The sequence below is a fragment of the Eleutherodactylus coqui genome, chromosome 1, assembly GCF_035609145.1.
Source record: "Eleutherodactylus coqui strain aEleCoq1 chromosome 1, aEleCoq1.hap1, whole genome shotgun sequence".
NCBI classification, from domain to species: Eukaryota; Metazoa; Chordata; class Amphibia; order Anura; family Eleutherodactylidae; genus Eleutherodactylus; species Eleutherodactylus coqui.
The window spans coordinates 484,566,056-484,792,404 of NC_089837.1; the positions used below are offsets into that span (position 1 = coordinate 484,566,056).

Below are 226,349 nucleotides of genomic sequence, written 5' to 3' on the forward strand. Positions count from 1 at the left end.
CGGCCGCGTATTCATGCCGGCCGATATACGGCGTCCTTCTCTGCAGGGGGAGGAGGCTGGAAGAGCCGGGAGCAGTGCTCTGAGCTCCCGCCTCCTCTCCGCCCCTCTAAGCAGTTCCACCCCCTTCCCTCCTCCTTACCGACTCTCTGCCTCCCTCCTCCACTCCGGCGTTTGCAAAGGGAGGGGGCGGAGCTAAGCTCCACTCTGTCCCGTCCACTCCCATTGCTGGCTATGGAGAAGGGGCAGGAACGTACCTCCGCCCCCGTCCGGCCCACTCCCATTGCAAACCGCTTGGAGGGGAGGAGAGAAGTAGAGAGACGGTGAGGGGGAGGGAAGCGTATATCGACTGGCTGTGAAAACACCCGCTGATATACGCTCGTGGGAATAAGCCCTTTGAATGCGATTAAGGAAAAAATTATTTCCAAAAGATGGGGTTTTATTGTGAAAAATTGGAAAAACCTAAAAGAAAATAAGAAGAATTTTGGTATTGTTGTAATCGTACCGACCAGCAGTAGAAAAGTGTTATGTCATTTATGCGACATGATTAAACCCCCCCTCCCAAAAACAACAATGGCAGAATTGATGTTTTCGCTCCCTGCTATCATAAAAAAGTTTTACAATATAGTCTATGGACCAAACAATGGCACCGATGAAAACTAGAACTCGCCACACAAAAAACAAGCCCTCGTACGTCCGCGGCGATGGAAGAATAAAAAAGGTTGGGCTTTCGAAAAGTGGAGATGAAAATCATGCGAAAATCATTGCGTCCTTATGCCCAAAATAGGCGGGGGGGGAGGATGGAAGAGCCAGGAGCAGGACCTGAGCTCCCGCCTCCTCTCCACTATTTGCAAAGGGGAGAGGCGGGATGGGGCTAAATTCCGAGAATTAGCCCCGCCCCCGCCCGCCTCTCACCATTGCAAATAGTGCAGAGGGGCGGAGAGGAGGCAGAGAGGGGGCGGGAGCTCAGTTCCTGCTCCTGGCTCTTCCAGGCTCCCCCCCCCCCCTGCAGATGAGGACAACGTAAAAACCGAGCCGATATACGTTCGTGTGACTTCACCCGTGGGCTGCATTCCCACGAACGTATATCGGCTCGGTTTTCACGCCGAGCCGATATACGTCCTCCTCATCTGCAGGGGGGGGAGCCTGGAAGAGCCCGGAGCAGGAACTGAGCTCCCGCCCCCTCTCCGCCTCCTTTCCGCTCCTCTGCACTATTTGCAATGAGAGGAGGCGGGACAGGGGCGGGGCTAAGGGCCGTGACTTAGCCCCGCCCCCGTTCCGCCTCTCCCCATTGCAAATAGTGCAGAGGGGCGGAGAGGAGGCACAGAGGGGGGCGAGAGCATAGTTCCTGCTCCTGGCTCTTCCATCCTCCCCCCGCCCCCTGCACACGAGGACAACGTATATCGGCTCGGCGTGAAAACCGAGCCGATATACGTTCGTGTGAATGCACCCTACGAGGAATGGGGAGCGTACTAACATACATCACAAAATATAATGTTCAACTAGCATCTGCAGGAGCAGAATGATTCCACAGGCGAGCTAGAACGACGGGAAGAACCCCACAAGGTTCTTCACAGGCCCCTCTGCTAAGGAGACACGTGACTGGGGAATGTCACCTGACCATCTGACGTCAGACCTCGTCTCAGCCACTCCACTCTAGCCTGTACCTTCCTGCAGCCGGCTGTGGTGTGGGGGCTGCGGGGATTGTCATAGTAACGGCTACCCGGCGTCACTGACTGCACGGAGCGCCCCGTCCGTACATGCTGGAGGTAACACGGAGAAGGCCGCTGGGATTATCGCGTCTGGAGCGGACACGTTAGTCCTTGTCAGTGGCGGGCTCGGGCGTTGTGACGTAGGTGTGCACGTGACCTGGCTGTTATTTACATGTGTATGTAGGACGTAATAGCATGTAGTCAGGAGCCTGCAGCTTACAGCGGAGGGGTGGCATTGTACCTGCTTTATGGGCGGCTCCATGAACACCTCTAGTCAGGGACCTTGTTGGACTATTTATGGTTTTTATGTGGAGTACTTAAAGGGGTGCTCCATAGTGACGTCATCATGTGTGGTCATAGCACAAGGGAGGGGGGGGGGCTGGAGAGAGAAGGCTTCATGCAGATGCAGGACTGAGTCGGAGCCTCATGAAACAAGAGAAGGTTGGGGCAGCTCGGCCATGGGGCTCAGTTTTGTGTTTAGGAGAGCAATCTAATAGCCCAACTGTTAACCCTTTGAGGACACAGACTGTTTTTTGTTTGTTTTTCCCCAAAAATCTATAATCTTTTTTTATTGATGTAATTTAGGGCTTGTTTCTTTGCTGGAAGAGTTGTGTGTTTGGTTTACAATATGGGGAAGAGTCTTTATGGGCTCCTGGGCCCGGGTGCGACCGCACCCTCTATACTTACGCCCCTGGCACCACCATAACCCAAGACAGCATGCCGCTGCCTTGGGGACACAGTGGGCTCTGACCTCTCCTTTACCCCCCACATCCAATCTCTGCTCTGAACATGCCTCCTACACCTCAGGAACATTCCCAAAATCCGGCCGTTCCTCGCCACAGACACGCTATAGACCCTCGTCGCCCTCATCCAATCCCGACTCGACCACTGCAACTCGCTGCTGATTGGCCTTCCCCGCATTATCATCAGACTCTGCAGCGACACCTCCCAACTGGTGACACCCGCTTATCAATGTAATCATAAAGTTTTCGGGGGACCTGGGGCACAACTCGGGGGTTCCAAGCAGAGGAGTTCCGGAACTCTCGTATAACAAGGAGTGTCATTCTCTTCTAGTTGCCGGTCTGACGTCTTGCTATTTTCAGGTGTTGTTTGCACATCTTTGGACTTTGGAAGTCACGCTCCACTGAGACGTCTTCCTGTGTGAAGACTGACTTGTCGTTTTCAGGAAGGAAGACGAAATCCTAGAAGGTGGCCTCGCTGAAGACGCTATTTGTTGAGGAGTTCTATGTAGGATATCCTGAGGAAATATGCTTAAATATTGTTTCTCTGGGCCGTAGAAAATAATTGAATCTAATGCAGATGTAAGACGCAGCATAAACTAGATGTAGAGTCCATAAGACTGGAAGAGGCTTCCTTAAAGGGGTGCGCGACCTTCTTGTTGTGGCCACTAATGTTCTGTAACTAGTATTATGTCCTTCTGTGGTCAGCTCAGCCCCGATGGTGTCATCTTTTTGAAGAACGCTGTGGATGGCATTGCTTATATGCCAATTTCCCATTCCATGCACAGTGTTCTTCAATGGAGGCCACTGATGGACTGGTTTGGCCACATGCCAGTGGTGCACCTCCAATGGGCCCTTGGACCCTGAACACTGTCCACCCCTCCCTCCCCCTGCACCAGCCAAATGGTGGCAGCATAGCTGAAATAAAAGTTCTCCCAACTTACCGATTGCTGCAGCCACAAAGCAGACCAGGCACCTTCTCCTCCTTTTGTGGTCTCCTGCTCCTCATAGTGACATGATGGGCCACGGCGGGGGGAGCCTGGAGTCCGTGTCCTGCCACGCTCATCACATTCACAAGGCCCAACACATCAGTAGGGATAGCATCCGCAGCACTCGGGTATGAGGACTGCTTGTCTTTTATCCTGTTCCCCCTACTTCCTTTCCACACCTCCACTTCTTGCCCCCTACCTGCTTACCCACAAAGAGCTTCTGCCAATTTTTGTACCACCTGCTCCAACAGATCCCCATACCCCTTTTATCTCTTCGTCTTCTGACCCCTTTCCCCATAGACCTCTGGCCTTCTACGATCAACCACACCCCATCCCCTTTTAAGGGGTATTCCCATTACAGTAAGTTATGCACTATCCTCTACCGATCCCGATATTTCAGCCCTGGCACATTCTGAAGGGTTAGCAGCAGAGGGCGTGCATACTTGCCTCCGTTCCATTCACTTCCATGGTACCGCAGGAGATAGCTGGAGAGACTTCAAGAGCTTGACTATCTCCAGCAGCCCCAGTGAAGTGAATGGAATAGAGGCATGCATGCGTGCTCTCTGCTGCTCACTGTGGTGCGCACAGGGACTGCAAGCTCAGGATCGGAGGGAAGTGGTCAACACCTTTAAGGGGACATGATGACTGTCTGAAGTTCATTCTAATGTACTGATAGCGGTGGGAGCAAAATGAAGGTTACCATGTCCTCGGTCTTACCGAATGGGCAAAAACAAACCGGAGCTCCTTGGGTTAATAAATACACCAGCTAAGGGGAAAAAGGAAAGAGTCTATATATTCCCTGCGCCTGCAGAAGATACATTCTAGCAAGACCATACTGGTGACTGCGGGGCGATGACTGAAAGCTGCTCGACTGACGAAAAGTAATTTCTTTAGAAAACAATATGGTGGATGAGGAAGTTTCTTCCAGATGTCAACTGGGAAATAAATCCCCTTAATGAGGCAAAACAAAAGAAAAAATAGACAAATGACAACTTTTTGTAAGCGGTTACTGATGGTTTTCTTCTTTTCTTTGTAGGAGCCTGAGGCTGGGATCTTCCCTTATCAATGCATCGTACTGTACAGCTGCCATACATATGAACCTCAATGAAAAACAGGTTGGGAAATATCAGCGTACATTAGAATCATAGAATGGTAGTTGGAAGGGACCTCCAGGGTCATCGGGTCCAACCCCCTGCTCAGTGCAGGATCACTAAATCATCCCTCTGTCCAGCCTCTGTTTGAGGACTTCCATTGCAGGAGAACTCACCACCTCCTGTGGTAACCTGTTCCACTCATTGATCACCCTCACTGTCAGAAAGTTTTTTGACCCCATTCATGTGGGTTACTGGGGGCCGTGCCGGGCGCTACACAGGGGGCAGAGCAGCGGCTTCCACTCCGACCCTGGTGTATCCCGGCACTGACAGCGAGCGTTGCCTGGAAAAACCCCTTTAAGGAATTGAAACAAATTTGCGTTATGGATTTCGTATATTTGTTTAGAAGGTTTTTGCAATATTTCCCATGTAATGCCTTAAAGATCCTAAAGGAAACTTTACAATATTCTGCTGTTTAAGCAACCCTGCAAACTGCCCTGTTATGGGGCTCCGTGTGTCTTGGCTGAAGACACATGGAGCCCCAGACACATTTATAATAAACAGTTTTTAGTTTAAAACCAAGTAATCTGCATGGTCTTCACTTTTCAGATTGTGCAGTTCTAATTTCGCCGTTCACTGACAATGGTAGATGTTGGAAAATGGCCGATATTTGCACTATGCCCTCAAGAAGATCTGAAGCTCATCAGAAAGGCTTGTGTGTTCGGTTCTGGAAATGAGGTGTTATACATCACAAAAAATGATGAGGTAACAAGCTGTGTGTCTTTAGTCTTTGACCAAAAATTCGAAAACTATATGGGCCCTATTAGTCTATTCAGAATAAAATGATGCTTTTGGGGTAGCTGCACTAAAAAGGTCATTGTGATTTCCAGATTTATTATAGACTAGGTTGACATAAGTATTGGGACGCACATAGAAGGCGATGAATATTCGATTTTATTGACATTTTTCAATTCTGTGTTGGGCCGCCTTTGGCCTCAATTACTGCTGTAACCCTCCTAGGCCGCTTTCCACCAAATTCCAATAGATGTGTGAAGGACTTTGTTTCCACTCCTCGAGAAGAGCTTCAGATAGTGATGCGGGGATGATGGCCGCGTTGGACGAGCATGGAGATGTCGTTCTAGTTCGTCCTTAAGATGCTCGATGGGATTGAGTTCCAGACTGTGGACTAGCCAATGAAGTTTGTAGACGTTCTGCTCCTGAAACCAAGGCTCAGCACTGTGTGCTGTAGGACGTGGTGACCAGCCCTGAAGTTCTATATTCCACAACACAATTGCAGCTTTTATGGAAGATATGCTGATTTTCTGGCATTTCCTTCCATAATAATGCATTTGGAATGACTCTTCCCAGCGGACATCCCCTGTATGTGTCCTGCTTAGGAACAAGACCATGGTATCCCCAAACACATAACCCCACCATGGAGAGGTCTGTTTTAGGGTACTTCCACACGGGAGGATCATCTTAGTCGTGCCAGTGCTTTCACACAGGAGCAATAATCGTCCAGTGATTGGAGGCCGAGCGGGCTGGGGAACGCTCTTCCATTCACAGTTGTTCTTAGATGAACGACCATTTATATGGAACGATCGTCGTTTCATTATTACGCTAGCCTAAACCGAACGACGAAGGATAAAGCGAATGAATTATCGGTCGCTGGCAGTTTACACTGAATTATATCTTTCCGTTTCGCTTGATCCAGCGATTCACTAAACAATATGTGTTCGGTGTAAATGGGTCCGGTTGGGCCGCCTCAGCTCACAGCAGGTTTTGGGCTGCAGTATAAGACACCATTGCTACTGCTGAGCTGTTTACGTACGTTTGTCAATGAACATTACCTAAACTCTTCCAACTTTTTTAAAACTTCTCTTCCAGGTTTTTGTGATGGGTACAAACAGCAGCGGCTGCTTAGGAACCGGAGATGCGCAGAGTATAATTGATCCTCGCTGTGTTAGTGTTCTCTCAGGGAAGAAGATAGAAAGTCTGAGCTGTGGCAGTGGCCCCCATGTTGTAATCATTACCTCAGGTTGGTAGGAAGAAAATGTAGAAATAATAAAAAGTTGAATAATGAGGTTCGGGCTGTATTTACAGGGGGGATTTTATCACTCTAGTTTTGGGTGTTGTGAGACGCATGGAAGCAGAACAGATTATTTGTCTTTTACATGTGCAGTCTTTCTCTCGCAGTGATGCTGCGTGATGGAAAAATTGCAGCATGTCATATTTTTGGGTGATATCGTCCATTGTTTCCTATGGGAGGCAAAAATCATATCCCACTCGCCTGCCATGGGATTTTTACTGAAGCACTGAAGCAACATGTATGTTTTTAGTACGTGAAACTTGCATGTACAACTGTGCAATGCATTCTTCTCGCAAAACACATCACACTCGAAGAAAAATCACGTTTGCAAACGCGATATCGGTCTGAGCTTCTCGCCCGTGTAAATGCAGCCTCACACACAATATAAAAACTAGACAATGGAATGTGCCTGAAGTGATATCCGCACTTGGTTTTCCTGCCAAAATCTGCATTTAATGTCACAGATTTCCCCAATTGTTTGGAGGTGAAAATCCGCTGAGCAGAACACAAAAAAGCCCCAACAGTACTAGAGTCAGGTGGAACCTAATGGCCGTAAATGTCTTGTGACTACAGACATTTATGGTCATTAAGTACATATTTACTTAGTCCGGTTGTTCATATGCCGGTTTGGCTCAGAGTGCCGGACTGAAACCTAGGCCATTTCTGAGCGGTCTCTGGCATACATTACAGTAACTGATGGGCCATGTGCGGGTCCTACCTGCTTTTTGAAAAAGTAGCAAGGCTCTGCATGACAACTGGCATACAAAAGTTAATAGATATTTCCATTGTTTCAAGCATTACCTTTTGTATTTGCAGATGGAGAAGTGTATAGTTGGGGTCATAATGCCTACAGCCAGTTGGGCAATGGCTCTACTAATCAAGCTTTAATTCCATGTCAAGTGTCCACCAACTTGGTAAACAAGAAAGTTGTGAGTGTGGCTTGTGGTTCGCATCATTCTATGGTGTCCACGTCCGATGGAGAGGTAAGACTGTGCCCTAATGTACATGCTCCATTAACTTCTTTCAGCAAGATCTAGCACACTGATCTCTTAGAGTTTTTTGGGTCTTATCCCAGAATCCTAACTTATGACTTGCCCTCAAGCTAGGTGATAAGTGATTGTAGAAGAGCCCAGTTTTGGGCATGTGCACTGCCACTACATCCATGAAAATAGCTGAGCGCTTCACTCTTAGTCAGACTTTGGATGGAAGGGCTGTGTGCGTGCTCAACACTTATCACCTATCCTGCCATTGGGTCATTACTTACGATACTGGGCAATGCATTTAAATATTGTTGGGCTATGTAGCTTAGTTTTTTTTTTTCTTTTTTTGAATAATGGGGGTGGAAACCTAATAATAACCTTTCCTATTGCTGAAACACGTGCTTGAATTTTTTGTGACTTTTTGTACAAAAATATCTTACACATTCTTTAAAGCCAGGCTTCTATAGGCCGTCTACTTATGCCAGGAAGTCAATTTGCTGACTTTTTTCAGAGTAGGAGTCCTCTTTTGATTTCCTTTTTTTTCCTCCTTAACATCTGCAGACTAACTGCACATTCAAAATGTATTCAGGAGCTTTATATAGTATCTGAGCGTGTGTAACTATCCGTATGTTTGTCAAAATAATTAATTACATTTTTTTTTTTTTTTTTACAAAAGTTGTATGCTTGGGGATATAATAACTCTGGGCAAGTTGGATCCGGCTCTACTGCGAATCAACCAATTCCCAGGAGGGTAACTAGCTGTCTACAGAATAAGATTGTTGTTGGCATTGCTTGTGGTCAGATGAGCTCCATGGCTATAGTGGACAATGGTGAGGTAAGAGAAGTGATTGGTGCTAGGATTTGCTTCCACTGCGTGTTGGCCTCCATAATCTGTAGATGAATGCTATGTCCTCAAGTAATATCTGAAGTTGGCTAATGAATAGTCTGTGTAATATATATAAATTTGTTTTCTAATTGATTGCACAGTTTTTTTTCATGTACATGATTGTGAGGGCAGCCATCTTGCTTGAGCTGTTGATGAGGAATACAGTGACCATGTCCTACTGTCAATGGTGGATCACTTGTTACCTGTCTATAGGTGTGTTCTCCACAGAACAGGAAGTGTCAGCCTATTATGAGGCTCAGTGATCAGTATGAAAACTACACGTTTTCAGTGTTTCTTTCAAGATGGATAATGTCACAGAGAAAAAAAAGTCATATAAACTAAATTTAACATAAAAACTTGATTTAAATAATGAGTCATAGATGTTGTGGAGGCAGGATTTATGAATTGCTAGCCACGGCTCAGATAATTCATAAATCCCGCCTCCACAGCGCGATGGCTGTTGAAGAACCAATCAATGAGGTGCTGGATGAACCAATGAGATGGCTGTGATTGGTTTATTGAGCGCTGCTTTGATTGGCTGAGCGCGGCACTTGAGAACCAATCACAGCGATCGCTTCCTGGTATAAACATGTACACTAGGACACTTTTAGGGAAATTTACTAATCCTGACATTTCTGAGGTTGGGCTTAGTATAATTTCCCCCAGCGCACAGTACACCTACATGAGGAAGCGCAGGCCTCTTCATTTATTGTGTGCATCATGGCATCTCTGTGCACCTTCTCAGAAGTGTACATGGGGTCTGGCCTGCAATAAATTTATGGCATAATTTATACATAAATTTGTTTGGGGGAGGGTGGGGCACGTTCTCGCCTGAGCCCCGTCTACTTTTCATAAAAGTGCCAGGGCGAAACGGCTTTAAAAATAAAAATAAAAAAGTTGCACGTTTTTGCGCAGGCGGGTATAAACACTTTTTTCTATATTTCCCCTTTTTTCTATATTCTGTCTTCTGCGGTTCCAACCACATCTTGGCCACCAGGGAGCGCTGCACTTCAGTGACTCTCTGCGCTTTCTGTCTTGCTGTACAGTGTTTCCCACACCTAACAATCAGCGCTGATCTGCTTTTACATAAGAGTGATAAGTAGGACACTGTTTCACAACTAGTTACTGAACACGGCCGTGGAATGTGACCCTACAGAACAGATGTCGGCTGCGAGCGGCACAAAGTAAAAGTGAAAATAAAAAGTCCCATTACTGTATTAAAGCGTACGACACGCGGTGAACGTTCGGAATTGATCATTTATCTTATCTAAATTATTAAGTCATTTAGTTGCCCTCCTATCTATAAAAAAGAAGAAAAAGTGTGACTGCGTACTTTCTCTTTGCTGGTATGTAGTTGTTAGCTGTTTAGTTGTTCCTGACCCTTAGTGACCCTACAGGCTCCCTCCCTCCATGTTTTTCAGTTTTGCACTGCTTCTTTCAGTTGTGTGATATCCATGCCAGTATCTGCTCTGACAGTATCGGCCATCGTGTCCTTTGGCGACTGGGTCGTCTTTTGCCACTGATCTGTCCAAGCATTCTAGATTTTTCTAGCGCATTAAATGGCCAAAATCTGTGAGCCTAAGCGGGTCATCCCCCTCCCCCCCCCTGCCCCAGTGATATATCAGGTCTTATACGATTCAGGACTCCTCTGTTTGTTCCTCTCGCCATCCAGGGCATACGCAGCAGCTTTTGCCAGCGCCACAGCTCAAACGCATCAATCCGCCTATCGGCTTTTTTTCACAGTCCAGCTTTCACATCCATACATGGCTATGGGGAATACGATGGTTCGCACTATCCTGCATCTAGTTGCTATGCCAATATCCCTACTTTTCCAGCTTTTGTCCATCTTTAGCATCGTGCTTCGCCCCAATGTTATCCTACATTTTATCTCTAGCATAGATTCTCCAGCCTGGTCAATTTTTGAGCCAAGGAAGATGAAGTCTCGCACGGATCCTATGACCTCATTGTCAATTTTGATTTGAATTTGGCCAGTTTTTTTGCAGTTGTCCTAATTTTAGTCTTTATAAATTCAGGTAGAGGCCCATTTTTTTCACTTTCAGTTTTAATCTTCGATATCAGCTGCTTCAGACTGGCTTCAGAGATGTGTCATCTGCATAACGGAGATTGTTGATGTTTCTGCCACCTATTCTCACCCCAGTTTCCAATTTATCTAGGTCCATTTTCCGCACGATCACTTCCGCATATAGGTTAAACAAGAAGGGTGAGAGGATGTAGCCCTGTCAGGCGCCTTTGCCGATCCCAAACCAATCTGTGTCCCCTTACTGCGTTCTCACAGTGGCTTCTTGATTGGTATAAAGTGATTTTATCAGCTTGACTAGATGTGCTGATATGCCCAGCTCTTGTGTGGCCTGCTGTAGCTTGTCATAGTCGATGCAGTCAAAGGCCTTGATGTAGTCGATGAAGCTAGTATGACAAGAGGTTTAAAGGGGTATTCCCATCTGGAGGATCGTAGATCACTTTATATTACATGCAAAATAAAGTTTCCTTTTTCCAATTTTTCCTGTTCCCCAGGTATTCTACCATAGATCTTCTATGCAGGTTGTTGACAGTCATTGGTTCCGGCAGTGGTGGCTGTGTATTCTATATTACTGATGGCCAGGATCTCGGGAGAGCACATCGTGGGGCATGTTCGGTAGCTCCCTGTCCGGACTCCTCTCTGCTTGTCTATTAAAGCTTATAGGATGACCTCTTGCCATTTGCAGCTTCCCAAAAACTGTTCTATAGGGCCGAATCCTCTTATTTCTGCATGTTGCTGCTGGGCTTTCTCATAAGGGCTGTCGCTGCACTCTGAAGGACTGTTATCTCTGTATATAAATGACAGATAACAGTACAGACTTCAGCCCAGCGCAATCTGCTCCTGGAGAAGAGCCGAACCAGGGCAATGAGGGAGAAAATACTGCAGAAATAACTGTTGGGGACATTGAGAACAGGGTTGTAAGAGAAAGGGGGGATAACTATATTATGGGGCTCCAAGGTAAGAGAATGGGGAGTCTAGGGAGCCGTTTTTTGTGCTCACAGGCCCCGTTTCGAGCACTGTGTCCCTGATAAAGCCGCATAAGGAAGTTCTATTCCCAAAAATCTTACATTGACTATTGATAGTGGTTCATGTGGATACAGTATTTTTTTTCTTTGTCCATCCCTAATCTTTTCTATATACTACTGTATACTGAATAAAGCCTGTTCGGATTGTTACGTATGGCACATATATGTGTGTTGACGCTTCCCTCTCCCACAGCGTGATGTAATAAACTGCGGCTGACTGCCCACTTTTCATGCTTTCCCAGTATCTGGGTTGGGGAACAATCTCATTAAGATCCCGCAGGCCGCTGTAATGTAATTATCTATCTCCTCTCGTTTGATAAGGTTTATGCGTGGGGCTACAACGGAAACGGGCAGCTGGGATTGGGAAGCAGTGGAAACCAGCCGACGCCGTGCAGAATAGCAACTCTTCAAGGTATTCGTGTGGAGCAGGTGTGTTTACTTATGGCTTACTGTAATAATAATGTATCACCGCAGTTCTGGGAAGACATTCCTCATCTTATCTCCTAATGCAGAACCAGCAGCCGGAGGCCATCTAAAGTAAATATCTGCTTCAGATTTATGTCTATGTTTAACCGGAGACCGCATCAGTTTATAATGTGAGATTAGTCAGTAATGGGTCTTAGTTCCGTTGGTCTGCTCCACCTTTCATGATACTCTCTATATATTATATAGATTATATTGAAGTGTGAAAAAAGACTATGGGAACATTAGACATTGTAACAGTTATTTGCAAAGTAATAATAAAATCTATTAGGCCGCATGCACATGGCAGATTCAGATTCCATATGTCGAGTCTCACAGTGGCAGCAGTGCCTACCTGCTTTACTTCATCTGTACTGCGGAACTCATTCTTATCCTGACGCAGAATCCACAACCTTTCTGCAATGTCAATTGCGGAAGGGCCGCAGAACGGATGGCCATCCGCGCGGAATTGGCGTGTAAATGGAGCATGCTGTGTTTTGTTTTTTTTTTCTTTTTCTTCAACCACAATTGGTTTCCACTTGTGTGCAGGAAGAATCACTTTTGTATAGCATGTTATGGGCGGTATTTGCTGTGGCATCTGGAGGTGGACGCCCGCTCCGGATTCTGCCTTCACCGTTATACACACACAGGGCGGGTTGCACCAACCGTGCTGTTGATTCAGGTTTAGTTAAACTGCGATCTGCTGTTCTACTTGGTTTAAGGAAAAAGCATTGCACTAACTTTTAAAAACTCCCCTGACGTGTGGCCGCAAACGTGTATACGTCTTACTACAATTTTTCTTCTATCTGCAGCAGATCAGATATGGATTTTGCAATGTATAGGATGAAGTCTGCACCAACGTGTTTTTTTTTTGTTTGTTTTTTTTTGCCTTGTGGGATTGCCGCAGACTTATGATGAAATCTATGGTGGAAAGAGACAGAATTGTTGACTCTGCCTTTAAAAGGGTTATCCCATTACAAGAACCTATCACCCATGCTCTACATGGAGCTGTGGTCACCTGTGTGCGCTTGCACTGCATTCCCTGTCTATGGGACTGTTTGAGATGGCCATATGCTGTGCTCGTCTATCTCCATCAGTCACAGTGACTGGAGCAACTCTGTCCTTAGCGCCTCCTACAGGCGGTTTTGCTCAGTCTCCGCTTTCTACGCTATCCCATGTTTCTAGACCTTTTACTAGAGAGCTTTGGAAGTTCTCTTACTCTGGCCCATCTTGTTATATACTGAGAACCTCCATATTGCTACGCTGCAGCTGATACGCTTTGTCTCCTCTAGGTTGTCTGTGGCTATGCACATACTCTGGCGCTGACGGACGAAGGTGTAATGTATGCTTGGGGAGCCAACTCTTATGGCCAGTTGGGGACTGGAAATAAAAGTAACCAGGCCTACCCTGTTCAAGTATGTGTGGACAGAGAAAGGTATGTTTATGCCAGCTTATATTTGGAGATGATTTGAAGACTATATCATTGTAAAAAGTCACTATGGGAATTACCCTTTAAGACTTGGGATCTTTCTAATGGCACATGGGGTTGTGCAGAGTTTAGAAATTCACCGCCTTCAAGGCCTTGTATGACATTGATAGACCTCAGATTTTAGGTCCGTCTGGTACATAACATTTTGCAGCATGTCACAAATATAAATGTACCTCATGTTCCTGTTTATGACACTGCCATGAACTTTCGAATTGTTCTTGGCACTAAAAAATGAAAATGTGGGGCATCTACCCACGATTAGACCCAGGACAGCCCTGCACTCTGCAGCTCCAGGCAGTCCTTCAGACATATAGATGCACAATAGAGCTATATACCACACAGGCCAGAATGTGCTGTGGAGTGTCCGCAGCAAACCTTCCACAGCACAAAATCCACATCAAAAGTGGCACCTTTTGGTGCAGACATTACCCCCTCACTTGTAACTTCAGGCACGGCTCACACTGATCTCAATGAGAGCTGTGCCTGCAATTACAAATGCCAGCCAGTACAGAGGTCGGCACAGAGACTTCTGCTCCGACCTCTGTGTATTTGTGGCGTTAACAGCATGCACCCGCTCGGCTGATCGGTTCCTGGAAAACCCCTTTAATCACCGGGGACCCACCGCTAGGAATCCCCAGCAATCAGCTGATCATCTGACCCGCTGTCAGTGCAACAGAGCCAGACATGGTCATCGGAATCAGAAATGTCAGAGGGGACTTCACTCCCATTGAAATCAGTGGGAGAGCTGCCTCCTATTCCGACCATGGTGTCAGAAGCGGAACTGATGGAAAGTGTAATAAAAGACATCAGCTCCCATTGATTTAAATGGGAGTGAAGCCCACTCTCTCTCTGACCCTTCCGTCTTCAACCATAAAGACAACAACCAGCCCCATTGCACTAACAGTGGGCTGAATGATCAGCTGATCACCGGGGATCCCAAGTGGCAGTCTCCGGCGATTAACTCTACATGACCCATGACAATATGTGCCCAGTGTACAGTGCTGCTATCTAGCTCAAAGGATCTTTGGGTAAATCTAACTGTGAATGAATGGAAAATCAGTCTAAAGAGGGGTTTGCACCTTGCTGGTGGCATTTTCCATTAAAGAGCCTTTCTCTTTTCAAGTTGTTGTGCAAGAAAGGATATGATGACAGTTTACACATTTAGCGAGTTATTTTGTGTATATCGGTCAACAATCCAGTCTATATTGTCTGCAGGTTTATTATTACTGTTATTTGTGGTACTGGATACAATAAATAATACCATTACGTTACAGATAAACGCAGCACATACTCTGCATGAGACCTAATATGCCAGGGCAGATGTAGGAGTCACATGCTGGGTTGTATCTATCACATGCTCTAATCGGTGTTTGATATTGAAAACTGTAAGTAAGCGGCATAAAACCTCCGTGATCTGTTGTAAATGTTTCTTTAAATGAAATTTAAAAAAAAAAAAAGTTTTTTTGACCCAATCACAGAGGTTTTATGCAGCTTGTTTCTGCGGAATGGAGCATGTGATGCGATATGTTTGCACCCCTCTCTATGCCCATATGTTAGTAGATAAATGCCTCACTGCCGCATTTATAAAATTGTGTTTATTTCCCCCCAGAATAGTGGAGATTGCAGCGTGCCACTCATCCCACACGTCTGCTGCTAAATCTCAGAGCGGCCAGGTATTTATGTGGGGACAATGTCGGGGACAAGCGGTCATCTCTCCTCATCTCACCCACTTCTCTTGCACGGACGATGTGTTTGCCTGTTTCTCCACTCCTGCCATAATGTGGCGCCTCCTTTCTGTAGGTGAGAAACTTCTGAAACTTTAGGTGGCTTAATATGACAATTACCTGGTTGTGGGTTAACAGGTTTTTACTATACAAGGCTTCAAAAAGCAACTAAAGTGGTGCCCACTGTGACTTGAGGCCCTTTTACATGGGTCGACAGTCTTTTGGACGACAGCATGAGCGCTGATGGTAAGGTCGCCGGCGCTTGTGCAGACGATTCAAACTGAAAGTCCTGCCTCAAGCGAGCGTGTTTTTCTTTTTTTTTTTTCACTCTCGCACTGAACGATTATCGCTCACTTTTGCTCGTTTGAACAAATATTGAGCGACTCATTCTGTGTGTAAGGGGGCCTTAAGAATGTCATCTGGCTCCTACATTTTTAGACTTCAGAACCAATGCTTGGAGCCCTGCTGCAAAAGTTAACTGGTTCAAAACCATATCAACGGCACTTCCAGGGAGAATGTATCATCTATATCTTCTTTTTTTTTTTTTTTTACTAATTAATGGTGCAGATGATGCAACATTATTGTTGTTTTAATATTTTGACTTTCTTGGTGATACATTTTATTATCCTATGTCCTGTAGATCAGAGGTCCCCAACTCCAGTCCTCAGGGACCACCAACAGGTCATGTTTTCAGGATCTCCTATAGTAAGAACACCTGTGGCAATGTCTGAGGCACCGACAATAATTATATCACCTGTGCAATACTGAGGAAATCCTGAAAACATGACCTGTTGGCGGTCCCTGAGGACTGGAGTTGGGGAACCCTGCTGTAGATGATTCTAGGGACCACCATCTTATCTGCGTTGCTATTGACAGCATTCAGAGACGCGCTTTACAGCAGAACTTCTGAACCATAGGAAACAATAGATAGGTGTTCATTGCCTTCTATGGAAAAGTGTTGTGAGCATGCTCTGTGACCTGTCTAGAGGTCCTAGTGCTGGAAGGGGGAGGAGGTGAGCTGTGACCATCACCTACTGTGGATGGTGGATCCTGTGTTATCTTTGTAGAGGGTTTAGCTTATATTGCAATCCTGCTTGTGAATATAATGACATGAATACTAAAAGGCGATCTCTACAGAGCAGATGATGTCTATAAGGCTTGGTGGTTAGTGTAAAAATTGTAGTATTTCAGAATTTTATTTTTTTTTTCATAGAGACAGTGACAAGGAGAATTAAAAATAAAATCGCCAAAAATTCTTTAAAACATGTTTAACATCAAATTTGATTTAGACATTGGGAAATTTTCTGATGGCTGTATTCACACGGGTCAGCGATTTCTCGGCCCAATATCGTTTGCCAATGTGCGATATTAATTAAATATTTTTTTTTACGGCGATGCAAAGCATTTATGATTAAAAATTGCATTGCTTCTGTGAAATTGCCATCCCCACACTTGATAAGTCAGCAAATGTTTACCATTGACTTGTAAGTGTCATGTAGTGTCTTCCAAGGCTCCATTGAAAATATCACTCATGTGAATGTTTGCACAAGTTTTGTGCACATCACATCGCACAAAACTCGTGCGAGAGTTCGTGGAAGTAAGCCCTAATGCTAAGGCGAGAGTCAGTTCCCAATATCTTTAATAGACCTTGTATTTTCCATTGTCCCTCAGCTGTACCTGCATTGCACTAATGCTTATTCCTACCTGGAGTAAAGGCCCATTTAGACAGGACGAGTGTCGGGCAAACGATGCCCGACACTCGTCCCCACTCATACTAGCTGCCGTGCACCTTCACAGGAGCTATTATCGCTAGCTCGCAGCGGGGCGGATGGAGGAGATTTCTCTCCTTTTGCTCCCCCGCCCCTCTCCTTTGAGTTAATATAGCAACTGTTCAGTACTGAACGGCTGCTATGTTAAGTCAATGGAGAGGGGCGGGGTGCGAGAGGAGAGTAATCTCTTTAAGCCGCCCCACTGCGAGCCAGCGATACTAGCTCCTGTGTAGGTGCACTGCAGCTAGTATTAGTATGAGCGGGGACGAGTGTCTGGCATCGATTGCCCGGCATCGATTGCCCGAGACTCGTCCGGTCTAAATGGGCCTTAACTCTAGAAATTGCGTAATAAAGATACACAGTATATACAGAAAGTACTTGGCTGTAAAAGCTAATCAACATGTCTTTTATATATGTCACCGTGAAGAGCCGGACGACCACCTGACGGTAGCAGAGTCTCTGAAGAAGGAATTTGACAATCCAGAAACTTCAGATTTGAAGTTTTTGGTGGATGAAAAGTACATTCATGTCCACAAAGTCCTCCTTCAGATCAGGTAAGGAGTGGATGCTGCACGTCCGTGTCGTGGAGAGGATTTGTAGGACTGAGCGTTTTCAGCTCGTTTTATTTTCTCACTTTCAGATGTGAACATTTTCGTTCATTTTTACATGACAGCAATGAAGATGTAATTGAAATGAACCAGTTTTCTTATCCAGTATTTCGCGCTTTCCTAGAGTATCTTTATACTGATAATATCAGCATATCTCCAGAGGACGCCATTGGTAAGTAGTAATAAGTTGTAGTTGGGCCACTCTAACTAATGACTTCTATATGTAAATTGTGGCTCAAATCGGAATTAATGTGGCTAGAGCTCCGATGGACAAGAGTACAGCCATGGTTTTCTAATCTCATACAAAACCTTAAAGGGAACCTGTCACATGTCTAACACAGGAGAAAGTACAGAACCGGTTAAAGAGGATCAAAAATGATAAATTGCCAGGCCCAGATGAAATACACTCAAAGGTTCTAAGGAAGCTAAGTGATGTGATAGCTAGACTGCTATTTCTTATATTTATGGACACTATTGAGACCGGCGTGGTACCACTGGGTTGGCGCATTGCCAATGTGGTTCCAATATACAAAAAGGGGTCTAAAAGTGAGCCTGGTAACTACAGGCCGGTAAGTCTCACTTCAATTACTGTAAAAATATTTGAGCTGTTTCTGAGAGACGCCATCCTAGAATACCTCAAGGAGAACAACAGAATAACTCCTCACCAGCATGGGTTCATGAGGGGTCGATCATGTCAGACCAATCTGATCAGCTTCTACAATGAAGTAAGCTCTAGGCTGGACCTGGGAGAGTCTATTGATCTCGTATATCTGGACTTCTCTAAAGCCTTTGACACCGTGCCGCATAATAGGTTGATTATATAAAATGAGACAGCTCGGATTGGGTGAAAACGTGTGTATCTGGGTAAAGAACTGGCTGAGAGATAGAAAGCAGAGGGTGGTAATAAATGGTTCATACTCTAATTGGGCCACTATTGCTAGTGGGGTGCCACAGGGTTCAGTATTAGGCCCCATTCTGTTGAATATATTTATCAATGACCTGATAGAGGGAATGCACAGTAAAATATCAATATTTGCAGATGATACAAAATTATACAAGACAATTAATACAACGGGGGACAAGGTACGCCTACAAAAGGACCTAGACAAGGTGGGGGCGTGGGCAGAAAAATGGCAAATGAAGTTCAATGTTGATAAATGTAAGGTTATGCACATGGGCAGGAGAAACGGATGTCCCCAATATACACTAAATGGGGTACTGCTAGGGAAAAATGATATAGAAGAAAAAGATATGGGGATACTAGGATTGTAGACTTAACTGGAGCAATCAATGCCAGTCCGCTGCTGCAAAAGCTAATAGAGTCTTGGGGTGCATTAAAAGGGGTATAGGGGTGAGAACATTCTTCTCCCACTATATAAGGCACTAGTCAGGCCTCACATGGAATACTGCATACAGTTCTGGACTCCGGTGCTCAGGAAAGATGTTGTAGTGCTTGAGGGGGTTCAAAGTAGGGCAACTAAACTAATACATGGAAATGGAGGACTGGAATACCCAGAGAGGCTATCAAAATTAGGATTATTTACCCTGGAAAAAAGACGGCTAAGAGGTGATCAAATAACTATGTATAAATACATGAGGGGACAATACAAGGATCTCTCCCAGGATCTGTTTATACCCAGGACTGCGATGGTAACAAGAGGGCATACTCTACGTCTGGAGGTAAGAAGGTTTCATCACCAACACAGAAGGGGGTTCTTTACTGTAAGAGCAGTGAGACTGTGGAACTTTCTGCCTGAGGACGTGGTGATGGCAAAATCCATAGAGGAGTTTAAGAGGGGACTAGATGTCTTTTTAGAGCGCTATGATATTACAGGATATAGACATTACAACCAGCAGGGTGGTTTATCTCAAATTTGCCCTCCTCTGGACAAACAAGGGGGATGTTAAAACAGGCTGAACTAGATGGAGATAGTCTTCATTCAGCCTAACATACTATGTAACCTGATTTGAGTCCCCTAAGTGACAGAGAACAGCGTTTATAAAGATGCCTTGGTATAAATAGTCAGTTTTAGCATTATGTATGAAGCAAACTCATGATGCAACGTGCGCTATATGTTATTTAGGGTTCAGTGATTGCAGGAGTGGGGCTGCTAACCTGAATAGATCTTAAAATCCTGAGCGCCCAACAGCCGTCCCAATGACTATCGCTCCTCTGCTTTCACACAGGGGCAATAGTCTGTCAGATATTCGAGTGATAAGCCACGCGGTAGTTATTCCATCTCAGTGACATTCAGTTTCATAGATTTGCATGGGAGAGTCAGATTTTCGTGTGCCACATGTTTTTCAGAGTGGTATCTAGAGAGCGGGTAAATATAAGAAAAAAATTTACCCGGCTCCCTTTCAGCCCCCTCATTTACAGCAACAGAACTTAGTTTGGTTTGTGACTCTGTACGGAGGTGACAGGTTCCCTGTAAATAAATGTTTTGCTCTTTTTTATGCTCCCCTAAAGGACACGACCAGCCGGTTAATGGACATTCGGTGCCTGATCATGCATCTTTTTACACGGCCGTAGAAAAGTTTGGGCACTATCAGCCCACATAAGGCCTCATGCCCACGGCCGGGTTGAATTCCGAAATCTCGCAGCAAAATCAGACCCGGCGCCTCTTAGAGAAACATACTCACCTGCCCGGTCGGCCGCGAGTGCTCACAGCGGAAGTATCGCGGAACGGATTGCTTCCATTGACTGCAATTGCAGCAGTCCGTGCGGTTTTATGCACTGATTAGAACATGCTGCGATTCTCCCTCACAATCTGCAAATCGCAGTTGGTTTCCACTCGGGGACAGGGGAGAATCATTTACAATTGCATGTCTATGGCCAGACATTGCTACGGAATTCGCGTCTGGCTGCGGATTCCGCAGTGATAATTCGTCCATGGGCATTTGGCCTTTTAATGAGCAGTGGGCAAAATGCGTTCTAAATTTTTAGAAAATACTAAAATCCTGCAACATAAAAAGAAAAAAGTCCCCCAAACACCTGACTTACAATAAGGCATTTTCTGATGACCCATTCCCTTTAAAGGTGTTACTATAAGAATATTGTGTATTTAAATAAAGCACAAGATTATACCCAAAATTTGTATTTAAAGGGGTTGGACACCTTCAGAAAATCCATGTGCTAAGCTGTAGACGTTATATCACAGAGAAGTCTATAGTATCAGTACTTACCACGGCCTTTGTATCAAGGCGGCCCCCATTCATAGGAAAGAAGATGGCGGTCGTGTCATTTAACTGTGTGGCAGTTTGTTTTTTGTTTTTTTTTTTCTTGCGTGTTTTTTTTAAATTTTTTTTAATTCAATTGTTCTTTTTCTGTATTTTGCCAATGGATATTTAACCCCTTAGTGAATGCCCTATAGTTTTTTTAAAGTCCTGCAGATTCAAGACGTGTATGAAGGGTGATCGCATGACGACCTCCCTTCATACATCCGAGGTGTCGGCTGTTTGACAGCTGACACCTGGTGGCAACTGCTGCGATAAGCCACGCATCGGAGCTGCTAACCCTTTGAATGCCGCTGTTAAATTTCACAGCGGCATTTAAATCCCCTGATCGATGTTTGGGGTCCCGTACGGCTTCCCCACGATGAGATAGCAGGAAGCCGTGCGGGTGCCATCACAGCCAGGAGCCTTCTGAAAGGCCCCAGGGCTGTCATGGCAGAAAACCTATCAAGCCGTCTGTGTGATAGACAGCCTGCCCGACCGCAGTAGGATGTAAGGCTATGCCATTGCACCATACTCCAAGAGCGATCAAAGCATCACTAGTTGTTTTACCCCTGGGGAATAAAATAAAAGTAAAGATAAGAACAATAACGTTTTTTACTAATAATTGTGGGGAAAAAAAGTAATAAAAGTTTATTTTGCTATCGAAATAACACATTACTTATCCCGCACGGTGAAGATCACCCGGAAAAATGAAATACAAAGAACGCCAGAAATGAGCTTTTTTTTTTTTTGGGTCACCCTCTCTTCAAGAAAAAATGCAATAAAAAGCAAAGAAGTCGCATGTATTCCAAAATCGTATTAACGCAAACTACAGGACATCCCGCAAAAAACGAGTCCTTGCACAACTATGTGGACGGAAAAATGTAAAAATTATTGTAAGCAGAAGATAGGGACAGAAAATAATGTAAAAAAAATTATAGTAGTACAGCAAAAAAACACAAACTTTGTTTGTTTGGTATCATAGTAATCGTACCGACCCACAGAATAAAGTTATCAGGTCATTTTTGTTAGTTTGTGCCCCGTAGAAACAAGACGTATTGAAAGATGACAGAAGTTGTTTTTTTTTCCATTTTACTCCACTTAGAATTTTTTTTTAAAGTTTTTTAATACATTAATACATTACATGGCACCATTTATAAATACGACTCGTCCCACAAAACAAACCCTCGTACAGCTAGATTGATGGATAAATAAAGGAGATACGATTTTTTTTTTTTTTTTTTTTTAAAGGCTGGAAGAAAAGACTAAAATAAAAAAAATGAACAAAAAAAGCTTTGTCACTAAGGCGTTAAGTTAATTAGTATGTAAAAGCCATTTTTAGTACATGAAGTACAAGTAGTCTTAGAAGAAACAAAGCCTCATAGATCTACATCAAATAAAACATGAAGCAAAAAAGAAATATTGGAATTCAAAAAGAAAAAACAATGTCCCCAAGACCGAAATTACCTCCTCAACAAGGTAGACACCCCCCCCCCCTCCCCCCGTGTGTCCAGATGCACATTTTATTTAGTATTGATGGCCATTCGGGGCAGACTCTGGATTTACCGCCTGTGTTTTATGTTTTGCAGGACTTTTGGAGCTAGCTACACTGTATAGAGAAAATAGGCTGAAGCAGCTATGCCAGCAGAGCATAAAACAAGGTATCTGTGAAGAGAATGCGGTGGTACTTCTGTCAGCTGCCGTTAAGTATGATGCTCAGGTACAAGGAAGTCTCTTTATATGTTGTATAGAAACAAAGACCATTCTCGTCTAGCATTAGACTTCATGTGTAAATGACAATGAAGTGAAGTCACAAGTGATTTTGAGATATTGCAGCCATGGTGCCCCCGCTGACCCTCTGTCCACCACCCAAAGCGCCTACAATGGGGTACATGAGCATCAGAACTACACCTTAGAGCAATGGAAGAAGGTGCCTCGTCTGATGGATCATGTTTTTTTTTTTTTTGTGGAGGCAGGAAGAATACTAGCGGAAGAACGCAGGGGAGCCCAAGATCTCATGTGCAGCGGGTTCGCCTGTATATTACAGCTGATGCTGTTGTAATGGCTGTGATCACTGAGAACTCAGATTTTGGCTGTTTAGCCTTATCAAATGCCGTGGGCAGTAGTGACCACAGGCTCTAAGTGGTTAGACAGAGGGATTCCAGAGTGTTGATGGGTTGTCATTTTAGAGCCTAATTGGTTCAACGTTATACTGACATGTATAATTTACTGTAAGACAGTAGTATTACAGTGTATTACATGAATGATCAAAGAATCACATATTCAAGTCTCCTACTTGAATTAAAAAAAAAAAAATTCTTACCAAAGAGAAAATCCACTCATCCCACAGAAAACAAGTCCTTACACAATTGCATTGACAAGAAAAATAAAACTGCTTGTAATGGCTCTTAGGATTTGGTGACACAAAACAAAATGACTTTTATATAAAAAACAAACAAAAAACAAAAATTAAAAGTGTGCAGAAGTAGTGAAGCAAGACTATAGAAGTTTGGTATTGCCCTAATAGTATTGATCCGCAGAATGTTTACATGTCATATATAGTACATTGTGAAGTGAACAGAAAACAATGGTGGTACTTCAGAGTTTTTTCACACCCCTTAATCTCCCCCTTTCCAAAAAACAATGTACTCCAAAGAGGTGCTTAAAAAAAAAAACAAGATCCTAGAGCCTCCATACCCGCCCATACCACATCTTTTATCCAAGCTAGAGGCGGTACAACAGGGTACTAGAGCCTTCATGCCTGCCCATATTACATCTTGTATCCAAGCTAGAGGCGGTACAACAGGGTACTAGAGCCTCCGTGCCCGCCTGTATCACATCTTGTATCCAGGCTAGAGCCGGTACAACAGGGTACTAGAGCCTCCATGTCCACCTGTATCACATCTTGTATCCAAGCTAGAGCCGGTACAACAGGGTACTAGAGCCTCCGTGTCCGCCTGTATCACATCTTGTATCCAAGCTAGAGGCGGTACAACAGGGTACTAGAGCCTCCATGTCCGCCTGTATCACATCTTGTATCCAAGCTAGAGGCGGTACAACAGGGTACTAGAGCCTCCATGTCCGCCTGTATCACATCTTGTATCCAAGCTAGAGGCGGTACAACAGGGTACTAGAGCCTCCATGTCCGCCTGTATCACATCTTGTATCCAAGCTAGAGGCGGTACAACAGGGTACTAGAGCCTCCATGTCCGCCTGTATCACATCTTGTATCCAAGCTAGAGGCGGTACAACAGGGTACTAGAGCCTCCATGTCCGCCTGTATCACATCTTGTATCCAAGCTAGAGGCGGTACAACAGGGTACTAGAGCCTCCATGTCCGCCTGTATCACATCTTGTATCCAAGCTAGAGGCGGTACAACAGGGTACTAGAGCCTCCATGTCCGCCTGTATCACATCTTGTATCCAAGCTAGAGGCGGTACAACAGGGTACTAGAGCCTCCATGTCCGCCTGTATCACATCTTGTATCCAAGCTAGAGGCGGTACAACAGGGTACTAGAGCCTCCCTTTAAGGAGTCAGTTTTCTGGAATACATTTTCCTTTTGCTCTGATATTGTAATCCCTTATATCAACATTACAATCACACAGAGAAAGTATCAGTCAGTTCCGACAACTTCTAGGGGAGGATGGTTTTCTTCTTTCGACAACGAGTGTAATTCAATGATTCTTTTGTGAATAAAATTTTTTTTGAATCCTAAAATGTAGATATCAGACAAACCCAAATCTTGTTCTCTACGCTGCTTCTAGGACCTGGAAGACTTCTGCTTCAGATTCTGCATAAACCATATGACTATGGTTACCCAGACGGACGCCTTTGCTAATATGGACAACGATCTTCTAAAGATCTTTATCAATAAGGCAAGTAAAGCTGGAGCCTTCAAGAACTGACTGAAATATTGCAAGACGATGGTGCTTACTTTGTAGCTGAAACCTGGAAAAGAAACAATTGGTGGATCTACTTTTTTGGTCAGATGACAATAATATTGATATTTAAAGTTGTATTTCCATATCTTATAAATTGAAATTATTTGGGTCATTTCAAGAGAATTTTACAACCTACAGGCAATTGTGAAACCTCGTCCCCTCTTGAAATGTAGGAAAGGGGTCGACTTTACATACTAATTCTAAGTAATTACACCATTTTACGCACTTATAAGGATTAGCAGTTTAAAACAAAGGTAACTTGAGCCATGATCTGCAGTTGGAAGGCTTCTCATGTGAGATACGTGGCTGCCTGACTGTCTTCCACTGCTCTTTTTTGTTATTGAATGTGGTTTTGTAAAACCCTATTCACTTACATTGTTAAAGGGGTTTTAAAATTGCTTCACAGCTACTCTACACTTCCTGGTCGGTCATGACCAGGACATGTGACTGCTGTAGCCAATCACTTTCCACAACAGGGACCTTCTATGGCTCATGATTGGCTGTGAAACAATTTTAGATAGTAGGAAAACTCTGCATGTGAACTCGCCCCAAATATCCAGTACAGTATTTTTTTTATGATGTATTGTACTGTGCTCTACCTAATTAGCAAGGATGCAAGTGGAGGTGTCAAGGCAACAGACATAATTGTCCTGACACCTGGATGATTACATACTGGTGGTGCTCTTCTATTCCCTATGCCTTACGGCTTAGTTTACAAACAATTTCACTGCAGAGTCCATGCCCAAATCTGCACCAAAGTTGGTGCAGATTCTGTAGCTGCATTGAACTCCACACCCTTTCACCATTTTATTGAATGCTGTTAAAAACCACATACAGTTTAGAAATTCACATTGTGGAAAAGGATATGCATGTCAATACTTGGTTGGTGATTCTGTATTAATATCTGTGGCAGAACTCCAAGACTCTGCCTTAGAATTCTGCTGTGGATTTAAGTGTCAGACCCACAAGGTAAAAATCAGATGTGGAATTGATAGGCATGTAAATATGCTCTGAGACCATGAGCATTGGCATTTTGGTTCAAAATTATCAGATTTTGGCATAGAGTTGTGAGTAAGCTTCTAAGAAGTCTTGCTTGATAAGCACTAAAATTCTAGGAGTTAACTCTGTCCAATATACGGCGCGCCGTGAAATACTTTTTGTGGACGTGATTAATAATTTAAAAAAATGAAGTCTAGGCCCTGGAGAGAGAATATTGCAGCCCATCAGGCTTTACATGGAGGGGCAGGTATACTATTCTAAATGGAAGCAATATGATATGGACCCATACGGCTCTCCCCTAGGGAGAGTGTGAAAAGACATGTAGGGAGTTGGGTTTTGATCAGTCCTTCTGTTGAGTCATATTAACCTAGTGTCTCTGTCAGGAAATGCAAGAAAGCTAGAAACAAGCAAAGCTAGCCACAGTGAAGCACCGCAACAGCTTTAGAAAATCTGTACAATTTTTAGAGGGAATCTGTCACCAACTATTTGCAGGTCTCAATAAGAGCAGCATCGCAGTTACAATTATGCTGATTAGTGATAGGTCTGCTGTAAGTGTCTGCGCAGTAGTTTGGGAGAAACTTCCGATTTATTAGTAGCAGCCGCACAGAAAAGTAGTCCTCCATATTCATGAGTGGCAGCTAGGCTCACCCACCCCACCTTCCAGTAACTAATTGATAATTTGTCTCTATATGCACATTAAGGGTACTTTTACACAGGGCGATAGTCATTTGAGTAATTGCTCAAAAGATTAGTTACGAGTGACTGTTGTCCTGTATCAACATGGGACCCGGCAGGGCAAGGGAGTGAGAATCGCTCACTTATCAAAAATGCTTGTTTTTTAGTTTGCCTACAAATGATTGCCTCTGAACTTTACTCTACACAGAGGCGAGCGGCTGGCGGAGGTTTACAGCACGCTCTGCCTCATTCAGTGAGTGTTTATAGCTCCATGTGAAAACACAGCAGTGAGGTCCATCCTGTGTAGAAGTACCCTAATAGGGATTCAATCAGTGGCTGGAGAGTGGAATGGGTGTACTTAGCTTGCAGCTCATGATGGAGGACTACAGCAAGTAGTCCTCTATGTGCTGCTACTAGGTATCTCTCAAGCTAGTGCATATACACATACAGCAGTTGTATCACTTTAATTAACATGCCTGTCACGAGCCTGTGCTGCTCTCAAAAACATGGTGATGGATTCTCTTTTACTATTCTCTCTTGTGAGTAGAATTGAAGCATTGCAATCTCAAATCACAGTGTCTTAGCGCCGTGCTACCACCTGACTTCCATTTCGCTCTACATGCAGCCGCACGGGTCTATGTTGTATTGCTTGGACGCTGGTAGGTGGAAGGCACAGCCCTCACTGAAGTGCAGATTGTAAAATATGCTTGTGCCATTTGTTAATGCAGGAAGTAGCCATAGTTCTAATCCACCTCGTTACATAGTGGTCGGCGTGTACTACATCATGGGTGGTAACTGCTAATTGCAGAGCCATGGCAGAGGTTTCACAAAATAGAGAACATATCAGTAATGTATTATGTATTTATTGTCCATGTGATCATTTAGGGTCACAAGCTTGGAATGTAACCTTTTCAAATACGTGGTATAAGTATGTAGGGTGTTGGAATTATCATGTAAGTGTAGGGCGAAAGATAAAGTACTTTGTACCGTATCCGCCAGATCTTTGGAAACAGTCCTTAAAAATCTCACACAGGAAAGAGAATCACAGAATGGTGGAGTTGGAAGGGACCTCCAGGGTCATTGAGCCCCTGCTCAGCCAAATATCGATGCTATCGATAGCTCAAACTTCCTGCTGACTCCTGGCCTCTAGAAATAACTAAAAAAACTTGTCTCCTTGAACTGTCCATCCTTTGCCTGTATGAAAACCTTACATAGTCTCAGCATGCAGTAGACCAATGTTTTTTTAAAGGAAACCTGTCCGCTTAAACATGCTGTCCCAACTGCAGGCATGATGTTATAGAGCAGGAGGAGCTGAGCAGATTGATATGTAGTTTTATAGGGAAAGATTCTGTTTAACTTGTACTTTATTCATTTATATCTCTGCACATTCTGAGCTGAAGAGTCCAATGGGCGGAGCTATCAGTGATTGACAGCGGTGTATTACTGTACATATAGGGGTAGCTGTCACTGATTTATATCCCTCCTAGATATAAATGAATAAAGTAAAGTTAAACTGAATCTTCCTCATTTAACTAGACAACTTCTTTAGTTTTAGAAGGACCTAGCAGGAGTAAGAACTGAGCAGTAAATACGCCATTTGTTCTTCATTTTTGCACTAGTGTAATATGCACGGCTGTAGAATAAACTCCAGATGAGTGAGGTTTAGTCCTTTTCATGGAACAGTTGCGTAAGTGTCCGTTTGCACCAAGTGACTCCTCATTTGAACAAGCCACCGCTGTCAGATGTTATACAGGCAGGTACACCGTTGGTTCGTTCAAACAAGAAATCGTTCACTTTCACTGTATAAGTGACTGAGAGCGATTGCATGATCGGTAATTAAACCAAACAATTAGTGAACGAGCCGACCATTTTTATGCCTGCATAAAATAAATTAATACAAGGCAAACTATCGTTCCATCATTGGCTGCTTTTACACCAAACCATTATCGTTTATTTTCACTTGTTGGAATGATTTTTTTTTTTTTACCGATAATCGTTCCGTGTAAAAGGGCCTTCACTTTGCATACTAGATGTTATCTGAAGCCTAGCGTAGGGCCATGTATAGCAGTATACAACACTCCACCTTTCCCAGCTAACAGTTAGAACTGCCCACAACTTGAACTGTAACTTATCAAGGATCATGAAGCCAAACTCTTAAATCCCGTTACCTACTTAATGTATCATTGCATATTAAAGCTCAGGTGTTGACAGATTTATCCATACTTCATAACATTAAATACTTGTTTTGCACGGGCAGAAGAGAAACATATCTACAACTGGAAGCCAGATGAGCCTGCATTTAACGTACATATTAAACAATTTTTGTTATTTGAGCGAAGCTGCCGTATGTCACTTCTGTGGTCCCTTTAGACGACTATTGTTTGTTTTCTATGTTAATAAAGCTTTGTCATTTAAAACATGTGACTGCTGTATTGTCTGGAAGAGTAGAATATGAAGTAAATCCGCTTAAAAAAAACCCAATTCCACAAAAGAAGTGGGCGATGCTGCAATTTTTATACCTTACATCACAACTGGTGAAATCTGTTTGCTCATGACCTCAATAGTGGTTTTTACCCCACAGCCTACAAAGTTTTGTTTAAACCGCACTTGCATTGTCTCTGTGATGAGGGCTCGCATTGACATGCCTATATAGTCAAGAGGATCTGACCTCGAAATGCTGTTTTTTGCAATGTGACACTTCAACCATGGCTAATATATGTTCTACAGCGGTCCTTATGGATACAACCTGCGACAAAATATCTGCTTCCCATAGTAACCAGAAAATAGTAGCTTTTTATTTTCCTCTACAGATAAGGAAGTGAAAGAAGTTGAGGTGCAGTTCTATACTTTACGCTCATTGAGGTCGCAGTGAGAGTTACCGAATCCACGACCAACAGATGACAAGAAATCAAACCTTGGAGGATTCTTTGCCATCCGTGGGTTGCAGTAACTGGCACGTAGCATCATAAACCCATTGACTTCAATGAAAGTGTGAGGTCACAGGGCTACACCCCGATCTTTGGTTGAGCTTTGTCATGGCCAAAGTTGCTGTGTAGCCTTAGCCCAAAAGTCCCAGTACCTCGAGTGCAGGTTCTTAATATATTCATTAGGAAAGTACATAATACTTTATCTTTAACCACTACATAAACAGGTCTGGGGTCAGGCAGACCTTTACAGTGATTATTTAAAGGCACATTGCACCACTTAAAGCAGCATTATTATCCAGATCACACTGCGACTACCCGATCCTACTAACTTGAAATATTCCGTTTTGTGTCATTTGTCAGTAAAAATACAGAGTTCAGTTTCAGAGCTAGATTATAAACTGCTGATGTAACTCCTTACGTATTAACCCTTTGCAATCCAATTTTGGATTCAGGGTTTCCTAGGGGGTTTTTCTCTTTCTGCCATTATACAATGGCACCATCTGCTGGCTAGAGCCAGTACTGCGGTATATGACATGCTGGAGAGGCCCCCGACAACAGAGTGGCCAGTAATATACAGTAAGAATACCCTGCTGGACGTCTTCTGACATCTGAAACTGTACAGCCTTCAATCAGAATGTCTTCAGCCGTTAGACAGTGGATTGGAAAGGGTTAAAGTGAACTGGTCATGCTGAACATTCAGTTTGGACTGCCAGCAGCATGTTCTACAGCAGGAGGAGATGAGCAGATTGATATGTAACGTTATTGGTGAAGAATCGATAGATGGTTGCTTAGTGTGGTCTTAAGAGTCCAGTGGGTTGTGCTATTAGTGATCGACAGCCTTCCCTCTATGTACATACAGAAACAACTCGAGTAGGACCACCCACTGGACTCTCAGAATGAGCAGAGATTACGATCAATAAATTTACAAGTTATACCGATTTGTTTCCCAAAGAACTAGATATAACTTTTGCTGTAGAACATGCTGCTTGCAGATTGGACTGCATTTTTTGTGTGACTGGTTCCGTTTAACCCTTTCCAATCCACTGTGACATTTTCCTACATTCTGATTGAAGCTTGTACAGCTCCAATATAAGAAGACGTCCGACAGGGTATTCTTACCATCTTTTTCTAGCCACTCCGCTGTCGGAGCCTCTCTGGCGCACACACACTGGCTTTAGCCAGCAGATTGCACCGTTGTAATAACCACAAAAAGAGAAAGCCTTTTAGGAAACCCTGAATCCAAAATTGGATTGGAAAAGGTTAAAGTAGCTGCCATGAAAAATCTTATTACTGGTTTTCCATTATTCTCTTTTCCCCACTTAAAATCTATTAATAGAAGGGAAGGACCAACAAGAGTAATGACTACACTTAAAGGGTTGTCCTGCGGCAAAATGAAAAAGAAAAATTTCTGCCCTTTGGCCCTAGCGACCAAAGGGCAGAAAATGCACAGTAAATCCTTTTCTGGCATCCAGGACACTTACCTCGGACAGCTGTTCTTCAGTGGCAGAATCTTCTTTTTGAAGATGGCGCCGCTGGTCTTCTCCCACGGTGCACCGTGGGTGTTCTTCTGCAGTGTGCGCTCCACTGCCGATTCCAGCCACCTCATTGGCTGATCGGCACCATGTGGCGGAGCAACGCGATGACGCAGAGAAGAGGACGGCCAAGGGAGGAGTCAGGACGCAGCTCGTGCGCACGGACCATCCTGGAGAAGATTCGTCTCTGCGCAAGTGCGACGGTTCCAGCGAGGAGAAGAGGACTTTGGTCGGCGCCATTGCAACGGGGACGCCAACACAGGGGGGGACCCCACCCCTGTAGGTAAGTATATAACTTCTGTATGGCACATATTTCATGCAAGATGTATATTACAAAGCGCATGTATATGGCCATACAGAAGTGTTTAGCTTTACTTTAATTTGCGGGACAACCCCTTTAAGGGCTTGGCAACCATCATATCTATTACATTTGGCAAAGGATGGTGCCCAGGTCCGAAATGTGTGCGTGAAATAAAGATTACTTCCCTATAACCACAATGTCCTGATTGTTTCATTCAGCATGACCGATAACCGCATCCATACCTCTTCTTCATGCACCAGCACAGGGGCGAGGGATACTGGAAGGATAGGATCACTTGTTGGTTACAAGGGGCTATTGTAAGGCTCTAGACACTCATTGAAGCGTGTATCTTGTTCAGTATCTGCTGTTTTTAGTGATCTTATGATCCTTTAAAGAGTATAGTGTGAATAGACGGTGAAGGATGAACACATGAGGACATTGTCTGTAGATAAAGCTGCAAGTCCTTTATCCTGAGCCTTCTCTGTAAGGGTGCTTTTAGACGGGATGACCTACCGGGCACAGATACCCAACAGCTCTTTGCAGCGATGATCCTACCTGTACTTCTACACAGGAACGATCATCAGTAGTGAATGGAGGCGGCGTGTGCTGGGAATCGTTCCGCCCGTCTCCAGTATTAGGCAGTCATTTACACGGGCTGATTTCTCGTTCAGTCGGTGCTTGCATATACACTGAACAATAATCGTTCATATTCCTGCTGATCGTGGGAATCTGAACGATAGATTGGCCTGTATAAAAGCTAATCCTGAACATTGGCATCCGCTATTCCTATAGCTCTCGTACAAATCCAAGCATCTGATAACACAAGGGGCTTTAGAATTTATTTTTATTTTTAAAAGAAATAAAAACAGATCCTGAACATAATCACCAGTCATTGGTCACAGCCCTGGAGCTGCGGGGTGCTTACACATGCAATGGATTACCTTTCCAAAACCATGAGCTAGGATCCCATTGACTGCAGCGTAAAAGGTACCTTTACATGGGGAGAGTATCGCTGAAAACACTGGATTCGGGGGATAGTCATGCTGTGTACACACGGCCAGTGAACGAGAGAAATCGCTCACTTCTTGGAGTAGCTTGGTTTTTAGCTGACTTAAAAACCAAAAGTGAATGCCGCCCTATGTCAACAGGAGTCGTTCCTCTATCAATGATTGCCTGTTTGCAGTGAATGGAGGCGGGTGACTGGAAAAGATCTCCGGCCCGCTCCACCTCCATTCACAGTCAGTGGGATGGCTGGCGGGGGCTTATACACCTGACAGTCATCCTGTGTAAAGTGAACTTTAGATCCACAATGCACATGTAGTAAAAGCATCTGAGAATTGAGACAGCCTTCAGAGAAAGCATATAAACATAGGAAGACATGGCACAGGTGACCAAGGACACAGACATAGTATCACTTTACAAATGATAAGCAATTAATTGCAATTTTTAATGTATTGCTCCCCATCTGCATCTCTTATTTCATCATTTTTACTTATTTTCTCCAAAATTAAAAAAAAAAACACTTTAAGGCCTAGTTTATGCAGTTGTACAATTCTTGCTTCAATAAACATTCAGAAATAAATGAAGACCCATGATAAGGGCCTTGTACTTAGGGAGTATATCTTTATAGCTGAATATAAGGTTTCCATTTACACTGAAATCATGGAGAAAAAGAGATTATAATTTAGCTAATTGCTAAAAAAAAAAAATTACGTTTTTCTGGACCAAACAGGGGTGGCAGCCATATTGTTAGGTAAAGCAATACACGTAAGCTGGGTCCCGCGTGGACTGATTACATGGCTTTACTGTAACATGGAACTGTATCTTAGACAGAAGCAATTCTGGAACGTATTCATTGAATGACAACTAAGCGGTGCCTGTGATTGGCTGGGAAACCAGCCAATCAGACGATGCTCTTTCAGGAGGCGGGGATTCTTAAATCCCGGCAGGAAAAAGCTTCAGAACAGTGTCGGTGAAGCCAGCGAGAAGACGCGCTGGAGCTGCACAGCAACGAATAGGTGATTAAAAAATAAAAAAAAAATCTATACAACATCTAGGGATGATTTTTCAGCGAAGGGCTTATATTTCAAGCCCTTCCCCGAAAACTACTGCGGGGCTTGTCTGCAATCAATTAAAGCAATGGGCACGGAGCTTCAGTCATGCGCATTTTTAACATGCGCGGAGTGCATTTGTTTTGCGCACCTATGTGCTTAGCCAAAACGCTTGTTTTGGGTATAAATGTACTTATAGTTTTGGTTTTTTTTTTATTTAAGACAAAACAATAGGACTAAAATCTTTTGCCGATTTGAAAAGGAAAGGCGGTGTGGTTGGATGTCGGCCTCTGGGCCTGTTGCATGTGCCGTCTAATCGGACATCAGTGCTGTTCGCTCAGTTGGCCGATGAATGGCAAGTTTTACATCTTCTTAAACAAAAGTTCTGCAGAGACACTGAAGGATTTGGCATACATTACATGATGAAATGTACTTGGGAAATGTCAGAAAACATCCGTGGTAAATTGGGAAGGCAGTCAATAAGATGGTAAGCCTCTGATGACCAGGAGGGACGGGCCTTTGCCTTTTAGCTTGGAGAGCTCGGAGTGTTTCCTGGTTTTCCCATTGAAAGGTCAACAAAAATATCTTAAGCTGAACCTTCATTGGTGCTGAGCAAACACAAAGCTAAATATTTTAGGCAATAAGTGTTCTTCACAAGATGCCTTCAGACTGCCATGTATGACCAATATGACCACTTCTACTAGAATACAATATATAATACGCTGTGCTTATTCATTTTCCTTTAATAATTCTCTTTAAGTGTATGCAAAGTGGCTATTCCTTTCCTGTCACTCACGCTGTTTGTAGTGTACACCAGGAGGAGTTCCTGACATACATCACTGTACGGCTATACAATAGTGTATGTCACATATAGGCTTAAAATAAATTAAAGTATGCCGTGAGGTTTTTGTGTGGATTACCTCTGTATGGAACAACACAGCAGACTGTGCAATTCTATGCAGTGAGGGAAAAGAAAAGTTAGAACACCATGTACCAGCCATACAGAGGACACTTGTCCTCCATTGGGTAAATAGAACGTATGTACGGGAGCTTTCCTGGCAGTATACAGATACTGCAAGGTGACCTTAAAGGGGCTATCCAGGAAGCGCCCGCCAGGGTACATTGCGGTCGGAGCGGAAGCACTGCTCCGATCCCTGTGTAGTGGCTGGCGCTCATAAGTGCAGACTGGGCTCCCACTGATTTCAATGAGAGCTGTGTTTGAAAATACGAATGCTAGCCACTGCACAGGGGTTGAAGCAGCGCTTCCAATCTGACTCCGCACTACCTGGATAACCCCTTTAAGGCACACACTAAAGTCTTGTCCGAACTACACTACAACGACAGCACCAAACAAGGTTGCAGCACTCGGAAAATGTCAGTTCCCTTCTTGAGGTAATAGGAAGCGAGAAGGATGACAAATTAAAACCCCAGCAGTGTCGTTTTTATGTGTATGAATGAGAAAATCGGTTCCAGTTTTCTTATTTTTTACACTTAAAATTGAGATATTTAGCAGATAAAAAGGTCAAGCGCAACGCTCCATCTAAAACCTGACCGCTAAATGTACAGCAGATACGGAGTCGCAGTCATGCAGTGACTATGCACAGAGGTTTCACCTAGGTCATCAATGGTAAATAGTTGTCCTCAGTAGTAAGAATTAGCAAATGATCATCAAGTAAGGTGAGAATGTGCACGACGTTTAAATAAAATTCAAGTCAGATACAATTAAAATAAATAGCGCACTCTCAGGTCAGCGGAACCGTGCATAGACGTGGCCTCGGGCTTAAGGGGTTCGGATTTACTGCTCGTCTTGCGGGAGGTAGTAGAAAGGTCTAGAGGAACTGGAGGCTACCATCATTAGGAAAACGTTGGCTAGTCTTTCTCTAAGCTACTGCTGAAAATAGTAAGATTCAAGTAATAATTACCAGACATGGCATTAATATGTATGATGACACTTCCAGGAAATAAAAGACAAACCAATGAAAGTCTGCAGAGTCGGATGACATTATTGTAGTGGGGTTTGGAGATCATTTCTCCTAGTCTTCCTTCTTTATGGAGTCTTCGGTCTTCATCGAATCTGGTGACTCCTCAGACTTTTGTCTCTGTATCCTTGTCCTTGTCGATTCTGGTAAAAAGAAAAAAGAAAATTATATTAAGTCAATTTAACCCTTTCCAATCCAATTTGTATCCTGGTTTTCCTAGGGGGCTTACTCTTTTTGTGCCCTTAACAACGGCGCTATCTGCTGGCTAAAGCCAGTACTGCATGCGGTGACACGTTGGATAGGCTCTGACAGCAGAGAGGTTGGCAATATACAGTAAGAGAACCCCGACGAACGCCTTCCAACATCGGAGCTGTACAGCCTTAAATCATAATGTCTTCAGAAGTCAGACAGTGGATGGGAAAGGGTTAATGATCGTATAACTGTTGCAGCTTTTTATGGAGCATGTAGCCTCCTGGAGATGCAAAGAGAATGCTTGTTGTAAAAATCTGTGGTAAATTCTCATGAAAAGTAAAGGAAAAATAGTTTTTTTGTTTTTTTTTTGCATGACCTCATTTCTAGAATTGTGCCTGCACAGATGCTCTAATACAGCAAGGAAAGGTAGGGATCACTGCGCCTCAGCAGGGCCTGTGGCCCAGAGCATCCTACTACATTCATTTCATTTATCCAAAGCAGGTTAAGAAATGAATGTTAGACAATTTTGTTACATGAGGTTCAGTATAGTCAAAAGAAAGTGATCAATAGACAAGTAGTTTCTAAAATGTACCAACTTGCAATAATGCCATCTGGAATCTGATCTGTAGCCATGCTTAATAACAGAGTCCGCCCATTGCAGTGCTTATGGGACACAACACACACTTCCATCAGTAAGGATCTATTCACTGCACTGGCGGCAAACAGTGGGCCCGGAAAGTCTTCAGACCCCTTCCCTTTTGTTTTTTTACATTGTGTTATGTTGTGGCCTTGTGCAAATAAAAAAAAACAAAGAAGTTTTCCCCATCATTCTGCACTCAATACCCCATAATGACAAAGTGAGAATAGAAAGTTAATCTTTTTAAATATTTTACAAATGAAAAACTAACATTTCGCATTGACACAAGCGGTCACACCCTGTACTCAGTGCTTAGTTGAAGTACCTTTGGCAGGGATTACACAGCCTGCAGCTTCTTGGTATGATGCCACAAGGTTTGCACATCTGGATTTGGGGATTTTCTGCCATTCTTCTCTGCTGATCCTCTCAAGCTGTCAGGTTGGATGGGGGCCGTCTGTGGACAGATATTTTCAGATCTCTGCAGAGATTTTTGTTTGGGTTCAAGTCCGGGCTCTGGTTGGGTCACTCATGGACATTCAGAGTTGTCCTTAAAGGGGTTGTCCCGCGATAGCAAGTGGGGTTATGCATTTCTGTATGGCCATATTAATGCACTTTAATGCACGAGCGGCGTTCTGGCTCCACCTGATTGGCTGGAATCGGCACATGTGACGGGGCGGAGCTACGCGATGACGCGTACAAGGGGGCAGAGCCAGAACGCCGCTGCTGCCGGACCGAGCCTAAGGGAAAAGACCCATCTGCGCAAGCGCGTCTAATCGGGTGATTAGACACTGAAATTAGATGGCACCATGGCGACGAGGACGCTAGCAACGGAACAGGTAAGTGAATAACTTCTGTATGGCTCATATTTAATGCACGATGTATATTATAAAGTGCATTAATATGGCCATACAGAAGTGTATAACCCCACTTGCTGCCGCGGGACAACCCCTTTAAGCCTTCCTGTGTTGTCTTGGCTGTGTGCTTAGGGTCATTATCTTACTGGAAGGTGAACCTTCCGCCCGGTCTGAGGTCTCTTGCTCTCTGGATCAGGTTTACATTAAGAATATCTCTGTACTTTGCTCCTCTCAGCTTTCCATCAATCCTGACCGGTCTCCCTGTCCCAGCCGCTGAAAATCACCCCACAGCATGAGGCTGCCACCACCAGGCTTCAGTGTAGGGATGGTATTGGGCAGGCGATGAGCGGCGCCTGGATTCCTCCAGACACACAGTTAGAATTGAAGCCAAAATGTTTAATCTTGGCTTCAACAGACCAGAGAATCTTGTTTCTTTAGTTGCTTTTTGTAAACTCCAGGCGGGCTTTCATGTGTCTTTTACTGAGTAGAGGCTTCTCTCTGGCCACTCTGCCATAACGCCCAGATTGGTGGAGGCTACAGTGATGGTTGACCTTCTGGAAGTTTCTCCCATCTGCATACAGGATCTTTGGCACTCAGCCAGAATGACCATTGGATTCTTGGTCACCGCTCTCACCAAGGCCCTTCTCCCCCGATTACTTAGTTTGTTGCGTTGGACAGCTCTAAGAAGAGTTCTGGTTGTTCCAAACTTCCCCCACTTAATTACAGAGGCCGCTGGGCTCTTGGGAACGTTCGGTGCAGCAGAAAGTTTTTGTAGCCTTCTCCAGATCTGTGCCTCCACATAATCCTGTGTCTGAGCTCTACAGTTCTTACCTCTCATGGCTTGGTTTTACCTCTGATATGCATTGTGAGTAGAGATGAGCGAGCATACTCGCTAAGGACAGTTACTCGATCGAGCATTGTCCTTAGCGAGTACCTGCCCGCTCGGAAGAAAAGGTTCTGCTGCCGGCGCGGGTGAGAGGTGAGTTACGGCAGTGAGCAGCGGGGAGCGAGGGGGAGAGAGGGAGAGAAAGATCTCCCGTCCGTTCCTCCCCGCTCTCCCCCGCCGCTCCCTGCCTGCCGCTGGCAGCCGAATCTTTTCTTCCGAGCGGGCAGGTACTCGCTAAGGGCAATGCTCGATCGAGTAATTGCCCTTAGCGAGTATGCTCGCTCATCATCTAATTGTGAGCTGTGAGAACATATACACAGGGTGTGGGTGTCTTTTGAAATGATGTCCAATTAGCTACATTTATCACAGGTGACTCCAATCATGGTAGGGAAACATCTCAAAAATGATGAAGAGAAATAGGCCAGAGCTAAATTTCAAATGTCATACCAAAGGATCTGAATAATAATATCAATGCAAAATCTTGGGTTTTCATTTTTTTTTCTTAATTACGATTTCCACCATTCTGTTCTCACTTTGTCATTATGGGGTATTGAGTGCAGAATGATGGAAGAAAACTTTTTATTTTAGATGTACAAGGCCGCAACATAATAAAATGTAAAAAAAGGTGAAAGGTCCCGAGGACTTTCCCAACCCACTGTAGTCGGATGTATACTTAGAGAGCATTTTCTAAAATATACCTCTCATTAATGTGGCATCCGTCACCCATAGGCTCCCCATGTTAATACATATACCACATGGAATTAGCTTTTTGTAGGATATTTCTGTATACAATATCGCTGTAGACTACAGTATTCTGTACAGCTGGAAATGAATACCAACATATATCAGCCCAATGGATAAGACACTGTTTTGACCGTTCTCAGGTAAGTGAGGCTCATGGATTCATTTGGCGTACAGAAAGCAGTTAGAATGCAGCCTTATATCGACAATGCTCCTGTTATTATAAGCCCATCAACAATTTGGCATTAAGACTGTCGTTGCAGTATGACTGTCGGCTGATTTTTTGTCTACCGGTTTAATTCATATTTTCTCTGGTCAACCAATGAAAGACGGAGCTCGATTAACCAATCACAGCCATTCATTTAGCCTTGCTACTAGGAAGAACTGCTCTGTCAGTGTGCAGGAGGACACGGAAGCCTGCAGCAGCGACAGAGACCAGCACGAGGGACCCGAACGCCGGCTGCTAGGTAAGTATTCTAAGACACCCCCCGAAAAGAAGACACTGTGCCTCTTTTGGAGCAAAAATTATTATAAGACAGTGTCTTATTTTCGGGGAAACACAGTATATACAAGATGTGAACATATCCTGAAGCGGTCTGATGCTTTGATGTACGGCCTAATAGACTTGTTTACGTGTAAGGAAAGCAGGTGGCAGACTATTCCAGCACGAATATTCCTGTTTCGGCAACTGATACGTCACTATGAAACGTCAAACAGGAAACAAAGAGAAAAAGAATCTCATGTTGAGAAACAGTTCTTACTTTCATGAGCTCTAGTCTCCTTTCAGTTCTTGTTTCCTATTAATTTATGCTTCAACAGCCAACTTCATGGCCCGTGACTCATGAACCATCAAAGAAAAGTTCTCTTTTTTTCTGCCTTTTATAATGCAAACACTATAAAAGTAAAACCCCTGATAGTTTTAGGCCGCTGCGGTAATGTGTGATGTTCTAGGACCCTGAGCCAGATACGAGAGCCTAAAGGTCCAAACTCGCATCTCGAGCAAAAGCTGGCGACTCATAGTGAACTTTGCTTTCTGAATACCTTCATTAAATCCCATAAGGCTTTAGAACTACCAGTCACGGCAATACACTACATACATGTCACACAAACGTAGGAGATGCAGCAATCCAATGGATTATTTCCAACTGTATAAAGGACGCTTAGAAAAAGGAAAGTTTCTCTTGCCAGATTTTTTTTGTCATTTTAATGTGAAAATGTTCTTGTATCGATCAAAGCTGTTTGCATGCATCTCCGTATAGGACGCTCTGAGTAGTCCATATAACATATCCTGCAATGGAATAGAGACGTATATTTCTAGGTTGATGGTGCTTTTCAAACACAGCAGGGCTGGGATGAGATCCCTTAGGGTCCTTATAGACGGGGCAATTGTGGAGCGCTTTAGCGCCCAACAGTCACCCAAGTGCTTTCATCCAGCAGCGGTAATCGTTCAGTGAACGGAGGCGGAGCGGGCCGCGATCACTTCTGGCCACTCACCTCCATTCACAGCAAACAGGCAGTGCTTCATAGAGGGATGACTGTTCGTCGTTCGGTTTCTGCAATCAGCAAACAAATTATCGTTTGTCGTTGAGTTGCTGGCAGCGTTCACACTGAACGATTCTCGTTGAGTTGTGCATGATCTAGCGATCATCTGAACGATAATCTTTCAGTGTAAAAAGGCCTTTCCTGCCCAAGTCTACCTATTTCAGAAAGGAATACCCTACCAACACATCGGTATAATCGTTACCACTTCCTTACTGGTGCCCCAAGAATACAGCACTTGCTGATACCGACTGGTAAGTACTTACTCATCTCTTCAAGCTTCTGCTGGAATTTTGATTCTGAAGTAGTTTTGCTAAAAGACAGAAGAATAGACCAAAAGTCAGGAAATCGTTCTAAGATTTACTGTCAAATAAAAGAGAAACCAATAAGACTGAGATGACAAACTTCTTTATCAACACAGGATATAGACGTCTAAGGTAACGCTGGTAAGGAAGCACCACACCTGTACTAGAGGTGTCATATCCCTTCAAGAATATGGGAGTGTACACTGGACTGTAATATAATGGGTTTATCATTAACTACTCCGAACATGTCATCAAACTTTCCCAAGACATTTGGACACTTTCCAGGCTTGCCAGGAAGTCATTTAGTGAATGATGGATGCCCATCACTAACAATCTGTAAATCCTGTGTGCAGCATTATAGTGCAGAGAACTGACAGACTATGAAATAAAGGACTGTATATAATGTGGTTTGTGCTGTATTTTGTATCATATGGATTCGACGGCAACTACAGAAAGATTTTTCAGGCAAAATTAAATTTTCCTTGCATGAAACATGTTACAGTAATGTACACTGCCCGAGGCAGCAAGTGAAACAAGCTGGCAGTAAGAACAATGCTGCGTGCAGCTCGTGGGGCCAGTTCTGGCGTTTTGTCACGATTTTACTCCCCTTTTTGCTTGAGTTAGCCTTCTTTCCAGTAATATTTCTCCTCCTCCCTTCCATCTCCTGTTCGTACCTGTATTTTTAATTCTTCTTCTTTTGATGCTATATTATTCATCTCAAAACCTAATGTCAATTTAGTGCAAAATGACGACTCACATCTGTAGTCTCACGCCATGCGTTCATGTGAAGATTACTCATACCTTCCATCCGGCTCATCGTGGCCATCAAAGCGAAGCTTCTTCAGTGGTTTGGGGGCAGTGCCATCTGCATGCCTCTTAATGGGTCGTTCTGTGCTGCTCACCATCTGATTGATTCTCTGAAACTTCTCTGATGCCTAAAAGAGGACATAAAATATGTATTAATAGAAGCAATAACCAGTGAGCCAGTGGTCCCCAACATGTGGATCTTTAGCTTTTGCATAAATACATGCTGGGAATGGTAGGTTTGCAAAGAATCTACAATCATACCGCTCAGTAATTGTGCTTTTAGATAGATGAAACACAAATGCTGAGCAAATTGTTACGACACAGGTAGAATAGAAAAAGTAGAAAATAATCACTTAAAGGGAACCTGTCATCACCTAGGAACATCATAAACTAAGTTATGGTGCTAATAGGCCAGGTTCCAAGGAGTCCGGGATGTACTTTTTATACTTATTCGTCTCTCCGTTCGCACGCTGTAACCCATGGAATTCAGGGCACAGACAATGCAGGAGACTCATCTCTGCAGCTTGTGCGTGCCCACTCCCACTGTTCTCTATGAGAGTGTGCATTCACAGTTTGCAGATGTGAGACTGATGTGCGTCAACTCTCAGGGTTAACAGCGCGGGAACAGGGAGACCGGTAAGTATAAACAGTACATCCCCAGACTCATCAGCACCTGGCCTATGAGCACCGTAACTTAGTTTATAATACTCATTGGTGATTAGAGTTGGACAGCCCCTTTAAAGGAAACCTGTCAACTATTAATCTCAATGGAAACTTGCATGCAATACCAAGCATGACCACTGCAGTGGGAACGGAGCTGTCTGCTTGAAGCAGAAATCAGGCACCGTGCAGTGACTCAACTGATCGGGATACCTGACGATCTGCTATTAATGGCCTATTCTGGCAACAGGCCATTAACCCTTTCCAATCCAATTTGTATCCTGGTTTTCCTAGGGGGCTTACTCTTTTTCTGCCGTTATACAACGGCGCTATCTGCTGGCTAAAGCCAGTACTGCATGAGGTGATTTGTTGGATAGGCTCCCACAGCAGAGAGGCTGGTAATATACAGTTAGAGAACCCCGACGGACGTCTTCCAACATTGGAGCTGTACAGCCTTGAATCGTAATGTTTTCAGACAGTATATTGGAAAGGGTTAATAGTTTACAACTGGGAAGCCCCTTTAACTATCCCTTTACAAGAAACATATGAGACACACAGCACATTTATTATGTAATCAACTACATAAGTAATGTGTTACATATGAAAGATGTTACTCTCATTTCATAACGCATTTCAGTGTAGTTCTACATCAGGGAAACCTGCAGCGGCGTAAATAATATTAATAGTAAAGCAAACGCCAAAATAAGTCTGCCTTACAATTGCAATCCAACTATTCCGTTCCGTTCAAAGCATAAATTAATATGCAATAGTCACATGATCGGATAGGATGATGTTGCGTCCCTGAAACTATAAGAGAAGTGTAATATAGCAAATACCTACTTACCCCAAATGATTCCCCAATGGATACCAGGATTCTAGAAAGACCAATGACAGGAAGTGACTAATATACATTGTTAATTTGAAGAATACTATTACTAGAATACAAGCGTATAACAGGCGCTGGTCACACTGGTCACGTTGCTTCTTATAGATCTGTTATGGAAATTACTGCAGCATGCTACGCTATTCTGTGCATCAGAACAACAAAAAGAAGAAACCCACCACAATCAACGGCGAACGTGACATCAAAGTATGGTCAGAGTCTAAACTACACCAGGAGGACATACATAAGAATACATACAACTACTGTTATTTATTTCATGACATATAAGACTAAAAGGGCCGTTTTGCACGGGACGATTATTGTTTAGAATCGTTCAAATTCCTGTGCTCCTGCGGGATTTTATCCGCTAATCGTCCCATGATTTTGAAAGCCTGAGGGACAGACACAGATGTGAAATCACCTTAAGATACAAGTGCAATTTGTAGTACCAAGATTTTACCAAGGCGACCCAATAGATGTCATTTTTTTTACCCACTGTCTCCTGCCAACATGCATGAAAGCGCAGTGCATATATATGCAACTGCGCATTTGCTGCGATAGATTTTAATGGGCGATTTCACGTATGGATTAAAAAAAGGACTTTCTGTAATTTCTGAATACCCCAATGCAAATCAACGGGGTTTATGCTGTCCGTCTTACGTCCATAAAACATACGGACGCAATACGGACAGAAAGCCCATGTAAATGAGACCTTTGAAGTACATATAAAAACTTGACGTGCAATGTGATAACGGATACAACATAACTGTAGACTGAAACGTGTTCAGCTGCAAGTCTTCAGATGTAATGAGATTCTGGACACGCATGTTATTACTATGTAGTATGAGGAAGGGTGAGCGGCTAACTGATGTATCAGGTAGGATTCATGCAGGAATAAAACTGAAATTCAACCAATTCAATAATTCCCCCAGCTCTACCCCTTGCATCCATGAATATACAATAGCTTGTCAACAAACCTCTATGGACAGCTTATGTATAAACACAACAAACCGTGTTTTTGGCGTAAGTTTTGTTGGTGAAAGCAATGCATCAGACGATTTGTATGGGCTTCTTAAAGGGGAAACGGTGATGTTACTTCCCACAGGAATTTTTAAAGGAGAATTTGGAAATCTGTAGGGACTCCGTGGGATTTGAGGAATTGGAGATAAGGTTGGGGGCTGAAAGACAAAAGCATAAAAACCAAAAGTTAGCCAAAAAAACCCATGATGGTTCTTAGGTCTTTTAGTTATTAACATGCTTTAATATGACAACATTGTTGCAATCTACAAATCGTGGCCGTGTTCTGTGTGTTTGAATGATTCACCATTGTGTTATAAGACGAAATTATGGTCTCACCCTTGGGGATGCAAACTGCAAGATATTACTTTTTAGCTTCTGCATGAAGACCAGGTTGTAGAACACTATGATTGAGTCGTGCTGTCCTTCGCGGATTAACACATGCTTAAACGTCTGTAAAACAAAGTAAATAGCTAATTAAATGATTTCAACAGGAAATGCCCAAAATACATTTTATAAAAACAGTCAATGTACATGGAAGCAGAAGTAAACCGTGACGATTCCCTCCACGATATGCAAATAATGGATCTCCAATATAAGAGGGAAGTATCAGATATTCTCATTCTGGTCTAGGTTTCCTATTTTTCATATTTGTCTGTTACAATGTATTGTTCCATTTTCATTGTGTAGTGCAATCCAGTAGAAGGAACACTGAACTTACAAGGTGTGAGCTGTCTGTCATCGTCAAAACACTCCCCTCCCCCCATACACATTAGACAACAGTTATCCGAACCTACCAATTTTGATGGGACCGGACAGCATTTGTAGGTGTATGTGAGCCTCCTGACTTTCCCCTGACAGATGATGCTGAGAGGAAACAAGGATCAAGCGTATTGAATTTCAGCACTGATCCTTTTACCTGGAGATAAGCTGTGGATTTCTCCATTGTCACCACATAAAACACATGAATGATTGGCCACATTGAACATTCTTGTGTTTGGGGAGTTGAGGGAAAGAATTGGCCAAATGAGCTTTTGACTCACAACTACTGAAGATGTATGGACACCTGAAAAGGGGTTTCCAGCACTAAACTATTGATGACCCATCCTCCGAATGAGTCCTTATTAGTTGATTGGTGGGGATATGCTGCTTGTAATCCCCATTGATCAGCTGACCACGGTGCTCTTGCGAGCACTGTGGCCTTTTATCAGGTCAGTGACGTCATGTTCATTCATCACATGGCTTGAGAGCAGCTCCATCCCATTCAAGTGAATGGGACACAGCTATGATACCAGGCTTAGGTGCTATACAATGAACAGGACTGAGCCTGGTATGGACTGAAGAGACAGCGGCACTCACCCGAGCTTCACTGTCACTTCAATCATCTGATTGGCAGGGAACATGGGCAACGGACCCCTACCGATCGACTATTGATGACCCATCCTGAGAGTATGAATGTAGCCTAAAAAAAAAAAATCTAAAAACACTGAAGCAGCAAACTTTGTGAAACTACAATTTGCGTCAGTCTCAAAACTATACATGGCTTAGTTTAGTGTGTCCAGTTCACCATCAGGTGTGCACTTCGGGGTGGACTACATGATGGTAATTAAAAACGCAAGGTGTATACAGGAGTAAACAAAAATTTCTCGTCTGTTATCATTGGGGGACACAGCTCTGACCTTGAGGTATAGCTTCTGCCACTAGGAGGCGACACTAAGCACAAGTGTTAAAGGGGTTGTCTCGCGGCAGCAAGTGGGGTTATACACTTCTGTATGGCCATATTAATGCACTTTGTAATATACATCGTGCATTAAATATGAGCCATACAGAAGTTATTCACTTACCTGCTCCGTTGCTAGCGTCCCCGTCTCCATGGATCCGTCTAATTCTGATGTCTCCTTGCTTTTTTAGACGCGCTTGCGCTGTGCGGTCTTCTCCCCTTCTGCTCGGTCCAGCACGAGCGGCGTTCTGGCTCCGCCCCTTCTACGCGTCACCGCGTAGCTCCGCCCCGTCACGTGTGCCGATTCCAGCCAATCAGGAGGCTGGAATCGGCAATGGACCGCACAGAGCCCACGGTGCACCATGGGAAAGGACCCGCGGTGCATCGTGGGTGAAGATCCCGGCGGCCATCTTGGTGAAGGAAGGAGGAAGACGTCGCAGAGCGGGGATTCGGGTAAGTAATATGTTTTGTTTTTGTTTTTTTAACACATCCCTTGGGGTTGTCCTGCGCCGAACGGGGGGCCTATGGAAAAAAAAAAAAAAACGTTTCGGCGCGAGGCAACCCCTTTAACTCCTCCCACTAGCTATACCCCTCCTGCAAGCAGCATGCTAGCTCAGTTTTTAGCTTAGTGTCTAGGAGGCAGGACTGTCTCTCCTGCTGAGACTATGTTTTATTTTTTATTTTTATCCGTTTTTTTCTCCGGAAGGCCAGGGCATAACGGGGAGGCAGGACTCTCCCCGTTAACCCACCGAGGGCGGCGAACAGAGGTGATATGTAGCCCTCTGTTGTCTGCCGGGCCCCCTCAGAAGACAAGGAGGCACACTCGGCCACCAAACTGAGTGTGACCCGCCAGCCATAGAGCCCCCCTTATTAACGGTCCGGCATCCACTGCCCCATCAAAGGCAGGCGATGATGGGGAGAAGCTCTGCTGGAGCCCAGGAGCCACCCTACCTCTGGAAGGAGGTAAGTATGTGGGTTTGTTTTGTTATTGCGATGTGCATTGCGCTGCTTGTTAGCTGCGCTGCTTGTTTCGCTATGCCGCCTGCTGCGCTGCTCGTTAGCTGCGCTGCTAGTTATGCCGCCTGCTGCGCTGTTACAGGGCGGCTGCGGCTTATGCACCCGCAGCACCGATGTTTATGCCGCGCCCGCGGCTGTTTGGTGGACGCCCACGGCTTATATGCCGCGGCGGTATGGTGGGCGGCCTTTTTAAACTTGGCGAGGCCGTGACTGATGTGCTCGGCTGATGTGTCACTGGCCGCCCGTACGGTCCCCTCCGCGGCTGCTGTGAGCGGCTGCTGTGCTGCCGGTCGCCCGCGGCTACTTGTTGGGCGGCCGCTGCTGATATGCCACTAGCCGCCCGCGATGTCTCCCCCCGCGACTGCTGTGCTGCTGGCCGCCCGCAGCTACTTGTTTATGCGGCTGCGGCTGATGTGCCGCCGGCTGCCCGGGCCTGTGGGGTGACGGCCACGGTTGATGCGCTGCTGATGGCTGCCGGCCCCCCGCAGCAACTTAATGGGCGGCCGCGGCTGATGTGCCGCCGCCCGCGCCTGTTAATGACGGCCGCCCGCGGCTGAGGTTGCCGCGGACCCGGCACGTGCCTGCTGCTCGTTTCGTGCATGGGCTCCTCGCGCCGTTGGCCGGGCATGCAGACGCGCCAAAGGGCATTAGAATTTTCCCGCCATGCGGGCGTTAGAATTTTTTCCCGCCAAGCGGGCGTATGTATTTTCCCGCCTAGCGGGCGTATGTATTTTCCCACCCAGCGGGCGTATGTATTTTCCCACCCAGCGGGCGTATGTATTTTCCCGCCCAGCGGGCGTATGTATTTTCCCGCCCAGCGGGCGTATGTATTTTCCCGCCCAGCGGGCGCATGTATTTTCCCGCCCAGCGGGCGCATGTATTTTCCCGCCCAGCGGGCGCATGTATTTTCCCGCCCAGCGGGCGCATGTATTTTCCCGCCCAGCGGGCGCATGTATTTTCCCGCCGAGCGGGCGGTTGAATTTCCCCGCCGAGCGGGCGGTTGAATTTCCCCGCCGAGCGGGCGGTTGAATTTCCCCGCCGAGCGGGCGGTTGAATTTCCCCGCCGAGCGGGCGGTTGAATTTCCCCGCCAAGCAGGCGACTACCCTGTGGCGACGCGGGTATGCCTTACTCGCTTCCCGGCCGCGATTTTTAGAGGTTGTGCACCAGCATCGCCCCCTACAGCACGTTTTTTTGCGTGCGTTGACACCGGTCAGGACGGGTGATGGATAACCGTGTCGCACGGCCACCATTGCCTTGCTGCTGAACAGATTGCGTAGCTCGCGACGTTCGAGCGTTTGATTGCCATAGGCTGGCGTATAATGCTACTGTGCGACCCGCTTTGCCCGCAGGCAGCAGCTGACCACTCCATGCGCAATCCTCTCAGCGAAACTGAGGTCGCTGGGACCCCTTCCGTACTACACACAGGCTATCGGTGGCTCCCTGGTCGCTGATAGCGCCCCTATTACCCCATCCATACAGAAGGAGTACCGCACAGCTACCCATATCTGCTCTGGACCGGGTTGAGCGTTGCCTGACGGAAGCTCCCCCATTGCCCCTCTGCAGTTCCCTGCAGCCAGCAGACCGCGGTGTCTAAGTCCAGGATGAGAGGCGGACAGAGCGGCCAGAGCCACATGCCAGGTGTGCTCTCGCTACAGCTCTCTATATACTGACAACAGTGTGCGAACTCTTGTCAGCATTACTCGGGGCTCGCTGACTGGATTCATCGTTCCCCATGTTGGCTCCGCACCGGGTTGAGCCTTACATGTCGGCAGCTCCCCTATGGTTCTCCCCGCGGTCACATGTACTATAGTGTCCGCGTCCAGGAGGACATGCAGGCGGGGCGCCCAGAGCCACATACCAAGTGCGCTCGCGCTGTAGTTCGAGATTAAGCGGAGAGAATCTCATCTTACAGATAAACAGTATGCGATCCCTTGTCAGTAATCGCACAGGGAGTCTCTGGACTCATTTTTCCTCATCTCTGTCCCGAATCCGGTTGAACTCCTTTACAGGCAATCGCACCACAGTGTCTGTGTCCAGGAGGACCCGGTGACAGCAGCCGGCAAGGGTCACATACTAGGTGCGCTCTCGTTAAGGAACGAGACTACATCCAACCGGAGAAAATCTTGCCCTACGTACAACAGGGTTCAAGCTGCTTGTTGGCGGTACCCCAGGCGGCTGAGACCGGGGGTACTTCAATGCCCGAAGCAGCGCATTCACTGGTTTCAGCAGGGGTCAGCTTTGTCCCCTCAGTAGTTTCCTGCACCCTGAGTCGCAGTTCGGGACCGAGCCGCATATCAAGTGTGCTCTCTGCTGCCGTACTGGTTTACAAGCTGATCATCAGCGGTACCCCGGCCTTGATGTTAGGCCTTACTGGGTTGCCCTGGCTTTACAGCTAGCCCCCCCGCTTTTCCCTGCAGGCAACCAGACCGCTAGGTCCGATGCCGAGATAGCACGCGGACAGGGTCCGGCTAGTACCACATCGGTATGGGGTCCCGCTATTGTACGAGAGTTGCATTCCCCCAAAAATTAGTCACCTTATGGACAACATGTATTGGGCCTTGTGTGGAGAAAGGTGTTAAGGCAGCAGTATGCAGCCCAAAACCCTAAGGAATTCGAACAGCCGTCGGGCTTCCTTTGGTCTGGCTAAGTCTTCTTACCCTTCTGAGCAATATACTATTCTCAGGAGTTTTGTGAACACGTCGTATTCGCCTCCACCCCACAGAAGCTTACGCTTCAGACGTTTTTCATAACGGCTAGCCTCCCTGGAGTTACCACTTGCAGCTTCCTACAGGCAACTTAGGGCAATCTACGATGACAGAAGAGCCGCATACTTTTTATGCCCCGGCCACAGACGGAAGTGGCGTGGGGCGTCCCTCCGGCGGCGTTTTGTAATGCCGCGTTCGCTTCTTTCGGGCGTTCTCTGAACTACAAGGCATGTGTACTCTCTAGGAATGATTGACTGCTAGTTCTACAGCCATGTCAGTAGGACGTGGATAGCTCTCTGCAGGAGACAGAGCTCCTGCGGACCCTGGTGGGGTGCAGAACAGGCCACGTTTCTCCGATTGGGGATGGGGAGACTGGCCGTAGGAGTGCTCCGTATTCTAAACGGTCGCTAGTGTCGGTTCAGGTGTAGAGCGCTGATCCTTAGCAAACTAGACCCTCCTAGTCGCTTGCGAGACTGAATGTATAGGAAGGTAAAACGTCCAATGGGGTTGAGGCGGACAGCTCCAGCGACTCGCTGCGATCCTCCTGCATTGTTCCCCCTGCATTATGGCTTGCAGGACAGCGTAAGACAGTCCATACTTGTACTGTCGGCAATTTTAGGGTTCCTCCATCCCTACTGTGGATGTTTTCCCCAAAGGGATCAGTGAGTCTCGGACCAGTGTACCCTTGCTGCCTTGTGCGGTCAAGTTTTCTGTACCCAGTGGAGTCACACGGTTACATTGCATCCCAGCACGGGGCCAGCCCTAGTTGATCACGAAATGGGCAGATGTCCTCGCTAGCCCATGGGGCCATGCAGAGACGGACGCTGTGGGCATTGTTGCAGAATCATGGAACCAAACTTTTTCCTCTCATGCCCCTTTTCAAGTTACAGCTAATCAGACAGCAGATGCCATGGACGGAGGCTGTCAGCATATACAGCATCAAGGTAATACGGCAGGCCTTCCAACCGTGGTCAACACAGGACTCCAGCATGAGACGGTTGCATATCTCAACAGGTTGTTTCTCCACTGGCGTCTGGAGTCGAATGTCCCTTCATCACGGAGGGGCGGTGTAGGTGAGATCGAATACCTGGAGGTATACGGGACCTGACTTACAACTAAGTCGCCTGGTAGAAGGCCCACAACCCTGATGTTTCGGCGCCTATGGCTCCACAGCTCCATCTTCGGATGCCTATTGTGTACGGAGGGTACAGGAAACGGTCGTTATCTAACCGCTGTATGTTCTGCCGCCGGTATCAGGATCCACTTCGGTGAGGTATAGGTGGGCACCTTCTCAGTAGTTCCAAGGAACGCTCCAGGGCAGGTTTCTCGGTTGACTACGCCGGAGTACCTCGTGCAGGTAGCATGCTTCAGTCACGCTAGCGTGCTGCCGGTAATCCCGGCAACTCCGACTGGATCCCTGCGTTTCCAGAGTGGACTCCTTACAATGACTCTGCCTTGCAGCAATTCAGGGTTACTATGCCAGCTAGGTCATATTCCCAGGCAGTATTATTCGGAAGGCGTGCGCCTCGTCGGAAGCTCCTTGTCTGGGTTTTGTTCTTTTTTCTTCCCTCAGAGGGTGGACGGGGCCGTTACTTAGGCCCCTTTAGGCTCTGGCTGAACATGTGGGATACCTAGCCATCCATTAACGCTGGTCGCAGTTGAAAGACAGATTGCTTCCTTACACATGCGAATCCTTATATTTTCCCGCCCCCTTGGGTACTGCTCTAGAACGTCCCAAGGTCAGAGCTGTGTCCCCCAATGATAACAGACGAGAAAACAAGATTTGGTAAGAACTTACCGTAAAATCTCTTTCTCGTCTTGTTCATTGGGGGACACAGCACCCACCCAGTCTGATATTGGAACTGTGACGTATACTCCCTAGGGAAGGGTCCTCGGTGCAGTCGCACAAGGTGTTGGAATGAGTTACAGTTCGTGAGTATTGTTGTTTATTATCTATGTTGTATCCTACTGGCTGCTCCTACTGCTTGCATACAAACTGAGCTAGCATGCTGCTTGCAGGAGGGGTATAGCTAGTGGGAGGAGTTAACACTTTTGTGCTTAGTGTCGCCTCCTAGTGGCAGAAGCTATACCCCAAGGTCAAAGCTGTGTCCCCCAATGAACAAGACGAGAAAGAGATTTTACGGTAAGTTCTTACCAAATCTTGTTATCTTTATTTATGGCTTTTTTTGCATTTACAAAGTCACTTACCTCTTGGTTTGTGTTCGTTAGCTGTTTGTATGCTGTCACAATAGTCTTAAACCTGAGATCAATGTTTTTAGCTTTGCAAATGCCATACATGGAACACATCATAATCTACAAAAAAAAATATGAAATAGTTTTAAAAAAATTTATATTCTTACCAAATGTTCATACAATATTGTATCACTGACAAACCGTAGGGTCATCAACTGTTGGTCTGAAGTCATTGATGTTTTGTATAATAACTCCATATCCCATTGAAATATTGCTGATATTGTGAAAATTGATCGCTCCCCTTGCTCTGTGATGGAAGCAGAAGCAGTGAATGTGGAGAAGATCACAACAGATGGTGTCTGCTAACTGGTGCCAGACTACGGTCTGTAAACAACTTACCATTATGCCAGAAACTGCACTAAAAACATCAGCTTAAGGTTGGCGCCTTTTAGGGCCCTTTTACACTGAACGAAAGTCGTTTCGATTCTCACTGGATGGCAGGAATCTGAACGATCATTCCGTGTAAGGGCCGTTCAGTTTCTGAGGGCACATAAATCAAATGATGGTCATGCTGTGTAGTAAACAGGCAGTCGATCATCTATAAAAGACAACCTGTTTACTGTGAATGGAGACGGGTGGGCGCAGTGATCTCCAGCCAGCTCGGCCTTCATTCACTGTGCGATCATCGCTTCTGCGTGAAGGCACAGGAGTGATTGTCGCTGAGACGACTGTTAGGCGCTGAAGTTGTCCCAAGTAAAAGGACCCTTACACTCATCAGCGTTCTGAAAAGGTATATATAAAGTGTTTGCTGTGGGAGAGCTCTCCCTTTGTGATGTTACTGGCCCCCTGCATAGTAATCCCAGAGGGACGATGGGTGGCCATAACAACCGGACACCGCCCCATTGATGATTGATGCGATGAATTGTGATTGATCAATTCTGACCAGCCAATAGCAGTCATCGTGGGGATTATAAATGACTGGAAAACACTTAGTGACATCAAGGGAGGACCTAGGCTGCTTTATTAGGTCAGGATGGAATTGCTGTTATCCCCGCACTGCTGAATATCTAGAAGAGCCACTATTCGCCAATCGAAATTGATCAATCAATCTTGGCTCAGCTAGGTAGTTCAGCCAATGATAGGGGCACAGGAGGCACAGGAGACTATGGTATGATTGGTGCTGCAAATGACAGCACCAATCAGTGGCATCAGCAGTTATGATAGTGGAGGTTGTGCCACTGCCTCCATTGCTGTGATTGCTTGGTCTGTAGAGTGACCAATCACGGTTAGTGAAAGCAGTAGAAACCTCTGGATGCCATTCCAATCAGGAGCGGTGTCCAGAGAAGTGGTGTGCCTGGTCTGTGCTGATACCGTACATGTGCTTTGCGGTTCTCCACTCTCTACTATCAAGCTACAAGTCTCATCTGCTGTAGGATGCTTGATAAAGGCTATTGTATAGCCGAAACGCGCTGTTTACCCTACAATAAATCTTGCCTCCTTGGAACCTCATGAACACGAATTCATCTACATTATTACACGCCTTCCAGGATCTTAGGGGTGTCAAATACCACTGACACCCCTACGAAGTAAGTTTCTTTCTACTTCTTCTTAATACCAATTCACTGGAGCACCAGGGCCTTTTTTTCCCTTGTTTTCGATTGCTTTCTGCTTTCTCTGGTAATTCCTGCCTAGAGTCACCCTGTGATGCTCTCCCTTACTGGGATGTCCTCCTGACCAGTTTATTGGACCAGTATTTGATATTACCTGCCATCCAGGACCATTCGACGAACCGTGACCTCCCCTGGAGGGTCCGGTTACGTCTGGGGTGAGTCCCATCCTACTTCCTTTTTGAGTTCTTTGCCATTCTCCCCCACCATTGGAGCGCTACTAATCTCATTTTCCACATTCTGCTGTAGTATGTGATCATCATCTGGTATGATCGCCTTCAGGACCCCTAATTCCCTGTCCCTCCTTCCTGTTTCTCTCTAGCAGCGGTTAAGTGCTGATCAGTGACACACAGTACTGATCAGGACCCCTGTTCAATTACTGGCACAAGTTTTTGTCAGTTTTTTAGATTGCACCACCTCCATGTGTGGATCTGTGCTCATTGTTTATGGTTCAAAATGTATTTATTCATTTTTCATTTTAACAAGAATATAGCATTATATCGTCAGGGGCCAGTAACTCTGGCCACGTTACAACATCAAATCAATTATGTATTTTGACAATAAACTGTTATTAACTACTATCTGTCTAGCTCTTGCTTGCAATCAATACAATACACCTAATAATAATCTGTAAACCATTTAGTATTATCAACTTGATATATAAGTAGTCTAATTTTCAATTAGGGCTCTAGTAAAGTCTAGAGTCGCGTAACAAATAAAGAGAAGACATAGTAAAGAGAATAGTATAGAAAAAGGGGGGGGGAAGAATGAACGGGAAGAGAGGGGGGGAGGGGGGGGGGTTGACTGACCTGTCAATCCTTCCAATCCGATCTGCTCTGTTTGTCTCTAGTTAACTTGAAGTATGCTGGTCCTGGGGGCGGGGATTGTTCCACTTTGGACCCAGTTGGAGATCTCCACCGTATTTCGTTGCGTGGTCCAAGCACCCCATGTCGCTAGGTATTTGTTGAGACGTATTTAGTCTCTGGCACATAGTTCCTCCATGTACCCGATCTCGTCTAGTTTTTCTATCCACATCAACCTGGAGGGAGTCGATGACTCTCTCCACTTCAGTGGGATCACTTGTCTGGTCGCCAGTAGAAAGAACTTTAACAATGATCTCTTGGTCCTCGCCAGCGACCCCGGTATCATTGATAATAACGCCATTTCTGGTGTTAGCTGGATAGTTTCCCTGCTGATCCAGGAATATAGGGCTCCTATTTCTTGCCAAAGGGGACCGATCATTGTGCACGACCACCAGATGTGAGTGTATGTGCCCCTCTCCTTTTGGCATCTCCAGCAGGTGTCCGAGTACTGGGGGAAGATTCTGGCCAGCCTCTCTGGTGTTTTGTACCATCTCGTTAAGATCTTATAGTTGAGTTCTTGGTATTTGCTTGCTATATTCATTCTATGCGTTAGAATGTAGGCTTTCCTCCAATCCTCCTCGGCGGGTGAGTGGCCCAACTCCCTTGCCCATTCTCTTTCTAGTGCTATCCCACACCTTCCCGTTTCTGCCTCCATCATAAAGCTATAAAGGTTGGTGATTTTACTTTTTGCTTTAGAGTTGAGGATAAATTGTTTTTCAAACGTTGTGGGTGCTGACCCCACCGACTGGACATCTCCCAATGATCTGACATAGTGGCTCAATTGTAGGTACTGATACCATGCTCCGGCTGGGGGCCCCCGATCCCCCAAGATCCCTCTCAAGGTTTTTATGCCCCCCTCTATGATCATATCCCCCACTCTGGGTATATCTCCGGTGCGGTCCTCTGCTAACATATCTGTGAGGGGTGTACCCCTGAGAAATGTCGGTATATCCACATTGCCCACTAGTGGGGTTAAGGGACCTGGTTTCTTGATCAGGCCCATCCCGGAGGCTATTCCCAGCCACACTGAGATTAGTTCTTCTGTGAATGGCGATAGTCCCAATTTCTTGTGTTTCCCTTTACCAGGGATCCACATGAGGCCTGCACCTCTGTATGGGGCCGAGTCTTGTTCCATTATTACCCAGCGTTTTTGTGGCTTACTATTTAACAATTCTAGTATACGCCGGGTCAGAGTAGCTCTGTAATAGAGCGCCATATTTGGGATCCCCATACCTCCTCTATCTTTTGATCCTGTGAGGGCCTTCCAGCTGCGCTGTGCTCATTGTTTAGCGCAGTTTTCATTTTATCATTGAACAATTTCCCTACGTGTGTCCTGCAATCACGGATCAATTAAGAAAATAACTGATTAGCATCTGTGGTCACTTATAATAGCCAAATAAAGGTGAAGGAGGCTGCACATCCACTGTATAACAAAAGCTTTAGTTTCATCCTTTCAGCTCCTTAGAACCTTTCTCAATAGATTTGCTTGAGAAGGTTCTAAGGAACTGAAATGTTGCAGAGGATGAAATAAGGAGGTTGTCACACAGCGGATGTGCTGCCGCCTTCATCTTTATTTGGCCATTTGGACTACTGGGAAGCTTTTAGCTCCAGCCCTTTGGGAACCTGCATCTATATTTGTATGACTTGGATATGCTGCTTCATTCTTTGATTTTTACCTGTGGCCATTCATGTGAAGAAAATATTGGATTGACATCTGGTCATTTATTTTGATCAATCGTCCCAAAGGCTATATTCTGCTGAGGAGGCATATGTCCTCATTGCCTCTGAGAGAGACCTGGCCAGCTAGGGAGAAGAGGAATACGCCCCATACCACTATTTCTTTCTTCAGTGATAAGGAACCCTCATAAAGCCGCTCCACAAACTGAGGAAACCCCCTAGAGTGGATCGTTTGTACCGGCCTGGATTTGTCCATGCCGTCTCACTGTACAGACTTTACTCTAGAGTTCAATGGAATATACCGCCATAAGTGGTTTGTATTATATGCAGTATAGTCTAGTGTACTGCAATGTAAAAAAAAAACAGGAGCTTTCTCTTGTTTGAGGGTCTTTCATACTCCCTGAAATAAATTTTTGTTTTTCTTGTTTAGCCATGCTTGCAGGGTGATACTATCAGATCTACATGCTCTGGAGACTGGGCCCGGCTACTTAAAAAAAAAAGAAAGCAATCATTACCTGATCTAAGTGTCTGTCCTTCATCAGTTCATATTCATGCTGTAAAGTATGTTGGAAAAGTGTCCAGATGATTTGCTCAAATTCTGGATGGTCAGATAAGAGACTGTTGCAGAGGATTTTTAGTCTGAGGTATGCCAGGCGGTACACTGAGAAACACAAGAATTAAAACTCCATTAATTTAAATTAACTTTTATTAATTTGAAATCCTAAGTGACATTCAGGTGACATTATATGCAAAATGTCCAACAATGAACAGTCGAAGGGCAGCATTTTTCAAGATTATGCTGCTTGATATTTTAGATGGATGAAGGCGCTCAGCAAGCAACTGTAGTAATCAGAAGTGCAACACTGAACAAGCTCCAAGCAGGAGTGCAAGCCTTCACAGTGAAGGAGCGCAGAATATTTCAGAACATGACCAATATTACCCATAATGCTGTTTGGAACATTTCCTATTGGTTAACTATTCATAGCTTATACTAAACTCCACAATTATTGAGTAACATTTACAATCCCGCCCCCAGAAGAAGTTGTCGTCTTACTGCAAAACCCTACATGCAGTTCCATCTCAGGCAGATATACAAATCATTAGAGTTGTGTGGTGATTAGATGAACAGTCTGGTCACCGAAGGCCCTAAACATGGTTCCCCCCTTGGCCTATAAAAGGCTCTCGGAGGCTCCTTGTGTGTAGTGACCTCTTCTTCCACTTGTGTAGAGCTTGTTGGCCACTAGACGTCACTATGACGCAGAGAAGAGATGTCACCCCATTACCAGAGTCTGAGAGGGGCGCATTACTGGGATGTGAGAAGCTGGATGGTCGTAGCGATGCATTGCCACCACCAGACTGTTAGTGGATGCATGAGGGCACACACACAAGGTGACCGGGCTCAGGACACCCTCAACAGACCACCCGTAGAGAGGATCATCTGACAAGCACAAGCAGCTCCAACTGTTTAGTTGTCTGCCATTCAGAGACAAGGTGGCGCCAGTGTTACATCCCTGTGTCTGTCGGAACCATTTCCAGGCGCTTGGCTGAATGACATTTTGGTCTCATGACACCCATTACGTGTACGGCCTTTGACTCCCACCTAGCATTGCCTCCGTTTGCAGTGGTGTTGTGAACGAAGAAACTGTACTGCTACGGTGTAGAATCGGGTTGTCTTCTGCAATAAATCAAGGTTAAGTTTGCGCACTGATAGCAGTGTTCATGTCTGGAGACCTAGGAGCAGGCGCCTCAGTTCTGTCTTTGCTGTGGAGCGGCACACTGCCCCCACTGCTGGTGTGATGGTCTGGGGGGCCATCGCAAATGACAGTTGGTCACCCTTATTAGTGGTACAAGGGGCAATCACAGCTCAGCGATGTGTTCAGGACATCTTGCAGCCACATGTGTTCGTCTCATGAAATGCTTCCACAACATTGCCACACTTCTGTGGCCTGCCCGATCATCAGATTTATCACCAATAAAACATGTATTGGACCATGCAACTTCAACAGCCTACGGAGTTTGCACGCTCTAGAGCAGGGGTCCCCAACCACCGGGCCTCGGATCGGGGCTGGGCCGTTGGGCGTTTAGCGCCGGTCCGCGGCACCGCCGGGAACTTTTGCTCTAAACACAAGGCCCGCGGGCCGAATTCGGCCCCCTGCCTTGTGCTATGTGGCCCGCGGCGTGTCGACGCCGCTGACCACTGAAGCGATTACCAGCGGGGGCGCCGCAGCTCCCCGCTGGTAATCGCGATGATCCCGGCGCACACACTGACGTCTGTGCAGCCAGGATCCTCTTCCCCAAGTCCCCTGCTCATTAGTTCCGCAGTAGAGGACTCGGGGAGGAAGCGTTCCGGGCAAGCAGACAGAGCGACAGCAGGGAGGAGGTAAGTATATGGGTTGGGGGGCTGCCTATTACTGGGGGGGCTGCCTATTACGGGGGGGCTGCCTATTACTGGGGGTGGGGTGGGGTCTACTTATTACAGGGGAAGGGGCTGCCTATTACTGGGGGGGCTGGTTATTACTGGGAGGGTGGGGGCTACTTATTACAAGGGAAGGGGCTGCTTATTACTGGGAGGAAGCTACTTATTACAGGGGAAGGGGCTGCCTATTACTGGGGGGGGGGCTGGTTATTACTGGGGGTGGGGGCTACTTATTACAGGGGAAGGGGCTGCCTATTACTGGGGGGGGGCTACTTATTACAGGGGAAGGGGCTGCCTATTACTGGGGGGGGACCTGCTTATTACTGGGGGGGGGGCTACTTATTACAGGGGAAGGGGTTGCCTATTACTGGGGGGGGCTGGTTATTACTGGGGGGGTACTTATTACAGGGGAAGGGGCTGCTTATTACAGGGGAAGGGGCTGCCTATTACTGGGGGGGCGGGCTGCCTATTACTTGGGGTGGGCTGCCTATTACTGGGGGGTACCTGCTCATTACTGGGAGGTTTCTTACTGGGGGGGGGGGCTACTTATTACAGGGGAAGGGGCTGCCTATTACTGGCTGGGGGGACCTGCTTATTACTGGAGGGGCTGCTTATTACTGGGGGGGGTGGGGGCTACTTATTACAGGGAAAGGGGCTGCTTATTACTGGGGGGGCTGCCTATCACTGGGGGGGGGGGGGGGACCTGCTTATTACTGGGGTGATTGCTTACTGGGTGGGCTGCTTATTACTGGGGGGAGGGCTACTTATTACAGGGGAAGGGGCTGCTTATTACTGGGGGGGCTGCCTATTACTGGGGGGGGGGGGGGGACACCTGCCTATTACAGGAGGGAGGGAACCTGCTTATTACGGGGGGGGGGGGGGGACCTGCTTATTACTGGGAGGGGGCTGCTTATTACTGGGGGAGGCTGCTTATTTTAGGGGGAGGGGCTGCTAATTACTGAGAGGTGGGGGCTGTCTATTACTGAGGGGTGGGGGAGATAAATTATATACTGCCCTATGTGTGTGCTGGGGGGGGGATAGATTATATACTGCCCTATGTGTGTGCTGGGGGGGATAGATTATATACTGCCCTGTGTGTGTACTGCCAGGACATTCTAAATGTCATAATTAAATAAGAATGCACTAAACTCCAACTCCCTTCATAACCCCGGCCTATATAACCAAAGCCCCGCCCATGTCCCGCCCAACCCTGCCGGGCCTTGTAAAAATGGTCTTGCTTGAAGCCGGTCCCTGGTGCCAAAAAAGGTTGGGGACCACTGCTCTAGAGGGTTACAGTAAATGTGGGCCAATATGCCGCAGGAAACCATACGGAACCTGTATGCCTCCATGCCTGCCCATTTCACACCTTGTATCCAAGCTACAGGTGGTACAATAGGGTACTAGAGCCTCCATGCCTGCCCAGAGGTCTCCTGTGCCACTTTGTTATGTTTGGTGGACGATGAGTCTTATAGAAAATCCAACAAACGAATTAAAGAGCGCTATATAATTAGGGTACCATTAGTTACAAAATTACTATTACTAAAGTCAGACTCTGAACTTCAAATAACGGCTCATCCACATCGTTATTTGTGGATTTTGTTGTCCTGTTCTGTCATGGGAGCAAGCAAATTCAATCCCAGCTTCGAAAGGATCCATCCTTTGACCGCACTGACTTAAGTGGAGCTTCCATTATGCTATTGTTAGGGGGTAGCACTGCTGTACTCCTACTTAGAATGTTTTAACCACAGGTACAGACTCCCAGCAGCCGCCAGGACCTGGCCCTTCTCCCTCTGGTCGAGAAAAGCAATAGTGGGGCAGTGCATACAGAAGCTCCGGGCACCTTCTTAGAGAACAGCTAGTGCTCCAGGAGGAAGCTCTACCCCTTCCTCTTACAGCAAACAGTGACATGGCTAGTGTGTCACTGCCCTGCGACTGCCCTAAAGCCCCATTTAGACACAATGTTTTTTGAGCGATAATCTTAGTGTCTAAATGTGACCATCTTTCAGTTTTCTGCCGAATGACAGTTTTCAGTTCTGCTTGAAAACCATCGTTCAGCAGAACAGCTGATAAGCAGGACCACAGGTTGTGCTCTGCCAGCAGAGATCTGATAACAGCCGAGCTGTTCTCAGTTCTCACCCTCTCCACAGAGCTGTCCATGGTGCTAAATTCTCCAAGTGAAGCCCATGGCTGAACAATACAGCCAATTACAGACCTTAGACCTCCTGCTGATTTCTGTAACAGCTCCCAGAAGCTCATTTGCATGTGCAAATGAAGCTGATAAGTACTAATAGCAATTAGTGCCCATTAGTACTTTTATGCAAAACGATTACTGATCTTTCAATTTTTTGAAAGATATCTGTGTGTTCATGGACCTTAATAATAGGGATGAATAGGGACTGGCCCCCGCCACCCTTCAGCAGGTGAAAAACAACTCATCATCTTTTTGTTGAGTTCTGGTTACTTTTTTTTTTACCTTTTTTATAAAAAACGGACAGTGAGGTAGATCGCTGCTGAGGCTGGGAAGCATGTGGACCCTGCCCATTTGCTATGTGGACATTAGGAGCAGCACACTGCTGCAGATTTCTTGAAGGTGAGAGGTAGCTGAAAAAAAAGGAAAACAAGTATAAGTAAATCAATAATAGTCCATTTACTAAACCGGTTCTGGATTACTGTTTTAGATAGTGCCATCTTGCCACACGCGTCAAAGAGGGCACATGATGATTACTGGTAATAATTCTTAAATAAACTATGGGCAGGTGAGTATACCCTCCAGATGTGGGCCAAAATAGGACAGGGTCATAAAGGGGTTAAAAATAAGGTTTAGGATGACATGGGCTCTTTAACCCCAAATACTGTGTGCCTCATCCTGAAGGATGGAGCGTGGCTTTCCCCTTGGCAGTTGGTAGATGGGTCGGAGCCTATCCACATTTGGACATGGCAAGCACACCAATTGCGACATTTCTTGTCCTCCTTGCTGACAGTTTTTTGTAGACACTGACCTCATTTGAACACCTTTGTGCATCTCCAGGCTCCTTGAGTCACACTCTCTCCACTATTTACAATTTACTCGTAGCCTGTCCAGTTCTACCCAGCCCAAAGTACTTGGTGACTGGGAAAGGGACCTTCATATCTCTCTTATGCAGAAATAAAGAATACGCATAAATCCTCCATATCCAGGAGAACACAAGTGGTATAGGGTGCCTTCCCATTCTGACTGCACTCCAGGTTTCCCACAGTGTCACCGCTGTGTTGGAGATGTGGATTGGAACCAGGTACAATGCTGCATATTTCTTGGGACTGCCATACTGTGGCTGGTTTCTGGAAAAATGTCTGGTGCATAACCAGTTTACAGACTATACACGGCCTAAATCTCCTGTTCCTGCTACACCTCAGTAACATACCCATGCCGGCATGGAGACGTTTGGTGGTGCGCCATCTAGTGAAGGCGGTGAGGGCCTGTATTCCCATAATGTGGAGACAGAACTCACCACCCACTGTTATGATTTAACAAAATCCAGTAGATCATGAGGATCGAGGAGCCCAAGAGAAGTTCACAAGATCTTGGGTCTATTGGATTGAGTTCCAGGACTCTCCAGAGTTCAGATCTTTATCCCCTTGACAAACTCTGTCCGTCTTTCTTTTCATCTAAGTAGTTCTGTTACTCATTCAGCATTGTTGCTGTCTATACGACATTCGTTTTGTTGATTAATGGTTTTAGTGTTATGGACACATCTATGTTTGCGTCCTGTGAGCCAACATTTCTTACTTGTTTTTTTGTTATATATGCAAAATGGAAAAAAAGAAGTAGGAAGGAAACCATACATATCTAACCTATGAGAGAAGACAAACCATGAGGGCAGACGATAAGGAGCAGGTAGTAGTCTTTTTCTGCCTTTAACCTTCTAAGTTTCTGACTGAACCACCTTCTGGTTGTCACAAGAGCAGTCGCCACTTCTTGGCTCGAATCTCACAGTGAGGCTTCTTTCACACAAGCGCATAAATGGCACATTTTTACGCCCGGGCGTATATATGCGCCATTAGAGGCAGTGATTTTCAATGCATTTGTTTACACAGGCGAATATACGGCGCGTAAATACGCCAGCAGCGTCAAAAATGGAACATATACACGGCTGGCGCATATACGCTCAGCCAAAAGATAGTTCTGGAACTATGTTTTGGCCAATATATGCCGGCAGGTCCCATAGATCCCTATGGGAGCAGGGAAAGTGAAGGGAGAGGGAGGCATTTTTGCAGCGTCCAATGCTGCGAAAAGCTTACAGGTGCTTCTATATAGGCATTGAAAGGCATCCCGAGGATTTGGGCAGAGCAAGGGATTTCCGGGGGGCGGCGTATTTTTTCGCTAAAAACGACGCTCACGGTTGTGTGAATGGACGAGAAAACGCTGGCCGTGATTGCGGAAAAACGCCCTTTCAGGTGCTTATACAGAGCGGGCATAAAAACCTAAAAACACCATTGCTGTTTATGCGCTCGTGTGAAAGAAGCCTGAGGGGGATGTATATAATATTAATTATACACTTACAGATCTGCTGCAGTGGGATTATTTTGTGATGGCTGCTGGAACGCGCTCGCCGTTTCTGGGTGATCGGCTCCTTCCCGATCTCTAGTCTGTCTGATCAGATCAAATAGAGGAGAATTCTGGCAAATAAAAAGAAAAAACAACACATTAATGTCCTTCTAACATTACAATGCTCCACTATATAATAGTACACTGTGCAAAAGTCCAGAAACTTTCAATCTAAATGAAAACAATCATTTTGTTGCAGAAAGCAGCCCCACTAAATCCATGTCCCACCGCCAGGAAGTTTGTAGATCCGGACAGACACATAGCAAACAGGTTTATTGTTTGCATTGCTTTGGTGGCTCTGCCTTGACCACTGCCCAGCTCAGCACTTGGTATTGACAGAGTTAGACAATTAACACATAATCAGCATAATCATTTTATATTGTAATATTGGATTTTCAAAAATGTACGCTGTGACTTGCTAAACATTGGCAACCACGGTTGGAGTGCAATTAGACTGAAATAAATAAAATCAATTAAGAAGAAATCTTAAAATAAAAGCCACTTGTAGTAGGATTAAAGCAAAACTGACTTTTCAGAGTAAATGCGTAAGTAAGCCGTCGTTTGTGTACATTAGGAACACGCATTTCTGGCATTAATCATTTTTCCCATCTGCAGGCTGTATCTGTTATTTCTCAGTTTCCTCTGTGCTTGTGGGAAGAGTTGATTGTTATGGTATAAGTGTATCTAGACGCCACCAGGAATTCCTGGTGGAGCCAAGATTGACCGGGGGTGACGCCCTCTGATGCTGATTGGCTGCACAGTGTCTTGGCCTGCAGGTCCTGCAAGGCCACAAAATATTGATACAAAAGGCATAGAGCGACTGGCGGCTGTGCTGCAGCCAAGCACCCCCAGGACCGAGTGCCTTACCTGGTGGCCCCCTCCCCGTACGGAAGTCACAGTGGTTTCCCGCGAGTGCCCGTCACCAAGCATTGATGCAGCCGGCGTAACCGAGATGACAGCCACCAGCCATGACGGAGACGTGAAGCGGCAGCCAGGACGGAGAGGTCAGCGGGCGGCCGCAGAGCAGGCATGCCACAAATGCCGGCCAGGACGGAGAGGTACAGTAACCCTCAGCCTAAGGCTACAGCAGCGGTGGGACAAATCTATGCACACTGTCCTGCTAGGACCTTTACGGCTTGACCCTATCGGGAGCTGGGGGTGTGACAGGGGCGTTCCTCCTGTCAAACCCCTAGCTTCTGGTAGAGTCAAGATACACAAAAACCAGTTGTTACGTGGTGTTCAATACACTGCGTACAGAGAAAACTCACTAAGGCCTCCTGTCCACTGGCGGGACGGATGGATTTGTTGCGTTAGAATACAATTTTTGTACCGCGACATACATATTCTTAACATGCAATGCGTTGTTGGATAGTAACAAGACTAATGCTCCTTCTTACAAAAAGAAAAGAAAATAGTTGGCAGGTTTATGCAGTTCGTCACTTGAGTTCTAGATATCAACTATGAACCAGAACCTTAATTGTACCACTTGAAGGCTTTTATCTTATGGCAAAAGGATCTGTGAGGGAAAGGAGGGGTGTTTAAGACATGAAGATATTTGCAAGGGTGATATGTGGAGAGATTTGTATACTAATTGAGGGATGATTTGTCAGCCAAATGTTACATTTGGATAAAAAGGGATCAAATGTTCCATTTTGGACAGCCAGCATTATTTCGTAGGTCAGTTGGATGAGACTATAGAAGCTGTTTGTCGCTCCCTTTCAACCAGCATAACAATCTCTGCTGGATCGCTGACTTCTCGTTGCGTGTAAAGCGCTGAGCAAGAGGTTAGCGGTGATCTACCTTTCAAAACGCTCTGCACGAGTGCTAGCACCCAGCTGCGACTTCACCCTCTCGTGCAGTCGTTTAGCCGACAGTCTCGTGAAAATGTAGCATTATTTGGGCAGTGTTAGGTTGTGCTTCTGTGATCTGTAGTTCTATGAGATTCCATGAGCACACCTTCTCAGCTGTTGGTTAATTGAGCTGACTGGGTGTGGTATTCTCCACCAGGCAATCCCTCTGGTCTGCTACACATAAATACCAGCTTCTGTTGTGAGAGAATGCTAGTCATTTCATCTCATCTTTGCACTCTGTATTAATCCCACTTAGAGCTGGTATTATGCATGCTTGTCTAAAGTGCCTCTCTCACCTTCCCTGAGGACGGTCAGGACACCTGCTGTCCTTTCGTTCTGGGGTGCGTGCATCGAGTAGTGTGTGGTATGGTGACCGCACAGCTGCATACATCCACAGGTTTCTCCCTATAACTTTACAGGTGTGGCCTCCAGACGTCTGATGTCTTATGTGTGTGTCAGGTGGGTGATGCCTGATACTGTTCCCTGTTATGTCAGCATGGTGGCTGACTCTCTATTCTCTTGGTGTAAGGATACTTGGACTAGCTATGGTTTACTATCTGTATGCATGTGAGTTCTTGGTGGGGTTCCCGTTATATGTGGTATGCATAACCCTGTGTGTTGGTGTGAATAGCGACGTGTTTTGTATGTCTGTGCTGGTGGCCAGACATGTGGTGTATGTGCTGTCCAGTTCTATGTGGTATGCATGACCTTGTGTGTTGGGGTGAACAGCGACTTGTTCTGTATGTCTGTGCAGGTGGCCATACAGGAGGTATGAGCTGTCGTGTTCTGTGTTTAGTGTGTGTGTGAACATGGTCGTGTCCTATATGTTTTGTACATATCTCCAGGTTCCTAATCAGGGATAGCCAGGTCCCAGATGAAGACAGTGGGGCTGTCCTTATCGGGACAATCACCCCGCTTTTAGGCAGAGGTTCCCCACTTTCCCTGTTTAGTAAGGGACAGGTGTCCTCCTGTCTTTACCTGAAGAGGTGTAATTGATCTATGCAACATTGAGAGTTGTTGCGGTTTTATTGGGACACGACCATGCGTCCATACTAAGGCGTGGCGCTTTAGTGCGCCGCATGGACGTAACAGGCAGCATGAGTTATCACGCTCCTCCAATTCCTGTTCTCCCTCTTATCACTTGACAACAACAGGCAGTGGAAAATTAACTAGAAGTGAGACCCCTGGTGGCTGGCACTTTTCAGCACAAAACTGTCATTTTAGGTAAATATAGTGAATCGCATTTTTGCTAGTTACCACATTGGCTATTACATAAGCTCAAGTTGTTTAAAATATTAAAATGGTCATTGAGGTTTTCAATTTAAGAGTAACATTTTCAAATAGGTTACAAATTGTTTTAGAAATAAAATCATGATTTTATAACACGTATAGGTCACAGAACAGGGCCGTAGGTAAAGGCTCATGGGCCCGGGTGCAAAAGTTTATCTTGGGGCCCCCCAACTTCTCTTAAGAAGCGTAACTGGAAGCTCCTGGGCCCCAATGCAAAACCTGTAACAGGGCCCCCAGCTATAATGCTTTACTCATAGTACTGGGTTCTCTATATGGAGAAGAGAGTCCTTATGGGCCCCCTAAGGCTCTGGGGCCCGGGTGCAACCGCATCCCCTGCAGTTATGCCAGTGTCACAGAATATTATTTGATGAACATAACCTCATCAAATATTAATAGGGCTCAACAGTAAAAGCAGCTGACTAGTTTCTGGTAACTGAATAAAAAGTAGGTATTACATGAGAATTCGTTTTCATTGTATGCCCTTCCTCACAAAGGCGTTTTTGTACAGCGTTTATCGCTGCCTTTTCAGTACTGCGCCTAACACTGTACAACGCTCCCATTCATTTCAATAGAACTGCTCACACAAGTGTGTATATTCTACTTTTGTCCGTTTTCACCTGTGCCCCCACCATGAAATGAATGGGCAGCAGTTTTGGTACCGCATTTTGACAGCGCTAAATGCAAGCCCTAGCTACACTACCTAAAAAAAAAAAAAAAAGCAATACCTCACCTACCTGCTCTCCGGAGCTCCGGGCACTTATTAGCAGCAACAGAGCATCTTTTGCTGCTAATGGGGTTTGAAAACCCCACCTCCAGCAAGAGATTGCTCTGATTGGTTCCTCAAGTGCTGGTTCGGCCCATAAGAGCCATTCAATGAATGGCTGTGATTGGTACATCGAGCGGTGGCTCAGCCAATCAGAGCATTCTCTTGCTGGAGGCGGGGTCTTCAAACACTTACCAGCAAAAGATGCTCTGTCGGCGCCTGCTAGGTGAGTGTTGGGTTTTTTTTCAGCTCTTTTGGCTGCGCTTTTAGCTGTGCTAAAAACGCTGGCAAAACGCATGCCAGTGCTGCTAAAAACGTTGCGTTTCTGCAAACGCCTGTGTGAGGAAGGCCTTAGATAGGTCAGACAAGGTAAGTTCAAAACCCACATACACGGGGCAACAATCGGCTAAATAACCGTTCACATGAACAAGCAGTGATTGATTGTTCCTCATTGGTTGTATCTCATTTGAAGACATAAAAATCTTTGTTTGCCAGCAGCACATTTCCAATGAAACGGAATAGGAACAAACATACTGACAATGATTACTCTATGTAAATAGTAGTCAATGAAAGCAGACTGACTTGCTAGGTCATCAATTGGCACTTATTACCAGCAGATTATCTGCCTGTGTAAATACGCCTCATGTTAGTGTAAAATGTTGGTACTTGTAAAAGGAACAGAGAAAATCCCTTTATTCCAAAGTAGACTAACGGGGGTATGCAGTCATATTTTATGGAAAGTTGCTAAGGGTAGTAAAAAACATGAAAAAAAAAATCTTACCTAATCCGATTTTCAGCCATACCCACTGAGATGGTGCCTGGTCCCTGCTGCTCTGTACTTATGGCTGCAGGAAGGACAACCCAACAAGGGTACATGTGATTGCTGCAGCCAATCACTAGCTCACTGTAACCGGTGATTAGCTGAAGCGGTCACATCCCGCTATTATCGCTGCTGCAGCAAGGGATGGGGTACCGTTGGGAAAGTAGTTGCAGGGGATCGAGCAAGGTAAGACGACGGATTGTTAATGTTTTTCCACCATGCTGAGCACCTTTCAATTTTTAACATTAAGTATTATTTATGCTGTTTTTCCTCTGACCTGTAGTTATATTTGCTCAGTGGACATAGATCAATAGATGAGGTATGTGTTAACAGAATCAACCAATTGTGGTAGCAAATTGCAAACAATCAAATATTTATGAGTGGCTGATTCACTTCTCTAAGAGCAGACATCCAAGAGCATTTGGCAGTATCCTTAAAGGAGATGTCCCGCGCCGAAACGGGTTTTTTTTTTTTTTCAACCCCCCCCCCCCCGTTCGGCGCGAGACAACCCCGATGCAGGGGTTAAAAAAACCACCCGCACAGCGCTTACCTGAATCCCGGCGGTCCGGCGTCTTCATACTCACCTGCTGAAGATGGCCGCCGGGATCCTCTGTCTTCGTGGACCGCAGCTCTTCTGTGCGGTCCACTGCCGATTCCAGCCTCCTGATTGGCTGGAATCGGCACGTGACGGGGCGGAGCTACACGGAGCCGCTCTCTGGCACGAGCGGCTCCATAGAAGACTGCTGAAGACCCGGACTGCGCAAGCGCGGCTAATTTGGCCATCGGAGGCCAAAAATTAGTCGGCACCATGGAGACGAGGACGCTAGCAACGGAGCAGGTAAGTAAAAAACTTTTTATAACTTCTGTATGGCTCATAATTAATGCACAATGTATATTACAAAGTGCATTATTATGGCCATACAGAAGTGTATAGACCCACTTGCTGCCTCGGGACATCTCCTTTAATGTGGTTTTCCAAGTTAAAACTTTTACAAGTGCAAGTGCCCCTTCAGGCGGCTCCGGGTCTTCTTGCGGATGTAATGTTTACAGGCTGCAGTCAGCCAGTGACGATCCCCATAAACCTGCTGCAGCAGCCAATGAGACTTCAATGATGATTACTGAGCTTGGTTATTTGCTGCAGCAGCAGATTTATGTCAGCACAGGCTGACTACAGCCTATAAACATTACGTCAGCAAGAAGTCCCAGATCCACCAGCGGTGGACCCGTCAGCAGTGGGGAAAGGAGAAAATGAACTCTTTTTTTGTGTTTTTCACACAGGAACCTCTTTTCATATAAAAGTTTTTGTTTAATCTTTTTTAAAAAAAATTTTAGCAAATAAAAAAATATGTACAAATTAACAAGTAGGTCAAGCAGGACCCTTAAGCCCTCATTCACAAGGGCTACAAAATCATCACTATGTCTTGTAGCCTGAAAGAACCCATTGAAAACCATGGACTTCACATACATGCGTTTCATAGCGATGATTTTGTAGGCCATGTGAATGAGGCCTAAACAGAACATCGAACAGGATAAGACATTATTAAGAAACTTGGATCCAGCGGCATCCTTAACTCCTCCTGACAATCACAGAGTCATATAAACATTTTAACTCCAGCAACCCCTTTAAGCTGTGTGCACACATAAGATAGCTTCCAGCTAACAACTTGTTTGTTGACACTCATCCTCCTTAACCCCTTCATAAACATGCATACTCCGCTTGGCAGATTGTGAATGTTTATTTCAACGGGAAGAAGGAAACAAGCTAATAATCCTAAGGGTGGCTACACATTGGCAAGGGAATCCCACGATTTTCCAGCGCTGTGAGAAATTGCAAAACTATGAAGCCAATGGCTTCTAATGGCTCCATGCACATTTGCGATGTTAAAATAAAATCGCGCATGTCCATTATTTTGCGATCTCGCCCACTGAAATATAAGCCCCACCCCCCACCCCCACCCCCCCAAAAAAAGTGTAGGAAAAATAAAAGTCAAGAAGAATACATCACCTTAGTAGCACTGGCAGCGATCAGCATTGAATGAAAGCTGAGCGCTGCCTCTGATTGGTCACAGCACTCAACCAATCAGAGGCAGCGCTTCAGGAGGTGGGGATTTTTTAAGTCCTAAGGGGGTTTACTGTGCAAATACTATCGGATAACATATCCTCAGGATAGTTGAGCGGCTGGTGTCCGCTGCTTGGGACAGCAGCCAATCAGGTGCATGGTAATTGCAGTTAAATATACTGGCTTTTTACCACAAAATGCCATGGTTTTGCAATGTGAATTTCAGCTGGGTGGTTTCTGTGGGTGAAGCACATGGTTTTCAATGTACATTGAGGTACCCTGTTTCCCCGAAAATAAGACGCGTCTTATATTAATTTTTGCTCCCAAATATGCGCTACGTCTTATCTTCAGGGGGTGTCTTATTTCGCCATGGCAAATCCGACTGTGGCCGCTAATCCCTCAATAGGCCAGCTTTGTGGACGAAATTTCTCCGAAATCTCATCCACATGGGACAGCAAATCTGTCACGGCAAAGCTGGGAGAAGCCAGTGTTGTGGTGCAAATTCACCGGCCACAGAAACGGAAAAGCGTGCAGCCAGGTCGCTTCAAAGCAAGCGGCTGAGTGCCGTGGGTTTTGAAGCAGCGCTTTCCCGGCGGAAATCTCGCCGTTTATCGCTGTGGCCAAACTGCGAGATTTCCGCTGGAAATACGCTTTGTGAGAACCCAGCCTTAAGAATCACACAAAGGTTGCCTGACACACACAGAGCCATAAAAAAATAAGGGCTGTAAAGTAACGTACCTGTCTGCAAACAGAAGTTCCTGTACCACTTGTAAGCAGGGATGGTATTGCAGCTTCCGCCCACCAGGGGGAGCTCATCACAGCAGACATGTACAGCAGGAACAGAACGTACAGTATGGACTTTTCCAGCCAGCAAGCGGAGCTCACAACAGCACACACGTACAGCACAGCAGGGACAGGATAACAGCAGACTGTCGGTAGGAGACACCGGGGATGGCAGCAGGGGACAGGCCTCTTGACTTGCCTGCACACTTTACTATGCCTTACTATCGGGGGGTGCCTTATATTCGGGACTTCTGCAAATTTCAGGGGGTGTCTTATTTTCAGGGGGTGCTTTATTTTCAGAAACGGCGATATAATAATCATTTTTGCAAATCTCGTCCACTTTGCTGCTTCGTCTCCGGCTTAAAATTGCAGGCGGAATTTCCGTGTGGAAGTCCACACGGAAATTCTGTAGCAATTCCGCCCCGTGTGAACGCAGCCTTAGGCTACAATCACATGTAGCGGATAATCTGCAGCAGATCTGCATCAAAACTGTCGCATTCTGATGTGGATTTCACTAAATGTGTACAAGTGAAATCCACACTGACATTCTGCAAGATACATTGACATGGTGCAATTTACGCTGCAGATTGTTTCCGCAGCAAGTGGATTTCTTAAGATCTCGTTCACACTGACGGTATTATGAAATGCTGTGGATTTGCCGCAGTTAATATCAGAAACCACAGCAGTCCGCTACCGCTGATCATACCCGTACATCAACTCACTTCATTTCTAATTACTCACTACAATCTGTCCTCATTTCCCCCGCCATAGAGTTTGGTCTTGAAGAGACACGCTTACGTTTTGAGGAAGATATACGGAGTACATTGCATGACAGTAAAAGGAATAGACACTATTGCATAACATCGTGGTTCCTTGTTTTATATGGAAGTAGTTTCTGGTAAGTTAGTGAATGAGACAACAGAACAATATAGAAGCAGTGTAAGCCGGGAGAAAAGCAGAACAAGAAGTCTAATGAATTACTCAAAATGAAAATACACCTATTTCTTCCATACAATAGCGCCGGTTTTATCTAATAACTAAGGCTGGGTTCACACAGGGCGGTTTTGCCGCAGAAGAACTGCTTGTGCGGCAAAACCGCTTCAAAGGTTATTTTTATCTTGCCTATTTTCTGCACTTTTTTGGCGCAGAAAATCCACAAGTGTTTTTTCCTAAGAGCTTTTTTTTACGGATTTTGCTGCGTTCATAGAGGTCTATGGACAAGAAAGCACAGCGGAAAAGTCAAAAGAATTGACATGCTGCATCTTGAAAAACCGCACCGCAGCTGCATTTCTGCACTGCGGCAGTAATCCATCCTGTGAGAACAGCTTTTTGCCCAAACACATTTGCACTGCATTGTACTGCAAACGCAGCGGTTTTGCAACAGTGAGGATATGCAGCGGCAAAACCGCAGCAAATTCACACGGTGTGAACCCAGGCTAAAAGTGCTTTCACACAACAATTATCGTTCGGATTCTCACAATCCAGCAAAAATCTGAATGATTATAATTCAGTGTAAACGCAGGCACCGATTTAATGACGAACGAGAGGTCGTTCACTGCTCGTTCGTCGTTCAGTTTCTGCAGCATCGATCTGTTTATGAACGACTTACTACTTATTGTGAATGGAGGCAGGTGTGCCGCAGCAATCCTTGACGCGCTCCACCTCCATTCAATCAGCGATGCTCGTTCCTGTGTTAAGCCTGGTTTAGACACAACGATTATTGATCAAAAGAAGTCTTTTGAGCGATAATCGTTGTGTACATTTTCAGGGCAAGGTGATCGCTCAAACGTTAAGCGATCACTTAGTGCTTCGAACGGGGTGTGCAGAAGACAAGCGGGGCTGGAATCTTCTGCATCCAGCTGTTGTCTTCCCGAAGCGCTCAGCTGGTATACAGCTGTGCGCTCCGAGTGGGGTATGCAGAAGACAAGTGTGGCCGCTTGTCTTCTGCATCCAGCTGTTCTCTGCTTGGAGTGCTCAGCTGTTATACAGCTGAGCGCTCCGTACGGAGTATGAAGAACACAGCTGGACCGCTGTGTTCTTCATACTCCGGTTGTTCATGGAGCGCTCAGCTGGTATACAACTGTGCACTCTGTGCGGGGTATGTGGAGCACAGCTGGACCACTGTGTTCTTCATACGCTGGCTGTGTTCATGGAGCAGGAACCCGCTGTGAACTCCTGATAAGCGGATCGTTCGCTTTTAGCATGCGAAAAAAGGGAACGATCAGTGACGGCTTAACAAAAACTGCACGATGTCAGTGCAGTTAGACAGGACGAGTCTCACTCAAAAGACGGCTTTGAACCATTTTTGAGAAAATCGTTGTGCCTCAATCAGCCTTAAAAAGCAGAAAGGATTATTGTTGTGATGGCCTGTCTGGAATCTGTTGCCCGACAGAGCGCCCCGTGTAGAAGCACCCTATGGAGAACACATTTGGCTAGAAACACCGCTCATCATCTGTAGATCCGTGATGTCACACAGTCTCTTGTGCAGTGGAATGAATGGGTCAGTGGATCATATATAAAGTATAGCAGATTTAATGCGCTGCCCTCTTTGTAGTGAAGTCTAGAGCCGCAGAGTACTTAACACCTTTTTGTTTTTTCCTCCCCACTCTCTTATTTATCTATCAATGTCGCTGTCTGGGGCTTGTTGTATCTAAAGCATATCATAAAAACTTACTAAAAGCTTTTAAGAAATGGAGTGAAACAGAAAAAAGTGCAACTTTTGGGTGGTGGGGTTTGGGTACACACTGTGGCAAAAATGACCTGATAAGCTTTATTCTACGGGTCAGTACGAGTACTACGATACCAGATTTAAGTTTTATTTTGCTGGACTGCTTTGAGAAAATAACATTTCTTCGGGGGAAAAAAAAATATTTATTTTCTGCCATCCATAACTTTATTTTTCCATCGATACAGTTGTCTGATGGCTCGTTTTTTTGCCGGACGTCCTTTAGTTTCTATTGCTAGCATTTGGCAATTCATATGGCTTTTTGGTAGCTTATTCTTGGAGACAGAGCGAGCAAAAATTCTGGAGATTTTTTTTTTTCCAGATGATGTTCCCCATGCGGGATAAATAATAAGTTGCTTTGACAGATTGGACTTTTATGGACACAGCGATAAATGTGTTTTTGTTCTTGTTTATCTAAATATGAGAAAATAGTTCTTTTTTTAAAAACTTTTATTATCTTTTATTTTTTCTATTCATTAATAAAACCTTTTTTTTTTTTTACTCACCTTCACCTTTTTTTTCCCAATACAGGCCTAGAACTTGTGATCATTTGATTGCCAAACCATACTATTACATTATACCACATTCCGACAGGCAAGCCTATCAAGCCATACCTTGGGACGTGAAAGGGTTAAAAAGGTTGGCCATTTCATTATAAATTTTCCCAAATGTGTTGGAAAGTTTGGTATGGCACCGCACATGTGACAGTTTGTAATCTGTAAGCGCTGGGCCAATGATCAGGCCTCCTCAAAATAACTAACAAAGATGACTATGGACCATGAATATATATATATATATATATTTGGTGTTTCAGAGATCTCCACTGTAGACTGATGAAATACATATACAGTGAATACAGACAAACAGATAACACCGTCATGGATGGAAACCGTGTCTGAGTTCGTGTTAGAGCATGCCCGATGCCACACACTGCAAGGGAATTATGACCCAGACGGTGAATGCAGGCGGGTGTCATCCAGCTGACAGACATGTATTATACAGGGTGTTTCACGACAAGCACTACCCTTATTTTGGCTGGTAATTTGTGTAGAACTGACCTCATTATCAGGAGTCTAGCGTTTATAAATGACTCATGCCTTGTTTCCTGCTGTGGGTGTATTGTTTGCCAGGGGGCACTGGTGCCAGTGTGTGGTTCACATTGCCGGAGAAGGTAATGTAGGACCACCCTGGTTGTCCAGAGCAACAAATCAGAGCGAGGCTTTCATTTTACCAGGTATCAGAAATGAAATCGGAGTTGATTAGTTGCTATGGGCAACAAGGATAGTCTTAGGGCCCATTTACATGTAATGATTATCGCTCAAAACTCAAACGACCGAAAACGAGCGATTATCGTTACATGTAAACGCGGGCATCGTGCAGTTTTCGTCTGAACCACGATTTTAAGATGAACTTAAAGTATCTCTCAATAGAGCATATGCTGTTATCTCCACAGGAGTTGGCAGATAACATTGTAATCTACTGGCAACTGTGGAGAGAATGCAGCTGTGTGCCCAGCTGGGCCTGTGATTAATCACATGCTGGGCTCTGCAAACAGCTCCTGTAGGCCCCTTTACATGCAAATGAAGATAACGTGTTAATGACCATTAACACTTTATGCAAATAGATCGCAAATCTTTCAGACCTTTGAAAGATTATCTTTGTGTGTAAATGGGCCTTTACTGGTAAAACAGTTTTGATGAATGGGGCCTAGTTTATCTGCAAAGTTTTCTCACTGCTGAGATTACAGGGTTTATAGTCCATTTACACGGGACGCACTGTTTGGGCAAACGATGCCAGATACCTGTCTCAGTGATGTTCGGTCTTGTGCTGTAACACAGGAGTATCGCATCGCTGGCATTGCCCACAGCGCTGCAGGAATGGAGCTGGAAACTAAATGAATGAACAATTCTCGTTCAGTCATTACATGGACAATTGTCACATTCCAGCAATAATGGTCGCGGAGAGTATTCTATGGAAGCGCACGTTTTTCTGATTTGCATGTGCTGTGTGACCAGTTTGTTTGTGGAAGGTCAGGGGCAAGCTGTGACTAGGTCAGTTTCGAGGTCGCGCTGTACCTATGGCGACTAGCGAACAAGACGATAGGAACTTTGTTGGCTGCGTATCCGGAGGATAGCCGAAGACGTCAGCAACCACAGTCCAGGATGAGAGATGGTAGATTTGCTCCATTCCTTGCAATAGTCTCTTCATGGTTTATCACAAGAAACTGGTCAATCCTTGGCAACATGTCAGACTCCAAGAAAAGATATACAGAGTGTGTGTGTGTATGTATGTATGTATGTATGTATGTATGTATGTATGTATGTATGTATGTATGTATGTATGTATACACACACACATACATATACATATATATACATACATATATATATACATATATTATACATATATATATATATATATATAATAAAAGACCACAATTTATCTAAACATCCTGTTTGTCAGATTTCAGACTGCTAATTTACGGGATTAGAACAGATAACATGCCCACTTGGCTCTACTGTTTATGCATCTAAAATACGTAGCCCGTGGGTCATCAGGAAGTGATACCGGTCTCTACTGGTTGGAGGCGAGCTGTTTTATGTCACAACCGTCTGCAGTAACATTTCCTGTACGTGAATCCAGTGAATAAGGGTCTGCTGCGTTATGATGCACGCATGCCTCAGAGGGACGGGTCAGTCAATTCAGGGATTTAACTCTCGCTGGCATCACTGTACATTAAAAAGCTGAAGATGAGATGTGAAGAGAAGCTCCTCATCCACACAAAGAGGAGAAATCCAGATGTGTAGATTGACTGGTGATGCGCTTTTTACATTTGCAGTCCATTTACACTGTAGATTTTCACCACGGATTTCACTCCAGTCATTTCCTCTAAATGCTGCATTTTTAAAACACACTTGAGGGGGTTTTCTGCTCTTCTTTCAACTGATGACCCATCCTCTGGGCGCAGCCACGTTCTGAGGGGCGGTATGCACCATGCTAGATTTAGATTTCCAATGTTAGGTTGCCATTGTAGCAGTTTTGTGTTCGTGAATTATTGTTTGCTGGTAGGAACTTCTTTTCGTGTAATTATTTACATTTTAACCCCCATAATTGTGTGCTTGCCACTTTCGCTATAAGGATCTTATCAGCGCTGCCGACTGTGTTAACAGCCTGTACACCACTGATAAGAGTTCATCGCTCAATTCAAGAAAACTAGAATTGAATGATGAACGACTCGTGCACGAAAACTGCACAATGTCCGTGCATGTAGACCCAACGACTCTCGCTCAAAAGATGGCTTTGAACGAATTTTGAGCAAGAATCGTTGGGTCTGAATGAGCTTCATCTTCTATATGGTTTTACATGAGGGAGTTGGGCCGGGCTCAGGGTTGGATTGCGTATGCTGGAGGCCCGCAGCAGATTCTGGCTGTGAGCCCGGCCGGTGAACCTGCATGTGACACTTAACCCTTTCAAATCCAATTTGTCTCCTGGTTTTCCTAGGGGGCCTACCTTTTTTCTGCTCTTATACAACGGCGCTATATACTGGCTAAAGCCACTACTGCATGAGGTGACACATTGGATAGGCACAGACAGCAGAGAGGCTGGCAATATACAGTACGAGAACCCTGACGGACGTCTGCCAACATCGGAGCTGTACAGCCTTAACCCTTTACAATCCACTGTCTGACATCTAAAGACATTATGACTTAAGGCTGTACAGCTCCGATGTTGGAAGACGTCCTTCAGGGTTCTCTTACTGTATAGGAGCTGTCTGAGCCTATCCAACGTGTCACCTCATGCAGTACTGGCTTTAGCCAGCAGATAGTGCCGTTGTATAACGGCAGAAAAAGAGTAAGCCCCCTAGGAAAACCAGGATACAAATTGGATTGGAAAGGGTTAAATCATAATGTCTTCAGACGTCAGACAGTGGATTGGAAAGGGTTAACTGTATTGCATATGATTTCGCAGGCAGTAGGGTTTTCATTTGCATTTCTCGCAACATCGCGTAGCAAAGTTAATTGCATATAGGCTGCGGGTCCGTCTGCGTGGATTCCACAATATAATAGAACATGCCGTGATTTTTCTTCCGCTTGCGGAATCTGCGAGTGTGAAGGTAAATTCAAAAATGTATGCCTTTCAATGCCCGCGTTTTAGTACAAATTGTCGGCACAGAAGCCGATCTCAGAATCTACAATTCAAATCCGGCGTGCAAGACTGGCCTTACATTATCATATAGATATACACCGAATAGCCACTTTATTAGAACACCCATCTTCTAATACGTTTGACCTCCTTTAAGCTTGAGGACCACAACAACTAAATCGGTGCTTTGATTCTACTAGCCGTTGGAATCGTTCGGCGGGAATATTAGCCCATGATAGCTTTTTTCAATTGCTGAAAATTAGATGGAAATACCGACATGCTGTAAACAGCTGACAGAAAGGATTCATCAATTCACGCTGCTTGCGCCAAATTCTGACCCTCCCATTATGATGGTGCAACAGATACATGGATTCCCCTGACCAGCAGATTTTTTCACACTCTTATTCCCACTTGTGTCTTTCCTATCAGTTTCTCTTAGGCCGGCGGCACATACCCGGATTTACATTGCAGAATCCGTGGTCGGCGTCCACACCGCAAATACGGTTCACAGCATGCTATGGAAAAGCGTTTTCCTGCAATCTCGCGAAAACGAAGTGTGACTTCTGCAAGCAGAGGAAAAAGCGCAGTACGCTCTATTTTTGGGTGGTGTCCACATGGACGGCTTCAATGGAAGCCATCCAACCCACGGCTCATCCGCAATTGACATTGTGGAAAGGTTGCGGATTCCACTTCATCGCCTAGCGACTGCGCAGGAAAAACATTTAAAAAGACAGCCGTACAGAAAACAAGAGAAATGACAGGTACGCAGGGTCGCAAGCCGGATCGTTGCGCGTAAATGCTGCCATCGTTTGCTTTTTGGACGAACGATGATTTTATGTTGAGTTTAAAATCCATAATTCAGCTGGACGGCTGATAGCAGGGACCGCACTCTGCAATTCCCCACAAGAGCGCTGATAACATTGTTCTGCCGAAGGACTGCAGCTGAATACAAAAGGAGCTGTATGCAGATAACCGACCACCTGCTGTTCTCTGCATACAGTGAAGGGAGAGTCATTTACATGCAAATGAAGCTAATAAAACTACTAATGTGCATTAGTGCCCATTAGCAGCTTACGGAAAATAATCGCGAAAACTGTCATTCTTCCCGTCTTTTGAACGAATTTTGAGCAATCTTCTGTGTGTGTAAATGGGGCTTAATACAGTGGCCAATTAGTCTATAGATATACACTGTAAACAGAGGAAATCTTGTTTTTCACTGAAATTGTGAATTAGAGGTGCAAAAGTTGTAAAAGCACAGCTAGCAGGTTTGCACCTATCAGGAAAAAGATCAAATCAAGAAAAGGTTTCCCAAGTAACGAATGTAATAAAAAATGTTACAGTGGTTGAACAAGTTTAGAAAAAGTTGCAGCTTTTGCCAGAAACAGCGCCAATCTTTACTGCAATACTACATACAGGCAATGGAAGAAAAAATGGCGCCGTTTCTGGACGGGTGAAAAGACATTATTAATCAAGAGCCTCCTTAAACAAAAGCGTGCTGATAAATACATACGGGAATATACTATAAATTCACGAGACTAAACAACCCTGCGTGCCATTCTCCTTTGTCCGCGTTTTCTGCGGCTGGTTTACAGGAAGCTGCAGTATGTAATCTTCTGCCCACACAAGATATCAGAACAGTTTGATAGAGAAATTAATGGCGTGGTATAAACAGACATTTGACTCATAACACAGGAAATAACCATTAACCTGACAATCTTTCATATTACACACACTCTGGATTATGTTAACCCCTTAACGACCACCCATGTGTCTTTAGACTGCGGCCGTTAAGGGGCTCTACTCTGCAATGCCATCTTTTCATGGCAGCTGCATGAGAAGCCTGAGCAGGTCTCCCGTGTCAGGGAGAGCGGGTGACAGCTGGGCACTTGCTCTAACACCGGGGACTGAGCAAACCTCTGATCCCCGGTGTTTAACCCTTTGCACTCTTTACTATGTAAAAAAGAAAATTGAAAAAGCACATATGTGGTATCGCTGTGTTCGTAATAACCCAGAGAAAAAAATAAGTAAGTATATCACTGAACCCGCACAGCGCATGTCAAACAAATACAAAAAACATGGCGAAAATAGCTAATCTTGACTAAACAGACTGAACTGGATGGACATGGACTTCTTTTAGCCTAACCTACTATGTTGCTGTGTAAACAGCGCGGTCTGCAGCGCTATTTGTTCTGTTTAAAAAAATTCTAATCTAATGAAATAAAAGTGAAAGCTTTCCGGTTTCTAAAAACAACATTGAAATGAATAAGGGAAAAAATTAACCCGTTAAGGACCAGGCTGTTTTGTACCTTAAGGACCAGACACTTTTAGGGATTTTACTGCTTTATTTTTTTATCCTTCAGCTACCAAAATTATTTTTGCTGTGTTTTTTTTCCCATGACATATAGGGCTATTTTTTTTTATATCTGTTGCACTGATTTCCCCCCCCCCCCCCCCCTTTTTTTTTTTTAGTGGTTGAATTCATATATTTTTTTAACATTTACCTTTTTTTTTTTTTTTTATTTTAGCGTAAATTTGCTAATTAAAAAGTATGGGAATGGGTTCTTCATTTTATTTCGGATGTTTTGATTTATAATATGTATGGTTTTGGATTACAGGGCGCATACGGCGACTATTTTGGTTGGCATCGGCTTTAGGTCATTTTCTTCTTTATGCATATATTTTAATTTCATTCTGTAATTTTTTTAACTTAATTTATGTAACTATTGTTGTTACCATCTATGTCCCCTATGATGTCATATAAGACCTTTGGGGGGCATTCACATGGTCTTATTTTTTTTTATTACACCCTTTTCCACTGTAGCTGGGGCATCCATAGGAGCCCCAGTTACAGGGGAAATATCCCCCTCAAGTGACAATAGTCACTGGCAGAGCTGATCCAGGTCTGCTCGGACAGTGCAACTCTGCTGTAGCAGGGAATCCCGGTGGTCACGTGACCGCCGGCTGGCGTAGTGGAAAAAACACTACCACTTCTTAGTAGATAACGCTCATTGAGCGCTATGTACCCAGGAAAGGAGAAGGAAGAAGCAGTTAAAAAAATGCTTCTCCCTTCTCCTCCGGGTTCTCAGCTGTGACCAACAGCTGAGGACCCGACCTGCTCCTGTTTGATTGCAGCACCAGAGGCTTTAACCCTGCACCGTATTTTTGCGCTTGGGATTAAAGCACAGGACCAAGCACCGTATATTTACCGCGCTTGGTTCTTAAGGGGTTAATACGGCTTCTCTGATCCAAAAACCCCCCAGAGAAATGGAAAATCCTAACGGAGCCCAACACGTGTGAACAAGCCCTAAGGCTGTTCTGATATTATACAGCAGACGGTGGCCAATGCCCACACCACTTGCTAGTTTGTGAACGCTTCTAATTCAGCACAGATAAAAGCAATTTGATTGTAAATTGTATTAGTTATTAATTACAACTAGGGCGCCATTACTTGAGCGCTGGTGTGAGTCGCTAGCGTTCACGTTTTCCAGACAATTGCCGGGCGGCACCTGTGAGCGCAGCTGCTGAGAGCTATAATGCTGCTGGTACACATACAGGTTTTGTTGAGGTTTTTGAGGCTATTTTGTACCAAAATACGGTGTGGATCATAAAAGGAGAGAAAGTATAACATTTCAGATATTGCTACTCTAATTCACTATAGGTTTTAGCTTCAAAAACTGCATAAAACAACAGCACATGCAGTGGCACCACGATGCAGTAACCTCATTTCCTCAAATCCCGTGCCCATTGCAGCCAATGGCTGTACCATCTTGCCAATAATGCTGGTAAGATCATGCAGTCAGCTAGGCAGAAAGCAGATGGACCCTATTATAGTCAATGGGTCTATTCAGTGAATAGACCTGTAGGAACCCCATGAACCTTCATGCAGCTGAAAAGGGTTTTCTTGCAAGCAACATTTCTCATCTACCTACAGGATAGATGGTAAATGTATGATTGCTGTGCCTCCGACTTGTGGGACTCCCAGTTTTCAGGAGACTCGTGGACCCCGATTTCCGTGGGTTAACAATAGTGTACATGCGTGACTACGGCTCCTTTCATTTCCATGCGACGGCCGGAGATAGTCAAGCGACAAGCTCCTGCAGTCCCACTGATACGAACATTGAGCTAGTGCAGACCTGTAATCACTGCTTCATTCATTCGGGGACTTTAGGGGGCCCTCGTTCTCTTAATCAGTGGTGGTCCCAGAGGATGGGCCCTTACCAATAACTGTTTTGTGGGACAACCTCTTTACTTGCAGGTTTCTAGCAAACGGTGGGAGAATATCTGATCTCTGAATTCCATGTCAAGAATGATGAAACTAAGTAAATCTTGGAAGAGGAATTGTGGTTTGTGGTTTTTACACACGATCAAGTGACTCAAAGTTATTTTTTCAAAAAGTAACAGCCATAAACTTAGAACTGACTCTTGTTATCAACCGCGGCCTGAAATTTCACAACACAGTCCTTGAGGTCTGTTCAACAATCAATGTCGTAAAAAAAATTCTGCAGCCTTGCACAATAAGATTAAAGTAAGCTTTATATATTTTGCTTACATAAAGGGATTGTGTATACCCTGATGCAGATGTGGGTGCCCATACACGTGGATGCAAGGGCACTAGAGATGAGCGAGCGTACTCGGCCACGCCCCTTTTTCGCCCGAGCACCGCGATTTTCGAGTACTTCCGTACTCAGGCGAAAAGATTCGGGGGGCGCCGTGGGTGAGTGGGGGGGTTGCAGCAGGGAGTGGGGGGGAGAGGGAGAGAGAGAGGGCTCTCCCCTGTTCCCCGCTACTACCCCCCGCGCCGCCACGCCTCCCCCCGAATCTTTTCACCCGAGTACTGAAGTACTCGAAAATAGCGGTACTCGATCGAGTAATTACTCGAAACGAGTACGTTCGCTCATCTCTAAAGGGCACTGATTAGGCAGCCTCAAAAATTCCAAAGTGAAAGTTTAAGAAGTACTTTGGGTTTTTTTTGTTTTTTTTTAAGCCCTGGAAATCCTAAACTAGTAGTTCTATAAAACAACTGCATTATTTCGTCGACTCTCGCCGTCTTCATTCCTACCGCCACCTCACGAAAATCTTGATTAGAGGCTATGTTAAAGCGCCTTCTTTGTCATCTGCTGTATAGCAGCTGTACTCCCCTCCTGCTCCCGTATAATGCCACCACACCAAAACTACATACCCAACGCTACTCCTGTCAAGTTACCCCTGCCTAAAAAAAAAAAAGATTCCTCCTCCTTTTATACTGGCACGCACTGCAGAGAAGCCCTGTAACATTGGTATAGGGGTTTGAAGGAGAGCGCCCAGGAAGGATGAGCTAGTAGTCGGAGAGGGTAGCACTCATGTGGTGTGAAGGGCATGACGCAAGGTTGTAGGCTTCAGGAAGTGGGTCAAACAGGCAGATGGTGACCCCCGGCCATTACCGAACTCCATACTGTTATACGACTCAATGGAAAGGAAACAAGGCATGGTATTTAAAGAAGAAAGTAGTATTGAAAAATGCAATAAAAACAAATGTATCCAACATGGTCATAGTAGTTAGAATGTTGCACTAAAAAGCCTCTTTAATATTGGCCTGGATTGAAGAAAACACTACCTATGAAAATCATTGGGGATGATTAATGAATTCACTTGTGCCAGAACGCTGACGTCAAACATTTTGCCCTCGAAAATGTTCTAAAAATTGGGTGGAGCTTAGGAGAACGCGAAAGGCACAGAGGCCCCTAAAAAGGACTATAACTACAGTGCAACTTTACGCTAGCTCATAGCTAGTGTAGCTCTGACTGTAGCGCACTAGAGATGCATCTCATTAATTAAGAGGCGTGCACCTGTTGATAAATTCATATATGGCCATCGGTTGTCTTGAAGGGGCTGCAGCGCTTGGGAGAGCACTGCGGAATCTTCTCTGGACTGGGACGTTATGCCCATTGGGCACATGGCCTATGTACCAACACAGTACCAATCCAAATGAATGAAAATGAGATGCAATACCAGGCACCACCACTACAAAACGTATGTCGCTATGCCTGCTATACAGCAAAAGGCCATGGATACCAGGAGTCAGACTCCCACAAATCTGATAGTTTAATGGTGGAACCCCCCAATGTACTGTATATCTGATAGCTCAAATTGATCACCAAGAAAATCATTTAAGGGCCCTTTTACATGGGGCCACACAATTTTGCTGTTAAAACAGCAAGGCTACTGCCAAAATTGTGTGGCCATTGATCACAGGAGGTGGAGTTTTGGCTCCCTGCAACAGGCCCTGTTCATTATCCATCAGCTGTCCCTGGTAGAACAGCTCAATCGCATTCAATTGAATGGAACCAAGTTGTTCTCAGGCCAGGAGGCCAATGAACGTGATGTTACATACCTGAGAAGAGGCCGCAGTGCTCAAGCGAGCGCCGCAGCCTCTTCAAACAGCTGATTATTGGTGGGTCAGAGTAACGGACTCCCGATATCCTATATTGATGACCTATCCCAAAGGTAGGTCATTAATATTTTAGTGTCTGAAAACACTTAACTACTTTACTGTCCAGTAACGAGAACAAAAAATAAAGTCGGAGAAGTATCCAAGAAGGGTGAAGCCCTCCCCCGGCACCTCTGTCCTCTACTGAGCCCAGAACCAGTAATGATTCAATGCCTTATTATTTCAGAAGTCGTCCATGGAGTCATTTGTTTTCTGTAACACGTAACGCCAGACTAATACTTCTTCCCAATGTGCACGCCGAAGTAGAAACTTCACTGGAAATGAAAAGCAGGGAAATGTGTCAGAACATGTTCTGTTTTTCTTTAGAACTCCGTAAAGCTGTTGCCCTTTGCAAGTTAAAGGCCAAAATCAAGAAAGGAAGTTTGCTGTAGCCTGTAACCGACGATGAATGAAGCCTTGAATTGGAAAACACTCCACCCCGTTTACTCGGACCGTATGAATAAGCTCTTCAGATAGAAGTGTTGCCTTCATATTTTTTGGGACAGTGGAAACTTGAACACACATTTCCAGGCTATACTTGGTGCAGAGTCAACCGACCACTAAACCTCCAGCCCGAATTAATGTTCCTCGTATGAATTCTGTATAGACGGCCATGTATAGTAGTGCAGAAATACCCATAGAAGCCATGTCTGAACCACGCGAACTGAAAAAGGGGTGATTCTCTAAAACGTATTTACTGCATCTATTCTTAAATTCACACCACAGTGCGTGACATTTTTGTGGAAGGTTTGCGCCAATCTTGGCCTTATAAACAGACAGAACACTACGGTGGGGATTTTTACATGCTGCTTTCAAGGTTAGGTGTTTTTCTCCATTGAACTGAATAGGAAAACCGTGACAAAATGTCACTAAGAGGTGATGGTTAAGGAAATGCAACAATTTTATATATATATATATATATATATATATATATATATATATATATATATATATATATATATATATATATATATAGTGTGTGTATAATTATATATATGTGACTGTTGCATATATAATTATACAGCCAACCTTTAATCATTAGTATTTGCTCTGCGGTCGATTGCTGCCTAAGATGCAGTCATCATATTGCCTAAAGCTCTAGAATGTGGAGGTTAACTTCTGATTTAAGTTGTAACTCCGTGTTCATTGTTATCGGCCATGTGGTTTTCAGCAAAGCCCATTACTGATGGAGAGAGTACCACCTAAATCGTAAGGGAGTAGCAACACTTAAGGCTGCCTGTCTACGGGCGATGATCCGCCGGCAATAAATCACTGGTGGATCGCGCTGTGTGAAGCCTTCCATAGCGATTCTCCGCTCATGGGATTTAAATTCCGGCATGCGATATTCCGCCTCGGCGGTGGACAGGGGGCCTAGAGCTTGTGGATGTATCTTGGAGCTTTAGGCCTCATGTCCACGGGGAAAATCAGATCCGCTGCAGATTCTCAATGGAGAATCTGCAGCGGGTCCCTCCTGCCCCGCGGACATGAGCGCCGAAAATAGCAATTTAAAAGTATTTACCATCCGTAGCGGACCGGGAAGGTCAGCTGTTCCTCACGGCCGGATCTTCATTTTCGGCCGGCGGATGAATTCCTGACGCCGGCGGCACGTCGCCGGCACGTCGTCAACGTGCCGCGCGCATGCGCCGGGCACATCCGCCGAGCCGAAGCAAGGAAGATGCGGCCGTGAGGAAGAGGAGACCTTCCCGGTCCGCTACGGATGGTAAATACTTTAAATTCCTATTTTAGGTCTCCCGCGGATCCGGACGGCTTCCATAGGCTTCAATAGAAGCCCGCGGGAGCCGTCCCCGCGGGAGACCCGCACGAAAATGGAGCATGGTCCAGATTTTTTCATGCTCCATTTTTTTTTAAATCCCTTTTATTGACGATCCGCGGGTATTTATCTACCCGCGGGTGGTCAATGCATCCCTATGGGGTGCGGATCCGCATGCGGGAGATCCGCTGCGGATCTTAAATCATATTTTGCCCGTGGACATGAGCCCTAAGCCCTTAGGCCACTATTACTCAGGTGTTTGAAAAATGTGACACACACCGTGATTTCGAGCGCGTGTTTTCTAATGCATTCTACAGCTTTTGACAGCGTTTTTTTTTTAACTCACCCCATCATTGTAATGGATAATGAGATGCGTTAAAAAAAAGCGCTTAAAACGCACAAAAATAGAGAAAACAGCACTTGAAAAAAATCGCAGTATTGGAAATGCTAGTCTGCGAAGCCTCATTGAAATCAATGGAAGCCTTGTACGGAGTTCAGCGCTGCGTTTGAACTGCCACGTTGAACACTATAAAAAGTGATGAGTTTGAGAGTGGCCTTGGGGTCCTTTTAGACGGGCCGATTGTCGTTTGATTGAGCAACGTCATGGCTAAACTCGCAATAACTCGTTCGCACTCATGCAGCCCGTTTAGACAAATGCATCGTCGGCTCGTTCAAACAAGAATCATTCAGTGCCTGTATAGTGAAAAGAGGGACTGAGCGATCGCTGTTAAACCGAACCATAAGCGAGCGAGTCAACAGTGAGCTTGATAACAATGCAAATGAAAAGCAAACGATTCTCGTCTGTCTGTAAGTCGCTGGCTTGTGTCTACACCAAATGCTTATTCTTTGCTTTTGCTGGTTTGAATAGTTACATCTAAAAGCACCCTTACTGGTCTAGATATTTATGATCACTGTGTATACCTTGATGTCTTACACGGTGTCCTGGTGGTTACAACTGTTATCCGTATACTTTTCACGCTGGCCCTGCTAGCCAGAGCTTCATTTGGCTCCCGGCGGAGTGTGTTGTGCTTCAGCTTCCCTTGATGTTGAGATCTGATAGTTAGGGGCTGCAGCAGTTGGACCCATGGAGAACTGCGCTGTGTCCATCCACTGTGAATATACCCCTTTGGTTCCTGGCGAGAGCGATATCGGACTATGATTCATGGACCGATATCGCCCTGGCAGTACTTCTGGAAACCCCTGGATGCAAAGCATTTTCACATGGAAGCAACCTCGCATCTCTGGAGGGGTATCCTTTACCCCCACCGAGGCTGTCACAGCCGCAGCAGGGGATCGCAATGTTCTCCTACTGCTTTCCATGGGGCCGGCGCTGCTGGCGCCATTGAGAACATGTGGAAACCCCTGGATGCGACAGCCTCGCATCAGTATTGGGCGCTAAAGGAATCCCCAGCTGCGGCAGGGGATCGAGATCTTCTCCCATTGATTTAAATAAGGGTCGGCACTGCTGCCGCCGGCCCCATTAAAAACAATGGGCGATATCGAAAACAGCAAAGAGATGCTGTGATTTTTTTCCACGAAGCATAGCAGAAGTAAAAACATCCCAAATGAGAATGAAACCATTGGTTTCATAATCATGCATTTTCACTCACTCTCGCGAGAAAATCGCGCGATTTCCTCGCCAGTGTGAAGCCGGCCTTAAATGTACGGATAACACAACAACGTTTGCCGTAAGGCCAAGAACTTGAGTGCTCTGTGCAGCTCCTTTCACGGTGTTCAAAAGAAACAAAGATAACACCGCAAAAACTTGAGATAAAAGACAGCAAAAAGGACATAAAAAATGGTATTTAACAAAACTGCAAGCCAAAAAAAGGTTTTGATGGAGAATTGCAAAGTACAAATATTTAAAGTTGGTTATCAAATAGACTCAACAAGTATTTACATGTGATAGTTGTAAAACAAACTAAAGGGACAGAAATAATCTGCAAGGTCAAAGGCCATTGCTTCCAACAATCAGGTTATTACCAGAATGGGACAAAGCAGTCATTTTATGCACTTTTATAGTCCTATAGTAACCATTAGGCCTGCGTCACACAGACGTATTTACACAGCGCTCTGCGCGTGCAATAAGCGGTGAATAGAACCCACTGATTTCAATGGCTTCATTCACATAGGTGTGTTGTCTGAGCTATACTTACCTGTGCATGCAGATAGCACTTACTGAGCGGATTAGCCTAATTACCCATTTCAATGAATGGGAGCATGCATGCTTTCTTGTGTGAGCAAATGCACAAGATTTGCGCACGAAAAGTACAGTAAACCGCACACATGCACGCACAAATACGCAACAGCCATTGTAGAAATATGTGATACAAATGTCTGTGTAAATGCCATTTTTAAGAAAAAAACATATCGTGCTCGCATCCAGAATCACAATTTTACCAACTCTGACTGGTATTGATCTCGCCAGTGTAAATACACCCTAAAGCGGTTGTCCACTTATAAAAACTATTGATGGGCAATCCTCAGCACAGGTCATCAATAGTAGAAGGGTCTGTCACACCGGGACCCCCATCGATCTGCTGTTCATCAGGCTGGTATGCTTGTGCACAGAACTGATTTCTGAATGACACAGGCAGCTCTGTTCTTAATGCAGTGGTCAGGCTTGGTATTGCAGGCAAAGTTCGTATTTATTTCAGTCTGCTTCCTGCAGAAATCAGCTCAGTACAAAATTGCTCCGGCCCAACAAACAGCTGATCAGTGGGGGTCCTGTGAGACAGACTCCCGCCAATCTAATATTGATGACATATCCTGATGATAGTGCGTCAATAGTTTATAACTGGATAACCCCATTAAGGCGGCTCTCACACAGCTTGCAGCGCAGAATTTCAAATGCTGCGTTAACCGCAGTACAATGCTTCCATTGATTTCAATGGGGTTCCGTACACCAGCGCTCGAACGCGACATTTCTAACGGTGCGATTTTCAAGCGCGGTCTGCTCTATTTTCGCGCATCTCATCACAATGATGGGGTGCGTTAAAAAACGCTGTTAAACGTTGTAACTAAATCTGAAAACACTGGACAAAAATCGTGAAAAAAAAAACACTGTGGTTTTGGATGCAACGTTTTGTGACCGTTTGTGTGAGAGTGGTCTACGGCTGGGTTCACACAGGGCGGATTTGCCGTGGCAATTCCGTCCAGATTTGCTGCAGCAGATCTGCCTGCGGCCGCTAAACCCGGTATTGGCCAGCCCTGTGGACGAGATTTGTCAAAAATCTCGTCCACATGGGATGGCCAATCCATGTGGGAACCCAGCCCAGATGGTCCGTGTGCAGTCAGTTACACACATGGACAGTATATAGATCAAACCTACATCCGTATAAATAAGGCCTAAGGGTTTCACTGAAAGTCTTTAAGTTGCTTTCTTGCATTGGAAGAATCGCAATATCCAGCCATTACGTGAACATAAATGAGAGGTGTAAGTGTAGAAGTACTTCTAGTAGTCAGTAAAATAATAAAGCATAAAGAATTGTAAAAACACACTAACATTTTTCAAGTATTTGTTTAGTAGTAATGCAGGATAGATTTAGGGAATCTAGGCCGTTATTTGGTGAAATGTTTAACTGTGCCAAGTAATGATATACGCAAACTGCAGCTTTAGATAAGGAATATTTGTGGTATTTTAGGAATTTTGATGTGTAGCTAAAATGCGCGATAAATGTCTCGACTTGGAGTATATCGAGTAGTCCTGACACAAGGGTTGCACAGCTGCACACGGACATCACTACTAGACAGCCTGCTTGTTTTTTGGACGAATGTTTTTCGTAGAGGGATAGCTTGGGTCCAATGGGTCCCATCAAGACTCATGCAATTGGCTGTATTACAGATCTGAGATGTAGTATGGCTCCACAGTATGGCACTCAAAAATCTATGGGGCCAAAACATGCCTCAGATGACACAGGGTTTTTTTTTTTTTCAATGATATCACATACTGTAAATTTTAGGGGAACATGGCTTTATGGGGTCTGCACCACACACAGATCCTGCCATCAGCCTGAAACAATTGGTACCACGCCACGCTTCCAGTCCTGGAAGCTAAAGACCGCTGCACTGACCTGCAGGATACGCAAGTGGGGGTCTCCTACATTAAACGTGGATGCGATTTCTGATGGACTTGCTTGTCTGTTCGCATGGATAATTCTAGCCAGACCGGTCGCAATCAATCTCCCATGGGTGGCCACTGCGCTGCCCACTATGGTGGCAATGCCTTCTATGATGTATTCCCATGTACATATGTGACACTATAGATCAAGGAGTATTAAATGCCCGAACAACTTTGGAACTGGAATGTTCCATCCATCAGGCACCCCCTATCATGCCTCCTTGGAACTCCAATTCATATCACCTAGCCATAAGCACTTCGGAAAGTATTCAATTTCACTCACAAGATAACACCTCACATCTTATACAGGTGTGAGTTTTCCCAAGCCCTCACTTGAGGGAACACCATTTGATAGTCAATTTACATACTGCTATCCCATGACTTTTGGCACATCAGTGCACATATCAAGTTTAAATAAAGTGTTAAATGGCCACTAACTTTTAAAACAGCTTGTGCTAATGTGAGTCCATGTGACAACTTGCAAAAGTACAAAATCACTTTTTTTTTTTTACCTAAAATGATGTTTTTGAGCTGCAAAATCTCTCTAATCTGCTGGCCACTAAGGGTCTCTCTTCATTCTAATTCTCTGCTCACTGTTTGTTGTCACGTGATGCTCGTCCCTAGTTCTGCAGAAACCCCTTAATTTAGGTGATACTCGAGGGGTATCGAAGCCTCATAAACCAGGTATGCCCAATTATCTGTATGATGCATCGGAGAAGGACGCAGCATTGAGCAATTGGGTCTTTTCCCAAAGCCCTTCTGAAGGAAATCGCCCACAAGGGCTTTTATTGCAAAAAGTATAAGTGTAGAATAGACCGTCATGGACAATGCCCCACATTACACCTTTTTGCAGCATTAAAATAACAAATTGTCCTAAAAAGTTAGCCAATATGTAATATGACGCTACTTTAATAAGAAGTACTAAAATTTATATGTAATGACTCAATATGTTCTGCAGGAAACGCTCAGCCCCCTCCCCTGTATCAAGGACATGCTGTTTACATGAGCTTTTGATGAGGTTGTATTAACCCCTTATATAACAAGTTAACAGGTCATCTTAATACTTTCACACTAGAAACAGAGAACAAGATGAAGAACAGAAAGGGAAGGACCGTGATGGCTTATGCTGCCCATATTGGTCTAATTTAGTTTCTGTGCTACATTTACCCAAATCACATTTACACTGCTCAGTACTCCTCTAGTGTTCTCTCTGATGCCGTTATTTCTTTGTGCTATTAGAGAGACCAGAATCAGTCTCTTATGTGCAGTTCACATGAAATATATTATTGCAGTCTCTTCTCACCAACTCAGAGGAAACAGAGAATTAGGCCTGTTTCACGCGGTCTACAAAAATCGCACGATTTTGGAGTGATGTCACATTGCTACAAAACGCATGTATGTGAAGCCCATGGTTTCCAATGGGTTATGTGATGCCACATATCGCTCATGTGAAAGAACCCACTGGAAAACATGCAGGTCTTATATATGCGTTGTGTAGCGATGTCTTCAAAGGAAAAATGGTGAAAAATGCCAGAAACATGTCTTATAACGGCCGGACACTGTTATTTCTTATATACACTAACAAACTTATTCTGAAGAGTCATCTGAAAAGTTAGGTATTAGAGATGAGCGAACCTACTCGTTTCGAGTAATTACTCGATCGAGCACCGCGATTTTCGAGTACTTCCGTACTCGGGTGAAAAGATTCAGGGGGCGCCGGGGGGAGGCGTGGTGGAGCGGGGGCTAGCAGCGGGAAACAGGGGGGAGCCCTCTCTCTCCCTCTCCCCGCTGCAACCCCCCACTCACCTACGGCGCCCCCCGAATCTTTTCGTCCGAGTACGGAAGTACTCGAAAATCGCGGCGCTCGGGCGAAAAAGGGGCGTGGCCGAGTAGGTTCGCTCATCTCCATTAGGTATGCTTTAACATTGTATTTTCTTTGTAAAATATAACCGCAGTTCCAAAAAAATGTGTAAAATGTAAAGAAATGTAACAAAAACAAAAAAAAAAAAAAGGAATGCAATGATTTGGAAAACTCAACAATATTTCATTCACAACAGAACATAAAACATATCAGAAGTTGAAAGTGAGGGCTTTTATCCATTTCATTCTAAAAATGAACTCATTTAGAAATTGATGGCTGCAGCACATCTCATAAAAGTTGGTTTAATGTCTACCATTGTGTAGTGTCCCCTCCTCTTCTTACAACAGTCTGTAAACATCTGGGAAGTGAGGAGACCAATTGCTGGAGTTTGGGGTTGGACTGTTGCCCCATTCTTGTCTGATGTAGGATTCCAGCTGTTCAGCAGTCCCGGGTCGTTTTTGCCAGTTTTTTCATTTCATAACGCACCAAATGTTTCCTATTGGTGGAAGGTCTGGGCTGCAGGCGGCGGTTCAGCACCCGGACTCCTCTGGGTGGCCGTGCTGTTGTGATGGATCTAGTATGTGGTCTTGCTGAAATATGCAAGGCCTTCTCTGAAAGACGTTGTCTGGGTGGGAGAATATGTTGCTCTAACACCTCTATATACTGCACAGCACTGAGAGAGCCTTACAAGATGTGTAAGCTGCCCATGCCATAGGCAGTAATGCCATACCGTGCCATCAGAGATGTTAATATATGGCTTAATTGCATGATACAGCTTTATCTTACATCTGCAGATCGCCGGGAGAACGGTGTTCACAGGCAATGATTTCTGGAAGTATTCCTGAGCCCAAGCAGTAACTTGCATTACAGAATCATGCCTGCTGCTAATGCAGCCTGAGGGCTTGTAGATCTCAAGCATCCAACATGGACCGTCAGCCTTGTACTTTGTGCATGTGAAGGTCTCCAGATTCTGATATTTTGTACTGTAGATGGTGGGATATTCAAAGTCTTCACAACTTTACATTGAGGAACAATTTTCTGAAACTTTTCCACAACTTTTAGACAGTTTTTCAGCGACCCCCTGCCCATTTTTGCTCCTGAGAGTCTCTGCCTCTCCAACATGTTTTTTTATATACAGTCATGTGGCTACGGTCGCATTTACATGTCGATATGAGTTTTGTGTGTTCTGAGATGCACAAAAATAGTACCCGTTGTTTGCAATGGGTCTACTGACAGGGGCGATTTAGCTTTCACATCAGTGTTGTGAGATGGAAAAATTACAGCATGTCCCGTTTTCATTACAGTCTCACACAAGAGTAGGAAATGAAAATGCGCAGTGTCCCTTACATCGGGCCCGATTCGCCATCAGCCATTTAAAGACCCTCCAGCTAATTTTCATTAGTGCCACTTACTTTTACAGACTTTAATTACCTCTGCCACAACTTTTTAAAAATGTGTTGCTGCCATTAGTTTTTTTTTCTCTATGAAAAGGTCTCACTTTCCACTTGATTCTATTGTGTTCGATTGTGAAAAAAATATAGTTAGAAGATATCTAAATCATTGCATTCTTTTTTTCTTTACATTTCATACAACATCCAAATTGTTTTGGAATTGGGATTGTATATTTATATTTAGGCTGAAATTATTAAAACTATCTTTGCTAAAGGCCTAAAGCACACGAGCGTATTTGTACTGCGGGATCCGGCGCTCCAGATCCTGGAGGCAAATACAGCCTATAGGACATGCATTTCCATGCCCACAAACAGAAATCAACTGCGATATTCCGCTCACGGGTTGGAAATCCCAGTATGTCCCATTTCAGAGAGAGCCTCACAGAGGCCGACACATCCACAGCGCAGAGTTCAGACGCTGGACAGGTAAGCTGGTGGGCACTGCAGGGGCACAGGGTGGCATCCCGCTGCGAGAATCTCAGTCTGAATCCGACCCAGCCGTCTGCATTCGGCCAAACTATTTATTAAAGTCAGGCGTAAACAAATATGGGGAGAGTTAGGTTATGTTCACACAGTGGAATTTTGCCATGGATTTGAAGCGGAATCCAGGCCAGCTCTGTGGCGAATCCGCATCCCGTTACTTTCAATGGAAATCCATGCTGCAGTCTATACTGTGTGGTTTATTTCCATACACTGATTTAAAATGTGTGTGTGGGGAAAAAAAAAAAAAAAAAAAAAAAAAAAAAAAGAGTTAAGAGTCACTTGACACGGATGCCATGCCAAATCCACGTAGGGCATTCTGGACGTGGATTTACACAATGAAAAGGGTTAAAATAATGTGCAGATCCGCAGCTATACATCTGCATAGCCGCTGTGGATTTCTACCATGGATTTTAGAGGTGGAATCCATGCAGAAAAATCCACATCAGAATCCACCAGGTGACCATCGCCTTACTCAGATTAATATACTAGGTCTTACGTAAGCAGTTGGGGTTCCAGTAACAGAACACCCTATAATCTCCTTTTTGCTGGAGCCTTCTGTTAAACATCATGCAAAACGGACAAACCCTTTAGGGAGTTTTACCCCCCAAGATTTTAGATCGCAGAAAAGCCACATGTGGGACTCCAATCTGCAGGATTTAATTCAACCAAATAGGGCCAAACTGTGGTATTAAACACAAACGACCAATAGGGCCCAGGGGTTGGGTGAAGCTACGGGCAGGCAATCAATAGCCAATTTGATGCAAATTCTGGTGCGGATCTGCAGCGGATTTCACCCTTTCAATTGAATTCAAAATTGAAGGAGTGAAACCTGCTGTGGATCTGCACCAAAATCAGCTAGGTGTGAGCATACTCTAATGGTGCCTTCACACGTGACGAATCGCCATGGCCATTCTGCTAAGGAATGCCTGCAGCAATTTTGCTGGAAAGCCGTAGTAGCCAAATCCATTCCTAATTGGTGCAGATATGGTTGTGTTTTAAATGGTGTATCAGCTGCGGAATTTAACCCTTGTATTTCAGGGGTTGAATTTGATAACATAAATCAGCAGCATAAATAGACATACTGCAGATTTGAAGGCGATTTCTTAAATCTCCTCCGCATGGCTTGTACTGCGAACGTTTACTGCGTGTGAAGGTAATCTTCAACAAAACAGACATTACAATACCAGAAGATACTGATACCTTGCTTCCCAATCTGAGTGCTATAGCTGTGAACATCTCAAATGCAACAAAAGTGAGCTCTTCAAAACTACACTGCCTGTGCCACGGATCTGTACCTAAACAGCTTCTTTTCCATGGGCTTTAAAGTAGACTTTACATGTTGTGATGCAGTCAATTCATATCCCAACACACTACAGGTATAGATCATTATCATGTAGGGAGAACCTCAGCTGTTCCATGAATTGTAGCAGATCTACTTCAGCTTGATTGGCTGGTGCTGTAAGGGGTGACTGGGTCGGTCCTCATTTGATGTCCGATTTATTGTTTTGGCGAGGTCTGTAATGTTTAAACTATTGGCATATGCCCTCGGAAACAGGACGATGGATCGGTGATGAGGTGCCGCGTACATGAAGGGCGGTCATTGGCATTACCAAGCAAAGCCCTTGGCGATGTAAAAGGGTCTGTTAAGTTTCAGGACAGAAAGTCCTGGCTGAGTCTAAGAAAGAAAGGAAATGGATTCTTCCCACGGAGTAAGCTTGGACAACAGACTAGGCCTGTGACGGGACGAGCTTGAGTTTGGAAGTAGTTCGCTCCTTTGGGGCGACGCCTAAATTATAGATAGCAGCACCTCCTCCAGGTCCCCATTCTCGTGCCCGAGACAGAGAACCAGAACTTGTTTAATAAGGCCAGTCTCACATGACCGGATTTAAATTGCGTAATCCATGAAAGTCACCCACGCGGACAACCCGCGGTATTCCGCACACATTACAAAGGATAGGACATGTACATATCCGTTCAGAGGAGCAGACAACGATTGTGATTTCCACGAGCATTAATAAAATCACAGCATGTTCTATTTTTGAAGTCAATGGGAGCAGTCTGATCCGCATTTGACATTCCGGAGAGGCTGCTGGTACCCTTATCGCCTAGCGGTGGCATGGGAAATACAAATAATTAAAAAATCTCTACTTCGCATGACTGTCGGCGAGCGTTCATGGTTATTTACGGTCAAGATAATCCAGGTAGACGGGGTCACTGGATACGGTTGGGGCCAGATTCCGTTGTGGGCTCCCACATGTGGAATCCGACCCGTCCGTGTGAGACTGGCCTAAGGTTGCTTGTTGAACTACACCAGAACATGGAGTGGGTTCCTCCCCTTGACGTAAAACAGGACTCGGGTCAACCCTGTGACCATCTCTATGCCCAGACCTTTACTGTTGGGTGTACACACTACGCCTGCTATGTTGACCACAGTTCTAGAACCCATGAGGGCCCGGATACTGCAAGAAAACCGCTTGGACTCAGAGTGCTAGGATCTCACAACACCCCCGTTACAGTGCTATGAATGGACTAAAGTACAAATACTACACTGGAAATGTAAAAAGATCCAGGATTGAGTTCAAACGTCACTGTTCATAGTAATGTGAAAAATAAATTACCTTTCTGAACTTAAGTCCTGGGACTTAAATTGGGCTTACACGTCTGATGTCATCTTTGGACACTGGTTGCATAATTAACCCAGCACCTCCATGCAGAAGGACGGCTACGTCACGATCCAGTTAGAGATCACTCGCATGAATGTATTTTGGCTGCTTAAAGGGGTTGTCCCGCGAAAGCAAGTGGGGTTATGCACTTCTGTATGGCCATATTAATGCACTTTGTAATATACATCGTGCATTAATTATGAGCCATACAGAAGTTATTCACTTACCTGTTCCGTTGCTGGCGTCCTCGTCTCCATGGTGCCGTCTAATTTCAGCGTCTAATCGCCCAATTAGACGCGCTTGCGCAGTCTGGTCTTCTCCCTGGTGAATGGGGCCGCTCGTGCCGGAGAGCTGGTCCTCGTAGCTCCGCCCCGTTACGTGTGCCGATTCCAGCCCATCAGGAGGCTGGAATCGGCAATGGACCGCACAGAGCCCACGGTGCACCATGGGAGAAGACCCGCGGTGCATCGTGGGTGAAGATCCCGGCGGCCATCTTACTAAGGTAAGGAAGAAGTCGCCGCAGCGCGGGGATTCGGGTAAGTACTAAACGGTTTTGTTTTTTTTAACACATGCATTGGGTTTGTCTCGCGCCAAACGGGGGGCCTATTGAATAAAAAAAAAAACCCGTTTCGGCGCGGGACAACCCCTTTAATATGCAGTAAGCGGCATACATGCACGTACCTTGTGCGTTCACTGCATATTTTATGCACCCACAGACTATGAAAATAGGACATGCAGTAGGGAACCTAGAAGGTAACAAGCCTTGCTCGGGGCTTTGGGACATTTTTTTTAATGTGACTCTTAACCCTTTCCAATCCACTGTCTGACGTCTGAAGACATACTGATTGAAGGCTGTACAGCTCTGATGTCAGAAAACGTCCGGCAGGGTATTCTTACTGTATATTACTGGCCGCTCTGTTGTCGGGGGCCTCTCCAGCATGTCCCATACCGAAGTACTGGCTCTAGCCAGCAGATGGCAACATTGTGTAATGGCAGAAAGAGAAAAACCCCTAGGAAACCCCGAATCCAAAATTGGATTGCAAAGAGTTAAATAAATACTGTAGTGTAACATGGCAGTGTGCCCTAATGAACCGCATGTCTGCCATCACTCACAAAAATTAGCTAAATAGAATATTCTGAAATTTTCAGCCATGACTATAATCACAATACAGACTTGTGAGCGCTTATTATTATCTGCAGATTAATGACAACTACAGGAGACAGTCAGTGTAAATCAGTTTGGGGAATTCCAGCAATCACCGTGTCCCTGCTGACTGCTCCTATCTCTACAATTACTTTATACAATGGCAACATTTTATGTATCAAATTACACAATATATCTACAATGCTGAGGGAAAAAAAAGTAGCAAGAGATACGTATTATGGTGGTTTCACATCTGCGTTGGAACCATGGTGGGCCATGAAAAAGTAGCCTGGCACCACACTCTTATTAAAGCTGTCTAAGCGACTTTTCACATGCGCAGAATATTTCTGTAGGACGCAGCCTAATCTGCTGCTGCGGATTTCTGCTCCATACCCTGCAAGTATACGTAGGATTTTGGTGTAGAGTTTTCTGGGTCATTAGGGGCAAGTTGCAGAAATATTCCACGTGTGAAAGGTCGATAAAAGAAAATCTGCTTTTGTGGTTCGTAGCAGCCAATCACAGCGCAGATTTTATTTCCTACACTGCTGAGGTAAAATGAAAGCTGTGCTGTGATTGGCTGCTATGTGCAAAAAAAAAAAATTCTTTTAACCCATTTACGACCAGCCACTGTATATATACGGCGGCTGGTGCTGGGCTTAAAGGACCACCGATTGTAAAAATACGGCGGTGCTCTAAGCCTCCTGCCTCTGCAATCAGTCAGAGGCAGATACGGGTTATCAGCTGTTAGTGACAGCTGATAACCTGGAGCAGAAGGCAGGAGGGGTTTTTAACCCTTCCTGCCTTCTGCTTCCCCGATATCGAGTGCTCATTGAGCACTGTATGGGGAAACTGAAAGTAACATTTACTTTCACTACGGGAGCCTCGGGGGGTCATGTGACCTCCCGGGATTCCCTGCTACTGCAGAGCTGGAGGGTCAGACTTAGACCCTGGCAGCTCTGCAGGTGACTAATGTCACCACAGGGGTTGCTTTCCCCTGTAACTGAGGGTCCTATGGACTGCCCAGCTACAGTGGGAAAATGTCAAATAAAGTTAAAAAAAAAAAAAAGTGAGTGTCCCCCAGAGGTCTTATATGACGTCATGGGGGACACAGATAGTAAAAAACACAATTACATACATCAGTAAAACAAAACAACAGAATAAAACAACAAAACATACATAAAAAAAGAGAATAACACAAAGCAGACGCCAACAAAAACCGTCACCGTACGCGCCCTATAAACCAAAACCATACATACTATATATCAAAACGTCCGAAATAAATAGAGGAACCCATTTCCATACTTTATTTTAGTGTAAATATAAAAATAATTTTTTAAAAAACTATAAATGTTAAAAAAATCATTTTTTTTAGCATTTTACCCCCAATAAAACTAAAAAACGGAAAAAAAAGTCAGTGAAAAAGATATTTAAAAAATAGTCCTATATGTCACGGAAAAAAAAACGCAGCAAAAATAATTTTGGTAGCTAAAGGAAAAAAAATAGAGCAGTAAAACCGCCACATGGGTAAAATCCCTAAAAAGTGTCTGGTCCTTAAGGTACAAAACAACCTGGTCCTTAAGGGGTTAAACAGCTTTCATACAAGTGGTGCCGGGCTACTTTTCTGTGACCAATCAGTATATTTGTTACCAGTTCAAGCTTGAATTTTAGAGGGAACTTATCAACACGGAATAGAACCACAACTTAGTTTATGGTGCTGTTCTGAGGTGAAAGAGACCCTTTAACCCCTTAATGACGCGGCCATTTTTCGTTTTCCATTTTCGTTTTTTCCTCCCCCCTTTAAAAAAATCATAACTCCTTTATTTATCCATCCACGTCACTGTATGAGGGCTTGTTTTTTGCGGGATGAGTTGTATTTTTCAATGGTGCTATTTAAAGTACCATATAATGTACTGAAAAACTTTTAAAAAATTCTAAGTGGAGTAAAATGGAAAAAAAACGACATTTTGCCATCTTTTAGTACGTCTTGCTTCTACGGCGCACAAATGGCAACAAAAACGACATGATAACTTTATTCTATGGGTCGGTACGTTTACTACGATGCCAAACTTGTTTAGGTTTTTTTTTACTATACTCCTCTTTTTTTTTTTTAAAGACATAAAATTTTTTTCAATTATTTTCTGTTGTCATTTTGTGCGCGCGATAACTTTTTTATTTTTCCGTCGACGTAGTTGAGCAAGGTCTCATTTTTTGCGGGATGTCCTGTAGTTTCTGATAGTACCATTTTGGAATACATATGACTTTTTGATCGCTTTTTATTGCGTTTTTTCTTGGAGACAGGGTAACTAAAAAAGTGCATTTCTGGCGTTCTTCATTTTTTGTTTCGGACGACGTTCACCGTGCGGGAAAAATTATGTGCTACTTTGATAGATCGGACTTTTACGGACGCGGCGATATCAAATACATATTTTTAATTTATTATTTAGATTTTTTAATAATAGATATGGCAAAAGGGGGGTGATTTAAACTTTTACAGCTTTTTTTTTTTTTCAATTAAAAAAAAACTTTATTGATTCTTTTTTTTACTTTACTTTGAAGTCCCCCTGGGGGACTTTAAGATGCGATGCTTTGATCGCTCCTGCAGTATGACGTAATGCTATAGCATTACGTCATACTGCTTTTTGACAGGCAGCCTATGAAGCCACCCCACGGGGACGGCTTGATAGGCAGTCTGCTAAGGCAGCCCTGGGGCCTTTCATTAGGCCCCCGGCTGCCATGATACGTGCAAGGCTCCCCCGATCTCACCGCGGGGGGGCCGCGCGGGACCCCCGAACATCGTTCGGGGGATTTAAATGCCGCTGTCAGAATTGACAGCGGCGTTTAAATGGTTAATAGCCGCGATCGGCCGCGCGGCCGCTCGCGGCTATTGCCCGCGGGTGTCAGCTGTTATAAACAGCTGATGCCCGCACTGTATGAAGAGAGGTTGCCACGCAACCTCTCTTCATACATACCCCGACGCTCCATGACGTACCAGGTACGTCATTGGTCGTTAAGGGGTTAAACTTTGTTAATAAAAGTTATATCTTCAAGGGCCACCGCATTAGATAATAATCTTTATTTATATAGCGCTGATATATTCCACAGCGCTTACAAAACAGGAGGGGAACATTAACAAAACCACAGTGCCATGTAGTAATCAGTTAATAGGGGTAAGGGAGTCCCACGAGCTTACATACTACAGATAATGGGGTGATACAGAAGGTAAAGGGGCTGGAGATGTGCACGGTATGGAGAGGTGGGGAGTGAGGGGCGCTATACACATAGACAATGGTCAGGCCGTATAGTGGCTGAATCAGTTTGACTGCAGGGGGTGGTTGATTACGGCTAGCAGGAACTGCGGTCGGTAGGACAGGGAGCATGTTATCAGGCAAGAGTACAGAGAGGTTTGGTTTAGGGGATATGGTATGCCTCCCTGAAGAAGTGCATTTTTAGAGCACGCCTGAAGTTTTGTGCGTCAGTGATTGCCCGGATAGTTTGGGGTAGTGCGTTCCAGAGGACTGGTGCTGCTCTGGAGAAGTCTTGGAGGCAGGAATGAGAGGTTCAAATTAAAGGGGTACTTAATCCGATTTCCTAAGCAGAGTGGAGGGTGCAAACTGGGTGGTGGATTGAGATAAAGGAGGTAATGCAGGGCAGCCAGTGCAGTGACTGGCACAGAGCAGAGGTGTCCGAGTATCGGCTGGCAGGAAGAGCAGCCTTGCCGTCGCATTCAGGATGAATTGGAGAGGGGAGAGTCTGGGGACCCCGAACGATCAGCTGAGCGGGTGCATGCTGTCAGCGCTGCAACACCACAGAGGTGAAAGCGGACGCTGTAGTGGCCGGCACTTGTAACTGCAGGCATGGCTCGTGTTGATTTCAATGACAGCCACTCCATGTGAGGTCGGTGCAGAGACTTCCACGCCAAATACACAGAGATCAGAGCGAAAGCCTCTACGCCGACCTCCTTACAGTGGCTGGCGCTTGTAACTGCAGGCATGGCACCCACTGAAATCAATTGAAAGCCATGCTTGCAGTTACACACTCCGGCCACTACACAGAGGTCGGCGTGGAGGCTTCTGCTCCAACCTCTGTGTTATTGCGGCACTGACAGCAAAAAGAAAGATGGAACAGCACTCTGCACCGCCACCTATTGGATGGCAGCATCCTTGCAAATCGATGTCTGACCCTTCACCTATAACAGCTGTCTGTGTATGGATTCTGGCTTGGTTTTCAATGCCCAATCATTGTTAAGACCTATATAAAGGGGTCGGACATTGATTTGCAGGAATGCTGGCTTCCAATAGGTGGCGCTGTAGAGATATTGTTCCATCTTCCTTATTTGCATCATGGGGAGAGTGACACAAGCGGAACATGTTGAATTTAAACACATTGAATACTCCCCTTTCCCCCACTTTCATCCTTCCTTCCCCCGAACCTGCCGTGAGAAGACAATTAGGAGGAGTCTATACACAATAAGTTACTGGCAGGATCCAACTACATTAATTTAATAAGTACAGGCAGTTTTATGTAGATTACGCCGAAAGAAGAACTGGAACCTACACCTTTCTGGGATAAGTGAGCAGTACCAGCTCCCAAATCCTTTAACCCTTTCCAATCCAATTTGTATCCTGGTTTTCCTAGAGGGCTTACTCTTTTTCTGCCGTTATACAACGGCGCTATCTGCTGGCTAAAGCCAGTACTGCATGAGATGACACACTGGATAGGCACCGACAGCTGAGAGGCTGGCAATATACAGTAAGAGAACCACAACGGACGTCTTCCAATATCGGAGCTGTACAGCGTTAAATCATAATGTCTTCACAGGTCAGACAGTGGATTGGAAAGGGTTAAGACTCAGACGGGCGCATGCAAATTTGGTCCATGAGCTATAGTGTGCAAAAAAAAACAAACCCACCAGAAAGAGGAACTGATGCAGCTATTTTGTATTTAACCGCTGTCTCCTGCCACCAATACGCATACAGCTGACAGACAGGCACAGGTTTGCCATTAACCATATGCTCACAAGTGACATCCATGACAAGAGTTTCAGGCTTTTGGAAAACAAGCAAACCACAAAGAATAAAAGGATTTTAGACTTGTGGACTGTTTACACAGTGTGTAAAATGATGCTGCTGGAATCCGAAATAATGGCTTAACACATGTTTACCCTTTTCGCTATCCCAGCTGCTTTCTGACCTGGTGATAAGTGGAAGGGCAGCTCAGGAAGGGCACAGAGGTCAGCAGGAATCTTATCTAGTCAAGGTGAAACCTTTTCTTGACTAGTAAGCAATGTAAAACAAAAACAAAAAAAATCCTAAAATCCAGTAGATTTCATAGACATGGTGTACAAGGTTTGATCACAAGCAGCAGGATAGCATTAATGAGCTGCTAGAAACATCCGCTACATCAAGCGAAAGAGAAAAAATAACTGCAATGTATATAAAAATCTGAATGGTGTTGCCGTTCACATTTGCAATCTCCGTTTAGAACAGGAGATTAGATATAAAAATGTGCCAATGTACATTTTTCCTGGAAGCAATATCAATTTTTGCTTTGGCAAGCTCCAAATCGTGGTTAACCATTTAGTCGTTTCTGACTCTCGGCGACCCTAGAGGCGAGCTCCCTCCATGGTTTTTCGGTTTTGCACGGCTTTTTTCAGTGGTGTGATATCCATGGCAGTATCAGATTTGACAGTATCAGCCATCATGTTCTTTAGTGACTCTGCTCGCATTATATGGCCAAAATCCGTGAGCCTAAGCCCGGCCATCTTCCCCTCCAGGGACATATCGGGTCTTATACGATTCAGGACTTCTGTTACTCTTGCTGTCCGGGGTACATGCAGGAGCTTTCGCCAGCACCAAATGGTTACCAAGTACTAAAGTCTCAAATCTGTTTATAACCACTATATCGCATAATACTGACAGTAACAACAAGCTATCACAAAACTAAACACACAAGCAAGAAAACAGTCATCACTTCCAACAAATAAATTAAAGGGGGTTTTCCAGCGAGTATACTATGGATAACCTATCCAATAGTTGATCGGCTGGTTTCCGTTGCTCAAGACCCCGAATGATCAGCCAATTGTGTGCCCACTGACAGCGCCCCAATTACAGAGGTCGGAGCGGAAGTCTTTGCTGCGGCCTATGTGTAGTGACTTGTAACTACAAGTGCAGCTCTCATTGAAATCAACGTGAGACGCTGTAATTGGAGGACAGGTCATCAATAGTATTTTTGCCGGAAACCCCCTTAAGGGCTCTCTCACACGAGTGTACTCTACAATGTACTAAGCGTGTAATACTTGGTACCAATCTTTACATTACCTTCAGTTGTGCCTCACACACAGCGTGCAAAATGCGCGTGGAAAAAAGAACTTGGCCTGCACCATCTTGGCGCATATTTTACGCGCCGATAGTTTATGAGGATTGTCAGCACGCAAGTACACAATGCATTGTATACTGCTGCGTGCTCCGATAAACTCTCGGGTGAGAGAGCCCTTAAAAGGGGTTTTGTCATTAGAAAAAAATTTATAAAAATAAAAAAATCAATACTTACCAATTCCTCCTTAGGCACCCATCTTACTTCATCTTCTCCTCATTGATCTTCTCCCAACGCCTCCAGTCCCTGGGTCACCTCACCACAAGCCTTCCAGATCCTCCTCTTCTTGTTATGGAGCATTCGTTCTTGGCAGTCTCCTTCCTGCAGGGCAATGTCCGCAACTTCCTTAGTATGCGCATACACACTGTCTCATGGCGAGTGTTCATATACTATTGCAGAGAGACAGCGCACATGCACAGTCTTGGCAATAGGTCGTCACTCCCTGCTGGTATTATTGTATCTTGACGCCACCAGGAATTCCTGGTGGAGTCAAGATTGACAGGGAGCGCCGCCGCCTCAACATGATTGGCTGCAGTGCTTTTTCTTCAGCAGGTCCTGCCAGTCCACTTAACTCATTTACAGAAGGTATAGAGGGGGTGCCAGCACTGCTTCTGCACAGTCCCACGTGCAGGTGCGTACCCCGGAGGCGCCACAGAAGGGATTGCACTTTGCTTGTCAGCAGGGGAGCAGCTGTCAGGGATGACAAACGTGGTCGCCGTCACTGACCACACAGGCGGTCGCCACTGAGCACAAAGACCAGCGCAGCCGCAGGGCCCAATGGAGGCATGAGGTGCCAGCCAGGACAGAGCTGTGCGGCTGGGGACGGCATGGAGGCTGGAGGGTGAGTGTTAAGTATGTGTTAATGCTGGGCCGGACTGAGCACAGACGCTGCAGCGGCTAGATTGATTAGTGCCTGCCCTGGAGGGTTAGGCAAAAGGGTTACTAGCTTGTTACCCTTACTTTATTACATGTAAATGCTGCCATGTTACAGCGGTACAATGGCAGCATTTACAGGTATTCAGGTAAGGCTGATAAGCGAAGGAACCTTCAGCCTCAGTCTGCAGTGCTGGCACTCAGCAATCCATAGTGTGCAGCTACCGTATATACCGGCGTATAAGGCGACGGGGCGTATAAGACGACCCCCCAACTTTCACCTTATACGCCGGTATACAGTGGAGAAGAAAAAAAAATCATTACTCACCTCCCCCGGTGTTCGGTCGCGCTCCGGCAGGATGTCGCTCGCTCCTCGTCCCCGGCGCAGCATTGCTTTCTGAATGCGGGGCTTGAAATCCCCGCTTCCAGAAAGCTAATACACACGCCGTCAGCCAGTTACAGCCATTCAATGACATCATTGAATGGCTGTGATTGGCTAAAACACACGTGGCTTCAGCCAATCACACTATTCAATGACATCATTGAATGGGTGTGATTGCTAACACACGTGCGCCTTCAGCCAATCACAGCCATTCAATGCTGTCATGGCTGCCGGCGTATGTATTAGCTTTCTGGAAGCGGGGATTTCAAGCCCCGCATTCAGAAAGCAATGCTGCGCTGGGGACGAGGAGCGAGCGACATCCTGCCGGAGCGCGACAGAACGCCAGGGGAGGTGAGTAATGAATTTTTTTTTTCTTACACTTTTTTTTTTTTTGTATTACCGGCGCATAAGACGACCCCCGACTTCAGAGCAGATTTTTCGGGGTTCAAAAGTCGTCTTATACACCGGTATATACGGTAGGACCTTTCATGCTTGACCCTATCGGGAGCTAGGGGTGTGACAGGGGCATTCCTGCTGTCAAACCCTTAGCTTCTGGTGGCATCAAGATACAATAATACACGCCCTGCTACGCTATGAATGCTACATCCCAAGTGACATCGCATTAATTGCCCTGCAGGAATGAGACTGCCGAGAATGGATGCTTCGTTACTGGAAGAAGAGGATCCGTCCGGCTTGCGGTGAGGTGACCCCGGGGGAACTACAGGAGGCAGGAGAAGATCAACAGGGAGAAGATGCGGTAAGAAGACTAACGGGGAAGGAACAAGTATGTATAGAATTTTTTTTTTTCTAAAAAGACAGAACCCCTTTAATGCGAAAGCGGGCTTAAGCCATAGCTGTAACAATTATAGTAACAGAAACCCCATGCTTTAGCACGCATACACACCTAATATGTGAATACACTGAAGATGGATAGATGGGTGAATGGAGTGCACAACACAAGTGAAGGAAGCACCCCTCCACCAATGCACATGCAACAAAAAAAAAAAAAACCTCCAATCACCCATCTGTCCCCAGTGCTTCAGTGAGAGTATATAGCCAGGTACCCAGCTTTCCCATTCATTTGAAAGCTTTTGCCCCAAAGCGAGGTGCCTTTAGAGTTAGGAACACATCTAGATGTTGCAGATGGGCCCACCAATTTTGATCAAATTGTTTGCCAAGACCCTTGCATCTTTATACAGCTAGTATAAACAACAGTTGTGCAGATATTCAATGTGTGTGAGTGCTGGAGCACGTGTTTCTGTTAAACCGTAAGACCTACATGATATAAGAGTACGTGTGCCTCAGCAGGCAGCATGCACTACAGAGTTAACTGATCACTCAGCAGTATCTCTTGCGGGTCCTCTGCAATCCCCTCAGGTAAATTCCCAAAGGACTTTATTAGACTGAAAGCAGAGCAAGCAAACAAAATGGGCAGAGTCAGAGTCTAGCCTTTGTTTAGGGCCAGCCTCTTCCTGTGTTATTCAGGCTTTTTGTGTATAGGGTTTCAAAGGAGCAGACGACTCTAAAGGCATTACACATCAGAGCACGCTGGATTCTGTTTCAACCTAAAACTTTTGCCTTCTTTATCAAAGCAAGGAGTTTCCACTGAAAACATCACCAGAAAGCAGCAGAAGTTTCCTCGGAGTAATTGGATTTTCCTTAGAGCCTGAAGACATTGAAAATGTACTGTGCTCTCCTAACATCTCCACTCACACGGCTCCTAAAACACTCGGTCTGCAACATTTGCCTCACCTTTAACTGTTAAGGCAGTAAAGATAGCAGCGGCAGTGGGAGAGTGAATCAAGAGAAAGCAAGAAAACGGAACTATAGGAGATGTTTACGGCATTCTACATACAAGTGCATGATACAGCTTTCTTTGGAAAGGGAAAACCAGGACAGACTTCCAGGTGATGCCAAAAGCTTCTGCAAGAAGAAACGTTGCCGTACATCGCACTTCTGGTCAAAAGAGCGAGGACACGGCTGTGGCACATGTCTTCTGCCAAGGATCTGTGATTACGAAAACTTCATCCGAAAGACCAAAAGTTTTCCTAGGATTCTAGGACCACCAGATACGATGGTAAGCAACCACAGCTCCGACTCAAACTGTACAGCCGATGACAACTTTAAGTACACTTTGTATGGATGTGTATTTAGCATGGTGTTTGTTCTTGGCCTCATTTCGAATTGTGTCGCCATGTACATTTTCAGTTGCTCCTTAAAGGTGCGAAATGAAACGACAACCTACATGATCAACCTGGCCATTTCTGACCTCTTGTTTGTGTTTACGCTGCCCTTTCGGATTTTCTACTTCGCAGCCCGTAATTGGCCCTTCGGAGATATACTGTGCAAAATATCCGTCACGTTGTTCTATACCAATATGTACGGCAGCATTTTGTTCCTCACCTGTATAAGCGTGGATCGCTTTCTGGCAATAGTATATCCTTTCCGGTCTAAGACCATCAGGACAAAAAGGAATGCCAAGATTGTGTGCCTGGCTGTGTGGTTTACGGTTCTTATGGGCAGTGCCCCTTCGTCCTTTTTCCGCTCGACGAATGCGAACAACAACTTTACGCAGGCTTGCTTTGAGAACTTTTCAGAGGATACGTGGAAAACCTATCTATCGAAGATTGTGATATTCATTGAAATAGTTGGATTCTTCATCCCTCTCATCCTTAATGTCTTCTGCTCCACGATGGTTCTGAAGACCCTGAAAAGACCGGTGACTTTAAGCAGAAGCAAACTCAACAAAACCAAGGTGCTGAAAATGATAGTTGTCCACCTGGCGATCTTTTGCTTCTGCTTCATACCGTACAACGTCAACTTGGTGCTATATTCCCTTATGAGAACGCAGGCTTTTAGCAACTGTGCAGTGAACGCTGCAGTCAGGACGATGTACCCCATTACCCTTTGTATTGCAGTATCCAACTGTTGTTTTGACCCTATCATCTACTACTTCACATCCGAGACTATTCAAAACTCCATCAAAAAGAGGAACCGACCTATGAGGAAAGACTCCCATTTCTCTGAAACGCTGGCTACGGAGAACTTTATTCAGCATGGCTTGCAAACTCTTAAAGCTAAAATCTTTGAGAATGAATCTACAATATGATGTCTAGATCGCTCGAAGCCATACAAGACGAAACCCCTGGATTAACACAACAGAGAACATGGTTACAGGATGTTACAAGTCCGACCCCTGTTGACTTAAAAACTTGGTTACCGATCACAAAGAGTTTAAAAAAGTTTTGTTGGAGTTTGGAAACATCAACCGTACCCAACTAGTCATTGTAGGGTTTCGCGAAGTATTCGACACGATAGGGTAACATCAGGTGGTACAGAGTGCTACGGGAGAAGGTGTTTGGTGTCTTATATACACCCTTTAACATTGGGAAGTATTATCTAAAATAACATGCTGCTGACTGACTCCTGCTGCCTCGTTTAGCATAAGCTCATTAGTTCCGATGAGGTAGTGGCTGCCAAAGTCTTAATTTGTTTATAACTGTATAACTGTGTAAATATGTGGCTTCGCCAGAACATATTACAAAGGACTTCATATCCATTTTCTTTCACGTAGGTCCCATTTGTTTATATGGCTGCTCTTTGCTTAGGGTATATGGACTAGTTTAACGTCTTTTGCTCCCGAATGACTTGCAGTCGATTGGCTTTTGTGCATCGGTTCGGGTGTGAAAGAAGTTAAAGTGTTGACTATTTCCTTCTTACAGAAGGTCATTATGTTTAGTATATTACTGAATATGAATAGTATTTCACTTGGCTCACGCTGTTTATGAACACTGTATATGCAAAATCTACTCCACTCTGTAGTGACCGAATTGTGAATGTATTTAAAGGCTGGCACTTTAACCAGGACTAAATGCTCAACTAATACCAGGTTCAGATTAAACTTTTTCTTCGAATCTTAACATATTTGATTATTTGAGTATTTTTTTCACAAATCTGTAGGTCTAATTTGATATTCATGAAAAAAACGAGAGACTGTCTGCGTGAAATTAGGGCATATGATTAATCACTTCTTGAAGGAGTTCACACAGGAAAGGTCTGCTCTGTTAAGACATGCCAAAGATGCATTATTACTAAGTTCAAGCAACTCCTTTTCCTGAGGGCAAATGGGAAGAGAGAGGGTGATGTGCACATGCAGGTCAGCGCTCAAGGAAGGGGTTTTACAGCCAAATTCCCTTCCCATCCACCCACGTGCTTCCACTAATCAATTCAATGTCCTGGTCTTCAGAAGATGTAATGCTCAGAACAAAGGGCTCCCTGCTCCCGGCTGTTACCCTGCTGAACACAAAAGCCTTCGCCGTATCTGGTCATTTGGTTTTGCTTTACTGTACAGAAAATACATTTACAATGCAAATGAAGACATAAGGCCCTGAACGATAATCCTTGAGATTCTCACCGGATCGCAGGAATCTGAATGACGACCGTTCAAGGTGCTTGTAGACGGAACAATTATAGTTAAAGCACAAAAAGCGAGTGAGACCACTCTCACACAAACCGTTTCCAGCGATTACCGGGGCGTATACCGCTCCCACTGATTTCAATGGAGCCTCGCAGACATGTGCTGGAAGGCGCCGCTTTCCAGCGCAGCGCCACGATTTTCTAGCGCCGTCTGTACTTTTTTTTGTGGTTAGCGCACCTCACCGATGATTGAGTGTGCTAAAGCCGCCGTCGGAGGCCTCCTAAAACTGAAGTGAAATTGCAGTGTTTTGCCTGGAGAATGTGTGAGAGTGGCCTGAAAGTTCACAATCATTGTTCAATCTAAATGCAAGCCAACGGCCGATGCATAATCATTTGGCTTAGACCGCCTGCAATCCTATGCAGACAGCCGCGGTTTGGCCGTGCGAAATCTTGCGCAGCAAATAAACTGCGGCATGCGAGCCCCGCACAGAAACGCCACTCACCCGCCGCCGACTATGGTCTGCGCATGCGCCGGCTGCCCGGCAGCCGGCACATGAGAGATCTGGAGCTGCGGCTGAGTACGCGCTGCTCTCTGCAGGCGCCTGGGTCGGGTCCCGCGGCGAGAATTCTCGCTGCCAGATCCGACCCGGCCGTCTGCAGGCAGCCTTATACAGCGCTCACTTGGTCTTTCATGTTTACTTATACAATGAATGTGAGACACTAAACAATTTCTCGTTTGAACGAGCCGACGACGTATCTGGCTGCAGGAGAGCCAACGAGCTACTGGTGACGACTCTTGCTCGAACCATAATCAGTCCATCTAAATAGGACCCCAACGGTCCGTTTAGACCTGCCGATTTGTCGTTTGAACGAGCGAATGAGGTCATTGAAACGAGTAATTGTGCAGCCGCTGTATAAGTGAATGAGAATAAATGATCAATATTTACATCAATTAGTGAAGCAGCCAGCGATGACTTTTATGCCTGTATGAGCGATTTATTGTTTGATCGTTGGCTGCATCTACACTGAATGGTTATTGATCATTTTCACTCGTTTGTACCATTTTTTGAACAATAATTGTTCCGTGTAAAAGAGCCTTTAGTGTAAATGTCGGCACTGACTGAACAACAACAACAACGGAGAATTTGTGTGGTTTTCAGTTTCTGCAGGCATAAAAATCAAAGGAGGCTCGACCTATGTAAACAGATAGTCTATCTAGTAACGACTGCCTGTTTACTGTGAAGGTGGTGGGTGACCTGAGCAATCTCCAGCCGGCTCCGCTTCCACTGAATGATCCCTTGAAAAATCTAAATGCAAATCCAATGTAAATGTAACATTAGATTTATACTATGTACCATTGTACAAGTGAAGCCCACATGAAACAGTTCAGTGCCCATCCGCAGTGGGCACCCCGTAAGGCTCTTCAGCACTGCAAGTGGGCATGGTTTGGTCACCTGCATGAATGACATCACATTTACAATGTGAGCCTATGGTAAGTGAACATACATGATGTCCATGCAAAACACGTCTCCATAGCCAATATATGGAGACTGTTTCAGATGGGACGAGTGTTGGATGCATTAGCACCCAACAGCCGTTCCAGCGACTATTGCTCCTGTGCTTTTACACAGAGGTGATGATCGTTCCATCAATGGAAGCGTAGCAGGATGGAGATTGTTCCAGCCGCCCCCTGTTAACAGTAACCAGGCAATCGCTCAACGATTGAGCGACTCCTGCTTACACGGGCCAACAGTCTCTTGGTGTTCAGGTGAACTAAAAACCAAGCGACTCCGATGAATGAGATTTGTCACTCAGTGCCCGTCATTAACCGCTTGTACAAGGGACAACTATTGCCTGAAATCATGTTAGTACCTTTCAAAATGAATGACTCACCAGTGCCCAGAGGGTAACTAGGTACCATGTGCTGAACCTAAAAAGTATGTGCAGCTCTTCCATGTAATGTTGTAGATCCCATCTGAACACTTGATTGTGATTGATGGCCGCCTGGCCCACTTACTACACTTATTTATGGTGGGGGAAATGTCTGCGTCCATGAACAGCTCAGCGGGGCTGTGGGGATCACGGGGATTGATCAGATGGAGATTTTCAATCATTTTAAAAACATTATTCTCTATAAAACAATGGAAGGTTAGAATATCAGTATAAGGCCGGTTTCACATCTATTTGGGAACCTCCGGCTTGAGGCTCCGTCCCAGATCCGTCTCAAAATACTGGAAGAAACTTGCAGCACTTTTTCTTCCGTCCAAAAGCCGGGCAGCTGAGCGGAAGGCAGCCGGCCCCTATTACAGTCAATGGGTCCGTCCGGTTCTGTCCAGAGACGGAGCCATTTGCCTGCAGGGATTCCCCCTTTTCTGCTCCCCTAACGTAGCAGAAAACCGGAATCCCTGCCGCAGATGAGAAACCACCTCAAGATCGTGTCAGAAACCTTGAATCTTACACTAAACAAGCAACCACATCCCCAGCATGACGTAAAGCACAAGCAGAGTTTGCTTACTGATCTGCGTTATATATTTTGCCACAAATGTATCTATGAGATTCTCTTTATACCGCAAGGACTGAACCCACAGAAAAATAGTCAACATTTTAGGAATCATGCTGCCCTAAAACCCATGCAATTTTAACATGTGTGAATTAGGGCCAATTCACAGGAACGCATTTACGTTGCGTATTACACAGGCAAAATGTGTGCGCGATACAGTGAATTGAACCGATTGACGTATTCACTCACGTGTTTTTTTCGCACGCTCATTTCGGTTACGCAAAAGAAAGGCAGCATGTCCTATTTTCGTGCGTATTGTGCACGTAATAAACTAATTCAAGTTAATTGATTATTGAAATCAATGGGAGCAGGTTTGCGGGGTTTTTTTTTCGTTTGCAACTTTGTGAAGCTGGCCTTAGGATGTCCACGTTTCATTGACTAGCATTGGGCTGGATTCACAAACTGCATTTTGCTGTGTTTTCATGGCAATTTTTACAGCATTTTTTTTTAAGTTAAAAAAAGAAAAAAAACACTCAAAATATTGTGAAGAACACACATCGCTCTTTAGTTTTCGTTGCATCTTGCAAGTCGTCTGGGTTTGTTTGTTTTTTTTTCTTGTATTTTCCCATGGTACTTCGAAAGGCTACAAGGGAAAAGTCTGCTCAAAATCTTACAAGGAAAGATTAGAAAGTGCATCTAAAGTGAAGCCGCTGTATGCAGGTACATTTACTGCGGCTCTAGTGCAAAAAGCAAACAAGCTACATACACAGGAAATTGGCAGGGATGAAATTCAAACAAACATTCTATATTCAAGGTTGCGATATTTCTTGGCGCTTGTAGCGTGTTGTTTTATTCAGGTGGCACTGCAGAGGAACGGTAACATCTCCAATTTGCATACCAAATTTCCCAGAGGAGCATTGCACGGCCTTTTAACTCTCCTCCCGCCTATTAGGCAATCTCCATAAGGAGAAACTGTCCCCTCTCCTGACCCTGTATGGATGTTGTTTTTTTTCAAAAATTACATAAAATACTCCACTAGAAAAGTCTCAAAATAATGTATGAAGGAGACCGGCTACTACAAGTTGTTGAGGTTTCACCTCAACAAATTAGCAACCAATTCCCCACATCCACGCCATGACCCGCCTTGAATCCACAACTATGGATGCAGAGTCTATCACTTTCACTTTGTCTACTTTTATTTTCATTTCACTTTTATTGTTTATGTATTAGTATAACTAATACTGTGAGTCTATAAAGATAATGTTTCAATGAGAAATCGGGAAATATAAAAAAACGGTATAGAGGTGTCTCAGCCATGTGACCTATGCGAATAAGAACTCTAGGAAGTGATAAAACTACATTATGGAGCTCAAAAATGAACGCGGAGTGGCGTTTTGTACTCATCGGGCGCTCCGTTCCTGCGTTGTATCCCTGCGCACTTGCCGAGAACACAGTGTGATTCTTTTCAGACAGCTCTGTGCTCTTCCATAGAGGTGAATGGAAGATTGTGCACATAGAACAGTCCAAACGAGTCAAGCTGTGTGCAAACGCCAACTTCGTTGGGACACATTGCAGGAAAAGTGCCACCAACTGAGTATGAACTACAACTTCCAGGACTCCCTGTTCCCTCACCTTTGATCCACATAACAGTTTGTGGAGCTCAAAAGGTGATGACAGGTTCCAATTAATTTAAAAGCAAAACTTTCTTCCACTATTTCTATAGATGGTGTATGACCTGGAGCCCTAATTACACCCCTTTCTAAAATGTCACGATCGCATCAATCAATCCGATTAGGAGTGTTTGGCACATTTGCTGCTTTGCTCGGTCACATGAGAAACGTTGCATGAACTGACAACTTTTATGCACATCTGAAGTTACTCAGAATCTTAACCCCAAATATTTAGAGCTTTACTGAGAAAAAACAGACTCCTAATTTACAGTGCACTTATCCAAACATACCGCCAGATACAGTATACAATATAGAAAGATATCCCCTAGTGATGTCAGAGCAGTCATACTATAGATAAGGACACCGGGACTACAGGAGCTAGTAGTCTGACCGTGAGACTTAACGGCCCTTTTACATAGGATGACCTGCTGGACGCAGATGCCCGACAGGTCGCCCCAGCAATAATCATCCCTGTGCCTGCACACAGGAACGAGCGTTGCTCATTAAATGGAGGCGGAATGGAAATTCAACTGACTTTAGTGCCCATGATGGAGACTTGCCCAACTGTAGTCAATGTCCCATAAGACTGAACAAGCTGCACAGCACTGCTGCCTATGTTGACACCTTGCAAATTAAAGCAGAATTTCTCCCATGACTGCCTCAGCAAAAAGCACTAAGGAAAAAATACTGTCTAAACACCTGCAAATGTACGGCGCTCGCACGTTGGATATCATATAGAGGACTGTAGCATAAAGGAGAACTACCTGCCGCAGATTCACTTCAAAGCTTTATCACAAGACCACCCTATCAAACTAAGGTTTCAATAAAAAATAAAAAAAAGGGTCATCTTCAGCAGAATTAACCCCTTAACACCACATGATACAAGTTTACATTCTGGTAGGGTGGTAGTTAACATAACAGGTCATAAACTGTGAATACAGCCGGCTCCGCTTCTGATAGCCGGCTGCAACAGCAAGGACTGGTGAGAACAAGCCCTCCACGATATAATTAGTGTCCGGGCCTGCCATGGTCTGGAGTCGCTATTGTAAGTGCATCATCATAGCGATCAGAGCTTCTCTGGTTCAAGCCCCTAGTAGGGACATAAAAAATGTTTATTAAAAAAAAAAAAATTTGCACATAAAAGAATTTTTTTTAAAAGCACACATACTTGGCATCATCGTATCCGTAATGACCTTTACAACAAAACTGAACACACGATTTATCCTGCACAGCAAAAAAGTAAAATAAATAAATATAAAAACGAAGGCAAAATTTTATTGTACCCCCAAAACGGTGCTAATAAAAACCACAGCTCACAGCCCACACCACACACACCACACACACACACCACACACACACACCACACACACACACCACACACACACACCACACACACACACCACACACACACACCACACACACACACCACACACACGGGTTTATATTGTGCAAAAGTGGAACCACCTAAAAGGTTATCATCATTTTGGTACCGTTGTAATCGTAACAGCCCATACAGAAAAAAAATTATAGCTTTTGAAAAGTGGAGATGGAAATCCAAAGAAAATAGTCAGGTCCTTATGGCCAAATGCCCTTAAAGGGGTTGTCTCGCGGCAAACCTCAAAATTTAACCTTACCCCATTCCCCCTGTCACCCCCCTGGCATAAAATAACAAATTAAAGCGGTTTTTAAACTGCTTGCTACTCACCGATCTGACGAAATAAGGACTTTAAAAAATCTTCTCCCAAAGATGGCCGCCGGTCCTTTCCCAGGGATGCACTGCGGTTTTCTTCCATGGTGCACCGCGGGTCTTCTCCCATGGTGCACCATGGGCTCTGTGCGTTCCATTGCCGATTCCAGCCTCCTGATTGGCTGGAATCGGCACACGTGACGGGGCGGAGCTACGATGACGACGTGGTGACCACCCATCCGGCACGAGCGGCCCCATTCACCAGGCAGAAGACCGCACAGCGCAAGCGCGTCTAAAAAAGCAAGAAGACATCAGAATTAGACGGATCCATGGCGACGGGGACGCCAACAACGGAGCAGGTAAGTGAATAACTTCTGTATGGCTCATATTTAATGCACGATGTATATTACAAAGTGCATTAATATGGCCATACAGAAGTGTATAACCCCACTTGCTTTCGCGAGACAACCCCTTTAAGTGGTTAAAGGGGTTGTCAAGTTGTAAACTTTTGATGGCCTATCCTTAGGAAAAGCCATCAATAGTAGATCTCCCCTAATTAGCCTTTCGCCGAGCCAGTGTGGTCATGCACTAAGCTGACATCTGCAGGAAGCAGACCCCTCTACTCCCACAGCAGGGCCCAGGCTCGCCATTATAAACAAAGTTCCCAGTGAAGTGAATGAGAACTTTTCGTGTAATGCCACGCCTGGCCACTGCAGTGAGAACGGAGCTGTCTGCTGTCAGAAACATCTCAATGCATGGCTCAACCAGTCCAGCAAACAGCTGATCTATGGAGATCCCTGGTGGCAGACCCTCGGTTCTAAGGATACGCCATCAAGTGTTTACAAATGAACAACTCCTTTAAGAAAAAGCACTTGTCGACAAACAGTATTATGCTTTAGAAGGTTTACTTCCCAACTTAACAGTAAACAAAGATGACTGAACACCCTCCTAATTGTTGCTACTACAATAAAAATAATAAGACGGGTGATCAGCCTTTCCTCTCCAAGTCTCTGGGGTTGTGCCATAATGGGCCTGCTTGTACTTGTAGAGGAAAACATTGGGAGGGTCACACCCCTAGCAGGGCTTAACCTGAATGATTCAGTGCTAGGATAAAATATATAAACCAACACACTGAACATATGGGATAACATTATGCTGGTTACTTCATAGTCCTGACTTGCTTTCTCACTGGGTGGGTCAGTGTGTTAGGTCCTAGTGAAGAGAAAGTACATTAGTGTACACTCACGAGTCCGGGCAATAGGTACACCAAGCAGGATGCTCGACTCTAATATAGTAACATAGTAGGTTAGGCTGAAAGAAGATAATGCCCATCCAGTTCAGCCTGTTTTCTTCCCCTGTTGTTGATCCAGAGAAAGAGCGGGGGAGGGGGGGGGGGGGAGCTCCAATGAGGAAAAAGCCAATTTAGCCCATTTTGGGGGAAAAAAGAATAGCCAGAGGTATAAGCAGTTGAAAGAGGGAGATTGTGATCCTGCTGTCTACAGCTCTAGTGAGATCACATATGGAACACTTAGGCCCAATGACCACAGGCAGATTTGATTTGCGGTAGATCGGCAAATCAAGCTGCCCATAGCGATGCATTAGTGTCTGCAAGACAGTAAAAAGCATGTGGATGTGATTTTTAATTTTTTTTTTCCTAGCGTGCAGATCTCACACGTGCGGGAAGAAATCGCAGCATGCTCCATTTAGCTGCGAATTCCGTGTGGACGTGCCGTGGTTCCGTGGGAAAGCAGGAGATTTTTTTAAAAAAGAGCACTGTGCATGCACCAGGCATGTCAGCCAGCTCGCCCAGACACATCCGCCATGCTGAAGAAAGAAGATCAGGCCGCGGCGCAGGAGACCTGCGCTGGATCCGGAAATGGTAAGAAAATGTATTTTCCTCTCTATGTCCGTGGGCACGCAGAAATACCACTGCGGGATTCAGCAGTGGAATCCGTGTGTGCAAGTGGACATTGGGCCTTAGTTCCGTTCTGGAGACCTTATCTACAGGAAGACATTGCTAAAATAGAAGGAGTACAAAATAGTAGAAGGTCAGAGACTCTTGTCATCGGCGTTTGGGCTTCCATTATCCTTTTCTATCATGGGAACAGCAAAACAAAATCCCTGCAGAGATCAGATCCTCCATCCTATAACGGAACCCACTGGTGCCGGACAGACACCACTGAGGGAAGCTTTAACAAGAAACTAAGCACAAGAACAAGGGGGCACAATCAGAGAGTAGTTAGGGGGGGATCAGAAGCAATGTCAGGAAATATCCCTTTATTGAAAGTAGTAAATGCTTGGAAGAAACTTCTAGCAGATGTGGTTGTAAAATAATCAGTAAGTGGATTTAGGCATGACCGATATAAAAGTTTTTCTATTCTAAGGGCGAAGACAGACGAGCTTTTTTGTTTTGCGCAAAAAAGCTTGTCTATTAGAACCATTAGTTCCCTATGATGTGTTCATATGGCCTTTTTTTTTTTTCTTTGTTACCGGCACAAAATCTTGGCACCTGCAAAAGATAGGACATGCGTGTGCCGGAAAGATCCGTGCTGCATGTAAAATATCCCCGCGGGGAGTTCCCTCATCACTGAACACTGTGACAGCACTGTCGCAGTGTTCAGTGATGATGGGACTCACTGTGGGGAACGAAAGAATCCCCTGTCACAGCTGTGACAGAGGACCGCAATGTTCTCCCATTGCTTTCAATGGGGTCGGTGCTGCAGCCACCCCATTCAAAGCAGTGGGATGCAGGCAACCCCCGCAGTGATTTTCGGAGAAGGGTTTGAAATATAAGCCCTTCCCTGAAAATCATCCCTAGCTGCTGTAAAAAATATTTAAAAAATAATATACATCACCTCTCCGCCGTTGTAAGGGCTCCGGCGTGTCTTCTTGCTGGCTCCCCGGCACTGCTCTGAAGCACTTTCTGCTGGCTCACATTTGAGTGAGTTAGTAACCACCGAGTGTGTTTAGCTTAAATTGTCTAAGCCACCATAGTAAGCCTAGACCGTTAAGTGAGCCATCAAAGTGTACACAACTTACTGGTCCTCTAGTCATCAATTTTCTAGGTTTGTGTCTGAGTGTGTACCAAAGTTTGTCGTCGTTTACCGGCCCTGTTGATGCACCCCCTGGCCGCCTTCTTCCTTCTTGACGGTGCCTCCTAGGGTCTGTCTGTGCCCTTATGTATGGGTGTTCTTTTAATCATATTTAATAAAGCAATCATTTGAGTAATAGTCTACTCTGTGAAGAGCTATTCAGAATTTTAGACCATCCTACATTCTGACTGGTCTCATTGACTTTAAGGTGAACTTAAAATCCATCTTTGAGCCACAGAGCGATTAAGTAGCTCTCAACAGACCACATATGCTGTGTTCTCCACAGGAGTCGGGAGATTACATTGTATTCTGCTGCAACGAGAATAATGCGACTGTGCGCACAGCTGGGTGTGGGATTAATCACACACTGGGCTCTGCAAACAGCTACTGGAGGCCCTTTTACATGGAAATGAAGATGATGTGTTAATGGCAATCAAGTGTCCATTGACACTTTATGCAAAAAGATAACTAAAACTTTCAATCGTTTAATTAATTATCTTTGCAAGTAAATGGACCTTTAGGTTCATAGTAAGATTTTCCAATTTCACGCGTCAGTAAATGTTTCTTGAGTTCTTCAAAACTGGACATGTTAGTAAATTTTGTATTTTAGCGGACATTCATCCAGACTTCCTTCCTGTAAACCCATTAAATTACACAAGGTCCATCTTTTCTCATTCACGCGATATCAGTTGCTTTTTCTTTTGCAAAATTTTAATTTAATTTAACTGGTCAGGTAAAATATAGAAAAAGCAATTTTCCAGATCAGCATCAACTTTCTTGAATTTTGCCCAAATCTAATTCAACTCTCTGCATAATAATGGGATTTCATGTCACATAACTAGTGTCAGTGAAATTTCATTAATTTGTGTCACCATGTAATTATATATAAAAAGGACCAAGAGCAGTGGATTGTTGGTGAAGAAAAAGTATATTACAAATTCATTATTTTACAGTTTTTTTCACATATTAAACTTTGTTTGCTTTGTAGAAACTATTAAAAGTTATAGATGTTGGTTTGCTCTGTTGAGTGTGAAAGCGACTCACTGCATTTAAAGATTTGTGCCTATATCTATCTAGCCACAAATCTTTAAGTACAGTAAGGCCTCATGTCCGCTAGGTAATTGGATTTATCAAATCCGTGCAGGTGTCCCGTACGCGTGATCCGTGCCCATGGGGATGCAGTGGACACCCGCATGTAAGTAAATACCTGTGGATGTCCTTTTTCCCTGCCGCGCGGATCGCACGTGCGGGAAACCACCCGCAGTATGCTCCATTTTTTGCGGGTTTCCCGCACGGACGGCTCCTGCAGGCTTCCATTGAAGCCGTCCGTATCCGTGGTACACCCGCAGCTGAATTTCTGCTCTGCCGCGGGAGAGCAGGAGTTAAGAAAAAAAATAGAAAGAAGAGGGCACGGCGCATGGAGCGTGCCGGGCACATCCGCCAGGCTGAAGAAAGAAGATTTGGCCACGACGGAGGGGAGAGTCGCAGTGTCCGGACAGGTGAGTAAACCTTCTTTTCAGGCCTCATGTCCACGGGAAAGGAGGGACCAGCTGCAGGATTCTGCATGGAGAATCTGCACGGGCCCCAATTTCCTAGTGGACATGAGGACTAACTCAGTAAGTTATATATATATATATATATATATATATATATATATACACACATACATACATATACATACACATACATACACACACACAGCTAAACCACGCAGAGGACTCCGTACACTTGCAGATTTGTGCTTCCAGAACCCTTTAAATTGCATTCTTTCAAATAGTTTTTAACATTTAGCCTTTAAACTATTTTTATTTATGACACCAAACAATATCAACTAAAACTTTTCTGCATTGGGTTACACCCACCAAGCACAGATGATTCCATTGATGCAAGATTATGCTGTAGAATTACCTTAATAGAATAGGACTACAGCCTACAAATGAGTCACGTGCTGCAAAACACGTTGCAATGCAATGTGCAGAGTTCACACACATCATCTACATTTACATATAATAACCCATACTGAACACCCAAAAGGGCGCGGTAGAAAAGATTACACTATACCGTGAACCAGGCTCGATCTCGTGTTTCTCTTCCTATAAGCACACCGGTATACAACAAGTTTGCGGATATCTACAAATATGCTGGCAGTATTTGGTGTATTAATACATTATTGCATACCCAAGCACATTTAAAACACGTTTCATTGCCACAAGAATATAACATAGCTAGACAATTAGATTTTTTTTTTTAGTGGCCAAGAAGCAATTCTACAACATGACAAAGGAAAAAAAAAAAGCTCAAAAAGTTAGGGGCAGACTGGAAATTTCTAGACTCTTGGCTCCTGGGACTTGTCTAGCCATAATTATGATATGAAAACTACAAAGTAATAACAATAGCGGTAGAGCCACAAGATCATTACATGTAACCTTTACCCCGCTGCTCAGCAACAGGATGCAAAAACAAAGTAAGGAATTGTCATCTGTGACCATTCTTTTCCAGATTTCCAAAAATCCCAGTCACAGACCAGCGGAGCTGGGGAGCTTATTATGATGTTCTTAACCCCTTAGTGACAAAGCCTGTTTGCGCCTTAGTGACGGAGCCAAATTTTGGAAATCTGACATGCGTCGTTCAACGTAGCATAACTCCGTAAAGGCTTTACATATCCAAGTGATTCTGACATTGTTTTTTCGCCACATGTTGTACTTCATTTTGGTTGTAAAAAGAGACCGATATAATTTGTGTATATTTATTAAAAGTACCAATATTGGAAAAATTTTAACAAAATTGTCATTTTTTCAAATTTTCAACTAATATCTCAAATATGTCCAAACATACTGTACAAATTTTTGATAAGATATATATTTCCATGTGTTTACTTTATTCTGAATGCACACTTGAAAAACTTGTGTTTTTTTTAACCATTTAGATGACGTACAAATTTAACATTACTTTTCAGCATTTTGAGGAACACTTTGTTTCCTGCACCAAGCCAAGTTTGCAAAGGCTCATGAGTGTCAGAATAATAGATACCCCCCCAAATGACCCCATTTTAAAAACTACACCCCTTAATGTATTCAGTGAGGGGTGTCATGAGTATTTTGACCTCACCAGCTTTTTTCAGGAATTAATTCAATTTAGAGGAGAAAAAATAAAATTTCATAGTTTTGCAAATATGTCCTTTTAAAGACATATTTTTTTCCTATATTGCCCATAAAAATGAGGATTTACACCCCAAAATGGATACCCCCGTTTCTCCCGTGTTCAGAAACATACCCATTGTGGCCCTTATCTTATGTCTGGATGCACAACGGGACCCAAAATGAAAGGAGTAGTCGGTGGCTTTCAGAACATAAAATTTTCCTTGAAGGCATTTTAGGCCCCATAGCACTTTTGTAGAGCTCTTGAGCGGCCAAAACCAAAGAGAACCCCCACAAGTGACCCCATTTTGAAAACTATACCCCTTAACGAATTTATCTAGGGGTGTACTGCCCATTTTGACCCCACAGTTTTTGAATGAATTCAAGCAAAGCAAAAGGAAAAAAATGTGATTTTCGTTTTTTTGGCAATTCTGTCGTTTTAAAAACTGCTTTTTTGGTACAGCACACATATGAATGAAGCCTTTCACCACAAAATGGATACCCCTGTTTGTCCCGTGTTCAGAGACATACCCATTGTGGCCCTAATCTTTTGTCTGGATGCACAACGGGGCCCAAAATGAAAGAAGTAGTCGGTGGCTTTCAGAACAGAAATTTAGCATGAAGGTGATTTAGGCCCCATTGCCCACTTGTAGAGCCCTCGAGCGGCCAAAACGGCAGAGAACCCCAACAAATGACCCCATTTTGAAAACTAGACCCCTTAACGCATTTATCTAGGGGTGTACTGTGTATTTTTACCCTACAATTTTTGAATAAATCTAAGCAAAGCAGTAGGGAAAAAATTACAATTTTCATTTTTTTGGTAATTTTGTCAATTTAAAAACAGTTTTTTTGTACAGTGTACATAGGAATGAAGCCTTTCACCCCAAAATGGATACCCGTTTGTCCCGTGTTCAGAACCATACCCCTTGTGGCCCTAATCTACTTAAAGGACACATGGCTAGGCCTATAATGGAAGGAGCACCCGTTGGATTTCAGGGTACAACGGAATAAATTCCAGGCCCCATTGCCCACTTATAGAGCCATTGAGCGTCTAAAACTATAAAGAACCCCCCCCCCCCCAAATGACCCCATTTTAAAAACTAGACCCCTTATTGAATTCATCTAGCAGTGTACTGCGTATTTTGACCGCACAGTTTTTGAATAAATCTAAGCAAAGCAGAAGGAAAAAATTACGTTTTTCATTTTTTTGGTAATTTTGTCAATTTAAAAACTGGTTTTTTTTGTACAGTTTACATAGGAATGAAGACCTTCACCCCAAAATGGATACCCCTGTTTGTCCTGTGTTCAAAAACATACCCATTGTGGCCCTAATCTACTTATAGGACACATGGTTAGGCCTGTAATGCAGGGAACACCCGTTGGATTTCAGGGCAGAACTGAATAAATTCAAGGCCCCATTGTTCATTTGTATTGAATAAAAATTGACTCCCTAAAAATCCCCCGCCCCTTCCCCACACACTCCGCTCCCTTTTCGGCGTTCCCCAAATCTTAGATAAAAGTAATAATGTGAACTGTGTGGTATTTCTGAACACAGGGGTAATTACGGAGGCTGGTTGGGATGGGTACATGGGGCAATAAAACCGTGTATCCCCCCTCCTCTCATGCTTTTTGGGGGTCATTTCTTGACCTCAGTGGTGGGTATAGGGTGTAAAAAGTGTCGCTCTGTGAGTCTCCGTAAGCTTGATGAGGTGCGGCGGTCTCGCACAGAAGACACTCAACAAGCTGCTCCTGGAACTGCATGGAGGTGAGCGTTCCCGGGGCTTCTTGTAAATTGCGTATTACAGGTAGCAGTCTGAATAACGCCGGGCTCACACGGCCGTAGGTGGAATCCGCTTGCGGAGGCCCGCAGCGGATCCCAGCTGTGAGCCCGGCTGTGTCCCTGCGTACGGCCGCCTATTGTACTGCGCATAACTGCCTACTCACACGGACGGTCATTCGCAGTACTTTTTTAAAATTTGTATTTCCCGCACAGTCGCTTAGCGATGACGCGGGTACCCGCAGCCCGTATACAATGTAGTTGCGTATGGGCAGCGGGTATATCCGTGACCATGGAGCACAATGGGCTCTATGTTGCGGATATCCGCGGTAAAATAGAACCTGCTGCGTTCTCTTTTCTGCGAGTGGATTACGCAATTCCGACCCGCTAATGTGAGCGGAATTGTGTAATCCAATGCGCTTCATCTGCGTATTACCGCGGATCAGACGCATGCGGAATCCGTAATTCCTATCCGGTCATGTGAGACCAGCCTAAGGTAGATCGCTACCTTTTTATCACGTGACTGGCGACCGCTCAACGAGGCCACCCGTCACTGCTCCAGGCTCAGGGTGACCATTGGTCGCTGGGAGCAAGGAGATTTTAAATTTCCTGTGCTCCCCGACTCCTGCGCATGTGTTCGCTGTTTTGCCGGCGGTCACATGTGCAGAATCCGGGTAAGTTCACAGAGGAAGATCGCGTCGGGGTGAAAATACGGAGGCCTCCGGTAAAAAGTTTCATCTCCTCTCACCGATCGCATCGTTGAGGGGAGATGAAGCTTCACCTTTTTTTTTACTTTTACGTGATCGCCATTATCTATTGGATAACGGCGAACACGTGACGAGGAACGGCTCACCGCGGCCCCCGTGAAATCTCCAGGCTCTCGGCTAAGTTTTGTAGCCAGGAGCAGGGAGATTTTAAATTATCCTGGCAATCCACGGCTTTTGCGCATGCGTCCGCCATTTTGGCGACAGGCGCGTGCGCAGAAGCTGGGGTAAGGTCTGCGGATAAATCCGCGGGCCTTAGGTACGTCATTTCATCCTCCCTCACGGATATGATCCGTGGGGGGAGATGAAACACAAGCTTTTTTTAACTTTTTTTAAACTTTTTAAAACTTTTTTTTTTACTTTTACCCTTTTTTTTTACTTTACATGATCACTGTCATCCATTGGATAACAGTGATCATGTCCCCGGTATAATCTCTCTGTTCCTGGCTACACATGGCAGCCAAGAGCAGAGGGATTTTAAATTTCCCGGGGCTCGAGCCCGTCTGTGCACGCGCCCGATGTCAATCATCGGGTGCGCATGCACAGACAGGGATTCGGGTCCCGGGACATCGGGGAGGACTTAGGTGAGTATTTTCACCTCCCCTCATGGATCCGATCCATGAGGGGAGGTGAAACGGACTTTTTTTTTTTTTTTTAACTTTTTCGCGATCGCCGCTATCCAATGGTGAGCGGTCCCCGGTAACACCTCCTGGTTCCCGGCTACCTTCAGGAGCCGGGAGCCAGGAGATTTCAAATTTGCCGGGGGCTCCCGGGCTTCTGCGCATGCGCCTGATGTCATCGGCTGGCGTGGATGCGCAGAAGACCGCCGGCGGGTCCGGGAGGACCCGATCTCCGGGGGACACCGCCGACAAGCCAGGTAAGAATTTTCAGGTGCTCTGATGGATCCGATCCATCAGGGCAGCTGAATATCTAACTTTTTAGGCACTTTTCTTAACTTTTTTGCAATCGGCGCTATCCATTTCGGCTACCTGCGGGCACCGACAGCATGGAGCTGTCACGTCCTCAGGCCAGTGGACATTAATCCAAAGAGGATGCATAAAACTACGTCCTCTAGGATTAAAGCCCACTTACTGAGGACGTAGTTTCCCAATGGGGCAGTCGTTAAGGGGTTAAAGGGCCTTTTACATTGCCCTATGATGATTTGGCAAGCCCACCCGCTGGGCTGTGTGCAACTACCCGAATAGCCAAGGTTGGAGCATGCGCTTGTATAACAACTGATGGCATCTTGTGTGGCTGTAAGAATTATATGCTGACCGCACATCTCCCCGTGACAACAGGGAATGTCCTACCAGTTATGATGGAACTGTATGGGGGCGAACGGTTGTATGAGCGATCATTCTGATATGGCCAGGCCAACAAGCTCGTTAATTTGTTCTAGTTACCCAGCTCACATTAAGAGCTTATTCACATGAGCATATATCGGCTGGCGTTTTCACGGCCAGCAGATATACGCTACCATGTGATGCACGGGCTCGGCGTATATGCTGTCAGGGGGAGGGAGACAGCTTTGCTCTGCTAAGCTGTTTCCCCCTTACTGGCTCACCTCCAACTGTTTGCAATGGGAGGGGGTGGGGTGAAACTAAGCTCCTGCCCCTTCCCCGTAGCCAGCAATGGGAGGGGCACCGCCCCCTCCCATTACAAACAGCCGTAGTGGAGAAGAGAGGAAGAGAGAAGGGGGAGGGAGTTTAGCAGCGGCCATAGTCCTACTTTAGTAGTTCTACTTTTATGCCGCGGGAATCCAATGCATCAGATGGTAGCATATATCAGCCGGCCGATATCCGCTCGTGTAAGTAAGCCCTGAGGCTGCATTTTCACACAGCAAAAACGATTCAACGATTACTTGGACAATCATAGCTCCATGTAAAAGGGCCTTGAATCAGAGCGGTTTCACAAAGTATTTTTTGTAAATCACCAGATCTTCATTGGTTTTTTATACAATTGTGGGTTTCTTTTGTTGTTGTTGGCAAAAACACTGTCTAGATCTTTGTTGTAGGCCAATAGTAAAATATGAAAACGTACAACAAAATTTGTTGTGTGTTTTTCTCAATTTGGTTACATTTCTGGTTTCGATTTTTTTTTTTTTTTTTAACAATTGCAACATGTTCTGGTTATGGCATTTTCCCAAAGGCCTCTCTATAGGACAATAAAACGCAAAACATTAAAAACACAAGAATGAAGCCAGTAAAAAGATTAAAAAATAAACAAAAATTTTTTTTTTTAAATGGCTGAAAATAAGCATTAAAAGGGGTATTTTCATCTCAGAAATCCTATTTCAATGTGTTTAAAGGCGCAAAACAATGCACTCACCTATTAGTTGTCCATTACCAAAATGCACCGTTCTCCAAATATTGATTCCTCTGTCCTCTGGTTGCTTACAGCTTGTTGTCAGGAAAACAGACCATCTCTTCTTATGGAAGGTTTCTACATGCAGAATACTGACTGACGTATCGTTCTGTGTAAACAGGCTGTCGTTTACCTGTGAATGACCGGATCCTCCTCCATTCAGTCAGCGATGCTCGTTCCTGTGTAGAAGGATCATCGTTGGGACCACCTGTCGGGCAACCTGTCTGTTGCCTGACAGATCATCTTGTGTAAAGGCACCCTAAGACAGACATTTGCGCTCAGTGTTCGGTAAAGTTGAGCACTTGTTACGTGTGGTTTCCTTTCAAGATACAACCATATGGTACACTGATGCACACAGTGACGGAGCTCTATATAAAAAAGACTAGTAATTTTTAAGAAATTATAGCACTGGTGTTTCTGGGGGCGCAGTATGCCACACAGCTCTGCCACATGCATGTTACACACACACAGCTCTGGTACATACATTTTTCATTCCATACAACAGGGATCACAACCAGCACAGTAGAGTCCTGCACACATATATCTATATTACACTCACGTTCGGCACGAACAACCAATCAGGTTGAATCAGGGAACCCAAACAACCAATGAGGTTGAATCAGACAAGCCAAACAACCAATGAGATTGCTGGAATTGTGAATCAGAACCAATGAGGTTGCTGGATTTACTCCATAGTGCAGAACTTGAGTTTAATATAGATATATGCGTCCTGCCCCCCTCTCCTGGTCATGTGACCCCAGCCTCCTCCTACAGAGGTGACTGCTCACATGACAGTGATGATATCACAGATGCTGCAAGTACATGGCTGCTGTCCGGCTCTGCAGGTTTTTAATAAAGTGAAGGACCTGTAATGACATCACCATCATGTGATCCGGGGTGGAACTCAGAGCCCTGGTGACTTATCCCATGACTGTGGCATCTTCACATGTAACTGACAGTCACTCACAGACAGGCGGTCGTTATTATGCCATAGCAACTGAGGCCACATGGGGTTTGTAGGGGATGTAATCTGCACAGGGATGAAGGACCTGTGATGACATCACCGTCATGTGATCAGGGGCAGATCATGTGACTTAGTCATTCACGGTCAAGTGGTCGTTAGTACTTTGACTAGACAGTCCTTTTGTGTGTAACAATTCTTCAATATCTTCAGTTTAATTGGCAGTAGAAATAGAAGAAGTCTGAAGCGGAGCGCTAGTAAATATCTCCCCAACCTGCTCGGTCATGGATTGTTTCCTAATAAACTGCGTAAAATGATGAAATATGGTAGGTAATTACTCTAAAGCTTGTGTAAAGTTGCAAAAATTGGCACAAGCCTTACCTGCGCAAAAACGTTGCAACTTTTAATTTAAAAAAAAAAAAAAGTTGTGCATAGTTTTTTGGGAGAGACCGTTGCTGCCACAACAAATTTGGCTATTATTTGAGCAAGAAACTAGCGAAAATTAAACCAGACATCAATTCCAGCTCATAGCTGGTGTAGATTTATTTTCAGGCACAAGGACAGCCCAATACACAGCTAATGTATTTAGATTCATGCGCCTCTGCACACACAAAAAACGTAAATGCTACAAGCAAACCGCTAAACCACACTTGGCAGGAAGCAACGCAGAACATCTTAAGCATACTTTCCTTTCACATTCACAAGACCCTGCAGGAAACTAATACAATGGTGGGTATAGGCCCCCGCTTAAAAAGGAAGTCTGTTGTTTATGTCAAACAAAGTACAGATTTAACCTTATGCTCTTTAAAAATATAAAAGGTTGCCAAGAACACAAAACACAACATGGAGGCACAAGACAAAAAAGCTCTAAAGAGATCTTCAATAATAAAACTACCAATATGAATAGAAGGATCTACACATATAGTACCAGGGTTGGGGGAAGTAGGGCAATCTGAGCGATTTTCCCTGACCCCACTTTTATAAGTAGTCAAGCACCCCGAGAAGCAACCAGACAGTGGAGTGAGGGAAAAAAAAAGACAAAAGAAAAAGACACCACATTTTTCTCCATGGTCACAAGCAGCGTTTTAGGGCGCTTTAACACCCAGGAAGCAGGTGCCCAACAGATCGTCCCAGCGATAACCGTTCCTGTGCTCTGATGGAGGAACGAGCATTGCTTGTGAACGGAAGTGGAACTGGTCGGGTATCGTTTCGGCTCGCCTGCCTTCATTCACAGTAAGCAGGCGGTCGTTTATACGGAAGTGACCGACTGCCTGTTCAGACAGAATGATACATCAGAAACTGGACGAACGAGAAGTGAGAGACTTCTCATTCATCAGTCAGTCCGTGCATGCGTTTACACTGAATGAATCTTTTAGATTCTCACGGGAATCCGAACAATAATTGTTCCGTGTAAAAGCGCCTTAAGCGCAATATCTGGCCAAGAAACTCGTCCGGATATCATGCTTGCCAAAGTGTATTGTACCTGTGAATGCAAGGCGGTTTTCAGGCAAAACCAGCTTGCTTCTGTGAAATTCCAATCCTCTTAACTTTCACATTCCTTGTCACTGGATTAATTATTTACCGTTATGCTCATCCCTCCCTCGTATGTATCCAAGTGCTATTCAATGACAAAATGTCTGTGCTCTCTCACCTGGTCTCTGGTATTTATCTAAGTGCAAATTAGGTTCACCATGTTTGTGCCCTCCCATGTGTGCATGTGTATATGTTTTAATATAAATGCATTTTCAGATTTGTTCCATTAGCCTGAGGAAAAACCCTGTATAGGTTTGAAAGCTCACTATAACATCATGTATTTTTGTGAGCCATTTAAAGGTATCATATCTATAAGATTACTTTGTTTCTCTTACGGAGTGCATGTTTCCTGCATGATAGAAGATTGGAATAGTTTTCCATTAATTTCAATGGGAAACCTAGACACGCACTCAGATGCACAACAAGTGAGGTCTTTAAAGGTCCCACTAAACTTAATTGGCGATACATTACAAGGAACGCGAAGAAATAGGACATGCAGCAATTTTCTGTGAGGGGAAAAAAGCGCTCCTGTGTATAAATCTATTCAAAGGAACGCAGCTGATATTCGCGCAAGTTTCACAGTTGTGTGCATGTAGCCTTACATAAAGTGCTCTGCAGCAACAAAGTCCCCTCAATCTCCTACCCACGAAGTAGTGCAGGAAAACGATACAGAATATGAATATCCCAAGACAGGCTGACCAGGTCTCTCCTACAGTACTGGAGCCTGGAGAAGTGAGTAACCACTGGACAGGTACATCTCCATTAAAGCGACTATATCAACAAAATGTTTTTGAATTAAAGGGGTTGTCTCGCAGCAGCAAGTGGGGTTCAGCACTTCTGTATGGCCATATTAATGCACTTTGTAATGTACATGGCTGGAATCGGCAATGGACCGCACAGAGCCCATGGTGCACCATGGGAGAAGACCAGCGGTGCACCATGGGAGAAAACCGCAGTGCATCCCTGGGAAGGACCATCGGCCATCTTAGGGAGAAGATTTTTTAAAGTCCTTATTTCGTCGGATCGGTGAGTAGCAAGCGGTTTAAAAACCGCTTTAATTTGCTATTTTATGCCAGGGGGGTGACAGGGGGAATGGGCTAATGTAAAATTTTAATTAAAAGCAGATTAGAAAAACTAAATGTTTCTTTATCTGCTTTTATTCTCCGATAGTATAATTTTTGCATTCAGTTGTCTGTACATGACTATTGGGGTGGCCATCTTTCCTGAGCTGCATTTAACCCCTTAACGCTGCAGTGCATACAGTTAAGGCCTGCAGCTGCAGGGTATGTATGAAGAGAGATCGCAGGGTGATCTTGCTCCATATAACGTGCGTGCCGGCTGTTTCTTACAACCGGCACCCGCCCGAAATAGCTCCGATAAGCCGCGCCGCTCATCGGAGCTGTTAAGCTGCCATAAATTCTGACAGTGGCCAATTAAATGCCCCGACCGATGTTCGGGGGTCCTACACTGCTACCCCATGATAAGATTGCGGGTTGCTGTGCAGGTGTCACGGCGGCAGGGTGCCTTCTAAAAGGCCCCAAGGGTTTCATTGCAAATTGCCCTGGCGTGGCTTGATAGAATGCCTGTCAGATCACAGTATAATGCAATGCAGAAGGGGATCAAAAAAAAAAGTTAAAATAAGTTTTAAAAAACTTTTACCAATTATTAAAAAAAAAACACCCTTCTACCATATTTTGAATAAAATAATCTAAATAATAAAACAAAAGTACATAATTTGGTATAGCTGTGTCCGTAAAAGTCAGATCTATCAAAGTAATGTCAGAAAAAGAAGAAAAAAACACCACAATTCCGCTTTTTTGGTCACCCTGTCTCCAAGAAAAAAACGTAATAGCGATCAAAGAGTCGTATACATTCCAAAACGGTACCAATGCAAACTACAGAACGTCCCGCACAAAATGAGCCCTCGGACAACTAGGTCAACGGAAAAATAAAAGCGTTATGGCTATCAGAAGATGGTGGCAGAAAATAATCATAATAAAAAACACTGTATAAATTTGGATGGTAGTAATTGTACTGACCCATAGAATAACGTTATGTCATTTTTGTTGCAGTTTGTGCGCCATACAAAGATGCACACACAGATGGTGGAACTTAGGGTTTTTTTTCCATTTCACTCCATTTATAATTTTTTTTTAAGCTTTTTTTATTACATTACATGGTACATTAAATTGAAAAATACAAGTCATCCCGCAAAAAACAACAAGCCCTCAGACATCTATGTCGATGGATAAATAAAAGTTATGATTTTTAAAAAGGGGGGGGGGGGGGAAACAAAAAAGGAAGAAAAAAAAGGGGGCCACGTTTAAAGGTGTTTACCAGGCAGCGCCCACCATCAGTGCTGGGATGCACAGGGGTCCGAGCAGAAGCTGGACACTAAATGACAGTATTATAGCAATACTACGTGGGCATTATTAGGGGTGTTTACTAAGCAAGATGGACCAACCCAAGACGGAGGGGGAAAAAAAGGTTGGAAAACCCTCAGCAATGAAGGACTAATCATTTTACAAAACATTTGAGGGAAGAGGGAAGAATGCATTTTAAATGAAGCGCCACCATTATACCAACCTAATCATTAAAATAAAGCACTGATGAAAGCTGGCAGCACCCCAGACTTTGCCATAGCTGCCTTCATGCTTTGTGTAAACATTAAGCACAAACTGGATGAGGTTCCTCTGATTTGTTTACCCACAGGTAAATATCTCTATGTCCAAAGATTTAGGTTTCCACGTTGGCCTCACATACATGATCTCACTAGTTTCCGGCTGCACTCCGAATGGGTTGGGCCAGAGATTATGGTGTATACATAATAGTGGTTTGAAGAAGAGAGACCTCTAGGGGGCAATAATATACATTAATGCTTTTTTAATTTATTTTTTTTATTTTAAATGCAGATCTCTATCTAAGGCTGCCTGTCCACGGGCGTTGTGATATGCCGTGGCAGATCTGGCTCTCCCAGCTGACGGATCTCCGCGGTGAGCCTATCTGACAGAAAGGCTCACCGCGGAGAATCGCGGCAATTCGTAGCATTCTGCGATTTGCCGCCCGCAAGCTCCCCCGTGGACATGGGGGCTGCGCTTTCCATAGCAACGCAATGCAAAAATGCCCGTGGACAGGCAGCCTAAAAGTGTAAAAATCATTGAGAAAAGTCTCCTCCTTTGCTGAAGGCTCTCTTACTTTTCTTGTGCATTTACACAGGATCGATCATGGCTAGTGAATGGAGGTGGAGCGGCACCAGGGATCATATTGTAACCCCTCGTCCATTAACAGTAAACAGGCAGTTGTTCATAGAGGAGTGACTGCCTGTTCGTACGAGCCGATAAGTCGTTCACTTTTTATGCCTACAGAAATCGAACGATGGACGCATTTATCCTGCGAATCTGAACGATTTCTTGGCCCGTGTAGAGAGAGTTCTTACTCAGACGGGACTAGAACCTATTTTTCAACTAATCATCATATATTGCTCAGATGGCAGAGATCCCGGCTAGAGGTTTTGTTTCAACAACAATCATGCGACTAGACAGGATGCTGCGGTGTAGATGTTAACAGACCTCATGTTGACCGTTTTTGTTTTGGTCATTTTTGACAGATTAGCCCAACATATTTCTCAAATAAAAGATATGCTATAAAGAATAGAGCCGGCTGCACACGGGGCGGATTTGCATTGCGGAAACCGGAGTGAGCGCACGCCTCTGGGTTCCACAGCAATTAATGTTCATAGCATGCTATGGAAAAGAGATTCTTCCTGCACATGACCTGAAACCAATTGCGGTTTCCAGTCGTGGAGGGGAGGGGGGAAAAAAAAACCCGCAGCAAGCTCCATTTTTGCGCCGGTGACTTCCACTGAAGTTAATATAAGCCGTTTAATCCGCAGCCCTTCTGCAATTGACATGGGAAAAGCAAGAGTTTTTAAAAAATCTGTACGGTGCACGTCTGACAGCGAGCCACCGGGTCCATCCACAATACAGATGAAGAGCAAAGTAAGCTCTTGTTGGGCGCAATTTTTTTTTTTTCTTATTACTTATTTTTGGAATTTTTTTTTATTTTTGTAACATCTATGTCCCCCATGACGTTTTATAAGACCTCTAGGGGTTATTCACTTTTTTTTTTTTTACACTTTACCACTGCAACTGGGGCATCCACAGGAGCCCCAGTTATAGGGAAAATCATCTGCTTACAATGGCAATAGTCACTGGCGGAGTTGGTCTGGGTCTGCTAAGACCCTGCAGCTCTAACCTCTAGATTTGCTGTGGTAATTCTGACAAATCCGCAACGCGAAAACGCACCTTAAAGGGGTATTACCATCTGGGCTTTTCATAGCCGAGATGGGAAATTCCAGCCATGAAAAGCACTACTGACTAACTGTCAAGTGACCGCTGCAGTTGGCAAGATGGCACACAAGTAATAGATTTCCTTGGGCTGCAGCTTGTCAACTAAAATCAATATTTAGCGCTAGAAAAGTTGCAACGTGACCCAGGTGTAAAGATAAGAGGACTATTAAGCAACACGAAAGTGAAACCTATATTTTGTCCTTTGCACCACTCTACAAAACACATCGGCCATAAAGCTGACCTTACTTTACAGGAACAGGTAACAGATATGCAAAGTAAATAAAATAAACTATCCGCGCTCCAAGGGAAATACAGGGCTTCAAAATAGGGAACCAATGTCCTTCTTTATTAATCTTGAGCAACGCGTTTCGGTAGAAAAAACTACCTTTTTCAAGCTCTATACATTTAAAATAACAGACACATATAAATAGGCACTCACACGTCAATCAGTTTGTCTACAGCACTGTGCATTGCAGTTCCGTAATTAGCGGGGGCGTGGTGCACACCTCTCAGGTAGATCACATTTCGTTCCGGTTAGACACCTGGAACGCTACAATATGCGCTCCACAGTTTTCAATAAAGTTTTATTTAGGTTGCGAGATAGCACAGCAACCTACTTACAAATTTCGTACGCTCCCGCTGACGGCGGGCTATTACTATGTTAAACTTTCAATAAATGCAATCTAAACTCCACAATATTCCATTAAAAAATAAATGAATACATTTTGCATAAATAGATATTAAACCCCGTATATTCCTATTTCCTGACAGTATATAAACAAGAATAAACAATATTTAATATCGGTTTAATATCTATTTATGATTCTCCTCAGTACACACACACACACACACACACACACACACACACACACAGAGGTGAGGTAGATTCTCCTCAGTATACACACACACACACACACAGGTGAGGTAGATTCTCCTCAGTACACACACACACACACAGGTGAGGTAGATTCTCCTCAGTATATACACACACACACACACACACACACACACACACACACACAGACAGAGGTGAGGTAGATTCTCCTCAGTATATATACACACACACACACACGTGAGGTAGATTCTCCTCAGTATATATACACACACACACACACACACACACACACACACACACACACACACACACACACACACACGTGAGGTAGATTCTCCTCAGTATATACACACACACACACACACACACACACACACACAGAGGTGAGGTAGATTCTCCTCAGTATACACACACACACACACACACACACACACGGGTGAGGTAGATTCTCCTCAGTATATACACACACACACACACACACACACACACACACACAGAGGTGAGGTAGATTCTCCTCAGTATACACACACACACACACACACACACACACACACACACACAGAGGTGAGGTAGATTCTCCTCAGTATACACACACACACACACACACACACACACACAGAGGTGAGGTAGATTCTCCTCAGTATACACACACACACACACACACACACACAGGTGAGGTAGATTCTCCTCAGTACACACACACAGGTGAGGTAGATTCTCCTCAGTATACACACACACACACACACACACACACACAGAGGTGAGGTAGATTCTCCTCAGTATACACACACACACACACACACACACACACAGAGGTGAGGTAGATTCTCCTCAGTATATACACACACACACACAGGTGAGGTAGATTCTCCTCAGTACACACACACACACACACACACACACACACACACACACGTGAGGTAGATTCTCCTCAGTATACACACACACAGGTGAGGTAGATTCTCCTCAGTATACACACACACACACACACACACACACACACACACACACACACACAGAGGTGAGGTAGATTCTCCTCAGTATACACACACACACGTGAGGTAGATTCTCCTCAGTATACACACACACACACACAGGTGAGGTAGATTCTCCTCAGTATACACACACACACACACACACACACACACAGTGAGGTAGATTCTCCTCAGTATACACACACACACACACACACACACACACACACACACAGAGGTGAGGTAGATTCTCCTCAGTATACACACACACACACACACACACACACACACACACACACACGTGAGGTAGATTCTCCTCAACACACACACACACACACACACACACACACACACACACACACACACACACACACACAGAGGGGAGGTAGATTCTCATCAGTATATATATATATACACACACACACACACACACACACACACACACACACACACACACACAGAGGGGAGGTAGATTCTCATCAGTATATATATATATATATATATACACACACACACACACACACACACACACAGGGGAGGTAGATTCTCATCAGTATATACACACACAGAGGGCAGTTATATGCTCCTCAGTATATACACACACACACACACACACACACACACACACAGAGGTGAGGTAGATTCTCCTCAGTATATACACACAGAGGTGAGGTAGATTCTCCTCAGTGTATACACACACACACAGAGGTGAGGTAGATTCTCCTCAGTGTATACACACACACACACACACACACACACAGAGGTGAGGTAGATTCTCCTCAGTGTATATACACACACACACACACAGGTGAGGTAGATTCTCCTCAGTGTATACACACACACACACACACACACACACACAGGTGAGGTAGATTCTCCTCAGTATATACACACACACACACACACACACACACACACACACACACACAGAGGTGAGGAAGATTCTCCTCAGTATATACACACACACACACACACACACACAGGTGAGGTAGATTCTCCTCAGTGTATACACACACACACACACACACACAGGTGAGGTAGATTCTCCTCAGTATGTACACACAGAGGGGGGGTAGATTCTCCTCAGTATATACACACAGAGGGGAGGTAGATTCTCCTCAGTATATACACACAGAGGGGAGGTAGATTCTCCTCTGTATATACACACAGAGGGGAGGTAGATTCTCCTCTGTATATACACACAGAGGGGAGGTAGATTCTCCTCAGTATATACACACACAGAGGTGAGGTAGATTCTCCTCAGTGTATACACACACACACACAGAGGTGAGGTAGATTCTCCTCAGTGTATACACACACACACAGAGGTGAGGTAGATTCTCCTCAGTGTATACACACACACACAGAGGTGAGGTAGATTCTCCTCAGTGTATACACACACACACACACACACAGGTGAGGTAGATTCTCCTCAGTGTATATACACACACACACACACACACACACACACACAGGTGAGGTAGATTCTCCTCAGTGTATACACACACACACACACACACACACACAGGTGAGGTAGATTCTCCTCAGTATACACACACACACACACACACACACACACACACACACACAGGTGAGGAAGATTCTCCTCAGTATATACACACACACACACACACACACACACACACACACACACACACACACACACAGGTGAGGTAGATTCTCCTCAGTGTATACACACACACACACACACACACACACACACACACAGGTGAGGTAGATTCTCCTCAGTATACACACACACACACACACACACAGGTGGGGTAGATTCTCCTCAGTATATACACACAGAGGGGGGGTAGATTCTCCTCAGTATATACACACAGAGGGGAGGTAGATTCTCCTCAGTATATACACACAGAGGGGAGGTAGATTCTCCTCTGTATATACACACAGAGGGGAGGTAGATTCTCCTCAGTATATACACACAGAGGGGGGGTAGATTCTCCTCTGTATATACACACAGAGGGGAGGTAGATTCTCCTCAGTATATACACACAGAGGGGAGGTAGATTCTCCTCTGTATATACACACAGAGGGGAGGTAGATTCTCCTCTGTATATACACACAGAGGGGAGGTAGATTCTCCTCAGTATATACACACAGAGGGGGGGTAGATTCTCCTCAGTATATACACACAGAGGGGAGGTAGATTCTCCTCTGTATATACACACAGAGGGGAGGTAGATTCTCCTCTGTATATACACACAGAGGGGAGGTAGATTCTCCTCTGTATATACACACAGAGGGGAGGTAGATTCTCCTCAGTATATACACACAGAGGGGAGGTAGATTCTCCTCAGTATATACACACAGAGGGGAGGTAGATTCTCCTCAGTATATACACACAGAGGGGAGGTAGATTCTCCTCAGTATATACACACAGAGGGGAGGTAGATTCTCCTCAGTATATACACACAGAGGGGAGGTAGATTCTCCTCAGTATATACACACAGAGGGGAGGTAGATTCTCCTCAGTATATACACACAGAGGGGAGGTAGATTCTCCTCAGTATATACACACAGAGGGGAGGTAGATTCTCCTCAGTATATACACACAGAGGGGAGGTAGATTCTCCTCAGTATATACACACAGAGGGGAGGTAGATTCTCCTCAGTATATACACACAGAGGGGAGGTAGATTCTCCTCAGTATATACACACAGAGGGGAGGTAGATTCTCCTCAGTATATACACACAGAGGGGAGGTAGATTCTCCTCAGTATATACACACAGAGGGGAGGTAGATTCTCCTCAGTATATACACACAGAGGGGAGGTAGATTCTCCTCAGTATATACACACAGAGGGGAGGTAGATTCTCCTCAGTATATACACACAGAGGGGAGGTAGATTCTCCTCAGTATATACACACAGAGGGGAGGTAGATTCTCCTCAGTATATACACACAGAGGGGAGGTAGATTCTCCTCAGTATATACACACAGAGGGGAGGTAGATTCTCCTCAGTATATACACACAGAGGGGAGGTAGATTCTCCTCAGTATATACACACAGAGGGGGGGGGGTAGATATTTTCCTTAGTATACAAATCATTTCCCTAGGCTTTATGGTTTCTGAGAAAAAAAACAGGGTTTTTTTTTGTGCACATAGGTGAGCAAAAAAGAAAAAACCCTCGTCTGACTGTGCCCTTACTGTGTGGAGATCACATAATTCAATGTTTTTGTCAAGAGCCCAATACTTTTTTTTTATCATCCCCAAGGGACGGTTGCACTAATGTGTTGATCTGTGATCAACAAGAGGTGATCTCCGCTCAAGTAGAAAAGCACTGCACCAATGCGATTAAGCACGTGATCTCAGTTCAAAATTTCTGATCAATTTGATCCCCTGATTTTGGTGGATCAAACTCGTTGATCTAAAAGTTCAACTAGCGAAATCCAAGATGGCAGACTAAGCTGATAACCTGATAGGCTTTTACTGGGTGATAAAATTATACTGCCATCTGCTACTGGTAGAGGCCATGTTTTGATTATCCCTGAAAATGTAGGGAAGATCGCTATGAACGCTGAGAAGAGCATCTGACTATAGTAACCAATCACAGTGCATGATACGTTGCTTCTAAGTTGAACCTTTGATCACAGGTTTCACAAAAGACGGCTTTTGAGCGAATTTTGAGCCATCATCGTCGTGCCTAAATACATAGTTAATCGGGATCAACACCATGGTTGGTGCAACTGGCCCTATATAGAATATCACCTGCCTAAATGACCTTACCATGTGCTTCCTTCTTTGTATTTAGACTGGTACACCTGTTGGTGAATGATTCTTCACAAAGTCAGGACTGGAACATTTAAAAAAATATGGGTGTATTTGCAAGGATTAAAGGGGTTTTCCGTGTTATTTATCTTATGTAGTTTTGGGTTCCCCATGTCCGAAACTATATTAAAAAAAATGTAAAATCAGTGCAGTGTTGTACCGTCACTTCAACGTCGTGGCATCTGCTAGGTGACATCACACAGCCAGAAGGCCCCTGTGACGTCCTATAAACCTGTCTAGTGGGCTTCTAATGTAGAAGGCCTTAGCAGGCCTTCTATTGGCTGCAATGGTCACATGGGTAAACACGTGTGACCTCTGCAGTGCTTGTCAACAGAAGTATTGCTTATTTAACGTAGTCTGCCCCCCCCCCCCCCCCCCCCAATGCCACCAATTATTCAGACAGCCTCTTTAAGGATTGTAGATCTAGAACACATTGAGCAACAAATGTGATGTTCGGAACACCCCTTTAAGTTAGAAAGCATGACTTGAAAACACTTGTACATTTGTCATCTATTTTGTCATTTGTCACAATCTGTCAGTAAGATCAAGAGATGCCAATGTGTATATAGACTTATGCTAAAGACGGGTATTATCTCCATACCACAAGTGTCCTATAGACTCCCAACTCCGAACATACTCAGAAACCTGAAAGTCAATAAAGTCAGCCTAATAATGCCCATTACTAATTCACAGCACTTTACACTTTTATTCAATGTCTTCCTGTAAGAACGACATGAATGTCGAGCACTAGATAAATATTTACACCCATGTAATTGCTGTTTACCTATTCTCTTCCATAGCCGTGCTCCCGGAAAGGGCGGAAGAGGATATTAATCATGTTTAATAACTTTCAAAATGTAATATATATAAGGAACCGCTCAAAATCCAGGTTCATGGTGGTGCATTTGTCGCAGACTTTTATCGTGTATTCTGCAACAAAGATCTTACCATAGTAAGACGTCTGCAGGCGTCAGTGATGCCTCTTAAAGGGGTTGTCCCGCGGCAGCAAGTGGGTCTATACACTTCTGTATGGCCATATTAATGCACTTTGTAATGTACATTGTGCATTAATTATGAGCCATACAGAAGTTATCAAAAGTTTTTCACTTACCTGCTCCGTTGCTGGCGTCCTCGTCTCCATGGTGCCGACTAATTTTCGGCCTCTAATGGCCAAATTAGCCACGCTTGCGCAGTCCGGGTCTTCTGCTGTCTTCAATGGGGCCGCTCGTGCAGAATGCCGACTCCGTGTAGCTCCGCCCCGTCACGTGCCGATTCCAGCCAATCAGGAGGCTGGAGTCGGCAATGGACCGCACAGAAGCCCTGCGGTCCACCGAGAGACAGGATCCCGGCGGCCATCTTCAGCAGGTGAGTATGAAGACGCCGGACCGCCGGGATTCGGGTAAGTACTACCCGGTTTGTTTTTTTAACCCCTGCATCGGGGTTGTCTCGCGCCGAAAGGGGGGGGGGGGGGTTAAAAAAAAAAAAAAAAAAAACGTTTCGGCGCGGGACAACCCCTTTAAGGCTCCTGCAAATGTAGTCAGTAAGGCCACCGGCACAGAAGCGTATTTCAGGCCGACTTCATGGCATGTCCTATTCCTGTCCATAGAATGGACGAGAAACAGCGAGCTGTGCAAATCAAGACAGCACACAGACAAGTGTCCATGTGCTGTCTGATGAGAGTTGCGCCCAAGCCTCTCGGGCACAATTCATACACAGGGTAAGTGTGCACCTGGCTCATACTTGGGCTAACTTCACACGGCCCAATATGGTCTTCGCCAACATGCATGTTCCCTGGTGATGCAAAGCGATTTTATAGCAAAATTGCCTTGCATCACTTCGGTGAGTTTCGATCCTCTGACACGGCTGACAGCCGCAGCAGAGGATTGCAGAATTTCTCCCATTGTATTTAATGTGGAAAACCTTGCATCGGGTTGGTCTATCTAGCATGTGGTGTGATGCTGCCTGCTGGCCCCACTGAGAACAATGTGAGATGTGATGTGAGAGCATGCTCCAAGATAGGATGTTCTGTCCTCGGGATAGGTCAATAGCTGATCCTCAGGATAGATCAATAGTTGATCGACGGGGTCTGCCCCTGGTGTCTGTTGGTCAGCTGATTTAAGAGGCCAGCACTGTCATATTGCCTGAGAGCAGTTCAGTCGCATTGAAGTGAATAGGGCAGAGCTGCAATACCAGGCACAGCCACTATAAAATATACAGCACTGTGCCTGGTATAGACTGAATTCCCAGCGACACTTGCCCAGTCGCCATTGTCACTTTAATCAGCTGATTGTCGGAGATACCCGCCAATGAACTATTGTGCGTCTCGCAATGCGCAAATCTTGTGCAATTTTCTTGCCCGTGTGAACCCGGCCTTACATACATTGCTTTGCATCCAATGAGGAGAAAACATGTTGAAGGTTTTTTGGAACTTTTTCTTATAAAGTACAAGGAAGTTGTGAGAAGAAGGACTCCAACTGTCTACTGTCTGCTTATCTCTCTCTGCAGGCTGGGCAATAAGGACTGCCAAGACCAACTTCAGAAACTCTGCAAACAGTTAAGGGGTCCACAAAATGCATTTGCGAAGTGTATTTCACAGACTATGATAATGATGTCAAGCCAAACAACCTAATAAAGGGAATGCAGTCATCTCATAAATCAGCAGACACCTGACTAGACAGGTTTCAGTGCCGAGATAATGAACTGGTCGTATATAAGGAACCAGCTCAGCAGGCAAACACTTTAGACTCCCACGTCCAAAGCACAAATAAGGCAGTGTTTGCCCTCCGCAGGTGCTGGAGACAGCCGGGAGAGATAAGCAATGCAGCTAATGGCGCACAATCTATGGAAGCTGATAACACTCCACAAGGGATCTGTTCACACAGACTTTTCTCCCTACATGGTTTTCCCATGCCACATTTACGACTGGCGAAAAGTCACTGAGCAGAAGAAAAGCGTGAAACGCTCGCTGTGCGTGCTTAGCCCTAATCCAGAGTCAGACATACGGTCAGAAATAAATGGTTGCCAATAGCATCTTTACACTATGGACAGGTAGCCCAGAGTGAACAGAACGGTCTATGCGGACATGCTATACAAGGCAAAAGTTATATCTCGTATAAGCAAATCTGACCAAGTGGGTGTGGCTAGCTGGTAAGAAAATGGGCAACAATACAGATTTATACTGTTTGCGGTATTTTGTGTGCAAACTAGATTACAGCAGCAGGAAATACTCTGGTTTCTTCTGCCTCCTTTGGACGAGGCAGGCAAAGCATCGTTGAGAATCGTTGACTTCTCCTTCACAGCGCTGTGAGCGGGAAATGCTTAAGCGTAACGAGACGTGAACGAGCCAACCATGAGTTATTGCAGGCTGAAACTGAAGGACTGACGAGAAGTGAACAACGCTCGTTAGTCATTCAGTTGTTAGCTTGCATTCGGACCCAACAATAATCGCTCACTTTTGTTTGAGCGACAATCGTTACGTGTAAACAGGCCATTATCACCCGCAGCATGTTCGATTAGGAGTCCTGCTCTACAAATACGTGATAAGAAAGAGCTAAAAGGGGTATTTTGGGAGTGAACTACTACTGATTACTTCTCCTTGGGATGGGTATCTCTGCCAATCAGCTGATTAAAATGACAACAGCGACTGGGCAAGTGTAGCTGTTACTGAAGTCTATACCAGGCACAGTGTCATATTTTAAAGTGGCTGTGCCTGGTACTGCAGCTCTGTCCTACTCACCTGAATGCAACTGAGCTGCTCTCGGGCAATATGCTAGCACTGGCCTCTTCAATCAGTACCGCACTGATCGACAGAGACACAAGGGGCAGACGACCCCCCCCATCAAACAACTATTGACCAATCCCGAGGACAGGTCATCAATAGTTCACTTCTGAACTTCTCCCGACCATCAACTATTGCCCTATCCAGAGGATCAACAATAGTTTACTTCCGGAAAATGCCTTTAAAAGGCAGCCCATTACTAAAACAGACTCATTTACTCACCTCGGGCCAGCAGCATTTCCTTTATAAAGGCCTAGTCAGACAATGATTATCGTTCTAAACTAATCGTTCTGTCTAAAGGCGCTGACATCGTGCACTATTTGTTCATCGCTAATTTTTAGCAAGCTAAGAATCAGCGATGAGCCTTATCAGCACCGTGCGCTGAGTTCTCAGCGGGATGGAGCTCTCAGCGATAGATCCGACAACAAAGCAGCTCCTGCTGTTCTGGGCGCTATCAGCTCAGCGGAATACCATCTGATAGCTCCGAGAACAAAGCAGCTGTTTGCAGAAGACCGCACTCCCGCTCTTTACCGCAAATAACGGGAGCCTTCATTTACACACTAATAAGCTCTTACGTAGCTAATAAGCTACGTAAGAGCTTATGCAAAGTGATTGCTCAAAATGGTCACTCAAACTGCTGTTTGAGCAAATTTTGAGCAATCATCTTGCCGTGTAAATGCATCTTAAGTGTGTGTTCTCCGGTCTAATCGGAGGTTGCATTCTTCTGGGTGACGCTTCAGCCCATATGCATTCTGGTTCCTGTTCTTGGCTTCTTTGGTGAATACCAATCTAGGACTCCATCTACGTACACAGTTTCATGTTCACATTAAGCTATGAGGCGTAGTATGCCTAAAACCTCTCCTAGGTCAGTGAAAGCCGGTTACTGTTCATGGTCCCTGGGCCCTCACATTAATAAGTGGGTAGAGCGTTCCTGAATCTCTCTGCTTGATCACAGAGAGTACAATAACTTCACAGTCCTCTCTATCCCTCCCTGAATTCATCTCTATGATCCGTGCACCGGAGCGCGAACTACCAGAGCTCAGCCTCATGCGAGGGTTGGAAGCTAACCTGCAGATAGTTGGATAGGGGAAGAGGGGATGCACAAGCTGCAGTCTATTAGAGGCTGGGGTCCTAACTTCCCCATTCCCTAGCTACAAAGGCTTAAGGACCTTTTACATGGAGCCGATTACTAATCTCAGACCCGCTCTGCCTCCACTCACCAAACAGCTATCGCTCCTGTGCTTAAGTGCACAATGGTCGTCCCGAATAAAACTTAAGGCCCATTTAGACACAACGATTATCACTCAAGATTCGCTCAAAAGCAGTCTTTTGAGTGATAATCGTTGCGTGTAAACGCACGCCCATCGTGCATGTTTCGTTACCCATTCGTTCATCATCTTTCAGTCCGCTTAAAATCCATCGTTTGGCAGTTTGCTCTTCGTTTGGTTTAAATGACATTTGTTTAACCGTTCAGCGATTTGAGGGGAGTGTTTAATCGTTTGGCGGGGCGTACATTCAGACGGCTAAAAGCAGAGCGATTGGCTGTTGGGAGGACAAAGCTCCGATTTTAACACTCCCACCTAGTGCTCAACCATTGGCCGTGCCGTTGTGACGTGCCCTGCAAGCAGCCCCATTCCAATGACAAAAATACTATCGTTTGTACCACCTAGTTTTTTTTTCATATAATTCTTTCACAATCCCTTAACATAGATCGCCTATAATAGGTGCCTTTTATAAATTTGGTGCCAATCTGGGGCAAGAATACGATTACTACATAAAAACTCATCCTGAAGGCTCTTATACAGATATGGCTGCATCACATGGCTCATATTCTCATGCGAGTTCTGTCTGTGCACAGAAAACTAACCCATTCATTTAAATGGGATCACTCACATGAGGGTTTTTTCACTTAGGACCAATGGTCTTAAGTTTTGAAAACATTGCAGCATGTCCTGTTTTCATGCAAGTCTCACATGAGAATGGGACATGTGATGTGGGGTGTCCGTGTGCCGTGCAATGCGAGTTATGTCCAAGAATCTTGGGTGCAACTCGCTCTCAGCCGTGTCAATATGGCCTCAGACTTTAGTAGTCTGAACAACTCTATAATGTATATCGGGTGGCTCAAGGTCGCCCAGATAGAGGATATCAGAAATAAAAAAAGAAGGATTAGAGACACTTGAGTCAGACCTTTTGTTTCTGGGAAGATAAGCGGTGCCAAAGCTGTCTGGCTGCTGCTCACCTTAGAGTCAGTTGTAATTCAGTCATCAAAGTGATAATTCACGGACTGCTTAAGGCCCAGTCACACCAGCCAATGTTCGCTTTAAAAAAAAATAAAAAATTGCAAATCGGCGATCATTTTAGCGATAATCGGTGCGTGTAGATGAGCGCCCATCGTCCGTTTTTTCAGGCTCTGTTAGCTGATCGTTAGATTCAAGTGAACCTAAAAATCGTCCTTCACTTTTATCAGCAGTTCTCCATGGGGAGTGCTGATAGCATTGTTTCCAGCTGGAGAACAAAGGATCTGAGCGCAGATAAGAGCCCTTGAGCTATTAACTGTTTTCAGAGAAGGCTTCATTTGCATACATAATTGGTACTTAAGTAGCAGAGTAGCTACTTAATACTTTATGCAAAATGATCCCTCAAAGCTGTCACTCAAAGTGTCCTTCATATGAGGCAGAGACCAGGGACAACTTCGTGCAGACGTAGGACCATCACCCCAACAGCGGAGTATGAAAAGCTTTTAGTGAATCGTGGAGAAACGAGCACATGTATCATAGCTGAACTGGCTTCTTGCACCGATGTCACGGATTTTCATACATTTAAAACTTGCAGCAAAGAACATAATTATTTATCAAAACTCAAACAGTAAACAGGGTGCAGAAAAGCCAACACACAAAAATGACTATAGCAATTAGGCTGCGCTCACATCTGCATTGGAAGTTCAGTTCGGAGGTTCCGTCGCAGTTCTAGTATAAAACCAGAAGAAATAGCGCTGCATGCAGAACGTTTTCTTCTGGTAAAATGCCGGGCAGCTGAGTGGAAACTGAACCGACCCCATTATAGTTAATGGAGTCCGTTCGGTTACATTATAAGACAGACCTGTTCAGCCAGGAAATTCCCCTCCTGCTCCCCAAACGACGCAGGAAAACTGAACCGCCGACGCACATATAAAGCAGCCTTAGAGATGTAACATTATAAACCACCATACACAACAGCTTCTTTTCTGATAGTAACTTACTGATTGCCAGGCCAAGCACTCCATGATCATGTGTTCGCAGCGCTCAAGATGTTTGATCATGTCTTTCGTTAGACTTGGTTCAGCTTTAATAAAGCTCTCAATCACTTTGAAAAAGTCAAATGCTCTCTGCTCAAAGACCCTGAGAATCCACGGGAAAGAAATGGGTAAAAGGTTCCCTAGTAGAAAAGAAAAAAAGAAAGAAATGTGTGGTTTACAAGCATTGGTCAATGAAATAACTTCATAAGTTAGACTCTCCCCGCATAGTGGCTGATCAGGGGAACTTGCAACATCCATTTAAATGAAAAACTGCTCCTTCCTGGTGGAACCACTTCTGGCTTTGGCTCAGGTTCTAGCCAATGAGACCAGATATGTGCTCTTTGGTTGTAATATATGAACCCCTTTTTGATTTTTCCACAGATGAGCAGTTACACATCTACCGGCAGTCACCACTACAGCTAAAGGTGCTTTAAGATGGAACAACTGTGCTTTAAAAAAAAGTTTTAAAAAATTCAAACAAGCCAAAATGAATAATTATCGTTCAGTCTAAGGCCCCCTGTCCACGGAAGTTGCGATAGCCTGCGGCGGATCTCCCCCGCCCGGGTGCAGGAGCCTGCAGATGGATCTCTGCAGTCAGCCTATCTGACAGATAGGCTCACCGCGGAGAATCGCGGCAATTTGCAGCATTGTGAACCCAGCCTTACTCTAACCTGCGATTTTGCTGCGGGGTGAACACACTTAAAATCTTTCTGTTTTCACAAAAGCCCTAGATTGGATCCTTCCTGCAGCCTGGTAACACAATCACGCTCAGGGCAGCAGTTCTCCATAGATTTCTGCTTGCAGGAATGTATCTCCACTCTCTATGTATATATACACATGACACTGAGCAGTAATGGGTTACAGCCATGTTTCCACAAACTCCAGTCCTCACAACCCCCTCAACAGGTCAGGATTTGAGGATATCCTATAGAGAACACCTGTGGCAAGGTCTCAAACACTGACAATAATGACATCACCTGTGCAATACTGAGGAAATCCTGAAAACCCGACCTCTTGGAGGGTCAGTAGGACTGGAATTTGGAAAATGCTGGCTTACACATTTTCTGTGCCCAGTGTGCAGCAAAGTACAGTTTGCTGTGCTTTATACCACCCAGACAAAAGATGCTTTTTTTCCCCCTTTTGCCAGTGGATGAGGTCCTCTGCTTTACTGGCAGATACAATGACTATGCGCGCCCGATGGCCTCTGAGCTCAGCCGTAGGCTGCTCCCACACAGGCATCTAAAAATGAGGTGTTTTACAAACGTGTTTGACTGAGTTTTTAAGCACACCCCATCATTGCAATTGGTGAAGAGGTGCATAATAAAAAATAAAATGGTGAAACGCACTGAAATCAAGAGAGGCGTTTCACAGAGTTTATCGCAGCATTTGGAACGCCGCACCGAACGCTGTAAAAACCGACCGTGTGAGAGCGGCCTAATTGTAGCTCATCATACCATGACTTGACAATGTTCCATAGTGTTTTACAGCACAATCAGGAGTGAAAATATTCAACAAGTAAAAATACAAGATTAGAATGCTAATAGAAGTACGAAATTAAATATACATGAGAACACGGGCCATAAAACCTAACGAATCTACAACATACATGATAAAAACATGAGCTTGGGGAATTTAAAAAAGTTTACAAAATTAGACAGATTGTTTGGCAAGAGGTAGCTCTGCAGTAGTGGCTAAAAAGAGGCTGCCGAGCACAGACTGCATGGTATAAAAGGGGAGGTTTACAGGTTTGTATGCTTTTTGTTTTTAAAGTCACGTTTTAGTGGCAGTTTTTCATGCAGTTTTTTGAACCAAAGCCAGAACTTCTACTACTCTCTCCTTACTAGAAGCACTTCTGGCTTGAAAAATCTCATGAAAAATGGTCACAATAAAGTGTGAAACCACCCCTAAAGTTGCTCTTGACATATGTAATAATAGTGTTCCCATCCATTGGCTTCACCGCAAACTCAAGCTCTATATGCCTCTTCATAACCACCTAGATAGACATATGGACCATTTGTGCTCCTTGCTTGTAGCAATATTCCATATAGTACATTTCTTTTTTTTTTTATATATACAGGAGCTACATTATACAGATTGGTAGTTACTGTAGTATGTAATATAGTATCGGTTATGTTATAATGTTAACATTTTTTGCATAATGTTACACAATATTGGGTTCTCGGTCTCTTTTAGGCCTAATGCCCACAGCGTTTCACTGCAGCTATTAGCTTCTATTGAACCTAATAGCTCAATGTACCTGCTGCGGAATTCCACCGCGGAATTCCGCAGCATGTCCTATTTGCCGCGGGAATACGTGCCAGTAAATGCGTGTAGTCAATAGAAGCCGCCCGTCACGCTATACTTCTGCTGTAGCACAGCGGAAGTATAGCGTGAATACGCGCTCCGCCTGGCGCATCATGCCTGTACTGCACATACGCGTCGGCAGTGTAATGCAGGAGCTACACAGCGGATCTGGGGGAGAGTATGGCGTCTTTGTGGGGGGTGCCGTGACGAACTCTGCTGCCGTGGGCATGAGGCCTTAGTCTAGATTTTAGTAAATATGCAACAAAAAAGATCCCTTGACTTACTTCCATAAGTAGCCACGACCACTTCAACAGCACAGGCCAACAGACATCTATGGAATGTGTCATTATTTAACAACCTGCTATATTAAGACAAAGAAAAGTAAAGTAAAGAGAAAGGAAAGCAAACATACCCACTTCACAGTTATTGACAGAAGTAATATTTATAGGCATCTATTGGGATTGCAGTAACGAATCCAAACATCTTATAAAAAGCCAAATGATAAGCAAAAAAAAATAATTTTTTTAAAAGAATTCTGGGCAAACTTAGGTACAAAGTGCAAAGTGTGAGAGGGAGGAGCATGGCACTGGGGTTTAACGGGAATCTGTCAGCAGGAAATTATTATTTAAATCAAGTTTCAAATTAAAAAGACTTAAGATTTTTTTTGGCAAATTTTTCTAAAATTTCCATGTCATTATCTATATTGAAACCAAAAATATCATGAAATCTTGCAGTTTTCACACTAGCTACTGAACCTCATAAAACAAGGCTTACGCTTCCTGTTCTGTAGAGATCATTTTTCAGCAGTCATCTCATTTTCATCAAATCACAGAACGGATTAGAATGAAAGTTAACACCTATACATAGATAATACTAGTTCTACCATTCACAATAGGTGATAGTGACAGCTCACCGCCTACCTGCATAATGACAGAGCATGCCTGGAAAAGGCTTACATATAAATCAATGAGAAAGCTATGAACTACAGGTTCCTATGTCTATATGGCTGCTGTAAAGCATATTTGAGTGCAGTTAGCAGCTCGCGCAAGACGGAAAACCCCATGATTATGTACAGAAAATAAAATTAAAAAATATGCAACCAGAGAATTAAAAACAAATGAGGAAAAGAAAATGTGCCAGTGTTTGTTTTTAATTACAAAAAAAATATATAATTTTTAATTTAATTTTTTTAAAGTAACATCCCCATTAAAAAAACTATGCATTGCCCCTTGGACCCGGGACTAGCCATAACACAGTACACCAATCTGCCCAAGTGTTTCCTAAAAGAGGTTGTTGTCCCACCACTAGAAGTTATCCCCTATCCACAAGATAGGGAATAGCTAACTAGTAGAGATCCAACTGCTGGGACCCCAGTCATCATGAGTAAGGCGGTCCTGAATGTTTATGCATGACTACAGCAGTGGTCGATCATGTGTTCTGGTGCTCCATTTATTTCAAAGAGACTGCTAGAGATAGCTGAGTGGTTAAATTTGGTTATCTTCGGCAGTCCCTCTGAAAACAATATAGTGGCAGTACACATGCTGAAATGTCCCTCTAATCATTCCTGGGACTTTCAGGACCCCTATTACAATGATCGGTGGGGACCCAGGAGTGTTCCCCACCTATTCTCTTTGAAAGCTGTACTAATCAAGCATTTACAGAAAATTTTGTGAATTTCCCATAAATGTTAACATAAAACACTTCTGTAAGCAGAGTTTCTATCAAATTACATGATGGCAAAGGCCCATTTACACTGAACGATTATCGTTCAAAATTCATTCAAGCCATGGCATATGAGTGATAATCGTTGCGTGTAAACGCTGCTATCGTTCGCTCTTTGGCTGCACGATTATTTTAAAATGAGCTTAAAAACGGGAATTTTTCTTACCGATAATTCCCTTTCTTAAAGGCATCATGACAGCATACACCTGGAGGTTGCTCACCTGCTGACCTGATGGGACAGGAAGAGGCAGAACATAAAAAGCACCTCCCCTCCACCAAACACCAGTGCGTTCCAAATAACCACAGTGACAGTATACTTAACCAGAAGGTGTGTTTTATTGGCCCCACACACCTTAGACAAAGAAATCATAAGCATACACATTACCTCATGTGTTTAAGCCAACAAGGGTAACCGTGTCGGTAGGGGGGGAAAAGCCCGTATGCTGTCATGATGCCTTTAAGAAAGGGAATTATCGGTAAGAAAAATTCCCGTTTTCCCTTCGTCATCATGACAGCATACACCTGGAGGAATACCAAATAACTGGCATGGGCTTTTTTAGGGAGGGATTACTGCTTGAAGCACCTTCCTCCCGAAGGTTGCATCCTCACTAGATTTTAATGTCCAGCCTATAAGGTTTAATAAACGTATGACTAGAAGTCCACGTGGCTGAGTTACAAATCTGTTCGATTGAGGCGTGCGCTCTTTCTGCCCAGGAAAATGCCACCGCCCAAGTAGAGTGGGCTTTCAAACCTTCTGGGGGAGGAATGCCCTTGGCCTTGTAAGCCTCCTGGATGGCTCTTCTGAGCCACCTGGATGGCTCTTCTGAGCCACCTGGATGGCTCTTCTGAGCCACCTGGCTATTGAATCTTTAGAAGTAGCCTTCCCTTTGGCCTGCCCCTGAGACTGAACGAAAGTTAGTCAGTCTTTCTGCAACTTTCCGTTGCCTCAAGGTACACTAGTGCAGCTCTTTTAACGTCAAGATTATGGAGCCTCTGCTCCTTTTCGTTTTTTAAAATTTAGACAAAGGCTGGAATGACTATTGGCTGGCCTCCGTGGAAGTCTGACAAGACTTTGGGTTGGAGGGAAGGGTCTAAGGAGAATACGATCTCATCAGGGTGCATAGTCATATATGGGGCCCTTTGCGAAAGTGCCTGAATTTCACCCACGCACATAGCCGACATAACTGCCACAAGGTGGGCTACCTTGTACGTCAGCAAGGCGATGGATAGGTTTCTAATAGGTTCAAACGGGGGAAAATCGCAGAAGGCCTGAAGGACTATAGTCAGATCCCGGGGGGGGGGGCCGCACCATCAGCTTTATGAATGGATGCAATCTGCTCGCTCTTCTAGGAAATTTCCTGATCCCCTTGTGCTCAGCAAGCGTGAGATCAAAGAATGCCCTCAAAGCCACTACTTGGGCTTTGAGGGAATCTGGACTCAACCCTTTATACGGGCCTGCCTGGACGAAATTTAAAATTTTTACGAATGTCTGATTGGATGTCCTGACCCATCCATTCTGAGAATTTTTTCCCGACTTTGGGATAAATCTTTTCCGTCGAGGGCATAAGGCTCTCGCACATAGTGGAAACCCCGTTAGATGATAAACCCTCTTCTAAGAATTTTACCCGTTCAAGATCCAGACTGTAAGCCTGAACTTGTGAACCTCCGGGTAGAGGAGAGGACCCTGCAGCAATAGGTCCAGTCCTGACGGAAGATGGAGAGGCTCTCCCACTGACAGATCTCAGAAGAGGAAACCAAGGTCTTTTGGGCCAATAAGGCGCTACTAACGTTACTGACAGCCCTGGCCGCAGTAATTTCTTAGGGGTAGCGGAATCAGGGGTAAAGGGGAAAAAGCGCAAGCTAAGTCCCAAACCCAGGGGTGAGAGGGGGCGCCCGTGCCTAAGGCTTGTTTCTCCGAGTCTCGGGAAAAGAGAAGACGGCAATTGGTATTTGCGCTTTACGCAAACAAAACTATTTTGGGTGCCCCCTATTTGTCCCGAGTAGGTTAGACACTTCGGGATGGAGTCCCCACTCTCCTGCGTCTACTTTCTTCCTGCTTAGAAAGCCCGCGACTGAATTCTCGGCCCCTTTTATACGGAAGGCCGACAGTTACTTAGTTGTGAGTTCCGCCCATTGAAGGAACCTTCTCGCCAAATGCTGAAGTAGAGGATTCCCGGTGGAACCCTGGTGGCGAACGAGTGGCACTGCCATCATGTTATCGTAAAAAAAATCCTCACATGCTTCATCCCTAAACAGTTTGCAGGCTACGTCGGGTTTCCCAAACCCCATTACGTTCTCTAACGTTAGATAACCTGGATCTCTCATGAGGGTCTTAAGTACCCTGTATATGGCCACCTTCAAAGGTGACGCCTCACCCTTTTGCGCTGGCATCAGTTATCGCATCAGTTATCAGTTACCCCATTAAAAGGTTGTCTGAGGACAACCGTCAGCGGAGTGAGGATCTAGCCCTAGTGGAAATAGGGATTGTCCTGTCAAGTGAGGACTGACTTGTCCCCATTCTGGAGGATAAGTGTCTGAAGATCACGGCTGTGGAATTGGGCCCAGGGAACCACTCCAATGCATGAAGTCATTAGCCCCAGGATCCGCATCGCCTCTTATTGAAACTGTAGATTTTTTATAGAGAGCAGAACATTCTCTAGAATGAGCTGTTTCCTTAGAGGAGGAAGGGATGAACATTGGAGACGAAAATCCAAAATGACTCCTAGGAATTTTTTCCTGGTGTCCGGATCCATGTTGGATTTCAAATCATTACTGATCCAGCTCAGACCCTTAGACAGCTGAAGCGTGGACCCCCAGTATGACCTCAGAATAGTGAGGGGATCTGCCACCAGCCGGAAACCATCTACTGAGCTATGCCCCCTTTCAGATGGGGGATGATGATAATCCCGCGATTGTGCAGAAAGGCTACCATTCCAATCACCCCTTTGGAAAAGCTCCGTGAAGCAGAGGAGATTCCAAAGGGAAGGCGCCATTCTCAGCGCAAATTTAGGAACTTTTTGCGAGTTGTCATAATTGGGGATGTGATAATACTCATCCTTTATGTCAATCGTAGCCATAACGCTATCCCTACCAATCAGGGGGGTTGCGGTTCTGATCGTCTCCATCGGTGGGAGCCATCTGGTTCAGAAAGAGAGGGGAGTAAAACCCTTTCCCCCATTCCGTCTTAGGGATGGGGATAACTGCACCGATATCCAGCAAGATTTGTTCACCCTTAAGAAGAGCCTGCTCTAGGGTTGGTGCCGGGATGACGGTCACGGTAGAACCGGAAGCCCGTACTTGGACCCAGGCCCACACAGTCCGAGGTTAAAAAGAATCAATTTGGAGGGCGGGGTACTAGCTCAAATCTTGTACCCCTCCGTCACCAGGCCTGCGCTTGTGGGATCGATTCCTGTCATTAGGATCGTTTCCCAGCATGTGGTAGGCGCCGTCAGTAGCTATGTTTCTCCAACTAGTGCAGAAGTGAACTAATCTTCTGCGGGCATGAAGATGCAGGTTGAGGGACAACAGTAAGACCCTTACCGCTTCCTCCGGTCTTTCCATTCCCCACTTATGTTATAGAGGAGGGACATGGAATTAAGGCGCTTTTGCGGGGTCTGATGACTAGCCGCCCCGAACGGGTAGGTTACACAACCTATCTTTGGAGGTTATGTCTTCTTGACCACTACTTTACCCCTGAATGACTGCCGCAGTGGTGCCGGAAAGCCCGTCCTTGGACCCAGGCCCACGCAGTCTCCGGTTAGCTCCCGGATGAGGTACTTCCCACTGGGGCAACCGGGGCTGGCAGAAGAGATGCTCGTGTTGGATAGGGCTGCCTGAGATCCGAAGCAGACTGTAGAAGCTGACCTAGTCAAACCGCAGTAGAGCGAGCCACCAAGGTGGCCGCAGTATTAGCTTTATAATGAAGCTGGACGTGGACCAAGCCTTACGCATGGTCATGTCTACTTTGTTGCCTTTGAGCGGGACGTATCCTCAGATGGAGTCTCCTCAAGGATAGCCACTTCATTGTCTGCCAATAAAGGACACTCTTAAAATTCTTTTAGAAATTAAGGGAGCTTGATCCATACAATTCCAATCATTAAGGATCAATGGTTTAACCCCTTGAGTGGCACGCCCGGAAAAGTTCCGTGACGAGCTCCACTGCTCATAGCGACATAGCCTGGAAGATTTCCGGGCTATGTATCACTATGGGAGCTGCAGAGCACAATGCCACAAGCTGTGACAGTGTGCTCTGCCTGCACAGTCCCACAGAGAACAAAGCAAGGGCTTTGAAAAACCAGCAGAAGATATTGCCGACATGTCGGCAATGTCCTGCTTTGTTTACAGGTTGCCATAGAGACCATCGGCTTGTCAGAAGCAAGCCGATGGTCTCTGTGGCAGGGAGAGCTGGTTGTTAGCTGTCAGAGGACAGCTAGGTACTAGCTCTTACAGCAGAGATCAGAGAAAACCTCCGATCTCTGCTGTGTTAACCCTTTACATGCTGCAGTCTATGTGACTGCAGCATGTAAAGGGCTGTCACTGCAGCATGTAAAGGGCTGTCACCATCGGACCCCTGGAATGTGATCAGGGGTCCTGATGGGTCCCTGTGGAAGTCCCCTAAAAGGACAAAAAAAAAAAAAAATTAAAAAAAAAAAAAAAGTAAAAAAATTATTATAAAAATAAAAAAAACACTTGTCTCCCTTTACTTTGTAAAAAATCAAAAATACAATCACACATGTGGTATCCATGTGCGTCGTAATGACCCAGAGAAGGAAGTTAATACATTATTTAACCCCTTAATGACATGGCCCCTTTTTTCTTTTTTCCCCATTTCTTTTTTTCCTCCCCCCTGTTTAAAAAATCACAACTTGTCCCGCAAAAAACAAGCCCTCATATGGCCATGTCAATGGAAAAATGAAAAAGTTATGGCTCTTGAGACGCAACTGCAAAACTAGTTGAAATTCAATGATTAGACCATTTTAAAAAACCTGCCCTGGTGGGCACGACAGGGTGGTAGGAAACCTGCCACTCAAGGGGTTAAGTGTGGCGTTTACAGGGAATGTAGATTTACGTTGTGGAAGCAGACTCGCAACATGACGTCCTGCACAGTGCAAGGTTTTTAGCGTTTTTTTTTTTTTTTTCCCCAAACGAGATATTTTTTCTCCCCCTGCGACACTTCCAAGATCTACAAGATTGAATTCTACTGCCATGTCAGAGTCGGACTCTAACACTGCTGGAGCAGACCCTCTTGTGACCCCTAAGGGCCCTGGTTGGAGGTCCGAGAGGTAGGACTGTTTCTTCCCGGACAACTGACTGGATTTCAGACATGGGGGAAGATTTTTCTTCCTGCAGAATTTTCGCTGAGCAGGAAGCGCATAATGTTTTAGAATAGGAGTCATGAAGTTTTGTAAGCATACAGGACGCTTTTTACTTCTCCTCCTAGCCTCCCTAGGTTTTTGAGTATCCCTGTCGTACGTGACAAGGGAGAGCTCTGTTAGTAAGGGAAGTGTAGTGCAGGTGTCTGTAGGTTGGCCCACAGGACCACTTACAGTTTGGAGATTCTCTGGGTCCTCTCTTGGCCGACATCCTGCGCTTGTGGGATCCATTCCTGTCCTTAGAATCGATTCCTATCGTGAAAAAAACAAAACACCAGGCCACGCCCCCTTTGTGCGCTCCATCGAGGCCACGCCCTCTTGCGGAGCATCTGGCGTCACACTCCTTCCTTGTGTTCCGCCTGCTACAGCCGGGACCCAGAGATGGCGGTCGCCGCCTGGTTGGCGACCGCGGTGGCGCCGGAAAGTCCGTCCTTGGACCCAGGCCCACCGGAGATGGCGGCCGCAGCCTGAAATGACGGCCGCAGTGGTGCCGGCAGCCCGTACTTGGACCCCGGCCCACGCAGTCCCCGGAAAGCGCCTAGATGGGGTCCTTCCCACTGGGGTTGCCGGGGCTGCCCGAAGAAAAACGCCGCCGCTTCGCCGGTAAGTCCTCCTCCGGCATGGGACAGCGTCGCTGGAGCTCTGCCGTTGCTGTCCTGAAGGGACAGGAAAAACACTGGTGTTTGGTGGAGGGGAGGTGCTTTTTATGGTCTGCCTCTTCCTGTCCCATCAGGTCAGCAGGTGAGCAACCTCCAGGTGTATGCTGTCATGATGACGAAGGGAAATCCATTGTTCAGCCAGAGAGAGATAACAGGGACTGCTTGCTGTGTTCTGCACCGAAGCGGTTGATTCCATTATATTCAGCCGACAGCCCATGCAAGAACAATGGAGCTATGTGCAGAGCTCAGACCACATGCTGTGCTCTGCAAACAACTCCAGGATGCCCTTTTTACATGCACATGAAGTTGATAAAGTGCTAATGGACATTAGTGTCCATTAACACTTTATGCAAAATGATCACTAAAACTGTCAATCTTTAAATGGGGCTTTACAAACGCAGATAGATATTAAGTTCAGGAAGAAGTCCTTAAAATCTAGGCATAGTACAATGCATTTTCATTGGCAGACTTGCTAAAACATAGTACATTTTATGTATATTGATCACTTAAGTAGCTACATATATATGCAAGAATAACTTGTAATAAGTTTGTTTAAAAAAAAATTAGAATAACTAACCTGGGCATTTTTTTCCCATCTAAGCCAAATTGGGTTCTAGGAGTCCCAGTGGGTCATTGTTCAGGCCTAGCTATAGTCACGGCTGTTTGTACAGTGGAAATCAATGTATTACCAGTTCAACAAGTAGATTTGGTTTGCTCAAAGTTCAATAAACTCCTTTGATGAATAAAGGACTTTGATGCAGTTTAGCTATAATAGTGCCATCTACATTATGAGGCTTCTTGATGTCTTCAAAATTGTCTGTACTACCCATCGGGGTTAATAATAAAAAGTGCATTTATATTTTTCAAATAAAAACGAAATACTGATACAGATTTTTAATAATCGATTTTAATTTTCTGACTGTAGGTCGTTATATATTTTATTTACACGATTACGATTAGCCATCTTGCCTGAAAGGGGTTGTCCATTTACCAAGACGACCTTGTCTATATGAGTCCAGCTGTGCTAAAAGAAGCTGTACTTGCCTGTCTTCAGCCCCTACGATCCAGCGCTGCCGTGGGCCTGGCGTTTCTGGTGTAGGATGACGTCACCAGATATCACATGACTGCTACAGCCAATAAGAGGCTACAGCAACATCGGTTCAAACTCCTGCTATCATGGCACCCGGGATGTAAGTCAGATGACAGCCAATGACGTCAATCTCCTCAACAAACGCGGTGACCATGGTGGGGCTGCAATGCTGGATCATGGGGTCTGAGGATGGGTAGGTACAGCTCCTTTTCTTATTTTAGCACAGCAGGACCCATAGAGACAACGTTGGCCAGTAACTGAACAACCCCTTGAACTACTGTTAAAAGCAGTTAAGCTTTACAGCAACCACCTGGACTGTAGGAACACATCATCTGGAAAGCTTCATTGACTTCTATGGGAGAATGTTCTAGGCATGCTCTGTGACGTGTGCAGCAGTCATCGTGTAGTGGAAGGTAGAAGATGACGTCACAACAAGTCATCATGGTAGATCAGGCACTGTTGCTGATGGATCTAGCACTGCTCACAATATACAACTCACTAGCAGAGGCACCAACAAATTACTGGAACAGGAGACAGGATTAAAAATACATTTTTGTATCTAGCACTGCTCTCACTTGCGTAGATGTGAACCTAGCCTTAAGGCCCATTTAGACAACGATTATCGCTCAAACGCCATCGTTGAGCGATAACCGTTGCGACTAAATGTGCCCATCTTTCAGTTTTCTGCTGATAGATGGATTTCAGTTCGGCTCAAAATTCGTACACGCCGTGTTCTGCCCGGGGATTGCTGATAACAGCTGATGACATTGTCTCAGCTGTAATTAGTGCGGCAGAACAAAGAATTTATTCAGAGAACAGCGGGTGGTCCTCTGAATAAATTTAGCAGTTCACTTGCTACTAATTGGTACTAATAGACATTAGTACCAATTAGTAGATTATGCAAAATGTTAACTTAAAAGCCCTCTTTTGAGAGATCATCTTTTGTCTAAATGCCCCTTTACTTTTCGACTGTATTATTGTCTGTAATGATAATGAGATGACTTCTAAAACGTGCCAGACTATCGTGAGGCCAGTGGCCAGTTTGAAAACTGCAAGATTTCAAAATTTAACTTTCATATAGATAATGACATGACAAAAAAAAAAAAAAAAAAAAAAACACACTACATTATTTTCTCATAACATATCCCCTTTAGGCCGCCTACACACAAACGGATTTGAAGTGCGGAAACCGCGATTGGCACCCGTGTAGATGATCCGCTGTAATATTCACCCATTGGAAAGCATTAAAGGGGTTGTCCCGCGGCAGCAAGTGGGTCTATACACTTCTGTATGGCCATATTAATGCACTTTGTAATATACATTGTGCATTAATTATGAGCCATACAGAAGTTATAAAAAGTATTTTACTTACCTGCTCCGTTGCTGGCGTCCTCGTCTCCATGGTGCCGACTAATTTTCGCCCTCCGATGGCCAAATTAGCCGCGCTTGCGCAGTCCTGGTCTTCTGTTCTCTTCTATGGAGCCTTTCGTGCAGGATGCCGGCTCCGTGTAGCTCCGCCCCGTCACGTGCCGATTCCAGCCAATCAGGAGGCTGGAATCGGCAATGGACCGCACAGAAGAGCTGCGGTCCACGGAAGAAGAGGATTCCGGCGGCCATCTTCACAGGTAAGTATAGAAGTCACCGGAGCGCGGGGATTAAGGTAAGCGCTCCGGTAAGCTTTCTGTACGTCCCTGCATCGGGGTTGTCTCGCGCCGAACGGGGGGGGGTTGAAAAAAAAAAAAACCCGTTTCGGCGCGGGACAACCCCTTTAAGTTCCACAGCTTCAAGCAGACATGCGGATGCGAATTGCAATTTTTTTCGAGCGATCATATGGCAGTTACATTGCAGATGGGCGTGGATTTGTATACAGATAGTTCGCAGGTTGCTAAGAGACCACATGAAATGAATTAAAGGAAGCAGAAATGCGGGGAAAAGACAGTACTGCACAGATTTTTTTCAGAGAAGGGCACACCATTGACCATTGCAGTATACAGCGTATTGGATATGGGCAGGTTCATTGCTCTCCCAAGCCAAGAGAGCAGTATGCCGTTCTGTAAGCGGTTCTAAGCTCTAACCACCACAGAAGCACAAGAGAATGGGCATTAACCTTTTGTATAGAAGGTGTTTTTTTTCCAGGGGGTTGGGCAACTTTCCGACGTAATCACGTGCATACGATCCGGAAGGATGTACACTGTGCATGCATGTAGATCCGTGCAGAAAACCGATCACATCCACAATCGTTGGTAAACAATTAGTTTCCGTGATGAATCGCGGGTCTTCTGTGGCGGAAATCATCTTGCGAAATCCGACCTGTTCATGTGCAGGCGGCCTTAGCTGATCTATTTTGACCTGAGGCCTTGTCACAACTTTCTGACTTGGACATTGATATCAGATGGGTTATGTTTCATCATTTCTTAACTTCATTTTCAATACACAAAGTATCGAGAAATATAAACTAGGAATTTGTTTAGAACAAATGCAACTAATATTTAATATAAATATTGGAAACATTTTTTGGGACTCCTAAGGAATTAAAAATTCTAGGGTCTGCTTAGAAACATAAAGATGAACTTGTACAAAAAAAATGCCCCCCCCCCCCCCCACCCATGCAGGATTCCATCAGCAGAGCTAGCTGTACATTTCTATCAACATGTAAAACCTCCATTGTAGTCCTGGGCAAGACAAACATTGCCATGCCAAGTAGTTGTGGGCAAGACAAACATTACCATGCCAAGTAGTTGTGGGCAAGACAAACATTACCATGCCAAGTAGTTGTGGGCAAGACAAACATTGCCATGCCAAGTGGACTCTGTTTACTACTTTGTACTGTAATACAACAGGAAAACAGCAGGGAAAGCAGTGCTGACAGATACAGGGGGCAGGAAGCAGACGGCTCGTTATGAAAACTAGACATTCCCTTAAGGTTTTGCACAACTACTTCTACAAATCCCCTGCAATCTAAACATACTTTGTTGGAATTAAACCTTTGAAGAACAAACCTGAAGTTTTGTACAGACAAGCGCTCTTGTTCCTGAAAAGCAAAAAAAAAGACAAAATAATGCAATAAAGCAGTATGAACTGTAAATAAAAATATTACCAATATGGGACTTGTATACTCGGGCACTGAAGGAAACTGTTCAAAGCATAACTCGCAGTATTATTAAGCAGAAAACAGGAAACGAGTTCTGACCATCAGATAAGTCAACTCACATTTGTTTGAAGGAATTTCCTTTGTGAGATCATTCCTAACAAAGCATGTGTGACCCTAATATAAAGGCGGTCATAGGCAGGCAACCAGGGCGAACCTTTGGGGGATTTTACTGTTACATGACAGACATGTCAAAACACACCGTCGCCAGCAACCAGGGCATCTCATGCCAGTTACAGGAAGCTGGATAGACACAATGTACGGTTACCGTCCTGTAGCCAAATGTAAGCGATCAGGCAGCAACTCTAGTAGAAAGTATAAGGCGCTTTTAGACAGAAAAGTTATTGCTCAAACGAGCGAAAATGAACGATAATTGTTCGGTCTAAACGTGAACCAACAACTAACGACGAATGAAAATTATTCGCGTTTCGTTCGCCATTCTAGTTATGCAGGAGTAAAAACCATTGTTGGCTCATTCGTTTATTTCAAACAGCAATCATTCAGTTCCTCTCATCCACTTATGCGGGGATGGGGCGATTCTGAGCAATTCTAGTTTGAATATGCCAACAATGTATCTGCCCGTCTAAATCAGGCTGCACGAGTGCGAATGAGTTTGCGGCGACGTCACTCACTCGTTCAAACGAACCCTTATATATGTCCCTTATCACTAATAGTATGAGCCAAAGTAGGTAAGAAAAAGGCTCTGCAGACTAGACGATATCCTTCACAATAGTCTTTAAAGCCCCATTTACATGCAAAGATGATCACTCATAATTTGTTCAAAAGAGAGGATGATTGACAGTTTGAGCGATCATTTTGCATAATCTGCTAATGGGCATTAATGCCCATTAGTAGCTTATTAGCTTTATTTGCATGTAAACGACCCTCCCTGAGCTGTGTGCAGAAAACAGCAGGTGATCTGTTATCTGTATTCAGCCCCTTTGTTCTCCCAAGGGACTGTAGATGAATACAATGTGATCAGCGCTCCCGTGGAGAATCACAGCGTGCGGTCACTGCTATCAACTCTCCAGCGAACGATGAATTTTAAACTCAACTAAAAATCAAAATTCGCCCAAAAAGCAACAGATGGTAGCATTTACACGCAACGATTATCGCTCAAAAGACATTGTTTGAGCGATAATCGTTGCGTGTAACTGGGGCTTGATAAGTGTCCATGTCGGACAAAGCACCACTGTCTGACATTACAGGAAGTAGAGCAGTTTCGGATATAACCACTCCATCATGCTCAGTCATCCCTAGACCTTATTTTCGATTGAAAAGGCATAATGTTCCCACATTGTCTTTCTCCTAGATGTAAAGGACAAGCCAGCAACTAAAATACAGTAAATAGCTATTCAACAATGGAGCATGACGAATAATCTATTTATGGCAAGATGGACCTCAAAATTAACTTATAATTAACACTTACTGATTTCAACATAGACTCCATGACCCGATAGTGCAAACGTACGCCAAGCATGTATCTCTGTAACAGAGTAAAAACATGTAAGTAGAATGTAACATAGTAACATAGTATGTAAGGCCGAATGAAGACATTGTCCATCTAGTCCAGCCTGTCTATCCTCCTGTGTTGATCCAGAGGAAGGCAAAAAAACCCAAGGCCAGAAGCCAATTAGCCCTTTTGGGGGAAAAATTCCTTCCCGACTCCCTAATGGCAATCAGACTGTTCCCTGTAGATGTAGAAGTTTCTCAATGGACGAATTCATATCAGGATGAAAAGCCAGCAGTGAAATGACTGCTACCCACTAGTTTTGCAAGGAACAGATAGATTAAAATTCTAAAAGGATGGGGGAAGGGGGTGGGGGAATTCCCCTCTCAGCACTAAAAATCCATATAGTTCGGCACCTTTGCAGGATTACGGAGAAGAAGGGAAATCCATATGCATGCCAATGAAGACCAGAGGCGTGCCTGGCAAGGAGCGGAAGGAAATATTTGAGTCTCCTAATCTCATTTTAATACAATGTGGGAAAACTTAATAAACAAATTGTAAAGGTACCGGAGCATGTATTGCTAAACTATTTAGTGATAAGGATTAGCAGCACTGTTAGAGGTTTATCGTGGATTTCATTGTAAAAACTTAATTCCCTTCAAATGCGTGTATTTTGGGCTGGCAATCACACAGGAGTGATAGTCGCTCAGTAAATGGAGGCGGAGTGGGCACAGATCTCTTCCAGCTACCCACTTATATTCACCAATTGCACCGAGCGAGAGTCACTCACTTCATTTGCAGTGAATTGAAACAAAGAGACTAATGAACGATTTCTCACTCAGTACCCTGTCAGGTACCTTAGTTGTCCAGTATAAACAATACTGAGAAATTGCTCGCCTGAGTGATTTTTCAGTCAATAGTTGTATAATGTAAAGCAATCATAAGGCCTAATGTTCATGGGCAGATTTGATTTGTGTAATCCGCACGCGAGATGGCAAATCAAGCCGCCCATTTAACACTTGCGGATCTGTTTTTATTTGATTTGCGTATGCCACGTGCGGATAATAAATTGCAGCATGCTCAGTTTTACTGCAGATGTGTTCCATTTATCTGTATGGGAGCTTACGATCCGCAGTGCATTGGCAAATACATTAACGGATTCACTACAGATTTGAAGGTTAAATTCAATTAAGGTGGTGGGAAAAAGGCTGGGAGGTGGGGTTACAGATTTTGTCCCAAGCGGGTGATACGCAGTGCATCTGCGTAGAAAAAAAAAAAACAACAACCCGCAATCCGCGATCTCCTGCAAGCAATAAAAAATAAGTTTAATGATGACTTGCAGTGCATCCGCTGCAGAAAGCCGCATGAAAAATCTACGCGCGCCGTGGACATGAGGCCCAAGACCTCTCTCACAGAGGCGTTTTTTACAGCACTAAGCCGCTCTTCATTTCAACTGGGCCTCTCAGACAAGCATTTTAGTGCAGTGCTTCGAGAGTGCACTAAAACGAACGCAGCATTTTCTATTTTACAGTGCTGCAGGGTGTTTTTGACACCCTAATTCACCCATTGAAATGAATGGAGTGTGTTAAAATAAAAAAAATAAAAAAACCGTAAAATGCAGTTTAACAGCTTTAACGCTGCTTACTATGCCACCGGGAGTGCAAAAAAAAAAATTGGTGACATCAGCTTGCTTTGCCTGCATTGTTACTACACAAAACATGCAGTAAAAATACAGGCAAACATTCACAAAAAAGCTGAAAACCGCTGCTCTGCATGCTGTGAAAAACTGTGTTAAAAGTCTCAATTTGAGATCTGTCAGTCAGTCTAGACGGACAGCTTAGGGCCCTTTTATACGTGATGACTGTTGAGCGTGATAGTCGCTCCTGTGCTTTCAAATAAGCAACAATTGCTCACTAGATCCAGGCGGAGTGCAGATATGGCAGGGACAAAACGTTATCCTTAAAGCCAATTTACTGTGCTAGATTAGATTCAGGGGGCTGAGTAGCATGAGCCAACACCACCCTGGTGCTGACATTCTTAAAAGGAGTTTTCACAGTTATTTAATTTTTCTATAAACATGCTCCCCATGTAAAATTAATAACAGAGGTGCTATACTCGCCTCTCCTGGCTCCACAATAACTCTGGTGTGGCAACCGCTAGTGTCCCCTGTGATGGGATGTCGTCACAGGCTAGAGCAGCCATTCACTGAGCTCCTTCATGTTTATTGGGCCATGGGAGACATGGCGTTGTTTCAATTTAATATCAATTGCTGAGAACTTAAACTGTGTTTTGAGCGTCATCGTCATGGTGCGACATGTTCTCTGTGAGGAAGTGTATTATAGAAGCAGAGTTTGTCTGTTTAACCAAATTAAACAATTCAACCCTGATCCAATAAGGGCGCTGTATCATTTTAGGTCTTATCAGATGCTTAATGGGAAACATTAATTTTGTTTTTAAGCGCAATCTTTGTTTGTCATTTGACCCTTTAATGGCACACCCGGAAAATCTCTGGGGTTTGCTGCACTAACCATGCAGTTAAACCCCGGAAGATTAACCATGGACAGCTCTAGTGCGGAAATATGCAGAGCACTGAGCTGTCATCTGAAGTCTTCCGGTGTTTTTGCCTTATACTCAGCGCAGCAAGCCCGGGGGGGGGGGGGGGGGGTCCCTGCCATAATACCAACTATTAAAGTAGTACAGTACTTTCAAATATTGCAAGATTAAATTGCATTGTTGACTCATTTTTAAAAAAAACTGCCCTGTGAGGCATGACATGGTAATAATAAATCTGCCACTGAAGGGGTTAAAGGGGTTGTGAGGGATTAAGATAGATGACTTATCCTGAGGACAGGTCATTAATATCAGATCGGGTGAGCGGCGCAGCCTCTTTTCATGTCTGTGACATCATGGTGAATCGGCCAAGTGGCCTGAGAGAAACTCAGTCACATTCAAGCTGCTATGAAAAGGAGTGTGCTGGAGTATGCTTGAAGTGACTGCGGCATTCAGACAGTTAATCAGGGGGAAACTCGAGAGGCGGACTGCCACAAATCTGATATTGATGATCTATTCTAAAGATAGATCATCAACATCTTAATACTTCTAAATAAGTACATTACCTGGTATCCAATTTCTGCAAAGGCTTGTCCAACTGCATCTGCAAACCTTTCTTTAAACACTAGACCCAAACGTTCCACTCTCTCAGTAATCGCCGTCCTCGGATTTAGTGTGCATTTCTGTAATGAATAAAAATGTAATTAAAGTATTGCTGGCTGGAGAACTGCAGTTGTATGAGAACTTTTGTGGAGTTCAGGTTTATTAGATTACTTCACTGTGATTACACTTAAGGCAAGAATCAAGTTTTTTTGCTGTGACTTTCACAGTAAAGACAAATATTTAATTCTGCTGCAAAATGTAATTGCACATTAAAACGGGTTGTGTGGGGAAAAAAATGTTAACAACCACGCGCAGGTGATAAAATAAAAAGAAAGACCACATACTTATCAGTCTTCGGCCCCTGGGAACTTAGCTGATAGTCTCCACTGCCTTATCTATGTCCTCTACAACTGGAAGTTAGGTGACCGCTGCAGCCAATCAGAGACCACAGCATTGCCTTCTGAATTCCTGGTTCGGGACAATGACACTGCAGTCTCTTACGCGCCGCAGCAGTCACCTGACTTCAGCGGCAGAGGACGGGGCATCAGACATCGGTTAGCTGCGTCCCATGGGGCTGAAAACAGATGACTATGCAGTTTTTGGTATTTTTGCTGTTTTTTGTTTCTTTTTTATCATCATCACATGCCTGGCTGCTTAAAGGTGTTGTGTTAGAAAAAGAAAACATTTTAAGTACACGATTATCTTGCAAACTGCTCGTTAGATTGAGCAGTTTGTGCACTAATTGTGCAGCGTAAACGTTTGCAATGAAAGAACGCTCAAAGATAAATCACTGATCGGATTTTTCATGCTGGCCATAAAATCATCGCTGGTCTATCGCTGCATCTGCCTGTGTAAACAGGCCGTCATTCATCTGCATGAATGACAACCTGTTTACTGTGAATGGAGGCAGCCACCAGAACAATCTCCAGTCCATTCCATCTCAATTCACTGAACAATGATCACTCCGGTAGCTTTAGGAGCTGCCAGCAACTCGTACCAAACGATATGACAACCGCAGTATACAGCATGTATATACGTTGCTCTGAACTCTGCCCCAAACTACATCAATCATTCAAATATTAACAATTTAGGACAGATTATCAGAGTTTTAGGATGAAACGATGCCTGGCACTCGTCCCCGCATGTACTTGCTCGCAAACTGTTGCACTGGTGCCGCTATCGTTGGCTCACAGTGGGACAGCAGGAGGAGATTTCACTCCTCGCTCTCCCACACTCCTCTCAGTTCCCTTAACACAGCAGTCATTCAGTATTGAACAGCTGCTGTTAAAACTAAACACTCATTGTTCAACTCATCATTCATCGTTTATGCAGCCTAAACAATGGACGATGAGTTGAACGATGATCGTTCAGTGTAAACAGCAACCATTCAGTACTGAATGGCCAATGTGTTAAGTGAATGGAGAGGGGCGGGAGAGAAAAAGGATAGAAATCTCCTCCAGCCGCCCCGGTCCCCAGCTGGTGGCGCTGTGAGCGAGCCAGCGATACTAGCTCCTGTGCAGTAGCACGAAGCAGATGACACACAGGGACGAGTGTCAAGCATCGTTTGCCCGACATTTGGCCTGTGTAAATGGGCGTTAAGTCCTATAGACAACCTACAAACAATCCTAAATTAATTAAAAATCTAAAAAAAAAAAAAAAAAAAAAGGGGGGGGGGGGGGGTCGCCATACATACACGCAACTAAACTGACAAAAACGCACACGTACAAAATGGATTTCTCATTTACTATAAAGCTTTATGGAAATACTGCACTGTAAGAGAAAAGGTCAGTCACTATGAAGCACAAGCCACATGGTGACATAGAATGATAAAAATGCAGTTGCGTGTAAGGAATCAATCTTACACGTGAATTAGTTCAGTAGCCCATCAACACAGGTGGCACCAAGTAGTGGCGAGAAAAACTTTCTTCCTAGAGAGGAAGAGCTGAGCTGTGCCCGAGTACATACATCCCTCCGGCTGCTCGCACTTTCACACCATTTCACAGTACTGAGGTTTGTGAACATTAACAGAGAGCATGGAGAAAAAGGGGACTACAAGATGCTGGAAGTTTCTGGGAAACATTAAGGGCTCGCTCAGACAAGCATATTTGTCACACTGCTAGCAGCACACAGAACACATGTCTATAAAGAACCAATAGGTTCCTATACAAGCGTTCATAAGTATGGTTGTTAGGTGTGCCAAGCTGCGCGCACCTAGCAAAGATAGGACATGAGAGTGCAGGTCGCATGTAGTTCGGTGGTCCGCACAAAGATATGACATGTCCTATCTTTGCTGCGTGCTTGCCATAGGCTCCTATGTGAGCCTGAAAGCACGTAGTATGCACTTCGGATCGTGTGAACGTGCTACTTCAAGTAGCTGGAAGCAGCCCGTTCACACGATCTTCAACAGCTCTATAGCCGCAGTCTTTTTGCGCCGCTAGCAGCACGATTACTACGTTCATCTGAACGAGCCCTAAAGGATGGGACGGCTGCCAACAGTGTGCTCTCAAATATATAAGTGGCTGCCTTCTTCCCCTTTAATAGTAAGCTGGTGAAGTTAGGGACTTCGTCTATGACGGGAAAAGTCATATTAAAATAAAGTAATTACAAGATATATGAGCGATTAGTAAATTTGCTGATTTACAAAAAAAAATAAATCAAAAGCAAAATCCATTTATTACATCTGATTTAAGAGACTTTAAACTGTATTTATCAATTTTTACCTAAACAAAAAGGCCAATAATTGGTTATACTCCTTGTAGACTATATGTTTTGGCATATTACTGAAGTAACATCGTATCAAGTTCTCCACAGAGAAAAAAGGTGATGCCTGGGAAATTCCAGGGTAGTCAAAAAACAGGAAATCACTACTCACCAGGGTATTGACTGTTCGAGGGGACTTTAAACAGATTAAAAATAGTGTTCACCAGATATATAATAAGAGATTTATATAAAAAGGTTAAAAGAAAAAAAAGGAAGAACAGGGTCGGGATCAAACATTGATTTAAAGGGGTTGTCCCGCGGCAGCAAGTGGGGTTATACACTTCTGTAAGGCCATATTAATGCACTTTGTAATATACATCGTGCATTAAATATGAGCCATACAGAAGTTATACACTTACCCCCTCCGGTGCTGGCGTCCTCGTCTCCATGGCGCCGACTAACACTGCCTTCTCCTTCCATTAGACGCGCTTGCGCTGTGCGGTCTTCTGTTCTGTTGAATGTGGCCGCTCCGGCGTGCTCGCGCCGCCGAGGTCTTCTGCGCATGCCCCATTCAACAGAACAGAAGACCGCACAGCGCAAGCGCGTCTAATGGAAGGAAAAGGCAGCGTTAGTCGGCGCCATGGAGACGGGGACGCCAGCACCAGAGGAGGTAAGTGTATAACTTCTGTATGGCTCATATTTAATGCACGATGTATATTACAAAATGCATTAATATGGCCATACAGAAGTGTATAACCCCACTTGCTTTCGTGGGACATCCCCTTTAAGATTTTCCTTACCGTATTAGGTTGGCCTTAATTAGCTAATACTTATTATCTAAGCAAGCTTCATTATATACCAGGATGACTCACCTCAAAGTAAGAGTTAAGATTTTCTGACGGTTCATCACTGGATGAATGTAATATCATCATCAACTGGTTGATGGTGTTCAATGCAGCTCTTTTTGTGAAAAAAAAAAAAGTCATAAATACATAAGTTGTTACTAAGGAGCAAAAATCTATTGTGAATAATGGTAACTTGCTAGATGCCAATATTAGCACTACCTCTGAGGCCGCTTTCAGACAAGTGTATCTTAGCTCCATATTTGGTCGTATTTTGGGGACCGTAATATGGGGCTAATTGAACCATCTGGCTACTCACATGGCCACGTGTTTGTGGCGGTTTCCTAAAGACGCAGTAGGACCTATCTTTTGCGTTTTAACTGTATATTGCTATTATTTTCTATTGGACAAATACGGATTTGCCCTGTAGAAAATAAAATACACAAAGGCAAATACAGACCAAATACTGCTAAAAACATACTGATGACGTTCGGTTGTAATGTCATCTGTAACACGTCCGTTATAAGGATCCATATGACGGACAGGTTACAATACGCTCCTCTGACAGCGCACGAGAGCCCTTATTTTTTCAAGTCAAACTGCAATTTTGTCAAAAGGAAAGCAATAGGTTTCACAGGAGGTAAAGTTCATCGGCTCACCTGACTGGTGTCTGTGGAGGAATCAGAGGCGCTTCTTCTAAATTATTTTTTCGAGGTGTTCTCTCCTGCTCCAAACTGCGCAAAGTGTTTAAAAAGAAACAAAAAACCATTTAAATAATTCGACAATATGAGGTGAATAGCTGTCTTCCACACCAAGACCCTGCTCATATCAGAGTCCAGGACTTCAAAGCCTCCATCACAAACATAGTGCAATATCATGCAGCATGTGGTGCTATAACATAAGCCTAACAGACCCCCAGTATAGTCAATGACATCTATTTTAGTTAAAAGGTACATTGTAGCCAGATCAAGCTGTTCACTGACGGACACTTACAGGTTAAAGGTACCTTACTAATATAGATGCTGTACTGTAATTGAGTTCTTCTGTGAGATTTTTATCTCACTCAGCCATATCTAAAGTTGTGTTACAGCCAATTTAAAGAAGCTTTTTTTTTTAACAAATATAAACACTGGTGGCAGTACGGGGATGCATAAACTAAAAAACACACACAATTCTTTGTACCAGGGTGCATTCACACGAGCGTGTGCTGGATGCATACATAGGTGTACACAAAATCAGGGCACCCACATACGTGCACAAACACACGTGAATGCAGGTCCGTGCAGGATTGCTTTCAATGGGGCCACTGGCAGCAGCCGCGGCCCAATAGAATTCAATGGTCTGCCAGTAACTCCTGCACTTTTTAGGGGAAGGGCTTTAAATATAAGCAACACACACACACACACACACACACACAGCCGCTGCCGAAGCTCAGGCACGTCGAGCCGCTTGGGACTCGTCACTGTAATGAAGTTTTCTTTTAGCAGGCAGGAATTTCAAATCCATGCCTGCTGAAAGGGCTGCATCTGATTGGCTGAGCACTCAGCCAATCACAGACAGCACTCAGCCATTCATTGAATGGCAGCTGAGTGCTGCCTGTGAGTGGTCACAGCGCTCAGACAATCACAGGCAGTACTTAGCCGTGGCAGGGGATTCTTTACTCCCCGCTGTCACATTGTTCAGTGAGAAGGGGACTCCCGGCAGGGAATATTGACATGCACTACGGACCTATGGTGCACTCATGTCCTAGGTTTTACGGACATGTGAACACACCATAGGGAACCAATGGTTCTAATAGACGCGTGGTTATGGGTGCACGTATGTACACACAAACACCCTCGTCTAAATGCACCCTCTGCCTGTATCAGCAGGCTGCCCGGGAGGACAAGCAAACTAGGACATCATTTGCTCGTTCAAACGAGAAATCAGCAGATCTACACGGACCCTAACATTTGTTAGAAGATAGTTTGTAAGGCTAAAAAAAAAAGACTTAAGTCCATGGAGTTCCCCCAATGTTGTAGTGATATACAGCAGTGAGCCAACTTCTGATTAACTACTGCAGGCAGAGCTAAATTTATTTAATTTTTTCCCTTTGATACCTTAAAATGCAGGATTCTGACAATAAACAATAATTAATCATTACCTTTCTCGAACATCATCTTTCACAATGTTGTCACTTTCCAAAAACAGCCGTTCATCTATATCTTTGTTCCTCTGATAAAGCTCTTCATACTGTTGTGAAATGACATCAACCTGAAACACAATGTTATCATTACATATTGTAAAATTCACTACCGTCAGGAAATTAAATGAGCAGCGGGAAGTGGGCACCGTCATGACGAGAATATTTGTCAAGCCAGGGCCCTCCTGTGATCGACGGTGGGGCAACAGCTGCTAAAAACAGCCCCATCCTGGCACTAACAGCAGAGATCAGAGAAACCTCTGATCTCCACCATTATTAAAGCGCCAGCAGACAGTTCCAGGCTACACCGAGGACGGAGTGGAAGCCACTGCTCTGGTCTCTGTGCAGTGGCCGGTGCTCGTAACTGCAGGCACAGCTCTCATTGAAAATCAATGAGAGCTGAGCGTGAAATTTACTAATGCCGACCACTACACAGGTTTCGGATGCAGTGGCTCCCGCTCAGAACTCGGTGTAGCCCAGGACTGACAGCTAGCACTGCCTGTAAAACCCCTTTAAACACTATGAATGCAGTGATCATTGCTGAGAGGCCGAAAGTCGACTCTCCTTTAATTGTATCACAGGGACACAATCAGCAGATAGTCAGGGTCCATTGAAGGACCCCAGGGCTATCTGAATATATTCCCGGTTAGTGGTTATTTATATATGCCCTAACATCATCCTGTGTACAATGAGTACAGTGTCTAATGTACTGACGTTATATATACACATATTTAGCATACTCATGAGCTGTGGGCTCCTTCCCCAACACACTTCCCCTACAGATTGACAGATTTCACCCCATTGCTGTGCATAAGGAGAAAGCTGTCAATCAGCAGCTGGCACGGGCTGGGAGCTCGCAGCTCACAAATATGCTGGACTAGTGGTTCAAAGAGCTCGCAGTGCACCTCAACTCATAAACTGTTAGTTCAGCCACAATACATTCACAGAAAATGCACAGCTGCAATCAGTGGGCCTGTAATTATTGCATGCAGGAGGGGGGGGGGGGGGAAAGGGGGAAAAAAACACACACACAATAACAACTTTACTACATGTCTCAAAACATAAAATAATATGCATACATCACAAACCCAACAACCTTTACAAATTAAATATAATTTTATAGGCTCATTTATGATAAAGGTGAAGGGCCTGAAAAAACTGCTGCAGAACTAAAAATAAGGCGGCCTGCACACAGCAGAGACTGTTTCCACATGCGGAATCCAATCCAGACAGCGGCGTTTACGCGTACCTCACTTGTCTCCTTTATCTGTACTGTGAATGGTCTGCGCGGCTCGCCGTCGGACATGCGCAGTACAGATTTTTCTTTCCCGCGCTGTTGCTAGGTGAGGACGTGGTATCCGCAACGTTAATTGCGGATGGCCTTGGGTCAGACAGCTTTTATCGACTTTAATGGAAGTCATCCGTGTGGAGTCTACACAAAAATGGAGCACGCTGAGATTTTTCCTCTGCTCGCGGAAACCATCATTGGTTTCCGCAAGCGTGCATGTAAAAGCGAAGCAACACTCTGTCCGTGTGCAGGCAGCCTAAATAAAAAGCTAGTTGGATGTTACAAAACAATTGTCATTTCAAGTACAACTCGATCCAAAAAAGCCTCAAAACAATAGAATCATTTTTTAAGTGTTTTAACTGCCAAAATGCAGAGAGAAAAAAAAAAAAGAAAAAAAGTATTGTCCGAGTCCTCGAGGTGTTAAATACAGATGCTACACAAGTTCATAAACCGAGTGAAATAGTGGATTTGTAGAGCCTAAATGCTGCGTTATGTGGGAGACACCTCAGATGCAGGTATTGTAGCGAGTATAGGCAAGTCTGCTCCGTTCCGACAAGTTCTAGCCACACTACCAACATGCATTTCCCCACCCGGTTTCCTCCCTTTCCACAATCCCAGTGCTTAGTAGCAGATGAAGCTAATTATGACCTGGAAACAAAAACACTAGGAAAAAAATAGATAAAAGTGTCTTGGGCTAGGATTTACAGGAACTAGTTAATGTAGAAATCTGCAGCCAAATTTCTGTATTTGAGAAACAACATACCTAACGATATGTAATGGGGGTCCTCATACAAAAACAGTTAATTGAAAGGAAAACTGAGCTTCAGGATTTACAATACAACTTCCTTTCCAATTTGCATATGGCGGGTGTCCTGACAGGTCTATTTTAGGCCAATTTCACACGTGTGAGTGTGATGTCTGGCTGTGGAACACGGCCCAATATCACACTCGCCAAGGAATTTTCGGTATTCAGACAGATGGAAAAAGAAAAAGAAAATTTAAAACCTAGTTTAACCCTTTGCAATCCAATTTTGGATTCAGTGTTTCCTAGGGGGCTTTCTCTTTCTACCATTATACAATGGCACCATCTGCTGGTATGGGACATGCTGGAGAGGCCCTCAACAACAGAGCGGCCAGTAATATACAGTAAGAATACCCTGCCGGACGTCTTCCGACATTGGAGCTGTACATGCTTCAATTAGAATGTCTTCAGACGTCAGACAGGGGATTGGAAAGGGTTAAGGCCTCCCTTAGGGCGCATTCAGACGACTGTATATCTGCACTATTTGCAATGAAAGGAGGCGGAATGGGGGCGGGGCTAAGTCGCGCCTCTCTTCATTGAAAATAGTGCAGGGGGGGTGGAGAGGAGGCAGAGAGGGGGCGGGAGCTCAGAGCACTGCTCCTGGATCTTCCAGTCTCCTCCCCCTGCAGAGAGAGACGCCGTATATCAGCTGGGCGTGAAAACCCAGCCGATATACGGTCATCTGAATGCACCCTTAATTAAACAGCGGTTTTCGACGCTGCGGTTTCAGCAGTGTTCTCATGCATTTTTTACAACGTTTTGGCTCCGTTTTCAGCTGTTTTGGTCTGTACATGTATCCTCTGATGTGGAAAGTGAAGCAAAATGTTGCCTATATAAAGATTATTACATCTTCAGCACTACAAAACTCAAATCCTCTTTCATACAAATATACGGCATGCATGCCATCAAGGCCGGACTGAGGAGACAGGTAATAATCACTATAGTTCTAAAGCATAATTAGCAACAATGAATGAAAACACACAACTGGTAACAAAACAATCATTAACATACCTTTGGGAGCCCATCAATACAGGAAATCCCAGCCGAGTCCAAGAAGTCAACAAAGCTGGAGACATACACGTTTTTTACCTAAGGGAATCATGAAGGTGGATTAAAATAAAAAAATTATACTAGATCGTTAGCAAATCCAAAAAGGTCATACAATAACTGAAGGAACTTTACATGTGCAAGATAATCGAATACTCTGAGGAAACGGTCCCAGAATTGTGCTTTGTTGCTTAAAGTATCCTACATATGCATCCGTTCAGCATCCTATATCCGTGCGCTCCCTGCTGCAATTACTCCAATTAATTATTTTATAACGATACTGTGCAGATAATGGGGCAGATTTACTATCCATAATTCAACAGTCTTGTGGTGCAACTGGTCTTACATGTTTTGCAATGCATTTATCGTGTATCTTAAGACATTTTCGGGCAGTTTATGACTAGTCTGACAAAGCAGCGGGGCTTCCTGAGAAGGGGTGGGACCTAAATGCAACTGTGCAGCAAAAATTGCATCAAATTCTGGCACAATTTTTTGTCGTAAACTAAGCCAACCAAAATCTGCTATTATCAAAAATCACCGAAAAAAAGGACATATTAATTCAAAACCACCACTAGGCCATCATATCAATAAAAAATTACAAGAGCGGGTAGAAACACCATATCCCAATAGCAAGTGTGCAAATTGTGATATGGAGGAGCATAGCACAGATGATCACTCGTGTACCTACCCCACATTGGAGGGGATGCTTAGTAGTATACTTGCACATAGTAAAGGCATAGAAAGGGTTCCAGTCCCACCGATATGCTTAGTACGCATTGGAGGCTTACAGGCGATTAATGACACCACATACGATTCCACCCGGCGGGTTGCCCTGTACTTCAAAAGTGAACATTACACGAATCGCTGGGACTGGCATCCTGTGAATGCCTTAACTGTAGGCTATTGGAATGTGTCGTTTCTATCTTCCCTTCTATTTTTTATCAATATGGCCACCTATTTAATAGGTGGTATTAAGTTAGACTAGACAGTCTATGAGTGTCTTTGAGCAGGACGACTATCGTCCAAATAATCGTTCATATGAGCCAATGCAAAACAGTCACTGTGTAAACACGTCCGCCATAAGGGTGTCAAGCGATAATTCACTCGCTAGTCATTTTGTTTGAGCTCACGTGGTTGATCAATGGTCGCCAGGTGTAAATTTATAGTCATTTGGATTGGAAAGACTTGCAAACCAATTTGTATGGAGATACCCCTACGAACAATATCTTGGTGAACAACTTATGAATTAGTGCTCTGTGTAAAAGCCTTCAAATAACTGTTCGAAAAGTTGCTGAAGTTTACAGAGTGACTATCTGATAGTTGCTCAGTGTGAAGATACCCTAAATATTCGCCAGATTTATAATTCAGCGAGTCACTGTAATAATTCTGACACATTTACTGACGGTCTTGTTTGCACCAGCCAGACGGCATTAGTAAATCTGACCCAATGCGTCACTGACTAGATGATTAACATAAATAACAAGTTTTTCAACCGGATGTAAAGGCGAGTAGTGACAGAAGTGCTCGTTCTTATAAGTTTCATCTAGCATAATCTGTTTTTAGATAGAAGACCAACTAAACACCCCCGAAAATGCCAAATAGGGGGCCGAAAAGAAATCCTGCTCTAGTTAGGAGAATCAAAATGATCCTTCCTCCTCAGTTCAGTGGAAAGCACACTGATGAGCTCATTTTTTTTGCCAATTTTTTTTTTTTTTTTTTTACACTGAACAAAAAAAAAAAAAGGATAGTTTTTTTGAATGGTTTCACATCTGCATCGGGGATTTCGCTTTATTGCTCCATTCAGAGAGCAGGAAAGGGGAATCCCCGCGGTCGAATGGTTCCCTCTGTATATAGACCAAAAAGCGTCGGGCAGAGCCCATTGACTATAGTGGGGTCTGCCTGCTTTCCACCCAATTGCTCGGTTTTGGGATAGAAGAAAAAGCACTGAAGGCAGAACTTTTTCTTCCGGTATTTGCAGTCGGATCTGCTACAGAACCGCCTACCGGAGGTTCCAACGCAGACGTGAAACCGGTCTAATTTACAGTATGCTGCATTTGTAACATCCCAAGGATTAGATAAACATTTCTGGAGGAGATGTGCGATTTTGAAGAAGATAACCGGGAGTAACGAGGAAGCATTTAGTAGTATAATATAATATTCTGCCGGTCTCTACCCATTTATATATGAGAAGAAAACTGTTTGTACTTCCTTCACTAAAAGCAAACTAAAAACAGGGAAATTCTTACCTCATCCACAGGACATTCGTTGGCCTTACAAAGAGCTTCTATAACTCGGGAGTCCATTTCAGACGGCTGTGACGTGCAGGTATTCCTGTGCTGACCACGTCGGGACACACGGGTTGGTCCGTTGACAGATAGCCCATTCACGGCGCTCTCTACAGCCAAGTGACAGCAGGATTAGTACATGCTGACTTCCATAGAAATAGGTTAACTGGATAATTAAAGCATAAAGGTGGCAACCTAATGAAAGTCATTAATTACATATCTAAAAGTATTAGCAAGGAAAGTGCATTTGTCAGTAAAGCAGCAATTACAGCTGCTTGTCATCTTATTACAAGAACTTAGACAGTTTCCCCAATTAAGCATTTTCAACATGACTCAGACTCCACGACCTCCAACGGAGTGATGGGCAGGCCAAGAACAACAAGCACTCCCAACACGAGGATCAGAAACAAGAAAATCCCTAAAAACTCAACTGTAGGCATACTTCTGGAGAATAAAACTAACATTCCGCCAAGAGTGCTTTTACACGGGATGATCTGTTAGGCGACAGATTCCCCAACAGGCGGTCCCAGCGATAAATGTCCCTGTGGCTTTACACAAGAGCGATCAATACTAGTGAATGGAGGTGGAGACGGCCAGGGATCATTCCAGCTCGTCTGCAATAATAATGAGATGGCTGCTAAAAAGTCATCGCTACAGAAGTAGCAGCTTGTTTTGAGGCTCTGTGGTTAGAGTGACAACTGCAAACTTGTAATTTTCACTCTGACTACTGAGCCTCAAAACAAGCTGATATTTCTGTGGAGATCAATATAGTGACATTTAAAAAAAAAATAAAATCTGTGTGCAACTTAGGAACTTTATTTCAACAAGTTTCTGACAATACATTCCTTTAATGACCCGTTTACATGTAGCGATTGTGGCTCAAAATTCGCTCAAACAAAAGTGAACGATAACACAATTTTTGGTGACTGAGATGTCAGAACTTTTTGGGGGTATTTAGGGGTGATAGATTTTGAAAATGACATAAGGTTTTTCTCAATTAGCTTATGAAGATATGACATACGGCCATATAAATGTATACATCTACACATATTGTATCATACGTGTAATGACTGCCAATTAAAAGCTAAAAAAGGTACAAAGATAAATCCCAAGAAGCCTCGAACACGAATAAAACCAGTTTACTGACAGACTGAATGTTGCTGAAACTACATTTTTGTGATTTCCTACGTTGAGATATTGCTGGACATTCGCGCTGGAGGTTTCACCAGTAGTCCGCCATCATATGTGTATCCCATCGTCACTGAATGTCACAATCAATGCGAGTGCTTACCGTGGCTGTTGTGGATGTGTGTCAGCTGTTGAAGACAGCCGGCACCCACCATGTATGAAGTGCTTTCAGCTACCAATTGCATTCCATACAAACCCAGCACCCGAAGGCTGTACACGTATGACATTTAGGGTGAAGGTGTTAAAATCATTTTACCACATGTTAGGAATAAACACAATTAGTGTTACTGCTGATATTCTTAGTGTCACACTGAAGTGGGAGCAATAGTCTCAAAGGACCATAAATTTGAATTTCTGCATAAAGAAAAATACGAAAACACAAAATGAGTTGGGACATTTTTAAAGCTAACATACTATATGGTTCCTTGAGCACATCGGAGGGCGAGCGCTTGATAAAATATTCCAGAACACAGAGCAGCAACTGGAAGGATATTACAAGGTCATCTTCCATCTGTAAAACTTTGCCTAAGTAGAAAATAAAAAAAAGGGAAAATGAAAAAAATAGACAACTCAACATTTTGAGAAACCAAGGATAGAAATCTAAGACACTAATTGAGGGGCAGTAATAATCAATTTGTATCATTTGTTTCACAAATCATATTTACTAAAGTTTATATATTTTTCACATTTTACAACCTAAAAGGGCACTAACTTTTCAGACGATCTCTGCTCAGCTACTAGATTTTGTTAGTCTCATCATAACATACTTGCATTACAAAATGTGTTGCTTTACACCTGTCAATTATGTTTGAAGTGGCTGTCAATAGGGGGCTTCCTTCCACCGTCTCTGCAATCCACTGTCATTAGGTATAGAGCTTCTGTAGTGACAAGGACGCAGGAACGTTTCCATAGCAACAGAGGGAGTGGCTATCTTCCCAGACAACACCACCTGCACTCACAGGCTGCAGGCTGACAGATCTACACACACTGTAAAAACAATCTCCACAGTTTCTGCTCCCCTGCTGTTACAGTGTGTGGGTGTGTGCATTACATACACACATAGTGGGGTTTACTAATCATTTGGCCACTCTGTCTCTGAATGCCGCATTGTCTTGCTTAGGCAGAGGCACGGGCATTCAGATACTGTCTTTCTGCTGATTGGACCAGAGACAGTGCAATGCAGCATTGGAAGTTAAAGCAAGGAAGTCAAGACAGGGAACTACTGGCAGAATGGTAGGCTTGCTAAACGCACCCTCACTGAAAGTGGATTGCAAACAGCAGAATAAGAGAAAAACGGGAAAGGCCACCTGAAAAATCACAACTTACAGACATGAAAACAGGGTGCCAAAACCACAAACTTTCAATCATTAGCAAAAAAAAAAAACACAAAAAAAAACAAAACAATTTAAACTGCTCAGCGCAAGTAACAAAGAGTTTCCCCAAATTCAACACATAATGCCACTTTTAATGACGATTGCAGTCATTAAAGTTGAGTTATTTTTACCCATACCAATAATTAATTGTTCACCCAAGCCAATGAGGTCACAGTTCGCTCACGCAGTTCAGCAGTCAGTTTAAACACTAAGATAAATTATTTTATTTTTAACAGGATCGTTCAGTTCACTTTACCAGTGAATGAGAAGGACTGAACAATCAGTGTTTAAACCAAAAGATTAGCGAATGAATCAACGATGAAGATAAGTGAACGGATTGTCGTTCAATAGTTGGTCGTGTTTACTTTCAACAATTATCTGCTGCAACTAATGAAGGGCTTCAGTAGCTATATTAGGTGTGCTTGAGATGAAACACCAAATACCTGGACTGGCTAAGGCTTTGCAGACCAGGAGTTTCATTACGTTACAAATAAGGCTAAAAGGTGCTCTTAGACGGAACGATTACCGTACTAAAAATAAAAAAATATAAAATCATTCAAAAGAGCAAAAGTGAACAAGTCTAGACACCCGCCGACAACCGAACGATCATCATTATCTCTCGCTAGTCATTCATATAACGCAGGCATAAAAATCATAGGCTCCTTCATTTACCATTCGGTTAAATCAGCGCTCACTTATACAGCGAATGTGAAGAGTGAACGATTTCTTGTTTATTTAGACAGGGAGATACGTTGTTGGCTCATCCAGGCTGCACAAGTGAACCAGCTAGCTCGGAATTCATTCACTCGCTCATCTAAAAAGTAGCCCATGTCAATAAGAGTGGTCCAAAACATTAACCCTTTCCAATCCACTGTCTGACGTCTAAAGACATTCTGATTGAAGGCTCTACAGCTCCGATGTAGGAAGACGTCTGGCAGGGTATTCTTACTGTAGATTACTGGCCGCTCTGTTGTCGGGGGCCTCTCCAGCATGTCACATACCGCAGTACTGGAGTTAGCCAGCAGATGGCGCCATTGTGTAATGGCAGAAGGAGAAAGCCGCCTAGGAAAAAGCTGAACCCAAAATTGGATTGCAAAGGGTTAAGTGATCGTCGCATTTTTATCTTTTTGTATCCTTTTCCTTGTTTGAGCAAAGACACTGAAAGTTCTTAGGGACACATCTGGAAGCATCTTTCGCAAGTACAAAGCTAAAGCAACTCTCCAATCATATACAAACAAAATGGCCACACCGCTTCTGTAACCACCTGATGCACACGGTGCATTACTATCACACTACATATGTTGCTCTGACTGGCCAATGCAGCTCATGTGTGCAGAACTGGCCAATCAAAGGAGGGTAAATTACATGCGCATGCTCTAAATTGTTTTGCGGATGCTAATGCATCCCTATGCGCGCCGAGAGCTACGGATCTTACGCGTGGATTTTTTTAAATTAAAATCTGCCCGTGGATATTGGGCCTAAATTTGTCGGTTTCTTTGTTTGGTAGCGTAGACGCTGTTTAACCAAGTCAATCATAGTCGTTAGTATAACCATATTAGGATATTATAACAAGGACATCAATTATTATAATAGCAGGTTATCTTTAATCTCTCAAATTTTAGATCATTTTTGCTTTCACATCTTCCAAGTAATTACCAGTGTGATGATAAATACTTTCTTTTTTCCTCACACAGAAGTAGTTAATAAAGAAAGCATGTAATATCTATGTGAGGCCTTACCCGCATGTGTAGATTACATACAGGGCTATCAAATTCAGATCACTTTACGTACATTTAGCTTCATGGAGCGCATGGCGAGGGAATTGTACTGCGCATCCCACGCACGCCGCCATACGCTGTACACCCGTTGTGTTTCTTTTATCCACAACAAAATAGAACATGCTGCGTTTTTTGTGTACGTATATTACGCAATTCTGACACGCTAATATGATCGAAACTGCGAAAGGCAATCTAATCAAATGCCTGTGAGCCATTGCATATCACATGGGCATACAGCGCCTGTGTAATACTTGGTAATCATACGACCGTGTGAGTCCAGCCTTAAACTGTAATTTGTATGTTTTAAATCAGTATTTTCATCTGTAATCTCCCACATATTTCAATTTGAGACTAACCACCCAGATGTAAAAGGGAAGCACGCCAAATATGGCTAAATCGGATTTTCTTTGTACTAAGAGCAAGAATAATTTACCAATAAATGGTTACAAAAAACCTAAATACAATTTTTTTTATTTTTGTAAAATTCTTACCTTTTGCTAAAATGAAGGTAACCCAAGAACTTTCCAGAATGTGAGGTTTATTAGAATCTGCAGCTGTCCTGTGCAATAAGAAATTTGGACATTTCAATATCTACTAACTGTAACCAATTTAAAAAAAGTACATTAATCTATCTACATACACAGATACCCACAGGCAGCGGACTTAAGCTTCTTTCACACGAGCGCATATTGGCCATCCGTTTTCACAGACGGCCGATATACGCTACGTTGTTAGTGAAAAATCTGGCGAATGGGCGCTCAAATCAAACGTTTGTGCGCCCGCTCATATGGCCTGGTGAGGCTGGCGCAAATGCGCCAAGCTCACCAGGCCATCACCCATTTCCCCTCCATATCGCAGACTCAACCTCTTGTTCCTCCTTGCTCGTTCTGTGCAATGGGAGGGTGCGGAGCTAAGCACCAGTCCGCCCCACCTCCTCCCATTGATGGGGGGGGGGGGGGGGGGGGGAGAGTTTAGCAACCACACTGCTAAACTCCCTTCCACCTACGGCCGCTGCCATTCTTAGCCCAAAAGATAGTTCCAGGACTATCTTTTGGGCTCGATGTAAAAACGCCCGGCGCTATATTGGCTTGCCCGGGTGTTTTTACGTCCCAAAAATACGCCCATGTGATCTGATGCATTGGAATCCAATGCATCAGATCACAGCGCACATCGGCCCTCTGTTTTCACAGCCGGCCGATTAGCGCTCATGTGAAAGAAGCCTTAGGTTCTATTTACATGGGCGAGTGCAATATGGGTCCAAGAAACTCGGACAGATATCTCCCTCTTAAACCCACATTTCTATGCGAGTGCAATGCATTTTTGCGAGAAAATCTCATTGCATGTCATGCGTTTTTCATATGTGGAGGGGGGGGGAAATTACATGCAATTTCAATTAAAAAAAGAATAGAAAAATTGCATTCGCAGGTAGCTGGGAGTTTCATGTGAGTGCGGTTTTTAACCTGGCCATTAGCAAATAGGCAAGTTTTCTGTGACCTTGCAGAAAAATAGAATAGACTACAATGTTTCCATCTCGCAGCATTGCTGGAAGAGAAAAAGTCACACATGTAAATAGACCCTTTGAAAACCGTGTTCTATTTCCGTGCATCTTATGTCTCGCAACTCCCGAAACTCGCCCATGTAGATACACGCTAAGAACATGCATGGATTTGTCGTATCAAGGATATGTTTATAAGGGTTGCAGCTGACAAGCTACTTAATTATCAGTAAAACTCATAGGTTTGCTTCAGATAACAGAACTATTACAAGGAGACAATATAAAAGTACTTACCGGTTACTTGTAGGTTCTATAAAAATGTTTTCATAGGTTCTTTAAAAAAAAGAAAAGAAAAAAACCAAGCATGAAATCTACCTTATTTATGCTGTCCTGTTCCACATCACAACAGTAAAGGTAGAAATACATAAAACATTGGTTCTATATATGCGTTTCAGGGGGTCACAGGGATTTCTTTATAGAGTGTATGAGGTAAATAATGCCACATAAACACCATACCCAGAATATATAAACAACAACAACATAGTGGCAGTTTAAAGCCCATTTAGACACAACGATTATCACTCAAAAGCCGTCTTTTGAGCGATAATCGTTGTGTGTTACTGCACTGACATTGTGCAGTTTTCGTTAAGCCATCGCTCATCGTCGTCTTTCAGCGTGCTGGAAGACAACAATGAGCCTTATCAGGGATTCACAGCGGGATACAGCTGATGCTATTGTTTCAACCATATCCTGATGACAGCTGGGTATGAAGGACAGAGCGGTCCAGCTCTGTTCTCCATATCTGGCACGGAGTGCTCAGTTGTATAACAGCCAGGCGCAACGTGCAGAAAACGTGGATGCAGAAGACAAGCGGGGACACCCCGCTTGTCTTCTGCATCCTCTGCTGGCAGCGCAAGGTGATCGCTCATCTTGTGCTGCAAATGACACAACGCTGATCGCTCAAAAGTCGCTTGAGCGACATCTTTTGAGCGTTTATCGTTGTGTCTAAATGGGCCTGAAGAAGCGATCCATGAACAAAAGAGCAGTGGTTCACACGATTCAGAGGTGCCCCGAGTCTAGTAAACTACATTTTACGCTAATCATTGCAGCATTAGTTTTATTGGGTCTGTCTTTGTTTTTGTGTAAGATACTGGTCAGTCATGCTGAGCTGCCAAGGAGAAGCCACTTCTCCCCAAGATCGGAATTTAAAGTGTAATTGCCAATTATTTTTTCTTTTTTTTTAATGTACAGAATAGGTGATTTTAAGCATTTGTGCAATATGTTTTTTTTAGCCTATTCTGAAAAATTTCCATTCAAAACCCCTCTTCCGGTATGCAGCGAGTTGAAGACGTTGCTGGGGGAAATCTGTATTCACCTAACAGCATAGTAGAAGAGGGCGCTCCAGCTGTGCCTGCACTGTTCTCTATAGCACAACTACAAGCACAGCTCTTCCCACTGAACACTTAATACAGGCTGCTTTGTAACACTCCACAAAACGTATAAACCTAATTCTTTTCTGCGCCCCACATCTGTCCCCAGCACTGTGATTTCTCTTCTGCCTCCACTGTTCCTCCCTGGACAGCGCGATGTGTCTGGAGAGACCATTCTTTGCTACAGACAGCTTCTCCCCTTCACATGTAAACCCACTCCCAACTGGACCCAATGCACTGCATGTGTCTCAGGTGTGCAATACTATATGTCACCACTGAGATAAAGACAGAGCATCGGGACCGGTGGGTAGCGGACACAGAACAGGAAAAGCCACCTGCAGCACAGAACGGTTTCTCGAAGAAAAAAAAAAAAAAACCTGCATTTACCTTTGAAATTTTTGGTACAAGTGGCATGTTGTTTTATGCTTTTTCTTAAGTTTTGAGACTGCGTTGTCAACTTTAGTGCTCAGATTATCCATGTTGACGTCAATTTGATCCAAAAGCCAAAAAAATTTGATGACACTAAGGAAAAGATAGAAATCAGAGAAATTTAACATGAAAAGGACTGAAGAAGCTTGTGTGTGTGGTGCAACCAACAGAAGATGTAAGGCAATACTTCTAAGCCTAACACTTAGGTTACGTTTAGATGTGGCAGAAAATATACGTATTTTTTGCCACGGTTTATGTGCAAAAAATATGCAATGTATTGCAGTACAGGTTAAGTGGATGAGATTTTAAAACGATCATTCACAGCATAAAATGACTTGCAGATCTAAAATGAGCGGATGTAGTCAGGGGCAAACCACAGGAAATCCATAAGCAATATATTTGGATTACCTGCGGATTAATCTGCGGCAAAATCTGCAGCCGGATATGCACCGCGGACGAGACATCCCATGTAGACCATTAAGTCCTTTTAGACCAGCAGATTCTCATCTTGGAAAGTTTGGCATCTTACCTTATACCCATAGCCTGAAGAAGGTCAGTAAATGTGAACGTCATGTCATCAGAGTCGACAGAGGCGATAAACAGGCACGGTCCCAAAGTTTCAATCTTCGTTAGAGTGTCCCGCTAAGAAGCACAAATTAGCTTTGTTATATCATGCTGCCAATTTTCATACTTTATGAACAAAGAATACAGCAAAATCTTTTAACATGAATGTCCAGCATTTATACAATGTCACATAAACCTGCTATTTAACCATAAACATATAGGTTTTTACAAAAAAAAAAAAAAAAGATCCCTCTGAGTAACATCATTATGTAACTTCTATGCACAAACAAGTAATAGTGTATTGGCCTATTTGGTCGCACAATTCAGTCTCATACAACATTTTTTCCTCAACTTTTTTTTGTCTTGTGAAAAACTGTAACATCTCCCCGCAGCACAACATGTATGTGAGAGGGAAAAAACCCACACAAACACACTCCGTCTGGGCTCACACAGAAACGGATGCAGGAGGCCCACAGTGGATCCCAACTGTGAGCCTGGCCAGTGACCTTGCATTCAGCAATTAATTGCAATGATGGAAGGCAGGGTCACCCTTGAGTCGGCTACCTGAACCATGCGGCGATTGAACCTGCAACCTTCAGGTTGTGAGCGAGAGCTTAGGACTGCATACTGCTGCTCTAAGGCCTCATGTCCACGGGGAAAATCAGGCCCGCTACGGATTCTCCATGGAGAATCCGTATCAGGTCCCTCCTGCCCCGCGGACATGAGGCCTAAAAATAAGAATAAACTCACCTTTCGCCCGCTCCGGATCTTCCCTTCGCCGCGGCGTCATCTTCTCTGCGTCGCGGCCGGATCGTCTTTCTTTGGCTCGGCGGATGCACAAGGCACGTCGGTGAAGTGCCCCGCACATGCGCCGGCCCAAAGAAAAAAGATACGGCCGCGACGGAGAGAAGATGAAGCCGCGGCGAAGGGAAGATCCGGAGCGGGTGAGTAAATTCTGATTTTGGTCTCCCGCGGATCCGGACGGCTTCCATAGGCTTCAATAGAAGCCCGCGGGAGCCGTCCCTGCTGGAGACCCGCACGAAAATAGAGCATGGTCCAGATTTTTTTATGCTCCTTTTTTTTTTTAAATCCCTTTTATTGACGATCCGCGGGTATTTATCTACCCGCGGGTGGTCAATGCATCCCTATGGGAGGCGGATCCGCGGGCAGGAGAAGAGTTAAAATCTGCTGCGGATTTTAATTCTTCTTTTGCCTGTGGACATGAGGCCTAACACTCTGCTCCACACTAGGACATACGCAATGTTAATTATGATAGAGTCGGACGCCTCCATTGGCATCAACAGAGGCTGTCCGCATGGATTCCGTGGCAAAATAGAGCATGCTGTGATTTTTCTTCTGCTCACAGAATATACAATTTGTATCTGCAAGAGTAAAGGTGGGGGAAAGGGGGGGGGGGGGGGGGGAACGACTAAAAAAAGAATGCATGTTTTTCAATGCCCACATTTTACCGCAGAAAGTCTGCATGGATACTGATTGCAATTCAAATCCGGTCGTGTGACACCGGCCTTAAATCAAAGCCTGGTAGTCAGATGATGTATCCCAAAACAATATCCAGGGTTTGTTAAAACCAAATTATTCTGACATCATCACATGCATAGATGTTATGTCACGTGTCCACATTACATAAAATCAATTACAAATCCCTCCACTCACTTGTTACTATGGCATATAGCATAATGCATGCAAATACCCGCTGCAGTCTTGCTATAGAACGCATGTATTTAGTAGCGGTTGAGTTACAGGGCGAGCGTACATCTTATATCCCGCCTGCACTAGTCGTACGTAGCGGGAGGGCCGGTGGTTTTGCACAATTATCATTCATAATTCAACACCGTTGAATTCTTTGCGATTGCAATCTTGTGGACATAACACTGCATGTGGGAAGTACAAATACTACCGGTCATACAGGAACTGAGTAATGAAATGTTAAAGAACAGGTACCTTTTACAGCTTATTGGGGTCATTTGGGAATCTGCCTGGGAGACCCCCTGTCTATACAAACACCTGCATGATAGGTCACTGAGGAGCGCTGGAAAAGCTGCCAATTTCAGATCATGAAGCACAAACTATGTAACTTCTATGGTTTTTTACGGAACCTTCGGTATCGGGAGCCCCTCGGAAGAGTAACGGCCCAAAAAATAACATTTTAAATTAAAATGTTGCTGAATTGTTCAAATTTCAATAATGGTTCAGTGTAAACATGGCCAGTGACTAAACGACGAACAATACGTTATTCGCTTATCATTCATTCCATGCAAGCATGAAAATCACTGCTGCCCCCATTTGCAAGTTTTTCAGTTCAGAACACTATTCGTTTAGTCCTTATTCCCTTCATGACCGGACCAGTTTGCGCCACAATCACCAGGCCAAATTTAGGGAATCTGACATGTGTCACTTTAAACAGATATGTAAGAGCTTTACAAGAGGTATTCCAAGTGATCCTGACATTGTTTTTTCGCCACATGTTGTACTTCGTTTAGGTGGTAAAAATAGACCGATAGAACTTGTGTATATTTATTGAAAGCATCAAAATTGGGAAAATTTAGGGGGGGGGGGGGGGGGGGGGGAAGGTCTTTCTTCACATTTTCAACTGCAATGTCAAACATATTGTACAAATTTTTGACGAAATATATATTTCCATCTGTTTACTTTATTCTGGATGCACATTTGAAAAACATTTTAACCATTTAGGAGACGTACAAATTTAACATTGATTATCAACATTTTGAGGAACACTTTGTTTTCCTACACCAAGCCAAGATTGTAAAGGCTCATAGGTGTCAAGATGATAGCTACCCCCACAAATGACCCCATTTTAAAAACAACACCCCTTAATGTATTCACTGAGGGGGTCAGGAGTATTTTGACCCCACAGTTTTTTTCAGGAGTTAATGCAATTTAGAGAGAGAAAAAAAAACAATTTTATATTTTTGCAAACATGTCATTTTAAAGATTTTTTTTTCTATAATGCACATGAAAATGAGGATTTACACCCCAAAATGAATACCCGTTTGTCTCGTGTTCAGAAACATACCCATTGTGGCACTAATCTTATATCCGTATGCACAACAGGGCCCAAACCCAAAGGAGCAGCTGGTGGCCCATTGCCCACTTGTAAAGCCCTTGAGCGGCCAAAACGACATAGAACCCCCACAAATGACCCTATTTTGAAAACATATTCATCTAGGGGTGTACTGCGTATTTTGACCCCTCAGTTTTTGAAAGAATTTAAGCAAAGTAGGAGGAAAAAATTTAAATGTTCATTTTTTGCCAAATGTGTCATTAAAAGAAAAACGAAAAAAAGTTTTTTTTGTGCAGCACACATATGGCTGAAGGCTTGCACCCTAAAATGGATCCCCCCGTTTGTCCCGTGTTCACAAACATACCTATTCTGGCCTTAATTTTATGTCTGCATGCACAACGGGGCCCAAACGAAAGTAGCTTTAACCCTTTGCAATCCAATTTTGGATTCAGGGTTTCCTGAAAGGGTTTAACTTAAACTTTTTTTTTTTAAACTTTTACGTGATCGCCATTATCAGTTGGATAATGGTGATCACGTGACCAGAGACGGCTCACTGCTTCAGGCTCTCAGCTACCTTTAGTAGCCAGAAGCAAGGAGATTTTACATTTCCAGGATCCTCCCCAGCTTCTTTGCTCATGTCCGCCAAAAAGATAAAAGGTTCTCCCCCACCCCTTTTTGGCATTCTCTATATCTTAGATAAAAGTAATGTAAATTGTGTGGTATGCCTGAAATTGGATAATTATGGAGGCCTGGTTGGGATGGGCAATGGAACATTAAAACCGGGAATCCCTCCTCCTTGCTGCAAACCCAACACGTTTTTTTTGGGGGGGGGGGGGGGTATTTCTTGACCCCAGTGGCGGGGATAGGGTGTAAAAAGTAGCGTTCTGTAAGGCTTTGTATACTTGCTGGGATGCGACGGTCTCACACAGAAGGCGCTCAACAAGCTGCTCCTGGAACTGCAGGAAGGCGAGCGTTCCCGGGGCTTCTTGCAAATTATGTATTACAGGTAGCGGTCTGAACAATGCCAGGTTCACACGGCCGTATGTGGAATCCGCTTGCGGAGGCCCGCAGTGGATCCCAGCTGTGAGCCCGGCCGTGGCCCTGAGTATAGCAGCGTAACGTACTGCGCATAAATGCCTACTCACGCAGGCGGTCATGCGCAGTACACCTTTTTTGTTTATATTTTATTATATAATTGCGTATGGGCTGCAGGTATATCCGTGACCATAGAGCACTATTGGCCCTATGTTGTGGATATCCGTGGTAAAATAGAACATACTGCATTCTGTTTTTCAATAGAATTGTACAGATGATTATGGATCTCACTGAAGGAAGAAATAATAATGATCTTTATTTGTATAGCGCCAACTTATTCCGCAGCGTGCATCGGGAATTGTCCGGATGCCTTGGGGTAGAGCATTCCAGAGGATAGTTGCTGCTCTGGTAAAGTCCTGTAGGCGAGCATGAGAGGTTCGTATTACAGGGGTGTTTAGTCTGAGGGTGTTAGCCGATCGGAGTGAGCGCGCTGGGTGGTGTACTGACAGGAGGGAGGCGATGTATGGTGGCGCAGCGCCATGCAGAGCTTTGTGGGTGAGGTAGAGAAGTTTAAATTTAGTTCTGCAGTGGATGGGCAGCCAATGCAGCGACTGGCATAATGCAGAGGCGTCTGAGTAACAACTGGATAGAAAAATGAGCCTAGCTGCCCCATTTAGTATGGATTGGAGTAGAGAGAGTCTAGTGCGGGGGAGGCCAATGAGTAGCGAGTTGCAGTAGTCAAGCCGGGAGTGGATGAGGGCGATGATGAGTGTCTTTAGCGTGTCCGTGGTTAGGAACGGACGTATTTTATCAATATGTCTGAGGTGCACGTGACATGTTTGGACCAGAGATTGGATATTGGGGGGGGGGGGGGGGGTAAAGGAGAGGTCAGAGTCCAGTGTGACCCCAAGGCATCAGGCATGCCGTCTGGGGATTATGATGGTGCCAGACACTGGAATGGAGATGTTGAGGGGAGGTCGGTTGGAAGGTGGAAATAAATCTGAAAGGATTCATCTTTACCAGATTTTTTAGCATGGCATTGTAACAGGGATGTGCAGACTGCTTATATCCAATGTAAAGCAACAAACATCTATTAGGAAATGGTTTGTGATTATATGTCTCTACATAGCTGAGCTTATGTGCAACCATTTATTCTATAAACTAAACAGCGCCACTTAGTGGACAAACTCAAATTAAGTTCCAGAATGGTTAAGTCCAGCACAGCGGATGTGAATAAAATCTTATGTCTTATTTAATGACACTCTGTGTAAATACCACAAGTAGTGTAAAGACCCTTTTACACGACAACATAAATTGGCACAAGCATGCAACCAGCGGCGACGCAGCGATCGTATGTTGTTCGCTCAGCATGCATTTGCACTGAGCGATAAGGTACCGTGCCTGTAGCCAAATTTTCCACTACTTCTTCGTAGTCAGCAAATCGCAGGAGACCTGTTTATACTAAACGATGCAGCGGCAGGCCAACAGTGATTTTCAGGTCGGCATGTAAGATCTAATCAGCGATAATACAAGGATTTATCGCTGATAACAATTATCATGCAAACCGCTCGATCTAATGATTATTTGCGCAATAATCGTGCCGTATGAAAGGGCCTTAGAAACACTTCTTGCGAGCCGGAGGAATAAGGATGTTAATGGCTCCTCTGTTCTGAACTACTTGATTCAAGTGTTTCTTGACAAGTCTGCACACAAAAGCTTTAATGCTCGCGTCCGTAGCAGAGCTACAGCGTGGGCTAAATTAGAGTTATTAATAAGCGTTATCGCCCAGCGAGGCATTAAAACACTTGAAAAAGGAAAACACAACTAAAAAGTGAAAAGGAGACAAAGAAAATGAAGCGAGCAATGTAGAATTATCCAGGTTAAGCTACAATGAACTGTAAACTCACAGACATTAACCCTGGGCGATACAGACATATATATATTTTACTAGCGTTTAACTTGGATGCTGCAATCAACACAGCTAGCCGGAATGGGACTCGGCCTGCAGTACAATGTACAGAGCCATCTGCGTCTGGCAACAAAGTACCCCCAGCAATTAGCTGCCGACCATGCGGATTGTATCTTGCGACGGTGTTCTGTCCAGGCTCAGCCTCGTCTCATTTTGTGTGGATCCAAATCAGGATCTACATTCTATCTAGCTGAGTAATGGTAATTATTAGAGATAAGCAAGCACGCTCAGTAAGGGCAGTTAGTCGAGCGAGCCTCGCTCATCTCGAGTAACTGCCTTCTCCTCAGAGCGTGCTCGGGGTGGCAGCGGGGGAGAGCGGAGGGGAGCAGGGGAAAGATTTCCCTCTCCCTACCCCACCCCACCCCCACCCGCTCACCCCCGCTGCCCACCCGAGCACGCTCGGAGAAGAAGGCAGTTACTCGAGATGAGCGAGGCTCGCTCGAGTAACTGCCCTTACCGAGCGTGCTTGCTTATCTCTAGTAATAATGTGTCAATATACTCTATGGCCAAAAGTATGTGGACACCTAACCATTCCATCTATATGTGCTTGTTGGACATCCAATAACAAAACCATGGATATTAAAACGCAGTTGGGCCGTATTTTTAAGGCAAAGAAAGAGTTGCGCCCAAGACGCTCAGATGCAATTTGCATCACACAGCACATGGACACCCCATCCTTGTGCTGTGCGGCACACCGCACCTTACATGTCCCAATGTTGTACAAGACTCGCACGAAAATAACATATGCAGCCATTTTTTTTTTCAAGCTCGTATTATCAGAGCAAGCAAAAAAATTGTTCATGTGAGTAAATGAGTGGGTGAATTGTCCAAGTCCTGTCCTTCTCAGACACAGACAGAACTTGTGTGAAAATATCGTCTGCTTGAATACAACCTGATGAAAAGATTTTGGAGTAGTTCTGTGGAAATTTACCATTCAGCCAAAGCAGCATGTGTGAGATCAGGCGCTGATACTGGATGAGCAGCTCTGGGGGCCTAGTCCAAAACTTGAAGTCCAGCCCCATTCTGTTATCCCTCATTTATCTAATTTTATTCTTGGCACTACGCATTCCAGTAGAGTTCTCCAGATAAGGGCCCTCTTACACGAATGATAACCATTCAGATTCTTGCCGCGAATGTAAATGCAGCGACTGAACGACAAACGAGAATTTGTTCCCTTCATTGCTCAGTTTCTGCACGCATAAAAACTGAATGATAATCTGTTTGCAATGGGTGTGTCTGAAACGCCTGAACTATAAAGTCCCATTTACATGTAACGATATCGCTCAAAAGTCGTTAAAATGATGGCTTTTGAGTAATAATCGTTGTGTGTAAATACTTCCATGTTTCACTCTTTGGCTGAACGATGATTTTTTAGGAGAGCATAAAATCCATAGTTCAGCTGGAGAGTGATAACAGGAACCGCACGCTGTGTTCTCCACAGGTGCAACTTTTTACATTGCATTCAGCCGACAGCCTGTTGCAGCCCTGCAAAGACAATGCAGCTAAGTACAAAGTCCAGACCTCATGCTGGGATTTACAACATCTGCTTAAAGCTTCAATTACATGCAAATGACAGTAATAAACAGCTAATGGACATTAGTGTCCATTAGCAGTTTATGCAAAACGATCACTAAAACTGTTTGAAATCTTTCTTTTGTTTGAAAGATTGTTTTTATGTGCCATCAGCCGTTTCCTCATAGGGAAAGGCCTCCAGCCAAGAAAGGCGTCCAAATAGTTTATATAGTGCATACTTGTACATTGACGGTAATTTACATGTACCCTAATGCATAAACCTGTTCCGTAAGGTCAGTATTGCCCAGAGCAAATAATCAAACTTCAGATTAAGTTTTTCCAAAGCAATAATCTGATTTGTTTCAGAATTGACAGCTGCATTTAAAGGGTTAACAGCTTTGACCAGCTGTGCAGCTGATCAGAGCTGTGGGTTGTTGGCTGTAGTAAACAGCCAGTGTATGATGGGAGAGCGCTGCGCTATCTTCCTTCATACATACCCTAACGCTGCAGGAAGGGGTTAAAGGCGGTTTCATGCTAACAGTGCTAGGTAGGTAGATCTGTGTGAAGCACATATACAAGTGAGGCCTGGTGCACAGCTTGTACCCACTTACAGTAATTTCTAAATTATCTGACACTTACCAGTGTTACATCTGAAGACAGCATCTTCTCATACGTCTGCCAGGCCTGCAATCTCACGGGAGAAGATACTTTTAATTTCTCACATAATGCCACAAAATCCGGGTCACCAATTTCATCCCTAGAACGATAAAAAAATACATATATTTAAAAGAGAGGAACAAAGACAACGAACGTGAAAGTGTGAAAATTTAAACCATACTATACAGTGTTTTACTAAATTATTAAAAGGGGCTGTCAGTTATGAAATGCCACCCCCACCCCACCGCCCTGTGGGTTCAACGAGTGGGGTAAAGCGTCGGCACTGCCCTGCACTTAGCTGGACAGGTAGAGACAGGGAAGGGGGGAGAGCATTAGGAAGATTTATACTAGCTCGAAAAAAAAAAAAATTTTAAAAATGCATCTTATGGTCAGAAGAAAACCTGTATAAACAGAAGTTACACACATTTTAAAGCTTTGCCACAGCACCATATTTATGTCGGCATCATTAACCCCTTCCAATCCACTGTCTGACGTCTTCAGACTTTCTGATTGAAGACTGTACAGCTCCGATGTCGGAAGACGTCCGGCAGGGTAATACTTACTGTATATTACTGGCCGCTCTGTTGTCAGGGGCCTCTCCAGCATGTCCCATACCGCAGTACTGGCTCTAGCCAGCAGATGGCGCCATTGTATAATGGCAGAAAGAGAAAGCCCCCTAGGAAACCCGGAATCCAAAATTGGATTGCAAAGGGTTAATTATGCACTATTTTATTGGGAGGAAGAAGTCAAGAATTTTTTTACTTAATAGAGATGAGCAAGCACCAAAATGCTCGGGTGCTCGTTACTCGGGACGAAATTATTGCGATGCTCGAGGGTTCGTTTCGAGTAACGAACCCCATTGAAGTCAATGGGCGACCCGAGCATTTTTGTATTTCGCCGATGCTCGCTAAGGTTTTCATTTGTGAAAATCTGGGCAATTCAAGAAAGTGATGGGAACGACACAGAAACGGATAGGGCAGGCGAGGGGCTACATGTTGGGCTGCATCTCAAGTTCCCAGGTCCCACTATTAAGCCACAATAGCGGCAAGAGTGCCCCCCCCTCCCAACAACTTTTACTTCTGAAAAGCCCTCATTAGCAATGCATACCTTAGCTAAGCACCACACTACCTCCAACAAAGCACAATCACTGCCTGCATGACACTCCGCTGCCACTTCTCCTGGGTTACATGCTTATAGCCGGTTCCACTGAAAGCAATGGCCTGCCGGCGAGCGCGGGATGAATTGTCGGGAAGGGCTTAAATATAGAAGCCCTTCCCTGCAATTCATCCAGAAATGTGTAAAAATGAAATATATATATATATATATATATATATATATATATATATATATATTATATATATATATATATATTATATATATATACTTACCTTGTCCCGGCAGACGGAGTTCAGCGCGGCCGGCAGTGGGTGTGAAGGGGGTGTGAGTCAGACCTGCCTCTGATTGGCTCAGGCTGTTACAGCTGTGGCAGAGAAGAATGATTTGTGTTCTATATGTTCTCAATGGGGTCGGCCCCATTGAGCGCATATAGAGAAGAGAACAGGAATCGCAGATCGCACATAGGTGTGATCTGCGATTTCTGACTATGGCCTAAGAAGGACCGTTGGGATTCTTGAAGCCTAAAATCACTCCTAACGCTCTCCCTATAGCAGCTCCGGCACCAGCAGCACTTTCCCTGATCTCTGTCAGAATGCATCTGTGGCGAGCTGCGGGCGGACAGATTTTAATACTCGGGTGACACCTGATCTCGCCAGCCACTCACTGCAGGGGGGTGGTATAGGGCTTGAACGTCGCAGGGGGAAGTTGTAATGCCTTCCCTGTCTTTCTATTGTCCAGAAAAGCGCGCAAATTTCTCAAAGAAGAAAATGAAAGTAACCCGAACATCGCGTGGTGCTCGCCTCTAGTAACGAGCATCTCGAACACCCTAATACTCGAACGAGTATCAAACTCGGACGAGTACGCTCGCTCATCTCTACTTAACAACTACAAAGAGCACCTTCCTTAAATGTTGTGAAAGGAAACGTCAATGTTTGGGATATACATTTCAGCGCTTTTAATTTTCTGTTCCAATTTTATTTTAATTTGTATGACATATAACTATGAAGAGAACGACACCTCGCACATCTTCCTGTGCACAATAGTTTTCAAGATACGGATTATCAAATATTATGGTTCTTGGTGACCTTTGGAAGATTGACCTCGTGACCCAATGCGCCTGAAAATTTAGGGTTTTTTTAAAAAAATCCACCCCAATAATCATCAAATGTGCAAAAGCAGAGATGGTCGGGTGTTACACCTTTGGTAATTTTGGGCGATTTGTCCTGGAATGACTCCAACATCTCCAAGAACAGTCATCGGTCAGTCACAACGGGCCCTTGTTCCAAAGGGTTCTATCTTTGCCGATTTTCTGTTACATAGACCTCTGTGTTCTAACTCCCCTCGTTTATGAGGAGACTGGATTGTGTAAGCTCGGCTCATACATCTACCCATCATTACATTTTGCTCTACCTACCGGGATTCCGTATCGTCCCAGCCATAGTTTTAACTTCTCACAAAAAGGTCTAATCTAGAAAAAAGTAATAATTCTATAATCACATGCTTACAGTCCACCGAACCGAAATTCACTAATGTGAGTAGCAATATTACAGGTTTATGTAAAGATAATCATAAGGTGAAGATTAGAGAACTGAAGTGCTCAGGCCGTGTACAGGAGGGGGACGATAGTCATAGCATGCTGGAGGGAGCATTAAAAAGTCATCGTCCACCCGCTGCGCACAGAAGCATCATCCGCTGCTAATGGAAATACGCTGTTGTACAGCTGAAGTTTCAGGACTTTTATAAAACTTTGCCCTTTTCTCATGTACAAAACGTCCTTACGAGAAAATGCAGAATTCCAGCAGGTCAGCTTTGTGGCTCAGCTAAAAACTAGAAGTGGAGGGAATGAAAATGCTCTTCCAGTTGCAAAGCTGAACACTAAAAACAAACCCAAAGGGAGAGAAGCTAAAAGTGAGAAACATTAAGAAAGTGTGCAAACCCTTTACAAGAGCGCACAGGGCACGTTAGGAGGCTCTTCTGAAGTGAACACTGATTACAAGTTAGCCATAATAATCTTTATTTGTATAGCGCCAACTTATTCCGCAGCGCTTTTTTTTTTTTTTTTTTTAAAACACACGGAACAAGTATCATTGGGCTCCCGTGATCCAGTAAATAACTATTGTTCATTGTAAATGCATGCAGCTACTGAACGGCAAACGAGAATTTGCTCGCTTCAAGCTGAAACTGAACGACGCATCATTCCTTACAAACAGGCGGGTGTTCACTCACAAATGATTGCTTGCTTACTGTGAATGGAAGCAGGCGGGCTGTAACCATCCCCGGTCCGCCGCACCTCCATTCGGGACCTCCGTTTTCCTACTCCGTTTGGGGAGCAGGAAAGCGGAATCTCCTGACCGAAAAAGTCTGTCTTATGATGGAACCGAGTGGTGCCGCACCAAACCACTGACTATAATGGAGTCTGTTAGGTTTACGCCCAGCTGCCCTGTTTTTAGCCGGAATTTAAAAGAAAAAAAAATGCTGCATGCAGCGCTTCCCCCCCCCCCTCCCCTCCCCTCCCCATTTTAAACAGGCAGTAAACAGGACTGCCTGTTTACTGTGAATGGAGGCGGGTGGCAAGAACTATACCCCACCCGCTCCATCTCCAGCCACAGAACGACTAAAGGCCCATTTAGACACAACGATTATTGCTCAAAAGATGTCTTTTGAGCGATAATTATGTCATTTACATTGCAAGAGGATTGCCCAAACGTTGAGCGATCACCTGGCGCTCCGGAGGATGCAGAGAACAAGCGGGGGCTGCTTGTTCTCTGCATCCAGCTGTTCCCTGCTGGGAGCACCTGGCCGTCATGCAGCTGAGGATGCAGAAGGCTGTCCCCGCTTGTCTTCTGCATCAAGCTGTTTTCTGCATGGAGTGCCCGGCTGTTATACAGCCGAGCACTCCAAGCGGAGTATGCAAAACACAGCTGGAATAGTGGATGCAGAAGTGTGTCCCCGCTTGTCTTCTGCATCAAGCTGTTTTCTGCATGGAGCGCCCGGCTTTTATACAGCCGAGTGGAGTATGCAAAACACAGCCGGAACACTGGTTGCAGAAGACAAGCGGCCCCGCTTGTCTTCTGTATCCCCCGCTCAGAGTGCAAGGTACATGCAAAGGAATATAGTAAAACTCACAATATATGGGTTCTCTTATTTTTTGGCCAGCAGCTACGCCGACGCCTCCACCCTGTGCCGATCACTGCACTGCTTGTCTGTCCACCAGACAATACATTTTACACTCCTCCATAAGGGACGGTATTTCACAGATGTGGATGTTTTTCAGTTGGGGCTTCTACAGGCTGGCGATTTTGCACGCAAAAAAGAAAATCGCTCACACAAACCGCAGAGAGTAGAGAGTTGAGCCCTTTCATTTCAATGTCTTCCCTCACATTCAGCAATTTTGCACTATACTTTTGCGTGCGCAAAAATATACGAGGTATGCACCAGAGGAGTCTATGGGGTGCACAAGTGTGCACCCATGGGCACAAAAATGACGCACTGAAATGAGTCAGTGACTAATTAGGCTGCTTAGCTGATTCAATCACAGCGCAGGAGTGTCCCGCAATGATGTGAACGGGCCCGGCAGAGCAGAAGAATAGGGTAGGAGTACGGTGCGCCAATATGGCCGCCTGCAGACGGGCGGGTTGGATCCGGCGGCGAGAATTTTCGCCGCGGGACCCGACCCCAGCGCCTGCAGGGAGCAGCGCGTACTCACCCGCGCCTGGCGGACCCGGCTCTTTCATGTGTCGGCTGCCGGCGCATGTGCAGACCGGAGTCGGCGGCCGGGTGAGTGACGTTTCTGTGCGAGGCTCTGCGTGCCCCGCACATAAATAGGACATGCCGCGGTTTGTTTGTCGCGCGACATTTCGCACGGCCAAACCGTGGCCGTCTGCAGAGGAGTGCGTATTGTAATGCACTCCTATGCAGGCTTTCAGTGGCGGAAATCCCGCGGATAATCCCGCCGCGGGATTTCCGCCCGTGTGCAGGCGGCCTATGTGAGAGGCAGCTGGCGCTCCCTTCATAGTGCTATCATAAGCGTGCCCACACATATGCTCATCTGCAGGAACCCTAAGAGCGTGTCTGAACAATGCACTCCTGACTATAAGGTTCCTTAAATTTGGAGGTTGCCTGTAACACAGAAGCGGAGGCTCTGGGAATATGGTTTTCAGACGGTCATCCTTGTGCAGGGTATGGTGGAGTTTTCTTGCGGTTTTCCTTAGTACTTCTAGCTGTGAATTGTAGGTCACTACTAGAGGTACACAATTGTTTCCTTCCTTCTCTGTGTATCGGAGTAGTTGGCTTCCGGGTATGCTGGCGGCTCCGGCGGCTCCTGGGTATGCTGGCGGCTCCTGGGTATGCTGGCGGCTCCTGGGTATGCTGGCGACTCCGGCGGCTCCTGGGTATGCTGGCGACTCCGGCGGCTCCTGGGTATGCTGGCGACTCCGGCGGCTCCTGGGTATGCTGGCGACTCCGGCGGCTCCTGGGTATGCTGGCGACTCCGGCGGCTCCTGGGTATGCTGGCGACTCCGGCGGCTCCTGGGTATGCTGGCGACTCCGGCGGCTCCTGGGTATGCTGGCGACTCCGGCGGCTCCTGGGTATGCTGGCGACTCCGGCGGCTCCTGGGTATGCTGGCGACTCCGGCGGCTCCTGGGTATGCTGGCGACTCCGGTGGTTTGGTCATCAGTTGAGGTAGCATGGTAGCCCTGATTTATAAATGTCCTTTTAAGATGGTATAAATGTTCCTCTCTGTCTGTTGGGTTGGAGCAGATCCGGTTGTATCCGATTGCCTGGCTGGAAATGATGGACTTAGTGATGTGTTTAGGATGGAAGCTGTCCCATCTGAGGGAGGTGGGCCGGTCAACCGGTTTTCAAATAGTCATCAATGTAGTGGAAGCAGGCCAATGGTGCTGGAGCAGGAAGCAGAAAGTCACTCTCCAGTTTTGCCAGGTTGGCATATTGTGCCATTTTACTGCCCGTGGCGGTTCAGGTGAGCTGAATGTGCATATAGTGTCAGATTTTGGCTGTACAACTACCCCCCCCCCCCCCCCCCAATTTGTAAAGTGATGTGGAATATGTTGGTGCTATATACAGATTAGTACTACTATTTACATGGGAGCCAGTTATCAATGTAACCCATTCGGTGCTGCCCACAGGTTAAATGGCACCCTGTGTGGTATTTTTTTCAGTGCCCCAATTACTGGGGAAAATATATATATTACACACACACACACCAAGATAGACGCTTACCCACGCCAAAACAGCTCAGTGAATACATACTGTACCAGAAGCAACCTAGAAACGGCATGGACCAATCACAGTACATAGATGCAGCACAAGTACCAGGCTCATAAAAGAACTACAGCACCAACTTCAGTACATGGACACGATACCAGAACCAAGCTTATAACATACATATAGTAGCACCAAAGGGCGGCTGGTGGCGCCTTCGAACACCAGAGGGGTGCCTATTGGAGGAGGATTCATGGAGCGTCACAGAGAAAGATGATCAATTGACGGGGTGAAGCTAGGGGGCGCAACCGTTCTCAGACTACATGTTGCCGCCACATATACACACACAACCTGGTGGCCAGTGTCTGCATGGGATGCATGTAGGTGAGGCCGGCCCCCATATACAGTGGGAATATGTCGCAGCCTTCCGACAGAGGCATACCTCCCCCTAATGAGACAGTAGTGTGAACACGCATGCAATCCCAAGGAGACCAACCAAGCGGCGGCCTTGTGGGCGGACATCGGGGAAACGAGGAAGCAGCTTAGCGTTTAAAAACATAAATAAAATCCCTCGCGGCCCCCGCGGACGGTCTGTAACCTCTCGCTCTGGTTCCCCCCCAGGACAAGCTCCTCGTGATGTGGCTGGCCGCCTCGTTCGCACCGGCGTGTTACACGCTTACACTTTTCACGTGTAACCTGCAATGAATAAGACCCATTGATTTTTTTCACGTGATGTGCGATTGCGTTAAAAAAAAAAAAAATACGCATCCTGACCGATCTTTGCGCACCACTGGATCCCATCGAAATCAATGGGCGTGCAGAAGTGTCCGCAACATCCGCAGAAGCCTGCGCGTTCGCTGCACGTATACGCAATTCAAGGCGATTCTGTATGTGTAAACACGCAATGCATTGGCGCACACAGAATAAAATACGCAGGCGTAAGCGCATCCGGGTAAGCAGAACTGCAGCGTATACGTGCGCTGAAATGCGCCTACGCACGTGTGAACGAGCCCTCGCGTGCGTAATATGCAGTGAATACAACCCATTGATGTGCGACCGCGAGAAACAATACGCCATATCTAATATTTTGTGCATATTTGCGCAGCTGCGGCCCATTGAAATCAATGAGCTCTTGCGGCGCTTACGTAAACGTGAACAAAATACGCGGTAAACCTGCGTATTTGCAGCGCACACACAACATCAATGCGATCGTGCACACCTTTTGAGTGCACAAACACGCTACGCATTTGCGCACACAAATACACGCCGGGGCGGGCAAAATACACGGGCGCACGGGCATTTCTGTCATGCAACGGCACGGCGTATTTGTGCGGCTCAACTGCGCTTACGCCCGCGTGAACGAGGCGGAAAAGCCGAAATACGCGGCCGTAAGTGTATTTCATTTGCGCAAACAAGTGGCGTACATGCAGGGCCAAAATGTGCTTATACCGGTGTGAATAAGCCCTAGCACTGACTGCAGACGTCACACTGTAGGGGGCGCTACTGCAGGACATGTCACACTGTCAGGGCAGCAGGAGACTCACCCGCCGGGCTGCAGCTCCCCCTGGTGGCGGCTGGGCGCTCCTCTCCGCGGGCTCTTGGGCGGCATGCTAGCTGTGCAAGGTACTCGGGGTCCGGCTGTGCTACTCTGTCAGGGCTGCAGTCCGCTGTTCACACTGCGCTGTTCTCCGCTGTCTGCCGCTTCCTCCTCACAGACACTTCTCACTGGAACCGCGGGAAAACGAATGAAAAAAAAAATTACTTCCGGCTGTCGTTACTAAGCAACCGCGGCGACTCGTCAGTTGTGGGCGGAAGTGAGGAGACGCTGAGGTCGCAGCGGCCATATTTGAGACGGGCGCCGCCTGTACTGCTGGATTTCTCTCAGATAAGAAACGTTATAGTCCACAGAATAGTAATCACCTCAGTAAGGGCTTCAGCCTCTTCATACGTGCGAATGAGTGCTGCGTATTTTTACACACGCATCGGCGTATTTTACTGTAGCTTTTACGCCGTCAAACGTTCATTTGCGCACGGCAAATTGCACCAATTGAAGTGGCTAATGAGTTCCAGATGTTCTAATTACGCAGTGTGTCACGCATCTCCTAGTATTTGCGCACCCAAAGTCCCCATAGAATGGGGGATGCAAAAATGCACAGACAACACGCAGCAAGGAGATACGTGAAATGCAGTTTTCACACACGAGTTCCTTCCGATTGGAATATGGAAAATTGCGCGTTAAAAACACCCATTATTTTTGATAAATGTATTCACACGGGCGATTTTTGCTACCTTCGAAGCTTAAGAAAAAAAATCGCCACATGTCCTATTTTAGTGCAATTCCCCGTAAGGAATCACCTATTATTTTCTGCGGGATCCTTTAAGATGTGATTATTTTTTCACGTGCGTGAAAAGCATGTGTGCGAATTGCACGGACATAGATGCAACGTGATGCGTTTTTTTTCTCGCTAAACGCATTGCACTTGAATAAAGAGTGCTCTGTTTCTCGCACCGATATAGCGCCCCCCCATGTGAACGCACCGGCAATTCGAATTCAATGAACCGGAATTTGCAGCAAGTCAACTACATGTGAATGCAGCCTTAGGTGACATCTACATTGCCCGCCAGTGGCGGTGGGGTTCACCTATGGGCTGCAGGGAAACCTGCTGGATTGAAATACAGCACCATTAATAGGCTGTAAGCCTGCATGGCGCACTACATGTACCATGTGGCCTGACACCCTGTATATGCTTCTTTTTGCAAGAATAGCACTAAGCAGCCACCCCTCAGTATAAGGACGGTGTGTGAGTGGCTGTTTTCGGCAATCCAGCCAGAAACCAGGGATGTTACATTACATACATTGAACATTATATATACCGTGTTTCCCTGACAATAAGACCTTGAAATATAAGTCGTTCCCCAAAAATAAGCCCTAGCTAACCTGCATAAAAAAAAACAAAAACATTCACCTGGTCTGCGGCGTCCCAATGCCTCACGATGGTCCCTGGCGGCAAGCTGCAGTGTCCTCCACACTGACATCTCAGCTTCTTTCTGGTGACAGGACTTTGAATACACCGCCTCCAGCAAAGCGAGCGCTGTGATTGGATCGAGCGCCAGCCAATGACAGCCGGCGCTCAATCATTCACAGCCATTCAGTGAATGACATCACTGAATGGCTTTGATTGGCTCATTGAGCGCCTCCTGTGTGACATCTTTCAACATTCTGATTGAAGCTTGTGCAGCTCCAATGTCAGAAGACGTCCGACAGGGTATTCTTACCGTCTATTGCCAGCCACTCCACTGTCGGAGTCTCTCTGGCGCGCGGACACACACTGGCTTTAACCTGCAGGTGGCACCGTTGTATAACAGCAAAAAGAGAAAGAGGTTTAGGAAACCCTGAATCCAAAATTGGATTGAAAAGGGTTAAAGGGGTTGTCCCGCGAAAGCAAGTGGGGTTATACACTTCTGTATGGCCATATTAATGCACTTTGTAATGTACATTGTGCATTAATTATGAGCCATACAGAAGTTATTCACTTACCTGTTCCGTTGCTAGCGTCCTCGTCTCCATGGTGCCGTCTAATTTCAGCGTCTAATCGCCCGATTAGACGCGCTTGCGCAGTCCGGTCTTCTCCCTGGTGAATGGGGCCGCTCGTGCCGGAGAGCTGCTCCTCGTAGCTCCGCCCCGTCACGTGTGCCGATTCCAGCCAATCAGGTGGCTGGAATCGGCAATGGACCGCACAGAGCCCACGGTGCACCATGGGAGAAGACCCGCGGTGCATCGTGGGTGAAGATCCCGGCGGCCATCTTGGTAAGGTAAGTAAGAAGTCGCCGCAGCGCAGGGATTCGGGTAAGTAATAAACGGTTTGTTTTTTTTAAACCCATGCATTGGGTTTGTCTCGCGCCGAACGGGGGGGCTATTGAATAAAAAAAAAAAAACTGTTTCGGCACGGGACAACCCCTTTAATGCTTACTGGTTGTTCTGCGCAAGAGGAAGAATCACTCCAATGACTGTGTACAAGATGATTCAATGGTGGGACTAGGCTGCTGGTCCTGGCATGTGTTAACAGGCACAGAAGGGAGATGGAATAAAACCTCTACAGTGCCAGCTATTGGTAGGGAGCATTCCTTGAAGCTCAAGTCAGACTTTTTAAACAAGCCTTGTAACAATGACTGGGAATTAACCCTTTCCAATCCACTGTCTGACGTCTAAAAACATTCTGATTGAAAGCTGTACAGTTTCCGATGTCTGAAGACATCCAGCAGGGTATTCTTACTGTATATTACTGGCTGCTCCGTTGTCGGGGGCCTCTCCAGCATGTCCAATACCACAGTACTGGATATAGCTAGTAGATGGCGCCATTATATAATGTCAGAAAGAGAAAACCCCCTAGGAAACCCTGAATCCAAAATTGGATTGCAACGGGTTAAAAGAAAAGCCAAACTATCCACAGACAGCTGTTTCAGGGTTTTTGCCCTTCATCTGTGTACAGTAGGAGTCTGGCTTTGCTAGTGAGAGGCCTGGGATGGGGGGTCAGAAACGCTATCTTTTCTCCTTAGGGAGAGCACCTAGACGGTGAGTGAGGAGACTCAAATGGCCATGCACGCTCCTCTGGGTAATATGCAAATAAGAGAGATGGAATAAAACCTCTACAGTGCCACCTATTGGTAGGCAGCATTCCTTCAAGCCAAAGTCAGACTTTTTTAAACAAGCCTTGTAACACATGAGGTGGGAGTTCTGAGGGGGAACCAACAGAACATCAGGGGACAGCAAAACAAGTATGTAACTCGGTACAGGGGCATTTGTTTTAAATAACTCCAATTCAAAATTGTTGTTTTACAGATCTAACAGAGCAATGCAATATTTAATTGAGGGACATCTCCATTGTGATATGCTCCTTATCTAATAAGATCTATTTCTCTTTTATTCCAACGGTACAGTAATGTGTTCAGCTGTATTTTAAAAATGTGTAGTTACCATACTGTAGGGCCAGTTCTTCAGGATCAAAAAGGCAATGGAATTACTGCCTTCAAGGCCTTGGAAAATACTTAAAATGTGCCATGTACACTCATTGTCAAAAACATTCCCCCGCTAAAAGTTGTCGGAGTCAAATTAATTTTCTCTGTGTGATTGTAACGTTGGTATAAACAAGTAATTACAATATCAGAGCAAAAGGATCATTTATTGCAGACAACTGACCCCTTGAAGGGAGGTTCTAGTACCCTCTTGGACCGCATCTAGCTTGGATACAAGATGTGATACAGGCGGGCATGGAGGCTCTATTACCCTGTTGCACCGCCTCTAGCTTGGATACAAGATGTGATACAGGTGGGCATGGAGGCTCTAGTACCCTGTTGTACCGCCTCTAGCTTGAATGCCAGATGTGATACGGGCGGGCATGGAGGTTCTGGTGCCCGGTTTTACCGCCTCTAGCTTGGATGCAAGAGGAACACATGTGGCTGCAGGATGTCCCGAACATATTGCTGAGCCGTCATTGTCCCCCGTACCACTACCAGGAGTGATCGACTGTCATATGCGATCACCCTGCAGGCTATCACAGCAGCAGTGGGGGCAGTGTGCCGCTTCACAGCAAAGGCAGGATTGAGGCGCTCACCTCTAGGTCTCCAGACATGAACACGGCCATCATCAGTTCCCAAACTAAACCTGGATTCATCACTGAAGACAACCTGGTTCCACTCCATAGCAAACAGTTACAACAGACAACAAAACAGTTGGAGCTGCTCATTCTTGTCGAACAATCCTATCTACTGGTGGTCTGTCGAAAGTGTTCTGAGCCTGGTCGTCTTGTGTGCCCTCATGCATCCACTGGTCCCAACACCTCCTAACAGTCTGGTCAGAATGGCTTAGGTGGCAGCAATTCGTCGACACGACCATCCAGGTTATTGCATTCCAATAACGCGCCCCTCTCAGACTCTGGTAACGGGGTGAAACCTCCTTAATTGCATTGTTGAGGCATCTAGTGGTCACCAAGCTCTACACAAGCGGAAAATGGGTTCCACTACACACAAGGGGCCTCTGAGAGCCTTTTATAGGCCAAGGGTGGAACCACTTTTAGGGCCTCAGGTGACAAGACCATTCATCTAATCCCACCTCAACTCTAATCATTTGTATATCTGTCTGAGAAGTAACTTCAGGACGAGTTTTGCAACAAAACGACAACTCCTTCTAGGGGTGGGATGTTTTTTTTACAAAGAGTGTATTTTAGGCCATTTCTATTCTTGGGCTACGTTCACATGACAACATTTCCACTTGAAGAGTCATGGATGTGATGTTATACAGCTTGGAAAGGGATTCCTCCCCCTTGTATGTTTTCTTCCAAAGCTATCATCTATGTAACAGCTTGTCTTGCCTTCTCTGTTATTATCCAGGAAGTTGGCAGTCCTAAATCTGCCAGCTAGAGCTCACCGCCAGTGTTCTATAATACTAAGTCTATTCAGTAGACATTATATATATATAGTAACAGCTTGAAAAGATGACAGTTTGTTATACATAAATGATGGGGCAGGCAAGGTAATCCACACTCACAAAACCGAAAACTTTAGCTTTATATTCATAATATGCTATTTCAACATGTCATAGAGTAATGTAGTAACACAATCGTCAAGACTTTTTTGTCATTGCCATAATGTAACCCAGTATGTTTTCTCCTTAAAGGGGTTGTCCCGCGGCAGCAAGTGGGTCTATACACTTCTGTATGGCCATAATAATGCACTTTGTAATGTACATTGTGCATTAATTATGAGCCATACAGAAGTTATAAAAAGTTTTTCACTTACCTGCTCCGCTGCTGGCGTCCTCGTCTCCATGGAGCCCGCCTAATTTTCGCCGTCTAAAATGGTCGAATGGCCAAATTAGACGCGCTTGCGCAGTCCGGGTCTTCTGCTTTCTTCAATGGGGCTCCGTGTAGCTCCGCTCCGTCACGTGCCGATTCCAGCCAATCAGGAGGCTGGAATCGGCAATGGACCGCACAGAAGAGCTGCGGTCCACGGAGGAAGAGGATCCCGGCGGCCATCTTCAGCCGGTAAGTATAGAAGTCACCGGAGCGCGGGGATTAAGGTAAGCGCTTGTGATAGACATGATGATTATTTTGTATAAAATGTCTATCGATTTGTATAACGTAAATGTATTTTGCTTTTGTAATGACTCTTAGCTCTGTGGAGTTTAAAGGACACACACAATCTAATCATGGTATTTGCTAGACAATGGATGTATGATGTTAATGTTAGCTAAGTACATAGGAATTGCACAAGAAGCCTCTAAGAGTTAAGGGTCATAGTGTTACATGTATATTTGTGTCCAACACTGAGTGTTGAACTAGCACTTCTTCACCCCTCCCATCCTGAAACTTCTACAAACAAAGGAATTGCTTCAGCCTGAGCACATGTTGATAAGACTTGCTTATACACAGACATGACCGGAGCTAGGACAAAAGTCCATGCTACATCAGCACTTGGAAGAGGGTGGGCAGAGAGGTGGGAGATTCTATATGATCCGACAAATGAGAATCTTATATGTTACTGATGTAATCTGTTGCACGCCCATTGAAGGGCGGTTGTCATGTGTTATAATAAAAGGCTTGAGCCTCTATACATGGTAGAGACTCTTCCAGTTTTAGACCAGCATTTGTGTCTGATCTGGTTCGATGATGTGTGCACACGATACAATTCGGAAGCGGCAAAATACCCCGAAGCCTGCTGGAGAAAATCATAATCCAGAACAGTGTCGTCCTTGGGTGGGCGAGTGGATCTGTGAGGTCACAGCCTGGAACGTACAGAGATCGGCAGATGGCACGCAGAACTCAGGGGCCTGAAAATCTACAGAACACGGTAAGATTGCTTTATGTAAATCTACCGATGTGATCTGGGTTCTGACTGCTAAATCTGCCTGTATCTGATCCAGACTGGACCTTCACTGAAAGACAGGTCTGTCCACTCGAAAAATCACCATGTTACCTGTCTAGGGGTATTTTGTATGCTGTGACTGTTATGTCTGAGACGGTTAAAAATTGTGTATGCAAGACCAAGAGACAAATTCTGTGAGGGTTAATGTGTCAGAAGGGCGGACTCGGCTGTTTAAGTCTGAGGGAGCACGCCAGAGACTTACTCCTAGGTAAACTAGTGTGAGGTTAGGAAGATTTATGATACGCATATTTACTTTTTATGATTGAGAGTGTTATGTTCTCATATGTGAAAAGGTATATACGCGGGAATATAGCCGTGGTGTGACGGCTGATGTCTCCAGAATATTGTTGAGGTTTTGGTCATTGAAAATAATCGTCAGTCTCTGTGTATAGCTAAAATGTCCTGTCCAGACGGATTACTAGTAGAGGTTGGTTGTTATAAAGGTAGATGAGATATATACCTTGAGCCGTTGTGGTTATTCTCCAGTAATCCCGTCTGTTTGGTATTATAGAAAGAATGTGCAGTGTTTATTATCAGGGGGGAGGGGTGCTGATAAGAGAGTGGACTGAAGTTAAGCCACTGAAAGCTTTTTCCAATTAACCCTTCCGTTCCTTTTGTCTTGTAGAATTAATGTGCATTGTAATCTGAGTGGGAAAGAGAGGTTATATTGGAAGGATTTGAAGAAAGCAGATTTTACAAGAGAAACACTACTGTGTCCAGAAACTTCGAATAGCATAGAGTTGAGCAGATTGAGAAGGTTAGGCATAGACGCAGGTTGTTTAGAGAATGGGGAGCAAAGTGAGCAAGGACAAAGGTCATAGAGCTTGTGATTTGGTTGCTGAAGGGAAGGGAGCAGAGTTTACTGAACATGTAGAAACGTTTTACAAAGGAAAAGTTGCAGAAAGAAATGTCAGGTCATGGACAGATAAGCAGAAATGAATATGGTAAGATAGGTTGTAGAAAGTTTTCAGAAGATGAGCAGGAAGCCTAGCAGAAAGAAAGGTGTTTTTAGATTGCTAGGAGGAGGTATAATGTAGTTAAGAGATTGAAGAGGGGAAAGCATGTAGTGGGGTATGTGTATTGCTAATGAACAATGTAATGCCTTTGTGTTGACTACAGCCCCTCCCTGTAATGGCGGCCGTGCTTGCAATGTTTACAATCCAACATAGTGTGACTCTGCAGTAAATGTAGTGAGGCCTGCCCCCACCCTGAAGTTACTTCACAGGGTGTGTGATGTTACTTCCGGTCCCTCCCCATCTGGGACAGGACCTGGCCCCGCCCTTTTCTGCCTCTAGCGGCCATTTTGCCTCACCTGGGAGTGCTGCTGCCCCTGGCCCCGCCCGTTCCTCCGGCAGCCATTTTGCCTCACCTGGGAGATTTGTAACCCCGCCCCCTTCTGCCTCTGGCGGCCATTTTGTTGTATTTGGGAGGCCTACATTCCCCAATGCCACTGTGCTAACATCATGATTGTCTGAAGTAAGGTTTTGTTTGACCAGACTTTGTTACGCTCCAAGATGTGGCCACTTTGGATGTGTGATAAGTTCAGGGAAACAAACCTTTGTGAAGATGCAGCTTGGGACATAGTAGACGACTAAGCTGGTTTATAGTGCATGGAAGATTGGAGTTGATGCATGGGGGGCAGAGACCAGGAATACATGACAGGGGACGCTCTCTCATGTTCCCAGGGGCTCTGTTTTCCACTGCCCGCTTCTCCAATGGATGCTCAGACAGATGATGTTATGGAAGGCTCCTACAGATGGAATAATTTCCCTATAGTCACCCAGCAAACTTTTTCATGCAATTTGGTGAAGTAATTTTACTTTTTATGTGAAGAAAGAGGGACTGAATTGCCCAGAGTAGGATGTTAATTCATCCGTATTCTTTAGTTTTTCTTTAAGTCTTTTGTATATTCTAGTGTCAGTCTACACTGAAGCTATAATTATATTCCGACAGGAGAGTAAAAGCTAAACGCTGGACTTCCCCTGAAGTACTATTACACTGGGTGACGTAAAATTTGACTTGTGTTGCGCCGCCTTGTGTTAAAAAATGCTAACTGCGACCTGAAAGGAAAAACATTTTTTTGGAAGGAGATTTTCGCTCAGACTTCGCTGCATACAATGTCACCTTGACCTACAAAGTGCTTGTTTTTGTGCCTCTTGGTTTACTAGTTTGAACGCAATTACTCTTTTTTTCCATTGAGTATTCCGGTTCAAAAGGGGGGAGGCAGAGGTGATCTGGGCCATAGATGATCTAGGTGTTGTAGATCAGCTATTGGGTTTGAAAAAAAATAAATAAATGGAATAAGATAACAAGATTCCGAGCCATGTGAAATAGAACATCAGCACGATTATTTAGTACTAATTCAGTAAGAAACTGCAGGTATGCAAACAGTTATCAGAACCTCTGTTGATAATGCATATGTTGAGCTTTTTGCAGATGGTATCAGGGTGAGGATTGATGACTCCACATCGGATATGCAGTGGTCACACAACAAGATGTCCTAGAAGCAGAAGCTCTGCCTCCGCATGTCACAGTACAAGAAGCGGAATTGAAGGCCCTCACTGAGGTGAGTAGAGTGGCGAGAGGTAAGACGGCAACCCTTTACACTGACTCCTGGTATGCATTTGGCATAGCTCATGATTACGGCCCAATATGGAAGGCCAGACAGTTTTTTTACCTTAGCAGGACAACCAATTGAGAATGGGCAGCTGTACAGAGTCGCATGGAGGCCCTACTTCTACCTGACAAAGTTGAGAGTTCGCACCGATTCCTACACTGGAGAGGCGAGAGACGACACCTTCGCTGACAGCATAGCAAAGGCAGCGGCCCTCAAGCCGTGGAAGAAAGAAGAAAAGATACTGACAGCATGAGTCAGTGGTAAAAAACTTTGGACATTGACAAAAATTTGGACTTTGATATGCTAAAAGACTTTTACAGTTACAAGCCAGCAAGGAAGGACAGAATAAATGGACTAATATGGGAGCAGCAGAAACAGGACAGCGTGTGGTGAACAGTCAACAGCACTTGCCCACCACAGTTCCTGTATCCCATGATGGCCCAGCTGATGGACGGAAAGACCCACCTAGTAAACCAGCAATAACGACGACGCTTGAAAGACGATGGGCGACTTCTGGGTTCTCTGTAGCTGCTGCATCATTTGTCCGGTTTAGCATGATCTATGCCATGGGTGAGACAGGGCAGAAGTAAATTTGCCACATCACACTTGCCTAGACCACTCTACCCATTTCAGGGATTGCAAATTGACTACGTTCAGCTCCCACTTGTTGGGAAGTATGAATACGTGCTTGTTGTTGTTGATGTCTTTGCAGGTTGGAGGCTGACCCTGTTACCAAGGCAAACAAGTAGGTAACCGCAAAGAAGCTCATGAACGAGGTAAACTGTGAATATGGGGTACCAGAAGTGATTCAGAGTCAGACAGAGGTATAAACTTCGCAGGTGAATGTAACATGTCATGTCTGCTCTGGGTGTATCCCAGGCCTTTTACATACTCTACCATCTTTAGAGTAGTGGAAAGGTGGAGAGACGTAGTGGCACGCTAAAAAGTAAGATACTTAAAAATGACGCCACTTTGGAAAGACTGTCATCCAATAGCCTTATACAGTGTTAGATATGAACCCAGGGGGGATTATACATTATCTCCCTACGAGATTGTTTGGGCTAGCCCCAAGGCTAGGTTGTTACTATCCTCAGTAGTTACAATTACAATCTGATGTGTTGACTGAGTATGTGATTTCCGTTGTTAAAGAACTAACCAAAGCCTATGCACAGGTGTTCTCTTCCAGACTCAGAGGCAGACACTGGGACACATATCTTGCAGCCTGGGGATTGGGTGTGCGTCAAGAAGTTCCCCAGGAAGCACCCTCCTGAGCCCCGATTTGATGGCCCCTACCAGGTGCTTCTGACTACTGCCACAGCTGTGAAACTAGCCAAAAGACTTACATGGATCCATGCTTCATACTGTAAGAAAGCTACAGATCCGGGAGACCAGTCTTAGTTGTGCCAAGGACATTACTCTGGTTAGGGCTAGTGAGAGAGGAGGGTGGCAACTGGAATCCTTAGTCGGAAGAATATGAGGGTATGGTTACCTTCTGGTATAACTCGTTCAATGCTCAAGTAGCCGCATATTCCTTCGACTATTGTACTGTGGTCCCGTGTCTAGGCGCAAGATCCCACCGCAGGCCAGATTTAGCTCAGTCCAGCTGGTTATATGACTTATATACCCGGGGAATACAATATGTTCGCGCCACTGATAACGTCTGGGGAGAAGACTGCCGTTATTGGGGATTAGTGGGATGTAACGCAGGAACAGACTGGTCCTATAAACCGCGAAGTGCCTTAAATAAGAAAGATAGGAGCGGGAAATCCCTAATTAGTCATATAACCCTCCTTGAGAATAATAAGGACAGCAGGTATTGGAAGGCTGAACTTAGTATGTTGCTTGGTTTTAATGCGGTTTTTACATTAACCATGGGAGATCCAAGCCCGGGGGACGGAGGGACTTATAGTCTGGGGACATACCGGTACGGGAGGACAGATCCCTTAGGGAAGTTTAAAATAAGGGGTATGGTAGATGCAGCCGAATGGAAGCCTTCACTTAGTCCCGTGCCCATAATTAACCCCCTCCGCCGTAAGATAAAGACCTTGACGAACATGATGATCATAGCCGACCCTACCTTTTGAGGACACCTTGACAGTAGCGACTGGCTACTCTGACCAGAATCTCTGGTTGGAGTTGATGAGGTACAATGCTAACAGGAGCAACAAGTCTAACTGTTGCGTGTGCGGTAGTGCCCGACTACACTCGGGGATGGTCCCCCTAAATCTCCCTGTAGATGCTGAAGAGTGGTTTATTAGTCTCTTCACGAACATTTCCGCTAATTACACTGTCCGTGAGAAATGGAAGAAGGAATACTCTATAACTACTTAAGTGTTTTGCACCGGAGAGAGTGTTACTGACTACCCTGGAAACTACACCTGCCGGGCAAATAGGCAGGGTGGAGGGAGATTTTTGGGGAACTCACCAACGGGTATTGCTCCTCCTACGGTACGATAGGAGGGGAATGGACACAGAATCAGGTTCAGTCCTTAGGAGACGTTTACTGGCTTTGTAGTGACATGAGGTAGAGGACTCGCCTGGAGGGTAATTGGACAGGGGAGTGTGCCTTAGTAAAGCCCTTATGCTCCTCCACACCCTTTCGGACAACATTGAGGATAATGAGGATACCCCCAATAGTTACTTTATCTCGATCCAACTCAGTCTGTGTTTTGTGGTTATCCTGTCATGTTGGTCTATCCTTGTTTTCCGCATAGGTACGGCGGTTCCTTCCAGTCTTGTCACTAGGTAGTGTAGGGTCAGGGTGAGGCGACCTGGACGTGTTCACCATTAGGACTATCTCCAGGAGGGACATTGGTGTGGGTGAAGATTAGGGAGTCCCACGCCGTGCGTACCTGTGCACGCTACTAGTATTGTAACATTATGCTAGAGCGAGAAGAGAGACCCCTGGTGGCAGTTTTGATCTACACGTGTACATTGACGTCATAGGATAGCCAAGGGGGGTACCTGACAAGTTTTAAAAATTAGAGACCAAGTTAAAACTAGATTCGAGTCCATTTTCCTGATCATTATGGTAAATAAATGTTGACTGGATTAATTATGTTTATTATAATTAGCAGCGGTTTATAAATTATACTAGAGACGACTTATAGGGACTAGTCGACCAATAGGACCTACCTCGACTATGACTTTTTTTAAAATAGAGTGACCTTAGATATGACTTTAGCTCAAAAGGGGAGTGTTTGTAAAGATGATAGGGGAGACTTGTTGTACCCACATCCTAGACGACACGTGACCCGCGGGTAAAGACGCAGTTGTCATTAAGAAGCTGACCGCACTAACTAAAAAGAGCTAACTTTTGGGACCAGTACTCGCCATGGATGAGCGGGTGGTAAAGGATCCTGGCACAGACGGGCGTCGCTGTTGTATGTGAACTGATTATCTTTTCTGTTCTAGTCTGCTGTGTTATCCCCTGTGTCAGAGAGACCTGTGAAACTGATGCTGGAAAAGCCGCTCCCACCATGAGTTTGCTGGATGCATCCCCAGAAGGAGTGGACAAGTCCTACACCCCCTTGAAGACTCTAAAACGAACCTTCAACGCACTCCAGTTATAGGCTCATGCGCAGAAAACTGTGAAAATTAGATAGAGAATTAGAGGATAGACATTTTAAGGGGGGATTGTCATAGACATGATGATTATTTTGTATAAAATGTCTATCGATTTGTATAATGTAAATGTATTTTGCTGTTGTAATGACTCTTAGCTCTGTGGAGTTTAAAGGACACACACAATCTAATCATGGTATTTGCTAGACAATGGATGTATGATGTTAATGTTAGCTAAGTACATAGGAATTGCACAAGAAGCCTCTAAGAGTTAAGGGTCATAGTGTTACATGTATATTTGTGTCCAACACTGAGTGTTGAACTAGCACTTCTTCACCCCTCCCATCCTGAAACTTCTACAAACAAAGGAATTGCTTCAGCCTGAGCACATGTTGATAAGACTTGCTTATACACAGACATGACTGGAGCTAGGACAAAAGTCCATGCTACATCAGCACTTGGAAGAGGGTGGGCAGAGAGGTGGGAGGTTCTATATGATCCGACAAATGAGAATCTTATATGTTACTGATGTAATCTGTTGCACGCCCATTGAAGGGCGGTTGTCATGTGTTATAATAAAAGGCTTGAGCCTCTATACATGGTAGAGACTCTCCCAGTTTTAGACCAGCATTTGTGTCTGATCTGGTTCGATGATGTGTGCACACGATACAATTCCAAGACTCATAGTATACAGAAGTAAAGGGCACAGCAGGTCATAGTTCATAGGATTAGATACACAGGGGGTCAGAGTACATTATATAGATAGGGGGCACAGAGGGATCATATTGTAATGTATAGGAGTATACATTATCTCCCTACGAGATTGTTTGGGCTAGCCCCAAGGCTAGGTTGTTACTATCCTCAGTAGTTACAATTACAATCTGATGTGTTGACTGAGTATGTGATTTCCGTTGTTAAAGAACTAACCAAAGCCTATGCACAGGTGTTCTCTTCCAGACTCAGAGGCAGACACTGGGACACATATCTTGCAGCCTGGGGATTGGGTGTGCGTCAAGAAGTTCCCCAGGAAGCACCCTCCTGAGCCCCGATTTGATGGCCCCTACCAGGTGCTTCTGACTACTGCCACAGCTGTGAAACTAGCCAAAAGACTTACATGGATCCATGCTTCATACTGTAAGAAAGCTACAGATCCGGGAGACCAGTCTTAGTTGTGCCAAGGACATTACTCTGGTTAGGGCTAGTGAGAGAGGAGGGTGGCAACTGGAATCCTTAGTCGGAAGAATATGAGGGTATGGTTACCTTCTGGTATAACTCGTTCAATGCTCAAGTAGCCGCATATTCCTTCGACTATTGTACTGTGGTCCCGTGTCTAGGCGCAAGATCCCACCGCAGGCCAGATTTAGCTCAGTCCAGCTGGTTATATGACTTATATACCCGGGGAATACAATATGTTCGCGCCACTGATAACGTCTGGGGAGAAGACTGCCGTTATTGGGGATTAGTGGGATGTAACGCAGGAACAGACTGGTCCTATAAACCGCGAAGTGCCTTAAATAAGAAAGATAGGAGCGGGAAATCCCTAATTAGTCATATAACCCTCCTTGAGAATAATAAGGACAGCAGGTATTGGAAGGCTGAACTTAGTATGTTGCTTGGTTTTAATGCGGTTTTTACATTAACCATGGGAGATCCAAGCCCGGGGGACGGAGGGACTTATAGTCTGGGGACATACCGGTACGGGAGGACAGATCCCTTAGGGAAGTTTAAAATAAGGGGTATGGTAGATGCAGCCGAATGGAAGCCTTCACTTAGTCCCGTGCCCATAATTAACCCCCTCCGCCGTAAGATAAAGACCTTGACGAACATGATGATCATAGCCGACCCTACCTTTTGAGGACACCTTGACAGTAGCGACTGGCTACTCTGACCAGAATCTCTGGTTGGAGTTGATGAGGTACAATGCTAACAGGAGCAACAAGTCTAACTGTTGCGTGTGCGGTAGTGCCCGACTACACTCGGGGATGGTCCCCCTAAATCTCCCTGTAGATGCTGAAGAGTGGTTTATTAGTCTCTTCACGAACATTTCCGCTAATTACACTGTCCGTGAGAAATGGAAGAAGGAATACTCTATAACTACTTAAGTGTTTTGCACCGGAGAGAGTGTTACTGACTACCCTGGAAACTACACCTGCCGGGCAAATAGGCAGGGTGGAGGGAGATTTTTGGGGAACTCACCAACGGGTATTGCTCCTCCTACGGTACGATAGGAGGGGAATGGACACAGAATCAGGTTCAGTCCTTAGGAGACGTTTACTGGCTTTGTAGTGACATGAGGTAGAGGACTCGCCTGGAGGGTAATTGGACAGGGGAGTGTGCCTTAGTAAAGCCCTTATGCTCCTCCACACCCTTTCGGACAACATTGAGGATAATGAGGATACCCCCAATAGTTACTTTATCTCGATCCAACTCAGTCTGTGTTTTGTGGTTATCCTGTCATGTTGGTCTATCCTTGTTTTCCGCATAGGTACGGCGGTTCCTTCCAGTCTTGTCACTAGGTAGTGTAGGGTCAGGGTGAGGCGACCTGGACGTGTTCACCATTAGGACTATCTCCAGGAGGGACATTGGTGTGGGTGAAGATTAGGGAGTCCCACGCCGTGCGTACCTGTGCACGCTACTAGTATTGTAACATTATGCTAGAGCGAGAAGAGAGACCCCTGGTGGCAGTTTTGATCTACACGTGTACATTGACGTCATAGGATAGCCAAGGGGGGTACCTGACAAGTTTTAAAAATTAGAGACCAAGTTAAAACTAGATTCGAGTCCATTTTCCTGATCATTATGGTAAATAAATGTTGACTGGATTAATTATGTTTATTATAATTAGCAGCGGTTTATAAATTATACTAGAGACGACTTATAGGGACTAGTCGACCAATAGGACCTACCTCGACTATGACTTTTTTTAAAATAGAGTGACCTTAGATATGACTTTAGCTCAAAAGGGGAGTGTTTGTAAAGATGATAGGGGAGACTTGTTGTACCCACATCCTAGACGACACGTGACCCGCGGGTAAAGACGCAGTTGTCATTAAGAAGCTGACCGCACTAACTAAAAAGAGCTAACTTTTGGGACCAGTACTCGCCATGGATGAGCGGGTGGTAAAGGATCCTGGCACAGACGGGCGTCGCTGTTGTATGTGAACTGATTATCTTTTCTGTTCTAGTCTGCTGTGTTATCCCCTGTGTCAGAGAGACCTGTGAAACTGATGCTGGAAAAGCCGCTCCCACCATGAGTTTGCTGGATGCATCCCCAGAAGGAGTGGACAAGTCCTACACCCCCTTGAAGACTCTAAAACGAACCTTCAACGCACTCCAGTTATAGGCTCATGCGCAGAAAACTGTGAAAATTAGATAGAGAATTAGAGGATAGACATTTTAAGGGGGGATTGTGATAGACATGATGATTATTTTGTATAAAATGTCTATCGATTTGTATAATGTAAATGTATTTTGCTGTTGTAATGACTCTTAGCTCTGTGGAGTTTAAAGGACACACACAATCTAATCATGGTATTTGCTAGACAATGGATGTATGATGTTAATGTTAGCTAAGTACATAGGAATTGCACAAGAAGCCTCTAAGAGTTAAGGGTCATAGTGTTACATGTATATTTGTGTCCAACACTGAGTGTTGAACTAGCACTTCTTCACCCCTCCCATCCTGAAACTTCTACAAACAAAGGAATTGCTTCAGCCTGAGCACATGTTGATAAGACTTGCTTATACACAGACATGACTGGAGCTAGGACAAAAGTCCATGCTACATCAGCACTTGGAAGAGGGTGGGCAGAGAGGTGGGAGGTTCTATATGATCCGACAAATGAGAATCTTATATGTTACTGATGTAATCTGTTGCACGCCCATTGAAGGGCGGTTGTCATGTGTTATAATAAAAGGCTTGAGCCTCTATACATGGTAGAGACTCTCCCAGTTTTAGACCAGCATTTGTGTCTGATCTGGTTCGATGATGTGTGCACACGATACAATTCGGAATCGGCAAAATACCCCGAAGCCTGCTGGAGAAAATCATAATCCAGAACACGCTGAGCGTTTTTTTTTTTACGTCCCTGCATCGGGGTTGTCTCGCGCCGAACGGGGGGGGGTTGAAAAAAAAAAAACCCATTTCGGCGCGGGACAACCCCTTTAAAGAGTTTTGTTTTTTAATCAATGTGTTTTTGGAAATAAAGACTTTTTGTAATTGAAGACTGAGTGAGAAAATATCTAAAGGTGAGCACCAAACACACCACTCTAAACTACATAGTCATACTATAACCCCACGCCCCACTCCTATACATTACAATATGATCCCTCTGTGCCCCCTATCTATATAATGTACTCTGACCCCCTGTGTATCTAATCCTATGAACTATGACCTGCTGTGCCCTTTACTTCTGTATACTATGAGTCTTGGTATATAGAAGTGTGGAGCTATAGTATGTAGGAGGAGACATGGAGGTGTAGAGCAGTGTCATAGTATATAGGTAGTGGACATTGAGGGGTCATAGTGTACTGGCCCGAAACACCTATTTCTGGGCCCTCAATAAATGTCATACATGTCATGTCTTTTATGTGGATGCACTGGAAAAAGTGTCTAGTCTGCTGTTATGTGTATTGCACAGGTGCAGCCTGTAAGAGGTTAAAGGGGTTGTCCCGCGGCAGCAAGTGGGTCTATACACTTCTGTATGGCCATATTAATGCACTTTGTAATGTACATTGTGCATTAATTATGAGCCATACAGAAGTTATCAAAAGTTTTATACTTACCTGCTCCGTTGCTGGCGTCCTCGTCTCCATGGTGCCGCCTAATTTTCGGCCTCTAATGGCCAAATTAGCCGCGCTTGCGCAGTCCGGGTCTTCTGCTGTCTTCAATGGGGCCGCTCGTGCAGAATGCCAGCTCCGTGTAGCTCCGCCCCGTCACGTGCCGATTCCAGCCAATCAGGAGGCTGGAATCGGCAATGGACCGCACAGAAGCCCTGCGGTCCACAGAGAGACAGGATCCCGGCGGCCATCTTCAGCAGGTGAGTATGAAGACGCCGGACCGCCGGGATTCGGGTAAGTACTACCCAGTGTGTTTTTTTAACCCCTGCATCGGGGTTGTCTCGCGCCGAATGGGGGGGGGGGGGGGGGGGGGTTAAAAAAAAAAAACGTTTCGGCGCGGGACAACCCCTTTAATGTCTGAAAGTGGCTGGGATATGTCTGGAAAAGTATCAATATCTGTCTAGTCACGTGATGTCTGTACCCTATAAATGTGAGTGATTGGGGTGTGGTAAAAGAGTTCCAGAGGAGTCTGCCGTGCAGAGCTGTCTACAAGAGTACAGACTGTCAGTGGAGTGTTCCCTTTCCCCCATCCTCCCCCGGAGTGTTCCCTGTCCAGGAGCGGAGCGCTGTAGATAACTGAGACTGCAGGCCCGATATCATCCTGAGTTATCCTCCCTGACCTAGCACTAGAAACTTGTCTTTCCCCATGTGTGAGTGAGCTGTATTATAATAATTAAACTACAGTAAAGTTTCCAGTCACTTCCCCTTCCCAGTGATTGAGGTATTCAAGTTTAACAGTGTGTGGACTCTCTTTATTCATCCACCGGATTATCTACGGTGAGAAAGGAACGGTGGCGTCACGCGTGACAATTTCACATCCACATCACTTATACAGGTAACCGTTGTCCCAGCGTTGCCTGGAAGAGGCCTAGCGGTACTTGGGCCGAGGTTCCGTGCTTCCCTCCGGGGAGAAGTCTGGTAGAGCCACTGTGACAAGTGCCAACTCTACCCCGCCAGCTCCTCAGCATGGACCTCGTGTCTGGGTTGCTGCGGGACACTACAATAGAATATAGGAGTGGAACCATAGGTAGGGTCATAGGATACAGGTGGATATAGGGGGTCATATAAAGAGGTAATATAGGTCATATATAGGGGTATATAAAGAGTTAATACACGGGCTTCTTAGTCTATAGGAAGGGGGATAGGGAGATAGTATATAGGAGTGGGGAATACAGGTGGTCATAGTATACAGAATGGGCATATCAAGAGGTTATAGTATATAGGAGTTCACATGGGCCTCATAGTATATTATTGGCATGGGGGTTAGCTGAGCTTGTGCATGTTCATGAAAGAGACCAGCTAATCAGTGTTGGGAAGGCCCCATGCCACAAACTTGAGTGTAGGAGAACCTGCAATCCAAGTATGATCAGGAGTGCTCGTCTATGAGGCAAAGTTGAGTTCTCTGCCTCAGGCAGCACCCCTTTCTAACTGTAGGGGAACAGCAATTTCCAACTGTTGCCTGCCTAAGCTCAGTGGCCTGCTGTTCCTCTATGGCAGAATTTAAAGTTAATTGTATCTGCGTCTTTAAGACAGTAGTAGTGCTGGAAGCCATGCTGGGCCCTCTGCACCGCTGCCCGGCGCCTTTTATGTGATACAGGTGGTTCCATAATGTCATCACATTGTCTGCATCATTCCACAGGATATCAAGGAGATAGAGACCAAGCAGTGAGCCGTCAGTTTATTATTTTACTGTGGTGGGCCAAAGGGGGACATTGTGGCTATTGATTATTACAGGGGGCATTATGGCTATTTATTACTACAGAGGGACATTGTGGCTGTTACTAGCAGAGGGGACATTATAGCTATATATTATTACAGTTATTTATTACTCAGGGGTGCTGTGAGTTGCATTGTTATATAATATTTAGGGGAAACCATATGTGGCACTATTAAAAATGTATCTTAACACCTTAGTGACTGAGCTTTTTTGTTTATTTCCATTTTCGTTTTTTTCTCCCCGTTTTAAAAAAAATTGTAACTCCTTTATTTATCCATCGACGTCGCTGTATGAGGGCTTGTTTCTTGCGGGATGAGTTGTACTTTTCAATGGTTCAATTTAATGTACCATATAATGTACTGAAAAACTTTTTAAAAATTCTAAATAGAAATGGAAAAAAAATGAAATTCCTCCATCTTTCGGTGCGTCTTATTTCTACGGCACACAAACTGCAACAAAAACGACATAACTTTATTCTATGGGTCAGTACGATTACAACGATACCAAACTTATATAGTTTTTTTTTTTTTGCTGTACTACTTTTATTTTTTTCAAAGATATTGAATTTTTTTGTAATTATTTTCTGCGCCATGTTCTGCACGCAATAACTTTTTTATTTTTCCATCGACATGGCTGTGGGAGGACTTATTTTTGTGGGAAATCCTGTAGTTTGCGTTGGTACCATTTTGGGATACATACGACTTTTTGATCGCTTTTTATTGCATTTGTTCTTGGAGACAGGGTGACCAAAAAATTGCATTACTGCCGTTATTTTTTTTTCTGACGATGTTCATCCTGCGGGATAAATAATGCATTATTTTAATAGATCGGACGTGGCGATACCAAATATGTATTTTTCTTTTATGATTCTTTTATTATAAATATGGCAAAAGGGGGGTGATTTAAACTTTTAATACTACTTTTTTTTTACAATTAGTAAAACTTTATTGATCTCATTTCTACTTTTTTTTTTTAGTCCCCAGAGGGGACAACATCTTGTGCTGCTTTGATCTCTCCTACAGTATGATGTAATGCCATAGCATTACATTATACTGCGATCAGGTAGGCAGTCTATCAAGCCACCCCACGGAGATAGCTTGATGGTCATTTTACCGTGACAGCCCTGGGGGTTTCATAAGGCCCCCAGCTGCCATGACCCCCGTGATCTCATTGCGGGGGGCCATACGGGACCCCCAAACATTGTTCGGGGGATTTAAAGGGGTTGTCCCGCGCCGAAACGGGTTTTTTTTTTTTTCAACCCCCCCCCCGTTCGGCGCGAGACAACCCCGATGCAGGGAGGTAAAGAAAGCTCACCGGAGCGCTTACCTGAATCCCCGCGCTCCGGTGACTTCTCTACTCACCGCTGAAGATGGCCTCTTCCTCCGTGGACCGCAGCTCTTCTGTGCGGTCCACTGCCGATTCCAGCCTCCTGATTGGCTGGAATCGGCACGTGACGGGGCGGAGCTACACGGAGCTACACGGAGCCCCATAGAAGACTGCAGAAGACCCGGACTGCGCAAGCGCGGCTAATTTGGCCATCGGAGGGCGAAAATTAGTCGGCACCATGGAGACGAGGACGCCAGCAACGGAACAGGTAAGTATAAAACTTTTTATAACTTCTGCATGGCTCATAATTAATGCACAATGTACATTACAAAGTGCATTATTATGGCCATGCAGAAGTGTACAGACCCACTTGCTGCCTCGGGACAACCCCTTTAAATTCTGCTGTCAGAATTGACAGCGACATTTAAAAGATTAAAGGCTTTGATGATCCGCGCAGCTCATTGCAGCTGTTGCCGCCGGGTGTCTGCTGTAAGAAACAGCCGACATCAATGATGTGTGAAGGCAGCTCGCCCCGCTTTCATCTCCCTTCTGCTGGACCTAAAAACACTATAGGGGTTAATATAGGGATTACGGATATGAAAAAGCAAAGAACCAAAGACATCTGTGTGGCAACCTCTAAGAGCCACAGGCAGGGGGTTCTTTTCAGCGTATGATCTATTCTTCCTCCTCCAGACATACCGCTGATCCATAAGCCTGAAAAGTTCCAGTTTTGTTTCATAGCTCCTCAGAACAGAATGCCCAAACTTTTGTGGCTTATTTATAGTGTTTGGAACATGTTGGAGCCAACTTTTCTCGTGCATTTTGGGTCAGTAGAGGTGTATATCTTGAAGTTCAGGCATGAAGGCCTTCAGTATTTAGTACATGCCCGAGGGTTTACTCACATTGGCATATGTGGCCTGTGCATTTTATACGTGCGTAAAATACGTAGTACATAGCAAATACGCATTTACATGTCTATTTGCTATGTATGTTAAATCCCCATAGCCTATATTGGCGTGTAATATGCACCAAAATAGGACATTCTGCATTTTGTTTGAGTGGCCCAATAGAAATCAATGTGCTTCTAGTCATCCTGGTATCATTAGAATCATAGAATGGTAGAGTTGGAAGGGACCTCCAGGGTCATCGGGTCCAACCCCCTGCTCAGTGCAGGATTCACTAAATCATCCCTGACAGATATCTGTCCAGCCTTAGTTTGAACACTTCCATTGAAGGAGAACTCACCACCTCCCGTGGTAACCTGTTCCTCTCATTGATCACCCTCGCTCTCTAATATCTAATTTGTGTCTCCTTCCTTTCAGTTTCATCCCATTGTTCTAGTCTTTCCTTGTGTAAATGAGAATAGGGCTGATCCCTCTGCACTGTGACAGCCCTTCAGATGTTTGTAGACAGCTATTAAAGGGGTTGTCCCGAGGCAGCAAGTGGGTCTATACACTTCTGTATGGCCATAATAATGCACTTTGTAATATACATTGTGCATTAATTATGAGCCATACAGAAGTTATAAAAAGTTTTTTACTTACCTGCTCCGTTGTTAGCGTCCTCGTCTCCATGGAGCCGACTAATTTTTGGCCTCCGATGGCCAAATTAGCCGCGCTTGCGCAGTCCGGGTCTTCTGTGTTCTTCTATGGAGCCGCTCGTGACAGAGAGCGGCTCCGTGTAGCTCCGCCCCGTCACGTGCCGATTCCAGCCAATCAGGAGGCTGGAATCGGCAGTGGACCGCACAGAAGAGCTGCGGTCCACGAAGCAAGAGGTTCCCGGCGGCCATCTTCACAGGTAAGTATAGAAGTCACCGGAGCGCGGGGATCAAGGTAAGCGCTCCGGTAAGCTGTCTGTACGTCCCTGCATCGGGGTTGTCTCGCGCCGAACGGGGGGGGGGTTGAAAAAAAAAAAAACCCGTTTCGGCGCGGGACAACCCCTTTAAGTCTCCTCTCTGCCTTCTTTTTTGCAAGCTAAACACTTTAACCGTTCCTCATAGGACATGATTTGCAGACTGCTCACCATCTTGGTAACTCTTCTATGAACTTGCTCCAGTTTGTCTGTCTTTTTTAAAGTGGGATGCGCAGAACTGGACACAGTATTCCAGATGAGATCTGACTAAGGAAGAGTAGAGGGGGATAATGACCTCACATCATCTAGACTCTATGCTTCTCTTAATAAATCCCAGAATTATGTTTGCCTTTTTGGCTGCTGCATCACATTGTTGATTCATGTTCAGTCCATGATCTATTAGTATACCCAAGTCTTTTTCACATGTGCTGCTGCTTTGCCCAATTCCTCCCATTCTGTATGTGCTTTTTTAATTTTTCTTGCCCAGATGTAGGACTCTGTATTTCTCCTTGTTAAATACCATTCTGTTAGTCGCCGCCCACTGTTCATGTTTTTCTAGATCTTTTTGAATACTCTCTCTCTTCCCTAGTGTTGAGGCCCATTTAGACCCAACGATTCTCGCTCAAAGCCATCTTTTGAGCAAGAATCGTTAGGTCTCAACGCACGGACCTCGTGCAGTTTTCGTTAATGATTCGCTCATCGTTGTCTTTCAGCTTGTCTTATTAGGACCGCACGCTGAGTTCTCAGCGGAATACCGCTGATACTATTGTTTCAATCATCTTGACGTGTAAATGCACGCAACGACTATCGCTCAAAGTATGTCTTTTGAGCAAATTTTAAATGATAATCATTGTGTCTAAATGGGCCTTTAGCTGTCCCTCCTAGCTCTGTGTCGTCACAAAGTTTCCCATCAATTCCCTCCTCCAGATCTTTTTTAAAAATGTTAAACAACACTGGGCCTAGGACAGAGCCTCGTGGTACCCTACTTGATACATTCTTCCACTTGGATGTGCAGCCATTTATAACCACTCTTTGGCCTTGTCAATCCCATATTTGGTCATTTTTTTCAATAAGTATGGTATGAGATACTTTGTGAAATGCTTTACTAAAGTCAAGTTATCTTATATCCACCGCATTTCCCTGATCAACCCAGTCTGTGATTCTGTCATAGAAGGAAATTAGATTAGTCTGGCATGACTTGTTTGTTACAAACCCATGCTGGCTCTGGTTAATTACTCCATTTTATCTAAGTACTTGCATACATGCTGTTTAATAATTTGTTCAAAGATCTTTCCCAGTATAGAAGTCAGGCTCACAGGCCTGTTGTTTCCTGGATCCACCATTATTCGCAGTCCATGTGTCTATGGAACCCAACAGCCAGAGCTTTGTCCCTTCCAGGACTATCCAGTTTACCATGAAGCATCTCATCTACTCCCCCAATGGATTTATGAGGAAAAGGAATTCCAACCAGGTCAATAGAAGAAGTTCATAATAATTTCCCCATCTCAGCCATGATATCCCCATGAAGAGCCATAGCACAGCCTTCACCCCCCTCTTCCTTTCCGACATTCCCTTATGTATTCTTCCCACCTTCTAACCGCCGCCGCCCCCCGAGCATGCTCAGACAAGAATGCAGTTACTCGAGAAAAGCGAGGCTCACTCGAGTAACTGACTTATCCGAGCGTGCTCGCTCATACCCAGTTATGACCATTATAAAATCAATAAACATTTTGTTAACCAAAGAAATCAATGGGATTTTAGCACCCCATATTACACAGGTGTAATATATTTGTGAGTGAGCTCTTCGTGTGTAAGCTGGTGTCAGCTGCCACCACCACATCTTGCTGCTTGTCTTCTGCAGTTACTTGAGTGTTTCTGCGCACCTCCCTCCTTAGGAATCTGGTAGCAGCTGGTGAGAACTTCTTTTTGCTACATCCACATAATGTAGTCAAGTGTTCCTTTAACTTTGGTCTTGAGAACTAGACTTCCTACTGTATCTGTAGGAACATTCAGAGCCTTTGCTATGTTTCTGTATCCTTTGCCTTCTTTGGACAAGGCAGATTTCTTCTAACTTTTTCATCATCCAAACAATAAATATCACAGCAGCACTCCTTTGGATCCAAACACCACGGTGGTGGGAGGTGGAAAACTCTGGTGCGCAGAAGCTCATATATGAGGACCCGATTCCCTTGAATCCTCAAATTACCATCAGTCCAGAAATATAGTGATGAGCAGCGCCAGAAGTGGCTGGATATCTTTAAAAACGCATCAACGGATGCTTCTTTATTAGATCAAGCAAATCCAGTAAAACACGACGTTTCGACCCAACAGAGGGTCTTTTTCAAGTGCATAAAATACAAATGTTACACCCAACATATTTATGCAACACCTCCACCAATCACAAAACTAAACACAATTAAAAACACCCACGTCCAGCTAAAAGCAATATCGTTACCTTCATCCATGCTGTTCCATAACCACCGCACCTTCTCTCACATGGGAGCGGCGTCAGATGTCATCAAGGGGCGTCGCGCTGTATGTATGCATCACAACTTCCTCTGGTTTACTAAGACTGCGCATGCGTCCAGGTCCCCAGCTCACGCGATAGTTAGCGCGTGATAACGGCAACCAATTTTGTCACCGCTCGTTGCTATAAACAATGTAGGGAGACAAACTCCCACGGGATCTCGCGAGACCTCGCACATAGGCTCAACGCTCAACCTGCCCACAGCATAAGCCGCAGCAGGTCACAACCACGGAATTCTCCAACTGCTCTCACTCCATGCCATCTAAGCACACAGAGTCACTACAAAAGAGTGTTCAAAACACGGTCCGCACTGCATGGACATATTAAAGAAAAAAATTTCTTCTAACTTTTTGGCCCGCTCTCTGGGCTTTAGTTGGGGCTGCCAATAAGTCCTTTGTTTTTGATCTTCATTTGTTTTCACATCAATCAAAGTTATATCATTTGACGGCTCAATCTTTGCAATACTTTGTGAGCACATTTTGGCATGATCGCATGTGCATTCTTATATTATGCAGGTATGATGACAATAGAGTGGAGTTTGCAACAGATTTCACTGCAACGGAGAGCAGAGCGGTGAGGAGTTTCCTGTTTCTGAAAGAAATGTCAGCCAAAGACATTCAGGGTGACATTGTGCAGACATTAGGCAACAAGAGTCCTTAGTACTTCACACTAAAAAATTGGGTTGCCAATTTCTAAACTGGTCACTCCAACCCTGACAATGTAGACCATTGTGGAAGACCTCCAATGGTGACACATTATAGAGATGGAGCAAATCATAGATCACTGACACACTATTAATAGTAACTGCTCAAATGTCCTAAAACGACATCGGAAGAACCATGTGAACTTTTCTTGTGGTTTTTTTTAATTTTTACAGCAAAAACAGATATAATTTTTTCCCTCAATGCAGCATTGTTGGTGTTTACTACATCCAATTGTCCCATGTGAATGCACCCTAAGTAAGCACCTTGTGTCTACCATGTGTGAGATAGCTGCAGCCACTCTGTCAGTCATAGGCCGAGTGTCCACGGGCGATTTGTCATAGTGTGATCGGCGGCGATAACTCACACGTATGACACGCTTTCCACAGGATAACATTGGAATCGCAGCCCAATGTACATGTGTCTTAAAATCTAAGATAGGTTAATCGTGAAAAATCACGGTCACATTAATGCTCCCCGCCACAGCAGAATATCGCTCAGAGAGCCAGCGATACTCGCTCCTGTACAGCAGCACGGGAGCGAGAACACACAGGGACGAGTGTGTAGCATCATTTGCCCGACAGTCATCCAGTGTAAATGGGGCTTTACTGAGCAACTCCCGGCAAGTCTAGCTGCTGTCCGTGCATTTCTAAAGGCACTATTCTTCTATTATGCCAGGGTAGAAAATGCTCAGTTAGGAATTCCGCATATTGTTAAGAGTTCGCTTTGACACCCTCAAGGACTTACATCGTACTTCCCAAAATCATTAACCCAAAACAAAAAAAAAGTAGAAAAACAGTCCTCCCAGCAACCATCAGTGCTTGATTTCACAGAGGAGCGATAGTCTGTTAGAGAGTAGCGGTGGAACGCTGGATCTCTCTCTTCTAGCCGCCCACGTCCATTTACAGCAAACAAGCAGTCAT

The 226,349-nt window shown here is 44.8% G+C and overlaps 3 protein-coding genes across 8 annotated transcripts; 2 read left to right on the forward strand and 1 right to left on the reverse strand.

Annotated features, from left to right (window-relative positions):
• Positions 1 to 1,633: 1,633 nt before the first annotated feature.
• On the forward strand, positions 1,634 to 28,849 carry RCBTB2 (RCC1 and BTB domain containing protein 2). 5 transcript variants are annotated; one of them, XM_066585999.1, is made up of 13 exons: positions 1,634 to 1,766; positions 4,475 to 4,553; positions 5,139 to 5,294; positions 6,417 to 6,567; positions 7,435 to 7,601; positions 8,275 to 8,433; positions 11,869 to 11,976; positions 13,302 to 13,444; positions 15,108 to 15,298; positions 17,419 to 17,545; positions 17,632 to 17,771; positions 22,405 to 22,535; positions 24,582 to 28,849. In XM_066585999.1, exons 3-13 carry the CDS (start codon positions 5,172 to 5,174, stop codon positions 24,720 to 24,722), a joined length of 1,581 nt encoding a protein of 526 aa, XP_066442096.1. In that variant the 5' UTR covers positions 1,634 to 1,766; positions 4,475 to 4,553; positions 5,139 to 5,171; the 3' UTR covers positions 24,723 to 28,849. The 5 variants fall into 5 exon arrangements, with proteins under 5 accessions (XP_066442096.1, XP_066442088.1, XP_066442107.1 ...); XM_066585991.1 differs by having other exon boundaries at positions 1,640 to 1,853; XM_066586010.1 differs by having other exon boundaries at positions 1,640 to 1,853; positions 22,405 to 22,476.
• A 3,170-nt stretch (positions 28,850 to 32,019) lies between these two features.
• On the reverse strand, positions 32,020 to 200,094 carry RB1 (RB transcriptional corepressor 1). Of its 2 annotated transcripts, none has more exons than XM_066586021.1 (27): positions 199,909 to 200,094; positions 192,010 to 192,127; positions 183,777 to 183,889; positions 183,206 to 183,340; positions 181,683 to 181,721; positions 180,385 to 180,452; positions 177,157 to 177,267; positions 175,516 to 175,664; positions 173,234 to 173,311; positions 170,094 to 170,203; positions 168,610 to 168,684; positions 167,981 to 168,068; positions 164,372 to 164,488; positions 161,235 to 161,291; positions 159,657 to 159,688; positions 148,099 to 148,172; positions 145,475 to 145,650; positions 62,543 to 62,658; positions 60,476 to 60,603; positions 56,102 to 56,247; positions 51,395 to 51,499; positions 44,083 to 44,196; positions 43,738 to 43,904; positions 42,688 to 42,718; positions 41,178 to 41,311; positions 40,338 to 40,384; positions 32,020 to 35,365 (listed from the first exon to the last, which is right to left on the reverse strand). In XM_066586021.1, exons 1-27 carry the CDS (start codon positions 199,971 to 199,973, stop codon positions 35,277 to 35,279), a joined length of 2,682 nt encoding a protein of 893 aa, XP_066442118.1. In that variant the 5' UTR covers positions 199,974 to 200,094; the 3' UTR covers positions 32,020 to 35,276. The 2 variants fall into 2 exon arrangements, with proteins under 2 accessions (XP_066442118.1, XP_066442112.1); XM_066586015.1 differs by having other exon boundaries at positions 148,099 to 148,175.
• LPAR6 (lysophosphatidic acid receptor 6) lies at positions 106,030 to 108,526 on the forward strand. Its single transcript, XM_066586033.1, has one exon. The coding sequence runs from the start codon at positions 106,468 to 106,470 to the stop codon at positions 107,713 to 107,715; it is 1,248 nt and encodes a 415-aa protein (XP_066442130.1). The 5' UTR covers positions 106,030 to 106,467; the 3' UTR covers positions 107,716 to 108,526.
• Positions 200,095 to 226,349: the final 26,255 nt, after the last annotated feature.

Excerpts from the sequence above, each read along its gene's own strand:
- RCBTB2 (XM_066585999.1), top strand. The coding sequence starts at position 5,172 with ATGGTAGATGTTGGAAAATGGCCGATATTTGCACTATGCCCTCAAGAA. Across the intron at positions 5,295-6,416 it reads ACATCACAAAAAATGATGAG|GTTTTTGTGATGGGTACAAA; the intron begins GTAACAAGCTGT and ends CTTCTCTTCCAG. Across the intron at positions 7,602-8,274 it reads TGTCCACGTCCGATGGAGAG|TTGTATGCTTGGGGATATAA; the intron begins GTAAGACTGTGC and ends TTTTTACAAAAG.
- LPAR6 (XM_066586033.1), top strand. The coding sequence starts at position 106,468 with ATGATACAGCTTTCTTTGGAAAGGGAAAACCAGGACAGACTTCCAGGT.
- RB1 (XM_066586015.1), bottom strand. The coding sequence starts at position 199,973 with ATGCCGCCCAAGAGCCCGCGGAGAGGAGCGCCCAGCCGCCACCAGGGG. Across the intron at positions 177,268-180,384 it reads TACCTTCATTTTAGCAAAAG|GCAAAGTTTTACAGATGGAA; the intron begins GTAAGAATTTTA and ends TTTTCTACTTAG. Across the intron at positions 56,248-60,475 it reads GTCCGTTTTTTATAAAAAAG|TGTACCGCCTGGCATACCTC; the intron begins GTAAAAAAAAAA and ends TGTGTTTCTCAG.